General features: G+C 40.7%; 11 protein-coding genes across 13 annotated transcripts; 7 read left to right on the forward strand and 4 right to left on the reverse strand.

The window, feature by feature from the left end:
* Positions 1-31932: 31932 nt before the first annotated feature.
* LOC135474959 (uncharacterized) lies at positions 31933-34372 on the forward strand. Its single transcript, XM_064754664.1, has 2 exons — positions 31933-32524; positions 33327-34372. Exons 1-2 carry the CDS (start codon positions 31933-31935, stop codon positions 34370-34372), a joined length of 1638 nt encoding a protein of 545 aa, XP_064610734.1.
* A 474-nt stretch (positions 34373-34846) lies between these two features.
* On the forward strand, positions 34847-86077 carry LOC135474960 (gamma-glutamylcyclotransferase-like). The gene is given in 6 exon segments (XM_064754665.1): positions 34847-34893; positions 78409-78454; positions 80342-80467; positions 84409-84545; positions 85293-85374; positions 85376-86077. Coding segments are annotated over 6 exon segments (657 nt in total). The 3' UTR covers positions 85595-86077.
* Positions 86078-88515: 2438 nt separating this feature from the next.
* LOC135475908 (ninjurin-2-like) lies at positions 88516-93210 on the forward strand. The gene is made up of 3 exons (XM_064755867.1): positions 88516-88589; positions 90269-90700; positions 91987-93210. The coding sequence occupies exons 2-3, from the start codon at positions 90512-90514 to the stop codon at positions 92434-92436; spliced, it is 639 nt and encodes a 212-aa protein (XP_064611937.1). The 5' UTR covers positions 88516-88589; positions 90269-90511; the 3' UTR covers positions 92437-93210.
* Positions 93211-93246: 36 nt separating this feature from the next.
* LOC135475907 (trehalase-like) lies at positions 93247-120201 on the reverse strand. 3 transcript variants are annotated; one of them, XM_064755866.1, is made up of 13 exons: positions 119033-119331; positions 116963-117063; positions 112787-112919; positions 111952-112039; positions 111532-111632; positions 110368-110460; positions 106949-107188; positions 101899-101939; positions 100885-101079; positions 99214-99446; positions 97343-97567; positions 94858-94911; positions 93251-94091 (listed from the first exon to the last, which is right to left on the reverse strand). In XM_064755866.1, exons 1-13 carry the CDS (start codon positions 119041-119043, stop codon positions 94002-94004), a joined length of 1605 nt encoding a protein of 534 aa, XP_064611936.1. In that variant the 5' UTR covers positions 119044-119331; the 3' UTR covers positions 93251-94001. The 3 variants fall into 3 exon arrangements, with proteins under 3 accessions (XP_064611935.1, XP_064611934.1, XP_064611936.1); XM_064755865.1 differs by lacking the exon at positions 119033-119331 and adding an exon at positions 120073-120201 and having other exon boundaries at positions 93247-94911; XM_064755864.1 differs by having other exon boundaries at positions 93248-94911.
* A 5088-nt stretch (positions 120202-125289) lies between these two features.
* On the forward strand, positions 125290-133522 carry LOC135475918 (uncharacterized). The gene is made up of 7 exons (XM_064755879.1): positions 125290-125425; positions 127204-127279; positions 127693-127815; positions 128924-129034; positions 129647-129790; positions 130747-130869; positions 133246-133522. The coding sequence occupies exons 2-7, from the start codon at positions 127204-127206 to the stop codon at positions 133392-133394; spliced, it is 726 nt and encodes a 241-aa protein (XP_064611949.1). The 5' UTR covers positions 125290-125425; the 3' UTR covers positions 133395-133522.
* Positions 133523-138084: 4562 nt separating this feature from the next.
* On the forward strand, positions 138085-140201 carry LOC135474961 (uncharacterized). Its single transcript, XM_064754666.1, has 3 exons — positions 138085-138229; positions 138309-139247; positions 139393-140201. The coding sequence occupies exons 1-3, from the start codon at positions 138085-138087 to the stop codon at positions 140199-140201; spliced, it is 1893 nt and encodes a 630-aa protein (XP_064610736.1).
* Positions 140202-150021: 9820 nt separating this feature from the next.
* Positions 150022-171701, forward strand: LOC135475916 (uncharacterized). Its single transcript, XM_064755877.1, has 11 exons — positions 150022-150153; positions 152158-152233; positions 152880-152993; positions 154610-154765; positions 154962-155081; positions 159173-159292; positions 159810-159935; positions 161948-162067; positions 165512-165667; positions 169483-169599; positions 171054-171701. The coding sequence occupies exons 2-11, from the start codon at positions 152164-152166 to the stop codon at positions 171194-171196; spliced, it is 1242 nt and encodes a 413-aa protein (XP_064611947.1). The 5' UTR covers positions 150022-150153; positions 152158-152163; the 3' UTR covers positions 171197-171701.
* Positions 171702-173576: 1875 nt separating this feature from the next.
* LOC135474963 (low-density lipoprotein receptor-related protein 5-like) lies at positions 173577-187557 on the reverse strand. The gene is made up of 11 exons (XM_064754669.1): positions 187528-187557; positions 187081-187258; positions 186516-186696; positions 185526-185787; positions 185247-185409; positions 182542-182688; positions 180880-181063; positions 179977-180243; positions 179486-179679; positions 177487-177696; positions 173577-175515 (listed from the first exon to the last, which is right to left on the reverse strand). Exons 1-11 carry the CDS (start codon positions 187555-187557, stop codon positions 175232-175234), a joined length of 2100 nt encoding a protein of 699 aa, XP_064610739.1. The 3' UTR covers positions 173577-175231.
* A 1704-nt stretch (positions 187558-189261) lies between these two features.
* Positions 189262-208329, reverse strand: LOC135474964 (low-density lipoprotein receptor-related protein 4-like). The gene is made up of 6 exons (XM_064754670.1): positions 208257-208329; positions 205416-205486; positions 192958-193093; positions 191824-191995; positions 190917-191042; positions 189262-189565 (listed from the first exon to the last, which is right to left on the reverse strand). Exons 1-6 carry the CDS (start codon positions 208327-208329, stop codon positions 189262-189264), a joined length of 882 nt encoding a protein of 293 aa, XP_064610740.1.
* A 6508-nt stretch (positions 208330-214837) lies between these two features.
* LOC135475396 (BTB/POZ domain-containing protein 17-like) lies at positions 214838-217545 on the reverse strand. Its single transcript, XM_064755272.1, has one exon. The coding sequence runs from the start codon at positions 217475-217477 to the stop codon at positions 216032-216034; it is 1446 nt and encodes a 481-aa protein (XP_064611342.1). The 5' UTR covers positions 217478-217545; the 3' UTR covers positions 214838-216031.
* A 1461-nt stretch (positions 217546-219006) lies between these two features.
* LOC135475403 (transcription factor E2F5-like) lies at positions 219007-231162 on the forward strand. The gene is made up of 9 exons (XM_064755287.1): positions 219007-219128; positions 222972-223081; positions 223443-223604; positions 224673-224781; positions 225539-225733; positions 226563-226665; positions 227177-227251; positions 229287-229328; positions 230426-231162. The coding sequence occupies exons 1-9, from the start codon at positions 219021-219023 to the stop codon at positions 230539-230541; spliced, it is 1020 nt and encodes a 339-aa protein (XP_064611357.1). The 5' UTR covers positions 219007-219020; the 3' UTR covers positions 230542-231162.
* The last annotated feature ends 7526 nt before the right edge of the window (positions 231163-238688 follow it).

A 238688-nucleotide genomic window follows, 5' to 3' on the forward strand; every position in this document is an offset into this window, starting at 1 on the left:
AGCCGGTTATATATGTTCTCATTGCATTCGTTTTGAAGATGGTAAAACTTCTTTGTTTCAATAAGCTGGACTGTTAGGAGACAAAGACAAAGAATTGAAATCAGTTTAATCCGATCATCGTCCGCGTGTGTTTATATGCCTCATTACTCACGTATGATGACCTTTGTCCACGTATAGATACAAATCCACCCAGTTCATATAAGAAACTTATCTAAGTGTGAAGTACTATATATTTCCTCTTGTTTTCACCTAATTTCTTTCGATTCACTGTAGTAAGTAATGCATGTTTTTATGTGTACTGAAGGCATAGGCCTCGATTTCCTACCAACATACATATAATGATGGCCACCGTATTACATAAGTGAAATATTATTGAGTACAACGAAAAACACAAAGCAAAAAAAAACAAAAAAAAACTGAATAAGTGAAGGCACAGGACTATATAATAGCTGAATAAGCCTAGGCGTAGACCATATATAATAATGTATACACTGTTTACGTAGATATTTTGACAAAATAACGTTAGTTAGACTTCCACGCTGAATTGATTTTGCTAGGATATATTAAAATTAAGTTTTCGGACAGTGCTTTTTGTAGTTTTCTATAAGACTGCAAATCACGGCTGTTTAAAATTTGCCCACTGACAGATATCTTTAAGGGTTTTGAAGTTGTTCTTCTCAGCCACTTTGTTTGGCGGATATCATTGGATTTCGAGGAAAACTGTTAAAAATCTTCTCAAAAAGCAACGGACAGATCCTTCTATAAAAATTGGTTTGCATATAGAGTAATACTAGTCACTTAAAGATTGAAAAAGACATTAAGATCCGTTAAGAGCTTGACAGATACTCTCCATTTGAACAATGAACAACATCGAAGCTTGGTATAACTTTGATGTATATTTTGGTGTAGTTCGGGTCAGTGATTCCTAATCCGCTTTTGTTTTTACGTCTAAGTTTGTAGCTTTTGAAACGTAATCGTAAAAATTATTTTATAGTTTTAATGTTACATAATTCCAAAGGCCTGTAAATCGAACATCGGCCTGTAAACTCCGATTAATAATTTTCTCAGCAGCAGTGTTTAAATGGCGTACCCAGAAATAGAAATTTAAGTCCATCCATAATTTAACCTAGATTTAGAGAGTTTTAGTAAACAATTACACATTTTCTAAGTGCCATTAGTGATATTAACCGTCCATTGTTCCCAATGCGGACTGCATGTGTCTCTTAACATATCAGCTTTATGGTGTTGTTCAACGACTGTTACAAACATTGTCATGTTACAAACTGCTGTGAATGTACTGAGGCAGCAACTGAAACCCATTTGTGCACTCTGCTTGGAATCCCTAAAACTGCAGACAGTTCCACATTCTTTAGCCTCCTGAAAAGAGAAGCGAAGGTTTCACTTATTGTGCTTATATAGAGCAGAATACAATATAAAACATACTTGTGAATATACTCTGAAATAAATATTTTCAGGCTTGCGCTGAAAATGAAGATATATAAGATTGGCTCCTTCCATCATGTGCACAACTTCCACTGACGATGCAGAGAGGGACACACCCGTATATGGATTTGATTTCCCACACAGAACCAAGTATACATCTCAAAACCAGTAAAACAAATCCATATAGCTTTGCAAACTAAAGATAGTACATTGTATGCCAGTTACCTACTCAATAACATAAGAGTTGTACATTGTATGCCAGTTACGTACACAATAACGTAAGAGTTGTACATTGTATGCCAGTTACCTACTCAAAAACGTAAGAGTTGTACATTGTTTGCCAGTTACTTACTCAATAACGTAAGAGTTGTACATTGTATGTCAGTTACCTGCTCAATAACACTGCCCGGCTTCCTCCAACCATATAGTGCTGGCCGCCGTTAATAAGTGAAATAATGATGAGTACTGCGTAAAACACCAATCAAATAAATAAATAAATACTCAGTAACATGCATAAGAGTTGCACATTGTATGCCAGTTGCCTGCTCAATAGCATAAGAGTTGTACATTGTATGCCAGTTACCTATTTAATAACACGGAAGTTGCAACAACTGAAACTTGCGCAGAAAAAGTTCATGAATGCCTTACAAATTTTCTTCGAACATTATTCTTTATGCACTAATTTACAAAGAAGTGGTTTGGTGGCCAACTCTTGAAGACAAGATTTTTCTAAAATTTCGTATGCAGATAGAGTGATGAAAAAAGCGTTGAAATTCATTCCCAGCTTAAAACCTTGCCAATGGTCAAATATGTAACTCTACCAAAAGTGTGGAATATTGATATAACCTTGATAATATAACTCTGTAAATAAAAAGTTATCTGAGAATTGTAAACTTTGTGTAAAGTGTGCCATTTAACCCCGCCAATGACATTAAGGTGTGATCAACAGTTTTCCTGCTGGAAGTGTTTGATTTGTTATTTGTTATTCCTCTATTTTGAGAATAATAAACAATTGAAGCCTCGCGTTTTACACAAACTTAAGCAGTAACTCAGATGATGTGCTCTTTTAAAAGTCTGTTCTTTTTCTGCCGTGGATGTCTGTATGATTTTCCAAAGCAGCAGTGCTAATTTTTCATATAAACTGATTCAAAATTTGTTGTTGTTTAAAAGGCACCTTCTCTTGGAGAAAAACCAAAATAGTACATATAAGGTCTTTACCGTGCCTGTTTATAAATCTCCTCACAGTCTACAAAGATGAGGGGCTAATGGTCGACAAAACCTCCTGGCGGCTTTAATGGTAGCTTAATGACCCTGTGAGTTAGAAAGAGAGGCGTGTATAAATATAGGGACATAGGCTGTTAGCTATTCATCATTTTACAAGGACCGCCATGCCTCCGCCACTGGCTCTTTGGCGGTGGAGTTAGGAATAGTACTATGGCCTTGAAAAACAACCGGCCGATCATGAGCCACGAAGACGATGTGCTCAGAAATAAACAGACGACTGTAGAGCTTTTATAGCTCACACTTAGGACGAAGTGACGGGGAGTTTAACAACCTACAAGACCCTCTTCACACCGCAGAGTTTGGTTTTCCTCAACTGCCGAGCTGAAGTGGCACTGGCCGCTATTCACAGGTCCCTCATGCAACAGGGAGAGTGTTCAAGTGGCTCGGAGGGGGATACTAGTGGTGTACACTGTCCCAGATTGTATTCTCCCCACGCCGACAGCCTCGCTGCTCATCCACGAGGTGGCAATTCCGTCAGGCTCTCCCCTCAGGAAGCCACTCATGTCATCCTCGCTCACTCTATCCTCGGACAATGATTGTGCTGTACTCCAACTTTATCCCTGAGAACAATCCGTTTTTTATTCTCTTAGTCTGGCGTGTGACAATCTGGTTATAGATATGCTAGGAGATCACAGAGGGTCAATCATTTTCTCCATTCAAATTGTTTTGAGTTGCTTAACAGGTGAAGGTTTTTAAAAGTTATAATATATATTTTGATACGACTTAAAGGGCAAGAGATCGTGTGGTATGTTTAACAATTAACGTCTATTTAAGTAAAATCTAATGAATTATCATCATCTCATTTTTTTCTGATTCTGCCTTAGCTTTGTTGCTATAGGGGCAAATATAGAGGAAATAGGGCATACTTAAACATAATAACTTAAACATTTACATGAACAGTTAGAATAAAACCCGAACTGATTTAAAGTGATAAGGGCCCGTATTATGGCCAATTGCTAACTATCACATTGTCGTGGATGTGTTGATTGTTTTCTGTATGCTGTTAGTCTTTAATTATTGTATTTTTTATGTCAGATAATTGAAGAAAGAAATGGTTTCGTCTAAACGTGCTTAATTTATGTATTTTATTTATCTGATTGGTGTTTTACGCCGTACTCAAGAATACTTCACTTACACGACGGCGGCCAGCATTATGGTGGGTGGAAACCGGGTAGAGCCCGGGGGAAACCCACGATCATCCGCAGGTTGCTGGCAGACCTTCCCACTTACGGCAGGAGAGGAAGCCAGCATGAGCTGGACTTGAACTCACAGCGACCGCATTGGTGAGAGGCTCCTGGGTCATTACGCTGCGCTAGCGCGCTAACCGACTGAGCCACGGAGGCCCCTCTAAACGTGCTTAAAAGAGCATTGATGTGAAATATATATGTAGATCTTTGCAGTCGATCAGTTTAAGAGAGATTTAAATGAGATCACGGACGCAATCAAATATTGCATGGAGAGCAAATGCAGAGGAGCAATGGCGGTGTTATAATTGGCCACACCGAACCTGTGAAATTCCGCCTGTTTTCATTATACATCAGTTCGTGTTTTATTTTAACTGATGTTTATAAAAAAAAAAATAGGTGTCAAATGCTGGTACAATCCAAAAAATAAACTGTTAATCATAGCAGAAAGATTGTTGCCTGAGTGATGCTAGAATCTATTCTTTTATTATAATACCCTGTTAGTCTAATAGAATGTCTGTGTTGAATTGATAGAATGTGTGTGTTGTATTTAACAGAATTATATACTGCAATAACACAATACATTCTAGGATTCTAGGATCACTAGGAACAGATTTTCTGTTAAAATCAACAGATTAATTTGCTCTTCAAGTGATGCCAGGTTGTCGCACTAAACACATTTCACTCTCATCTGTAGAGTGCACTTCAGATGGTGCCAGGTTGTCGCACTAAACACATTTCACTCTCAGCTGTAGAGTGCACTTCAGATGATGCCAGGTTGTCGCACTAAACACATTTCCCTCTCACCTGTATAGTCCACTTCAGGTGATGCCAGGTTGTCGCACTAAACACATTTCCCTCTCACCTGTATAGTCCACTTCAGGTGATGCTAGGTTGTCGCACTAAACACATTTCACTCTCAGATGTAGAGTGCACTGCAGGTGATGCCAGGTTGTCGCACTAAAAACATTTCACTCTCAGCTGTAGAGTGCACTTCAGGTGATGCCAGGTTGTCGCACTAAACACATTTCACTCCCAGATGTAGAGTGCACTTCAGGTGGTGTTTTTAACAGGTTGTTCATTTCTGCCATGTTCAGAATTCCAGCAAATGACGAGAATAACGGAAAGATGTGGTGGTTACCGACTGCACTCATACCCGTTATATGAGGTGCCATTTATCTCCATGTTCTGTGCGCTTGCCTCAGCTGTTCAGTTCCACATGTAGTTAATCAACACAAAGTCGACAAGACTGTACAATTACGCTGAAGAGGTGTACATTAAGTATACATTATAACAAATGTTTACGGCGATACATGCAAGCACTAAAGTCCGTTTATAGCCGGCCCTACAGCGTTTTCTTCCAAACATTGAAACAATGTTACATACAGCTTATTCCTTACGGACACGGTCTGTCATTGTAAGTGGTGTAATGCAAGTTTCATCTCAGATAAAACTGATATGTTATTTCTTTCAAAATTTCGGACACGTTTCGAAAATGAAAAGAAAACTTTTAATTGAAATGAGGTAAGTTTTATATCGTTCTGTTTTCAAACAATGAGGCAAGTTTCTCTATATAACGAAGCAGACAGTCTCTTTCATAAAGGGAATGTATTTAAATGAATGGTAGATAAGTTTACATAAAATTTATTGAAGTTTCTCTCTTGAAAAGGATCGGCACTGTAATAAAGTTATTCAAAATAACAGGCAAGGTTTATATGATATTTATTTTCAAACATACAGGGAAAGTTCACGACGAGAACATTCCGTCTGAAGATGTCCTAGTGGGAATTTTGTTTTCACTATTCTTCATACCTAATTGTGTCGCATACCTAACTGTATCGTATACCTAACCGTATCGTATATCTAACTGTATCGTTTACCTGATTGTATCATATACCTAACCGTATCGTATATCTAACTGTATCGCATACCTAACTGTATCGCATACCTAACTGTATCGTATACCTAACTGTATCGCATACCTAACTGTATCGTATACCTAACCGTATCGTATATCTAACTGTATCGTTTACCTGATTGTATCATATACCTGACCGTATCGTATATCTAACTGTATCGCATACCTAACTGTATCGTATACCTAACCGTACCGCATACCTAACTGTATCGTATACCTAATTGTATCGCATAACAAGTTGTATCGTTATATTATAACAATTCGTAGACAACATACCGTGTAAATCTTTTTCACGAGCTAGCATGATTCGGATTCCTCAGAAAGACTTCCACGTATATATACGGCTCATCACAAGAACTCCGTTATGGAAGCTCTACATCCAAACAGCTGTAGTGAACAGAAGGCTTTTTGTAAGGTTGTTCAGTTGACAGCTGAAGTACCTTATAACCAATTGCACTTGTACCGTTTACCGGAATCTGAAAACGCCTTTGAGAGCTTTGAAAACAGTTAATTAATTATCTTGAACCCAAAAAAATTCCGGATGCCACCAGAGGCTCACTTCCTGTATCATAAGGATTTTGAAGATGAGTCGACTAATACTAGCGGTGGATTGAAACAGAAGAACATATACGAGTCTGTTGTAATCATCAACGCGGCTTCTCCCGCGCCTGCCTGACCCCCGGGCTAAATAGCTAGTTTATTTTCTTGCGCACTCAAAGTCAAAAAAGAGTACGGAGTAGTTGTTAAGAACTAGTGTGTGAGATGTTGCTGGTTGTATTCATCACTGGCTCAGATTGGAGGAAACAGGTGTATGACAGCCAGAGTCTTCGGCATCAGCTAGCAGTTATAACACTTGACAACGCTAGAGCGCTTCTGCTGTTGACCGTCAGCGATCTGACAGCACCCGCGAACAGGCGGGAGGGTATTGGCGCGCCACAGGAAACCCCCTCTTACACATCATACACATTAGTGAACATGGAAAATTAATGACTTAAAAACAGTCCCCCCTAAATTACAGTGTGCGTGACTCAATATGTGTAAGGCCGCGCTTGTGTTATTAGCCTTGAAATGTGTAATTGGAAATACAACTGGGTGCTTAACGGGTAATTTGAAAGGTTCGCACAAATACCGAGAATACGGAAGGATAGACAGGTGCGCGGCTAAGTCATGCCTTCTGTGCCCTCCTTCACGGTCACAAGACTTTGCCCCCTGATATATTATGAACAAGGTTTTTTTTTTTGGTGTATGAGGTTTAAAAGTGTTGACACTTTTAAATCTTCTGATTCTGGCGACTATGTATAATTTACCGCTAAATATTTGACGGAAGTAACAGACGTTGTGCGCATTTATCTTGTATAGGGCATTGAGAGTTCCAGGCCATGACTCATGCCAGCAGCGTCTCAAACATTGAATTTGTGTGGACAAACAGAGGGACATCTCTTAACTCAACGATGCTTAGGCATCTACATAAAGCTTTGTTATAGCATTCAGGCAACAACCGGCTTTCGATGAGTTAAAATCTTCATTTAATCAAGGTGACGATGCCCGACATCATCTACCTTGATTTACTGAGCCATAGTAACTCTTCAAAGCCCTGAACTTTCCTTCAGAAATATGTGTGACTCATGGTCCAGTCGGATTTCACCTTAGTTGCTGACACCGACAGGAGTTCAGACTCACATGGGAAGTGGCTGACGTGAGAAGTATGCGGTGTATGGAATAAATTTATTTCACACTCGACGTAGAACTGCAAGCGCAAAAAGTAACTCTCTGCACATCCACGTGTCACTGGTAACAGTGGGGACCGTTATTTTGCGGTAAAATCGTCTTGATAGAAATTAGTGGCGAAACAATATCAGCAAAGGCTTCATCGGTCGATGTCATCGGTATTGCCTGATAGCACAGTGACTATTCGCTTCCTGTTCGTTTCGATAAAAGCGCATCAATCACCGTTCATAGCACTGCTTATTGCTGTTGTATAATTTTGTGTCAAGGAAAAATCAGATCCGAGCGTACATGCGCTTGCTTTGAAACAAGGAAATTCACACTGATAAGCGACGATGCCATTGGCTGTTGATAGAGTAGGTTTCTGGAGATTTTTTATCTACAGTACAGCAAGTTGGACGATGAAGCCCATTGCAAGTATCAACATGTTGTTACTGCCTCTAGGTTAACTGTTTAGTATCGTGAAGTGTGGTCATCTTCCCTGCCCACCTCCTCACCACCCCTAAAACACGGTCGTCGGTGTGTTGAGCAGACAAAGTAAACAATTCGTAATGGTTGAATGAAATCACATGTATACGTCTAGCTAAATGAAATGAAAATGAAAGAAGAAGTTAAAAAATGAAACAAAACTACCACCATTTTTGATAAACCAAAGTGTATAATTTGGATGTTATATAGATAAAACATATATATGATTATATGTCAGTTTTGAGCAGCGTGTGATGATTTCATCGTGCGCTCATTCATATACATGTTTTATTTGTCAAAGTTTAGTCTCCATATCAGTATCATTATACACGTATATGGAAAAGGTTTTAGGGTATATTTCGTAGCTCCGATAAGAAGCACTGTAAGTCATTCTATCGGTCTGTCGATCTGTCGGTCTGTCGATCTGTCGGTCTGTCGGTCGGTCGGTCGGTCGGTCGGTCTGTCAGTCAGTCTGTATAGTCTTTGCGTGGTATATCATCTTTCGAGGACGACATAGATTTTGCCGAAGGATGTCGCAGTTTGTGCAAATATGGGCTTGTTTTAAAAATTAATCCGAAAATGAAGGGCTTTGTATTGTAACTAATGCCAAATGAGTAACATAATAAATATAAATTGGTTTATAAAAAGATACATTGGAGTATGTCAACGCTGTGTATCTTTGTTATGTCACCATACATTTCCGTTTCATACAACTCTGACGCGTATAACTCTGACTCATACAACTCTGACTCACACAACCCTGACTCATGCAACTCTCCATACAACCCAGACACATACAAGTCCGACTCATACAACTCTCACTCGTACAACACAGACACACACAATTCTGACCCCTACAACTCTGACTCATAGAGCCCAGACACATACAACTCTGACTCATGTAACTCTGACTCGTACAACCCAGGCACATACAATTCTGACTCGCGAATGTTTTTAAGAATGGAATCTGTGAGCAACCACCACAGAAATCAATAGAAGTCAGTTATACATGTACATAATATGTAAACTTAAGGGAGAAAATTAATGCATATTGAAACAAAAGTCTTTAAGTTTTTACACACAAAGTTGATTGTAACTTATACGCCTCTCGTATGTCTTTTATTTGAGAACTCTGAAAATGAACAAATGTTCAAATTTAGGCCGCACAATTAGACTATAACAAGGCCCAAACTAAGATAATCCTGTACGGGCTTCATTTTTTTTTTTTTTTTTGTGCCAAATAATGCAGTCTAGATGGTTTGAGGACCAACTGTGGTGGGATCACTTCTGGCAGATAAAGCAACGTTCTAACTATAAACGAAGTTTTAGTTTCCCAGTGTTTCGTGACAAATATAGTAGCTGTTGGAGATTAGACATCATTCACCTGGTACGTCTGAACTGCGTCTGTAACAGGGGAAGTTAAGCGCCACGTGCGACAGTTAGGGTTTGTTTATTCCGCTAAGTGAGCTGTCATGATCAGCAGTGAAGCTACCAACGCTGCACTTTCCATCTTTTTGTTTTGAGACGTTTGCAAATGCTAATCCTTTACACTAAAAGATCAGCAGTTGGCAATCAAAAAAGCTAGCCGTACAATGGCTATTATTTGTCGATTGACGGCCGGTGTCTCCGGACAAAACAGTGGAGTGGGCAGTGTAACGCGGAATGCTCTGGGATGCATTTCCTCTCACGGCCTCCTCCACAGAACAATGGATGCTAGCTGTCCGGTCAACCACATTCAAGTACCACCTGTTTCTCAAGCCTAAATTTAGGCAGCGATCCAAACGTCAAAAATCATTGTCACTGCTGTTCTTACCACAGCTGTTTAAGTTGCCAAATTATCATATCATCTCTTACTTGATGAAGCTATGATACTCTAGGGAATACATTTTTGGACCAAACTTTGCTGTTAACCTAAGGACTTTATTTATACGCACGTTACAAATAAACCATATACATCTCTGTCCTCTATAGCTTTCTACATAGTTGTTTTTTAACAATCACTCTGACTGGCTTTAATTTTTTTAAAAATTCTTTTGTGATTGTCTAAGGTACAGCATCGTTGTCAATACTATTTTGGTTATATCTCCTGTATTTATAGCCTACATTATCTCCCCCAATGCCTAGCCTCAAGTATCAAGACAACCAATTCCAAGATGATTTACTTTTACTGTCCTATCCTGAATCGAATACGTTTCTCCCTCTTAAGAGGCGGACGCTTTAAGCACTCGGTCATCGCATTGCACCCCCTACCTCGATGGACTGGAACCCATTTCCTGTAATGACCTGGCTATGTGGAGGTCGGCATACCATTAGCTTCCAGCATACATGCATTATGCTTGTTCGTAGAAAAGACTTTTCAGCCAACTTTGGACATGCTTGACGAGTTGACGCTCACCATGCATGCTCACAAAAAAGTGTGGCCAATTTCTTAGCAATTTTCTTAGAACATAGCAACCTGCATGTAAACTGCTTGAAGCCTGCAGCTTCTCAGTCTGGTCACGATAACGTTGTTCTAACTGCCATGGCAATTGCTGACACACCAGCGGATACCATACCAGCCGTGCAGGAAGTAACACAAGAAGTTTATTTAATCACCGGGCGAAGTGGGAGGAGAAAGAAAAGTTTATTTTCCTTACAGGTCAGAGAGTAAGAAGAATCCTAAACAGTTGTACTTGGGCCTCTTCACGTTGAGAGGGCGGAAATCATGTGTCGGTCAAAAACGTGAATATTATAATATCTTCGGCCAACAGATGGCGTTACCGTTATGTCGTTGGCCATACTATATGTACATTTGCGCGGACGCAGAAGAGACTTCTCCTAAAATGGTGGTATTGTTTATTTTACTTTTTATCTGCGCAAAAAAGTAATGTTTACAATATCTCATTGAGCCACGAGCCTAACGCCAAACAGGCATTTCATCACACGTCTTTGCGGCACACGACCTGTAGGCATGATGTGCTCTTTTAGCCATGATTTTATTAGTTTTTGTCTCAGAAAGAATTATTGGTGAAAAAACAACCGAGCTGCTCTTAAACCAGCTCCGTCACCGTGGCCGGTAAAATCAAGGATGACAGCATGAATATAGGCTATGACGTGAATTTACATCATATATAGTCATTCTAATTTGTGTCCCTACGCAATGTTTCCGGTCGACACTATTCCCTCTATTTCAACACGCATGTATGCGTCTACAAAGCGAAATAAAAATTATAGAAACAATTTTCATCTTAATCTCCTTTGTGCACTAACCCATACAAAGTCGTATGAGTAAAGGTTGTGTTGTGGACTGTTTACCTGGCTGGTGTTCGATGATTAACAAGTGAGCACCACGTGTCACAGAAAGTAGCAGATTTTCTACGAGGTGTTCTAGCTCGGAACAAGCACCGTGAAATTGATATTGGTGATTAAGGTTGCTTCAGATACATACCTGCACAATATGTACCAACCATACATATTCAAGCACTACCCCAAACCAAAGTGACTGAGAGTGAACAACTGGTCCTGCGTAGAAGTGTGACAATAGTCTGTCAGCTGTCGACAGGCCAGAGGTATTCACCCACGTCTATCAACACAACACGATGAAAAAAATCTATAAGATTTACTCACCGCCGATATGGAATTCTTTGGGGGAAAGGTTGCTCAGATTGAGGGTCTTTTCTCTTCCTGTGATTTATTCGGATTTAATTGACTTTCTGCAGGCTTTTGGTCTATTGTTGCACGTTGGTATAGTCATGGGTGCGGGGACTATGACCCGGATTAAAGAAGGACAGCTTATAGTTTGGGACAAGTGCACAGGTAAGCGGTCGATAGGATCTGTACACAGAATGGTAACAGGTGAGACTTCAGCTTCTGAACACACTCGCGCAGATTTACATAAAATCTTGTATGGACGATATACGGTCTATAAACCGATTACATAGACAGAGAGCAGATTGTCTTGTCGTCTCACCATTGTTCATGGTTACGAGTATGTCAGAGCTTTCGGGGCAGACGGGCGACAGGTGAACTAACATAGGAAAACGCCGCACATTCTTTACCTGTTGACACTGGAGAAACAGTTTAAGACTAAAAATGAGAATCAGTAACGGTTCTTAATGACAAGATAAACACGCGGAATATTTGCCTGGCACGAGTGCATGCAATGCATTTAATAGGTAGTATCCTTGATGTTTATATGATATCATTTGTAACTGAAGCAAACATTCGTCAGCCGTCCACAGAAGGACGGGGTAAGACTCCAGTGAAAATAAGTGATAGTTTCGGGGTGCATATGTACATGCCCATAATATGTAGCTGTATAATGTTCCCATAATCAGAAAGGCCAGTGGATCTTGTGACTGATATGTGGAAGAATAACTCTCCATTAATTGGTGTTAACGCCATTCGTATAGTTTATACACATATATTCTACGGGACGCGGTTGTCCAAAACTGGATTAAAGACTTAATACCAGATTGAAGTTTAAGCCAAGTCCTATATTTTGTACTTAGCCCTAAAAACAATTGTGTAACATTATATTAAATATATACCAAACCTGCTACTGTTGTACTTTGACTTTGGGAAACTGTATTGGCTGCTGAGGTTGGATAAAGATTTAAATATAAACTTTAAATCTTGACTCTATACCAGTATTAGCTAATACACCCTCGAACAGCTGGGCGCAGTAGTGAAGTTCATGTCAGTTATAGAAAGCAAAGTTGTTATAAGCACTGAGAGTCATAAATCAGGTGAAGTCTGCAGAACGGCACATGATTTAAAGTGGTGATGATATCCACACGATCAGGATCAACATGTCTGCAACAAGCGTGGCTTGTTATTCCCAAATGGCCAACCATAACCCTGCGGGTAATAAGACAATACCACAGTAAACTTTGTAATCTCAGCCCACTATTTTCAGCGTAGGTACATTTTGGACATTCGCTCGCTCGCCTCTTATAATCGTAAGACATGATTACAGCCATCACAGACAAAACCGTTACTACCAACAGCCGCAATATGGCCAACGTTAATAGAGTACCATATAGCCAGTTCATCCTTAGGAGACAGAGTTGCTTAGGGCAAAGCGAGAGAGGAGAGAACCCATGAATATATCTGTGATCCGAGTTAGAGCTGGATTTACATGTGATCCCGGCGAAAGGCTGGCTTAATTACTGTCTAAGTAAAACTGAGGTTTGTTAGGGTGGGTGGATCAGCTATATCCCGATACCCATTAGCCAAGCCAGCATACAAATTGTCCGTTTACCATAAATTTGGTCAACAGGTATATAGAAATTCATACACGGGTCTGGGATGAAACGGCTTGCTATAAATTGACGACAGGCTTTCTCATTGAAATGCATTAATGGCGCATCATTGAGTGGTAGTGGTGGACCTGTCGCGCAACCAGACTCGGTTTGGTCGGCTGGACGGGGCAGTAAGCTGTAATGGTTTGACGCGTGAGGCGGCTCTTGGTCAATCCCATGCGGGATGGTTTCCCAGAATCATCCTGATCCCTTAGCAGTCTCCCCGGGACGCTGGCTAGCTTGATCGTACTATTTTAGCATCTGTTGCTTACAGCATAACGCTTGACAAAACACAGACCCTGTACACATAATGAGTTCGAATCCCGTCATTGTCAGTTTTTATCAGCAAACGAATGTGTTATATACAACCATGCTGTGTAAGCTTGTACCGATAAGTTTTTGCTGAAAATAAATATGATAATAATACCCCCAAAGAAACACACAGCCCAAATGGTAACGCGATCAAATTCTACTTAGTGGAAATTTCTGAGAGCAACCAGTGAGTATACTGGCAGGTGAAGTGAAACTCTCTCATACTCACAGCGTTTGATCGATATTTGCTTAAAACAGGAAACACTCAACTTGAGCTACCAAGCTGAAGTTTAGAAAAGGGGACAATATGACTGGCTTAAATTATGACGACTTTGGTACTATTTAGTAACTGGGAGGAGTATTCATACGATTACAGCTAACATCTCCGTACATCTTATAACTAAATACTCTTATGTACTCATTCGTGTGGAAATTCAGCCCGCCTGTTCCAGCTTCTAGATGAAAAGGCTTTCGTCTCAGATTACGTGAAGTAGTTGACAGGAAGCACCCTGGGAATAGCCCTACTTAATGCCAGAGGTTAATTAATCGGTTATTCTTCCAGTGGGTATACTCTGGTCAAGTTGTCAGGGCAGTAATCAAATGCTACTATGTGATACACAAACACATGCACATTTATGTCCATTATACGCTAATGGCTCCATACATGTTCAGTAGCTTGTGTATTTGCTCTTTTCTAAAGAATTATTTTATCCGCACTGAGAATTCCAGGCCAGAGACGTTAATAAATTGCTACAAACATAATATTCTTAAACGTAAAGCGGTCCAACTCACTGTACTGCAGTTTAAGTACATACATTATCAGTTATAATATAACCTCTGCCAATCATCCCCGTCCACGAAGATTTCGTAAGATTTTAACTTCTGCCAATTATCTCCGTCCACAAAGATTTCGTAAGATTACCCCCGGCGTAATCCGGCGCCTCAGCAAGCTCGCCATTTCAGGTGGCAGTTCATCATTTCATATTATCCAGTATATAAGACCAGAACATTAGGCCAGAGCTCACAATATAATATAAGACGCGCAACACATCAAACCAGAATAAAACCAGAGCAGCGACGACAGTGTGAAAGACTTACAGCACAGACAATAAAATCAGAGCAGCGATAATTGTGAAATATGGTCTCTTGTCAGTCTACTTTAGTTGCGGGGGAGGGGGGGCAAATACATAAATATTAACAAATTACACCATGCCTTACGCAGAATTTGATTTTAAAAAGAGCAAAAATGTTAATCGAAATTTAACAAACTGGTCTAGAAGTACTCAAAATTGTAGGCTGTCATTTAACATAGAATAACATGAAAATAAAACAAAAGGACCAGGTCTCGAGGATGTTTAGTTCACCAGCAGAATTTTATTTTATACAGGAATGCAATATAATAACAAAAACTAGAGAGTAAAACGAGAGCAGCGACGAAGTTTACCACTTCTGGGATGGAGCACAGTTTATAGAACTATATTCGAATTTCTGATTGATAACATTTATGCCAAACCCTGCAGCCCGATACATCAACAAGAACGGGAACTAACGACGCTCGCCGATTACAGCAGAAATTTGATTATTTACACATGGATATGATTACAAGCCGAATGTATTGACAAACATTTCATCAAACGCTATATAGACAACCTTCTACCTGTACATATTGGCCCCGATAGCACAGTTGGTAGAGGGTCCGCTTCGGGGAGCAGTGGATCCAGGGTTAATCCTGGGTCGAGTCACACCTAAGACTTTAAAAGAGGAAGTTGTAACTTGAAGTGCAACGACTGGTTGACCCATATCAATATAATAGCTCAGGCGGGATAGCTTACTTGCCCTCGGTAAAGCGTCTCCGTGAAGCAGCATTAGATAAAAGAGCTTTGGAAATCCGTCCTGCGACAAGGAGGCACATTACATGCACTCTAAAGATTCCTTCATCGTCATATGACTAAAAAAGTACAACGTTAAATCCCAAGCACTCACTCACTCACTCTAGCTGTACACAATCCTCATATAGACAAAACAGTGGGAGGATTATAGCGTATATCCCAGTTCAATGCTAGGAAGTAGAGGAAAGTAATGATTCCGGTTCTATGCTGGGAAGTAGAGGAAACTAATGATTCCGGTTCTATGCTGGGAAGTAGAGGAAACTAATGATTCCGGTTCTATGCCGGGAAGTACAGGAAACTAATGATTCCGGTTCTATGCCGGGAAGTACAGGAAACTAATGATTCCGGTTCTATGCCGGGTAGTAGAGGAAACTAATGATTCCAGTTCTATGCCGAAAAGTAGGGGAAACTAATGATTCCGGTTCTATGCCGGGAAGAAGAGGAAACTAATGATTCCGGGTCTATGCCGAAAAGTAGAGGAAACTAATGATTCCGGTTCTACGCCGGGAAGTAGAGGAAACTAATGATTCCGGTTCTATGCCGGGAAGAAGAGCAAACTAATGATTCCGGTTCTATGCCGAGAAGTAGAGGAAACTAATCCGGTTCTATGCAGGAGAGAAGAGGAAACTAATGATTCCGGTTCTATGCCGGGAAGTAGAGGAAACTAATGATTCCGGTTCTAAGCCGGAAAGAAGAAGAAACTATTCTGGTTCTATGCCGGGAAGAAGAGGAAACTAATGATTCCAGTTCTATGCCGGGCAGAAGAGGAAACTAATGATTTCGGTTCTATGCCAGGAAGTACAGGAAACTAATGATTCCAATTCTATGCCGGGAAGTAGAGGAAACTAATGATTCCAATTCTATGCCGAAAAGTAGAGGAAACTAATGATTCCAGTTCTATGCTAGGAAGTAGAGGAAACTAATGATTCCGGTTCTATGCCGAGAAGTAGAGGAAACTAATGATTCCGGTTATATGCCGGGAAGTAGAGGAAACTAGTGATTCCGGTTCTATGCCGGGAAGTAGAGGAAACTAATGATTCCAGTTCTATGCTGGGAAGTAGAGGAAACTAATGATTCCAGTTCTATGCTGGGAAGTAGAGGAAACTAATGATTCCAGTTCTATGCCGGGTAGTAGAGGAAACTAATGATTCCGGTTCTATGCCGGGAAGTAGAGGAAACTAATGATTCCGGTTCTATGCCGGGAAGAGGAAACTAATGATTTTGGTTCTATGCCGGGAAGTAGAGGAAACTAATGATTCCGATGATATGCCGGGAAGTAGAGGAAACTAATGATTCCAGTTCTATGCCGAGAAGTAGAGGAAACTAATGATTCCGGTTCTATGCCGAGAAGTAGAGGAAACTAATGATTACCCATGCAGATGATAAATCTTGATTTGTTGATCTGGATTTGTGTTTAGATTGATACAAACGACAGGGACTTTCTCTTGAGAGAGGGCGTCGATATCCATATTGTTAAATATCCATTTTGAATGACAGTATATCCCAGGAAGTCTGTTATATTGTATATGCATATCTCGGAAAGTTCGATTCTATAGGTCGTGTGTTAACATTGACGATTTCCATATACGTAATAAAACGCTGGTGTTGAAAATTCTACAACTCAAGGTTTTATTGTCAAACACATTCATTCAAAGTTTCTTTACTTTTATCATCACAGCGTGAAACATCTAGCCATGGTTTAGGACCATGGTTTGATGGTATGGTAGAGACATGCTTTGTAAGTACGGTGGAGCCATGGTTTGTAAGTATGTTGGAACCATGGTTTGTAAGTATGGTGGAACCATGGTTTGTAAGAATGGTGGAGCCATGATTTGTAAGTATGGTGGAGCCATGGTTTGTTAGTATGGTGGAGCCATGGTTTGTAAATAATGATCCAGTATCGCAATAAATGCGTACGTGCATTAGATGTTTTAATTTTAAGAGGCCGTGATGCTAATTTTATCAGCGAAACATGTTTTGGTACTTCGTGTTACTGCTTGTAGTCAGGCCATTCTAATAACTTCTACTGGTGTCGCCTTTTACTGGTATCGCCTTCTACTGGTGTCGCCTTCTACTGGTGTCGCCTTCTACTGGTATCGCTTCTACTGGTGTCGCCTTTTACTGGTATCGCCTTCTACTCTTGTCGCCTTCTACTGGTATCGCCTTCTACTGGTGTCTTCTTCTACTGGTATCGCCTTCTACTGAAGTGGCCTTCTACTGGTGGCACCTTCTACTTGTATCGCCTTCTACTGGCATAACTTTGTGCACATAACATGTGTTTATATACAAAACCGGAAACTACAGGTATCACTCGGACATGCGTCATTAACCAGTGGTGTCACACTTGTCGGTGTCGTAACCATGAAGCCACACTGTCAAAATTACGGAATTCTCAGAGACTGGACATATACGGGTGACCTCGGAGCACTTTACCATAGATTAGGGGTCAATTAAGCTGTTTGCGGCACCTTTGTTTACCAGTTACTTAGGCTTATCTAACACGCCTAGGTGACACTGATTGAAAGTAAGCCTGCCTTACACACTCTGATGAGTGTGTAGTGACTGCATTCTTCACGATATTGTATACAAGCGAAGACAACGACTGAGACAACGACGTTTGGAGCTTGACACGCTCGTGTGGCATTAGATGCGTGTATCTTACTCCTAGTGATGAGACACCTGCATCCACACAAAAAAAGTTGTGATTCGATAGTTGAGATATTTACATGTCAATTAATTTACAGCATTTGTTCTTACAGCTCTGTTAAGTCGTGCATGGTGCTATACTTGGCTTGAAAATTGCTACTAAGTAAGCACTTTCACGAACAATTGGAAGAAAACATTACGGCAAATTGACAGGAGACCGATTTTCAACTATAATAACACAGTAATTATCATCCCCATCATAATTACACTAAATCGACACGATGCTGGGACAGTCATCTTAATACCATCACGTATAAACATGTTATGAGCCATAAGTATCACCATGCCAATGTGACAATATGTGTGACGTCCATTTTGGCTAGCGAGTGGTATACCAATGTCCGTTTTGACGTTTAGATTTCACGAAGATTAAGCCTTGTCTCTTCTGTAGTCGAATAACAAAATGTTTATCTGCAGTTATGACTTATTACTCTAACCGAAACAGTGGTGTCTACAGTAAGTACTGAAATAAACAGGCACCAAAACAGTGGCGTCTAGAGTAAATACTGAAATAAACAGACACTGAAATAAACAGGCAGTAAAACAGTGGCGTCTAGAGTAAATACTTATACAAGCAAGCAGTAAAACAGTGGTGTCTAGAGTAAGTACTGAAATAAACAGACAGTAAATCAGTGGTGTCTAGAGTAAGTACTGAAATAAACAGACAGTAAAACAGTGGTGTCTAGAGTAAACACTGAAATAAACATTCAGTAAAACAGTGGTGTGTAGTGTAAGTACTGAAATAAACAGACAGTAAAACAGTGCCGCGCAGAGTAAATACTGAAATAAACAGGCAGCAAAAATGTGGTGTCTAGAGTAAATACTGAAATAAACAGGCAGTAAAACCGTGGTGTCTAGAGTAAATACTTATACAAGCAAGCAGTAAAACAGTGGTGTCTAGAGTAAGTACTGAAATAAACAGGCAGTAAAACAGCGGTGCCTAGAGTAAGGACTGAAATAAACAGGCAGTAAATCTGTGGTGTCTAGAGTAAGTACTGAAATAAACAGACAGTAAAACAGTGGTGTCTAGATTAAATACTGAAATAAACAGGCAGCAAAAATGTGATGTCTAAAGTAAATACTGAAATAAACAGGCAGTAAAACAGTGGTGTGTAATGTAAGTACTGAAATAAACAGACAGTAAAACAGTGGTGTCTATATTTAACACTGAAATAAACAGGCAATAAAACAGTTGTGTCTAGAATAAGAACTGAGATAAATAGGCAGTAAAAGGGTGGTACGTAGTGTAAGTACTGAAATAAACAGGCAATGAAACAGTTGTGTCTAGAGTCTAGAGTACATGCAAGTACAAAAATCAACTGGCAGTATAACCGTGGTGTCTAGATTAAGTGTTGAAATAAACATGCAGTAAAACATCTCAGTGTAAATAAAAGTACCAATGACCAGTAATCATGCTTTGGCTCATTCCAGTTTGTGCTCACTGAGCTACAACATACATGGGAATGAATAAAAGAATATTTTAAAAAAATAATTCTTATTAGTGTCATACTTGAATATATTATAATTTGGCCACTTTTTCTTCATAACGCTACTACACTACACTTTGACAAAGTTTTTAGAACAATGTTATATATCGTGTTTTATTTTTAATCTAATCTCGTCTGATGTTTTTAAAGCTGAACCGTGTTGCACTTTATTTTCGCTGCACTGTGGAAAACTGTAGAACGGCCCTCTGTTTGCACAACAATGACTTTTATAATGATTTTATCCGATATTAGTCTGTCATTTCTATATAAAGTTATTGTATAGAAATTTCTTGCCAGCAGAAATATGTTTGGTGTTATCCTTTACGGGCGTTTACCTAACCGACATTAAGCCATACACTAAATGTGGGAATCTTTTTTAGATCCAGTTGCATGTCTCGGGCACCTATTTTCGCACTGTATTTAACTTTCCGCTGGGAAGGATCAGTATACTATCACATACCCGATTATTTACAACTAAAACACAGCTGAGCGTGGAGAAATTCGAGTGATAAAAGCTGGGCTGAAAAAATGAAGGGCTGTATAAATTTAAGCACATGTCTGTTTACAGCATCGTGAGAATTGAGAAGGCATGAGTAATCTGTCCCTTCCACTGCCCAGTGGTCAAACGTCACGAGCACGTGGGGTCAAGTAAAATGTATTTATCTGATCTGGGGCCGTCAGATCTCGGTCTCATCGGCAATGTGTGAAAATTGTTGCCGTGTTTTTACAAAGCTTTCTCTCCGACCTTTATCGGGGACGGTTGGGGCTGGTTGCTGCACCGGACGAGTGACCAGGGCTGTATCCATACCGACCGTCTATACCCTGGCCCAAAGCTCGCTTAGACACCCTGTTGATTCCCTCAGTCCGTTAAGATTAACACGTGTGTGTTATTGTGTAATGCTAACACAGAACATTGGCGGATGGACGAGAGAGAGAGCGCTGTTTTTTGTGTACAATATCATGGAAGTGTGAAAAAATCCCCTTGTTCATATAGAGATATCAGGATAGGCTAACGATGCTGTGTTTACTCATAAGTTTTGAACTCAACCTTAAAGGTGGGTATTTTTAAAAACGACATATGGTGCGGGAAATTTTACAGCGGTCGCTTAAGGCCTTTAACATGTGCTTCTCCTTTAATATCGATGACCCTCGGGTGCTTAGATGAACAGTGGGTATGAAGTAGGTGTTAATAGACTGGTCAACAACTACACTGACCAGTGGAATGATATGGCGATCATAGGCCATCGGTAAATCCCTGTAACTGACCGACTAAACTGAACCCGCGTTAATGTTATCATTTCTATTTTAGTGTAGTTTTCATCCATAAAACTGAAAGCCATAGTAATTGAAATGTCGCACCGAGTATTAAACAAGAATCAAATAAATAAGTAAATAGATGATTTTAATTATTTTGAATGATGGTAGGCCTAGTTCAAAATCATTTTACATAAATATAAAAAAAATCCAGAGTGGCATGTGCAGTAATCTGTGCCCTTCATGCATATAGACCTGCATATAGACATGCATATAGATCTGCATATAGACCTGCATATAGACCTGCATATAGACATGAATATAGACCTGCATATAGACCTGCATATAGACATGAATATAGACATATAGACAGGCAGTGTTCCGGGTAGACACATGTTTATTCTTGAATAACGGAAATTTTATTTTTATATCATACGCATCATGACCTTAAGACGAGAAAAACCATTTTCTGTAATAGAAAAAAAGGCATTTGCTAGAAATGCTTCAAAACATTTCAGCAAAACTGAAAGTTGTTTAACGTCTTATATAGATTATGTAGATTATAACAATGTGTTATAGATATATAAGATGTTTGGCGATGTTGTTTATCTTTTGTGGCATCCGCTAAGGTTTAACACATTTGTGGCTGGTGTATAGGCAACCAGATGTCCTCTAATAATAAAATCGTCATCTTATTATTGTATTATTCTTGTCTGAAATCATGTCAGCTCCTGAACTTTGTTCCTCATAAAGCGTGCAGCTGGGCAAGTCACGTGAACAGGTCATGTATACACCTATTGATGTTTTTTGTCGCCTTTTTCACCTGCCTAAATCTACTTAAGCATTAATTGCAAATCTACCTGTGCCTGTCAACTAATGAACAAGAGGCACTGGTGTACACATTACTAAAGACACAAGCATATTTTTATTGCCATTGCGCTCTAAAAAAGGCACATGACATGACGTCTACGTTCCTTCTGTTACTACTGTACAGCATATGCATGAATAACAGAAGCAGGTCATACTATTTAAGTTTTGGCGGTGTAATTTACCCAGAACAATTGTCATTTGGCTTTTCAGCAGTTACATCTAATATGATGAGGTACTCGAGCCGCTGATCCATTGGGGTTGTGGCGGATATGATACAGGGTTTCCCCAGGGTCTGTTCCAGGTATACAGAAGCAGCTGTTAAGACACGTGGATGCCCCGAGGCCTTCCCGGGCGCGCGCCCGCTTCGGCCAGTAATAATAGGCAACTGAAAGGTCCTTAATAAAACTGTATGAGTCTTGTCCACAAGAAAATGCAAAAAAAAAATAATAACCTCTGAAATTCAATAGAAGTGTAAAAAAATCCGGAGGTGATGCTGATTTTACTGGGAGTGGGAATTGAAACTGTAAGCAAGATCGTAAACTTGTCTCTGCCAAAACTACTGATCACTTGCTAATTGTTTATGCATTCCAATAGCAGCCAGTGAGAACATCACGTCCCGTTACGTCATGTTACACCATGCATGGGTTAGTCTGTTAACAAACACGGCCTCTGTTGTGAAGAGTCATTAGCCGGGTTCATACCGCGCAGCGTCTTTGATCAGGGATTCATCCTCGCGGAACCCAACACTTTCTTAAACGTCTCCTGCATAGCGCCCATTCTATCAGGAACGGCGGGTGCAGACACCAGGGGTCGGACGCTGTGAATCCGTGGGTGCCGCGTACACACTATCCACATGTGCTTGATACGGCAAATTATCATATGACCACATGCAGACGCTTGGGCGGCATGGTTCGTGTCTGGACACAAGCGTCCACGGTACAGCGAAGCGAATGAACACCTGAACGAAAGCCAGACGAATTCGGTAGCTATAATCAGACTCCACAGGTTTTAAGAAACATTCGATTACGTAACTAAATTGCCGACTACAATTAACATTGTTATGGGACAAGTGATCATCAAAGGAACAACTTTGTCTGCTCCCGTTGGTGAACACCCATTCGATTATCATTATCTTAACTGCCCATACATCACTTATGGTCACATCTTCCCTGATGGCTCTCTCTGAATGTATAGACCAGTCTCTGGGAAACCTATTAATTCTCACGTAATTCTCAACTTCAATTAGCAGCATATATTTATATGGTAAATAAATTTTTAAATTGTAATCGATTTTTGTTTTCTGCTGTTCGCATTTCATGTTTTGCATATGTTTTAATTATTCGTGCTTTACCCATCTTAGGGTCAAGTCGGACATTCGTATAACATTCGTTAATGTATAGGGCGTTGCTTCGTGCTTTATCCATCTTAGAGTCAAGTCGGACATTCATATAACATTCGTTCATGAATGGGGCGTTGCTTCGTGCTTTACCCATCTTAGCGTAAAGCCCGATATTCGTATAACATTCGTTCATGAACAGGGCGTTGCAAGTTGACGATCGCAAGACCCATTTGCAAAACAACTTAAAACACCAGTTCCCAAAGGAGTATGTAAGAAGTTGGTCCGTTAGTGCGCTAGCGCAGCGTAATGATCCAGGAGCCTCTAACCAATGCGGTCGCTGTGAGTTCAAGTGCAGCTCATGGTGGCTTTCTCTCCAGCCGTACGTGGGAAGGTCTTGCAGCAACCTGCGGATGGTCGTGGGTTCCCCCGGGCTCTGTCCGGTTTCCACCCACCATAATTTCGGCCGCCGTCGTATAAGTGAAATATTCTTGAGTACAGCGTAAAACTCCAATCAAATAAATAAATAAAAAATAAGTACGTAAGAAAGGTGGTAAAATGTAAGGTAATAAGATAAAGCTGGTAAAATGTAAGATAGATAAGATAAAGCTGGTAAAATGTAAGATAGATAAGATAAAGCTGGTAAAATGTAAGACAGATAAGATAAAGCTGGTAAAATGTAAGATAGATAAGATAAAGCTGGTAAAATGTAAGATAGATAAGATAAAGCTGGTAAAATGTAAGACAGATAAAATAAAGCTGGTAAAATGTAAGATAGATAAGATAAAGCTGGTAAAATGTAAGACAGATAAGATAAAGCTGGTAAAATGTAAGATAGATAAGATAAAGCTGGTAAAATGTAAGACAGATAAGATAAAGCTGGTAAAATGTAAGATAGTTAAGATCAAGCAGGTAAAATGTAAGACAGATAAGATAAAGCTCGTAAAATGTAAGACAGATAAAATAAAGCTGGTAAAATGTAAGACAGATAAGATTAAGCTGGTAAAATGTAAGAGCTCTCATTTGTTTGCTTTTTTCTTCAGTTATATAAAATTAACTGAACACATAGTGAATTCCTGTAAATTTAATAGGAATTATTCAGCAAGGTTATATGTAAGCAGATAAGAAGTAGGAACAACAGCATGGGCCCCTTGCTGCCTGTTCCTCGAAAGGGTTGTTCACGTCTCAGCTGATCGGCTTTGACCAGCGAGGTCCCAGGCTCGAATCTAGCTTTCGCCTGGTTTGTTTGCGAATTTATCAAGGAGTTTGTGATGTGGGGAAGGTCGATGGAATACTGCGAGTTAATTCGGCTAATTTCTTCCATAAAGCTAACTGAAACATATAATTTATATGGCGTACATACTGACTATATCAACGTTATTTGTTTATTAATTTTGTTGACTTTGCGTTCCATCTTTACAAGCGATGTAGCGTATGTAAAGTCGTAAAAGAGCCAGTGTGAGCAGGATTCGAACTCTCGACGTCAATCTTCGATAGACTTTGGTCTTAGTCCCTTATTCAGAGTACACTCGAGGATCATCTGCCCGTTGGTTGGTAGAAAGAATGACAGATTCCATTTTTCGCTAGGTGAAATTTTATTTATTTACTTCATCCACGTCGTACTCAAGATACTTTCATTTGGTGGAAATCATGTTGTCATGTTGAGCAGTTGCGCCGCAACGACCCCGCGAGTGTCGCCGCTTGTTGTCAACAAGGGCCGACGAACAGTGAGTGCGGAGAAATCTATATGTTCTCTGGCTTCAAAGAGCACTTCGTACGACCCAGGGATGGAAAGACAAGTACGTCATGAACGTTGATAAATAGGGGTTATACATGCAAAACAATACCATACCATGAGCCTTTCTATAAGAGATCACGGTATTGTGAACACGGATGTCTCCATGTGTCCCCCACGGGTATGGTAGTTAGGCTCGACCTACTCCTTGTATCGCGCAGTGAAACCCTGAATCGCACTGCGTTTTTGTCTATATGTGTACTATATCACAGAGCCACAGAGCCACTCTCCCCTCTAACGTACGTCTGCCACAACATATCACAACTTATCTGTGCACCAGTGAACGACGACAGCCTAGCATGGCTGTACCTTTGAACCACTGCGCCACCTTGCCATCGTGTCACTCTATCACTGTGTCACTGTGCCACTGTATCACTGTGTTACTGTGCCACAAAATCAATCAAGACTCATCGGCACCAATGCATGACCGCCGAATGAGCGCGAGTGTTTCTGACAAGGAGAGTTCCCTAGTATGTCACATGGGAAAAGTCGGGGTAAAAAGAACATATTCACTCACTTTTAAATCATAATTAATTCTGTTGAAAGCTATATCCAAAGCACAAAAAGGGAAAAAAGGGGGGTAATCCTTGGGAGATCTTAGCCTCACGCTTTGCGATCTTTAGTGTGTTACCAGGGTGATACGCGCGCCTTTTTCACCAGGTCACGCGCCCACACAAAGCGATAAGAGTCGTATATCAGAGTTTATCTGCCGTCACGTGAGCAGACTCTATCCACCTGCCCGGCGTCAGTGAATACACACATTTTCCTCCTGAAGGGCCCCCAGACTCTCCCTGTAGGCCATGCCTCACCTGTAAACACCTGACATCAAAGCCAGCAAATTTCACCTGGAGACATTATTACGACATGGATTATGTGGATAATGACAAAACCTATTCTGCTTCCAAATGTTGAGATCTAACATGTTGCTGACTTGGTTTAGGATTAACGTGTATACTTGTTATGACCCTGAGAAACGTTAGCTGCAGCAAGTTTGAATCTTTAAACAACGACAGAAAAATTACGTTACAGTAATGTTACATACATTTGTTGATATTTACTTACTAACAGCTTCACAAGCAAAGATGGTGACATAAATAACAATACAGTTTTCAAAGCAGGTTGGTGCGTTTTATATATAAATATATGTCAAATTCTTTCAACTTCAACCGCAGAACTTTACTTAATGTAAACAATATGCAAGTTTGAGTTCCATTAACGCATGAAGACAGGACTGTAAAAATGTGGTAAGCTAATGATCTAACAATAACGTAAAGTGGCATTTCCTGTCAATCAAAGAAAAGAATCGGGTGCCAACGTTAGAAGCATATGCAATGAAACATCATCACAACACATAGTTTGTATGTGATAAGCCTTGCCAAACAGGAAGACTCACCGGCGATTACTAATTTATAATTCTTCAGGGTAATAACTATCAAATGCAAATTAATCTTGAAATTAAAAGTAGTTTTTTAAGTGGTAACTCCTCGTAATTAAATTAACGTACCTTAAGATGGGCCAGTCTTAGGTGCAGAGACATTACATATACGTGTGAAATCGTCCCACTCAGTTCTATGACTAACAGTCAGACTTCAAGTTGGAGAAAATGTGACAATGAAGTAACTTCAGATGAAAAAATGTGGAAAGTAATTTGTAAATATGATCGTCAATATTTTTGGGAAAGTCTCTTTAAGGAGAAAAGGACATTGGAAAATAATGTTTGTATTGTGGGTGTTTGAGGTGACCTCTTGGTAAATGTCGTCTTTGCTTAATAAAGTCCTAAAAGCGGATGTGGCTCATGTCCAATAAATATGCATACATTGCTTTCTGACAAATATTTGAAACCAGTATTTTGATCATATTTATAATATATTCCTAAATATTGTCATTATTTAGATTTTACGCGTGTATTTACCTGTTACTAGCAAATTTACATTGAAATAAATTTATTAGACATGCATGACATCATAATATGGAACATCGTTATGCAAGAACCATATACCAACAGGTGATCCCAAATATCCACCGTACAAAATTTTTTCCGAGTGTTCTTTTCTCCGTAAAGAAACATTGAAAAAATATTTAAAACCATATTTACGAATTCCCTTTCACACATTTTCTTCTGAAATTTGCATCATCTTTATGTAATCTTCTCTTTTAAATGAAAGTGAATGTTTCAATAAATAAACATTATGTGAACGCTATATATGGGCCTATACGCTGTTCTTCTAGCCAGGCACAAAAATCTCTCGTGTACGTGTTCAGCACATTTAGGTTTGTTTAACGTTCACTACTATGTGTGTGAGCAGTGGGGTGTACAACGGGCGTGTGAAATAAACGCTTTGTGGAGTGGCATATTGACATGCCAGTTTATGTGCGTTACACCTTCACTAGTTGACAGGTAGATTAATGTTGATTACGGGTATTCTATACAGGTGAGCACAACAGTGACACCTGACGATCTGTAGACAACTGAAATAAACAAGAAGTGTCTAATACGTAGTGCTATACCAGTTAGCGTTTGTACCAGTATACTCTGAGAAACAGGACACCTTTGATACGTGTAGTCCATGCACCGCATATGTACTTATAAATATATAAAAATATGTATATAATATACGTTAGTATATGTATGTGTGTATAAGTATATGTATGATACATTTTGTCACTTATAATATATATCAGCTAAAAAATTTTACTTATTTCTTTTTTCACTTCAAGATACATAGGACTATGATTAACACGATTGTCTGGTAAAACAAACACCTCCCGTAAAACGCAGACAGAAATGAAGGATTTGCTTAGGTCTCTACATTTATAAGGATCTACAACTTGCGACTGATATGTACTCTGCAAGGTTATGGGCAAAACAACGTACTTTCTTGTTAAATACATTTTGTAATGGTTTTCATCATAACACAAGGTGACTGTTTCATTAAATGTGTAATATAAGACATAATTTAAATGTTATATTCTTAGCACTATGTATATCCTCTTTTCAATTACAGCACTTTTATTTCACCTCTTCGATACACAGGCGACCGAAAGGTGTGGCTTGACTGATCAGACGTCGACTTCACTTGTTTGATGATTCCGACGTTCTACGTTAAACTGTTATGTTTCAGTGTGTTCTTATAAATTTTTATCAACCGCGGTTCTTCAAACCGTGGTTCAAGTTGTTCAAACACTCTGCTTTAAAAATTAGTGTAAACGTCCCACATTGGAGAATCAAAAACGGCCAAATGAAATGACTAAATGAACCGAACTAAATCAGTCGTTGTTAAATGTTGAAGACTTTATTCTGAGTCTAAACTCAACAGCTTTGAAAACAGCTCGTTTGTAACTCATATGCTTTCCCTTATGTTACTTAAAGCGGGATATAGGGGTGGGGGTTGGGAGGGGGGCTGCGTGGAGGCCCGATCCGCAGCTGATTTTTACTTTGAGGTAAACGCCGAATTCACTTTGGTTTTGGAAATACAATGAAAGAAGGCAATATTTATAGTGTGGAACGAATTCTTGGTCTTTTTTGTAAGGATAGTAGCGGCTATTAAGAATAAGTGGGAAAAATGGCAAGTGAAACACCGTCTAGCATTCCTTGTACACTCCGAATACATCGGTCCCACTTGAGAAACAGCGGCAGTAAACATTGTCTCATCTACCGAGGCGAGGAGCTAGGTACAAACCTTTGCTACTGCCGCTCTGTTGTACGGACAAACATGTAATTCACTTGGTGTCGCAGAGACATGGATACATGTACACTTCGAATACATAGGTCTCACTTGAGAAACAGCGGCAGTAAACATCTACCGAGGCGAGGTACAAACCTTTGCTACTGCCGCTCTGTTGTACGGATAAACATCTAATTCACTTGGTGTCGCAGAGACATGGATGAACACTAATGCGGGGCCCGCCTTTAACCCAACCCTTTGCTTTAACAACAGCAGCAATACCCGTGAAGCTGGTGCCTCGGTTGGATTCTGAGCACCGCTGGACCTATATTCAGATCATATGTTTGTTTGGTGAGGAGACAATTACACGAGGCTTTACGCAATATGGGCTTAAGTGTAATATAACCACTTATACACAACCCCTCCTGTGGCTGACATGTGCACTCATGTAGAATGAGCGATCGCGTTTCAGCACCTACACCCTGTTCTTAAGCCAATCCCAGCCCCCTGAGCCGGGTTTTCTGCTAGTGAGGGTAAGGTTACAGACTCCTGGGTCTGTCAACAGTGGCTGGTCAATCCCCATATGAAGGATCAACGATCAAACAAACAGGGATAAATAAAACACTCACCGCAGGCCTGCTTAACGATAACTGTTAATTAATGCCGGCATTAAATAATACCAGTAGTCATTAATATGAGCTTAATGTTACCCAGAAAATATAGAACTATCTACACTGGTTACTTGTATTATCACTTCGAATCTCCGTACATTACGGGGAACTAGACCACAAGCATTGTCGTATGAAACAGAAATAATATCAAAATTCTATTCCAGTTTAAATTTGTTAATTTCATTATTGTAAAATTTGGAATGATAACACTACAGTAAAATCACAGAACAAATATTAAAATCTTTACACGATGGCTAGCCTCTGTCTCGCTTGTTAGCATTCTCGTACCTTATACTCTTTTGAATATGAGGTATGAAATGACAACAAATGTTACATTAAAGTGTATATAATGTTTGTGAAATAAAGGTCACAAGGGTGTCAACAACACTTATAGAAATATCCCTAAAATGTTACACGTCTATCCCCTTTGCATATCAAGGGGAAGAAAGCAATTCCAGAATTATGTGCTATAGGTGGAAATTTAAGTGGAACATTTACAATACAGAATAAAGTGATAATTAATGAAGAATTTAGGCATGTGTGGAAAACGTTTTAAAACAAATAATGTAACAATGCTTATCGATGTTGTACAAACAAAGAATGTCCAAAGTTTTCTCGGAAGATCACGGAAAACAAGATCACTGAAATATAAGGTAGGCTTTGTAAACCATATAGCGTTGTTTACTGTTAGCAGTGATATGGCATCAAAATTTGTTCTAACATCAAATACCGGAATGTGGAGAAAGTAAGTTTAGGGCATATAATGACACAATATACATATAATGTATTTATTATTTTATTTATTATTTTCATTATTTTATTTATTTATTTATTTGATTGCTGTTTTACGCCGTACTCAAGAATATTTCACTTGTACGACGGCGGCCAGCATTATGGTGGGTGGAAACCGGGCAGAGCCCGGGGGAAACCCACGATCATCTGCAGGCTGCTGAAAACCTTCCCACGTACGGCCTGAGAGGAAGCCAGCATGAGCTGGACTTGAACTCACAGCGACCGCATTGGTGAGAGACTCCTGGGTCATTGCTAGCGCACTAACCAACTGAGCCGCGGAGGCCCCCCAATATACATAAAAATTCACGCTCACTTAACATAATGTTAACATTTTATGATACAGTCATATTTTTCCATGTTTTTGTGTGTCCATTTAATTCTCACTTTATCTGGGTTTTTTTGTCTAAGGATAATTTCACTTTGTCAGCAGAATGGAGTTGCCCAGTAATTAATAGGTCTACTTGTTAATGTAATATTAGTTATGTGTCGTGAAAACAAGACTTTCTAAAATCGAAACGTTTCAAAAAGTAACTAAAACCGTTTTGTGGTAGGTGCGGTACTATATCCAGACAGAATTGTGATGAAGTGTAACTCGGCTAATATGCTGTTTATTTTGGTCGGATACTTTGGGATTATGGTGATTATAGTTACAGTTAACAATGCGGTTCTACCTGTTACTATAACATAGAACAGGTCCGAATCAGGTAGGTATCCCATTTACCTGGACGGCGATCAACAGGCAATATTGCTGATCATTGTGATTGATCCGTGTGGTGATCGATGATTAGTCTTCATTCAGATCAATAGTGCCACTTATTACCCATTGTATGCCGATCATAAGCACTTGTTGACTGTCAGACGTGTTTCTACAATCTCCCTCCCCACGCCTTTTGTTTGTCACTGCCTCCGTGCATAACCTCCGCCAAAACATGCCCATGGCATATTGTTACCCAGGTTTACCCCGGTTTTTTTTAGCTTGCGTCACTGTCATGGTTGTTACACTTGGCAATCACATGACCACAAACGGCGTTGTTGTGTTGGCATGTTTATGTCTGTTTTACCTAATGACAAAATTTCTCCCCCCTAAAAATTGTACATTGACGGTTAGGCCCTAATTGCTCACGGCAGTAGACTGGAGCCATTAAAGGATCTTCACCGTCTTCCAGGTAGTTTGTTTATTTGAAGGGAGAAACAGGCCGTGTTGTATTAATGCAAGCAACTGCACATGGCTACATGGTTCCATTACACTCGTTAAGGATAAGTAAAATGCAGGCATAGATAAATGACCAGAAATCTTCACGTGGAATTTCTCTGGACAGTGAATAATTTGTTTTCATCAGCGCAGCTTCGACTGACTTTCGCTCCTAAGGGACGCGCAGACGAGACGAAAGCTGACTGACACCTGTTCAAGACGGTCCACGCTCATTGGCTGCCACTAATACGATAGTGGGCGGGGCGAGGGGAAGATTAAGGCGATTCTTTGGAAGTCTTATCCATTCAGCGTTGAGGATTATCACCAAGAGCATTCCGATTCGCTGGGCGTCGCGTGCTCGCCTGTCCGCACCTGACTTATCGTTTCATTTATACCAACAGGAAAATATCAAGTCAGTTACTGTAAAATCTCGACCCATTGCAACAGGAGTCAACTAACATCTTGTAGCAATAGCACACTCGACACTTTCTCTATCTCCTACAGGCATGGAGTTACTCCTCTTAAGTTGTCAGGCATAGCCGTCACTGTGTCTCATAGGACAGAACACGTGTTAACCCTCCGTCAGTTGTATTCAGCTTGCCACCCCTTGCTCGAAGCGGATCGCTGTTGTGTGTAGAGCAGCCTACACAACTGTCATAATGCCCAGAGCGTTCCTCGTAAGGAAGCATGAAGCTCTCAGCCAGGCTAAAACAGAAGCCACAGAGCTCAGTAAGGCCCGTGCCTCACCCCGACCAAGTGGCGTGACTATGGCCCCGTCCAGCCTATCTCACCGACAGTCCCCAGTCATCGTCACAAAGAGATCACCGTCCCCTGTCCACTACGGGAACCCATCGTTCCCAGTGTCCAGACAGTTTTCTTACTGTGTTCACAGATTGTTACCGTCTGTACCCCGGGCTAGGTCCCGGTCTCCTGTCGCCAGAAAATCATCTTCACCAGTTACAAGGCGATCTCAGTCACCTGTCACAAGAAGGTCACCGTCTCCTGTCACAAGAAGGTCACCGTCTCCTGTCACAAGAAAGTCACCGTCTCCTGTCACAAGACGATCACCGTCTCCCATCACAAGACGATGGCCATCTCCACCTTTCAGAACCACCTCTCCCTCAGTGACTAGTTTATCACCCACACCACAGTTCACAAGACAATCTCCTTCCTTTTTCCACAGACGGTCGCTGTCACCAAGTATCAACAGACCAGCCGTCATCAGCCCAGTTCTCCGTGATGTTAAACCAGGTAAGCTGATAGGCAGTCATTATATATGCATGAAAACTTGTCAGCAGCAAATTAAAGTTGCTGACCGGTGGAGGTTGCGGTTATTTTTGTATAAACAAAGATACATATCAGGTGTTTATAAAGCTGTCTCGATAGCTAACTTCAAACGCAAATAATAAGAAATAAAAATCAGCGTTCAAATGTTTCACTTCAACCCTTTATAAACGTGATGCTATTTATTGCGACTAAATAAGACTGGGGACTTAAATAAAAGCAAGGGTTTGCCAGAATGTTTTTAATCAAGCGCTTGTCTTTGCGGACGAACTGTGTTTGTAATAGTAGAATCCTCGAGCCTGATTTGATCTAAATGACAACAGCAGGTGAAAACCCAATGTCGTCTTGCATTAGACACCCTCCACTGACCCATAAAACTGTGTACCCAGCAGACCGTCAAAGGTATAACGTTCTTATAAGATTGGCACTTATTGTTATAATGCAAAACCTGTCTTTTTTCACATGTTGGGATGAGTAGGATCCAATACCCATAACTTAGCCTAAAAGCAGACAAGACTGTTTTTCAATTCATATATTTAAACACTTGCCAGGGTGTACTTCACAATTATTTTGAATTACAATGTATCATACAAACAACACACTTCATCCTATAGATTCTTGTCCGTGAATCAACAGATTTATCGATGCTGCAACATCCCTGGGTGTTTTTATTTATAGGCATCTATACTAGCCTGAGCCAAAACGAGGTATTTATTGTTCCCGCGTATCTAATTGCTGTGCCTTAATCAAGAATTTTTTGTCTTTGCAGTTGTTGTGACACCCCGACCGGCCGAGCCAGTGACTCTCCCACCGGCAGTGGCTCCAGTCGCCAGGGTAGAGAAGTCATCGCCGTTCATCCGAACCGGGGGAGAGGGCGACCCTTTAAAACCCACGAACAGGAGCCCGACCGGCAGTCCATCGGAACCTCCCCGGCTTCCCGACCCCTTCACTTTCTGGCATCACCCTCACAGTTTTACGCATCACGGCTTTCTCCCATCCAACCTGAACCATTTCTACCGCCTGGGAGCTGCCGGCCTCGGGTGCTCTTTACCTTCTCTCCAAGACACGCTGACCAGTTTCCGCCCGTACGCTAGTGCTCACCCCGCCGAGAGGAGGTTTCCCGGCTCTTCGTACCACTTGTCCCCTCCACCTCCGCTCATCCCGTTCCCTTGTTCACCTAGCCCAACTCACCACAGTCCAGTTAAAGTGAACGGCAGTTTAAGGTTGGACCACTCTCCGCTGGACACTTCTGTAGCCGCGCACAAGTCTGCCTTCGCCCTTTCTCTCTCAAGATTCCCATGGTCCATCGAGGATAAGCTCCCGCTGGATCTGGAAGTCAAGTTAAGTGAAAAACGACGCAAGAGGGAAGGTGAAGCTCCCAGGTACCAGTGTGAGTCATGCAGCAAGAGCTACTCAACACTTAGCGGACTCTCAAAACACAAACAGTTCCACTGTGTGACACAAGTGAAAAAACAATTCAACTGCAAGTACTGTGACAAAACCTACGTATCTCTGGGCGCGTTAAAGATGCACATTCGCACCCATACTCTACCGTGCAAGTGTAAACTCTGCGGGAAGGCCTTTTCCAGGCCGTGGTTGTTACAGGGTCACATCCGTACCCACACGGGCGAAAAGCCGTTTAAGTGTAGCCACTGTGGCCGTGCGTTCGCCGACCGCTCGAACCTTAGAGCACATCTACAGACACACTCAGACGTGAAGAAATACAGCTGTAAAACCTGCAGCAAAACTTTTTCTCGAATGTCTTTGTTGCTGAAACACGAGGATGGAGGCTGTGGTGGTATCACGGGACAGTGAGTTTTCGTTAGGTCACTAATCTCGCAGTACAACATAAAATGCCACAGCCGATTGCCACTGGGCATTTGTTAAGTTTCTTTGCTCATGTACATTTTTAAATCAGAATCAGTCTATTCGTTGGTTTTGTTAGCAGCTTCAGGTACCTGATTAAAAAAAAAACCTATATTGTCTTCCCAGACCAATTTCTTCCACAGCGGATTTCATAATGGTTATTATATTGGCATGTTGAATTTTTTAGAACCGGATATAGAACGTTAATGGAATAGCTGAGGTATGGCTGAGCATCGTATGTTATAACAATTAAAGATTTTCTCAAACTGGGAGTAGTTGTGCATTCATGTAGGAGGCTTGTTCCCGGAACGCGGAAGTTAAATGGTCTCTTCCGTATAGTGCCTTGTACAAAACTGTTATGGAGAGTTTCGTTGTAAGTGGCGTGAACAGGAAAGATATTAGTGGGTAAGGGTAGAATGAGGTATGGAGAAATTCGGTGTTGAGAACGACTTGGTGAAGGCGAGAGACAGGTGAGGGCGAGAGACAGCTACTCATGACTATATAGAGGGGTTACGTTTCTGGCACCCGTGGGTATATCGGTTAAGGGTGCTGACACTCAGAGGCCGGTTCAACCCCCCACAGCCCACGCCCTACCCCTCACCAGCATCCCCATGTACTCCCTGTTAAGCGATCTACCACTGACCACACACCGCCGCTGATTTAAATGCAGCTAAAATCTCTATAGAGACGAGAACGTCTTTTTTAGAACGACAAGATTTTGAGCAATACGTTTTCTGTCATGATCTTACAACATATCTTAAGTGTTCGGCAGTTCTCGCCTGTTACATTTTTGTCAAATTATACCGAGTCATTTTTTGCTGGTTTGACACTTAGTGTTATATTTCGTGCATGCCTTGCAACTGTCAAATGAACTGTGGTAATTGCAGTTAAGCGATCTCCAGAGTCATGTGTAATATTTAACGGTTTGAATTCGTTCACCGGTCTCCGACAGTTGTCTACAGAAGCATGAGAAAAACACTTATGGCAATGTCACACCCACTAAAAGCCATCGAGTGTATTAGCCATTCCCGCCACAATATATTCACAATCCAATATAAAACCGTCATCGGCTAAGTTAGTCCGCGTTTGAAGAAAAACTAAAAGAATTAAAAGACTTAAGTGGTCTTTAGTTTCAAATTACCAAACAGTTACTCAACCTTTACATATTTTTAAAGTGGTCATTTTATGACCCTGGGAACTTTCCTAGTCTAGGGAAATCTCAGTGTCTCCATTTGGTTCGTTTCCTCACTCTCCAGACATCATCAAACATTTTCTTCTCTCGAAACTTGAAGAGTTTGCCAGATTGGAAACTTTTTTTGAAAACTAACGTGCTTTTGTTCTGGCTGGCTGGAAACGGTGATAATGAGCAATGCTCAGTGAAAATTTAGCGACATTAAAGGTCACGTGGATAAATATTACCAGCGGTGTTTAGCGCGTGTACGGCAACCTGTAGCTTCTGTTCTCCCAACCTCACTCAATCTCTCATGAATACATTAAACAGTTTCATTATGTCTCATGATATCTTTCTTCACTTCACAATAATCGGGAGAACTTTTTTTCATTTCAGGAGCTATTCATGACATTGTTACAACAGTTTAAAAAATCTTTTCTCGATGTCATTTTTTTAATACATTTTTATTATAGCTCCTCAGGGCAATTTTTATTTTGGTTTTGTTCCAGTTTTGGAACCAAAGAATATTATGAGCGGCATTTTAAGTCGTGTCTTACACAAATTAAGTATTCTTTAGTGTCAGAGTGATTGTGTTAAGGTGACTGAAGTGTAATATGACGGTCGAGCACCTGCCTCGTGCCCATTCAACCCCCAACCACACTGCCTCATTTCCCTCTGGCCGGGGATTTTGGCGCGAGCCATGCTAGCAGGTGAACAGTCCACGGTTCTCCTCGTTCAGTCTTTACCTGGCCGCTTTAACAACGCTTTCTACACTTTTGTGTGTTTTCTCAATTACTGGTGAACAAAAGACTAGTGTGTTCGCCATGCCGTGGCCTGATGGGGACACGCTTGTCTCCTGCCTCCACCCAAACCCCACCCCAATCTCCCTCCCCAAACTCCTGCCTCAGGACTCACTGGGACCAGTCTCATTTAAGAGTGCCAAAGATAACTAAACGCCTAGTAACTTATTTATTTATTTGTGTTTTGTAAATCCATGAAAATTCCCCAGGTTATATGCGTTACGTCTTCCTTCATTGGGTCCCTGTTTATACAACAGTGGTAAGGGTTTGTGTGGTCGACTTGAATGCTAAATGTATGCAGGATATCCTTATTATGGTGTGCTATCAGAAAGTCTCATATATTGATATGATTAAAATACATCTTTTTCTATACCACCTCAAATTGCGGCTTTGACTTTATCTGTTTGTTATTTGATAGTGTTTTATTATCTTCAAGCTTGTACAAGGATTCCGTGTTTGAGTGGATATATAGTTTTCATTTGGAGCACTATATCAACTCACCAGCAGGAACAGTTCGAGTCCAGCAGCTGTCGCCCTTATGTTGGTTTTTGTCGGAATCTTTGTCAGGCACACTGGTATCCCCTTTGTTTTCTGTCATGTTCCTCGCCGAACTCGCACCTCTGACCATGGCGAGACCTCTGACCAAGTACAATCTCTGTGTGTCATTGTACATGACTGGTGCATAAATGTGATCATTTAAATTTGTTAACAAATGTGTTTTCAGTTTACATTTTCCCTGAATAAATAGAGAGAACTAGCTGGAATGAGCTGTAATAATTACGTTAAAAGTTGTCAATATATTGGTCCATAATCAGTTAGTTAATTAACTCCATTTTTGTTGAACGCCATAAGAAAATTTCACTTATACAGCTTTATGGTTGGGACAAACCGAAGTGACCGCTATAGTCAACTTTATGGTTGTGACAAACCGAAGTGACTGCTATAGGCAACTTCATGGTAGGGGCAAACCGAAGTGTCCGCTAATCAACTTTATGATAGGTGCAAACCGAAATGCCGGCTAGTCGGCTTTATGATAGTACCCAATAGTCAGCTTTATGGTAGGGGCAAACTGAAGTGCCGGCTATTATCAGCTTTATGTTAGGGGCAAACTGAAGTGCCCGCTAGTCAGCTTTATGCTACTGGTGAACCGAAGTGCCCACTAGTCAGCTTTATGGTAGGGACAAACCGAAATGCCGGCTAGCCAGCTTCATGGTAGGGACGAGCCAAAGTGCCCGCTATAGCCAGCTTTATGGTAGGGGCAAATCGAAGTGCCTACTATTGTCAGCTTAATGGTAGGGGCAAACCAAAGTGACCGCCAGCCAGCTATGGTAGGGGCTAGCCGATGTGCCTGCTATAGTCAGCTTTATGGTAGGGGCAAACCGAAGTGACCGCCATAGTCAGCTTCATGGTAGGAGCAAACCGATGTGCCCACTATAGTCACCTTTATGGTAGGAGCTAACCGAAGTGCCTGCTATAATCAGCTTTATGGTTGGGGCAAACCGAAGGGACCGCCAGCCAGCTTTATGGTAGGGGCAAACCGAAGTGACCGCTAATCAGCGTTATGGTAAGGGCAAACCGAGGTGTCCGCTAATCAGCGTTATGGTAGGGGCAAACCGAAGTGACCGCTAATCAGCGTTATGGTAGGGGCAAACCGAGGTGACCGCTAATCAGCGTTATGGTAGGGGCAAACGGAGGTGACCGCTAATCAGCCTTATGGTAGGGGCAAACCGAGGTGACCGCTAATCAGCCTTATGGTAGGGGCAAACCGAGGTGACCGCTAATCAGCGTTATGGTAGGGGCAAACCGAAATGACCTCATACCGACCAACTTTGCCAAGTGTGAAATACACAGACATGCATACCATATCAGTGGAAGGCAAGTGGTCTATACGTAAGGTTAGGCTGGACTATCGGTCACATGAGCCGCGCGTCATCCACTACATACACAGTAGTCACCAAGAGCCTCTTAAACTTACAAGAGTGCATTGATTTTCCTGACTATTTATGTAGTAAATCTGTCAACTTGAATCTCAAAATTATATGCCCCCTGACTTTCACGTGGTACCGTGCCATACCACCATATGCAGCTTGCATTTTTTCTCATATCAAGATATCACCCTAGCATGACCACCATTTTTGAGGTGTGGTTGCTGGAGGTGAAGTCAGGTTGAAATACACAAAGTCGGCCAAGATCACAATTACTGTGTTCGAGTAAAATTGGACCTCTTTTCCTTGGCCCTCTTTCACTTGGGCGTCTTTTCCTTGGGCCTCTTGTCCTTAGGCCTCTTTTCTAGGTTACACCAGCACATTGATTTTCCTTATTATTTATTTCGTAAATTTGTTAACTTCAACCTAAAAAATATATGTCTCCTAACTTTCACGTGGTACAATGCAATACCAACTTGCACTTTTCTCTACAACATATCAAAAACTCAACCTAGCAAGATACCCATTTTTAGCTGTGGTTGCTGGAAGTGAAGTCATAGCATTTTGTTACCTTGGTAACCTCGGAGGAGGGGGTATGCAGGACACAGCCGATTACTATAACTATGTTCAACAGTACTGTTAACGTTCAAGATGACAGGTAGCAAGCTATAACGCGCAGCAAACGCCTCGCGCAGGGTGTGGTAGCAAGCTATAACGCGCAGCAACGCCACGCGCAGAGTGTGGTGGCAAGCTGTAACGAGCAGCAAACGCCACGCGCAGAGTGCGGTAGCACGCTATAACGCGCAGCAAACGCCACGCGCAGAGTGTGGTAGCACGCTATAACGCGCAACAAACGCCACGCGCAGAGTGTGGTAGCACGGTATAACGCGCAGCAAACGCCACGCGCAGAGTGTGGTAGCACGGTATAACGCGAAGCGAACGCCACGTGCAGATTGTGGTAGCACGCTATAATGCGCAGCAAAAGCCACGCTATAACGCCCTCGGACGCCACGCATGCTTTGCAAGGTTCGCTGCAGAGAATGGTAGCCGATTTCAAGCCGATATGCAGTCTACAGCCCGGCGTGGGTGCGATGGCCTCTCATAATGCCCACAGTGAATGAAACTTTCTGTTACTTGATTAAGGTAAAGGTAAAAAAAATAATTATTCTCGAATATAAAACCTTGAAGCCCCGCCTTCTCCTTTACATGCCTGTTTGATGGAACTGTACATATATTTAGTCTATACATATCGGCTTAGTTCCATGCCACGGATACAAATTATAATATCGGAAATCGTTTTTACGGCCAGTCGTCTCCATTCATTGTTTCTTAAACTTTGTAGAACGCCACCCGTTTGGTGCAAGCTGCAGTTATAGTGAAAACAATTTTGGCATATCTTTAGAATCTTTATCTCCTGAACCCGAGGCGCCGAAAGCATTACAAGTAATTGATCTGGTTTCATCTGCCTGTCCATATCTGTGGCGTGTGCAATACGTAATGAATACTCCAGCAACGTGTAAGACATGCGAATTAACAAACGATTAAACGCGCACGGAATAGTAAGTATAGTCACTTTGTATTGTTTTAATATGGTTGTATATTAATTGCAATGAAAACACAGCATTTTAGTAACTCTAGACTAGTGACGTCTACCAAACTGCAATTGACATCGCTGCATTTTTGTACCCAATTTGCTTAAGCCGTTGTGCTAGGGAGCGTGTACGTCGCTGCTTTTCAAACATGCAAATTAACAGTTAAAATAAAACCCTGACTGATGTAAATTGAAAAGAGGCCAGATTGCAGCGGTAATGTGCGTGTGCCCATTAGCCAGATATCACGTTGTGGCCAACGCTCTGGTTTTACCCTCAATGTCGTAGTCGTTATAGTGTTATTATTCACTGTAAGACAACACGAATCTCGCAACGTTTAAACGCGAATCGTTACGAATTGAATAATGCATATGGTCGTGGTCTGTTTCATGGATGGCGGGAACTGCATGGCAGTAAACAAACCAGCATATGTCGCACAGATTTTCATTAGAAAGTTCAATATATAAGTACTTCTGGCGGATTCTATGTATCAAAACAAACATTCCTATACCAGACGTCATCTAAGATCGACGCAAGACAAATTCCAACAACGGCCTAAAGGCCACCTAAACCGCAGCACATAACCTTCACGGTTATGTCGAGACAGGAGATATATGTTCCACTTTACGCTGCTTCAAGAAGCTTTGTCTGTCTATCTGTCTGTCTGTCTCTCTGTCTGCCTGCCTGCCTGTCTGTCTGTCTGTCTGTCTGTCTGTCTGCCTGCCTGCCTGCCTGCCTGCCTGTCTGTCTGTCTGTCTGTCTGTCTGTCTGTCTGTCTGTCTGTCTGTCTGTCTGTCTGTCTGTCTGTCGGTCGGTCAGCCTACCGGTCAATTGATGTGTCTGTCTGTCTGTCGGTCTGTCTACTGTCTGTCTGTCTGTCTATCGGTCACTTGGTCTCTATATCGATTTGTCTGTCTATCAGTCAATTTGTTTGCCTGTCTGTCTGTCTGTTTGTCGGTCGGTCGGTCGGTTGGTCTGTCTGTCCGTCTTTCTGTCAATCGATCAATCAGCCTATCTATCTCTCAGTTGGTCTCTCTATCGGTTTGTCTATCGGTAAGATGATCAGTCTGCCTATCGGGTATTTGGTCTGTCTGTTGATCACTTGGTCTCTGTATCGATTTGTATGTTCATCAGTCAGTCTGTTTGCCTGTATGTCTATCGGTTATTTGGTCTGTCTGTCTGTCTGTCTGTCTGTCTGTGGGTGGGTCGGTCGGTCGGTCGTTCGGCCGGTCTGTCTGTCTGTCTGTCGGCCTGTCTGTCTGACTGTCAGTTGGTCAGTCGGTCAGTCGGTCAGTTGGTCTGTCGGTCAGTTGGTCTGTCTGTCGGTCAGTCTAGCTTAGGTCTAGTAGGTCGGTCTGACGGTTAATTGGTCTGTCGGTGGGTAGGGCTTACATTTTAACCCTATATGAAACAATACTGCAAATAGAGTACAACTGGAGCAACAACAGCAGTTTTGGTGAATGGTCACGTGTTATCGGTGAAATACAGCCTATTGTGAATTTGCATCAATCAGGGTTGAAAGTTACTGAAAAATAGCAACTTACACACCCCGCTAGATTAAGCGTGCAGAATTAGCGAAAAATACCGTGATGTAATATGCAATTTATCAGATGTAACTGATCTGGAATTACTCCAAATGCTGTTATGTCATCACATTTAATATACAATTACAATAAAGAAATACATGGCGACCAGGCCTCGGAGATGCTTCGTCCACCAGCAGAATCCTAGTTTATACAATATAAAATATTGCTTGTGGCCACTTGGTAAATGGCCAAAAGCACCCGATCTTGTAATTTCAACATGGATCAGTTACTTAACACGGATCCCGAGAGCCAGTATGTATGTAGTATTAGCTGAATACATATTACGACTTTCTGCTAGTTTTTCCTACTCGTTGAGCGTTGAGCAGATGCCATGCTGTGACGTAAATACTAAATGTGTTGTCCTAACTGTCTACGCTAAATTAAGATCACAGTAGCGAAGGCTTTGATTAGGCATGGTAATTTGATGTTCGCGGCATCAGAAATGTGATCGGGATTCTAGCGTAACGTTCCAGCATCAATTCTCTATTATTTGAATCGATCATCTGGCGATGTACTTGTTATGCATCACAGTGCTGTTTGTGTGTTAATAGTCGCAGCCATCAAAAGTAGAAGTTGCGTATGTTTCTACCAGGAGCGCTACAGACAACGCCATTGGTCCAGGCTCAGTTTTGATGGAGTAACCCTAACGAACCATCTGTTGAACCATGGCGTAATGGTGGCTAATGTGATTGCACATCTTGTTCACTCCCAGAAAACCGTTAACATTTCGCAACACTGCTCATTCAACCGTAGTGTAAGGTTGACAGAAGGTTACTCAACCAACTAGACAGGGCACCCATAAGCCCTCGGGGTAGAGCTGAATTAGAGTGTTTATGATATTAGCCTTTGCGCCCACTAGGTTGTTGCTGATTGGTGCGGTTGCGAGATGTAGTAACTCAGTCATTTCCTCAGAGCCGATATTTTGGTCTCCTGCTGCAGTAGAAATCCGCCATGAGGTTACTCAGCAAGGCATATTATGGTCGTCAGCAACATTGCCAGAAATATTGGCTTATTACATCCGAGACAGCGCTGGGAATAAAATGAGATAATGCAACTTAATGCAATAACTATACTTAGTTGATTGTGAACGCCATTTTCAAATGATCAACCAAAACTCCAGGTTAGCATACATCTAATTTAAGGACAAATGTCTCTCGGTCGACTGAACATAAGTTTAAGTCTTCAGTCGTGGAAATGTTCCAAATTATGCATTTAGATAGAAAATACCATGGACAATTGAATCTTACAAAAATTGGTGATGTACACTTGAATGGAAAAGGAATTATTGAAGAAAACATTTAAAACTATTTCTCGAAACAACATAGGGGTATGATATATTTACTGGCAACGGAGCAAAACAAATAAACATGGACTTGATTCAAAAGTTGGTCTGTCCTGCACTTAATAATGTGCATCATCTCCTTTTGTAAGTATCAGAGCTAAAGGCTAATCAATTAACAGTCATACAAATAAATAAACAAGCACACAAAAACACAAGTTGATGGACTATGGTTTAGATGGGTACAAAGCTTACACAATCTATGGTATTGTCAAATTTTGACGGCATCTTTTATCAAGTCTGAAGTTGCCTATTGTTTATCTTCAAAATCGATCACTTTTTCTGACATAAGAGTTTAGCGCTTAACCTCGGCTACATGGTCCAGGTTCATCTACGATGTGTGGAGAGAGATCTCAGCCAACAACCACCTGCCCCTGTCTTGTTTACCCGGGCTACCCTACACTTGACTTCCCCGGTCTAGCCAGGTATTAGGCCTCCTCATTCCTTCCCCTGCGGCATGTGCAAGCCTGCGCGGAGAGAGCATCCCCCCCCCCCCCCTCCACTTCCCGCCGGAGCCGCACTGATAGCCATACCAAAGCATATAGAAATCGCGGCAGGTAAATTTAATGAGATTATCGGTGTTACAACTGCGGAGACAGTCTCTGTGTGACGTTTACCTGGCTAAATCATATGTCTGATTCTTCAGATCACTGCCTGATTTAACGTTTGCGTCAGTGGAGTCTTATGCCGACTCTCCCAGGTTCGATGCCTTGATAAAGCTCGGTATATCGACTCTGACATTGGCGAAGAATGCCGACAAATACCTTGAATTAAACGTAATCTGACCTTACGTGATCCCGACTGACAGTGAGAATTACTGAGCAGACTTTCGTACATACACATTTCATATTGACACATGCCTATCACAATTCAGACTTCGCACCTTGTATTTCTGTCATTAACAGGGCTGGCCTGGATGAGCCTCTCCGTGGATCCACCCTCCGGATAGTCTAAGCTGTTCTGTTGCTGAAGATTGGAAATCCAGGCGCGAAAACAACAGACATTCTTATACCAGTCGTCAACCAAAATGGACGCCCAGGTCAGTAATCACAAGGCCAACTCCCAAAACAACGTTCAGCACAAACCACAAAGAAGAACTAAGAAAGTACATATAGCATGAAATTCAGACGGATTCATCGAGGGAGAAGCAGTCATGTTGGAAAGACATAAGAAATGATTAGGTGAATGACTGAAATCAGTATCCAAATCGTTCATAGGTTGTCAATAATCAAAATACTCAATTGCGTTTTGATTGCACCTGTTCATATACTCACCGTGGAGATCTAACTCAGCAGGATAAATATAGTGCCTACAGCCCCGGGTTAATCTGAGCAAAACACGGTAGGTTAAAGAAGCTTCTCACAAATGCGGTCGATGTGAGTTCAACTCATGCTGGTTTTCTCTCCAGCCGTAAGTGAGAAGGCCTTGCAACAACCTGCGGATGGTCGTGGGTTCCCCCCCGGGCTGTGCCCGGTTTCCTCCCACCACAATGCTGGCCGCCGTCGTATAAGTGGAATGTTCTTGAGCACGGCCTAAAAATTCAATCAAATAAATAAATAAATCAATAAATAAATAAATAAATCAATAAATAAATCGATAAATCAATAAATAAATCAATAAATAAATGAAGCAGAGCGCCAGAGATTCTGGGCACCCTGTATGTCAATATCTACTTACAAAAGACTCACTAAAAGAAGTAAGAGTTTCACTGAATTCGTAAACACTCGTGTAAATATATACAGATTACAACATAGAGAGTAAAGCAGTGACAACAGTGTGATAGTAAATCGTCAGACGTAACGGATGAAATAAGTTTACAGCACAGAGAGTAAAACCAGAGCAGTGACCACAGTGTGATAGTTGACAAATGGTCACACGTAACGGATGAAATAAGTTTACAGCACAGAGAGTAAAACCAGAGCAGTGACAACAGTGTGATAGTTGACAAATGGTCACACGTAACGGATGAAATAAGTTTACAGCACAGAGAGTAAACCAGAGCAGTGACCACAGTGTGATAGTTGACAAATGGTCACACGTAACGGATGAAATAAGGTTACAGCACAGAGAGTAAAACCAGAGCAGTGACAACAGTGTGATAGTTGACAAATGGTCACACGTAACCGGTGAAATAGGGTTACAGCACAGAGAGTAAAACCAGAGCAGTGACCACAGTGTGATAGTTGACAAATGGTCACACGTAACCGGTGAAATAAAACTACTGCACAGAGAGTAAAAGCAGAGCAGTGACAACAGTGTGATAGTTGACAAATGGTCACACGTAACCGGTGAAATAAGTTTACAGCACAGAGAGTAAAAACCAGAGCAGTGACCACAGTGTGATAGTTGACAAATGGTCACACGTAACCGGTGAAATAAGACTACTGCACAGAGAGTAAAACCAGAGCTGTGACAACAGTGTGATAGTTGACAAATGGTCACACGTAACCGGTGAAATAAGGTTACAGCACAGAGAGTAAAACCAGAGCAGTGACAACAGTGTGATAGTTGACAAATGGTCACACGTAACCGGTGAAATAAGGTTACAGCACAGAGAGTAAAACCAGAGCAGTGACAACAGTGTGATAGTTGACAAATGGTCACACGTAACCGGTGAAATAAGGCTACTGCACAGAGAGTAAAACCAGAACAGTGACAACAGTGTGATAGTTGACAAATGGTCACACGTAGCCGGTGAAATAAGACTACTGCACGGAGAGTAAAACCAGAGCAGTGATAACAGTGTGATAGTTGACAAATGGTCACACGTAACCGGTGAAATAAGGCTACAGCATAGAGAGTAAAACCAGAGCAGTGACAACAGTGTGATAGTTGACAAATGGTCACACATAACCGGTGAAATACGGCTACAGTATGGAGAGTAAAACCAGAGCATTGACGACAGTGTGATAGACGTACAACATAGAGACTAAAACCAGGGCAGCGACGAAAGTTTGATAGACGTACAACATAGAGAGTAAAAAAAGAACAGCGAGTACAGTGTGATAGACGTACAACATAGAGAGTAAAACCAGGGCGGCGAAAACAGTGTGATAGACGTACAGCATAGAGAGTAAAACTAGGGCAGCGATGACATACAGCATTGACAGACAGCATATAGAATAAAACCAGGGCAGTAACGACAGTGTGATAGACGTACAACATACAGAGTAAAACCAGAGTAGTGACGACAGTGAGACATACAGCATGCAGAGTAAAACCAGAGCAGCGAGGACAGTGTGACATACGTACTGCATAGAGAGTAAAACCAGAGCAGCCACGTCAGTGTGCAGCAACGACAGTTTGATAGACATACAGCATAGAGAGTAACACCAGAGCAGCGACGACAGTGTGATAGACGTACAGCATAGAGAGTAAAACCAGGGCAGCCACGACAGTGTGATAGACGTACAGCATGGAGAGTAAAAACAGGGCGGCGACGCCAGTGTGATAGACATACAGCATAGAGAGTAAAACCAGAGCAGCGACGACAGTGTGATAGACGTACATCATAGAGAGTAAACCATAGCAGCGACGACAGTGTGGTGGGCGTACAACATGGGAGTAACTAGGGCAGCGACGACAGGGTGACAGACGTACAGCATAGAGGGTAAAACTGGTGAAGCGACGACAGTCTGATAGACGTACAGCATAGAGAGTAAAACCAGGGCAACCACGACAGTACGATAGACATATAGCATAGAGAGTAAAACCAGGTCAGCCACGACAGTGTGATAGACATACAGCATAGAGAGTAAAACCAGAGCAGCGACGAGAGTGTGCAGCAACGACAGTGTGATAGACGTACAGCACAGAGAGTGAAGTATGATAGTTGGCAAATTGTCACATATATTATATGTATGAAACTCGGCCTCTTGCCGAATTACTTCGGGTTTCATCCCGACTGTTGGGTGTAAGTTGAAACCTACGCGACCCAAGTTGTGCACTATGAGTTAAGCAGGATTGGATTAGGGAAAAAAATGCATTGATGTTAGTGAGCAAATTTATTAAATGCCAATTATATACAAATACTCAAACTGCTGTGATTTCATCACACTTAATACACGTGTATAGACGTGATACCAGATATTTGTATACCAATAATTTGGATAGCTGTTTCCAGTGTGACAGTAACACAGAGTTCAGCAAATTCCGTGTATTTCATTCCGCTCGTTGTGACATCTGAAACTTTCCATGGGTATAATGACAGTTTTAAGTCAAAAATTAGAAAAAGGGATTTTAAGTAATTGAACTGAGGATGAATTCTGGGCTGTCGCCGAAGACTGTAATGTTGTACTATACGCAAAAATGACAATCTACTATTGTTTATCACACTTATGACACGTTGCGTACATCCATACCGAGGCAACATTCTAAAGAGTTATTGGGCTTATTCTCAACGATAACAGAGAGCTACCTTGACAAAATTAACAAAAACTTCCAAAGAAATAAGAGAGTACGTGCATAAAGTAACTCTAGGTTATCACTCAGCTTTCGATGACTTAACAGCAAGATGAATGCTGTTGAGGTAAGTTGAGTGTTCGTCCACACTACAAATCAGATGGGTCAACCTTGTCCAACACTGTTGACGTGAGTTGAACGATGTTGAGCTGTGTTTTCCTTTTTTTTAATAAATTGGAGGGAAATCTCCATATTTTCTCTCCAGTGCATGCGTAACAATGGCGAGCAGCCGGAAGAATCGTTTCATGGGTTTATCTGCTGCGCTTATTGCCATGGCTGTGCGGCGTAGAAGGCGTTTCAGCACGAGACGAGTTTCTCTCTTTTGTCGCCATTTTGACCAGCTCATGTGCTTTACGGGGTCACTTTATTTCTACACGCCCGCTGACTGGCTGCTTTCACTCAACTTCACTCAACTTGACAAAAAATACTCATGCACATTTCCGATTCAACCGTGTTGGATAGTGTTGAGTGTTGTTGAACGAAGTTGAGGGGCCCGTCCAGACTACTCAACGCGTCTCAACTTGTTCACTCAACTTTAAGTTGACTCTTGTTGAGTAAACAAAAGTTGAGTGATGTTGGATAGTCTGGACGGGGCTTTAATCAGACCAGTATTCAAATCGTGCACCATGCTGGTTTAGAAGATGTCCAAATCAAAAATATGCGTCCCTGGTGCGCGTCGGTTCAATCGTTCATATATGTTCAACGTGGCGAATTTAACATGATGTATTGAAAATCGCGGTGTCACCGGTTATAATAACCGAAATTAGACAGAATTATGGAGCGATTGTTTTCAAAGTGGATGTCAATAAGCTCTCGTGTATAACGTTTAAGAATAGCACTGCATGAAAACGGAAGTGGTATTAGAGATGATGTAGAAGAAGTGCACTCATCGTTAATGTATGTTAGGAACTCGTGCGCAAGCTTGAGCGCATGCCCAATTGGGGGTATTCTTTTACAAACTTGTGCTCATGTGCACTTTGGAATAGTTTCCTTTCCCCACAAGAAATTGAATTTTTATTCAGTTTCTACTTATACACCTATACACTTATACACCTATACACTAATACACCTACACACCTATACACCTATACACTCATACACCTATACACCTATACACCTATACACCTGTACACCTATACACTAATACAGTTATACACTTGTACACCCATGTACCTTAACACTTTACGCTTATACACTTGTAAACTTATACATTTTTACACCGATACACTAATACACATATACACTCACACACCTATACATCTATACACTTGTACACCTATATTCTTATTCACCTATACACCTATACACCTATACACTTATTTACTAATACACCTGTACACTTATACAATTATAAACCTATACACTAACACACCTATACACTAACATACCTATATACTTATACATTTATACGATTATACACTTATATACTATAACACATATACACCTATACCCTTATACAGTATAGACTTATACACCTATACACCTATACACTTATACACTCATACACATATACACCTATACACTATAGACTTATACACCTATACACCGATCTACCTATACACTTATGCACCTATACACCTATACACTTATACAGGGGGCCAGCATTATGACCCAGGAGTCTCTCACCAATGCGGTTGCTGTTCAAGTCCAGCTCATGCTGGCTTCCTCACCGGCCGTACATGGGAAGGTCTGTCATCAACCTGCGGATGGTCGTGGGTTTCCCCCGGGCTCTGCCCGGTTTCCATCCACCATAATGGTGACCGCCGTCGTATAAGTGAAATATTCTTGAGTACGGCGTAAAACACCAATCAAATAAATATACACTTATACACCTATACACTTATTCACCTATAAACCTATACACTTGTACACCTATACACTTATACACCTGTGCATTTGTACACCTGTACACTTATACACCTATACACTTGTACACCTACACACCTACACACGTAAACAAATGTTACTGTTGAATGCTTGTCAAGAATGTCCACTATATTAACCCCGCAGGTCAATAGGAGCAAAACCGAATAACATTGTATAGCAATATATATATATATATATATATATATATATATATATATATATATATATATATATATATATATATATATATATATATATATATATATATATATATATATATATATATATATATATATATATATATATATATGCAATAAACAAAAAGCACAACATGCGTGGAGTAAAATGTAGAGCACCACTGATATTGTGATTATTGGTAAGTGATCTCACGTAACCAGTTAAATTCTTCTAAATATCTCAGTAAAAGAGTTATCAGTGAACACTTAATATGTCAGTTTTTGAATATAGCACATATGCTACAAATGTCTTTATTAATATATCACCATGAGAGACGTAAATACCTATGTATAAGACTTCATTGGTCTCGATGTACTCAAAATGTTGTCTTACATTTGTAATGAACAGTTGCTATATGTGATGCCGTAAGGACGCAAAGAATCTTCTTCAGGCGCGCAAGTTTAATTAGTATCACAATACCGTATACACAGTTTACTAAGTATGCTATTTAAAGGCATGTCGTGAATGAAAAATCAGCAAGTACTGAAGTTGTTCTGTGAAGTTGACTCTGCATATTTACTCAATCGAAAGATTCATTCACATTTGTCAATAAAGGCACGAATTAATTTGAAAATAAAAAAACAAAAACAATTTATCGAACCTTAGTCTGAACGAAAACAAAAAGTTTTGAATTATCCGCCCACAAACATGTAGCTGAATTAAAATTTCAATACACGTTCATTCTCTCTTGTTGTATGGGCCTCCTTGGCCGAGGTGTTTAGCGTGCCGGCGCGGTGGCATGGCCCAAAGGGGTATCACCTATGCGGTCGTTGTGAGTCCAAGTCCAGCTCATGCTGGCTTCCTCTCTGGCCGCATACGGACACAGACCCCCATTACAACTTCCGTTTTTCAGTAGGGACGATTGTAGTTCTGTGTATTTTAGGGTGTAAAGTCTTTTTTTGCTGCCAGCCTGCCGTTTTTGGTGTACAGGTGCATGTTTGGTATCAAAATGATGGAAATTGTCTAAGCTTTGGGCAGGTATGAGTTTTAATGGTGAAAGTTTGAAATTCTGGGCGAGAGGACACAAGGAGACAGGTGGTGATGAGGCCGCGAGTGACGTCCCCTTGGCGTTGCTAGGCACCCCTCCCAGCTGCCGGCATGGAAAGGTCCAGATTTTGACGGTCAACCTATGTCAAGATTTTTACAGCTTCTTTCTCACAGGCTGGGCCAGGTATGCACCAAAGCTTATTGGCCTCGGAATGTTTGGGACTGAGCTACAGCGCTAAACGTTAACATTGTCGCTTATGGAAAACTAATGGGGGTCTGTGGCCATACGTGGAAAGGTCACAACCGTTTGGATATTTGTGGATTTTCTTCGGGCTCAGCCTGGTTTCCTCCCATCATAATGCTGATCGCTGTGTTATAAGTGGAATATTCTTGAGTGTGGTGTAAAACTCCAATCAAATAAATAACTAATTAACCTACAGGTTGGTGACATGATAATCCCCAATTCATGCAGTCTGTGGAAAACTGCTCCCATTGTTAACTGCATATAAAGCTGGGAGTGTGTCGGTTCTTGATTACATTACTGAGCATGCAAATAATGAAAGATTTGTAGAAAAGATAAAGCTATACATACATCTGCTTTCTGCACACTAGTATATGATATTAGCCCGAGACCTGGGTCACAGGGTGACTTACACATACTGAAACGCCGAACCGCTGGTCACCCTTAGCCTGAGAGTTATGTGGACCCGATTGCGGTATTATGCTTACAAAGAGCTAACCCTCGTTCAATTCCGATGCATGCGCGTTAGGTTCGTCCTGACCACACATATAGCACGGCAATTCCGGAAACTAAAATATTTACGCACATTTTGTCACAACCGTTACTTGCATTTAATGTTTCTAAAAACATGCAGCGGTTGACCTATCCGTGAAATTTAGAATGGAAGGGGTGCCGAAGATAATCCCCTTTTTACTGCAAACTTAATTTGACACTTCGCACAAATTGCGGGGTCCGTCATTCTGCTCCATAGCCTTCAGACTATTGCAAATTCTGGCCTCCGCAATCACGTGGCTTTCTGTCTGTCAGAACTGACAGCCAGCTGATCAAAACATAGGGACGTGGTGAAAGGTCAACCACGCATGCGCGTCGAGCAACACCTATTAGGTAACGATGCCGGAACGACATGTGAGCGTAAGTCCCAACTGTGAACTATCTTGGAATTACCGACATTAAAGGCGACAGAATGTGGCAAAAATTGGCAAAGGAACATAGAATGTCTTGGTGAACATAATTTATTGGAGTTTGGCCTGGTAAATGCTTGTATTCGTTCATTTTACACAACTATTTATGGCGCGGATTTTCTGCGCGCAAAGCCGATTTTAAATAACACTATTTTAACGTAGATGACTCCTCGGCTTTGAACTACGTCCAACCCCCTTGTTGAAAGATCACTGCCGAGATCCTTGGCTATATGATATATACCGGTACCATGCCTGGAGAATTGACTGATTTGGCTGATTTAGGGTGAAATTGCTTTATCTCGATGACCTAATCAATAACTATAACTCTTGTCGATTTAATGTTGGAGACATTTAATTTGAATATCCTCTGTATAGATAATATCGATTTCGGAACATTATTCGTTAATTTTTATATAGGTTATTTGCATTATGTACTGAATTAAATATTACGTTCAGATGTATTTTCTGTCTATATATTTTTTGGAATGGTTTTGAAGAAGTTCGAAAATTTTTACAAGAAAGGTTTGAATGAATTTCGGTGGAATTCTATTGTCAAAATGTAGACACGCTGTCATTATTGAATAAAAGTGATTAACGATTCACCTGATAAGGTGACAACCTGACCTCGACGATGAAAACAAAATATGCACTGTATAGACAACGGAGGAGAGGCAGCTGAAAAATACCGCGTATGTGCACGTGCGGCAAGTCACATGACTACCAGGTGAAATCAAGTTAAATTTAAAAATCATCAAAAGAGGATTTAAATAATACTGAGATAAGATCTAAATATCGCGGATAAAGGCGTATTCCTACTCATCCATTCTCCTATCTGCAGTCACTTGTCAGTATACCCCTTAATTTACCGGGGCCCCCTGGTGTAGAACCCTCACTACTAACCCAGTGTATGAAGCCTTAAACACAACCGCGTAGGGACGCCTTTCTTTATCAGCCGCAGAAAACTCCCGTTTCCTACTTTTTATGTGCGTGAATGCACGAGGAGGCGCGTGTGCCTAAACTGGTAGCCACAAACCTGGCTATTGTAGACGGTATAGCGATATGATAAAGGTCTTGGGAGAGACCTCGTGCCGAATTAAAATGAAATTGTGTGTGAAACGACCCGTTCAAAAGAGGTTTTCAATATTCATAATGCTTTCTGTCAGCTCTCCTTTGTGGCTTGTGACCCTTGAGGGCTGCAGGTGCCCGTCGCGCGCCCCTCGCGCCGTGTCGACAGGTGCTCGCTTCCAGCCGCCCGGATTCCTCTAGACCGCTCCTCGACTACAATAGCAGACTACGGCAGGAAAGCGAGTTTAGAGAATTTTAACAATTGTCAACTGGTCTTTTTCCATCACGGCTCAATGGTTACAAGCTGAGGGTCAACAATGCTCACAACCGATTTGAAGAGGAAATCAGAACACAGGAAAACATCTTCTCCGAATTTATTTTAATTTCTTCTTTTATCATCACATAATGTTTGCGTTTTTGTTAATATCCAAAAATATACTGAAAGCTACATGTGTACTTATCTGGCCTATTGAAAAGTTTGAAATTGTCCGTAGATCAGCAAAAATTTCTTTTTTTAGTATTTCATCAAGGAAACACCTCAAATGTGATTGCATGCACTTTTATTAGATTACAACTTTTTTGTACGTAAAGCTTACTATCTTTTATGAAAGATGAATACAGGAGCTATATATTTTTCCAAAGGCCTTGAATGTTATTAAAAAGAAACTCCAACTAGAAATGGTTATGTGTGTGTGTATATTTGTTCTTTGTTTATTTTATTATCATTGTGATGCTCATTTAAAGACTGGCTAAAGTTTGCATATATATGTTTGTCAGTGCAAGCGAATAAATCTTCTTTCGTTCTACACAGTACAAATATACATTATTACAGCATGGACCCTTGTTGTGTCTACCGGAAATGGCGATACTGAGTCGAAACTGTAGGCTGAATACATCAAGCCTGATATAGCCATACTGTCTGGTGTTAATGTATACAGATGTCGACAGGGCAATATATAGGAGACGGATCCAGGTATCAGTCATAAAAGAAACACGTCATGCAGGCTGTGTGCTTTAAAGAAAGAAAGGGATTGATTGAACTTTCTTAACGCTGCAAATTTGCGGTAAAGCGCGGGAGACAAAAAAGCGCTTGTGTTTAACTTTGTGTCGGCTCTTCATTTCTCCAGGTATTTCCACAGGTGTTGACGTTTTTCTGGAAGCCCCTGATAGGTGTGAGACACTGACTTTCAGCCTCCGAAATCCAGCAAAAAGTCTCCCTAATGCACGGGCATATATCTGCGGATTGGAGTGGCCATGAAAAACAAGCAAATGTTGGGCAGGTTTTAAACCACCATTGTTACTGCATTCAGAGGCAAGGCTGTGAATTGTCGTCGGATTATCTCTCGGAAGGTTTGGCGTGTTGGACATATCGGGTGTGCAGAATGGCAAGTGAGGAGCAGCTATTTACAGGTAAAGTGGTCGCCATGGTATCAGGCAGACATCAACCACGGGAGGAAAATGACGCAACATGCGTGATTCTCCTGTGAAACCAATGTTAATTGATTAATAGCGCATAACTTAGGAGAGATAACATGTGTTACCTACCGCAAGCGTTACTTAAGCACAGTTAAGATTATTTTCATTTAGATTACATGCAACATAAATAAAAAGCACATAGTTCTGTTTATGTGTACATAATTAAAGACATCAGCATGGCAAGATCAGACATGGCTATCAATATAAAACACTCAAACCGACAATATTTTTTTTTAAATGTCAGGTTTTATTTCGTTGACAAACAAGAAACTATATAGATACAAGAAACTATATAGATATAAACTATAAGAAACAACTGAAGCTATATATTAATATAAAATCCAGATATTGTTTCCGATGGCGTATTAGTGATATAATTGTAAATTAACTGAATTATTAATAATTAAACTGTCTGTTATTTTGTGTTATGAAGTTTTGCTTACAGTATCGGTCTTCGATCGTGCAGTATGTTCTGACTGTGAAGAAAGGTCTTGCGCTGATATGATTTGTACGTAACTTGTGTTGCTGTGTGTCTACGTGCGTATGCGTTGGATTAACATCCCTCTACAAAACGTGGGTAGAAGTAATAATCTAGACATAATCTTCTCTACTCCCGGTGACAACAGGAGCGCTGACTTGTGAACTGATTTGATCTATAATATTTCATCAGACTGACCTGTGGTCATCTGTCTGCTCTTTGTCTCCAGTCAGTCATCCACTTGTCGTGGTGACACCATATTTAACACCGATGACAATTCACAATGACCTGGTTTGTTGGACAGGATTATAACATTATCCACAAACCTTGACGTCCCGTAAGGTGGTAAACCTAACGTCATGTCAGAGTATGAACGTCCCGACAACTTGTCTCTAATCTGACTTAATACAAAACGGCTCGTCTCATTTATTCTTTAAAGCGAGGTTTATGGGCAGTAAATACGCTTCTGTTGATACAAAATCTATTCCATCGCCCCCTGATGAGCGGTGACTGATCCTTTTCAAAGGTGGCAAATAGCCGGACCTGGAGATAGGACTTTGAAGAGCCGGTCGGGCCGGGCAGGTATGACCCCGATGGGAGACATTCTGGTCTGCTATTCACCGTTTTGTCTAGTAAGGCCAGTCTCCTGGCTTCGGACTCTGACGGTTGCCTGGTCGCTTGACTCTTACTTCGTCCGCTGACCTCGCATTTCTCCTCCAAGCACGTTTAATACATAAGATAACAATCAGGTGCATTCAGAACTACCCACACTATAACAATGCATTCCGTCCATGGCCGAGGCACTGTTTACCCGATGCCGTGTCCGCATATCCCCACGTCCCGTATGCAGAAGAGGAGATCTTCACAGTTCCTCGAAACTATACAGTCGGATTGCCCCGACAATTACGCCCTATCAAACTTGGATGACGATCAAACAGGTCTCCTCGTTCCGCGAGATGCCGACTCGTTACTCCCTAAGCTTTATCCTGTATACTGACACGAGACTGACGAGGTCCCTGCCCTTCCTTATCCCACCCCCTCATGCACAGTACGGCCCACAGCCTTTTCAAATCATATACCGAAAGTAAAGAATCAAAAACCATGCACAACAGTTAAAGCTTCACATCGGAAAAAGAAATAGGTTTACTCGCTGTATCCAGTTTGCTTCACACGTCGACCTGACGTACAGTTTGTCTCGAGAAGTTCCGAACAGACACTTGCCTTCGTTTTCTTATAATTGAGTACGATGAGGCATACCGGGATGCCATGTCTGGCCAATAAACTAATAGAGACACTACCCGTGTATATATAACACGTGACACTTGTTTTACAGTAATATCTGTTTACCGATCTACGCCAGTACGATAAAAACACACGTTTAAAAAATTTAACACCAGTCGTACTGTGCTTTACTGTGTCTATCCATTCTTGTGCTAAAAGGGTGAATAAAGAGGTATTGCCAAGAGGTATCTGTACCAATATGCATGATTGGGGTAAATATACAGACACTGCCAAACTAGTGTGAGACTGTGATATTTGTCTGTACCGATATGAGTGATTGGGGTAAATATACAGACACTGCCAAACTAGTGTGAGACTGTGATACCTGTCTATACTGACATGAGTGATTGGGGTAAGTATACAGACACTGCCAAACTAGTGTGAGACTGTGATACCTGTCTGTACCGGTTTGAGTGGTTGGGGTAAATATACAGACACTGCCAAACTAGTGTGAGGCTGTGATATCTGTCTGTACTGATATGAGTGATAGGGCTAAATATACAGACACTGCCAAACTAGTGTGAGGCTGTGAGATCTGTCTGTACCGGTATGAGTGATTGGGGTAAATATACAGACACTGTCAAACTGGTGTGAGACTGTGAGATCTGTCTGTACCGATATGAGTGATTGGGGTAAATACACAGACACTGCCAAACTAGTGTGAGACTGTGAGATCTGTCTGTACCGATATGAGTGATTGGGGTAAGTATACAGACACTGCCAAACTAGTGTGAGACTGTGAGATCTGTCTGTTCCGGTATGAGTGATTGGGGTAAATATACGGACACTGCCAAACTAGTGTGAGGCTGTGAGATCTGTTTCACTATGACTGCCACACATGGTAGAATGAAACATGTTCCATATGATAATATCTGTCTGTACTGATGGTTAAAAATAGAGACACGCTACCAAAAATGAATGGGTCATGTGCTGTATGAGAATTTCTGTCTAGAGCGTTTCAGGCCGTAAATTATGGTGTGTATACAAACAATACAATAGTCGATTGAGGCAGGCGAGGTAGCATCTGCACTCATGGATTTGCATGGCGCACGATTTGGATACTGACTTCATTCTGTCGCCTAGAATATTCTTTGCCTCTTTCAAACATCATTGAAAACTGTTGACGGGTTCGACTTGCATTTTTCGTTCTTTATATAGGAGTACTTTCCTAGTTGGAAAGTGTGCTGAAAGTTGTTTGGAAATATGGCCTTGAAATTATTGCCCTGGATCGTTGATTTTGGTTGACGGTTAGTATACGAATGTCTGTTATGACGCCATGTAGATACATAATCGCAAGGCCAATCTGGAAAATTACAACGTTTAACGCAGGACATGCACGAAAGAATTACAAGAAAGTGAGGGCCTCCTTGGCTGAGGAGTTAGCACCAGCGCGGCGCATTGACTAAAGAGTGTGTCATCAGTGCGGTCGTTGTGGGTTCGAGCCCTGGCCGGTTTCCTCCTAACATAATGCCGCCTGCCATCGTATAACTGAAATATCACTGAGTACAGCATAAAACACCAATGAAAAAAATACATAAACAAATATGAGAAAGTGCATGTACACAGTAAAGAAATCAGATGAGTTTTAATGATTGCTGAAAGACGCGAGGGACCTCTTACGGATTCCCTTGAAGAGGATGCAGATACTGACTTATCTATTTATTTGCTTCGCGGGTTAAGTGGACTTACATCAAGCCCAGCACCTTCATTTTAAAGGCTTCACTGATAGACCTCGCTGTCCAGTTAGATCAAAGCGTTGTTTGATTGCGACCGATCTGAACAACTTTAATCGGTTTAATTAGTAATTATAAAGTCGAATAAAAATACGCGTGCAGAAATATGTGAATATATATGAAAACGTTTATGCAGCACAAAGTTTTAATAGTATATTGAAGTTTTCCTGAATTAATTAAATGGTGTAGTATACAATGTATACAATGGTATACAATCGTTAATTAATCAACCCAAGGCTGATTATCCACTGTTTCCGTGAAGAGATTCGTCGTCCTATCTACATATATACATGGAAATAAAATTCTTCAAGTAAAACTCCTTTTGTGTGTATAGCAAAACTAGTCATGTACGTGATACTGATTTCCAACATTACCTCATCTAGACAAGAACCTGAAAATCCCCGAGATCTCGGAGAAAATGTAGAAACGTAATTAAATGCATTACCGTGCAACTGTTCCCCGAATTTGTTCGAACTATCGACTAATTTGTCTGTCTTTCTTCGTCTGAAAATGTCATATAAATGACAATTAATAACAGTTCCTTTAACGCTGATGGTAAAGAAAACTCTCAAACGATTACCGATACATGAAAAGTTTCTTATGATGATTGCTTTTGTTCACAAATGGAAAGAAAACAATATCTTGCATACGTGAGCTGTGTGTGGCTGTGCGGAAGGTACTGTGCCACGAGGCGTGAGCTTAAGGCCTTTCCCCCCGCAGCACTGTTCGCCGGATCTTGGTGCTTATAAGTTGTCCACGGCTCTCATTACCCATGCGTGTTATTTTTATTGAAGACCATTTATCTTCCACCAGTATGGTGTCTATAACTTAACGTTACGCGTACGCCGGGGTAAACAAACAATTAAACACATATCAGTATATTCCTAAGCCTTTTCAGTTTGAATGGTCCACTGGCCCCTGATCAGATATGGGACAGGCCCGATTCCATATTATATTATGATAAACACCAATCAAACAATTAATTAAATAATTTGATTTCAAGTCTGTATGTCAGGATGTATATGTAAATTACCTTCATTGTTATCACCGTGTCACACATTGTGTTATTGATGCATTGATGCATTGATGTCAAGGACTTAAATGGACGGATTGCTTGATTTGGTTGTACGCCTGAGGCGCGCTAACCTGTGGTTATGTCAGGTAATGTGTCCTCAACCAGTCTCCCCGAGCAGCACACTGACCGGGACAGGACAAGCTTCATAGTTCAGTAACAAGTCTTCCTCACGGCACATCACCCGACTGATTCTGATCGGTGTATGAAGAGCACACCCGGTCATATACGGCTGTCTTTTGTCCGCAGGCGCCGTCAAATAGTGGGTCGTGTTGTATTGTACAGGATAAGTGTTATCCCGGGGGGGAGAACGCGTGCCCTGCCCGTGCGGCCTTCTGTCGAGTTTTGTTTAACTTTTGACCCTTGTCGTTTGCCTGTTTTCTATTTGCGATTCGGAGTTTTCTTTGTGGCCTTTTATCATCTGTAACAATGCGAGCTTTTCACCTGCCAATCACCTGCGGCCTTAGTAGGGTTGTGCGGACAAATCGATCCGCATCTTCTCTGGCTACTGATGGCTAACTTGTCTACCCCAAGCACCCTCTTCTCCTGTACCCACAAAGTAACGACTGTTGCTCTGTCTAATCAAGGTCAACGCCATCGATTGGACTTTGATGATATCTTCATGATTGTTCCTCTTTACCACAATACAGTTACTAGGCAGTCAAAACATTCTTACACCATTGCACGGACGGCGTTTTCTATGATATAGGGTTTATTTTTATATACGGATTATTTCATTTACACACTGGTGTTCCTTGTTCTTGAAATATCACGATTTTGTCGAGTACATTTTAACATATCTATGGGTATCTTATCAGGTTGCAGTAATTTGGTCGCTACTTTCAACACTATCCTCCATTTATCAGGTTGCAGTAATTTGGTCGCTACTTTCACCACTATCCTCTATTTATCAGGCTGCAGTAATTTGGTCTCTACTTTCAACAATATCCTCCATTTATCAGATTGCAGTAATTTGGTCGTTACTTTCACCACTATCCTCTATTTATCAGGCTGCAGTAATTTGGTCGCTACTTTCACCACTATCCTCAATTTATCACGTTGCAGTAAATTGGTCGCTATTTTCGCCACTATCCTCCATTTATCAGATTGTAGTAATTTGGTCGTTACTTTCACCACTATCCTCCATTTCAACAAACGATAAAGTTACTTTAAACATTTCTTCCATTTTGTGAAAATATGTCATGTACGGTAAATTTTAGGTTTAGGGACCAGGTATGCATTCCTGTTTATTATATTAACATGATGCATTTATGAGCAGCTGCAATGAAAGTGCGACTGAGATACTATATGTGTGTATTCTGTAATCTGGGAATTATTGACGACCAGTCATTGAAAGCTAATGACTGCTTCTCTTCTACCTGTTACCAGCTTCGTCCAATGCTGTTTACTGCATTTTATTTCTTCATATTCCTTTCAACGCTAGTATCTGTGGTTGTGGAAATGTCCTGCAATGACTGTCTTGGAACTCCATGATTTACGAGTGGTATATACATTAGAAGTCAGAATAAATATGTGGATGATTTTACGCCCTTCGTATGTCCTTACGACCTTTCCTCATTGGGTAAAGCAAAATTTGAAAGTGGTTTTCTTTTTATCAAGGATTTCTTGTTACATAAGTCTATAAACATTACCACCTTTTATGGAAATGGAAATGGCTCTACGCATTACTGATTGTAAATATTTTATGGTTTAGCAATGGAACGCCAAAGTGGATTATACACTTTACATTTGGGATATAGATATAAGTTCCTCATCACTTTCAGGTATAAGGCTAATTCCAGATACGCTGACACATCCACACAAGTAGGTACTTTGAGGGCGACTTGATTTTGAACGGCAGACCCTTCCATTGTTCCAGATGAATAGAGAAGATGTTGGTTTGACCCTTAGCTGCATGTGCTGCAGAGTCAGGTGTTTATTCCCTTGAGAGAGAAAGAGACCAGGTGTGATTATCAGAAAACAATGGTGGCCAGCACCATTATCAGCTGTGTAGATGCTGAGAGGATGCGGAATCTTTGGGCTCCCATCTGTTCTCATCTGAGATGCGGTCTCCACGGAATTCGGTTGCTCTCAGACAATGGCAAACCCATGCACGCTATTGTTCTCGTCAAGGTAAAGTTTCCAAAAGCTCAGCCGATTAAACCGAAGCTGTCCTGAAGCTGTCTGCATGATAATCACTCCTAAGTTCATCCGAGGGACTGGTCCTTTTTGTTCGGTGGTTTTTGATGCTATGCTTCATTAAGGATGCTCTTATAAGATGGGTCTATGATTAGCATTGTGACCCTTGCCCTCTAAGTATTTGACCCCACCTGTGTTTATAGTTTAGATCCAGCGCCCTATAGGGAGCAGCCTGATCCTTCACTAGATAATTCAGACTTCAACATGCGCACAAATACCAAATAAACCACACAGGTACCACTAATTGAATTATCCTGGAATATATTTGTGTAATTCGAGAATTTGAGTATGAAAATCGAGTAAATTGGAAAGTTTGATCTGAAAGCTTCAAAGCGTTGGCATTTATTTTGTTCTCTATAGGCTTGTATATTAAGCAAGTCAGTCTTGTACAGAATTGGACAACCTTGTTAATCGATGGTTTGCGATAGCAGCCATCCTTGAGGTAAGTTTGTGTATATTGCCCATTGTATGACCTTACCAGCCAAAGGCCTCTGCTCAGCTTATGACACCTTTAACAAAAGACACCCAGAGAGCAATACAAACAAACTTACCTCAAAGATGAATGCCATTGCAAACCATCTATTGTAAAATATTAAATAAATAAATAAATAAGACAAAAGAAGGGAGCCAGCCACCTGGTCAGTACAGTGCTATACTTGATGTCTATACGGTCACAGACATGACCTAACGGCGTTTATTGGCCACACTTAATTTCACCAGAAGTTTCGACCTGATCCTGTCAGTGACCTCAAGGCAGACGATGCAATCAAAATTTGATGGCAGAGAGAAGGCTGAATCATCTACATTGCGGAATGTACTTCGACAAGTGTTAGGCTACAGTCGTTAACCACTCGGCCATTACATAGTCGGATCGCACGGAACCCTTGTAGTTGTGACCAGCTGTGTCGGGTTGACAAATCATGATGTTGATTTGAACATTCAAAATTGCTAAATATTTTCCATTTGAAGACGTTAGAAGTAGGCCTACGTATTCTCACCCTAGACTGGAGTAAGCTTTCATCACAAGAAATCAACAAGGACGTTGACTGAACCATGGTAGATTTACGTTACATAAGCGATATATTATGGTTCCTATACAGAGATGCGGCGTCGGCATATCAGTTTTCGTGATTCCAAGATGCTTTGGCCACCAGCGTCAAATGAACGAAATATACTGTTGAAAATGAAATTGTAGAATTTTTCTTCTGAATGGATCAGTTTCCATGGCATTTCGGTCGGTTAGCCTTGTTATCTAACTGTAAACAGCTCTAGGATACGTCTTAGCCGTCACTATGTCAGCCGTGTTTATGTGGCCTAAACACGTGTGATTCAAATGTGTTTATTGTTGCGCGACAGATCAAGTGGTTGTAGCTAATCCTCACTGAGTTAAGAGATTATGGTGAGTGACCTGGTAAATTAAATGTCACCATTTTTATTGATGCCTTGTTAGTAATTCACCTGCTTGCCTGCAAGTGTTATTGTCTGTCGGCAATTTACCACTTACCTGTTCATTGTATGTCCTCATTAGCTATGTCTGCGCGCTATCACAGTCTATCTTGCACAAAGCTTAATTACTACATTGTAATTTATCGTGCGGAGCGCAGAGGCCAGGCTGGCGCCTGAGGCCTTTAGCGAGCAACTCGTGCGAGTGATTCCCCTTGTTAATTAGTTTTAAGATCGTTTGTGTTGAGAGACGATCCACTCGTTTATCTCCATAGCCATACGATCATTTTGTCGGCAGGTGAAAACCAATCTGCGCCAGCAGGTAAGTCACTAGCCTTGTTTGTGTTTTGTAATAAAAATACCATACGGTGAGAGGAAATACGAATGCAAATACACCATCGTAAAAGCGATTTATTCATTGAATTTTGTGGCTATGGTAGAGCTTTGCTTTTGGGGCAAAACTTTATTTACATAAATTATTGTGTGAAAAGTAATGCTACATATGCCCAATCAGTGATGCCATGTGTTTTCAGTACGACTGGAAACATGTAAACAAAATTGTTTCCAAGTAATGGTATGATATAGATAACTCGATTTATAGACGCCAGGTGAAGCGAAATGAACTTATACACAATTTCTGTATACTTTTAAAGTAAGAAAAGTTTTGTTGGATATCATTTGAAGGCAAAACAATTCACTCTGATCATATGTCGTATAAAAAAGCCAACACTCTGTAATCCATCGACTAATTTAATAGACCCAGTTGTTTTGATAATGAAAAATTATAAAATTGGTATGATCGGAGATATGTTCATTGAAAGTGTGTAAATCCAAAAGGTGTCAATGTCAGCTGTGACAGCAGACATATTAAATCTAGCAATTAGTTGCACAGAAACTAAGGCAAGTTAAAATTCGACCAGAACAAAGTTCAAAGTACCGGCTGCTGTTGTTCGACCATTGGCTGAGGAAGGATCAGTGTGTTTTCTGCAACAGGTAAACTAGGCCGACAGGTGCTTAAGACAGTGGCTTTCTTAAATCACTAACTCCAACCAATTAATAACAGCAAGCTATAATACCTGCACACCTGTTCATGTGAATAAATCTAGTATCTCTTTGATGTATATTGATACAGCTCGCACCGCATTCCTGGTCTGAACACCTGATGGGAGCAGGTTGTACGGGTCAATGTCAGGTAAATCTGTTAGCTAAACGCAGTGGTATATAGATTGTGGTGCCGAAAAAGAAAAAAACGTTACCAAAGAATACTAGCCTGCAAATTACCATGGAAACGTAAAACCACAATCCCTAGTCATCTGGTATGTAGAAATCAAAAAGTTAAACTTTCAGTGTCTTTTTAAAAAGGCTATCGTGTATTATAACTGTCTCAAGAAAGCCAATTTGAATTGAAGTGCAGGTGAGATTTTAATGAATTATAGTGTTGTGTGAAGTGTTATGGACATAAATTTTACCCTCTATGGTATAGATACATTTTTATTATTTTCTTTACAAAACGGGTTAGGTATTTTTCACTCGAAAGTAAATCGAATTGAATAAGGTGTATTTTAGGTCCTGTTGATTGACACACTTCGGCCAGCCTGTTAACAGTGAAAACAACCTATACATAACAACAGTCCCATACATAACATAAAACTACACGTATGTGTAACCCATGGCTACCTTGTTAACAGTGAAAAGAACAACAATCTCATGCATAACATAAAACTACACGTATGTGTAGCCCACGATCAGCCTGTTAACAGTGAAAACAACAACAATCTCATACATAACATAAAACTACACGTGTGTGTAACTATTTACCCACACGTCAACAATGGAATGATCATCTCCTACATGCACCAAGAGTGTACTTGTATCAGTATTGCAATCTCATACATAACATAAAACTACACGTGTGTGTAACTATTTACCCACACGTCAACAATGGGATGATCATCTCCTACATGCACCAACAGTGTAATTGTATCAGTATTGCAATCTCATACATAACATAAAACTACACATGTGTGTAACTATTTACCCACACGTCAACAATGGGATGATCATCTCCTACATGCACCAAGAGTGTACTTGTATCAGTATTATAATCTCATACATAACATAAAACTACACGTGTGTGTAACTATTTACCCACACGTCAACAATGGGATGATCATCTCCTACATGCACCAAGAGTGTACTTGTATCAGTATTGCAATCTCATACATAACATAAAACTACACATGTGTGTAACTAATTACCCACACGTCAACAATGGGATGATCATCTCCTACATGCACCAAGAGTGTACTTGTATCAGTATTATAATCTCATACATAACATAAAACTACACATGTGTGTAACTATTTACCCACACGTCAACAATGGGATGATCATCTCCTACATGCACCAAGAGTGTACTTGTATCAGTATTATAATCTCATACATAACATAAAACTACACATGTGTGTAACTATTTACCCACACGTCAACAATGGGATGATCATCTCCTACATGCACCATTACGTGTGAAGGTCTTCCAGAAAACACCAATGAAGAAAAATAAATAAATAAATATAATATGAAACTGTTTTAGTAATATTTGACAACCCTTTCCGTGCCTATTCCGGGACCACCTCATCTCGTACGTACTTGTTGGCATAAAACTTTGCGTGTAGGTATCACTAAAATCAGTGACCAGTCAGCTTATTGTATACACAGGAGTGTTGTGTTCAATGTCTAGATGCAGGTACCAGAACCACACTCGACCAGTGTGATACACAAGGGACCTTTATCATCTCTATCCTAGCGGGGTGCCCGGCTGGACATCAAACATCAAAGACATGACGCGCGATGACGCAATAACCTCCGAATGAATAGCCCAGTGTTTGAAACAGGTTACATGTCCGTATTAGAGAGAGCGTGAGGGGACGCGTGTCTGGCGAGGGGTTGGGGTGGGGGCGGGGTGGGGTGAGGGTTGGGGGAGGCTGGATGGTGGACATACAAAGGAATCAGGGATCAGCATCTGGGATCATTACTGGAGACTATCTGTCGCCGGATTTTGGCCTGGTACAGACCATTTGAATTTACCTTTAAATGTCTGAAGATCGTTTATGCAGATTTGCCTAATGGCATGGTTAATTTGTACACGACTAGTTCACTAAAATATCGAGCACTGTTACACTACCACAAAATATCCCGATGCAGGTTCTAATTTACCACGGTTTCACTTACGTCATACACTTGTCCGTAATTATATGACACAATGTAATTAATGTTAGTGACGCTACTGGTTGGTCTTAACGCACGTAGGCCTGTCATAGCAGAGCAATCGGATATAATACGTTGATCTTGTTGATGTTAATGCGCTATTTGCGACTTGCGTGTGAATTACATTAGTGTATTTTAAAAATAGAGAAATTATTCACTGAAGGACATCGCTGTACTGTAAACCTTCCTCGGGTAATAAAAACTATAGACTGTGAAGAAACAAGACCAGTGCGCTTATTAGATGTAAGTTCCTACGAGTTTTATGACATCGTTTGTAATTAGCGAATGTGTGCAGGAGTCACCTGCTGTGTACTAAATCCTTAAGGTGACTTATCCTTTTGTCAGTTAGGTGTGAGTCATTTCTTATTATCACATGTATTATGTTTGCAATGGATACAGTAGTGTTCAACAACCATATAAGCAACAGCGGTCGGCGAAATATTCATTTCAGTATAAAAACACCCGAATAGATCAGAGAATAAGGTATCCAACACAAGATAAGAGAATAAGGTGTCCAACACAAGATAAGAGAATAAGGTGTCCAGCACAAGAGAATAAGGTATCCAACACAAGATATGAGAATAAGGTATCCAACACATGCTGGGGGAATTCCGATGCCTCAAACAATGTATATTGGGGACAAGCGAGTCAGTGTCGTAGCGAGTCTGTTGTCCGTGCCCTGTCCGGAACAATATCCAGAGAAAAAACAGAGCGCTGGGAACCTAAATAAATGGTAATCGGTCAATTTCTATTCCAGTGCCTTGGTTATACCGGAGATCAATGATCGATTCCGGACAGCCCATAATAAGCAGGAATAGCTTTGATTCGTGTACGGCTCAGTTCACCTGATGGCTTGGAAATCCACCTTACTGCAGAGCTTTGTCCAAACTTAAAGCGGCGAGGTGCTGTTGTGAAGCCGGCATGCCAGTCCCTCTGCGGTCTGATCACCAGAATATGACCGTCTGTCTGAGCCTATAACCCGACAATATCAGAGCCAAATCAACGCGCCTCTGCCCTATTCACCTTGTTTCCCAAGCCTGCCACCCCCACCATCATCATCGCTACTAGCGAGAAAACAGGACGACTGATCTGGTCCATATCACGTTCGAAATACACAATTATTCCGGCTACAGCAGAATACTCTTGACCAAAGGTTTCACCAATACTTGTTTCATCCATATTTGTTTCATCAATACTGGTTTCATCGATATTTCTTGCATCAATACTTGTTTTACCAATTCTTGTTTCATTAATACTTGCTTCTTCAATATTTTTTTCATCAATACTTCTTTCATCAATACTTGCTTCAAGAATACATTACTTGTTTCATCAGTACCTGTTTCATGAGTACTTGCTGCATGTGTACTACCTGAATTATCTATACTTGTTTCACATAGTTATACTTTGAACCTGACTAATTTATATGTTTGACAGACAAAAGCTATTCGCTGTAAACAGATATCAGATACAGTCATATTCCACGTGATGACGGTGGTGTACATGGACACTCTGAGACATTGTATACTTGTATCCAACAGAAGGGATATAAATCAGACAGGTGACCACAGCATCTATCCCATGAGTTATTACCTGTACTATACTAGTTCCACCCGTGTGTTGTTCCGCCTCTCAAATGGTTCCTCAATCAGTTCTCCAGTTTGTCAGTCATTCATTCGTTCAGCTAGTCATGTAGTTGTTTGATATTGTTAAGCTAGGTAGGGGCTCAGTCGTTCATATAGTTGTTTAACAGGTATGTGTTCAGTCGTTCAGGTAGTCATGTAGTTGCTCACAAGGTGAGCCAAGTATGTGTTCAGTCTTTCAGGTAGTCATGTAGCTGTTCAACAGGTGAGTCAGGCATGTGTTCAGTCGTTCAGGTAGTCATGTAGCTGTTCACCTATGTGAGTCAGGCATGTGTCCAGTCGTTCAGGTAGTCATGTAGCTGTTCAACAGGTGAGTCAGGCATGTGTTCAGTCGTTCAGGTAGTCATGTAGCTGTTCAAGAGGTGAGTCAGGCATGTGTTCAGTCGTTCAGGTAGTCATGTAGCTGTTCAACAGGTGAGTCAGGCATGTGTTCAGTCGTTCAGGTAGTCATGTAGCTGTTCAACAGGTGATTCAGGCATGTGTTCAGTCGTTCAGGTAGTCATGTAGTTGCTCACAAGGTGAGCCATGTATGTGTTCAGTCTTTCAGGTAGTCATGTAGCTGTTCAACAGGTGAGTCAGGCATGTGTTCAGTCGTTCAGGTAGTCATGTAGCTGTTCAACAGGTGAGTCAGGCATGTGTTCAGTCGTTCAGGTAGTCATGTAGTTGTTCAAGAGGTGAGTCAGGCATGTGTTCAGTCGTTCAGGTAGTCATGTAGCTGTTCAAGAGGTGAGTCAGGCATGTGTTCAGTCGTTCAGGTAGTCATGTAGCTGTTCACCTATGTGAGTCAGGCATGTGTTCAGTCTTTCAGGTAGTCATGTAGCTGTTCAACAGGTGAGCCAGGCATGTGTTCAGTCGTTCAGGTAGTCATGTAGTTGTTCAAGAGGTGAGCCATGTATGTGTTCAGTCTTTCAGGTAGTCATGTAGTTGTTCAAGAGGTGAGTCAGGCATGTGTTCAGTCGTTCAGGTAGTCATGTAGCTGTTCAAGAGGTGAGCCAGGCATGTGTTCAGTCGTTCAGGTAGTCATGTAGTTGTTTAACAGGTGAATTCAGGTAATTAGTCAACGCTTAAGCCCGTCATATATAGTTAGGCACGTCGTTCCTTCATTCAGTCAGTTATTTTATTAGTTCTGTTAGGTATATGTATTGATTGATCGGTTGATTGGTATCTTGGTTTTTAACAGTTTCGCAGTCGTTCAGTCATGCTGTCAGCTAGTTATTTGTTGGTCGAGTCAGGTAGATGATGACAACAGTTAATCAGTAACTTGTTTCGATCAGTCAGTCAGTTAAAGCTGTACCAGGGAGTCTGTTATTATAGTCACATAACCAAGCTTTCTCACTTATCAGTTTACTCCGCTTAATCACTCTCTTAGTAGGTCAAGACGTAAAACGTCAATCATACACACATATTTAGTACCGGTACGTCACGACGTAAAACCACCAGCATTCACAGATACTTAGTAAGTAACTAAGTAAAACCCCAAGCATGCATACATACTTAGTACCGGTAAGTCACAACGTAAAGTCCCAAGCCGGTAAGCCAAGACGTAAAGCCCCAAGCATACAGGCGTACTTAGTACCGGTATGTCACGACGTAAAACTCCAAGCATTCATACATACTTAGTACCGATAAGTAACGACGTAAAACCCCAAGCATACATGCATACTTAGTACCGGTAAGTCACAACGTAAAACCCCAAGCATACATGCATACCTAGAACTGATAAGTCACGACGTAAAACCCCAAGCATACATGCATACTTAGTACCGGTAAGTCAAGGCGTACACCCCCAAGCATACATACATACTTAATACCCGTACAATCCCAAGCATACATACATACTTAGTACCGATAAGTCACGTAAAACGTCAATCATACACACATATTTAGTACCGGTACGTCACGACGTAAAACCACCAGCATTCACAGATACTTAGTAAGTCACCAAGTAAAACCCCAAGCATGCATACATACTTAGTACTGGTAAGTCACGACGTAAAGTCCCAAGCCGGTAAGTCACGACGTAAAGCCCCAAGCATACAAGTATACTTAGTACCGGCATGTCACGACGTAAAACTCCATACATTCATACATACTTAGTACCGATAAGTAACGACGTAAAACCCCAAGCATACATGCATACTTAGTACCGGTAAGTCACGACATAAAGCCCCAAGCAAGCAAGGCACAACATAAAGCCACAAGCATAAAGACATACTTAGTACCAATAAGTCGCAACGTAAAACCCCAAGCATACATGCATACTTAGTACCGGTAAGTCACAACGTAAAACTCCAAGCATACATGTATACTTAGTACCGGTAAGTCACGACATAAAGCCCCAAGCATACATACAAACTTAGTACCGGTAATCACAACGTAAAACTCCAAGAACTCATACATACTTAGTACCGATAATTAACGACATAAAACTGCAAGCATACATGCATACTTAGTACCGGTAAGTCACACCGTAAAACCCCAAGCATACATGCATACCTAGAACTGATAAGTCACGACGTAAAACCCCAAGCATACATGCATACTTAGTACCGGTAAGTCAAGGCGTACACCCCCAAGCATACATACGTACTTAATACCCGTAAAATCCCAAGCATACATACATACTTAGTACCGGTAAGTCACGACGTAAAACCACAAGCATACATACATACTTAGTACCGGTAAGTCACGACATAAAGCCTCAATCAGGTAAGGCACAACATAAAGCCCAAAGCATAAAGGCATACTTAGTACCAATAAGTCGCAACGTAAAACCCCAAACATACATGCATAATTAGTACCGGTAAGTCACAACGTAAAACCCCAAGCATACATGCATACTTAGTACCGGTAAGTCACGACGTAAAGCCCCAAACATACATACAAACTTAGTACCGGTAAGTCACAACGTAAAACCCCAAGCGTACACACATACTTAGTACCGGTAAGGCACGACGTAAAGCCCCAAGCATAAAGGCATACTTAGTACCAATAAATCGCAACGTTAAACCCCAAGCATACATGCATACTTAGTACCGGTAAGTCACACAGTAAAACCCCAAGCATACATACACACTTAGTATCGGTAAGTCACGACGTAAAAGCCCAAGCATGCATACATACTTGGTACCGGTAAGTCACGACGTAAAACCCCAAGCATACATACATACTTAGTACCGGTATGTTACGACGTAATCCCCAAGCATACATGTATACTTAATACCTGTATGTCACGACGTAAAACTACAAGCATACATACATACTTACAACCGATAAGTCACAACGTAAAACCCCAAGTATACATGCATGCCTAGTACCGGTAAGTCACGGCGTAAACCCCAGCATACATGCATACTTAGTACCGGTAAGTCAAGACGTAAAGCCCCAAGCATACATGCATACTTAGTACCGGTAAATCACGACGTAAAACCCCAAGCATACATGCTTACTTAGTAACGATAAGTCACGACGTACAACCCCAAGCATACATGCATACTCAGTACCGGTAAGTCACGACGTAAACCACAAAACATACATGCATACTTAGTAACGATGAGTCACGACGTAAAACCCCAAGCATACATGCATACTTAGTACCGGTCAGTCACGACGTTAAACCCCAAGCATACATGCTTACTTAGTAAGTCAGCGCAACTGGGTCATAAACCAGGTATACAACTGGATGCACTGCTGCCGACTGTGTTATTACCGTTGAGTGTATTACCGTTATCTTGTTATATATGTAGTTATTTACATGATTGTCAATAAACGCCGCACTAAAGACTTTATCAATGTTACTATTGCATTCAACTATAGTCTTTAATATTTTGGGGATTTTTTTCTTTCAAGAGAAATGATTTCTTGGAAATATTTTTGTATAGTAGGTTTTTGAGGTCACATCTTGGTACATATCGTTTTTGCATAATGTTCTAAATAATGTTGTAATACATGTATAGAAATTATTTGAATGTAAGTTTTCTAGTACAAATACATTTATTTATTATGTGTTAGACCCTCATTTATAACATTATTACACAAAGGCAATACATAACAATAGGTGTACTTAAATGCCCACCATACCAAAATTATTTTCCTTGTGATTTTCTGTTGAAAGTAAAATCTATGAAAAAAATGAACCACAAATACAATATACAACCAACTTTTCGCTCTCTTTCATCTGAGCTTTATGTAATTTATATATTTTCTCCGCCTTTAAGTTAGCCCATGTGACCAGATGTGAGATGGTATATATCTATTGGCAGAAGACAAGTGGTGGATCGCCTGCGATCGCGTATTGTCACCAGTGTTCTACGAATAAAAAGAAAGGCAGAATCTACAAATTCGCAGCCCCAGTGCAGGATGGAACCCTGTCTCCTGTCACTCGTTGTTGGGAGTGGGAACATCTTTGTTCACCTGCACCGACCCACGGCCCGCCCCTAATTCAGCAAACGTAGATTTACTCGTCCCAGATTTTTTGTCGGGAAATCCGTACCGAGATTAATAACTCATATTACCAGCATTAGCCCGCGTTTAATATGGTATACATATTAGTCTACATTGTAGTATGGCGTAAAACACCAAATAAATAAGTAAATGAATGTATGCTACAGAAATGAATCGGCTGTCCCCGCCCATGCATAGGAAGCGATGTGCATGGGGAAGACCAAGGCAGGTAACACTGCAGAGGGTTTGTCCTCCATTCGTCAAGGAAAGACACAGTGTAAAAAGTGTGTCGATAGAGCTGTGTGATATTTCAAACTCCGTGTCAAAACCCCTTTATCAGCATCACTTCTCTGCTCAACAATCTGTTCCATCCAAGGTTCTTCCTTTCCTTCGGTCTACAGTTTTTCTGACGCTGATTTGGACGCCGCCATAGAAAACCTTCAGTGTCTCCAACACTTTAAAGTTTCGTAGCCAGTATAGACGGAGTAATTGCTTTACCAGAATCAACGAGTTCATGGCTATTCATTTTCTTATTTGTTGATGAGTGGCTCTGCAAACACTAATATACTCCTGATATGTGCTGTATTTTAACATCTGTAAATTACAATACTGCCGAAGTATAACATGCATCAAACACAAGCCTGTATGTGGTCTATGTTAGTTCACCTGAGTAGCATTTGACTGTATTAATGTTTATCACATGTATACGGTTAAATGAGATATAATTTGATAATTAGCTTCATATCGTTTAGTAATGAGTTCAGGTGGAATAGATGAAAACGATACATAAAAGGCAGAAGAAGAAGAAAAACAGGCGAAAAAATAATAATAAACCTTTCTTTAACACCCTAGCCTGCAATCTAAAGTGTGAGGACGGAGAGAAGATGTCTTCTGATTAAACACCGGAGATGGAGCCAAGGTTCACATGTAACACTGGTTTTTTTGTATGGCTGGGTAAATGGATGGGTAAACTCAGCTCTGGTAAACATTCCTCCGGACAAAAGCTGCCACTTATCTAACATTTTATAATTTTTACACGGGACCTATAATCTCGAGAAAGCTGAAATTAAAAGGGCTACATGTTAACTTCAATTCCGCACGCAATGCTGAGCATATTTTGAATGTGGTCATTTTTTTATAATACTTTTAGAACTACACTGTATATACATGTGTACTATTTATTTATTATAAATAATCTATGAGAATTTCAACTTTTTGCCAGAGAGTAAATCTAATTTAGTGTAATGCGTTTGTATATTTCAATAAGTAGGACCCTTTCTGATTTATCGCTTTCATAGGCTACAGTTAGCGTCGCTTTCTCAAGCTGAGTTAGAGGAGAAAATAGAACTAATACAGGCTCGAGGAAATTAAAATTACTATAAAGAGTAAGACATTTAAGGTTAAAATATTTTAGGCTCCTTTCGAGGGTACCATCGCCGACTTTGTTTGGTGCTTTAAACTTGAACTTCTCTGTAGACCTTGAAGTTAGTAAATGTTGGCATTTGGAGTGTACATTTATTATATTTATCTAAACCTTGTCATTGCCGACAATGTCTAATGAAGTACATATACATTATGCAAATTGAACATGGTGTCGGTATTCATCGTTATCAATTAGTCTCGTAGTAATATTTCATTTATAAGGTATATTTTAATATCTGATATCGACTATTTGTACACGCCTGTATTTGTGAGTATAGACAACAACAGTGTACGCGTCTTACGGAGAAAGGGGGATAACTCTAACAGACATTTTGGCATTGGTTGTCAGTCACTTATGCAGTAAGAACGCAGTCCTGACCTTTTATTCCAAAATAGGAGAATTGGTCTATTGGCAAAAACAGTACTGCAATGAAATATATTATAAAAGTATTTAATAAGTACCGGATGTCGAATCAACTTTATGAGAAATACAGGCTGTGGACTAAGACAAATAGTTAACTACAATTTCAACAGAAACCTCACATCTATATGTTATATCAAATTATGCTTAAAAATAGGAACAATTTAGGACGTTTGGTGCCATATTTTGGGTGCAATACTAAAAGTACATAAAAGTGCATACATACTCCTAAGTTTAACTCTTCTAAAAACACGCTGTTTTGATCTACTGATTGGTAAAGCATCTCTTTGTTTATTTTTACTATGATCAACCTTTAGACTATGCCCGTAAAATTCGTTAAAACACTCAAAAAATCTATCTGTTGAAGTTAATAGAAAATCTGTTGTCAGAGTGATGATGGAATATATTCTTTTATCATAACACAATATTGTGTCATATTCAACAAAATATCCCGTTAAACTAATAGAATTTTTGTGTTGAATTAATAGAACATGTGCATGTGTTATATTTTACAGAATAATCTGCCGCAATAACACAATACATTCTAGCATCATTCAGACGACAGACTTGCTGTTGAATGAACAAGATTTCGCCGTGGAATGTATTAAATCAACATCACCATTAGTTGAAGGACTGATTCCAACATCTCTCTGACTGAAACTAATACACGTGGGACCTAACTATCTCATCTTATCTTATGACCTTAATTAGTCATTTCCGGACATCAGCATTATAAGTGACAAATATACGATATCAGTTCCTTTTCATTGACAGGGAGGAAAAAATCACCTTATGCCTTTCAAACTGCTTTGACCGCCTGAAATTCACATCTGTGCCGTGTAACCAGTCCAGTGTCCCCAGCACTCCGTAATTCTGGTTAAACCTATACATAGGAAAATATCAATTTCAATGTCAGAACATGTAGGCCTACATTAATCTTTCACTTCCAAGAAATTCATAGGGCTTCGGGGCATAGGGTTTTGGAGCATAAGATTCCAAACAGATGACTTTAGTCCTCTAAGGCGTCGTTCGATCTGGTCTCATGCACACCCTCGATCTACATGTATATACGGTCGCGAGTTCGAATCCATTATACCTGGTGGCTGCACCTTTTAGTCAGGGAGTTTGACAAGAACCCACAATGGGTGAAGCTTTCAACTGATCCACTGTCCTAAGGTATAAATCTTAAGGCCACCATAAATCTTACAACCACCGTATTACGGAAAACTTCTTGAATATGGCATAAACCCCAATTACAAAACTAAACGTTACTTCCATGGCTTCCAAACAGCCTTCTCACAAGGTTGATAGCCTTTTCTTCAAAGAAATATGTTTCAGAACATTGCGATTTTGGTAACAATATTTTAAGCTAGGCCACACACAACAATAATAGTCAAAGTCCGTGCAAGAACAAATAATGGGTAAAAGGCATCCAGTTGTCAGCTCAGAACGCCGATAAACAAGCATATACAACATACTTTGACTCACTTCAGATGGTGATAATCGTGGAACTCCGGGGATGGGAGCCCAGGGAGATGGTACCCGCTGTGGTGGATCACCGTGAACGCCAGAGCTATAGAGTACCACAGCCACGAAGTGACGGGGTGGGCACCACACAGTAAGGGTCCGGCCGCCAGGGGAAGGATGTTAGATAGGAGGAATTCCACGGGGTGAGCGTACACAGCGACCAGAGCAATTGGTGCTGTCCACTCGTGGTGCTGCTTGTGTATGGCCTTGTAAAATACCGGCAGGTGCAATAACCTGAAATCAGCTGAGGTTACAACTTACAAGTATACTCTTCCTTCTAAAAAGATTAATACAATCTTCTATGTATCTGAGCTGACTATACTGGTTTATGCCGATATTGGTTTGATCTGTCGTAAATGGTATCGTGTGTCTTGGTACTATTTAGTTTAGCGCTCAGCATTCAGGGATAGTCTGAATACTGATCAACTCGGTGTGATCATGTTCGGTGATTACCCCTGACGCGATGTTTGATGGTTTCTGCATGGGTTAATTAGCAAATTCCTTGAGTCATAATTCGAACGTAGTTTAATTGTATGTGTAAAACATTCGATATACGATATAAAAATATTGAGGAAAGTAAATATTGATTATAGTATACCTGTGGGAATAATAAAAACCAATCTCTTCCACGAGGGCAAACAGCACGAGTTGAGTGAGTATTTGTGATGCAGAAGGTATGTCAGCCGATACTCGCATCCCATGCGGACCTGGGCCGGGTATAACAGACACACACACGGCACACCCACAACCAGCTGGTTAAATACCACAGAGCGGAGAACTCTTTTCAGCTGCTCCAAGCTAACCTGGAAACCCGAAAAGACCTCAACTGACAACGACCTATTACACGGAATCCGATTATTTTGTGAGGTAGGAGTTATCCCCCCCTTTAATGCCGCCCATCAAATGCCACTTTGATGGAGATCAAAGTGCTGGTTACCTGCTTACATTTGACGTCGAATTATTTTAGTTAGCCTTTCTTCGTGACCACAGCAAAGGTCCATGCTTTCATATTACCGATGTAGCATGGAAGCCGGATGAGGACATCTAGCCCTCACCCGCCTGTCGCTGCTAGCGGTTCGAGAAAATCACGGGCGATTTGCATCGTCCTCTTGCCGCTGGGCGCGGGCAGCGGGGCGCGGGGCGACATGTCCTCATCTGGATTCCATTATAGAACCCATCTGATGAATTATTAGTAAATGTGCGTTAAAGAAACAATGTAGTTTGGTGAATTTAACAACAAAAAAGTGGTAGACAATTATTTTACTGAACGAAAAGAGTGCCAGCATTTACGGTGACAATAAATCAGTCTTGTAAATGACATTCAGAGCCAAATTGACTTCGCAGAGGCTACTGTCTTGAAAGTTTGGGGTTGTATCAAAGAAACCTCTTACTTGATGTTAAAAGCAGAAAAAATATAAACATTTGGCAACACTTTTCTTTTTTCTACTTTTGACTGGTATTTTCAGTAAGAAAAATCCTACGCTGTTTTCACAGCACAAATGTTTTGTAATTGTAAAATTGTTTTTGCTGTTTGATGAAAAGTAATGCCTTACTGGCGCGTTTCCGTTAGGTTGTACTTTGTAGAGTCGAGTCCATGCAGGGCATCCTGTGAGATCAATCACAAGGAACAGACCAGCGCTCAGCCAAAAAAACACATGTAAATACCATCGTCGTGCCTGTATCGAAGGCAAAATAATCACTGGTCAGCCAGAAAATACAGATAAATACCAACGTCGCACCTGTATAGGAGACCAAATAATCACCGGTCAGCCAGAAAATACAGGTAAATACCAACGTCGCACCTGTATAGGAGACCAAATAATCACCGGTCAGCCAGAAAATACAGGTAAATACCATCGTCGTACCTGTATAGGAGACCAAATAATCACCGGTCAGCCAGAAAATACAGGTAAATATCATCGTCAAACCTATATAGGAGACCAAATAATCACCGGTCAGCCAGAAAATACATGTAAATATCATCGTCAAACCTATATAGGAGACAAAATAATCATCGGTCAGCCAGAAATCAAAGGTAAATACCATCGTCGTACCTGTATACAAAATAAAATAATCACCGGTCAGCCAGAAAACAAAGGTAAATACCATCGTCGTACCTGTATAGAAGACAAAATAATCACCAGTCAGCCAGAAAGCAAAGGTAAATACCATCGTCGTACCTGTATACAAAATAAAATAATCACCGGTCAGCCAGAAAACAAAGGTAAATACCATCGTCGTACCTGTATAGAAGACAAAATAATCACCGGTCAGCCAGAAAATACAGGTAAATACCATTGTCGCACTTGTATAATAGACAAACAGATCAGCGGACACCCAGAAAATACAGGTAAATACCATCTTCGTACCTGTATAGTAGACAAAATAATCAAAGGTCGACCAGATATTACAAGTAAATGCAGTGAATATTTTGGTATAGACAAGGCAAACGGGTTATAATTATTTGAGGGTTTTGCCTGTTTAATGTTTGTTCTAGTTTTCAGTTATACTTCAGGTCGGTCATCACTGTGAGTCGTTACAGAGACAGTGTCGTCCGGGACTTTACATAGTTATATGATCTTCTCTCTCCCTGGAACTCAACATCACTTCGTCACAGCTCTGCAAACGTTTCTTTTTTGAACTGAGACTGGAAAAAAAAACCACCACAAAAAGAAGTGCATATAAAGGATATTTTTTTTACTACAGCTGTCGGTCCTTTGGCCTAATAGCCTAAAACCTATATACATAAAAGAAGAATGTCGTGTTCTTTTTGACTGGCTGCGCAGGCATGGTTCATTCACTACTGTAGAGTATATAGAGTGAGTGAGTGCTTGGGGTTTAACGTCGTACTCAACAATTTTTCAGTCATATGACGACGAAGGAATCATTAGGGTGCATGCACGTGTAATTGTGCCTCCTTGTTGCAGGACGGATTTCCACCGCTCTTTTATTTAGTGCTGCATCACTGAGACGACTTACCGAAGGCAAGTAAGCCTCCCCGCCCGAGCCATTATACTGATACGGGTCAACCAGTCGTTGCACTATCCCCTTCATGCTGAACGCCAAGCGAGGAAGTTACAACTTCCTCTTTTAAAGTCTTAGGTGTGACTCGACCAAGGATTGATCCTGGATCTACCGGTCCCGAAGCGGACGCTCTACCAACTGTGCTATCCGGGCCGGTAGAGTATATAGACCTACAGACTTACTCAGGCTATGTACGACCTTACCCAAAATAAAAAGCACACCTTCGTTATGCTCGAATGTAAGGCGGATATGTTGCCATGTCACTTCGACACCCATTTCAACGGTGTTCTGGACGTGAGATCCGGGTTAATACACGACTATCTCATGTAGATTGAACGGTAAACTGCGGCTTATAGGACGTATATTGAACACACAGGTAAATCTATTCTATGATTATTTTCTGTCTGACTAATAATGTCCAAAGTATTATAGGCCTAACACATTATCAGCTTGACCTGGATATACTGGCGCCGAAATAGGGACAACATCCTATCATTGGACACCACAACATATACTGCCTAAGCTGAAATACCTGGATCTGACCTTAAGCCAGGCACAGAAGTCACTGTGGGTTATAGGGACATATATGTAGCCATACTTCTCACAGCGCTTGTGTCGCACTTTACGCTCGCTGTATACGTCACTACCATAACTAGACAATCTTGACTTTTGGAGCCCGTGTAGATTTGTTTAGACTTAGCCTCACCATTCACAGGGTATGTGTCCTCATAGGACATTATTTAACTAATAAAATTGTTCAGGTGTTAGTTAGGAAAAATGATGTGCATAGGCCTACTTAACATAAATACAATACATTCGAAACAAAGGCTGAGGCAGAATTTTGCCTTTTCTGGCATCGCTTCCTACCGCATCCCAAGTGACAGCGGCGTTGTTATTGACTTCTGTACCAAAATTTCTGGTGGTGACAGTGCATGATGTAAAGCCAATGTAGGGAACGGAACACGCGCTGTAAGGAGTATGACAGGTTGCCTTGACCTATATTAGCTACGTTTTGTTGCTTGGTATGACATACATGTTGACAAATACGCGCCAAAGCTTTTACAGGGAGGTTTGGTTCAGAATATGATCGTTTTGGAACTTAAATCCACGCCTTCTCGACTCTTCAATTTAGAAAAATTATTTCAGTCCCACCTTTAATTCTATAAGTGTAGACCCTGTGTCAAAGTGAAAACGTTTGCCTGCATTGAATCTGTGCCTCCCAACCTGGCGCGGTACAATAGTATGAGTTACTTCCCTTTGGTGTGTTCTCGATCAAACAAAGGTGGAGGTAAGAAAACTTTCAACAGGTATGTCAATGACAGTACACATGGCGAAGACAAGGCGTAAATTACTCATTCAGTCTGTAGAAATCATGAGATGTAAGACGACTCTTGAATCTCTGACCCCGTAGGAATGTTAACCCTCTAATACAACTGTAAGTTCACAGGCCATTGTGTTGTTTCGTGTAGTTTTTGAAGTATAGGCACCTTTGCCGCTGGCCCTCATCGCGGCGCTGGTAATGTGATTGTCAAGCGCACTGCACGTCAGCTCCTATTTTACGTCAAAGTGTAACATGTGATAGTCAGGTAATGTAAGGGTACAGCCATAATCTCTCAGACAACAGGCTACACCCATAACGGATGCTACCTCCATTATTCCACTTATATGTAAGCTTTCAGCTACTGAACCCGTATCTAGTTTAATCTGGCTACCATAACCGGGACTTAATTAATATGCGTGTTAATGGGGGGATTTTTTTCTGTGTCATTTGTGTCTCACTGCATCACTGATACCTGGCATCAAACATGCCTTCCTTGGTGCTTAGCACGAAGAGGTTAGAGCAAGGAAATAGGACCGTGCCGGTACACTGAGCCTTAACTCGCAATCAAATGATATGCAAAAGGTAATACTAGTCACTTATCAGAAGAGTAGATATACTTACTAGCTACTTATCAGAAGAGCAGATATACTTACTAGTTACTTACCAGAAGAACATATATACTTACCCATAGTAGACCATCGCATACATAACCCAAAGGCTAAATGTATATTACGTAATTTAAATGCTGTTTTGCATGGAAAGCCATACACTGTTATCAGTGTAGACTTGCAAATTATGACATAAATGAATGAAAGATCAACTATGCTAATGACAGAGACGGACAGAAGCATATTTATTGATGCTTTCTGTACCTACATGTATGTGGACAACTCTTTTGGAATATAAGTACTTTTTTTTATTTTACTTGCGTTTCATTAACAGGAGGTCAACCTATTGCAAAGAATGGTGTTTCTATATTTTGCATACGGCTCAAACCTTTTGAGACAGCGTCTTCTTTGCAACCAATCTGGCCAGCTCAAACGGTTTAAGGGAGTTGGGAAACTGCAGGTGAGAAAAGTAAAAACAGAAATTCCTGTATGTCTGTGTGGACAATACATGTTGTCAAATGAAGGAAAGAATTGAAGTGAAATAAAGATTCAGCAGAAAGAATTTTACTGTGAATTAAACCTTAGTACATCCTATTACTGTTTGATCTCCGTGCACATTCATTAAAAATCAGTGTGGCTTTGTCTGTCCATCCTTCCATCCTTCCATCTGTCCATCAATCCATCTGTCCATATGTCTGATGATTGGCCAAGTCCAGTTGTCACATGACCACTGGTCAAACAGCTCATGTGGACCTAAAGTCCAGAGAATTGTCTGGCATCTGCTGTGGTTACAAAAATTCTTGACCAACGAACCTGACTGTAATTCAAAAGAAATACACTTACTCTGATTAAAGTCAGAGTAAGCAGAGTTAAACACATGTTTTATTGTGCACAGGACTTTGTACCAATGCTGTACATGTTTTATTGTGTACAGGATTTTGTACCAATGCTGTACATGTTTTATTGTGTGCAGGACTTTGTACCAATGCTGTACATGTTTTATTATGTACAGGACTTTGTACCAATGCTGTACATGTTTTATTGTGTGCAGGACTTTGTACCAATGCTGTACATGTTTTATTGGTTTTATTGTGCGCAGGACTTTGTACCAATGCTGTACATGTTTTATTGTGTGCAGGACTTTGTACCAATGCTGTACATGTTTTATTGTGTACAGGACTTTGTACCAATGCTGTACATGTTTTATTGTGTACAGGACTTTGTACCAATGCTGTACATGTTTTATTGTGTACAGGACTTTGTACCAATGCTGTACATGTTTTATTGTGTACAGGACTTTGTGCCAATGCTGTACATGTTTTATTGTGTACAGGACTTTGTACCAATGTTGTACATGTTTTATTGTGCACAGGACTTTGTACCAATGCTGTACATGTTTTATTGTGTACAGGACTTTGAACCGATGATGATATACATGTGTTATTGCCTACAGGACTTCAAACCCATCCTCTTCATGTTTTATTGTGCACAGGACTTTGATCCATTGCAGCAAGTGTTTTATTGTGTACAGGATTTTGTACCAGTGCTGTACATGATTTAATTGTGTGCAGTTTTTGGAACCAGTGTTTTACACATTATATTGTGTGCAGGACTTTGAACCAATGTGTTACATGTTTTATTGTGTGCAGAGCTTTGAACCAATGTGTTATATGTTTTAATGTACGCAGGAGTTTCAATCAATGTGTTACATGTTTTATTGTGTGCAGGACTTAACAAAGATCTAACATGTTTTATTGTGTCCAGGACTTTGAACCATGGTTCATGTATCAAATGTTTTATTGTGTCCAGGGTTTGAACCAAGATGCATGTATCAAATGTTTTATTGTGCCCAGGATTTGAACCAAGGTGGGAGTATCAAGTGTTTTATTGTGCCCAGGATTTGCACCAATGTGTGTGTATCAAATGTTTTAGTTTCCCCAGGATTTGGACCAAGGTTCATGTATCAAGTGTTTTATTTTGCCCAGGATTTGGACCCAGGTGGGTGTATCAAATGTTTTATTGTGTCCAGGATTTGAACCAAGGTGTGTGTATCAAATGGTTTATTTTGCCCAGGATTTAAACCAAGGTGGGAGTATCAAGTGCTTTTTTGTGCCCAGGATTTGAACCCAGGTGGGTGTATCAAATGTTGTATTGTGTCCAAGATTTAAACCAAGGTGGGTGTATAAAATGTTTTATTTTGCCCAGGATTTGAACCCAGGTGGGTGTATCAAATGTTTTATTGTGCCCAGGATTTGAACCAAGTTAGGTGTATCAAATGATTTATTGTGCTTAGGATTTGGACCAATGTGTGTGTATCAAATGTTTTATTGTGCCCAGGATTTGGACCAAGGTGTATGTATCAAATGTTTTATTGTGCCCAGGATTTGAACCCAGGTGGGTGTATCAAATGTTTTATTTTGCCCAGGATTTGAACCATGGTGGGAGTATCAAATGTTTTATTTTGCCAGGATTTGAACCAAGGTGGGTGTATCAAATGTTTTATTGTGCCCAGGATTTGAACCGAGGTGTGAGTATCAAATGTTTTACTGTGCCCAGGATTTGAACCAAGTTAAGTGTATCAAATGATTTATTGTGCTTAGGATTTGGACCAATGTGTGTGTATCAAATGTTTTATTGTGCCCAGGATTTGGACCAAGGTGTATGTATCAAATGTTTTATTGTGCCCAGGATTTGAACCAATGTGTGTGTATCAAATGCTTTATTGTGTCCAGGATTTGAACCAATGTGTGTGTATCAAATGTTTTATTGTGCCCAGGATTTGGACCAAGGTGTATGTATCAAATGTTTTATTTTACCCAGGATTTGAACCAAGGTTCATGTATGAAATGTTTTATTGTTCCCAGGATTTGAACCCAGGTGGGTGTATTAAATGCTTTATTGTGTCCGGGATTTGAACCCAGGTGTGTGTATCAAATGTTTTATTGTGCCCAGGATTTGAACCAAGGTGCATGTATCAAATGTTTTATTGTGCCCAGGATTTGAACCAAGGTGGGAGTATCAAGTGTTTTATTGTGCCCAGGATTTGAACCAATGTGTGTGTATCAAATGTTTTAGTTTGCCCAGGATTTGGACCAAGGTTCATGTATCAAATGTTTTATTTTGCCCAGGATTTGGACCCAGGTGGGTGTATCAAATGTTTTATTGTGTCAAGGATTTGAAGCAAGGTGTGTGTATCAAATGGTTTATTTTGCCCAGGATTTAAACCAGGGTGGGAGTATCAAGTGCTTTTTTGTGCCCAGGATTTGTACCCAGGTGGGTGTATCAAATGTTGTATTGTGTCCAAGATTTAAACCAAGGTAGGTGTATCAAATGTTTTATTTTGCCCAGGATTTGAACCATGGTGGGAGTGTCAAATGTTTTATTTTGCCAGGATTTGAACCCAGGTGGGTGTATCAAATGTTTTATTGTGCCCAGGATTTGAACCAAGGTGTGAGTATCAAATGTTTTACTGTGCCCAGGATTTGAACTAAGTTAGGTGTATCAAATGTTTTATTGTGCTTAGGATTTGAACCAATGTGTGTGTATCAAATGTTTTATTGTGTCCAGGATTTGAACCAATGTGTGTGTATCAAATGTTTTATTTTGCCAGGATTTGAACCCAGATGGGTGTATCAAATGTTTTATTGTGCCCAGGATTTGAACCAAGGTGTGAGTATCAAATGTTTTACTGTGCCCAGGATTTGAACTAAGTTAGGTGTATCAAATGTTTTATTGTGCTTAGGATTTGAACCAATGTGTGTGTATCAAATGTTTTATTGTGTCCAGGATTTGAACCAACGTGTGTGTATCAAATGTTTTGTTGTGCCCAGGATTTGGACCAAGGTGTATGTATCAAATGTTTTATTTTACCCAGGATTTGAACCAAGGTTCATGTATGAAATGTTTTATTGTTCCCAGGATTTGAACCCAGGTGGGTGTATTAAATGCTTTATTGTGTCCAGGATTTGAACCAAGGTGTGTGCATCAAATGTTTTATTGTGCTTAGGATTTGAACCAAGGTGCATGTATCAAATGTTTTATTGTGCCCAGGATTTGAACCCAGGTGTGTGTATCAAATGTTTTATTGTGCCCAGGATTTGAACCCAGGTGTGTGTATCAGATGTTGTATTTTGCTCAGGATTTGAACCAAGGTGGGTGTATGAAATGTTTTATTGTGTCCAAGATTTGAACCAAGGTGAGTGTATCAAATGTTTTATTTTGCCAAGGATTTGAACCCAGATGGGTGTATAAAATGTTTTATTTTGCCCAGGATTTGAACCCAGGTGAGTGTATCAAATGTTTTATTGTGCCCAGGATTTGAACCGAGGTGTGTGTATTAAATGTTTTATTTTGCCAGGATTTGAACCAAGGTTCATGTATCAAATGTTTTATTTTGCCCAGGACTATGAGCTGAGGTTTAAGGGTTACACTTCAAAGAGCTGGAGTGGTCATCCGGCCACTATTGAGGCATGTCCTGGCTCAGATGTCTGGGGTGTGGTATGGGAGTTAGAGGACCAACTGGCACAGGCTCTGGATGAGTATGTACACACTCCACCATACATCATGCCGACACCCTACCTGCCTTCCCCAACACCCCTAAGCCCTCCCCCTCCACCTCATGCGGACACTAAACCTGCCTCCCCCTAACCCCAACCCACACCTCATGCCCACACATGCGTCTTCATAATTCACTGTAAAAGTGGGCCAAGCCTTTAAGAGCTGGTAATCTTGGTCCTCCCTTCCTTTCCCCTAAGGGCATGAAGATAGACAAAGTATTGGACAGCCCTAGACTGGTCGTGGTGTCAAGATTGGTGTCATTGGCATAGCCTTTGAGTGAGGCAGCACTACACATATGCCAGTATTGAGAGACCTGCCCTGTTACAGGAGACAATAAATGAATAATTTATACGTTATTTCCACAATTTTTATTAAACATTTGATCTGTGCTAATAGTTTAAGTGAATGGCTTGAGTACGGCTTTAAAAAACAATGAAGGTAATGAATAAATACTCCATATAAAGTGTTACACTCTCCATGTACGGGATGTTTCCGGTTTATGCACCATATTGTTTTTGTTGAAATTTTGTTCTGTTCCATCATTTGGAATGAAATTGTCGACACTGAAAAATGAAATAAAAACGAGCTGAATGAAATTAAAAGGCACTGATAAGCTACAAAATGGTATCGAAACACCGGAATGAATGTTTTATGTTCATAAATGTGAATAATTTCAGATGTTTCAAGATAATCGATTGCTCTTGCCTGATATTCGTTTTCGTGTGTAGGCAAGAAAAATCTTATGCCAAATTCTCCGTGTCGGTCACGCTGCAATCTGGCATGACTGTGGACTGTGTGACTTACCAGATGTCAGAAAAGAACCGTCGAAGAGACCGGCGTTCCTTCGCCGCAATACCTGGACGTCATACGGCGTGGTGCCCGGCAGAACGGACTACCGTCAGAATACAGGGACTGGCTGGACCGTCAACCTCACAACAATAACCCGGGACCCGTACCCCTCTACAGAAAGGTCATGGACCTGATACAGAACGACCCTTCTTGTAACCAGGATATAGACAAGTTAACATAGCGGAAACACGCTGTTATCGGAAGTTACTTCCCCTTATGTCACGCTAACCTTGCTTTTGATTTCATAGAGTGTTTTTAAATTATTTTAACTAAGTATGAAAGTTCTCAACAATCGGTATTGTATTGATAGGCACATAGCTTACATCATCTTGTGGGGGATCAACGTATTGCAGGAGCGGTGTAATCGTTGTGACGCTGTTGTGACAATTCAGAGGAGAGGAAAGGGTATTCATTCACTACGACATTCAGGTCTTACTTCAGGTCTTACCTTCTTACTTATCCCACAAAGGGACGCAGTGACCGTGGGAAAGAATCTGACAGATAATCTCTTCTTCTGCACGTACTTGGCGATCAAAAGTTTTAAAGGAGACCCCAGACGACAAATATAGAGTAGCCTGTATGGAAAGTCTCTTAGGTGGTGGTCTTGATTATTGTAGCGCTGTTTTTCCTCACACTGGTACCTAATAAAACTTTAATGTTTTCCCCTGAAAGTGTTGTATTATTTTGCTACATGTTTGAAATGCTCTGTTCCGCTACAGACTGGGGAATTTGATTGCCTGTCATGTGTTTTCTAATGCATCTTTCTTTGTGTTCGCAAGCAACAGCGGTCATTCGATGCAAAGATCTATTAAAATGCTTCTCATTTCTTCTTCCGTTAAAGAACATAGTTCATACATAGCTCGTGCAGGCATCAATAGCGGGGCCTTGTTGTGGGTAAGCATTAACGAAGCATTAAGTCGACTATTTACTTATTGGTTTGCTTGATTCGTGGATGTTTGACTGGTATATGTTTCATTTTTATGAGATGGTCACGGTTAAAGGGCTCCGGAATCCAACACACTGCGACAGCTACACATTATCCCGGTAAATCTGTAAGTTAGACGTGATTAGTCGAGAGTTTTTGAACACGGTGTTGAGCCATTATCCGAACTCGTTTGGTTTCGTCCGGTTCATGCAGCATTGGATTCGCGTAAGTTTTGCTTAAATTTACCCTGAGCGCAGTAGGCGTACAGTGTACACTTTCCATCCTTTCGTGCATGTAACCCGTTTTGGGGTTTGTTCTTAATATTTGTCCGTTCTAAGGAGTTGAAATTGTAACATTCCCAAGCAATGCTGTCCATACAGCATGCGTAAGGGAGCACTGCTGGGATATTTATGTCTCCATCATTTGCTAACAAACAAGCGGAACTACTGTGCAACAGATTGCAGATTGTATTTGGAGCGTATGCATTGCACACATTGGATTAACAAAGAATACATGGCTGTATAATGTCAGTAAATGCATGGCCACAATGCATATATATTTTTATTAGCGAAAGAGTTTATCATTTAACTCACTACTTCAACACACCTGTGTGCTCTAAATAGTTTATTTCTCAACCTCAACCACCTTTTTGTTTTGTTTTTTTTTGTTACGTTTTAAACAAGATTGGCATTCAATTAACTAAGTGGATCTAAAAACAGGCGTTAGATAAATAAAAAAAAATTTGATAAGATATCCCGGTATCGACTGCATCAAGAGGCCTTCACTGTTTTATATTACACGTTGTCAACTTCGAGGAAGGCCGCTTCGGTGGCCTAATGGTTAGAGCGCCCCCCCCCCCCCCCCCCCCACTCGAAGCCTTGAAACCTGGGATTAAACTCTGGGTAGAGTCCACCAGACTTTAAAACTGGTACTTTTTAAAGTGCTCGGCGCTCAGCACTGAGGGGTTAGAGGAAGCAAACTTGACTGGTTGGCCCATGGTAAATATGACGTGACTGGGTGGGGTGTCATGTGTGGTGTCTTTAGTATGATATTTCAATGGCGGCAGCACTTTGGCGGCATGGGCTCGTCCTGCCACAAGACGACACACCTCGTCGTCATATATCTGAAAAAATGTTGAGTATAACCTAAAACCCCAAGCATACTAGAACACATACAACGGGCAACAACGGCGATACGGACTCGCTGTATGATGGTGCAGCACAGAACGTGTGCCAGTCAGTTGACTATGAGGGGCAATATGGTCTCCTACGATTGCTTTAAATCCCACCTTCACCGGACAAAGGTTTTATCTGCATGCAGTGTTAACCTGGACCATCACATTTTTTTAAGATAGATCCATAGTGCATGAAAATGGAATCAGATATGTTCAGATCCATGAGTTGATAAAGCTGATTTTCAGCAATACTCACGATATTTCTTAATCATATTGAATGTAAAAGTTAACATACCACCTTAGAGCCCACAGTTTAGACGTCCACCAGCCACTGCAGTCGTTGAATGCTGAAGACAATGATCTCAGCTTGCAGGCTCTGGGTTAACTTTACAGGGTTCATGTAGTCCGGACTGTAATTTGTAATCTCAGAGAAAGCCAAATGGTGAGGGTGGCGGATTAAAACAGGGAAAAGAAACTAAATTAAAATAAATAAGTACTTACTGATAAGGACGCATGGTTTATGGCAAGAAATACATCCAATTATATATATTCTGTACAGGCAAATAAATGTGTACAGTGCCGATAAACACGTACTCTACTAAACACGTTTAAAATCAAATTTAATTTTTATTTCATTTGATATGTTACAAAGCAGGTTATTATATTGTTAAATTGAAAATATGGAACACCTGTGTACAGGCCAGACCTATACACTATTTCAATGCTGGCGCATGGCTATTTAATGCTTCATATATTATCGCTGTTGAATGGCGTAGGTACATGTAGAGGTTGCATTTGGCTTGCATAACAAAAGAGCCCGTCTGCCTGTGTGGGCACAGCTGGTGCACCATTTTACCATATTTTTGATTATCCAATGGTATAATGCTAGCTAGCTCAGGCACACAGTGTACAGTCACCTGAATACCCTGGGTGCCTATTCGCTTCACCCATCCCTCACACCATACATACGTGTTTTCGTATCATATACCGGTATATGAAGCCAAGGGTACAAGCGGTGCACACCGTTGCTAATTGTATGGAAGTGCGACTTAATGCTTGAAACAAAAGTGAATAAAGGTAAGTTTGTTGGGAAATATACTTAGAAAAGCATATTATTGTCAGGAATTCGGATTATAGGACAATGTAGAACATATGAGCCTCATAATGAGGCAAGTATTCTAGTATTCTGCCTTTTCTTTAGTTTTTTTTTCATTTAAACGGGATGCTACTGTTTGTTGCCTGTTGTCTATAGACTACAGGCTTACACAATATAAAACTTACTCTGTCTACTAGTTTACTTTAAGTTGTGAATAACGTTTTATATACATACTTTTGAGTGACAACGTAGCTAGAGTAACTTCCCAAACTCTTTTGGAATAAGCAAGTAACTGATAGCGCATACATTGTGTATGACTGACTGAATGTATTCTTCTGGTTACTTGTTTTAAAAATGTTAACAGTGGAAAACGCGTTTCTTCCGTAAGTGAACACTACAAGTGAACAGGGAGTTTCTGAGTTATGAAAAATTGTAACACATTTTCCTTCTTAATCTATATAGCCCCAGTAGACCTACTATTCATTTCCATCATAGCTATCGCTAAGCTTGAGTTTGACCAGAGAGTAGCAAAATCCAATAAAAATATTACATGGTTTAAATTTGTATTTTATTTTAGAACATCACTAACCCTTTATATACTATACTATGATTTATCTAACGTCCCAAATTATAAAGATTATAACCTGTTTAAAGAGTATATTACGGGGGGGGGGGGAATTCCTTGAAACGTACTAATGACTTTAAATCCACCGAAAACAATAGATTTACTGCCCTAGCCGATGCCCAGTCGGCCGCCCGTCACGGCGGTGCAACTGAACGGGTGATGTCAAAGATGGCTAACACAAGTACAGCTTGGAATTCATATCAAAGCGATGTCATTTTAGAGATGGATTCTAGCTACACAGAAGTAAATATACTGCCATTTCAATCTGAACTCACAGTGGACGACGTTGAAGTTCCGTTTTATGACACTGACATCTGGCCAGATTTCAGATTCAGAGTTTTTCTAACTTTTATCTTTGTCCAGTCATTTCAACCGCACGATCAATACAAAGCTATAGCTTTATCCTGTATTACTCTGCACATTTCGTGTGTTCATCTCAAGATTTCATATTTATTTTCTATTCGTTCCCTTTGTGTACTTCACAATCAGTATCATTCTATTACCCGAGATATTTTAAATTCATACCTGTTTTGGTGGGTACAAAATCCTTCGACATGCTGTAAATCCACATCTTACCGAGGATCAAAATAAGATCGAGCCTAAAAGCTTTCGTTGTGATGGGGAATCGTAAGATTTTGATGAGCTAGAATCCTCTAACAGCTCAAGAGAATGGAAGATGTTCGGTTTAGATGAGCGCGAATCACTTTTACATAGACTCAATCCCGAATCAGGACAAGCAAATCGACGCGCTGAATGTCTATCCAAACTTTACATCACTCTACAACATACATATTAAACCGCTAGTCCTTCTCTGTATTTTCTGGTTGGTATCAAACTAGATTTACCTGTGTAGGTATAAAAGGTATTTGAGATAGTTACTTTCGCCTAAAGCTTTGCTTTTTTGTAGGGGTTGTTGGAATGAACAATGGTTGTGATGTTTGGCTGATAAAATATCAAACGTCTTTGTAAAATAAAATAAAGACCAAAATTTCCTATTAGTTTCAATCCATATTACATTTTGATTGTATTTTACAGATTACGAAAGGTCTCAGAAATGATGTGATACAACGTAAGTGGATCGGATTTACAAATCATCATATAGCGACCTCGTTTATGGACTATTTTCATCCAGGGGTGAATGGTCTCACGTTGTACAATGAACGTTGAAAGACACGATGACTAGCGCATGACTTGTAATTTGACGAAGGCTATACGGAGTTAAGTTAACATTTACTATCTGACCACAAAACGTAGGGCGGATTGTTCCCTTGTCACATCATGTCCGACAGAGACCTTATCATCCCCAAGTCTAACGGCCGTTCTCCCCCGGAGGAAGACAAAGGGCGGGAAAACGGAAAGGATGGGATAGCAGCAGGCACGTACGGGTCACGTGACTCATCAGTGAACATAGACGTGCCGGGCGACAAGAAGAGCAGCAATAGCAAAGAACCGGAAAGTTCTGAAAAGGTTCGTTATTGCCACTATTATTCCATCATTAAACATGTGTCTAGTGAAAAAGGAACAGGTCATAGTTTAGATTCGGCACATCGAGGCCAGATAGTTAAAGCGCTGGTTCGCTGAGAATGTCCGAACATTAAGTGAAGAATTCCTGACCTCGACACTAATGACCAGAGTCTCTTTCTTTTGACCAGTCGTTTGTATTCAGCTATGTGTAAGATCAGTCATACGTCATAAATATTCAAAACATATTCATTCATAAATATTCCAAACATCCACCTCTAAAACCACACTGTCGGGAGATTATACACTGTAAGAAATAAAATAAAATTCATTTATTAAGGTTATATTATACTAAAGTGTGTGAACAATTTCGAATATGGCAGTGTCAAAAACAGGGTTTATTGGAAAGTCGATAGCAGTTTAGGTAACTGGTATTTTCCTCCGTCAAAACATGTTGAACTCCGGCCAATATCCAGAATGCCGCTGGTTTTCGAATAATTACCGGAGGCAATGTAGTTTACCATTATGAATTGAAAAAAGGTGATCGAACTTCATTTTCCTTGCAAGAATATAGGCTTTCAACATGTTCATGTGTAGAGCTTGTGTTGTTACGTGTCACAAACTAAAGACAATTTCGCCAGGAGTATGTCTGATTTTACAGACAGCTGAATATAGGCAAATTGCAAAAAGAAACATACTAGGGGAAAAGGCATCAGTATAGATACAAATGGATGGATGGGCTTGGGGATAAACACTACAATTCAGCTGAATTGAAAAATTTGTTTTTCTTCATGCAGAGTCGGAATTGTTTTGAAAGTCTTCAGTTCCATGCATGACGTCTTAATTTAAGAGGCTTTATTATAGATACGCCAGAAAACTTTGTTAGGACAAATTTTCTCTTGTGCCCTCTATCGATGAGGCATCACGGAGCAGGAATGTCCTTTCAGAAAATTTAGCCAAATACTTAGACACAAAATGTAAGACCATACACGATAATGCGCGATACAAAAAACACGTGTTTAAATCTAATACAAGAATCTGTGTTGTTTCATTCAACACAAACACCAACACAAACAAACCTGTTAAATAAATCTGAAGTACACAAAATAATAAAACACATACTAAGCCTTGTGTTAATTCAACGCAAGACAGAGTTGTTCTAATATGACATAAGACGTTTGTTGGAAAGTCAACATACAGCTTTTTTGTGTGTATTGATTAGTTAATGTTCTTGGTTCTACCACCAGGTAAAGAACAACTTATTTTTCTCTCAGTTGTTTTTAACATTTCAGCCGGCAGATCCACCCAAGCAAAAGAAATTTAGAAACAATCGCTACGCGACCAAGAAGACGGCAGGTCAAGGTTTGATGGGTGTTTCTCTCATCACCAGTAACACGTCCCAGCTGAAAACCACACTTGACGACGGTCCAGGATCGTCGTACTTCGTGCTCTTGATTACGCTTCTGCTGTTTTCACTACTTCTTCAGGTCATCGTAGGAATATTGCTGATGATAATTGGGGCTAGGGAATCTAAACTGGAAGGGGACACAGCAAACAAAGGGACCAAAAAGACAGAAAAACTGAATGACATTTCCACCCTATTAATGTTTTTGATTACCATGGTAAATGCTGCCCTCGCCGCCTTCACGGTTAATCCTGAGGGTATGGCGATGTCTTCGTCAACTGTATTGACAACGCCCATTTATACGACTAACGCCACCACTTTCCCACCAAATGTGTAATCAGGCATCCGCTGAACAATGCTACACTAAATCTTGGACCTTTTCTGGCCGAGTCGTCTAATGGGTTTCCGTACGGACACCAAACTTTGTTAAGTTATGCCGCGTGGTTAAATTTAGCTCCTGTCGACTCGGATTGCATTGGACAGCATTGGATTGGAAAAGATTTTATGGGATGGACTGGATTGGGGATGAGATGGGGTCGGACGGGAATGATTGATTTGGATCTGAGTGCATTGGATTGTTGTTTGATGTGTTACTCAAGCCAGATTGAGGTCAGAAGGCTTGTCCTGGAGCAGCCCGAAAAGCAGCGTTGCCTTACACTTGCACATCGTGGCATGTGTGAAATACATGTATGTTTGATTGACAATGACGTAAAACATAAATAAAGTAATAATACGACATTTCCACAGTGGTGATGATTATGAAAGATAATACAGTAAGCGTGCAGAAAGTGTTTGCATGCATATGACAGATATTGACAATTTTGTGCATGTATAAATAACTTTTTTCTAAAACCTCCATAAAATATAAGGTAACAATAATTTTTTATGAGCACGGAATATTCAAATCTGATAAACCTAAGACAAACAATAAACCAATAAGATTTCACAACATAGGCAAGAAATATTCAAACTTGTGAATACAAGTTTAAGCAGTTTAGATCCTCTGGTCCTGTTTATTCAAGATTTATGTTAAAATGACGGGCTTAAAACTTGTATATAAACTTAGTTCTGAACATCTTACCTAAATAGACACCAAGTTCCTTGTAATCTGTGTTGTGCTATATTCAGTTATTCCATCAAAGACAAACAAATCGTGGATCGTGCAGAAAGCTTTATTTATCTTGCTGTTTGTAAGAGCATAACGTTTTTTATATGGTTGTCAGAGTCATATAACAGCGTCTGAGTACCGAGAGAGAGAACACCAAATATTTCATATTGTATAGGTCAGGATCCAGTTTCACAGCTTAGTCGAGTTTTGATATCGAATACTTTTGTCGCTAAAGGTAAAAGATTCTTGGCCAATCATTTTGACCTGTCAAAAATGTTGACATTAATTTGTCAGTCAGCAATCTTTCCGTGTTCCAAAGGCACAGATGACACCCATTCCTTTAGGATCTTCTTATATTCACGATATTTTTTGTGAAATTCCCACGTCATAGTATACATGGTACAATAGAACTTGTTTACACCTTTAGCGATGAAAGAGTTCGAACTCAAAATATTTTTCGAACGTTTTCGAGGTTAAACATACCGCTAGATGAGTAACGGGGAAGCAAATGACGGGGAAGAAATGTGGCGATGCTTCACACTGTTATGTCGGCATGACAGTGCTCTTCTTTGGTTGACTAATCATCTATTCATCTGGATATGTAAGGAGTTTTCAGCAGTAAATTTGATATTTTGATTATGCAATGTATTTACTGTACATTTACTGAATGGAAATGTTTTGGAAGTGACATCGCCGTTCGCCCCAATACAGCTCAATCGCGATGTTCTGTTAAATACGACCATGTGAGTTGAACGCCCTTGGCCTGAGGTCTGTTCCTTTCATGGTGCATTCACTTATGCCTCGCCGAGGTCCATACCATCAAGCGCATGTCCAAAATGTCGGATCAAATCTAATACAACTCCATTGGTCCATGCAAAACCAATCTAGTAGACAAGCAAATGTAGACAAGCAAATGTAGACAGGCAAATGTAGACATAAAATACACATTTAGGACAAGTACATGTGCTTTATCAAAGCATAGATTGTTTACATTCTATAACCAACAACACTTCGTCGTTTTTCGTGATATATTTACTAGAAAACTAATACTGGCGCTTTAGTTAATTTTTCTTATCCTTTATTGGTTATCAGTTCTTTATATAGAAATACGACGTGAAAGAGCAAAGTCGGAGAGTTTGTACAGCAGCCAACATGCTAGCTACCTCCGTTTAATGAATTGTACATGAATGGACATTATTCCGTAGCTCTAGCGACCAGTGTCCTGCATTACTCGTGTTCAGGGAGAAACAGTGGGTGCTGTGAATCAGGTTTGGGCTTCAGGAAAACATGTAATTAATTAAGCACTGTTACCCTTGAGCAGGCAACAGATTGCAAATCCAGTCACAGCGTTTCCCAATAGTTTGGCCTCATTAATGACGTTTGGTTACGAGTTTGAATTAACAAGGATAGATATTGTGAAACAGATCTTAAAGATGTGGATCGCGATTTACCACTGACATTACATTTCCCTGACATAAATGTCCTGTTGATTCCCGCCCGAAAGCGCCCTGCTTGTTTTCTGCCATGTCCTGCTGTTGTTGAGCAACACCTGACAGCGTCTACAGGTGTAAAGGTTCTTAGAAGTGAGTAAGATGCTGGGGTACCAAAGAATCCCAGATTGTCACAAACTCTGTGACAACATCGGCTTACCTGTACGTCGTACTCCCCACCACCACCTGGAGCTGACGTCCGCTGTACGTCGTACTGACCAGAAGAAAAATAAACAGAGCTATTGCGCAGGAAAACGTGTGTCAAGAATTATTAAAAAGCTTTATACTTAAAGCGGACATTAGGTACAATTGACTTGATCAATTTATAACTGAGCTTGACAATTTAGAGACGTTATTTGAAAGCCCGAATTGTTTTTGTTTAAAGTCCGTGTCTTTCCATTGTGAAACTTTCTTTTCTGGAGATAACGAACGGGAGGTTTAAAGGTTCGTGTACATGACGAGCAGGAGGTTTGAAGTTTCGTGTACATGACGAGCGGAAGGTTTGAGGGTTCATGTACATGACGAGCCGGAGGTTTGAGGGTTCATGTACATGAAGTGAGGGAGGTTTGAAGGTTCGTGTGAATGAAGAGCGGGAGGTTTAAAGATTCCTGTCCATGACGAGCAGGAGGTTTGAAGGTTCTTGTACATGACAAACAGGAAGTTTGAAAGCTCGTGTTCATGACAAACCAGATATTTGAGGGTCGTGTCCATGACAAATCAGAGATTTGAAGGTTCGTGTCCATGACGAGTGGAAGGTTTGAAGGTTTGTGTACATGATGAACGGGAGGTTTGAAGGTTCGTGTACCTGACCAGCGGGAGGTTTGAAGGTTCGTATACATGACGAGTTGGGGGTTTGAAGGTTCGTGCAAATGACAAGCGGGAGGTTTGAAGGTTTGTGTACATGATGAACGGGAGGTTTGAAGGTTCGTGTACCTGACCAGCGGGAGGTTTGAAGGTTCGTATACAAGACGAGTGGGGGGTTTGAAGGTTCGTGCAAATGACAAGCGGGAAGTTTGAAGGTTTGTGTACATGACAAGCGCGACGTTTGAATGTTCGTGTACCTGACGAGCGGGAGGTTTGAAAATTCGTGTACATGACAAGTGGGAGGTCTGACGAGCTGGAAGTTTAAAGGTTCATGCATATGTCGAGCGGGAGGTTTGAGGGTTCGTTTACACGACGAGCCGAACGTTTGAAGGTTCGCGTACATGACGAATGGGAGGTTTGAAGGTTCACGTACATGACGAATGGGAGGTTTGAAGGTTCGTGAACATCACCAACGGGAGGTTTGAAGGTTGGTGTAAATGACGAACGGGAGGTTTGAAGATTCGTCCACATGACGAACGGGAGGTTTGAAAGCTCGTGCTCGTTACGAGCGGGAGGTTTGAAGGTTTATGTACATGACGAACGGGAGGTTTGAAGGTTGGTGTACATGACAAGCGGAAATTTTGAAGATTCGTCCACATGACAAACGGGCGGTTTGAAAACTCGTGTTCATGTCGAACGGGAGGTTTCACGGTTCGCGGTTCATGACGAACGGAAGGTTTGAAGGTTCGTGTACCTGACCAGCGGGAGGTTTGAAGGTTCGTATACATGACGAGTGAAAGGTTTGAAGGTTCGTGCAAATGAGAAGCGGGAGTTGTGAAGGTCTGTGTACATGACGAGCGCGACGTTTGAATGTTCGTGTACCTGACGAGCGGGAGGTTTGAAGGTTCGTGCGCATGACGAGCGGGAGGTTTAAAGGTTCGTGTACATGACGAGCGCGAGGTTTGAATGATCGTGTATGTGACGAAGAGGGGGGGGGGCGGTGAAGATTCGTGTACATGACAAGTGGGAGGTTTGAAGGTTCTTGTAAATAACGAACGTGAGATTTGAAGGTTCATGCATATGTCGAGTGGGAGGTTTGAAGGCTTGTTTACACGACAAGCGAGAGGTTTGAAGGTTCGTGTGCATGAACAGCCGTACGTTTGAAGGTTCTCGTACATGACGAGTGGGAGGTTTGAAGGTTCGCGTACATGACGAATGAGAGGTCTGAAGGTTCGTGTACATGACCAACGTGAGGTTTGGGGGTTAGTGTACATGACAAGCGGGAGGTTTGCAGGTTCGTCCACATGACGAATGGGAAGTTTGAAGGTCCGTGTACATGACGAAAGGGAGGTTTGAAGGTTCGTGTGCATGACAAACGGGAGGTTTTAAGCTTTGTGTACATAACGAGCTGGAGGTTTGAAGATTCGTCCATATGACGAGCGGAAGATTTGAAGGATGACGAGGAGGGTGGGGGGTGGGGTGGGGGTTGAAGTTTCGTGTACATGACGAACCAGATGTTTGACGGTTCGTGTATATGACGAGTTGGAGGTTTGAAGGCTGGTGTACATGACAAGGTAAAACGGTCTTATTCCAGATTATCCACATGATTTCTAACCGTAAACGTGATCATGTTTGCAAGAAAGAAACAGTTTTTTGTTTGGCTTTGAAGAAACATACACACAAACCCCCCAAATGCATATATTATTTATCTAGCCTAAAAAACTCATTATGAGCACGATATAGAGTTAAGTATGACTTGCTGTTGCTAAAAGTTGGGATTCCTTAACTACAAGTCAAATAGTGACTGTAAAAACATTACTACATAAACCCAAGACCTTCACCTTTTCAAACATGTCACCACTTTTTTTCCAGGTCCTGTAGTTAGACCGCAGCCACTTTTGTGCCAGGTCCAGCGCCGCATTTTGCAGGGCGTGATGGCCGCTCTGAGCAAGGCCCAGGATAATGACGTGCATCAATGGCGGCCAGGCGTTAGGGAAGTCCCATTGTTGATCTGTAGAGTCCAGGCTTGTCGGAATGCCACCCGGAAAACTCAGGGCGCCTGCAGACTGAACCAGTCAGATACCCACTGCTTAACAGACACTTCGTGCCTTTATATTTAGAACCGAATGAGATTTTTATTCTTTACTCTAGGTATAGGAACTGAACAATTAGGTTAGTGCCATCAATAGCTGGTGGGGCCTCCGTGCGCGTTCAAGTCCAGCTCATGCTGGCTTCCTCTCCGGCCGTAAGTGGGAAGGTCCTCCAGCCACCTGCGGATGGTCGTGGGTTTCCCCCGGGCTCCGCCCGGTTTCTACCCACCATAATGCTGGCCGCCGTCGTATAAGTGAAATATACTTGAGTACGGCGTAAAACACCAATCAAATAAATAAATAAATCAATAGCTGGTTAAACACCAAGCACACACTCACTCACTCAATAGCTGGTTAGTGAGGAATATACTGCCCTTGCTGATTCCGCTGTGGATTCAAGGAGATTTGTCAGGAACGTGTTGTTATGTGAACTTATTTTTAGCTTTCTCCTGTGAAGCAGAGAGACCTTTGTGGCATATGGTTAGCGTTTGAGCCCAGCACCATGAACCAGGAGTCTCTCACCCATGTGTTCGCTGTGATTTCAAGCCCAGCTCGTGTACTGACTTTCTCTCGGGTTGCACGTGCAAAGGAGTCTGCCAGCAACCTGCGAATGGTCGTGGGTTCCCACTTGGCTCTGCCTGGTTTCCTACCACCATAATGTAAGTGTAAGAGTATAATGTAAAACACCTATCGAATGAATAAATAAATTTAAAGTAGGGGCAATGTTGTGAACCAGCTGTCTTTAAGTAAGATTACTATTGTACTCATTACTATTGTATATATACTGGAAACAATTTAAACATAAAACTACATGAAAATGAGTGCGCTTGTCCATCTGTAGAAAATTTCATACCGTAAACTTGTCTCTTTTCTGTGGGACTCACCTAAAGATATTTCACACCATTAACTTATGTTTTGTGGCACTCACCTGTGAATATGATCCCGTTAACTTGTGTTCTGCAGGGCTCATCAGTAGATATTTCCCCCTGTCATCTTCTCTGAGTTCTGTGGGGCTCACCTGTAGATATTTCACACCGTCAGCTTGTCTGTATTCTGTGGGACTCACCTGTAGATATTTGACACCGTCAACTTGTGTTCGGTGGGGCTCACCTGTAGATATTTCACCCCGTTAACTTGACTGTGTTCTGTTCTGTGGGACTCGCCTGTAGATATTTCACCCCGTTAACTTGGCTGTGTTCTGTGGGACTCGCCTGTAGATATTTCATCACGTTAACTTGGCTGTGTTCTGTTCTGTGGGACTCGCTTGTAGATATTTCAACTCGTTAACTTGGCTGTGTTCTGTGGGACTCGCCTGTAGGTATTTCACTCCCTTAACTTGTGTTCTGTGGGACTCACCTGTAAAGATTTCACACTGTCAACTTGTCTGTATTCTGTGGAACTCACCTGTAGGTATTTGACAACGTCAACTTCTGTTCTGTGGAACTCACCTATAGATATTTCATCACGTTAACTTGTGTTCTGCGGGTCTCATCTGTAGATATTTCACACGGTTAACATTTTGTATTGTATAGGGCTCACTTGTAGATATTTCATCCGCCTAACTTTTGTGGGACTCACCTGTAGATATTTTGCACCGTTAACTTTTGTTCTGAGAGTCTCACCTGTAGATATTTCAAGAACCGTGCCTCTTTCTGAGCTTTGGAGCTTAGTGTTGTGCCATGACAGCCAGCAAACATTGGAAACCCCGCCGAACCGTAGAAATACTGTCTGGGTATGTTATCCTCAAGGTCATAATCAAACCAGCAACCATAATGGTCGTCCCAAAATATAGCCTCTATAGCTTTTGCGCGGAGCGTAGCTTGTTGATCAAAATACGTCCGGCGGTCTGTATTTCCTGTAGATACCAGAGCAGTATTTTGTCAGAAATGTACATATAAACAGCCAGTCACCCGCCCTAACAATATATGTGCCGAGCATTGACTAATCGACGACACTGCTAAGGCCGTTTGAGCAATCAGAGACGTTATGAAAACCGATTGTCTTCAACGAATATAGAGTTCACATGGGTTCACATGTTGCAATCTCCGTCAGTAACTTGCCACAGGTTGGTGGTTTTCACCAGGTATTCCTGTTTCTTCCACATAAACATTCCACCGTGTGTACAGTATCAACGGAAAACTGGATGCTATCAAGGAACCTCGATGATCTATTATTGATTGCTGCGACACAACCGGTGGTATAGGATGGATGAATGGATGCTTGGGGTTTCACGTCGCACTTCACAATGGCACAATGACATAAATTCTGACTTCTTGTGGCAGGGTAAGTAAATGCGATCAAGGTGCTGTCATCAATAAAGACACCAAATATGACACCCCATCCAGTCAGACTGTACTGACACCGGGCCAACAAGTTCTGTTTCCTTGTTATTACCTATCAGTATTTATCGGGGCGAGTTAGGCTAGCGAGACATTCATGGCAGGTAAAATATTATATACTGTTTTGTAAAGATGTTGTTATACAACAATAACATTCAACAGATCTTACAAAGCGATCCTCCCATACAGCTTGGCCAGGCTGCACTAAGGTACAATGGAGATAACCAAAAAACCTGTAACATGTAACAATCTGACATACCCACTCTCTCATTCAGCTTAGTCTGATCGCACTAAGGTACAATGGAGATAACCACAGAACATGCAACATGTAACAATCTGACATACCCACTCTCCAATACAGCCAGGTCAGGCTGTACTAAGGTACACTGGAGATAACCAAAAAACCTGTGACATGTTACAGATCTGACATACCCACTCTTCCACACAGCTTCGCCAGGCTGTACTAAGGCACAATGGAGATAACCACAAAACCTGTGACATGTGACAACATGTCTGACATACCCACTCTCCCATACATCTTGGTCAGATTGTACTAAGCCACATTTGAGATAACCACATAGCCTGTGACATGTAACAAATGTTACATACCCACTCTCCCATACGGCTTGGACAGATTGTACTCACCACAATGGGGATAACCACACAGCCTTTGACATGTAACAATCTGACATACCCACTCCCACATACAGCTTAGCCAGGCTGTACGAAGGTACATTGGAGACAGCCAAAAAACCTGTGACATGTAACAGATGTAACATACCCACTCTCCCATGCAGCTTGGCCAGGCTGTTCTATGGTACATTGGAGATAACAACAGAATGTGTGACATGTGACAGATCTCACATACCCACTCTTTCATACAGCTAGGCTAGGCTTACTAAGTTACGATGTAGATAACCACAGAACCTGTGACATATGACAGATCTTGCGTACCTACTATTTTGTACAGATTGGCCAAACTGGACTCCATCATGTACATAATGCTATTTAGGTCTACAGGGACGATCTGGGATGTGCGGATACCGGCGAGGGACATTTTGTTGGGGCCTGAACGACGGAGCCACCGGGAGGAGAAGTCCCAGCCCGACTCACAGGCTGCCCTGAGCTCTGAGTAGCGCTTTTCTTCGGCTGGAAAGAGATATCAGGAAATGAAAATGTAAATTTTTTTACCTGTCTCATAGGACAAACTCAACAGAAGTATTTTAAATGTAAAAGCTAGCTTTGTTATCCTGGGTTTTGGCCCACGAATATTTCAGCATTTTCCACGAACAGATTGCTATATAAAGCGCACCTTTCACATACTATAGAAAAGTTTCTTTTCACCTTTCTCCCAGAGAAAGTACCCTACGGATCACCCCCCGAAACAAAGTACAGGTTTGTTTAATATATATCAATGATTTCTACCAGGAAATCGAATTCGAATTCACAGTATGTATTAGATAAATTCACAATCATAATAGAACCAATTCACCTAGCCACCATACAACCCTGAAAGCGCTGTTGGACACTAATGACATACCAGTGGACATTTGTGTATCGCCTGTGTACATACCAGTGGACATTTGTGCATCGCCTGTGTACATACCAGTGGACATTTGTGTATCGCTATAGAAATATTTAGAAATGGGATGTTTACTCTCATCTACGTGACAAAATCAGTGATATTCATTTTTCTGGTTTAGAATTTTCGACACCCTTTGAAAAGCGTTTAAAGCAGGGTAATATACGGTGTTTTCTGACACCAAGTAATCTGATCTCACCTCATTTTATCTTATTTGCCTACACAATTTTCTGTAAAATCATCCCCGCTAAACTACTATATTACAATCATCCTAATAAGGTTTAATCTTAGGGGCTCAAGGCAATGTGAGATACCATCGGAATGTATGGTCTCAAAATGTATGCTCACCCGCCATGTACGCAAAGACATGTGTTGGAAATCCATACCTTTAAGAAATATGCTCTGGTCTTCTTTGAAAGATTCGGGGCTGAAACATGGAAACGTTACGATCATCGACGTCGGTTCAGTGTCAGTGTATTGATTATATAATTGTTATTTATTGAGTGTTTTACGACATACCAAAGACAGTTTTACTTATTCGACGGCGGGCAGGCTCATCATTTGGACAGGTGATAAAAAAAGGATACTTTCAAATTATTGGATTCTTTCCGTTTTCCACAGATTTCTATGAACCTTAAATTCATTCAATTGTTTAAAATGTCTGGAGGGCTTAATAAACCATATAAGGTGTTAAGGGTACTCTGCTCTCAAAAAGACTCTCCCCCCCCCCCCCACCCCCACCAACGTTTATTGTTGGTCTAGTTCATATTACGCAATTGATTACTTAAAGGCTTAGTGTCCAGATTTAAATTTATTTATTTATTTGATTGGTGTTTTACGCCGTACTTAAGAATATTTCACTTATACGACGGCGGCCAGCATTATAGTTGGTGGAAACCGGGCCAGATTTAAATACTGGCACTAATTATAACCTTTTTAAGCAGTACGTTTCTGGGAGGGCTTCTGAGAACCGTAACAATGACTTTAAATCCACCAAAAACAAAAGATCTCCTGTCCTAGCCGATCTCCAGCCGGCCGCCCGCTCCTGCTAAGCGGGTGACGTCATAGATGGCCAACCCAAGCCTAGCTGGCCTATATAGCCTGGGGATTCCTATCAACACGATGTCATTTTCGAGGCGGATTCTAACTACACAGAAGCAAATACACTGCCGTATCAGTCTGAACCCACAGAGGACGATGTTGAAGTTCCGATGTATGAAACTGACATCTGGACAAACCTCAGATTCTGAGTTTTCAGACTTTGAATGATCTTTGTCCAGGCATATCCAACCTTATTAAGGCTTATATGTATTTACCGTTCGTTCCCTCACAAGAAATATCATTCTATTCCCTGCAGGATTCAATATTGATACCTACATGCGATGACAACTACCGGAACATGTTACTGTCGGCATTCCGAATTCAGTGAGTGAGTGCTTGGGGTTTAACGTCGTACTTCCGAATTCAGTCGTGTACAATACAAATGTATGTAGGATATGGAGGCCGACGGTACAGATACATGTAAGATATGGACGCCGACGTTACAAATACATGTAAGATATGGAGGCCGACGTTACAAATACATGTAAGATATGGACGCCGACGTTACAAATACATGTAGGAGTGAGTGAGGTTTAACGTCGTCCTTAACAATTTTTCAGTCATATGACGACGAAGGTATCGCTAGAGTGCATGTGATGTGCCTCCTTGTTGCAAGATGGATTTCCACCGCTTATTTATCCAGTGCTGCTTCACTGAGACTCCTTAGCAAAGGCAAGTAAGCTGTTCCGCTCGAGCCATTATACCAGTACGGGTCAACCGGGTTGGAAGCCGATGGTAAAAATACTTATAGGTTATTGGACTGTATGGTCCTTTATGGATGAGCCTGGGCGCCCAGGAAAGGGACGAGCTTGCGAGTCCCTTTCCGTCGCCCAGGACGAGTGGAAAATGGAATTTTTTATACACCCACTAGTCAAAAACGTAAGTAATTAAACTCGAACGCTAAACAAATTGGGTAAAACCGTACTAATTACTAATTACTAAATACTGCGGATGAATATGGGATACTGAATGGAGAACTTTCATTGGCTGACGGAAAAGTGGGTCAGACGCAAGTGGCCGAAGCGGTATTACAGAAGTGTAAAGAAAAGGAATGTAGATGTTTCAGTGAAAATTAAAAGTGCAGTTATTGAAAACTGCGCCACCAAACAGACTAGTGTAATCTTCACAGGGTGAGGACGAAAGAGAAGTAGAGTTTGCTGACAAAGTTAGCTGATTATCCTTGGGATTCTGTGCGGAAGTTGATGGCATTGGAGTCGGGGAAAACTTCGTTTGTGTGCACTTGAACTGACCGGCCAGGGAGTGTAAGTGATGATGGTTGACTGAAGGCGCGATTGCCCTGAAGTAAACTCGACATTTGCTTCTACTCTACGTGATCTAATTTAGAATCATACTCCTGGATGCTAGCAAGGGATATGTGTCCGGTGACCTGCATAATCGGCAGCCATGCTTGCTGTGTCGTCTGCTTGTTGACAAACAAAAAGTAGTCCATACGTGTGACGTCACAGTTACAACTGTCCAATATATTAAAAAATATTGGGCAGTTGTGTTTACTACGTAATATAGGACCGGTTTTGGTACCGGTCTCCTATTGTGGGAGTTTTTCGCTTTTCTTGCTTTTTGTGACGATCGTTTGCTGGGGGGCTTGCATAAGAAAGAAAGAAAACTTCGACTGTAAAAGTGGAGAAAATAATAACGCACAGTTAAAAAAACAGAAATCCTCCGCGTCCCTTCTACGGATCCATAGTTTTTCAGTTCAGTTAATAGTATTTTACTTGTACTGTGTCATTGTGGAAATTCAGCTGTATTCCTGTCCCCACTTTCGACTGTAAATGGCTAGAGCAGATACGGCTGTTTTCGGTGGGTTAAAAATCCTTCCTTCTGATGTAAATCCACGCCTTCCTTGGGGCCAAATCGTGTGGAAACTTGAAAAAACTAACTTTCAAGAATATTCGATGACCTGTTTTACAAACGTATGCAGAACAGCAAACGATTTCGTGTAGAAATTCGTTATGCTCGTCGACTTTCTTGTAGCTCTTTTAAAACTGAACAAAATGGCGAAGCTCTAACAGCTTGTGAAGGTTGGACTTGTATGACGTAAATCGGCGGAGACTACCAAGCGTTAGCGGAAAAATACTTAAAACCCGCCTCATTATCTAGTGATTTTAAGTGCCATATTACTCAGAATAATGTACCCTTTTCCCACACTCAATTTAACAATATGTAAGGGGTAGCTAATTATGAACAAATAATGAGTCAGGACACTAATTCTTTAAATAATATTTTTAAAGACTTTGCCTGTAGTAAAAAGAAAGAAAGACCGTCACGTGACGTCAGAATACCACTAGCACTGGGGTTCAAACTGCTAAAAGCTACTTTTCAATTGGAACATTTGGCTGCCTTTAAATCAATAATTCTACAAAAAAAGGCAAAACCTACTGACCCAGGAGCCTCTCACCAATGCGGTCGCTGTGAGCTCAAGTCCAGCTCATGCTGGCTTCCTCTCCGGCCGTAAGTGGGAAGTTTTATCAGCAACCTGCGGATGGTCGTGGGTTTCCCCCGGGCTCTGTCCGGTTTCTACCCACCATAATGCTGGCCGCCGTCGTATAAGTGAAATATTCTTGAGTACGGCGTAAAACACCAATCAAATAAATAAATCTTGTTGAAGTAAATGACCAGTATTAATGGCGGGACAATACACGGCCAGAATGAAATGAGCATCAGGAGAAAACTGTCTACTATGGTCAAACGTCACATCATCATTGTTTTCTTTTGCTTTTTTTTTTGTCTTTTTTTTTTACATTCACCTAGAGGCAAATCTCTTTAGGACCTTATTTAACTAATGTTTCAAGTATCCCATGGGTAATAAGGAGAACCATAGAATTCAAGCTCGCTTTATTTATTTATTTATTTATTTATTTATTTATTTATTTATTCCAGCATGAACCGAGAGTCTCCTGGGTTATTGCGCTGCGTTGGCGTGCAAACCACCTCGGTCATGGAGTCCAATAATAAGTCCATTATAGAGTTCAAGCCCACCATAGAACTGAAACATTTGAATGTATTTATCTCTCCTAAAAATACATACCTAACAAGATAAACAAATTACATAAAATTAATTTTACGCACAGCATCTTTATTAAATTTTTAGCTTTCTTTCACTTTAAAGTAAACATGAAGTTTGCCACTCGACAGATACAGAATAAAGGACATAGGACACGGTTATCACAGCAAAATACGTAAAAAATTTTGAAAGCCGAGAAGATGCAATTCACTAACGGGGATATGGCACTGACGGACAATTAACTCCAAGTAACCATGTTGTAGAATCCCTTATGAACTTGGTCGATCACGAGTTCCGAAAGCGTCAAGTGATAATTGGCGATCACGTCAAAAAAAACCCTGTTAGCTCTCGATTGTCAGTGTGGTTTTTTATAGTAGACAGACAGATATCAATGCAATAAATTGGATTTGGCGGTTAGTTTAAGTGTTAAACTGGTGCATTTTGGACCACACAATCATGGGCAGGGAACTGAGAAGGACTGCCCCCGTCACAACGTGTACATGTTGGGCAGGAGACTGCAGTAACTTGTCAGGGTGTGTTAGCAGGAAAACCGCCTCGGGAAAGTCATTGCTTGAAGAAAAATATTGTGACTTTGCATTATTTTTCATTAGCAAAGTCAGATTTATTACGGCAAACCCCATGACCTCGATACAGCCAGCTAGGCCTAATGCTTACACCCATGCAAGACGAGGACGAGAAGGACCGCTAACGCGCGACGCTTGTGTTTACGAACATTGCTCTGACCAAGCCGCAAACTAAAAGAAACATCGTCCCTTTCTGATACTCTTTGTTTAGGTGACAGGCGCTTTTGTTTAATACCGGCAGTACAGGAGAGCTTCTAGGTTGTGAGGCGTCACACGAGATAGCTATAACATGGCAAATCGGTGTCACCAAATGAATGCCCAGGTACTGACAACTGTTTCCTATGTATTTTGTTGATAAGTGGTGTAGAACTTTAAAAATATTTTAGAACATTTCTGTAGTACTACTTTATTAATTAATTCAGATTTAGTTGCTGACTTTATATACACTTTAAAAGGCAGGATACACAAGTTAAAAAAAGAGGGCGTCGAAAGTTAGACCAATGAGCCCACCGATAGGCCGACAGACCGATCTATAGGCTTACAGATTGTCGTAAAAAAAACAATATCTATAGCCGTTCAGTGGAAGCTAAAAGGAAGATATTTAACCTTAACCTGACATGACATAGTACGAGTATGCGAGTATCTGGAGATACGAACTATTTTCGGAATTGAAGTTTACAAATTTATTACTAAATATAAAGGAACCGTCCCGTGTAACCATCAACGTACCGTGGTTTGGAGACAGATCCTTGATATCGCTGAAGTCTAAACGTTTCACCATTCTTTGCAATATTGATTCCACGGTACTCGGTCCAGAACACATATTCCTGTTCAAGTGCTGGTAAAACCTCATCTAAGAACTGATTATCTCCCGTGGCGATGATGTAATCTTCCACCATACTCGCCAGCAGAGGGGGCTGCGATCGCTCGAGTAAGTACACACGGCAACCGTTAGGTACGTAACTAAATCTGAAACAGGGTTTAGCCTTCATATGAAGCTACGCATAAAAATTTCCAATCAATAATATTGCTGTAATATGAGAAATTTTAAAAAAATACAGGATTATTACTTTTCCTAATTACACAAATTCTTTGTGCGCCTTTCATATTTTAAGTTAGTGATGTATTGTCTGGTGTATTGTCTGAGAATACTTTGCTTATACCAGCATGACAGCGGTAAAATCAAGGGATGGAGAAAACCAGTGTGACTTTCCATTACCCTTCCTAAAAGGTTAATGGTCAATTTAATCAAGGAAAGATTGTTCTGATGTTCTTAAAGTGGTCAGAATAGGGCTATTTTGGATTTACACGTTCTAAGTACTTCGCAGTTGGTGGCCAGTTCGGGCTTTAAACCAGCGACCTTACACGCTCACTATTCTCCCCAACCCAGGGCTGTTTGTCCGCTATTCACACTCTCACTTTTCTCCACAACCCAGGGCTGTTTGTCCGCCATTCACAAGCTGACTTTTCTCCACAACCCAGAGGTGTTTGTCTGCCAATTACACTCTCACTATTCTCCACAACCCAGAGCTGTTTGTCCGCCATTCACACGCTCATTATTCTCCAGACCCAGTGCTCTTTGTCCGCCATTCACACGCTCACTATTCTCCACAACCCAGGGCTGTTTGTCTGCCAATTACACTCTCACTATTCTCCACAACCCAGAGCTGTTTGTCCGCCATTCACACGCTCATTATTCTCCAGACCCAGTGCTCTTTGTCCGCCATTCACACGCTCACTATTCTCCACAACCCAGAGCATATTGTATTCCATTCACACGCTCACGATTCTCCACATACACTAGAGCTGTTTGTCCGCCATTCACACGCTCACGATTCTCTACATCCCAGGCCTGTTTGTCCGCCATTCACACGCTCACCATTCTCCACAACCCAGGGCTGTTTGTCCGCCATTCACACGCTCACTACTCTCCACAACCAAGGGCTGTTTGTCCGCCATTCACACGCTCACGATTCTCCACAACCCAGGGCTGTTTGTCCGCCATTCACTCGGCCAATATTCTCCACAGCTCATTGATGTTTATCTGCCATTCACACGCTCACTACTCCCCACAACCCACGGCTGTTTGTCTGCCATTCACACGCTGACTTTTCTCCACAACCCAGAGCTGTTTGTCCGCTATTCACACTCTCACTTTTCTCCACAACCCAGGGCTGTTTGTCCGCCATTCACAAGCTGACTATTCTCCACAACCCAGGGCTGTTTGTCCGCCATTCACACGCCCACTATTCTCCACAACCCAGAGCTGTTTGTCCGCCATTCACACGCTGACTATTCTCCACAACCCAGAGTTGTTTGTCGGCCATTCACACGCTGACTCTTCTCCACAACACAGGGCTCTTTGTACGCCATTCACACGCCCAATATTCTCCACAACCCAGAGCTGTTTGTCCGCTATTTACACTCTCACTTTTCTCCACAGTCCAGGGCTGTTTGTCCGCCATTCACAAACTGACTTTTGTCCACAACCCAGAGCTGTTTGTCCGCTATACACACTCTCACTTTTCTCCACAACACAGAGCTGTTTGTACGCCATTCACAAGCTGACTTCTCCACAACACAGGGCTGTTTGTCCGCCATTCACAAGCTGACTTTTCTCCACAACCCAGAGGTGTTTGTCCGTCGTTCACACGCCCACTATTCTCCACAACCCAGGGCTGTTTGTCCGCCATTTACACGCTCACTACTCTCCACAATCCAGGCCTGTTTATCCGCCATTCACACGCCCACTACTCTCAACCCACAGCTGTTTGTCTGCCATTCACAAGCTGACTTTTCTCCACAACCCAGAGCTGTTTTTCCTCTATTTACAGCCCCACCATTCTCCACAACCCAGAGCTGTTTGTCCGCTATTCACACTCTCACTTTTCTCCACAACCCAGGGCTGTTTGTCTGCCGTTCACACGCCCACTATTCTCGACAACCCAGAGGTGTTTGTCCGCCATTCACACGCCCACTATTCTCCACAACCCAGAGGTGTTTGTCCGCCATTCACACGCTGACTATTCTCCACAACCCAGGGCTGTTTGTCTGCCATTTACACTCTCACTACTCTCCACAATCCAGGCCTGTTTATCCGCCATCCACACGCCCACTACTCTCCACAACACAGGGCTGTTTGTCCGCTATTCACAGCCCCACTATTCTCCACAGCCCAGAGCTGTTTGTCCGCCGTTAACACGCTGACTATTCTCCACAACCCAGGGCTGTTTGTCCGCCATTCACACGCCCACTATTCTCCACAACCTAGAGCTGTTTGTCAGCTATTCACACGCCCACGTTTCTCCACAACCCAGGGCTGTTTGTCCGCCATTTACACGCCCACTACTCTCCCCAACCCAGGGTTGTTTGTCTGCCATTCACACGCTCACTATTCTCCACAACCCAGGGCTGTTTTGTCCGCCATTCACACGCCCACTATTCTCCACAACCCAGAGGTGTTTGTCCGCTATTCACACTCCCACTTTTCTCCACAACACAGGGCTGTTTGTCGGCCATTCACACGCTGACTTTTCTCCACAACCCAGGGCTGTTTGTACGCCATTCACACGCCCAATATTCTCCACAACCCAGAGCTTTTTGTCCGCTATTCACACGCCCACTTTTCTCCACAATCCAGGGCTGTTTGTCCGCCATTCACAAGCTGACTATTCTCCACAACACATGGCTCTTTGTACGCCATTCACACGCTGACTTTTCTCCGCAACCCAGAGCTGTTTGTCCGCTATTCACACTCTCACTTTTCTCCAAAACACAGGACTGTTTGTCCGCCATACACACGCTCACTATTCTGAACAACCCAGAACTGTTTGTCCGCCATTCACAGCCTCATCTGGTTCTTAATAGTTTATCCGTAGTAAATGGTTTAAATGTGACAAAGTCTTATACGAATGAATTAGAATGACTATAAACAAATTGATCCACTCACCTGTTGATTTCTTTCTTTCTTTATTTATTTAATTGGTGTTTTACGCCATACTAAAGACTATTTCACTTATACGACGGCGGCCAGCATTATGGTGGGCGGAAACCGGGCACAGCCCCGGGGAAACCCTCGACCGTCCGCACGTACGGGTGGAGAGGAAGCCATCATGAGCTGGACTTGAACTCACAGCAAGCGCACTCACCTGTTGATGAGAGAGACATAGTTCCTCAGTATGCCCTTTACAGACCAGCTCATTTGACACAGCAGAAGACCTTTGATTCCCCAGTAAGTGTCCCTGAGACAAACACAAATATCTTCCTGAAGTATTTTACTAATTTTTCCAAGGCAAACATGCATACAACCGACCACTGATTTCTGTTCTCATAATAATGTCTGTAACGACGTTTGTTCCTATTTGTGATATGATTGTTGATTACTAGTAATAAATTTCATGACCTAATGAAAATATCATAAATTAAAAATTAACTTACGAACAGATTAGTCTAAGTGATCATTAATTTAACACATAAATTAGGCCTTCATCAGTGGGTCTCATTTTAACGAAAGATAAATCCAAAAGAACTTCCTTTCAGTTTCATAAACCCGAGACTCATGTCTGGCTCACTCTACGGGCACTCACCACACATTGCCACCGAGTCAAAGCGAAGAGAGGACACAACGTGATACCAGTTTTCACATAAACGCTTATCAGATCAAGGTAGAATAGTGATTTTATCACCTTTCACACGCGTGTCCGTTAACGGGTGAATGTAGCTATAGAAAAGCTGTTTCACCAGCTTTCTCACTTGTTAGTTAACAGAATAAGGTCGAAAAGTGGCTAACCAGCTTTCATACTTGTTGGTTAAGAGAAATAGGGTAAAGAAGTGGCTATTGGTTGACGGCTGGTATATGAATGTCTGTCACCGCATTGATTTACCAGGTTTTACACACAGAAATAGGTAAGTCACCGGTTCACCAGCTTCCACACACGCTGGTTAACAGAACAAGGTAAGTCAGTGGTTCACCAGCTTTGACACACGTTGGTTAACAGACCCAGGGTAAGTCAGTGGTTCACCAGCTTTCACACATGTTCGTTAACGGAACGAGGTAAGTCAGTGAGTTCACCAGCTTTGACACACGGTGGTTAAGAGAAATAAGGTAAAGAAGTGGTTTTACTAACGCTCACATATATTACATAACAGATCATGATGGTTAACGTGCTTATATGATTTTATACCAGCTTTTCACACACACACACGTGTTGAAAAGTTTTATCAGATTTCACACATGTTAACTAACAGGATAAGTTAAAAGAATGGCTTTTCCAGCTTTCTCACATGTTAGCTAACAGAACAAATCATTTTACCAGTAAAACATCTCTCGGAATCGTCCGCCAGGAATGAGGAAGCTGTGTGGTAGAGGCAGAAGTGAGTAGCGCTGGGGGTGGATGGCTACATCTGGTATAGTCTGAAAATGTGGAGTGATTTATTACTTGACTGAAGGGTTGATCGACGGATCGATGGATCGAATAATTGATTGATCGAGTGATATTTTATCTGACTGGTTGATTGATTGATTGACTTATAACAATATTTTTAAATTGAGGTCGATCGCATCCGGACATTATAGACGATTCCTCTTACATATACGCATATTAAATACTCCCCTTGGATAGGTGATTTGGTTGTCTTTGATACCACAAAGAAGATTTATTTATTTATTTGAAGTACCAAACAGGTGAAACGGTGGGTCTAGTGCAGGCAGAGGTCTTCTCCCTTGAGCTTACCCTTTTAAACAGGCTTCTCCACACATTATTCAGGTGAGATGCCCACAGACGTATTTCCGGGTTTTTGATATCGTTCAAAAATTTCGGACTGCATAAAGAAACAGATGTGAATAAGTGTATGGCCTGATTTTGAATAACTGATGAACACAGATATTTTATGGAAGAGAGTTCTTTATTTTACTGTGTGTCATTTTGTAATTTGTAAACAATATCCTTTTAAACAATAGTCTTTCAGCGAAAACAAACCTAACCTGATAGTGTATTTTACCATCTTTCCAACCTTAAGATGAGCCAAGACTGCTGATTAAGACAGGATTCCCTTTATAATACAATTAGATGGCTGGGTGCCTTGAAAACTAACTACTGTGACATCACAGTGAGCACAGAGATGTGGTAAGCCTGAAATCTTTCCTTCCTTTAATTGCGGGGAAAAACATATCTCAGATGATAGACCATTAAACACTATCCAAGAATAAAATTAGATTTTTTCCAGCGAAATATAACGCTTTTAAACATCAGAATCTACGGTCATCTAAGAAACTATTGGGTGCCAATGTCACGTCTATATATTTATTTGAAATAATGCAGTCGCGGATTGATATGCAGAAGTTTAATAATTTGTGCGCATTAAGCGAAATCCTGAGATTCAAGATGCAGGTTGGAAAAGAGCATCGTGCAACCAATGGTTCACATCTATTATACTCAGTTGAAAAAAAATCACAAAAAGAATACATTAAACAATTGCCAGCACAATGTTGAATGACTTTTCACCTGACATATAATTCATGCTAGCGTTTTCTTTGCCATTTATACTTTGACGATTGGTAGTGCCCACCTTTCTCGCCAGTCCTCTGGCTTGACGTACTCTGTATCCGATCCCGGAGGGCCAAAGTTCTCCTCCACAAAGAGTCTGACAGTCTCTTGATCCGGGTGATCAGGCAAAGCCTCAAAACGCTTCAGTATCTCATCTGACAAGAATGAAAACATAGAGTGTGTTCACTGTGGAACCAAGGAATATGGCTTTAATTGGCTGTTGTTAGAGATAAGCAAGTCCAGCCTATACCTAGCCTAAGCTATTAGGAATGGTAATGGTAATAGATTTTTTAAGCATTACCAAGGCTGAAAGATTTAACCTAGGAAACCCTTTCTCCATTGTCGGCCAATTAGCGTGGATTCTTTATCCTTTCAACACAGTATTCAAGACATTTTCACCGATACATCCGTGGTCACTGGTAGGTGAAACTGGGATACATCAAGGAAAACTTCTTCAAGGAAAACACTTCTTTCTCAGATAAAAAAGACCTGGCTTCACTCAATAAACAATCTGTTCATTGTAACAGAAATCGGTTGCCTGATTGATGCTAGATTATATTATGTCATAATAAATTACTACTGTGATATTCATAGAATTTAACACAAAATTCTGCCAGTTTAGTGTAACATTTACGTTCAGTGCACAGAATATGTGAGTTATATTTAACAAAATAATCTGCTGCAAAAATAGAGTACAATCCGCAATCACCAATCAACTTTTGTCTTAAATTTAAGAGATTATTTTGGAGAATTCAAGCCGAACCAGACATGGCCACATTCGAGCGTGCTGCTTTGGCCTCAATGTTCCAGCTCTGATTAGCAATGAGGACAACACACTTAAGCCATTTGACTGCACTATTAAAAAAGTAGGGGGTATCAACACAAACTGGAATATCTTCTTTCAAGTAGTATATGTGTTCCCACGCAAGCAAGCAACAGCCTCACATATGCATCGCTATAGTGTCTCCACTATACTCCATACCCATTTAGTCCAGATCTGTGTAGTCCTTGATAAATGGGGTCAATTGTTAGAATCTAGCTCTAGTTGGCTCCACGCTCTTAGCCTTAATGGTGCTGTAAATTTGCGAAGAACGCCACTTTTATCCGTGAATAAAAAAAAGTTGAAAGGGGTATTCACTGAGTTAAAATGGTGTTAACATGATGTGCAGATTTATGTCAATCTGCCATTTTTACCCATTATGCACCCCTATGTAGGAAGGTGTGAAGCAAGCTGTGAAGCAAGCTGTGAAGCAAGGTTATCTGTCATATGGTTATATAATAAGGCTGGTGGAATGTATATTTCTCTCTCATATCGGTGTCATCATAACTAGATCAGTCAGGAGCATGTTTACGTATATGGGATTTTTCCCATGGCCGTAAAATCCATGCACATGTGACATGCATATTGATTTATTGGAATAACACTACATAATATTGTAAAACGTTGGTTTTCTGGCAGAAAATGCCCAGGATAGAGATGACATCATTTCTGCTTTTTTAAACATACCAAATCTCTGTCATAAATATAAATATTGTGGAGAGCAGTGTTAAACTTGCATTATTTTATGTCAAGATTTATTCTGGATAATTGGATGTCAGCTATTTGCACTGAGTATTATTGTAAACTTGTATACTGGATAACTGGATGTCAGCTATTTGCACTGTGTAGTACTGTATACTGCGTACTTGGATGTCAGCTGTTTGCACTCAATATTACTGTGAACTTGTATACTGGGTAATGGGATGTCACCTATTTGCACTGAGTATTATTGTAAACTTGTATACTGGGTAATTGAATGGCAGCTATATGCACTTAGTATTACTGTACGCTGGGAACTTGGATGTCAGCTATTTGCACTGTGCATTACTGTGTACTGGGTAATTAGATGTCAGCTATTTGCACTGTGTTTGAGTGTGAACTGTATACCGGGTAATTGGCTCTCAGCTGTGTGCACTGTGCATTACTGTATACTGAGTAACTGAATGTCAGCTATTTGGGCTGTGTTTGAGTGTGAACTGTATACTGGATGACACTGAATGTCAGCTATTTGGGCTGTGTTTGAGTGTGAACTGTATACTGGATGACACTGGATGTCAGCTATTTGGGCTGTGTTTGAGTGTGAACTGTATACTGGATGACACTGGATGTCAGCTATTTGGGCTGTGTTTGAGTGTGAACTGTATACTGGATGACACTGGATGTCAGCTATTTGGGCTGTGTTTGAGTGTGAGCTGTATACTGGATGACACTGGATGTCAGCTATTTGGGCTGTGTTTGAGTGTGAGCTGTATACTGGATGACACTGGATGTCAGCTATTTGGGCTGTGTTTGAGTGTGAACTGTATACTGGATGACACTGGATGTCAGCTATTTGGGCTGTGTTTGAGTGTGAGCTGTATACTGGATGACACTGGATGTCAGCTATTATGCTACAACATAAGCATACAAGTGATGCACGGAAATAGTATATTTGTTCTGAATACAAGGTACACAACTAGCACTTGATGGTTTGACCCTGTTTTAACCGTACACATCCTACATAAATGAACAACTATGAGTCATTTAATTAAAAACATACCTAGTTACTGTCATAAATATAAATGTTGTAAAGAGCGGTGTTAAACCTTTTTTAACAGATTTTATGACTGAAACGTGTAGAATGCTCGCATATTGGAACACTGACCTATCTTAGCCTTACACATTGTATATACGCCGGGGAAACACAAGACCGATTTTTTCGATGGCAGAGACGGATTTAATCGCCCCCAAAACACACTGACGATATTCACCGCATAGCTGCACTAGACGCGTTTTTTTTTAATTTACAAAATACGTCGTACGAGCGAAAAAATCCGTCTAGTCTGTCCCCCAGCTTAGAAACTGGTCAAGAAGTCTGAAAATACATGTACATGTTAGGGCCATATATAGCAGTATGAGGTACCTCTTGAGGAGTTGTGCAAAGCGAGAAACAAGAGCCAGACATTAATGACCAACATATATAGGGCCAGCCATTAATGACCAACATACATAGGGACAGCCATTAATGACCAACACATGTAGGGACAACCATTCATGACCAACATATATAGGGCCAGCCATTAATGACCAACATACATAGGGACAGCCATTAATGACCAACACATGTAGGGACAACCATTCATGACCAACATATATAGGGATAGCCATATGGGGACAGCCATTAATGACCAACATATATAGGGACAACAATTAATGGCCAACATATGTAAGGACAGCCATTAATGACCAACATATATAGGGACAGCTATTAATGACCAACACATGTAGGGACAACCATTCATGACCAACATATATAGGGATAGCCATATGGGGACAGACATTAATGATAAATACGGATCGTTATATATATATATATATATATATATATATATATATATATATATATATATATATATATATATATATATATATATATATATATATATATATATATATCAGTATGTAGTTGCGTGGACAAGCAAGGTCAAGGTCGGAGGTCATGTCCACACAAGGCAAAATTGGTGCATACTGGGCTACACAGACTGGTATTATTCAGATGTCCACATACGCATCCTGCGGATGGTCGTGGGTTTCCCCCAGGCTCTGAACGGTTTCCACCCACCATAATGCTTCCCGCGGTTGTATAAGTGAAATATTCTTGAGTACTGCCTAAAACACCAATCAAATAAATAAATAAATATTTCCAGTATCTAATCAAATCTCATGATAACTTTTTTAGGCCAACACAACTCTAAAAACTAGGGAATATTAGAAGCTTTGTCAGGGGGAAAAATCAGGTCAGCTATACTGCATATATTTCTTTTGGCTACATTGGCTTCGCAGTTCTTTGCCAGACATTTTTACGTTTACATTAGTTGTCGCGAAGGGCATTTCTAGATATCTGCCTGAACACAGAAACAAAACCATCTCCATATGTATTAAGACAAGTATGTGTGAACAAACCCATTTGTAGACGTTTTATTAAATAAGAAAATTAACCCCGAAGACATTCATTTTCATCTGAGTTACTTACCTTACATTTACTATGCTCAGGGTTAGTTGTTCAGTGCAAGGATCATACTCCCTATTTATATCATTTGCAAAGATTTCTGCTCAATTAATTCTTTAAATCTCTTTTTAGTTTATCTGAGTTGGAGTTAATTTGTGTGCTTAACATACCTGGGTCTTTTTTCATCGGCATGTCGACAAAAGTCTTACTGTCTTTGTAAAGTCCACTCGTCTGAACCGTTTCCTGTAGTCTCCCTTCACAGTACACATGGCTGCAGTTCATTAAAAGAGAGAAAGAATCTGACATTAAGCAATTCATAGCTCAATACTGTGATAATACTGACGAGTACGGTAGTGTATGTACGCTGTATGCATGTATGTGCGCATGCCTGTATGTATGTATTATGTATGTGTGTGCGTGTACACTGTATGCATGTGCGTGTGTATGTATGTAGAATGTATGTGTGCGTGCGTGTATGTGTGTGTATGAGTGTATGTATGCATTGTGTATGTGTGCGTACGTATATATGTGTGTATGCGTGTATGTATGTCTTATTTATGTGTGTATGACGTAAAATTCGATGTATATGTTCATGTCGCCAAAGTGCTACCGTCACCGACGTATCATGCAAAAGACGCCAGGCATTTCACCCCACCCAGTCACATTATATTGACACTTGGTCAACCAGTCATGTCTCCGTGTTCTAAGCTCTTAGTGCATCAATGAAGGCAGCAACAAGTTTCATTGTTAATGGTTTTGGTATGACCCATCACGGGTTTGTTCCCGGAGTCTTCCGACTTCGAGGCGGACGTTCTAAATATTAGACCATCGAACGTGTACCCAAACTGTTTGGACTGGGAAGCCTAATAAAATCGTTTTGATTATTATTAGTCTTTTCTCATGATTTCTCTGTGAGAATGACTCCTTTTCGACCTTTATTTTCCTTCTGTTTATTTCTGTTAAAACTTGGGACAATGTCTATTTTTTATATTTATTTATTTATTTCATAGGAGTTTTACACCGTACTCAAGATTATTTCACTTATACGACGGCGACCAGGATTATGGTGGGAAACTGGGCAAAACCCGAAAGAAACCAGCGACCATCCGCAGGATGCTGACAGATCGCTAAGTTTCATACACCTTTTGTCAAAAGTGCTTAAGTTATATGTCTGCAATATTGGTTTTCCTAAAAAAAATTCAGAAATCCTCTTCTCATTAACCACTGATCCCATTAAGGTTTACCATCTGGTGCACGTCTAGAGCAAAAATATCATGGAATATATTTTTTACACCAATAGCATTAACCAAATAGATATACCGTGTGTGTAAATCAAATAGACATACGGTATGTGTAAAACCAAATAGCCATACCCGTGTGTTTAAAACCAAATAGACATACGGTATGTGTAAAACCAAATAGACATACCGTATGTGTAAAACCAAATAGACGTACCGTGTGTGTAAAACCAAATAGACGTACGTGTGTGTAAAACCAAATAGACGTACCGTGTGTGTAAAACCAAACAGACATACCGTGTGTGTAAAACCAAATAGACGTACCGTGTGTGTAAAACCAAATAGACGTACCGTGTGTGTAAAACCAAATAGACATACCGTGTGTGCAAAATAGTCCTTCTATTATGTGAGAAGCAAAAGTCTTGAAATATTTTCAGCTATATTCCAGCTTTATTCCAGCTTTACTCCACAAATGTGGCATATATTTGATTACACATTCCATTTTTACTAAATTTGCTTAGTAATGGTTCTCTTGGAAGAGGTGAAAAGGAAATATGTGTTTTGACAACTCTGTCAGAGTGGTAATAAAACCGACAAAACTAATATCTCTTTAGAGAAGTCTTACATTGCGAGTGTTCCGTGTAGTTCATGAACAGAAATACGGATTACAAAGTTGCCAAAACTGAAAAAACCTTTCACACTACAAAGTGTATGCTTTACATTAAACGAAACAAAACTTGGACAACAAATTAAAAAAAATAATTTAAATTAAATTAAAAACATAGAGTATCATTTTAACTCAAAATAATTATTTTGGCTGTGCCTTTTTGGTCAGTTATCACCACGCAACCATCTCTGCCATGGTCATGAAACTATTACTCAGGGGATCTATGCCTAGGGCTTACAGAACAGTTCAAAATAGGAAGTGAGATACGGGAATGAGTGTGTTGAGACTTACTTCTGTTGCAGAGTTAATTATCAAATAGTAAAATGGTTTGTTACCTGGCCGACATCTTTTCCCGTTTTTGATGGTGACCGCTATCGACTGACGGCTCACAGCTATCACCAACGCCTTAGTTCAAATTTGCACCGTGTCCGCAAAAAGCGTACATTCCCTGTAGGCCTGTATATGCTTGTGTGTTGGCTCGTGTGAACTATGTGACACGAATCTCCCACAATTCCCTTTTTTGTATTCAACTGTTGTCTAATGTACACTGCTCGGGATCTAGATAAGCGTTTAGAAACCGACCGTGTCTTTCAGACAGAATCTGTCGAACTTAACCTGCGCAAATATAACCCGATTCGCTTTAACTTCAGTGCTAAAATGGGACAAGCTAACCCTGCTCACCAAAGCACATATTCCCTCAGTCAGAGTAGTATAGGCCTATAAAGCCTTGTGCTGAATGTAAGGTAAACTGAAAAAGTGTATGGTAGAATACACATACACAGGCAGGTGCAGTACATAGGTTAGCACAACATCCGCTTCACTATACTCGGCAACGCAATTCACCGTGCACACAAAATCTACGGTGATCCATGAGGACCAGTAATTAGATAGGAAAGACTTCGTTTTCTAAGAATCGGATACACGCGCACACTATTCCTTGGGAAGTTAATTAAGGGAATACCTCGTGGGAATTAAACATCAAGCGGACAGATAGAGATATAAAGGCTCACAATGCAGAATGTTTGTCCTGAAAGCCTGAGTGGAACACAAAGGTACAGTATGCTCGAAACAGGACATACCACAAATTTTTAGGCTGAGAAAATGATACCTATTCCCCTGGCTGAGGCCGGCATTCGTCAGTGTATCAAATGATTATTTATTTCATTGGTGTTTACCCGTACTCAAGAATATTCATTAACGCCGCGGCGGCCAGCATACTGGTGGAAGTAAATTAGACAGAACCCGAGGGAAACCCACGACCATCCGCAGGTTACTGCCGGTAGACCTTCCCACGTACGACTGGGGAGAAACCCACCAGAAGATAGTCTTGAACTCACAGCGACCACATTGGTGAAAGGTGGAGAAACCGTGTTACCTTCTGTACATAGATCCCCGACACCAAAACTTTGACGTGTGTTTTCTTCACCAAAACTGTCCATCTACGTGCCAAGGCGTGTTACCGTCTACACAAAGACCGTCCATTTACGCATCAAAGGGTGCTGTCTCCTGCACCAAGACTGTCCATCTACAGTGCAAAACGTGTTGTCTTATACACTAAGGCTGTCCACCTAAGCCTCACAGCATGCTGTCCTCTGCACTAAGGCTGTCCATCTACAGGACAAAAACTTTCAGTCTAAGTGTACGCCTGAAAGCGTGTTACTCTCTGCACTAAGACTGCCCACCTACGCGTCAAAGCGTACTGTGTTGTACAAAACAACTGCCCATTTACGCGCCAAAGCGTGTTGCCTTCTACACAAAGACTGTCCATTTACGCGTCAAAGCGTGTCACCCTCTACACTAAAACCCAGCGCACACGGACAGCAATTGGTGTCGAAAAAGAGATTTCTTGATCCACACAACAACAAAATTCTCGAAATGTACCGGTGTGCGGGTGACCACAACAGGGATTACTGAGTCTGGGACACCTGATCCAAAGTTGGAAGTTGAACTAAAGTCCAGGAGTTGGAACTAGAACTATTAATTCTATTTTGAAAAATGGCGCCATGCGTTTGCAAGGCGGGAGACCTTCTCAAACTCCCAATTCCTAAATTCCAATTCTCAAATCCCAATTCCCATATTCCCACCTTCCCAATTCCCAATTTTCCAAATTCCCCATTCCTAATTTCTAATTTTTTAGTTTCCCAATTCCCATATTCCCACCTTCCCAGTTCCCATTTTCCCACCTTCCCAATTCCCATATTCCCGCCTTCCCAATTCCCAATTCCTTAAGTTTCAAATCCGTGCGGAATCTGTTTCACAAATGCAAAAATGTTTTATTTATAGATAACAACAGTGTGTCATCTTGCTTTCTTACCATACATCTAAATCTCATTTGATCCAATCTTTGAACGATGTTAAGCTTACAATTATATTCACCAATTATCAGCTTGACTCGCTACGGAAAAGCCACGCCTGCAGTATGGATATACCGTATAGCAGTACATAAGAAAATAACCTCTACATCATCAAGGCAAGACCTTTTTACTTCAACATAAACTGACGGCAAACAATATGCACAGCAGTATAGCTTTGTCGCTGCCCTGCACCTGTTGCACAGTGTCAGAATTCGCATTAATATTGGCCTACATACAATCCATAGCTAAGCCTTTTATTAAATATATTATTTATTTGATTGCTGTTTTACGTACAGAGCCGTAAAAACAAGTGACATGGTGAAAAAAACATTGGAAGAAAAAAATGACATGGTGAAAAGAAATCTCTTCTCGAAGTAAAATGCTTTTTGATACGGGACCCCGAATTTAAAAGTCGATACCCCGAGTTTAAAAGTCGACGCACCAAGTTTAAAAGTCTGCGCCTTGACATAAATGATCAATTTTAAGGATTATGCTACAATCTCATCTATATATATATATATATATATGTGCCTGAGCGTCAGTGCCATTATACTATTGCAAATTAACTTTTGTCGCTTGCAAATGATACTTTCTCAGTCCCAAAATGCTCTTATAGACGATGAGGAATGCAAACACTATTTATAGTATAGCTTCCAACAATCTTGGATTATTATTAATAAAGTAAACATTCAACCAAATACAACGATAAGATTAAAGCTTATCACAGACGTCATCAAACATGTATATAACATAAAGTTGAGACCTTTGGTCTTATCATATATATAATATAGCTTGCCTTAGTTCCACCTGGCTGGATCAAGTATATGTATTTGAAATCTGTTTATTAATGAGCTGCTTCGTTGATACAGGGAAATGCATTGCCCGCCTAAAACAAGTCGGTCTAAAGCCGTGTACTCTTTTATTATTTCAGTCCGCCTTTGTTTCTGCGTAGACCTAGCCTCCAAAAATTTTATTTTTACCATGTCGGTTTTACGGCTCCGTATATTAACGCCATGCTTAAGAATATTCCATGTACTATAAAACAAAACAAGTGCATAACATGAAATAATACTGTTTCTGCTATCAACTAGTTGACTTTGGGGGATTTCAAAATTTCACACCCAGGGTTTAAATCTTATTTTCAACACGCGGGGAATGGTTGTGTCCCTACAACATTATCAAATGGAAATAGTCTCCCGTATATGTAAAGCTGAGCTAAGAAAATCATGCTAGCCATGTCGACAGCTGACAGCTCTGGTATAGTGACGTGACGTCACAATGACGCGCAATGGAATGCAGCGTCACAATGAACAACACAGGGTGCAAAGGTAGCGTCTGTGCAGTAATTCAGCTGCACATGGTTTAAATTCCACTTACGTTATGTGGACATGGCCTGCAGCTCTGGCAGGTGTTCGTCAACATTTTAACCCGCCTGATCAGCCAATAGTAATTTAGAACCATATTATTACTTTTCTGTTATAATGTATATTAAACTTACATGATTTATATGTACCGGTACTAAAGAACAGTAATTACTAAAGTACAGTATAGTTTTGTACTTTATTTAAACCGGATCAAATCTGAACTGGTTTAAATCGAAGCCAGTTGTAAAAATGCGTGCGTTCACACGACCATATGGCCACGCCGGTTTTAAGCTAGTTCAGGGATTTGCCCGTTGACACGGTCAAATTTAAACCGGTTTAGTAATTACAACGTCATCCTGACCTCAACGTACCCGGGGCATTTAAACCAGTTATCGTTCACACGGCATAGATAAACCCGCTCAAACCCTGAAACTGGCTTAATGCCACGTCGCTAGCTGGGGCAAATAAACCGGATTAAATGCCCCCACTTTAGGTTCAAACTGGTTCAAAGCCATTCTAGCAAGTTAAACCAGCTTATCTTTGACTGTATGAACGGGGTATATGAATGAAGTTTTTGACAGCTGCATTATACGTTCCATACCACCCCATTAATTTTTCAATTCATTAATTTTTTTAATTAACAACACACGAATTGGTGTCGTTAATTCCATTTATGTTATTTTTTATTAAGTTAAGTTATACATTGAAAATGCATATATAACTGATTAACAACCAGTTGAATTGAAAGGCGTTTATTATTTAAAAAAAAAAGACAGCTCTATCATTCCGTCGACAAACCACAAAAGGTTATTGTCCTAACCACAGTACGAAGTTTACCATCCACAATTGTTATGTTTGTCTCAGTATTTTGTGGCCTGAATTATAGAAATATTTCACCAACGTCTATGTTATGTGTTTTCAATGTGTGTCGGTGTGAGTGTATTATGTTCTCATCAACTACAATACTATTAGTTACGTGGTTACTCAGTGACAGGATACGCAAATATATATGGTGTCAATAATTCCCATATTGGCGTCAGCCAGGCCCAATATGAGAATTATTGACACCATATATCTGCGTATCCTATCACTGAGTCATTGTGTAACGAATTTATCCTACAAAGGCCCATCAGTGCAGTGCACAAGACCTATATATGTTCATCGATGTGACCATCGTTTCATCCCAACAAAAGGAGATAACCTATTCAACAGCCACATCTGACGTTGTCTGCAGGATTCAAGAATATATCTGTACCCCACGTGACCGTTGTTGTCCAATGAAAAACGGAGTATTTTGCCTGTTGCAGGATAACACACATTACTTGAAGCAATGCAATAAAATACTAAAGATGACTTGTATTCCGCATATTCAGATTAATACAATTCAAAAAAATGGATCCTTAAATCAGAATAAAGACCAACATATTTACACCTGTGGAATGCCGTGTCTGTATGATACCATTTATAACGTCCCACCAAGCTGAAGTACGACTTCACATCTGCAGGATGGCGGCCATATCGTGGCTAGGTAATCAGAATTATACATTTATTTGATTGATGTTTTACTCCGGGCTCGAGAATAATTCATTTCTACAATGGCGGTCAGCATTACAGTGAGAGGAAACAAGACAGGGCCACCTGAATGTTGCTGGCACGCCTTCCTTTGCCATTTTCTCATTTTTAATTTCCCTCATCTTTCTCATACACTAAACTGTATAACTGATGATCTGCTACCTTTAAACAATCTATATATAGCAAAGACTGTGAAAGATATTTACTCATCGTCGCTGGATTTAAAGAAAACCACTGGCTCTCCAAATGGTACATCTTATCTGGACATATATTTGTAGAAAAACCAAAACGGGTTCCTGTGTCGCAGACTTTACAACATGAGGGATGGTTTCAATTTTGATATTGTAAATTATCCTTCCTTGAACAGAAATATACTCAAGGATCCTCCACATGGGGTGTACAGATCTCGCCTTGTAGCATTTGTTAGATCCTGCGTGTTGTGTGACGATTTCCATCAACGTCACAAGTTATTATTGCAAAAACTAGTTTGTCAAGGTTATTGCATCAAACGCCTTCACTGTAAGTTTTATTAAGTTTTACAATGACTATAATTCTCTTGCAAGTAAATATGGACACAGCGCCAACAATCTCTAGCGCTCTGCTTCATGATTGTTTCTAATTCCGCTTACCACGAGGCTAGTGGCTTTACATTCATCGTGCTCAGTTAGATCGCCATGATGGATATATAATCAGGTGCAATCAAAGCGCAACTGAGATAAATATTTTATAAATATTTATCTCATAAATATTTTTATAACGACATATTAAAGCACTCCTTGCGTCTTTTTCAACATCATTGAAAACTGTTGACTGCTTCTCTTTGCACGATTCCATCCTATTTTCATACTTTATATACTTTCTTAGTTTTTTGGTGGTCCATGTTACACGTCGTTTTGGGAATTAGCCTATTGACCCAGAACGTCGTTATTGGTTAACGGCATATATATGAATGTCTGTTTCGACACATAGAGGAAGACAGTATGAGCTTAACTTGAACTCACAGCCACCGCATTAGTGAGAGACCGTTTCGTCATTGTTCTATGGTAGCGCCATTACCACACGGCCAGGGAGGCCCGGACGTTATGAGAAACTCTAGTCTTATGTTTACCTTGTGTTAACAACTGCTGTTTGGAAGACGCCCACCACTGCCAATGTGTCCCCAATCTTGCCCTCTTTAAATGACACCTGTTGCGCATTACCTTGGAGAGATAATAGGTAACACCCTTAATGTATACGAAGCTGTTGTAAGCTACCGTCAAGATAGCATTGTAATTTAGTGACTGCTGACAGCCAGTACAGCGATCAATTCCGATCAGTAGTAAAGGTTGTGACACATTATAGGCAGTTTTATGGTGTCCCCTTTCAACATTCTGTATAATATACGTGAAAATAGCATCCACGGCTCACAATTTACGAGCAAGGGTCAGGAGCTTGCAAGGTAAGGGAGCATTTTTTATTGCTCATGTAAACCAATATTTTTAGTTATTGGGGAGTATCTTTGTCCATTTTCCAGTACTGCTAAGATATGTCTCAAAACTAATACAAACATGTGTCTTTAAACTCATACAAATCTGTGTCTCGAAACCTATACAAACATGTACACTATACCTGATGTTATAACTGCCTACACAAACATTGTCTGTGGACATGTAAGTGAGTCGAATGATAACCACAGGCTGTCACCTGAAGGCCCTCCGCATGGCTATTCCTTTGCTGTGTTATAAGATGTAGATAATACCCACGTTGTGTATTTCAAATCAAATGCCTCAGAAGAGTTGTTCCTTACTGGATGTATCATCATAATCCCCAACAAAAGCGAGTTCTTATCATGGAGAACAATAGGTATACTTAAGTGGTCAACAAAAGACCGTATGTGTCAAATATAACCAGATGTCAGAGAGGTGTGCCTGATTAATAATATGTATGTCCTAGAGACAAAAAATCAAAGCATGTGAACCTGTGAACTGTACATTGAGTGGTCTTTATTTAAAACCATGAACATTAAATAGTGCATGTTGATACTTTACGGACGGACATTTCTGTGTGTCTTGGCATGAACGGTTATTTTGAGCATACTAATGTACGTTCACATGGTTGTTTTGGGGACATCCATGTATGTTCACATGGTTCTTTTGAGGATATTCATGCATGTTCACACGGTTGTTTTGAGGATTCTCATATAAGTCTACACTGTTGTTTTGAGGATGTTCATATCTACGTTAACACGGCTTTGTTGAGGATACACATATATGTTCACACTTTTTTTCTTTGAGGATCTTAATGCATGCTCACATGATTGTTTTGAGCGTATTCATGTATGTTCGCATGGTTATTTTGAGAATACTCATGCATGTTTATGTGTTTTTTTTGGGGGGGGGGATATTCATGTATGTTCACATGGTTATTTTGAGGATGTTCATATATGTTCACATGGTTATTTTGAGGATGTTCATGTATGTTCACATGGTTCTTTTGAGGATATTCATGCATGTTCACACGGCTGTTTTGAGGATTCTCATATAGGTGTACACGGCTGTTTTGAGGATGTCCATGGTACGTTCACGGGGCTGTGTTGAGGGTAAACATGTATGTTCACACGACTTTTCACTGAGGATCTGTTTGTTTACACCATTGTTTTGAGGGTATTCGTGTGTGTTCACATGGTTATTTTGAGGATATTCATGTATTTTCACATGGTTATTTTGAGGGTATTTATGTGTGTTCACATGGTTATTTTGAGGATATTCAAGTATGTGCACGTGGTTATTTTGAGGATATTCATGCATGTTCACATGGTTATTTTGAGGGTATTTATGTGTGTTCACATGGTTATTTTGAGGATATTCATGTATGTGCACGTGGTTATTTTGAGGATATTCATGCATGTTCACATGGTTATTTTGAGGGTATTCATGTATGTGCCAGGCATGTCTGGAATCCATTTAATTGAAAATAATAAAAACACGAATGTTAACATAAAGATATTAAATATGAGTATTTAGTCATAGGGCTGTCTTTAAACCAGTTGGCTTGTGAGGAAGATTATTTGTTGAAACTGGTCCCACTAGATTCGGTTATGCCCTGTCATTTTGCATTTAATGCTGCGTTCACGGAGCAGTTTTTAATTGATATAAAATCGAAATAAACCGTTGTTAATAGTGACGCTGATATATATTAATATCATGGATTTGAAGTCCTCTTCCAATTTATTTCCAGATGCTGCTTGTGGCAGTGTTGGGGTTAACGTCCTTCCAGCTGGTGACTGCGTATGTTCATCATGTGGAACGGAGAGGTAAGTTATGGCCATGCGTATAGACCATTCAAACCCCGACGCACACTAGGCCTTGAGTCATATTCCACAAAGCGATCGTAAGGATAAGTTGGTTGTAACTACCATTTCCGCGTATGTTAGACATATCACAGTAGTTATAATGAACATACAGTCTAGAATCGGTTTTGTGGATCGGGATGGCCATGCGTATAATTGTGAAGGCCTACCAGTAGTTGTACGTCTCGTCTAGTGCTCCTTTTCGCTTCATCGGATTCTTTTAATTTACAGCAGTGACCTCTTAACAGTATCTATATTTATCATTAAATAAACTCCTTTGACATTCAATTACACATTTACATCTGGGAAACACAATCATTTTAACTCAGCAAATCGTTTCCAGTGGTTTACATGAGATGTCTGCTGTACGTTGACAGGAACCGTTTGCGAGCTGCCTGACGGGAGCACTCGGACCGTCGGCGAAAAATTCACAATCGGGGAGAGCAAATGTATAAAGTACGAGTGCTTACAGGATGGTTCGGCGCCATATTACTACGCGGGTGAGTCGCCTTCTTCCGCTGTCCGTTCCCTATTCCTTTCAGATTGGAGATATTTTGTGTTTTACATCTTATGCAAGAAGGTTTCACTCATGATTGAGCCGACGATGAGATTTATCGGTAGAGAAAAAATCCCTGTGGCTAGGTAGGTGACAAACTCGATGTAAAGCCTCGCCGCATACCAGTTTCCTCCACTCTCAGTTATAATAAAAAAGCATCTGGCTTTTGATTAATCAATAATCAAATAAATAAATAAATAAAAATAAAGCCTTACCCGACCTTACAGGAAGTGGATCCGAACCCTCTTTCCACTGGTCAAGGGCTAGCCCTTTCCTCTCATTGAGGAAACACAATATTCGCTTCAACCACCAAATCGGTTTATATGCTCTGGTTTTGGAAGTAACCGTGTTAAAACTTCTGTGCAAGATTTGTTGGTGGTGTAAAATACTGCTGATTCTTTAATATCGTATTTCTAAGTTCTGAGTTAAGAACAGCTGTGGACGCAGCTAGTATAAGCTCTGCTCATAGCGGTTAGCGTCTTGGGGCCCCTTGTACAAAACCTGCGCAAATTTGCGCAAGCATAACTTTCATGATAACACGTATTGAAGAGATTCCTTTCCATGACACTTGAGCCTGCGCGAAGATGTGCATCGTTTTGTGGAACGGGTCGGTATGGAGTAGACCGACGCCTGTATCGCAGAATCCACATATGCCATACAACACCCAGAACCATTCTTGCTATTCTTGGACACTACATCAATACACAAGACAAAAGTGGTAGGCGTTAAATCCCGGTTTTGAATAGGAATTTGTAGATTCATCTTATTTATTTATTGTATTTATTTGATTTTAAGTCCTCCACTCAAAGTGGGAGGAAACCTTGCAGAGCCAGGAGGACCCTCCGTAGGTTTCCCTATACAGGAGCCTACTAACCTCTAAGCCCCTAGACTCAAAGAATGTTATCTGTGCTCCGCTACATAAAACTGCTCTTAGTTGTCACACAATGCCACGATACGTCAAGTGAAAAATGGCTTTATAAGGAATTGTGCATCATTTCAGTTCTGCGTTCAGTTTTCACCTGTATAGTTTGTTTATGTTCTGTTCCACCCAGGCTGTCAGAAGCCGGACGGCGTCTGTGTGGATGTAAACCAGACATATAATGATGGATGCAGCGTGAAAACCTGTATGTTTACCAACGGTACACTGGCCTTCGTCGGGGATGGTAAGTCGAGACATTCATTTTGTATACTTGTTGTCTGTTGTCAGTACAGTGTGATTGTATGGGAGGTCGAGAGCGGGGGGGTGGGGGGGGGGGGGGGGAGGGGGTTGTCGATATAATGTGAGTGGGTGGAGCGTTTTGTTTGGTGTCAGTATAATGTGACTTGGTGGAGAGACGTGTCTGGTGTCAGTACAATGTGACTGTGTGGGGCGTCATGTCTGGTGTCAGTGTAAAGTTATAGGGTGAGGCGTCATGCCTGGTGTCGGTATAATGTGATTGGGTGGGGCGCGGTATCTGGCGGCAATATAATATGACTGGGAAAATCGTCATGTCTGGTGTCGGTGTAAGGTGAGTTATGGGGGTGGGTTGTTATGTCTGGTGTCACTATCGTGGCTGGGTGTGTGTGAGGCGTCATGCGTGGGGTTCTCGGTATGGCTTCCCAGTGAGGCAGCACTCTAGATAGGTCAGCACTTGGTCTGGTTTGCTACAGAAACACCATCGTGATAGAACCAAAATAATGCTATAAGGGTTTTTAGGCTTCAAACAGGCAACCAAAGCACTATACACGTTATCCACAGTACACTCATTAAAGCAAACTTAATGGTTTTTATGCAGGCTGTTCTGACACTGAGCTGGGAGTTTGCAAATCAGAGGCAGAAGTTTGGCAGGTCAAACGTCGTCTAAACGAAAAACAGGACTACGGTCAGTGTATCACCAAACAATGTCTACCCGGAGGGGCAAACAATATCACAAAGACACGTGAGTTCTACAGCTTTTGGTTCTAGCTTAATTTTACGAATTTCTGTCATCTGACCCAAACTTTTGTTTCATATGCGCTCAGGCTAGAGATTTGGTCATGTGATGGTTTATTTCAAAACTGGAACAAAATAAAGTCGCGAAAGAAGAATAATCTTTATACTTCACGACTTTCTTGAAAAAGTATAATGGAAGACTATGAAAAGTGAAAGTCCTTTTTTGTCAAACATTATTTATTCTTCATTCAGTTTACACAAAAGAATTCATTTCATTTTTATTTTGTTTATTTATTTCTTTGATTGGTGTTTTACGCCGTGTTTTAAGGTGGGAGGAAACCAGGCAGAGCCCGGTGGAAGCCCACGACCATCCGCAGGTTGCCATTTCACTTTTGAATGGTTCATATATGGAGCAGTTTATATAAATGTTTACTTCTAACAAACAGGGATGCTTGTTTGGTTTTACACTGTTTGGTAGAATTCGTAGGTCAGCATCAAGTGTGTACCGCCTAATGAGAGGAAATGGGAAATCACGTGCTTTTCTCACCCCAAAATAGCACAAAATCAAACTGATGCGTGATTTAAATGCAAGAAATTCGAGTGAAACAATATCACAATCACAATCACATAAATATTGTAATTTAACTTTACTTCCATTTTTGTCGCATTGATACAGATCTGTCTATAAAAGAAAATTTAAACGTGTGGATGATCGTGGGTTTCTCCTGGGGTCTGCCCAGTTTCCCTCCACCACAATGTTAGCCGCCCTGCTATAAATAGAATATTCTTAAGAATGTCGGTGAACACTAATCAAATAAATATATTGACAAATAAATAAGTAAAGTGAATTTTATGTTCATTGCTGTCTACTTATATCACCTCAATCTGTTTTGTTTGGCCATTATTTAAACACACAGACGATGTGGTGCTGTGTTTTAAGATTATCTCCTTTCCATTTAACAGAATGTCTATTCAAAAATACCTGCTTTGACATCGGACAGTTTGCTTTAAATGAGGAGAAATGTGAGAAGATTGAATGTGTCTACGACGCTGGGGAACACAACTTTATCATGATGCCTATAACTAGTACGTATACACCAGCAAAGAGCTTCATTTTTCTCCTATCGCCAGTTTGCTGAAATGGAGCAAGATGTAGCTAAGTGAGTAAGGTTCGCGTTCACACTGCTTACAACGCATTTACAACTCCCTACGCTCGCTCCACATCACTGCCACACGAGATACATGTTTGACCTCTGCGTCCCCCGAGCGACATTAGGCTTACCGTCACCACTGTTGTTCTTGCGGATCTCTAATCAGCATTTCTTAATAAAATTGCCTTAGGAGTCCGTTGGAATAATGTTAAATACTTTAGATGAAGAAAATGTATATGTATCAAGTGGTGAGTTTTATTTTTTCAGGCATCACCTCCTGCCTCATCAACCGTGATCTCGACGTTCTGTCAAGATTTCTTACAAAATTAACATGATAGTGGTGCATGGCAGAGATGTTAGAACGACCTGAGAGAGCGGCGCTTGCGTTGTCGGGAGTAATTCGTTGATTCACCTGCTCTCACAGTTTAGGGGAGCCTTGGGGACTATAAGCAGTTGGCACCGCTCAACCGCTTGTGCACTTATCACTGTGCAATATGGCGTCAGAGCCTGTATTTCACAAGTGCGTAAGCCTGTCAGTTACTTGCAAAGATCCGTAGTTGTACGTAGGTTCTTGGGTTTCCTCCACCCATAAAACTGAATAATCAATCAAACTAAGGGAGATTTTACACCGTACTTGACGTCAAATAATGAGTGACGTCATGGATGACGTCATGAACTCTGACATTTACTCAAGAAAGAGTTGCACGAAGTTTCATGAAAAAGCCCATAGACATGTAGGCCTACTAATGGGCATACGAAATTTTATGTCAGTGTATTTGAAAGCATATATCACATAGTAAATAGCCCAAAGTAAATGCTGAAATAGCTTTGGAACATATCTATGCCAGTAATCAGTTATACTGGGATATAACTGCGATTTATTGTATCTGCGTTTAGGCCAAGTGGGAAAATACTTCACTTTTATTGCGATACTGTGTAGTTATAGTGACTAGTATTATAAACCCAGATCGCATTAACAGCTAGTCCAGGTGGGATCCATATCTTTATAAAAGAAGGAAAAAAAGCATCAATAATGAAAACCATATATCAATTTCCGCGAAAACCACAGCACTTTTCTAAAAAAAAATTACCTGTACTTTTCTAAAAAGCCTGTGTAAACTTAAGGGAAGCGACTAAAGTTCAGGTAACGAACTCATTCATTTTCTAGAGAGTGACACAGGCTGACACCCCTTTTAAAGGAAGACAACAAAAATTCAACCTCGGTTATCTCGGATGAGAGGCCCAAACAGACTTAAACAGCCGAATCCATTATTTTCTGGTATTGGATAGGCCATGTTAGAGAAGCACTAAACGAAAGGCTGCGTTGTTTATACCCTACACTCCTTCAGTCTATATGGCAAAAGAGCAAAACATGGATCGCGTGACGTCACAGCAGACACACATAACATAGCTGCGTTCTGATAGTTCGGACTCTTTTGTCGTTTAAGGTGAAAACCGTCCTGCTGTATCATGTGTCTATCTTACACTGTTCTACAGGGACAAATACCACCTCTTCCCCTAAGGACCTTCTCAAGTTCACAAACGTTCACCTCAGTTTTCTGTCGTTCGTCTATTTAAAATCACTGAATGTGACACCTATTTCATTTCTTTTTCAGATGCCCATAGTATAGTAAATGTGATCAAAAATAGTTGCCTAACATTTTTGACAGGTCACATGATATGTTATGCCTTTCTGCGCTTACCGATGAAAGAGTTCCAACTCGTGATTCCCCTATTGGTTAAAATTGATAACATGGCGGCGCTTTCATTTTTTCTTCCTGTACGATTTTACAAGAAATTGAACGGCGATACCTTAATTATGCAACACCGCCACCAAAATAAATATGTACGCTTTTAAATCAGATAGGATAACCTATCAATACTATTAGAGGGACTACATTCCGTCTAGTGATCTTCCCTTCATGAACCTTAAAGTTTTGCCCCACAGTTTTCGTTGTCTTTCGTCAAATAACTAAATGACGAACAATATATAATAAATGTGAAAGGAAGTCCACCGTATAATAACACCTCCAAGAGGCCTGTCGTTAAACTGCTGGCAGGTCGTCAAATGCATTACATATCAGCTCTGTACAACTGTCTAACTATAACATCACTAGGCACAAATTTCAACTAACCCTCTTCAAAGAGGGGAAAACAATTTTCTTCCTTTTTATTCATTTACAAGGTTTTACTTCTCAGCATCCATGTTAGAGATTTGTGAGCGGACAAAACTTTTGTTAGTGCACATTTTCAAAGTGTTCCGGAGAATACCATGATTACAGCATTTCTGCATGAACTTTTGTATTTTCAGTGTGCACCGCGCAGAATAGCACCCATTCTTGGTGTGTCGACATCGGGTCTGAGGGGTTTCCACGGATCATCAACGGGGTTCACTACCACGACTGCATGTGTTCAAAAAATGGAAACGGACTAAGCTATCAGTGTTACCTACTGGAATGAGAGCTCTGGGTGTTCAAGGGAAGGAACCTGTCTCGCCTCTGCCTTTTCTATGTAAAAGAAGACCAGGTGAAAATAAATGTCACAAATACCGTTTGTCAATGTAAATAAAAACGTTTAAAAGTTCCCCATACATGCTGTTAGCATTTCCCCTTTTATCACTAAGGTTAACCATCTGGATCTGGTAAGCGTAAATAATAGCAACTAGGGTTAACCATCAGGATCTGGTAAGCGTAAACAATAACCACAAGGTTAACCATCAGGATCTGGTAAGGGTAAACATTAACTACTAGGGTTAACCATCAGGATCTGGTAAGCGTAAACAATAACCACAAGGGTTAACCACAGGATCTGGTAAGGGTAAACAATAACTACTAGGGTTAACCATCAGAGTCTAGTAAGCGTAATCAATAACCAAAAGGGTTAACCATCAGAGCCTGGTAAGCGTAATCAATAATCACAAGGGTTAACCATCAGAATATGGTAAGCGTAATCAATAACCACAAGGGTTAACCATCAGAGTCTAGTAAGCGTAATCAATAACCAAAAGGGTTAACCATCAGGATATTGTAAGCGTAAACAATAACCACAAGGGTTAACCATTAGGATCTAGTAAGCGTAAACAATAACCACAAGGGTTAACCATTAGGATCTAGTAAGCGTAAACAATAACCACAAGGGTTAACCATCACGATATGGTAATCGTAAACAATAACCACAAGGGTTAACCATCACGATATGATAAGCGTAATCAATAACCACAAGGGTTAACCATTAGGATCTGGTAAGGGTAAACAATAACTACTAGGGTTAACCATCAGAGCCTGGTAAGCGTAATCAATAATCACAAGGGTTAACCATCAGAATATGGTAAGCGTTATCAATAACCACAAGGGTTAACCATCACGATATGGTAAAGGTAAACAATAACCACAAAGGTTAACCATCAGGGTATGGTAAGCGTAATCAATAACCACAAGGGTTAACCATCAGGATATGGTAAGTGTAATCAATAACCACAAGGGTTAGCCATCAGGATCTGGTAAGCGTAATCAATAGCCACAAGGGTTAACCATCACGATATGGTAAAGGTAAACAATAACCACAAGGGTTAACCATCACGATATGGTAAGCGGAAACAATAACCACAAGAGTTAACCATCAGGATCTGGAAAGCGTAAACAATAACCACAAGGGTTAACCATCAGGATCTGGTAAGCGTAAACAATACCTATTAAAGTTAGCCATCAGGAACTTGTAAGCCTAAACAATAACCACAAAGGTTAACCATCAGAAACTAGTAAGCGTAAGCAATAACCACAAGGGTTAACCATCAGGATCTGGTAAGGGTAAACAATAACCACAAGGGTTAAACATCAGAGTCTGGTAAGCGTAATCAATAACCACAAGGGTTAAGCATCACGATATGGTAAGCGTAAACAATAACCACAAGGGTTAACCATCAGGATCTAGTAAGCGCAGACAATAACAACAAGGGTTAACCATCAGGATATGGTAAGCGTAATCAATAACCACAAGGGTTAACCAACAGGATATGGTAAGGGTAAACAATAACCACTAGGTTTATCCATCACGATATGGTAACGGTAAACAATAACCACAAAGGTTAACCATCAGGGTATGGTAAGCGTAATCAATAACCACAAGGGTTAACCATCAGGATATGGTAAGTGTAATCAATAACCACAAGGGTTAACCATCAGGATATGGTAAGCGTAATCAATAACCACAGGGGTTAACCAACAGGATATGGTAAGGGTAAACAATAACCACTAGGTTTATCCATCACGATATGGTAACGGTAAACAATAACCACAAGGGTTAACCATCAGGATATGGTTAGCGGAAACAATAACCACAAGGGTTAACCGTCAGGATCTGGAAAGAGTAAACAATAACCACAAGGGTTAACCATCAGGATCTGGTAAGCGTAAACAATACCTAATAAAGTTAGCCATCAGGAACTTGTAAGCCTAAACAATAACCAAAAAGGTTAACCATCAGAAACTAGTAAGCGTAAGCAATAACCACAAGGGTTAACCATCAGGATCTGGTAAGGGTAAACAATAACCACAAGGGTTAACCATCAGTCTGGTAAGCGTAATCAATAACCACAAGGGTTAAGCATCACGATATGGTAAGCGTAAACAATAACCACAAAGGTTAACCATCAGGATCTGGTAAGCGTAAACCATAACAACAAGAGTTACCTATCACGATATGGTAAGCGTAATCAATAACCACAAGGGTTAACCATCAGGATATGGTAAGGGTAAACAATAACCACTAGGGTTATCCATCACGATATGGTAAGCTTAAAAAATAACCACAAGGGTTAACCATCAGGATCTGGTAAGCGTAAACAATACCTATTAAAGTTAGCCATCAGGAACTTGTAAGCCTAAACAATAACCACAAAGGTTAACCATCAGAAACTAGTAAGCGTAAGCAATAACCACAAGGGTTAACCATCAGGATCTGGTAAGGGTAAACAATAACCACAAGGGTTAAACATCAGAGTCTGGTAAGCGTAATCAATAACCACAAGGGTTAAGCATCACGATATGGTAAGCGTAAACAATAACCACAAGGGTTAACCATCAGGATCTAGTAAGCGCAGACAATAACAACAAGGGTTAACCATCAGGATATGGTAAGCGTAATCAATAACCACAAGGGTTAACCAACAGGATATGGTAAGGGTAAACAATAACCACTAGGTTTATCCATCACGATATGGTAACGGTAAACAATAACCACAAAGGTTAACCATCAGGGTATGGTAAGCGTAATCAATAACCACCAGGGTTAACCATCAGGATATGGTAAGTGTAATCAATAACCACAAGGGTTAACCATCAGGATATGGTAAGCGTAATCAATAACCACAAGGGTTAACCAACAGGATATGGTAAGGGTAAACAATAACCACTAGGTTTATCCATCACGATATGGTAACGGTAAACAATAACCACAAGGGTTAACCATCAGGATATGGTTAGCGGAAACAATAACCACAAGGGTTAACCGTCAGGATCTGGAAAGAGTAAACAATAACCACAAGGGTTAACCATCAGGATCTGGTAAGCGTAAACAATACCTAATAAAGTTAGCCATCAGGAACTTGTAAGCCTAAACAATAACCAAAAAGGTTAACCATCAGAAACTAGTAAGCGTAAGCAATAACCACAAGGGTTAACCATCAGGATCTGGTAAGGGTAAACAATAACCACAAGGGTTAACCATCAGTCTGGTAAGCGTAATCAATAACCACAAGGGTTAAGCATCACGATATGGTAAGCGTAAACAATAACCACAAAGGTTAACCATCAGGATCTGGTAAGCGTAAACCATAACAACAAGAGTTACCTATCACGATATGGTAAGCGTAATCAATAACCACAAGGGTTAACCATCAGGATATGGTAAGGGTAAACAATAACCACTAGGGTTATCCATCACGATATGGTAAGCTTAAAAAATAACCACAATGGTTAACCATCACGATATGGTAAAGGTAAACAATAACCACAAGAGTTAACCATCAGGATCTGGTAAGCGTAAACAATAACCACAAGCTTGCTTAAGTGGCATTTAGAAGTCGGTGAGGGGATACACTGGACAAGGCATTCTTATGGATGTACAACTTCTTGGTTTATTTAACACAACGTTTCGATGCAGATACTAGCATCGTTATCAAGTGAATGACATCAAAATTACCACTGCGCTTATATATGGCAAGGAGAAGCAAATGTCAACAGATAAAACAAAAAGAGGGTAACAGTCCTCAGGGGATTAAGGTGTCCCTGGGGTGAGTGTTGGGGTACTGACTAGGCTCGGTGGGGTTCCTGAGCGGTTTGGAGGATTAGCAGATCATAAGCTGAGGGGAGGTAGATGGCCGTGATCTCTGTTCAGGCTGGCTTTAATCTCTTAATCTGGATGGCTTCCTGTAGTTTTCGTTTCTTCCAATGGGGCTGATTCATGTTAAGTGTCCTGACTGTATTCCAGTTGATGTTGTGGGATGGTTTTCATGTATGTGGTCAGATATGGCAGATTGGAGTCAAGTTTCTGTACTGATGATTGGTGTTCTTTAATTCTGGTTTGAAGCGGTCTGCCTGTTTCACCTATGTAGGAGTTGTTGCAGCTGCATTTTAATTGGTAGACAACTCCTTTGGAAGGCTGGGGTTTGGTTGGTGTCTTCTTTCCTGTGGCATGTAGGTGGGTCTTTAGTGTGGTCAGGCTTCTGAAGACTGTTTCTAATCCAGTTGTCTGTTTTATTAGGCGGGCTATTTTGTGGCTGGTTGGACCTATGTAGGGGAGGTTGATTCGTATACCGGGGCCTTCCACGTGGACTCTAGACTGTTGATTGTGTTCAGGTTGCGAGGACTTCTGGATGGTTTTATTTACTTGGTCTGCTGGGTATCCATTCAGGTGGGTGAAAACTGTGCGCAGGTGTTGGATCTCTTCATCTAAGTTGCTATTACAGATGAGTTTAGCTCTCTTTGTGAGGGTGGAGATGATGCCGGTCTTGGTTTTGGGCGGGTGGTTGGACTTGTAGTGGATGTACTGGTCGGAGTGGGTCGGTTTGCGGTACACTGTGGTTTGGAGAGCGTCCGCTGTTCTCTTCACGTGGACATCTAGGAATGGTATTTGTTGGTCTTTTTCAGTTTCCATGGTGAATTTATGCCCAGCTCCGCCAAGCACAGACCGAGGCAAACAGACAGCTCAACTCGAAAATCAAATCCAGCCAACAACAAAAGTTCAACAACCTTACGCAAAGTACACGAGAGCCAGCCCACCCACACCAGTCCGAGCTCGTGAGAACCCAGTACATCAACAAGACTGTGGTGAACCTAAGCACTAAAGCACTCACTCCCCACCAACTTAATCTACTAGCAAAGGGATTGAATTTTGTCCCAACCACCAAAACCATACCCAAGGATGACTTCATCGTAGACATCGAAGAAGGCCTACAACAATTAGCACCCGGGGGCCACATCGACTACCTCCGCCACCAGATAGCATCCCTACTGGACAAAGCACAACCCCAACGAACCAACCTAACTAAAGAAGAAAGCAGAGCCCTGGCCGAACTGAAGAAAGACAAGTCCATAACCATAGCACCAGCTGATAAAGGAAAAGCCGCAGCCATTCTTGACAAAACAGATTTTAACAAACTGGTAGACAACTTACTAACAGACCAGTCCACATACCGAACCCTGAAAACTGACCCCACCAACAAGTTTGACCGGCAACACAGATCCCTCCTGAACCAACTCAAAACCAGTGGTGAGATCACACCTGAAATCCAACGTAAGTTAACAGTGCAACACCCCCGTGCACCGTATGCCCGTGCAACCATCAAAATCCACAAGGACCCTGTAAAAGCCAGGTTACTGATATGCTCCAGAGGAACTGTCTTCTATAACACTGCCCAGTACCTCACGAGACTACTATCACTATGGTCTAAGGCTGCCGACTCCTTTATCAAAGACTCAGCTGACTTCTGTAACAAAATACGTCAGATCAATGAACCCTGCAAACTTGTGAGCTACGATGTTATTGACCTATTCACCAATGTCCCAACCAGCCAAGCCCTAGATGTCATAAGAGACAAGATAACAACCACTCCACCGACGACATCCCTATCCCCAGATAATATCATCCGCCTACTGGACTGTTGCCTGTCATCCACTTACTTCACTTGGGGTGACACAATTTATGAGCAGATCCATGGCCTCCCCATGGGATCCCCACTATCCCCGATTGTCTCCGAGATCTACCTAACTGAACTAGAGAACAAAGCCTTAGCCACGTCACCCATCCAGCCCATCTGTTGGATGCGAAAAGTGGACGATACCTTCGTCGCACTTCAACACCACCAAGATCCATCTGCCTTACTTGACCACCTAAATTCACAACACCAACGCATCAAATTCACCATGGAAACTGAAAAAAGACCAACAAATACCATTCCTAGATGTCCACGTGAAGAGAACAGCGGACGCTCTCCAAACCACAGTGTACCGCAAACCGACCCACTCCGACCAGTACATCCACTACAAGTCCAACCACCCGCCCAAAACCAAGACCGGCATCATCTCCACCCTCACAAAGAGAGCTAAACTCATCTGTAATAGCAACTTAGATGAAGAGATCCAACACCTGCGCACAGTTTCCGCCCACCTGAATGGATACCCAGCAGACCAAGTAAATAAAACCATCCAGAAGTCCTCGCAACCTGAACACAATCAACAGTCTAGAGTCCACGTGGAAGGCCCCGGTATACGAATCAACCTCCCCTACATAGGTCCAACCAGCCACAAAATAGCCCGCCTAATAAAACAGACAACTGGAATAGAAACAGTCTTCAGAAGCCTGACCACACTAAAGACCCACCTACATGCCACAGGAAAGAAGACACCAACCAAACCCCAGCCTCCCAAAGGAGTTGTCTACCAATTAAAATGCAGCTGCAACAACTCCTACATAGGTGAAACAGGCAGACCGCTTCAAACCAGAATTAAAGAACACCAATCATCAGTACAGAAACTTGACTCCAAATCTGCCATATCTGACCACATACATGAAAACCCATCCCACAACATCAACTGGAATACAGTCAGGACACTTAACATGAATCAGCCCCATTGGAAGAAACGAAAACTACAGGAAGCCATCCAGATTAAGAGATTAAAGCCCAGCCTGAACAGAGATCACGGCATCTACCTCCCCTCAGCTTATGATCTGCTAATCCTCCAAACCGCTCAGGAACCCCACCGAGCCTAGTCAGTACCCCAACACTCACCCCAGGACACCTTAATCCCCTGAGGACTGTTTACCCTCTTTTTGTTTTATCTGTTGACATTTGCTTCTCTTGCCATATATAAGCGCAGTGGTAATTTTGATGTCATTCACTTGATAACGATGCTAGTATCTGCATCGAAACGTTGTGTTAAATAAACCAAGAAGTTGTACATCCATAAGAATGCCTTGTCCAGTGTAATAACCACAAGGGTTAACCATCAGGATCTGGTCAGCGTAAACAATGCCTATTAAAGTTAGCCATCAGGAACTTGTAAGCGTAAACAATAACCACTAAGGTTAACCATCGGAAACTAGTAAGCGTAAGCAATAACCACAAGGGTTAACCATCAGGATCTGATAAGTGTAATCAATAACCACTAGGGTTAACCATCAGGATCTGGTAAGGGTAAACAATAACTACTAGAGTTAACCATCAGGAACTGGCAAGCTTAAACAATACCTATTAAAGTTAGCCATTAGGAACTTGTAAGCGTAAACAATTACCACTAAAGTTAACCATCAAAAACTGGTAAGCGTAAGCAATAACCACAAGGGTTAACCATCAGGATGTGGTAAGCATAATCAATACCTATTAAAGTTAGCCATCAAGAAGTTGTAAGCGTAATTAATAACCACTAAAGTTAACCATCAGAAACTGGTAAGCGAAAGCAATAACCACTAGGGTTAACCATCAGGATTTGCTAAGGGTAGACAATAACCACAAGGGTTAACCCTCAGGGTCTGGTAAGCGTAATCAATAACCACAAGGGTTAGCCATCACGATATGGTAAAGGTAAACAATAACCACAAGGGTTAACCATCAGGATATGGTAAGCGGAAACAAAAAACACAAGAGTTAACCATCAGGATCTGGAAAGCGCAAACAATACCTATTAAAGTTAGCCATCAGGAACTTGTAAGCGTAAACAATAACCACTAAGGTAAACAATCAGAAACTGGTAAGTGTAAGCAATAACCACTAGGGTTAACCATCAGGATCTGGTAAGTGTAATCAATACCTATTAAAATTAGCCATCAGGAACTAGTAAGCGTAAACAATAACCACTAAAGTTAACCATCAGAAACTGGTAAGCGAAAGCAATAACCACAAGGGTTAACCATCATGATCTGCTAAGGGTAGACAATAACCACAAGGGTTAACCCTCAGGGTCTGGTAAGCGTAATCAATAACCACAAGGGTTAACCATCAGGATTTGGTAAGGGTAAACAATAACTACTAGGGTTAACCATCAGAATCTGGTAAGGGTAAACAATAACTACAAGGGTTAACCATCAGGATGTGGCAAGCGTAAACAATACCTAATAAAATTAGCCATCAGGAACTTGTAAGCATAAACAATAACCACTAAAGTAAACAATCAGAAACTGGTAAGTGTAAGCAATAACCACTAGGGTTAACCATCAGGATCTGGTAAGTGTAATCAATACCTATTAAAATTAGCCATCAGGAACTAGTAAGCGTAAACAATAACCACTAAAGTTAACCATCAGAAACTGGTAAGCGAAAGCAATAACCACAAGGGTTAACCATCATGATCTGCTAAGGGTAGACAATAACCACAAGGGTTAACCCTCAGGGTCTGGTAAGCGTAATCAATAACCACAAGGGTTAACCATCAGGATTTGGTAAGGGTAAACAATAACTACTAGGGTTAACCATCAGAATCTGGTAAGGGTAAACAATAACTACAAGGGTTAACCATCAGGATGTGGCAAGCGTAAACAATACCTAATAAAATTAGCCATCAGGAACTTGTAAGCATAAACAATAACCACTAAGGCTAACCATCAGAAACTGGTAAGCGTAAGCAATAACCACTAGGGTTAACCATCAGGAACTTGCTAGCTTATAAACCACAAGGGTTAACCATTAGAAACTGATAAGCCTATAACAACTCCTACTGTCATCGCATTTCATGTTTAATTTTGCAGTTCTTAGTAATATATTTCTTGTAAACATTATTTAATAATCGTTTTTTCTTTAATGCGTTGGAGTCTTACGCCGTAGTCAAGAATATTTCGCTTATGTTACCCCGACCAGCATTATGGAAGAGACCATACAGACCTCGGGGGACACACACGACCATCCGTAGGTAACCATGAATAATAAAAGAAGCAATAAGTAAACAAATAAGCAAGCAAATGAGTACAAATAATTTAATAATAACGTATGAAAATTGATTCCATAAATCACGGACATTGTTATGTGCTGTAAATTGATTTACGTTTGTCGATTGCTCAGTGTCCGTGCTAATCAATTAACCCCGGTTCTCCGTCGGGTCCGGTAGACGGCACCAGCTGTGTTTCGATCCTGCTACTGCGTCAGCTTGATGATAATAGACTAATTTTATCTGATTATAATCCGATACACACCGGCCATTGTTGCTAACACGCCCCACGCGTCCCGTGACCAATATTTCCAATCATAACTCTGAACATTCGTTGCCCACAAGTGGTTTGAAATCTACATGAGGAGACAGCTTGAAAAGATTTCATTAAAAGTCAACAATGGTTTTCTATTCTTAATAGATTTTCAACATTTGATTGCGACTGTGTGTGTGTGTGTGTGTGTATGTGTCATTGTCATAAATAATAATCAGAGAAACAATAAGTTCTTATGTGGTCATCTGGACGTAGAGTGAAATACTCTTGGGAAGAGCAAAAAATAAACAAGTTCTTACGATTTCCTGAATGCAATGTCATGTCATCATAAATCTCAGATTACATCCTGAATGCAATGCCATACCATAAATCTCAGATTACATCCTCAATGCAATACCATACCATAAATTACAGATTATATCCAGAATACAACGTCATACCATAAATCTCAGATTACATCCTCAATGCAATGCCATACCATATATCCCAGATTACACCCTGAATACAATACCATATCATAAATCCCAGATAACATCCTGAATACAAAGCCAGACCATAAATCACAGATTACATCATGATCCAATGTAGTACCATAAATCAGTGATTATATCCTGAATGCAATGCCATACCATAAATCTGTGATTACATCCTGAATACGGAGTCAGGACATCCTGAATACAATGCAAAACTATAAATCTAGGATTACATCCTGAAAGCAATGTCATACCATAATCTCAGATAACATCCTGATGGAATGTCATAGTATAAATCTGTGATTAAATCTTAATATAATTCCATACAATAAATCTGTGATTACATCCTAACTACAATGCCATAGTGTAAATCTGTGATTATAATATTTTAAATACAATGCCGTACCATAAATATGTGATTACATCCTGAAGACAATGTCATATATAAATCTGTGATCACATCCTAACTATAATGACATACCATAAATCTGTGATTGTGATATTTTAAATACAATGCCATACCATAAATCTGTTGGTACGACAATCTGAATACAATGCCATACCATAAATCTGTGATTACATTCTGAATACAATGCCATACCATAAATCTGTGAGCACTACATCCTGAATACAATGTCATACCATATATGTGATCACATCCTGAAAACAATACCATACCATAAATATGTGATCACATCCTAATTATAATGCCATACCATAAATCTGTGATTATGATATTTTAAATACAATACCATACCATAAATCTGTTGGTACGACATTCTGAATACAATGTCATACAATAAATCTGTGATTACATCGTGAATATGAATATAAGCGTCAAGTCCGACATTCCTATACCATTCGTAGTCCGTAAAGGGCGTTCCAAGTCGATAATCGCAAGATCCATTTCCACAACTACGTTTAACACTAACTCCCGAAGACAAAGGTATGTAAGAAATTATACAAATAAGAAATAAAGCCGGTAACACACAAGAGAGAAGCGGTCATCAGTTTTCAATGATGCCGGGCAGACAATGAATATTCCAGACATGAATTCCATATCAAAGTTCAAATTCGTAGTCCGTGAATGAGTTCCATGTCAAATGACAATTAAACAAGTATCTCAGTCGCGCTTTCATTGCAACTGTTCATAAATGCATCATGCTGATGTAATCAGCATTGGCTACCTTTACGGCCCCTAGCCCCAGGTTAAGCGGTATTAGATACAGTTTGAAAATGACGAGCGTTACACACCCTAACCGATCAGATTATGATTCAAAAGTAACGGACGATTACGTCTTTCCCGTTAATATGTAAAGATCTCATGCTGCAAGAGGCGTCATCTATGATGTTACACATGACATACAAGATAGAAGGTTACACTGGGCAACCAGCGCCATCTATGTTGTTAAATACTATGTACGTGATAGATATGTACATAGGGATAACAGCGCCGTCTATGTGGTTGATCACAATGCAGATCGCCAGAGATTCTGAACGCCCTGTCCATACCTGCCAACGAGAGTGTTATACTCATTGTAAAATTTGAGAAACTTAGAATGAAGGCGTTTGCTGGAGTATCTAGTTTTTGAACTAGCAACTTGTGACGCAGGTTAAAGTCATCACAATTAACGCAAGATCTGACAAATGCTACAAGGCGAGATATGTATACGCCATATGCAGGACCCTTTGGTATATTGCTATCTAAATAAGGATAATTTACAATATCAAAATTGAAATTATCCCTTTTGTCGTAAAGGCGGCGTAAAAGGAGACCTTGTCCGTCTTTGTACAGATATAGATCCAAATAAGATGTACCATCAGGACTATCTGTTGTCTCCTTTAAATCCATTGAAGGCGGATAGATTTCCTTCACCGCTTCAGCCATATGGGGATTATTTAACGACAGTAGATCATCAATGAAGCCATACGATAAATGGTCACATCCTGACTATAATGCCATACCATAAATCTGTGATTACATCCTGAATACGAAGCCATCAGATAAATGGTCACATCCTGAATACAATGCCAAACCATAAATCTCAGATTACATCTGAAAGCAATGTCATACCATAATCTCAGATAACATCCTGATGGAATGTCACACTATAAATCTGTGATTACATCTGAATACGATTCCATACCATAAATCTGTGATCACATCCTGAATACAATGCCATACCAAAAATCTGTGATCACATCCTGAAAACAATGCCATACCATAAATGTGATTACATCCTGAATACAATGTCATATCATAAATCTGTGAGTACGACATTCTTAATACAATGCCCTACCATAAATCTGTGACTTCCTGCGAGCAATATAAGATAAAGAATCTAAGAGCATTCTAAGAACAATACAACAGAAGGAATCGATGATTACAACATCTTAAGTACATTATATGACAAGGAATCTTTATTACGACATCTTAACAGCAATACAAGATAGGGATTCGGGGATTATGACATCCTAAGAGCAATACAAGACAGAGAATCGGGATTACGACATCCTAGAGCATTACAAGATAAGGAATCGGTGATTACGACATCTTAAGATCAAATACAAGACGCGGGATTTGTGATTACGACATTCCCTAAGTGCAATACAAGACGAGGAATCGGGAATTATGACATCCTAAGTGCAATACAAGACAAGGAAATCGGTGATAACGACATCCTAAGTTCAATACAAGACGAGGAATTGTTGATTACGACATCCTAAGTGCAATACAAGACATGGAATCGGTAACCAAGACATCCTAAGAGCAAGACAAGACAAGGAATCGTTGATTACGACATCCTAAGTTCAACACAAGAAGAGGAATCGTGATTACGGCATCCTAAGTGCAATACAAGACAAGGAATCGAGGATAATTGACATCCTACACGTAAGTGCAATACAAACAAGGAATCGGGGATTACGACATCCAAAATGCAATACAAGACGAAGAATCGGTCATCACTACATCTTAAGTGCAATACAAGACAAGAAATCGGGGATTATGACATCTTAAGATCAATACAAGACAAGGAATCAGTGATTACGACATCCTAAGGGCATTACAAGTCAAGGACTCGGTGGTTAGGACACCCTTAGTGCAATACAAGACAAGAAATCGGTGATTACGACATCCTAAGTGCAATACAAGACGAGTAATCGGGGATTACGACATCCTAAGTACAATACAAGACGAGGAATCGGTGATCACGCCTAAGTGCAATACAAGACAAGGAATCGGAGATTATGACATCTTAAGATCAATACAAGACAAGGAATCAGTGATTACGACATCCTAAGGGCATTACAAGTCAAGGACTCGGTGGTTAGGACATTCTAAGTGCAATACAAGAAGAGGAATCGGGTTTTTACGACATCCTAAGTGCAATACAAGACGAGTAATCGGGGATTACGACATCCTAACTGCAATACAAGTCAAGGACTCGGTGGTTAGGACATCCTAAGCGCAATATAAGACTAGTAAACGGTGATATCGACATCCTAAGCGCAATACAAGACAACGACTCTGTGGTTGGGACATCCTAGGTACAATACTAGACCCAAAATAAAACATAGGAAAGATGTCATTTAATAGTATACTTAGCGCCATTAAAAACATACGGGTTAAGGATGAACTGACGCTAAACCAAATTTTATTTTTTTCTTGGCAGCGTGTTACATTCACTCTCAGATAAGTCAATTATGCATTAGCAATGACAAGTGTCATTGAAAGGTACTAAGTTTTAATGTAGGCCCCGAGAGGAAATAGATCCAAAGACAGTCAGTACGAACATGACCAAACTTGTTTGCATTGCATGCCACACAACGCCTTCACGTGGACACCATCAGTCTCTTGATAACAGCTTGTGGTATCCTACTCGACTCACGCTGTAGCCCAGGACAAGTGCGAGATCTCTGACCTTGGCGAGTTAGGGTCAACGTCCAATAAGTGTTCGATGGGAGATAAGGCAGGGCATAGGATAACAGGTACATTATTCTGTGCCAGGAAGTCCACAGAAGCACGTGCTGTATGTGCTCTGTTGTTGTTTTGTTGGAAAGTATACAGCTTTTGGTACAGGGTACAACGCGCCGTCTTAAGATGGCGTCCCGTAATAAACTTGATTAACACAACAAATGCATGCCTGGAGCTGTGTTCTGTGATGGAAAAAGAATACCGCCCCAAACCATCACACTTCCATCGCCCCGTCGATCTGTCTGCAGAACACAGTCGGCAAGATAACTTTCCCCACCGCTGTTCCTGAGGTGAAATTCGTCAGAGACGAGGACGCCGTGCCTACGTCGAAGCAACTATCGTCTGTTCAGTCTTGTGGTGGTACTGTGGTGACATCTAAACCTTGCTGCTATGACCCTTGTAGTCAGGCCAACTTAAATCAAGGCACTGGCGCGTTCCTGTTTCTAGGTGTCAATTGCGGCGCTGCGTCTTCAGTTCTGTTCCGCTGCCACAGCGATTGTGAGGATAACCTTTGAATGCCTTCCCTTTACATCCCATTTCTGCACCCAAAAGTAATGACTTTGAATTGTTCGTGCTTTTCAGGTGTAAAAACATTGTTTCCAGCACTGTACCCTGTTGCGTTTTGGTAACGACACACACAAAGGCTATAAAACCTGACAATATCTTGGAACTTGCTTAACTTCTGTGCGTGGATATTTCCGATGTTATTCTCCAGCTATCATGATATTTTCATGGATTCCTGTTGGTGCGTTTTTAAGGCCGGTCAGTATATGGATCTCAGTTGATCTTAAGTTGCAACTGTTCACTAATTTATATCCAACCTGGCGGCCTAATTCGGCAGGACGAGTATACAGCCCCTAGCCCCGGACAAAGTGAAATTACAGACACCTATGAAACAGACTTGCAGAGATGCTGGACACTCCGTTCAAATCTGCTTACTCGAGAACTGTACTCATTGTAAAATATAAGCCTAGAGTGAAAAACTTTTTATGGTACATCCTGAACTCACTAGTGTTTTGATTGAAATCGCCACATAACACTTAGGATCTAAGAAATTCTACAAGTCCAGATATAAATTCTCCATAAGCCGGACACTTCTGTATGTTACTGTTGTAACACCATATAGGTCGACTAAAAGGGGGGCACAATTTGTACCCTCCAGTAACCTATAATAGCTTATAGGTCGACCAGAAAGGGGAGACAATTTGTACCCACTAGTAACCTATAGTAACTTATACGTTGACCAAAACGGGGCACAATTTCTTTCCAGCTATAATAGCTTATACGTCGACAAAAGAGGGGGAGGGGGGAGATAATTTGTACCCACCAGTATCCTATAATAACGTATAGGTCGATCAAAAAGGGAGCACAGTTTGTACCATCCAGTAACCTATACTAACTTATAGGTCAACCAAAAGGGGGACACAATTTGTACTCTCCAGTAACCTATACTAACTTATAGGTCGACCAAAAGGGGGAGACAATTTGTACCCACTAGTAACCTATACTAACTTATAGGTCGACCAAAAGGGGGACACAATTTGTACCCAGCAGTTACCTAAAATAGCATATAGGTAGACCAGAAAGGGGTATTATATCAGCATAAACCAGTTACGTGCACTTTTGTTATGTCATCTGTACGTTGTACATATGGTCTTACGCTTTGATCAACATTTATTTCAATATGAACACAGACATTTGGCGGTCCCTACATGAAATTTAATTTCAGGTTAAATATTTCATGAATATTTCGATCAACACTGAGATGATATCCCTGCCTCAGCTTGTAGTCTCGCCTCTGAACCCCACCACGGACAGAGTTGAGCTCGAGCCACTGAAGGTCGTCGGATTATACAGGATACGCATTTTCAGGATTCACTGTTATACAAAAATTTACATAAAATAAAACTGAAGTAAAACTCTCAATTTACTACTATAATATTACATAACAATAACAAGTCTGTCTTTTGAATGATAATCTGTTAAATCTAAGCTTCAAATCGACATTCGTTTTCAACTTCTGAACCATGAAGAGGTGTTCCAAGTCGAGAGATCGATAAAAGGCGTTTGCGGACATAATGGTCTCCTTGTTACCATCTACCCTCCACCTCCCCTGCCCCACCTCCCCTGCCCCTCCGCTTCCTCCCTCGCCCTTTCCGTATTCATACATGCATACACACGCACTCATGTGTAACCACGTGCCACCACAGACCCACGCACACACATGCACACACGTATCCACGCGCACTCTGTATCTGATTACAACAATCTGTAATTTGTTAATTCGTCATTTCGAGTTGATGTAATCCTCATCTCCCTGCTTCCGTTGCATTTGTACTCTGCTCTTCAGTGTTTCGAGCAGTACAGTTTAAACCCGTTATATTGCCACAAATATACCACAGAGAATTTGATATGGACATAATCGTAAACTTTTATGCATCATACACAGCATAAATTAATAAAATCTGGCAATTTTGATTACCATAAATGCAAGGTAGCATACAAAAAGCACATTCCACGTGGACAATCTTGGGATTAACCTCTGAATCAAACCGTGAACACCAACATCCAAAGTGTTTGAAACGCGTACGCTGATTGGGTGCTGTCGGGATGAAGGAGCGCCAAATGTGACCGTGGATGACGATAGATGGGATCTCAGCTATAATAAATCATTCTGAACTGACAGCTAGCACAAAGGACACGGGCGTGTAGAATTACAAAATTGGCGTGACCACTCATATGTTCCCACAAACACTAGCTGGAATCCATACGTGATATTGTAAAGGGATATATATCAACGTGTGTCTCTAATAAAACTTCCACAGTCAAACAATGCTAATCTCTGCCAGATTGCACGAGCACCAACCCACATAAAGTTAAACTGGCAACAGACGGCGTGGTAATCCTATTAAAGCTTTAGATAACGTAAATAGAACACTGGTCAGGATCTCAGAGATTTTGTGTCTTTAAAATCGTACGCATAAAAGGAGAATTTACGATTGAATTATTTCTTTAAATCGGAAGCGGCCAGCCGTAAACGCTCTACTCACACAGGTGTACAGACACGGTCAGTTGGTTACAGGTGAGTTTCAATTAGTTTGTTTTACTGGAGTGTAACGAGCTAAAAGAAACAAAAAAAACTCATTCGGGAGCAAAAGAACAAATATGAAAGAAATTTACACATCTTCAGTGCATCATTCCAGTGGAATAATGAAAGCATTTTTCTGGTCGGCCATCATTAGGCCAGGCTTTTAGACTTTGGATTCATGTGTAAATACAATTGAAAACTAGAACTGCAAAGCAGTTTCGGCCGGAGTCCACGTTGTTTGCTGTTGTAGTTATCATTATACGCCATCGAATACAAGAAACCATAGCTATATGTCATCGCAAAATCGTTTCGGTAAATCATAGAAAGTGGAGCAGAAAGTGAAATACCATAAACCTAGTCCAGTTCCCATCTAACTCGGGGCCTCCGTGGCTCAGTTGGTTTGCGCGCTAGCGCAGCTTTATGACTCAGGAGCTTCTCACCAATGCGGTCGCCGTGTGTTCAAGTCCAGCTCATGCTGGCTTCCTCTCTGGCCGTACGTGGGAAGGTCTGGCAACAACCTGCGAATGGTCGTGGGTTTCCGCTGGGCTGTGCCCGGTTTGCACCCACTATAATGTTGGGCGCCGTCGTATAAGTGAAATTTCTTGAGTACGGCGTAAAACACCAATCAAATAAATAAATAAATCCCATCTAACTCCATGTTATAAGCAATAGGATTAACATGTATTTCTTTAAAAAAAAACGGTGTTGTCATTTAAACGCTTCTAAAGAGAAAACTATTAATCGTAGCACATACCCGTTCGCATATTACAGAAAGAGCATGTCTTTGACTACAGTTTAGTACAAGTTTTACATTTCTAGCTCCCATATTTCTTGAGTGACAGGTCATTGAAATTACATAATAAATTTTAGTTTTTTGACTATATCTCAAAAAGATAGAAAGATGTGCAAAAAATAAAAGCTGATTCGGAATCACCGACTCAAAATACATTAGAATATGTAAAAAAAATTGAAATTTCAAAACCAGTGACGTCACAACTTCGACCAATGGCGAGCTTCCAAAATTTTTAACTGAAGTCAACAATTTTCTTAAACGTATTGTAACTATCAACGGTCTACCTGTATATCAAATTTCAAAATAATCGGTTCAGTGGTTCTTCAGAGGACGATGTTTAAACTATTTCATATAAATTGCAATATGGCCGCCAAACCACGTGACATACAAAAATCGGGGTGCGTTGTGCACAGTTTCAGACACTGGGGAATAACACAGAGAAATTTAAAGTCAATCGGTCTAGGCTGTAGGTAGCACACAAAATTGAGTAAATAATAATAATAATCTGAACAATTTCAATAGGTGTCCCGCAGGACTAACTGTGTGGACCCTAATAAAAATGTGCACGAACGAAGAAACTGTAATACTGTCGTCAACAGCTTTCACCTTTCACGTGAAAAAAGCTGCCCTGAATAGAAATAATTCATCTTTATTACCTTTTCTGGTGGTGAATTTTCATATGTTATTATTGTCATCTTTACACCAAATTAATCTTCAAATTACGTTTTAGTTTTATACAGGTAGTTCATGAAATACAAATTTGAACAGCAATTATGGATGTAAAACTGCTCTGCTTGGGTCGACCAGCTTCAGTTCTTTACACAGTTTGCACTGAAGTAGAAAAAGCCATAGTTTTTCTCTCTGCCAGAGCTGTCTGTTTTCCAGAAAGGCGACTTTCAGGTCTTTAGTCCTTAAACCTAACTGTTGATGGTAACCCATTGGAAATATTCCAATATATGTGTTGCGCATTAAGGAAAAGAGGACTAAATAAAGATCTTGTGTAAAGAACACACAGTTATGGTCACGAATTTAAAGCTCTGTGTAAGAATGTCTGCCATCTTAATTCTGACGCTCTTCACATTAAAATGACTATAATGAAGCAAAAAGCTTGATAACAAAAAATGTTTCATCACGCAGAATTTAACGAACATTACAGAATTCTTTATAAACGTTTCACCCAAAGTGTAAAACCTTTTTTATTGAAGAAAAAGATGAAGTTAGCTCTCCTCATTGCGGCCCTAGGCGTCCTCCAGCTGGTCAGTGGAACCCCAGTGAAAAGAGGTAAGGCACTCGAGAAAACAACATCATAAATAGCAATAGATGTACATGAAGAGTTACCTCCCCCATTCTTCTTGTACCCGGTCACGTTTCATTGTAAGTCTATTCTATTATGTAACACCACCTTCTCTAATTCAGAAGATTCCTCCTGACGATGGCTTACAAAGTAGAAGAATTGAGGACGTGAGAGTTCTTTTGTACATTTTACTGGGTTGCGTTTCCTACTGTGCCCCCAATTATGTTGCTCTTTCTAAATTATACATAACGTAAAGGTTCCAATATCTTGGCTAAGTTCCATGTTTTCCCCGGGGCACTCCGGTTTCTTTCATCCATTATAAACATGGTAAAAAATCGTGAGTAAAGTGTACAGCCAAAATAAAAGAATTGAATACTGATACATTTACTTGATTGTTGCTTATATAAACATTGTAAATATGTCTTTCTCTGGCTCATTTGTATATGGCGTTGACCCATGAGGTCACCACTCGCTGGCTCTCGGCCGTAGTTTACTGTGGGTATTCCACTGAAAACCTAATCTACGTCGAGTAAGTTAAAAATAAATCAAATAAACAGACAAATTATAAAACTTTAGTCGGAATATGCAGTATAAATGCTTTGCAGCTTTTAATTCGATGCGTGGTGCTTTCAGACTGCAGCGGATGTGACGACAACGGGTCTCATTACGAGGTCGGGAAATATTACGTAAAGAATTGTAATACATACGAGTGTGTGGCGGACAATGTCTCTAACTTGACAATCCGAGGTGGGTTTATCTCCTACAACACATCTCCCTTTGTAATACTTACGAGCGTGTGCGGACAATTTTTCTGACTTGACAATCGGAGGTGCGTTTAGCTCCTACAACACATTTTCCTTGGAATACATACCAGTGTTTGGCGGACAATGTTTCTGACTTGACAATCCGAGGCGGGTTTAGCTCCTACAACACATCTCCCTTTGTAGTATATACGAGTGTGTGGCGAACAATGTTTCTGACTTGACAATCCGAGGCGGGTTTAGCTCCTACAACACATCTCCCTTTGCAATACATACGAGTGTTTGGCGGACAATGCTTCTAACTTGACAATCCGAGGTGGGTTTAGTTCCTACAACACATCTCCCTTTGTAATATTTACGCGTGTGTGGCAGACGGTTTCTAACCTGACAATCTGAGGCGGGTTTAACGCCAAGAACACCTCTCCGTTTGTAGTACTTACGAGCGTGTAGCCGACAATGTTTCTAACTTGACAATCCGAGGTGGGCTTAGCTTACGTCTTGGTTCTATGAACATAAGTATGAATGTTACTTCCTCGTTCTAGAAACATAAGTATGAATATTACTTCCTGGTTCTATAAACATAAGTATGAATGTTACTTCCTGATTCTATAAACATAAGTATGAATGTTACTTCCTGATTCTAGAAACATAAGTATGAATGTTACTTCCTGGTTCTAGAAACATAAGTTTGAATATTACTTCCTGGTTCTAGAAACATAAGTATGAATGTTACTTCCTGGTTCTAGAAACATAAGTATGAATGTTACTTCCTGGTTCTAGAAACATAAGTATGAATGTTACTTCCTGGTTCTATAAACATAAGTATGAATGTTACTTCCTGGTTCTAGAAACATAAGTATGAATGTTACTTCCTGGTACTAGGAACATAAGTATGAATGTTACTTCCTGGTTCTAGAAACATAAGTTTGAATGTTACTTCCTGGTTCTAGAAACATAAGTTTGAATGTTACTTCCTGGTTCTATAAACATAAGTATGAATGTTACTTCCTGGTTCTATAAACATAAGTATGAATGTTACTTCCTGGTTCTAGAAACATAAGTATGAATGTTACTTCCTGATTCTAGAAACATAAGTATGAATGTTACTTCCTCGTTCTAGAAACATAAGTATGAATGTTACTTCCTCGTTCTATAAACATAAGTATGAATGTTACTTCCTGGTACTAGGAACATAAGTATGAATGTTACTTCCTGGTTCTATAAACATAAGTTTGAATGTTACTTCCTGGTTCTATAAACATAAGTTTGAATGTTACATCCTGGTTCTAGAAACATAAGTATGATTGTTACTTCCTGGCTCTAGAAATATAAGTATGAATGTTACTTCCTTGTTCTATAAACATAAGTATGAATGTTACTTCCTTGTTCTAGAAATATAAGTTTGAATGTTACTTCCTGGTTCTATAAACATAAGTTTGAATGTTACTTCCTGGTTCTATAAACATAAGTTTGAATGTTACTTCCTGGTTCTATAAACATAAGAATGAGTGTGGAACAATACGAAGCTCAAAATGCCAGCTGAATAGTGAAGACATCAGTATTACCTCTCACTGATTATCGCATATTTCTCTTCCCTCTTAGCCTGTGAGGATCCAGGGGATAGCTCTGTTTGTCACGATGTGGGTGCCACATGGCTAAGTGAAACTGCCCAAGGAGACTTCGGATACTGCGTAAAGCATACGTGCTATCAGCCTACCAACCTCAACATTCTCCCTTACGTTCAATTTTCAGACTTAGGTAAGTACATTTATAAAGTTTCAATACCATAAATGCAGTTCTTAATTTCCAGTAAAGGAAAAAGATTCATAAAGAAAGTTGAACGATAGGTGATATTTGTTTGTAGTCTGAAATATATTCTGACGCGTATGCGTGCAGGCAACTTTTCTATTCTATCTTTTCTTCCAGTATGGAGATAGGCTCTTTATTTCCACAGAGTGCCGATATAAGGGAGTGTGCATGACAGACGGTGATTCGGTGGATATTTCTGGCTGCAAGACGTTGACTTGCAATGTGTTTGGGAATGTCGTCAACTACACCACCACTGACACACCAGGTTAGTACCAGAGGCCAATTCCACAAAGCCATTTCTAACTTATATGAAAATTTTAAACATGGTTTCGGGGCTGATTTTGCGCCCTAGAAATACAAATTGTGGCCATCTCATATAAATGTATTAGGGTTTCAGCCTCCCATGCCATAAACTACTATGACTCTGGTCAAAACATGATAACAGAGATGCGTCAGCTAATGCTTACAGACAGTATTTTGTGTGGTATTGGAATGTGACTAGGCACTCTCCACATGAAAATAAGCATATTCCCATGCGTCCCTTCTGTTTCATATGAACGAATGCAGAACGAATGTAGAGTTAACACAAGAGAATAAAATTGGTGAGCGTTGGAAAGCATGTCACGACGTTAGGCTATACAAGTCAGAAACTTGCATATGAAAAGCTTATGTTTGCTTCATACCGAGTCTTTAGAATATACCGGGTGCAATAAGTATCGCTAAAGGCTAAGTTATAGTAACCCTGGACAAAGAAGCCATGGATCAGTGACAATCGACAGGAGAGTCAATGTCCGGCGAAATATCGTCACGAAAATTTTTTGCATTTCATCGTAGAGCCGGTGACGTCATTGCAGGTAAAAGCACAAGTTGTCCTCTAATCACAATAGCACGAGAAGACCGCGGCCTTTACGCCTACATTTTGGCGTGGCAAAACCGAAGAATGGCCTCAGGTTGATTTCGAGAACTATGGGCTCAAATGGCGATGATGTTAGCGTTAGAACGACAACACGCAAACTGACACAGATGGGTTATAGTACTAGACAACTTGTCAGGAAACCAGCCTTCTCTGCACGTCACCGTCAACAGCGGTTATCATGGTCCAACTTTGGGGACACCTTACCGTGAATCACGGGCGCCATGTCATCTTTGCACAAGAATTCACATTCTTGGCAGAAGTTATGGCAGAAGGACCAGCTGTCTAATTTTAGGCAGAATGACCATCTGTCTAATTATAAGCACAATGGCCAACTGTCTAATTATAGGCAGAATGATCAGTTGTCTAATCATAGGCAGAATGACCAGCTGTTTAATTATAGGCAGACTGACCAGCTGTTTAATTATAAGCAGACTGACCAGCTGTCTAATTATAGGCAGAAGGACCAGCTGTCTAATTATTGGCAGAAACAACAGGTGTCTAATTTTAGGCAGAATGACCAACTGTCTAATTATAGGCAGAATGACCAACTGTCTAATTATAAGCACAATGACCAACTGTCTAATTATAGGCAGAATGACCAGCTGTTTAAGTATAGGCAGACTGACTAACTGTCCAATTATAGGAAGAAGAACCAACTGTCTAAATTATAAGCACAATGACCAACTGTCTAATTATAGGCAGAAGGACCAGCTGTTTAAGTATAGGCAGACTGACTAACTGTCCAATTATAGGAAGAAGAACCAACTGTTTAATTATAGACACAATGACCAACTGTCTAATTTTAGGCAGAATGACCAACTGTCTAATTATAGGCACAATGACCAATTATCTAATTATAGGCACAATGACCAACTGTCTAATTTTAGGCAGAAGGACCAGCTGCCTAATTATAGGCACAATGACCAGCTGTTTAAGTACAGGCAGACAAACCAACTATCTAATTATAGATAAAAGGACCAACTGTTTAATTATAGGCAGAAGGACCAGCTGTCAAATTTTAGACAGAATGGCCAACTGTCTAATTATAGGCAGAATGGCCAACTGTCTGATTTTAGGCAGAACGATCAGTTGTATAAATTATAAGCACAAGGACCAACTCTCTAATTATAGGCAGAAGGAAGAATTGTCTAATTATACGCCGAATGACTAACTGTCTAATTATAGACAGAAGATCCAACTGTTTAATTATAGGCAGAAGTACCAGGTCTCTTATTATTGGCACAATGACCAACTTTCTAATTATAGGAAGAAGAACCAAGTGTCTAATTATAGGTAGTAGGACCGGCTGTAATTATAGGCAGAAGGACCAGCTGTCTAGTTATAGGCAGGATGACCAACTGTCTAATTATTGGCAGAATGACCTCCTGCCTAATTACAGATCGAATGGCCAACTGTATATTTACAGGCAGAAGAACCAACTGTCCTATTATAGGCAGAATGAGCAGCTGTCTAATTATAGGCAAAAGAATAAACTGTCTAATTATTGACAGAATAACCAAGTGAAGTTATAGGTAGAAGGACCAACTATCTAATTTTAGTCAAAAGGACCAACTGTCTAATTTTAGGCAGAATGACCAACTGTCTAATTATAAGCACAATGACAACTCTCTAATTATAGGCAGAAGGACCAACTGTCTAATTATACGCCGAATGACCAACTGCCCAACTGTTTAATTATGGGCAGAAGTACCAGCTCTCTAATTATAGGCAGAATGACCAACAAATTATAGGCAGAAGAACCAACTGTCTAATTATAGACAGAAGAACCACCTGTAATTATAGGCAGAAGGACCAACTGTCTAATTATTGGCAGAATGGCCGCTTGTCTAATTACAGATCGAATGACCAACTGTATATTTAAAGACAGAAGGACAAACTGTCTTATTATAGGCAGAATGAGCAGACATCTAATTATAGGTAGAAGAATAAACTGTCTAATTATAGAAAAAATAACCAAGTGAAGATATAGGTAGAAGGACCAACTGTCTAATTATAGTCAAAAGGACCAACTGTCTAATTATAAACACAATGACCAGCTGTCTAATTATGGGCAGAATGACAAGCTGTTTAGGTATGGACAGACTGACCAACTGTCTAATTATAGGCAGAATGACCAACTGTTTAATTATAGGCAGAATGACCAGCTGTATAATTTTAGGCAAAATGACCAACTGTCTAATTATAAGCAAAATGACCAACTGTCTAATTATTTGCAGAATGAACGCCTGTCTAATTACAGATCGAATGGCAAACTGTATATTTATAGGCATAAGGACCAACTGTCTTATTATAAGCGGAATGACCAGCTGTATAGTTATAAGTAGAAGGACCAACTGTCTCATTATAGGTAGAAGGATAAACTGTCTAATTATGGACAGAATGACCAAGTGTAGTTATAGGTAGAAGGACCAATTGTCTAATTTTAGACAGAATGACCAACTGTCTATTTATAAGCACAATGACCAACTGTGTATTTATAGGCAAAATGACCAGCTGTCTAATTATAGGCAGAATGACCAACTGTTTAAGTATGGGCAGATTCACCAACTGTCTAATTATAGACACAATGACCAACTGTCTAATTATAGACACAATGACCAACTGTCTAATTAAAGGCATAATGACCAGCTGTCTAATTATATGCAGAATGACCAACTATTTCATTATAGGTAGAAGGATAAACTGTCTAATTATAGACAGAATGACCAAGTGTAGTTACAGGTAGAAGGACCAACTGTCTAATTATAGGCAGAATGACCAACTGTCTAATTATAGGCACAAGGACAAACTGTAATTATAGGCAGAATGACCAGCTGTCTAATTATAGTCAAAAGGACCAACTGTCTAATTATAGGCACAAGGACAAACTGTAATTATAGGCAGAATGATCAACTGTCTAATTATAGGTAGAAGGACCAGCTATCTAATTATAGGCACAAGGACCAGCTGTCTAATTATAGGCACAAGGACCAACTGTAATTATAGGCAGAATGACCAGCTGTCTAAGTATAAGTAGAAGGACCAGGTGTCTAGTTATAGGTAGAAGGATAAACTGTGTGATTATAGACAGAATGACCAAGTGTAGTTATAGGTAGAAGAACCAACTAATTATAGACAGAAGGACCAACTGTCTAATTACAGGTAGAAGGACCTGCTGTCTAATTATAGGCAGAAGGACCAACTGTCTAATTATTTGCAGAATGACCAACTGTCTAATTATAGGTAGAGTGACCAGTTGTCACTGTCCTCAAGCTCCGTCAACATTTTAAACCGGTGACTGGGGCTCCATCTGCATGGTTAACCAGTGAGTCGGTTTCCGTTCACAGTACTAACAAATGATACTTGCTAAATTAAAGCTGGAAGCTTTATTTCTGATATGAAATGTGCTGATATATTGCTGTCGTTGTTGTTTTTCCCAGATTGTGTTGGACAATGTGTGTTCAGTGCAACCAATACAACCTATAACGCTGGTGACAGTTGGGTGTACAACTGTTACCGGTACACATGCACCGGAGCTGGAACTTTCACCAGTCAACGGGGTAAGGCTACAAAGAACACTCTTTTCTCTCTTTTTTTCATTTAAAGCTTTTCACTGTATTAGAATATTTTCACTTACATATGCTAACGTGTACCATCTTTCCTCTACATATACAAACAAATCAGATTTCTAGCGTAGCTTGATGTCTTAATGGGACTAACCTCCGAGAGAAATTCTGAATTTATGAGTCGTTTCAGCTAAATACAAAAATGAGCTGCATTTAACTCCTACCTAAACCTCCGAAAAATCTCAAAACAATTAGAAGGGCACTCCATCCTTGGTCTAAACTGTTCGATGCTCCACTCAGCGTCAGATACATGTCAGTAGACATCTGGAAGTCTTAACTTTACACAGAAAATAAAACACCAGCGCATTTTTGTCGCCGTCGGCCACATGTCTGTTTAATGTATGAAGAATTAGGAGTGAAAAACTACGGTCTCAATTTACACCATCTGTCTTGCTTAGAACATGTAGTTAGAGAACCTTTTGTAGAGCCTATCCGACGTGTTATATTGTAGAATGCTGCAGTGTGAGCTCCAATGGTCAGGTTGTCGACTATCCAATTGGCACATTCCAGATTGAAGGTCTTGACTGCAATGAGTATATCTGTGATGCTGAAAATGGATTTTCTGCAGGCGCCGTCAGTAAGTTGAAAAATCTCCATGAGAGCATCTAGAGCCCCCAAGGGCTGGCAGTGATTTTCTAAGGATCATAATTAATAAATATGCCGGAGAATGCGACGGAATATACATTGCACGTGTGAATCAGAGACCCTGTAATAACAGCTAAAGTTTGGAGTAATTCATGGCCAATTTAGGCCGACATAACTTCACAACTCCGAGCGAGTTTACACTGTTCGGAACCAATTTCACACACACATCGGTATGTATACCACAGAACATATGTGGGTGTGGAAAAAATCGATTAATCGTTAGAACTGACGGAGATCCGTACACAAAACACATTCCTGATATCTCCTATCTGTGATATCGCCCGTCTCTGATATCTCTCATCCCTGATGTCCACCGTCCCTCATATCGCCCATTTCTGATATCTCCCATCCCTGATATCGCTCATGTCTGATAACTCCCATCTTTGATATCTCCCATATCTGATATCTCCTATCACTGATATTTTCCATTCCTGATATCTCCCATCTTAGATGCCTCCCATTCCTGATTTCTCCCACCCCTTATATCTTCTATTCCTGATATCCCTCATCTTTGATATCCCCCATCCCTGATATCTGCCATCCTTGATATCTCCCATTCTGGATTTCTCCTATCCCTGATATCCCCATCCCTGATGTTTCCCATCCCTGATATCTCCTATCCCAGATACCTCCCCTCCCTGACTTAGTTTTCAAAGGACAATAATTCTAGAGCTCCAAAGCATAGCCGCATGTGCATTGCATGTAGTGCTCTGTAGTGCTCTGTGGAGCTTAATGAAAACTTTTATTTCATTTTATTACATACCCATGGATAACAAATTACATCTTCTAAACAGAACAACGTTACGAGAACAATCGACTGACTGCTCTACAAAAGCAAGTAAAACTTTGGTCTCAGATAGTTCATTATTTCATCCTATGCATGATACATGTACAGTATGTACCCGCAAAACACCTTGCTTCTACCCTGGTTACACATGCTCTCAGGAAATTTCAATAACTATGCTGAATATACCTGTGATGTTGCTGTTAAAACATGTATGTGTGTATAAAAGTTGTGTATATTTGTTGTGCATATATATTGTTTATGTTTACCTCGTATATATTTGTTGTGTGTATATGTTGTGTATATTTGTTGTGTTGTGTATATATGTTGTGTTGTGTGTATATGTTGTGCGTATATGTTGTGTATATTTGTTGTGTTGTGTGTGTATGTTGTGTTATATATGTTGTGTATATATGTTGTGTTGTGTGTATATGTTGTGTTGTGTATATATCTTGTGTATATATGTTGTGTATATATGGTGTGTTGTGTATGTTTATTAATTAATTTATTAAATAAATAATTTATTAATGTATGTATGTATGTATGTATGTATTTATTTGTTTATTTATTTATTTATTTATTTATTTATTTATTTATTTATTTATTTATTTATTTATTTATTTATTTATTTATTTATTTATTTATTTACTTATTTATTTATTTGATTGGTGTTTTACGCCATACTCAAGAATATTTCACTTATACGACGGCAGCCAGCATTATGGTGGGAGGAAACCTTGGTGTTGTGTACATATGTTGTGTTGTCTATCTATGTAGTGTTGTATATATATGTTGTGTTGTACATATATGTTGTGTATATGTGTTGTGTTGTTATATATGGTGTGTTGTGTATATATGCTGTGCAAATACGTTATGTATACACTTTGTGTATATATTTTACAGTTAAATGGTCCCATTGCATAAGCATGAATGATGTGTGTACATATATTGTGTTGTGTACATATGTTGTCTTGTGTGTATATGTTGTCTGGTGTTTATATGTTGTCTTGTGTGTATACATGTTGTCTTGTGTGTATATGTTGTCTTGTGTGTATATGTTGTGCATGTATGTTGTGTTTTGTGTATATCTTGTGTATATAGGTTGTGTATATATTTTACAGTTAAATGGCCTCATTACATAAGCATTCCATTGCCTACAGGTTGTTTGAACAGTGACACGGGCAGATGTGATCCTGTCGGAACGGTCAAGATGGATGGCTGTTTCAAATACGAATGTAAAAACTTTACCAGCTACGCCAGCTATACTTTTGTTTCTGGTGGTGAGTTCGCACATTCGGATATTTACTGTGCAATATCCTTTATTTTTCTCACGGTGGTATCTTAATTCTAGAAGACATATCACGTGTTTAAAATGCTACTTCGGCATAACGCTGGATTTCCCGGTGTGACCATTTACCAGGTATCCCACAGTGTTTGCTTCTCCATACTGTAGTCCTTCTTTCATTATGCCTGCACACACCAGGTACGAATCCCATCCTAGTTACACTACACTGAAACTAGGGCTTAGAACTCGACTATCTCCAGATGATATCGTCGTTGGCATAATCCAACAAACAGCTCGATCACCTGTATTTGGTGACTTACTGTTAATACTGCTGATTGGAGTGCCGAATTTGAGTTTCATGAATGACGTGGAGAACAGAAGGTGAATCTTACGATGTCTTGCGTCACGAAATTCTAATTCTAATGAACTTCTTTCATGTCCACTAAAGTTGCCAGCTCCCCTCCTCCAGAAAAAAAAACAACAGATCCCGCCATTATGAAAATCAGTGACGGCAATTCCATTTAAGTTTCAAATGCATATGCTTAGGTTTTTACGTCCTATTTAATAATATTTCAGTTATATGACAACCACGAATCATTGGGTGTGTGTACATATGCCGCCAGGTTGCTGCAGCCACTGAAGTATCATGGCACCCAGTCACATTTTACTCACACAGGGCCAATTAGTCCTGTTGGACGCTAAGTGAGGAAGAAAGAAGTAACGGGCGAACGCTCTGACCATTAGGCCACCGAAGTGGTGGATTTAGTATAGATTCCGCCAGAATTTTCCCATCTGAGCGTTTGATACCGACAACCAGAGACAATGAGGATATACCGACAACCACAGACAATGACGATATACCGACAACCACAAACAATGACGATATACCGATAACCAAAGACAATGACGATATACCGACAACCAAAGACAATGACAATATACCGATAACCACAGACAATGAAGATATGCCGACAACCAGAGACAATGACGATATACCGACAACCACAGACAATGACGATATACCGACAACCACAGACAATGACGATATACCGACAACCACAGGCAATAAAGATATGCCGACAACCAGAGACAATGACGATATACCGACAACCACAGACAATGACGATATACCGTCAACCAGAGACAATGACGATATACCGTCAACCACAGACAATGACGATATACCGACAACCACAGACAATGAAGATATGCCGACAACCATAGACAATGAAGATATACCGACAACCACAGACAATGACGATATACCGACAACCACAGACAATGACGATATACCGACAACCACAGACAATGACGATATACCGACAACCACAGACAATGACGAAATACCCACAACCAGAGACAATGACGATACACCGACAACCAGAGACAATGACGATATACCGACAACCAGAGAGAATGAAGATATAACGACAACCACAGACAATGAAGATATACCGACAACCACAAACAATGACGATATACCGACAACCAGAGACAATGACGATATACCGACAACCAAAGACAATGAAGATATACCGACAACCACAGACAATGAAGATATCCCGACAATCAGAGACAATGAAGATATACCGACAACCAGAGACGATGACGATATACTAACAACCAGAGACAATGACGATACACTAACAACCAAAGACAATGACGATATACCGACAACCAGAGACAATGAAAATATACCAATAGCCAGAGACAATGACGATATACCGACAACCACAGACAATGACGATATACCGACAACCACAGACAATGACCATATACCGACAACCACAAACAATGACGATATACCGATAACAACAAACAATGACGATATACTAACAACCACAGACAATGACGATATACCGACAACCACACACAATGACAACCACAGACAATGACGATATACCGACAACCACAGACAATGACGATATACCCACAACAAGAGACAATGACGATATACCCACAACCACAGACAATGACGATATACCGACAACCACAGACAATGACGATATACCGACAACCAGAGACAATGAAGCTATGCCGACAACCAGAGACAATGACAATATACCGACAACCACAGACAATGATGAAACCGACAACCACAGACAATGACGATATACCAACAACCACAGACAATGAAGATATACCCACAACCAGAGACAATGAAGATATGCCCACAACCAGAGACAATGACGATATACCCACAACCACAGACAATGACGATATACCGACAAAAAGGACAATAACAATATGCCGTCAACCAGAGACAATGACGATATACTAACAACCACAGACAATGAAGATATGCCGACAACCAGAGACAATGACGATATACCGACAACCACAGACAATGAAAATATGCCGACAACCAGAGACAATGATGATATACCAACAACCACAGACAATGAAGATATGCCCACAACCAGAGACAATGACGATATACCCACAACCACAGACAATGAAAATATGCCGACAACCACAGACAATGAAGATATGCCCACAACCAGAGACAATGACGATATACCCACAACCACAGACAATGACGATATACCGACAACAAAAGACAATAACAATATGCCGTCAACCACAGACAATGATGATATACTAACAACCACAGACAATGAAGATATGCCCACAACCAGAGACAATGACGATATACCCACAACCAGAGACAATGACGATATACCGACAACAAAGGACAATAACGATATACCGTCAACCACAGACAATGATGAAACCGACAACCACAGACAATGACGATATACTAACAACCACAGACAATGAAGATATGCCGACAACCAGAGACAATGACGATATACCGACAACCACAGACAATGAAAATATGCCCACAACCACAGACAATGAAGATATGCCCACAACCAGAGACAATGACGATATACCGACAACCATAGACAACGAAGATATGCCGACAACCACAAACAATGACGATATACTGACAACCACAGACAATGATGAAAGCGACAACCACAGACAATGACGATATACTGACAACCACAGACAATGAAGATATGCCGACAACCAGAGACAAGGACGATATACCGACAACCACAGACAATGAAGATATGCCGACAACCACAGACAATGACGATACACCGACAACCACAGACAATGAAGATATGCCGACAACCACAGACAATGACGATATACCGACAACCACAGACAACGACGATATACTGACAACCACAGACAATGAAGATACCGACAATCACAGACAATGATAATATACCGACAACCTGTGTGTTCTCTCTTACAATACATGTAGTAACGTAAATAATCCCTGTCACCACAGAAATTTTAGGTACAAAAAGCAAGGATGTCATTTACAGTTTCAGTTACAATATTGAAATACTCTGTTAACAAATTTAACTCCCAAGACTAACAGCATCTGTTCTGAAGTCACCAAATCTGGTGTTCCTCACAGGTTGTTATGACTCGGCTGCAAGTAAATGCAGAGACGTTGGGGAAACATGGATCGCAAAGACGAGCAATACCGCTCCGTATGAAGACACCGGATACTGCTATAACAAGACGTGCAGTTTGAGTGACAATACCTACACTGTCACCATTGTCAATGTTCGTAAGTATATACTGACCTCTTTGGTGCGAGCGAACAAAAACTTTGTCACATCATCAGCATTGGTAAAAACAATATCCATTGTCAAATTTCCAATGATCAGTTTCATCAATAAAAAAGCATAATAATCTCTTAAAAATAGGTAACTAGTATATAATTCGAACAGAAGATGGTTTCCGCGCCAGTAGAAGCAGTTAACAGTTTTCAGTTATGTCGGAGAGACATAACTGAGTAATATTCCATGCGTCCAATCCAGTAGTCCACAACAGTTTTCAGTGATGTCGGAGAGATAGAAGTAATATTTTATGCGTCCAATCCAGTTGTCCACAACAGTTTTCAGTTATGTCGGAGAGATACAAGTGAGTAATATTCCATGCGTCCAATCCAGTAGTCCACAACAGTTTTCAGTTATGTCGGAGAGATACAATTGAGTAATATTTTATGCGTCCAATCCAGTAGTCCACAACAGTTTTCAATTATGTCGGAGAGATACAATTGAGTAATATTCCATGCGTCCAATCCAGTAGTCCACAACAGTTTTCAATTATGTCGGAGAGATACAATTGAGTAATATTCCATGCGTCCAATCCAGTAGGCCACAACCGTTTTCATTTATGTCGGAGAGATACAATTGAGTAATATTCCATGCGTCCAATCCAGTAGTCCACAACAGTTTTCAATTATGTCGGAGAGATACAATTGAGTAATATTTCATGCGTCCAATCCAGTAGTCCACAACCGTTTTCATTTATGTCGGAGAGATACAATTGAGTAATATTTTATGCGTCCAATCCAGTAGGCCACAACCGTTTTCAGTTACGTCCGAGAGATACAATTGAGTAATATTTCATGCGTCCAATCCAGTAGTCCACAGAAGTTTATATTTAAACACTGAACGCTTCGTATTTGTGCTATGCACCATATTCTGTTAGCCAGCAAAAAACCCATTTCCCATTTGTAACATCCGGGTTAATGTCTCAGCTGTTACAGAGTCTCAGTCGGCTCATAGGTTTAAGCAAATCAGAATCGCAGCCCGATCAGAATGTCAGCCGGACAAGGGTCTCAGTCCAATCACGATCTCAGTTAGGTTAGAGCATTAACCTCTTCAGACTATCAGCCCGATCAGAATCTCAGTCAAACCTGTCAGTCCGACCAGAATCTTAGCCAGGCCAGAGTATCAGTCGGATCAGAATCTCAGTCGGACCTGTCAGCCCGATCAGAACCTTAGCCAGGTCAGAGCCTTAGCCAGGTCAGAGTATTAGTCCGATCAGAATCTCAGTCGGACCAGTCAGCCCGATCAGAATCTTGGCCAGGTCAGAGCCTTAGCCAGGTCAGAGCCTTAGTCGGATCAGAATCTCAGTCGGATCAGAATCTCAGTCGGACCAGTCAGCCCGATCAGAACCTTAGCCAGGTCAGAGCCTTAGCCAGGTCAGAGTATCAGTCGGATCAGAATCTCAGTCGGACCAGTCAGCCCGATCAGAATCTTAGCCAGGTCAGAGCCTTAGCCAGGTCAGAGCCTTAGTCGGATCAGAATCTCAGTCGGATCAGAATCTCAGTCGGACCTGTCAGCCCGATCAGAATCTTAGCCAGGTCAGAGCCTTAGCCAGGTCAGAGTATCAGTCGGATCAGAATCTCAGTCGGACCAGTCAGCCCGATCAGAATCTTAGCCAGGTCAGAGCCTTAGCCAGGTCAGAGTATCAGTCGGATCAGAATCTCAGTCGGACCAGTCAGCCCGATCAGAATCTTAGCCAGGTCAGAGCCTTAGCCAGGTCAGAGTATCAGTCGGATCAGAATCTCAGTCGGACCAGTCAGCCCGATCAGAATCTTAGCCAGGTCAGAGCCTTAGCCAGGTCAGAGTATCAGTCGGATCAGAATCTCAGTCGGACCTGTCAGCCCGATCAGAATCTTAGCCAGGTCAGAGCCTTAGCCAGGTCAGTGTATCAGTCGGATCAGAATCTTACCCGGGCCAGAGTCTCAGCGCGAACACAATCTCAGCCAGGTCAGAGCCTTAGACGGATCAGAGTATCAACTGGATCAGAATCTCAGCCGGACCATTCTCAGTCCGATCACAATGTCAGCCAGGTCAGAGTCTCAGTCCAAGCAGAATCTCTACTGGACCAGAGTCTCAGCTCGATGAGAATCTCAGCCAGGTCAGAGTTTTAGCCGGGTCAGAGCTTCAGCCAGGTTAGTCTCAGCTGGTTCAGAGTATCAGCCGGGTCAGAGCCTCAGGTCAAATCCTCATTCTGATCGCTGAGTCTCATCGGGGAGAGGTTCTCACCTGGTTAAGAGTCTCAGCTGGTTCAGAGTATCAGCCGGGTCAGAACCTCAGCCAGGTCAGTCTCAGCCGGTTCAGAGCCTCAGCCAGGTCAGTCTCAACCGATTCAGAACCTCAGCCAGGTCAATCTCAGCTGGTTTAGAGCCTCAGCTAGTTCAATCTCGGCCGGTTCAGAGCCTCAGCCAGGTCAGTCTCAGTCGGGTCAGGGTCTCAGCCAGGTCAGTCTCAGTCGGTTCAGAACTTCAGCCAAGTCAGTCTCAGCCGGTTCAGAACCTCAGCCAGGTCAGTCTCAGCTGGTTCAGAGCCTCAGCCGGGTTAGTATTAGCCAGGTCAGAGCCTCAGCCAGGTCAGTCTCAGCCGGTTCAGAAGCTCAGCCAGGTCAGTCTCAGCCGGATCAGAGCCTCAGCAAGGTCAGTCTCAGCCGGTTCAGAGCCTCAGCAAGGTCAGTCTCAGCAGGGTTGGAGCCTCAACCAGGTCATTCTCAGCCGATTCAGAACCTCAGCCAGGTCAGTCTCAGCCGGTTCAGAACCTCAGCCAGGTCAGTCTTAGCCGAGTCAGAGCCTCGGCCAGGTCAGTCTCAGCCGGGTCAGAGCCTCAGTCAGGTCAGATCCTCAGTCTAATCAGAGTCTCAGCTGGGACAGGTTCCCATCTGGTTCATAGTTTCAGCTGGTTCAGAGTTTTAGACAGCCCAGGGCCTCAGACGGCCCAGAGCCTCAGATGGCCCACAATCTCACACTGCCCAGGGTGTCAGACGGCCCAGGGTCTCAGACGACTCAGAGTGTCAGACGCCTCAGAGGGTCACAGTCTTGGCCGATTCATTGTCTCAGCTGATTAAGTCTTACCTGGTTTAGAGTCCCAGACGGATCAGTCTCAGCTGGGTCAGAGTCTCAGACGTGCCAGCGTGTCACCTGGTTTAGAGTCCCAGACGGATCAGAATCTCATTTTGTTTGTTGCGACAGTTTTAGGTTTTTGCTATGGAGAACTTGAATATGTTGGGGAAAAGGGTTAATTTTGGCTAAATGCCAATAGAAGCAAATGTGTGACACATGTATAATATAATCAAGACAGAAGAGAATCGATGTTCAGTTGAGCTACAGTCCATACTGCGAGATGATAGAGGGGCCGAGTACGATGGAACAATAACGCACGGATGCAGGCAGTAACCCAAAGGATGCAGGTAGTACCCCAGAAGGACACTGTAACACAAAATGCAACTGAACTCCACCCAATAAAACAGCTACACTGCTTCCTCAGCGAATAGACTACATTGTTTATTATAACAGATGTTTTTTTATGAACCTTTGGAATGATTCTTCGCTGGCGACTCAAACTATAATCACATTATACCAGGCCTAGTGTATGCTAAACATGTCTACATTCGTTCGAAATAACTATTTATCTAGTTTTGTCCGAACGGATCTGGTGTGGTCGGGAAGAACCTCGGAACATCATCCTAGAACCGAGCTGATTATATTGCGACCGTAGTTTTTGACGTCGTTGAAATCAGTGAACCTGAGGGGAACGTTTTGTTTTCTCTTTTCAGAATGTTCTCTCAATGGAAACTGCTACGACCTCGGCAAAACTCAAGAGTACAAACCGGAAGAGTGTTCTTCGGTGACGTGTAAGGACGAAGGTGGTCTCATCACATCTTTTTCCGCTCGTAAGTACGCTAGAGAGGGCAGTCTCATCACATCTTTCTGAGCTCGAAGGTGAGCTAAACAAATCGGTCTCATCATATCTTTCTCCAGTAGTATGTGCGCTACACAAGTTGATCTCATCACATCTATCTCCGCTTGTAAGTACGTCACACAATTCAGTATCATGACATCTTCAGTATCATGACATGATCGAAAGTAAATTACATGTACGCTACATATGTCGATCTTGTCATTTTTCTCCGCTCGTAAGTACGCTACACAAGTTGGCCTTCTCTGGGATACAATATGAAATAAATATACATGTAATATAAAAAGTCTGCAGGATAGGGAGTCTGTAGGATAGAAAGTCTGCAGGATAGAGTCAGTCTGCAGGATAAGGAGTCTAACGATAGCAATGAAGACAGCGTGGTACTTGCATTTGTCAAATTGTCACACATAACCGGTGAAATCCGACATCATGTCAGTTTTGTTTCAAATGTACTAACTTATACAATGTCTTGAGCTAAATTAAGTAAAAAAAAACTGTATTTATGATGACAACAATTTATCAGACATCACTGGCCTAGAATTATTCAAAACTCTGTGTTGTCACAACATTTACTAAACCATTTTAGGAGCAATGCAAGAAATGTAGTGTATTCCATGATTTCCATTGTCAAGTTATAAAGGGTCATACCACAAAGTCAGTTTTGCACTGCTGTATGAACTGTGACCAAAAGTGTCTTTGTACATCTCTTCTTGTACATTTTTGAAGCCCTCTTCAGGAGAGATGAAAGGTTCAAAAACACGTAAGCACCTTAAACTGCAACGTCTTGGCTTGAGTGTTGATCGTAACAGCAAGCGTATTTCTTCCCAATAGATAGCCAAGGAAACGTGTCTCTAAGTTGTTTTTGTTCGGATCCAACTTGGCTGCAACTAGTTATCAGTTTGTTGCAACAGGGAAGCATAACGACGTAACCAAGATGGTTAAATAGGGGCGTCCTTAAGCTTAAGAGCACGGAATGTCGTATCACATACTCGCAACACACGCGTCTTACGGAATCACTTATCACATACACGCAACACACGCGTCTTACGGAATCACTTATCACATACACGCAACACACGCGTCTTACGGAATCACTTATCACATACACGCAACACACGCGTCTTACGGAATCACTTATCACATACTCGGAACACACGCATCTTGGCGAACTATATTATTCGATATCAAGATGAGACCTTTCCTTCTGGGTCAAAAAATGAGATGTGATTCAAACGTTTTGTTTGTAGTTTATTTTTAAGTTTGATTTAAGTTCAAAACAGCTAGGTGGCGTCAGTCTCAGGTATGCTCAGCTCTACTTATTCCATGGGTCACGTTATACCAAGTATTAAAGATGGACTACAGGCGTTATTGACAGAGATATTATTGTTGAAATGTCCTTAATATTCCATGGTTTTGTACTTTTTACAGTGTGCCAAGACAGTGACGGTAACTGCCACCCTTATGGCTCCTATGGATGGCCGTACGTGGTAAACGGTACACTATGTACCAACTGTACGTGCAACCTGATCGGGAACACCGTCATGTATTCCTGTGAGTACCCAGCAAGCTAAAGATGCCACGACCGCCTTACTGCGATATGAAGCTGCCGATGACAACGCCCCAACATTCAGCCACAGGCCGAACAAAGACACAGGCGTTTTCAGATATCATATTCCCTGTCCGTATGAGGTGTAATAAAACTATAAAGCAACACAAATGTGCAGCCTTCATCTTTTGTATCTTACAGGTTCTTGTACACTGAGAGACGCTCTCGGGCTTCGACGTGAAATAATATGCTTCACAGTGCAGTTTTACATACATGAAGATTTGTCAATTGTACGTTATCAGTGTCACCTTTCACGAAAGCAACATATATGGAAATCAAGCTTTGTTTTAAAATATTCTGTTTACAATTTTTTGTAAAACAAATCTGGTTACCTTACCTATATGCATATAAATTGCTTTCAAGATATAGATCTACAACTTTGAACATGCAGAAAAACCATTTATGCCAATCCTGTAAAAGTCCCCTGACTGAAATGTACATAAAAAGACTCCTTGTGTTTTCACATGTAGCATACAGAAATGGGACTTTCGGTTAATAGCTATGTTCACCGATTCACTCTATTTATTTAGCAATTCCCAGTTAGAATTATGTAAAAATCGTTCCACGTGTATCATCGAATATTGTATATGCAATGAAACAACAAACCGTGGCGGTTAAGTGCATGTAAACCAAAACATATTCCTAGAATGGGTTCGGTTACCTCAAGGTATATCTGAACAGAGATGGGCAAATTTATAATAGGAACAGTTTTTGTTTATTCAAGAAAACCATTTTTGCAAAGGAAGAAACCTTTGAACATATATGCAGAACAAGTAGTGGGATAATTGACAGTAAGACAAGATGTAAAACATATCCGTTTCAGATCGTTCAGACCAGTTGAATTCCAAATGCTCTGAGAGATATGATTGATACATTTATCTGTTTGATTTGAGTGTTTTGCCGAACTCAAGAATATTTCATTTATACGACGGCGGTCAGTATTGTGATGGAAGGAAGTCGGTCAAAGCTCGATAGGCCTACCGACGTACGGATGGAGAAGAAGTCTGTATGAGCTCGACTTGAACTCACGGCAGTCGCATTGGTGAGAAGCTCCTGGCTCATTGTGCTGTGACAGCGCACTAACAAGTAGGTCGTGAATCCCCCGCAGCCCCTCTGCCCCCTGCTCGCTGAGAGCTACCAGGGCCTCATGACTGCAACTTTGCAAAAATAGAAAAGAAAATTACAATTCGACGAAAAAGAAATCACTAATATATCTTGTAAGTGGCTGAATACGAAGAATTGCAAATCCCTTCTGTCAGAGGGACTGACGAACGCACCGTGCTAACTGGCTGTACACTGATTAATGCCGATAGACAATTATAAATCTGTAACTGCTAACTGGCTGTACATTGATTTATGCTGACAGACAACTGGGAATCTATAACTGCTACCTGGCTGTACACTGATTTATGTGGATAGACAATTGGAAATCTAAAACTGCTAACTGGCTGTGCACTGATTCATGCTGATGGACAGCTGGAAATCTATTAACTGCTAACTGGCTGTACACTGATTTGTGATGATAGACAATTGGAAATCTGTAACTGCTACCTGGCTGTGCACTGATTTATGCTGATAGACAATTGGAAATCGATAACTGCTAACAGGTTGTACACTGACTTGTGCTGATAGACCATTGGAAATCGATAACTACTAACTGGCTGTATCCTGATTTATGGAGATAGACCATTGGAAATCGATAACTACTAACTGGATGTACACTGATTTGTGATGATAGACAACTGGAAATCTATAACTGCTAACTGGCTGTACACTGATTTGTGATGATAGACCATTGGAAATCTCTAACTGATATCTGACGGTGCACTGATTTATGCTGATAGACAATTGGAAATCGATAACTACTAACTGGCTGTACACTGATTTGTGATGACAACTAAAAATCTAGAACTGCTAACTGGCTGTACACTGATTTGTGATGACAGACCATTGGAAATCGATTACTGCTAACTGGATGTACACTGATTTAAGCTGATAGACAACCGAAAATCTATAAATTCTAACTAGCTGTACACTGATTTATGCTGATAGACCATTGGAGATCTCTAACTGATATCTGACTGTGCACTGATTCATGCTAATGGACAGCTGGAAATCTATAACTGTTAACTGGCTGTACACTGATTTGTGATGATAGACCATTGCAAATCTATAACTGCTACCTGGCTGTGCACTGATTTATGCTGATAGACAACTGGAAATCTAGAACTACTAACTGGATGTACACTGATTTGTGATGATAGACAACTAGAAATCTAGAACTGCTAAACGGCTGTACACTGATTTGTGATGATAGACAACTAGAAATCTAGAACTAGATTGGAAATAGATAAATGGTATCTGGCTGTGCACTGATCTATGGTGACAGACAATTGGAAATCGATAACTACTAACTGGCTGTACTGACATGTGCTGACAGACAATTGGAAATCTAAAACTGCTAACTGGATGTACACTGATTTATGACGATAGAGAAATGGGAATCAATAACTGCTAACTGGCTGTGTCCTGATTCGTACTGATAGACAACTGGAAATCGATAACTACTAACTGGCTGTACAATGACATGTGCTGATAGACAATTGGAAATCTAGAACTGCTTACTGGATGTACACTGATTTATGACGATAGAGAAATGGGAATCTATAACTGCTAACTGGCTGTACACTAATTAGTGATGATAGACAATTGGAAATCTAGAACTGCTAACTGTCTGTACACTGATTTATGCTGATAGACAATTGGAAATCTAAAACCGCTAATTGGCTGTACACTGATTTATGGTGATAGACAAGTGGGAATCTATAACTGCTGACTTTCTGTACACTGATTTGTGCTGTTAGACAATTGGAATTCAATAACTGCTAACTGGCTGTACCCTGCTTCATGCTCATAGACAATTGGAAATCTATAACTGTTAACTGGCTGTACACTGATTTATGCTGATAGACAATTGGAAATCTATAACTGTTAACTGGCTGTACACTGATTTGTGCTGATAGACAATTGGAAATCTATAACTGTTAACTGGCTGTACACTGATTTGTGCTCATAGACAATTGGAAATCTATAACTGTTAACTGGCTGTACACTGATTTGTGCTCATAGACAATTGGAAATCTATAACTGTTAACTGGCTGTACACTGATTTGTGATGACAGACCAGTGGAAATCAATAATCGCTAACTGGCTGAGATTTGTAACTGGTAACCACGGACTACACAGTCAGTACAATGTCTGTTCCCATACACTTGTCGCTACATAATTTCTAAATACAGGATAAACACGTGGCATAATATTCAAACTCGTTTCCTTGATTTTGAAAATAAAATGCCTCCATTCATCCTAGTCCGTGGGGAATTATTTTTATACAAAATCCCAGCTATATCAAAGTACGTCTTATCTGTTTCAAATCAACATGTGTAACAATACTGAATTCAACAAATGAGACAATTATCTGAATGTATTATTTAACAAACTCCCAATAAAGATTAGACTTTAAAAAATGGAATATAAGATCTCGCTCACGATTTATTGCTGAGGAATTTCTTCCTTGACAACATGTCTCCTTGAATACCTCACCATAGGTGGCCATACGACCGTTATTTATAATTCCCAAAATCCAGTAAAATGCGGTTGGCAAAAAAACGGAGAAACACATGACAGTAGTATACTACATGCATCCCGAACATATTCATAGATTTATCTTGTATTTTCTCCGATGGACAATTCATATAGCAGTGTAGTACACACAGCCTTTTCTGCACTAATCTAGCTCGTGTTTTGCACCCAGGCCTACTTAAGAATATTTCGTTCATTTGGTTGCCAGACCAATCAGTTGGGAACTCCGGACAGCAACCACACAGTAAGTACATATGAGTGCAAAACATTGGGAGGGGAGGGTGAGGGGGTGGGGTAAGGGAGTGGTTCCTAACGAAAGTCCTCCAAGATTCCCACATGCATGTGCGTGCGTTGTACTTCATAGCTGATGTTCGACAAAATGTGCTGCAAGTTTATCTGTTGGAGAACACGGCTCTGGGCTGTGTTGGTGGGTGACCAGAATAGTGTGGTCAGTCTGTCTGCGGCCATCGTCAACATCCCGATGGATCAAGCAATCTTTCTTCCTCCACAGTACCACGGCTACCACCACAAAGATGATCGTTAGAAACGCACCAAGGAGGCCAAACAGTAAATATTTGTCCATGGACGAATCTCTTCCACCCAGCTTCTCGGAAAAACCGCAATCTGACCGATTGTTCTCACCTGTGATAATGAATAAATAATAGTGAATAAATATCAGAAGTACTAGAACATTAAAATAGAAAAGAAAAGCACCTTGTAATGGGGCTATTTTCATCTGAATGACATCCAGGTAGAACTGGAAGAAAAAAAGCATTGCATTTTTCTAGGTACCTGACAAATCCAAAGTCTAACCCGCGAGAGCTGTATTCGAACAAGCGACCTCATTGGTCAAAGGGCCAGTTTATGTAATTACGCAATTGTTGATTCCATTAAAAACAGCTTTACATGAGCGATAGAAGAATCCTAATTGGTAGACATTACATCAGTTCACTGGCGCAGAATTTAAAGGATGAAAAGGTTCTGTAAAACGAAGGAACATGATTGTAAAGAAAATAAAGGCAAATGTGCCAAAGCAATGTGCGAAAACAATGTCCAAAAGAATGTGCGAAAACAATGTCCCAAAACAATGTGCGAAAACAATGTCCCAAACAATGCGCGAAAACAATGTCCCAAAACAACGTGCAGAAACAATGTGCCAAAAAAATGTCCCAAAACAATGACGAAAAAAATTTTGAGTCCCCACTAATTATGCATGCACACTTTCCGTGAATGCTCGGGAATGGTGCCATCGATGAACATGCCTGAAACGCCTGACCAGCTTAGCGCCCCAATTCGGGCTCTTTCCCTACAAATTTGTTTGGCAGCTATCACCGTTGACGTCAAAATAGCAGGCCATGGTAGCGGTATTTAATTTCCGGATAGACTGGCTAGGCTTTATAAAAACAGTAATTTAAAGCCATTTTGAAAGCCAGAAGAAAGCTGAGAAGCTTTCTATACTTTTATATGTTCGGCCACAATGTAAACTTCAAATTAAGACATAAAAACCAAGCGTTCCACATATTCTTCAAAGCTTAATTATCTGCGACTATTAAGCTCCTGTCCAACACCAATCAATCAAACCATGGCATTAAACCAATCAAACCACGGCATTAAACACTAACCGATCAAACCACAGGGGGCCTCCGCGGCTCAGTTGGTTAGCGCTAGCGCAGCGTAATGACCCAGGAGTCTCTCACCAATGCAGTCGCTATGAGTTCAAGTCCAGCTCATGCTGGCTTCCTCTCCGGCCGTAAGTGGGAAGGTCTTGCAGCAACCTGAGGATGGTCATGGGTTTATCCCAGGCTCTGCTCGGTTTCCACCCACCGTAATGCTGACTGTCGTAAAGTGAAATATTCTTGAGTACGGCTTAAAACATCGATCAAATAAATAAATAAAATAAATGAATCAAACCACGGCATTAAACACCAACCGACCCAACCATGGCATTAAACACCAGCCAATCAATGTATTTTTTTATTTATTTGATTGCCGTTTTACGCCGTATTCAAGAATATTTCACTTATATGACGGCGGCCAGCAATATGGTGGGAGGAAACTGGACAGAGCCCGGGGGAAATCCACGACCATCCGCAGGTTGCTGGAACAAACCGATCAAACCACCACATTAAACACCAGCCGATCAAACCACGGCGTTGAACCCCAAGCGATCCAATTACGGCGTTGAACCCCAACCGAATTATAGGTCTTCGAAGAAAATAGTCCGATGACACTGAGGCAGGTGCATCGGCGTATGAATACGTATTCATGCAAGTTTCTCGTTGAGCATAAATCTGTGGATTCATAGTCCTAACAACACTCGCGCTGCTCTCTACAGCTCGCTTCAAATCACTTCCACTACTAGCAAATTTTGCACAGAAATTTTGAACAACGTTGATTCAATGGGGCCAGGGTGACGAGCAGAAAATGGTGATGAAAAAACAAAAGCTCTGTCTCAGTCTTTTTACTGATAAATGCTAATTATAGGTTCGTAGGAAGACATTAGTGTTGAGATGAAGCCATAACAATTTCACGTGCGTGCAAAGGTCAAACTTTGATGCTGACATGAATACAATAATCAAATACAAGCTTAGAGCGCTAAGCTAACTGACTTACATCCACGAGATCTCTTCTTCGTAGGAATAGCTAGCATCTGTGTGGGCCGAGTCAAACCCTGAACAACCACGTCTCTCACCCCAGTAACCAGGTTTAACCTGTCAACGGATGGTGGTTGCCAGCTGGTCAGATACAGGTACTCATCCAGTAGTAATATGCTGAAGATGTGCATTATCCCTCCAGAGTTATTCAGCATTCCACAACTCCATTCTTAGATTCAACCGGAAAATGGAAACAATCAAAACATCAAATTAGTATATTAATGTGAGATGGATATGAAGTAGAGATATGGTCTGTTTATACCTCAAGCCAACAATTAAAAACAGTTGCAACTGAATTCATTTCATTTTTATTTTATTTATTTGATTGGTGTTTTACGCCGTACTCAAAAATATTTACTTATACGGAGGCGGCCAGCATTTACGGTGGGAGGAAACCGGACATGGCCGGGGAAAAACCAACGACTATCCGCAAATTGCTGACAGATCTTCCAACATACGACCGGAGAGAAAGCATGGGTTGGACTTCAACTCACAGCGATCACATCAGTGAGTTCCAGAGTCACTCTACTGCACCAGCAGGCTAACCACTAGGCCACAGAGGCTCCAACGACAGAGTTCAGAAATTTAATGAACCCCGTAACACTTGAGCCGTATCATCCCAGAAAGACGTTTCGCTGAAAATCGGGTGGTAAGTATTTTAAGCCGTTCTCAAGATTATTTCACTTACTTGTGTAAGGGTACCACTATCGGAGAGTAAAGATGAGAAACAACTGGCTTATTTAACTCTCAGATCAGAGATAGACCTTACACAAGATCAAACAAAGAAACACGAAGACGGTTGAATAAGTTCAATGCATATATTATAACAAAATAGACAAATAATTCAACTGACAATAATATACATAGCGTCTAAATTCGGGTGGAATACTTCTCAATCTACGGATGATAGTCCGATGAATGGTTTATTCCCAAACTGCCTGTGAATGTGTAACTTCTCAGGGCGAACGGATTGACAGTAGCGTCCGTGATGCCAAGCTGTCGATATGTGTTTCCTCCGAAATATACCCAAAGTCACTTTCAGCGTAAACTGGCATGAAATGTACGCAATAGCACAATGAGACAATGAGCGATACAACCTCTAAAATGACGTCTCCAAAACACAGCAAGTGACAAAACACAAGCTCACAAAGTGCTGCGTACAGAAAATGGAATACAAATGACGAATATCGAAAGGCGTGAAAGCCGCTATCTCCAAATCGAGCAAGCCTTCACAGTGAATGAAAGTCAATGTGACTGCTCTCAAATGGACTTGAGTAAATAACTGCTCACAAGCAGACCTGAATAAATGACTGCGAGCTTCACAACTTCATCGTTCACATTTATAGACTAACGTAAAAGAAAATTCTGGATGGTTTCTGGATGGTTTCATCGTAAACATGTTTACCAAGCCAACACATATTTCCAGAATGTACGCTCTGTTTACTCTGTTGACACTAAACTCATAAACGCATAAGCCTCGGGAACGCTCGACTGAATTACAGTACAGGCTATTACATACACAGAGGAGGAAATGTGAGTCAGGCACTGACAAATAAAAAAAATAAAAATAATACAACGTAACACATGACAGCCGCCTGAGTCATAGTGGGGGGGGGGGGGACGGGGGGGACCTGTTCATATAAAGACCACGATGTATAATTTAACAAGACATACACACTCGACTAGGCAATGCACAGGATAAACAAATTCCTATAAAGTCCACATGCCTAAAGGACAACCTGTTTTGGTTATTACAGGGGATCAGAATACTTTAATGCTGCCATCAGTGCCGTGTAAAACACTATTCAAAATTTGCTAACAGGATTTAATATTTCCAATCCAATACCATTAGCAACAGTAAGGGTTCGTTCAGGACCTCGTTTAAAACAGTTCATTTAAAAACACAGCTAATTTTAGAATTCTAATCTGAATGAAGAACAGGATCGAAGTATGCTTACCTGTTTCATTGCTGTCACATATATAAATTCTTCCGTCCGCTCCGTCGGCGATATACATTTGGTGTGTCTCTGGATTCAGGAGAATGGAATTCGGCCACGTAAGGCCATCCTCAAAAACAGTCACGACATTCTCTCCGGCCAGGGTGGCTCCTCGAATCTTTCCATCGGCACCACATTCTGACCAGTATAACATCCTAAGGATTCAAACCATAAAATGTTAAAACTGCATCAGTAAATGCAGCTGAGTAAATGATGTTTGCACGGAAATTTAGATGCTTGCATTCAATGAAACAATGTTTGATTTGGACCAAGGATCTAATCTAACTGTGAGCTACACACTTTATTTTATATGTATTTATTTATTTATTTGTTTAGTTAATTGGTGTTTTACGCCATACCCTACATGTACTCCGTTATAGCCGACAAGTAACATTTGATATAAATTGATTTTAGGCAGAATGGTACATTGTCTTTTTCCACTATTGACTTACTTAGCATATTCATCAACAATTAAGGCCCTTGGCTGCTGGAGTCCCTTGATAAGCTGACGGTAGGTGGCGTTGCTCCCGGAAGTGTCCATCGCACAAATGAGCCCTTCCGCGTAGCTTGTCCACAGGAGTCGTTTTGGATTGGTCACCTTGTCCAAGGATAAGCTGTCTATAACCTGGGGGTGACGACGGGACATCGGCGGAAGGTCTCTGCTGTCAAAAAACCGCCACCGCTTATTTGTCCCGGTATTCTTTACGTATATAGAGCCCCTAGTAAAGCAAACATACACAGCACACTTTTGGTGATACGATTAAGACACATGATAAAACAGTCGATGAACTGGGATTCAACCTGCAGGCAATTTGCCTAAATGGCGAGAGCAAAATAATAGAACAGAGTGAGTGCTTGGGGTTTAACGTCGTATAATAGAACAGAAAATACAGTCGTACTTTAACTCAAGAAAATACGGCTGTACATTATGTTATTGAGAAATATAATAAATATATATTGGTCATATGGTGATGAAATAAGAAAAGCAGTCAGTTGTACATTGGTAAAATTTTGAATTTTGGGAATTTACTTAAAGATAGAATAGAAAATAAAACAATAGAATATAGGCAAAGTAGGCCTATATGGAAAAGACACTGTTTAACGTCCGCCTTTAAACATGAACTCTAGTTCACAAAGGAGCTGTTGTCATCGGCAATTATAAACACACGTTCATAAAATCATAGGAACTTACAAATAGGAAACATTTTTTCTCCTGTTATTTCATGTTTGTCCATTTTCTGATAAACGGCTAGAACATAAATATAAGCGGTTGTTGGAATGACATGTGTGTTATTATTTCTTGCATAGTTTGACCGGTTTCATTCCCTGCATAATAATCATTTCGACAGAGGTACCTGTTTCCATCGGAAAAGTACAAAAGATCTGTATCGGTATCGTACGCCAGACCCACTATGTTACTGTCTCGGAAGGCCCGCTGATAGATGGTATGCACGGTAGGTGGAACAGCGAAAGAGGATTGCCAGTATGGGAAAAGCTTGATACTATCCACATCCGCAAACATCACAGACATGGGAGGTTCTGAGCCACAGGGAATGAATGAATGAAGCAATATGAATTAGGCACTATTTTGATCACAGTTACACATAGAGGGCGAAGGCTACAATAATTAAGACATTGGCGTTATTGTGAGCAGAGTTCCACATGAAGGATGAAGGCTACAATAATTATGACTTCGGCACTATTTTGATCACAGTTACACATAGAGGGCGAAGGCTACAATAATTAAGACATTGGCGTTATTGTGAGCAGAGTTCCATATAAAGGATGAAGGCTACAATAATTATGACTTCGGCACTATTTTGATCACAGTCACACATAGAGGGCGAAGGCTACAATAATTAAGACATTGGCGTTATTGTGAGCAGAGTTCCATATAAAGGATGAAGGCTACAATAATTATGACTTCGGCACTATTTTGATCACAGTCACACATAGAGGGCGAAGGCTAAAATAATTAAGACATTGGCGTTATTGTGAGCAGAGTTCCATATAAAGGATGAAGGCTACAATAATTATGACTTCGGCACTATTTTGATCACAGTCACACATAGAGGGCGAAGGCTACAATAATTCAGACATTGGCGTTATTGTGAGCAGAGTTCCATATAAAGGATGAAGGCTACAATAATTATGACTTTGGCACTTTTTTGATCACAGTTTCTCATAGAGGGCGAAGGCTACAAAAATTATGACTTTGGCACTACTTTGATAGAGGATGAAGGATACAATGAATATGACTTTCACAGTATTTTGACCTTCGTTCCACTTGGAGGATAAAGGCTACAAGAAATAAGACATAGGCTGTATCTTGACTACAGTTCCACGTGGAGGATAAAGGCCACAATAAATACGACTTTGACGGTATTTTGAACACAGTTCCACATGGAGGATGAAAGTTACAATGAAAATGACTTTGGCAGTGTATTGACCACAGTTCACCACAGAGGATGAAGGATACATTGACAGTATTTTGACCTTCGTGCCACATGGAGGATAAAGGCTACAAGACGGTATTTTAAGCACAGTTCCACATGGAGAATGAAGGCAGAGTGCAGTGACTATCCACATAAAAGGAACGGTGTTCCGACATGAGAAACAATAACAAAGTTAACGCCTCATTCTATTTATTCATCCTACTCAGCTGAGCCTAGATAACAACCTTTAGATCATATTGACCGTGTTTAACATCTCTAGCTAGGCCAGGCAAAAACCGCAGTGGCATATTCACGAATATACCTTTGTGCAGTTTAAACAAGGTTATTGACTTTAACATGTAGATGTGCATCATGTACATACAGGTAATACATACAGGTAACACATACAGGTAACACATACAGGTATGAATCCACGAGCTTTTCAGGCAAGGATTCCGCTCATGAATAGTGTGGATTCAGTCCGCCACTGATAAACCTGACAACTATCACATAGGTAAATAATGCTGGAGTATGGCATTAAACAACTGTCAAATAAATAAATCTAGTTATTTTGAAATTTACCGTCACATGACAGCGTTTCTGAATTGAACACGTGCCTTCCCCCCACAGGACAGAGACAGGTGTTTGTGGGTGAACTAGGGGCGCCCTCTGCCGTGCGGACACAATCCCCGAAACAATTAGTCCCGTCTGTACTGCACACTTCAATCTCTGAAATGAATGGGAAATGTGGATAAATACTGGGAATAATTGACGAAGACACTAAACCGGTCTGACTTTACTCGGGAAATAGTAGCGACATTGTCACATGGAAAATAGAAACATAAAATAATAAAAAATAATTTTTAACATAAAATCATCTTACCTGGACAGATTCCTTTTGTCGTGTATAATATCATCTTAACTGTCCATGAAACATTTTCTTGCGTACAAAATAGTCTTACCTGTCCATGATATCTCTTGTCGTGTATAAAATCCCCTTACCTGTCCATATTACCTTTTGTTTGCGTATAAAATCATCTTACCTGTCCATAATACATTTTCTTATGTACAAATTTATCCAACCTCTCTATAATACCTTTTGTTTGCGCATAAAAGCATCTTACCTGTCCATAATACATTTTCCTGTGTACAAAAATCGTCTTACCTGTCCATGATACCTTTTGTCATGTATAAAATCGTCTTACCTGTCCATGATACCTTTTGTCGTGTATAAAATCATCTTACCTGTCCATGATACCTTTTGTCGTGTATAAAATCGTCTTACCTGTCCATGGTACCTTTTGTCGTGTATAAAATCGTCTTACCTGTCCATGGTACCTTTTGTCGTGTATAAAATCGTCCTACCTGTCCATGATACCTTTTGTCATGTATAAAATCGTCTTACCTGTTCATGATACCTTTTGTCATGTATAAAATCGTCTTACCTGCCCACGATATCTTTTGTCGTGTATAAAATCAACTTACCTGTCAATGATACCTTTTGTCGTGTACAATATCATCTTAACTCTTCGTGATACCTTTTGTTCTATATGGAATCATCTTAGTTGCCCATAACGTCTTTTAAAAAAAAAAAAGCAACGTACCTGTCTATTATGCCTTTTGTCGTGTACAAAATCACCTGTCTTTTGTCGCGTTTAAAATCATCTTATCTGTTCGTGATAAATTTTCTCGCATATAAAATCATCTTCGTTTAGTCGTGTTTAGAACCATCTTAACTCTTCATGGCACCTTTTGTTGTGTATCGAATCATTTTACTTGCCCAGGATGTGTTTTCTCACATATAAAATCAACTTACCTGTACATGATACCTTTTGTCATGTATGAAATCATCTTACCTGTCAATGATACCTTCTGTCATATATAAAATCATCTTAACTGTCAATGATACCTTTTGTCATGTATAAAATCATCTTTCCTGTCCATGATAGCTTTTGTCATGTATAAAATCATCTTACCTGTCAATGATACCTTTTGTTGTGTATAAAATCATCTTACCTGTCAATGATACCTTTTGTTGTGTATGAAATCATCTTACCTGTCAATGATACCTTTTGTTGTGTATAAAATCATCTTTCCTGTCCATGATAGCTTTTGTCATGTATGAAATCATCTTACCTGTCCATGATACCTTCTGTCATGTATAAAATCATCTTACCTGTCAATGATACCTTTTGTTGTGTATAAAATCATCTTTCCTGTCCATGATAGCTTTTGTCATGTATAAAATCATCTTACCTGTCAATGATACCTTTTGTTGTGTATAAAATCATTTTACCCGCCCATCATGTCCTTTGTTGCGTTTAAAAATATCCTACTGGATAATTTTGTTGTGTATTGAATCATCTTTCTTGCATATGATGTCTTTTATCGCGTATAAAATCATCTTACCTGTTAATGATACTTTTTGTCGTATATAAAATCATCTTAACTTGACATAATACCTTCTGTATAAAATCATTTTAGCCGCCCATGGTACCTTTTGTTGTGTATGGAATCATCTAAGTTGCCCATGGTGTCTTATGTCACGTTTAAAATCATCTTACCTGTTCATAACACCTTTTGTCGTGTATAAAATCATCTTACCTGTCAATGATACCTTTTGTCGTGTATAAAATCATCTTACCTGTCAGTGATACTTTTTGTTTTGTATGAAATCATCTTTCTTGCCCATGAAGTTTTTTGTAGTGTATAAAATCATCTTACCTGTCAATGATACCTTCTGTCGTGTATAAAATCATCTTATCTGTCAATGATACTTTTTGTTGTGTATGAAATCATCTTAACTGTCAATGATACCTTTTGTTGTGTATAAAATCATCTTACCTGCCAATGATACTTTTTGTTGTGTATGAAATCATCTTTCTTGCCCATGAAGTTTTTTTTGTAGTGTATAAAATCATCTTACCTGTCAATGATACCTTCTGTCGTGTATAAAATCATCTTACCTGTCAATGATACTTTTTGTTTTTTATGAAATCATCTTACCTGTCAATGATACCTTTTGTTGTGTATAAAATCATCTTACCTGCCAATGATACCTTTTGTCGTGTATAAAAACATCTTAACCCTTCATGATACCTTTTGTTGTGTATAAAAATCATCTTACCTGTCAATGATACCTTTTGTTATGTATAAAATCATCTTACCTGTCCATGATACCTTTTGTTCTGTATAGAATCATCTTAGTCGCCCATCATGTCTTTTGTCCTGTATACAATCAGCTTACCTGTCAATAATATCTTTTGTCGTGTACAAAATCATTTTACCTGTCCATGATACCTCTTGTCGTGTATACTTGATTTTGTCGGCGCTCAAGTGGTTTTGTAGCACGCTGATAGTACCAGATTTTCTCTCATATGACATAACGGAATTTTCCACCTGGTCCGTCCAAAATAAAGAAAATCCCATTGAAGTAACATCGGCAGCACCCTGTAAACAAGTTGAAGCCGAAAGATATTCAGAGTGGTAAGCAATTAGTACGCAGAACAATATTGAATGTTTTCAAATTGAAGATTATTCATTGACAGACCTCGCACAGAACATACCGTCAGTGAGATTTCAAGTCGTCGAGTCTTGAGATTACTGCCCAGATTAACAAGGGAAATCTCATACACGCACCATGATTGGTCTGAGGATGTCAGATCAGATGCGACAAAATATAAAGCGGAATTAGACGAGCTGATGGAGATGGAGTTTATTTGGATGTCGCCGTTGATGTCCAAAATTATTTTCTTCTGTTGAAAACCTGCCATGTTCATTTGCCAGAGAAAATCAGATCCGTTGTCTCTGTCAGCGAAGTACACCAGTCTGAAATTAAACGGAATAAGGGAATAATAGGCAATTAATAACACGATACAGTCAAACTGTTAATAATGTATTGTGTAAGTTAATGCTGTGTCTGTGGGTACTTGGGAAACCAACTCCGTCCACGTGGAGTAACTTTTCGTCTTAAATATCTTAAATCAACTGCCTGAGAGCAAAAATCAGTGAATTTGGTTTTCAAGCAGCAGATACGTTTTAGAGTTTCAGGGAATGATGGACAGACGGCTTAGTAAGGAGACTATTTCCTTGCATAGAACATCCAGAGACACGGTAAAACTAATGGTTCAACACCCTGAAATGCGAGGGGCTTAGGCGGGTTATAATCAATATGGCATTCTGATACTGGTAATTTGGTAGTCTGTTAGGCCTGTGTTTTACCGGCTTTATTTACCGTTTATATGTTATTTTTTACTTATTCCTTTGGAAACTGTTTTTGGTTGTGTTAGAAATGGGTCTTGGGATTATCGACTTGAGTGGTTCACGAAAGCTGGACTTGATGTTTGGGTTTTCAAAGCATATTGTTGTTATTAAGTTTGCAGAACAATACATAAGAGTTGTACTGTATACATTGTTGGCTTTCTTTTCCTTTAAACCAAGTGTAAACGGTCCACAATGATGAAACCGTCCGTGCAATGTTGAAGCGAACTACACATGAACAAACATCACAACAGACACGTGTTTCGCTTCCTCCACAGATGGGCTTAGACCCGTACCCATGTAGCAGGTCCAGTGACAGGGCATGGGGTTTCGTCGCCATGTTGGTAAGGATGTAGCGGCTTCGATCTCTCAGATTCACCATTTCCACTTTGTGCCACGAGTAGACCGAACCGTTACACATTACAATGCCGTAGTTCGTGAAGTACAGGTGTCTCTGCGCGTAATCCACAGCCAGATCTGACATGGAAAACACATATAGCAATTTTAACATGAAGATACATTGGATTGTTCTAATGTACAGAGATATTTACTTTCACCAAAGCCTAGACTACAATGCATTGCTTTATTTTGCCTACAGTAATGTTCGCCGCTGCGATTCGTTTTCGTGCCTCTTTAAATCGATTACATTCATCATCATTTAACCTGAGTGACATTCCTAATTACTGTGTTTTGAATACACTGGAGCTGCTATTTTATATTTTCAAGCACCAAGAAAACCTCATTATATGATCAACAGATTTTCACACTTTGCCTTGATCAAAACACAATGTTCTAAAGTAAAAACACGACACCAAGCCAGTCCAGATATATCCTCTTACCCATCAGGCCTACATCTCTTACCATCAACCAAACCGACACCATCATCGGCAGACAGAAAAATTTGAGCTCCGGAACCATTAAACAGCACCCGATAAATCCTACTCTCTTTGATATCACTGTAGAAAACGGCCTGGAAGTGGAAAATGGAGGCTTTATTTTCCTCTTGTGTTTGGATTGTTTCTTCCTTCGATGTGTCAGTCTAAGGCAACAGCGTGGCAGAGCAAAACTGTTCCTCATGAATTTATGTCACTATTTTTCACATCAAATTAGACTTATCCATCCGTCCATCTAATTACCTAAGGACGGACACTCGAACATCTAAGTATATGTATTAGCAGACATTTGACAATCCTAAACTTAAATTGTAATGTAGTGTTAGGTCTTGGCAAAACTAAGTGAAGTTAACAAAATATTTCTTTTACACATACATACATACTTAAAATAATTTATTCAGAGACCAAATATTACCTCCTTCATCAAGTCAATTTTTATAACCATAAAGACCTGCCTGTTCAATCGGATCGTACGCTAATCCCATTGGCTGTCTTGCTCTTCCAATCAACGTGCGCTGCATTTCGGTTGGCTTATTCAAATCGATGAAGCCAACCTCTCCATTCTTTGCCGACGTGTAAAGAAGAATTTCCGAAGGAACTATCAGAAAAGGACACAAACATTTTAATCAAACAAAATGACTTCATTCGATGCAATGAGAAACAAGTGCTGCAAGACCAAAATGAAATATAGGGTAAATATAACCAGAAAGATTCGAAGACATAATAGCAAAATCGAACAGTCTGCATTTCATAAAACTTTACACCTTCGTTTTATTTTGACACGTTCGCTAAACACGTATCTGGAATTTTGAGCATCTATGCTTGTATGGAATTGGTGGCACCGAATAAGTGCTTTCATTTATAATAAGCTTTGACAACACAAGTAAGCTTAACACCACAAGTAAGCTTTGACAAAATAAGTAAGCTTTGACAACACAAGTAAAGCTCTGACAACACAAGTAAACTTTGAAAACACAAGTAAGCTTTGACAACACGAGTAAGCTTAACACCACACGTAAGCTTTGCCAACACAAGTAAAGCCCTGACAACACAATTAAGCTTAACACCACAAGTAAGCTTTGACAACACAAGTAAGCTTTTGACAAAATAAGTAAGCTTTGACAACACAATCAAACCTCTCAAGTTAAGACAACAAAGGCCGCATACAATTTCACATTATCACAATGCCCAGATTTCATTCTGCAATTTCACAAAAGCGCAGCGCCCTGATTTAATTTTACAATTTCACAATACCACGGCGTCCAGACTTACTTTTGCAAAGCCTATCATCAGCCAATGAGTAGCCTCCATAGGTAGGACATGTGCACTGATATCCGTACTGATCACTCGGCAAACACATATGAGAGCACGGGATGGCCTTCCTTGTACCACATGGGACAGACACTGCATGAAAAAATGAGACCCCCCCCCCCAAAGAAAATTAATAAAAAATTTTTCCTCCTCTCATAATCAAACTTATAAGTTGTTGAAAAATCATGAGCTTGCCTATGTTAACCTTATGTAATTTAGTTTACTTATTTGTAACCTGAAATTACAACCGATTTCTAAGAGATGTTAGCAAATCAGCAAAGAATCTGACAAATATCCCATTGTCCAATCAGCTGTCTTGAGCGTTCAATGTTATTAAATAATTCAAAGCAATGGATGGATCTCTTATTCTACTTTGTGACCATGTATAACAATGGAAACAACTCATTACTGGAGTCCACACCCGACAAACTCTAATTTGTCCCTCAACCGAGAGGAATTACACTGTCCCCTGTCAATGCAATTCAAAAGTAGTTATTGCTGCGAGTGAGTGAGTGAGTGAAATTATAAATTTGGCGTTTTCCAAGCCCTGAAAAGGGATGGGGTGCACGCCACACTTAACAGCAAGAGTAAATCTATACTACGTTACAAGAGATAACACTCAAATAAACGGGATGAAGTTATTGCTGTAGAAAAGTCTTCACGTGAAGACAAGTCGAACTGAGCAAGGAAACTACTAGCCATGTATTGACTGACAGGTCCCTGGCCAATTAGCCGCGTCTAAATCGGATAGACTTCGTTAAATAAAATCTGCGGTATGGCACGCCATATAATGCCGATGATTTTTCATAGTAACCTATATCCTATACTCAGTTTGTGGTTATATCAGTAAGTGATAAGCACCGTTGACATCTTCTTCGGTGCGCCTTGCAACAATCGCGAACAAGTCTGTACAATTCTGCAGATCCCCGACCTCCATCACACGGGATAATTCCCCATTGGTCGACAGGAGGAAGATCCGCCCATCACGAAGCGTGGCCATGTACTGCCCACTGTCAACGGTCAGGCCAAACAAGGATGACTCATTAGTCAGGATTGACAGGTCAGAGAAAATAGCTTGCGTATCCCCGTCACCAGTGCTTGCCATCATCTTGTTTGTCCATCCGTCCACCCAAAGCAAAGAACTGGAGAGAAAAAAGGAAACAACGCCAGGTCGTGACAAATCTCTGAACTCATGCAGTGAATAGTCCCAGATTTTATGGCAAAAATATCCTTATTAGCTAATCAAATCAGCTTTTCTCTATGTACCAAGAATGGGCCAATTTATTGCCTCTCAGAAAATATTAGACCCATAACTGTACTATTTATAGTCTTAACATGATTGTAAAGTTTGAAAAAGTTATAAATCAAACCACGCTATAAATGTTATGAACCTTATTTTGGATTTTGAACAGAAACACCTGTACTTTTATATTGCCAAAAGTCTCCGACACAGCCTAGTTTGATTTATTTTGTCTTATTGTATCTGCTAACGACTAGTTAAAGTATTCTAAGTGAAGGAGAATGGCTTAACGTCATATTGGCGTACTACAGTCATATCGTGGCGGTATGAGACAACTGTTCAGGATGCTTTGTACAGTATGGGCAACACAAGCCAATGCATCTTTTCTCTTTTGTAAAACACTGACTGACTTCTCTGTCTTAAATAGGGTTGAAAATCCTGAATATTAAACTGTTTTGCAAAACCTACTTCTAAGTGAAATGTTATAGTTATACCATAGGCACTCCGATTAGGTTTTAAGCTCGTCATACACGTGAGCTGGTCAATAAGTTAGCGCGCTAGCCCAGCGTAATGACCCAGAAGCCTCTCACCAATGCAGTCACTGTGAGTTAAGTCCAGCCCATGCTGGCCTCCTCTCAGGCCGTACGTGGGAAGGTCTGTCAGGGATGGTCGTGGGTTTCCCCCAGGCTCTGCCCACTTTCCTCCCACCATAATGCTCGTATAATTGAAATATTCTTGAGTACGGCGAAAAATACCAATCAGATAAATAAAAAAATAAATACACGTGAGCTTAACACACAACTCAAATCAACCCGATACAACGACGCGAATCAACAGAAGTTGCACTCCAGTCGGTATAGACGTATATATGCTATTCAATCTGGAAGTCTTATTCGGCCATCACCGACTTGGACCAACTCCATTCCACCGGTAGTGTTGAGTGGCGTGTTAAGCTCTCGTGTATGCATGCGAAGCTTCATAAACCAAAGCTCGCATCTATCCAGCAACTTAAGACATAAATTGCAAGTGCTTTTAAAGCCAAACTCAGAACAGGAACTCAAACTGTGGTTGGTACATTGTTGTGCAATAAAGAATTTGGGTAAAAATTCCTAGAGCAAAACATTTTGATTGTAGCTGTGCTTGAATTTTGGGTTATGAATTTTGAAGCTTTGCCATAGCTGCTTTACCTGAACCCACTTTTCTAGAAAGGTTTCCTCGTTATCGCATGTGGTTTCCTGTTTCGATTCGTTTACCTTCTGTAGGAATCCCAAACGACAGCGTTAGGCCAGATGGTATCATTCAATAATATCGCTCGCTCACTGCCGTCAAGACGAGATCTGTGTATGTGACCCGTTCCTTGGTCGCCCCAGAACAGATACCTGGGAAGGAATCGTAAACATCACGTGCGTGGCAAAGTTCTAATTGTATGTACGTCATTATGAATATTCACAAACAATGCCAGTAAGAGCTTAGGCTATAAATGTGGTAGTCTTTTCTAAGCAATGAAAGTTCACCTTCAGTCGTAAACACATGGTAAATTACATATCATTGATTTGCGCCGTGAAACAGTCCTTCTGCAGTAGGCCCTACCACATAAACCACCTGACTTAAAGCCGAAGAGGAAAGAGTGTGATTTTGCAGCAGAACCTGATATACTGCTAGGCCAGCCAGGGGCGTTCCCGTACCTGATCGGCATACACAAATTAAGAGTGACATGTCTGTTTTATTAACTGTTCCGAATATCGGTACCCATAGTGCACATGTTTGTGATTACGGGGGAAGCCGCACTGTAGTACCTGGGTTCTTGGTAGATTCAATGAATCAGTCATATTGACTGCCATATATCGTCGTTGTATTATTCCATTATTCCTCTTACTCATTGAAATGCATACTTCTTTGGTGCCTTATGCAAGATTGAGGAACTAAAATAATTCCGGCCTAAGCTACATGTGTAGTCTATATTGTTCAGTCGTACTCAGACTGTGTGTGAGCAAACTGGTGACGTAGTCTACTCGTGTATTGCTAGAGACCTACGATCAGCCCGGCTTGTACCCGAGTCGCCACTGTGCCAGAAAATGTGTCGCGTTGATTTTGTATATGACTGGACGAACTAAATTTTCTTTTGCTTGATCCTTTGGAAAAGTCCACTCCTTCCCTTACCCATCTGTCGCCTGTACAGCCACTCCGCGGGGTAAGCCGAACTGGTCCACCAGCAAAACCACTCTGTCCGTACCGTCATATCGAGCCACTTCTAACGTCCCTCTTGATTCGTCTGTCCAGTAAACATGACCGCGGCCAGGGTCGAGCCCAATGCCATTCACGACATCCACATCTGAAGGAAAAAAATGAAACATACAAAAATTAGTTTAAGAACTTATTCTTCATTGGATAACCGGCACTATAATTTGAAACACTGAATGTTGTCTAATAGTTATCAGTTTCATTCCTTTCTGTCACAGAGATTACAGACATACAAGTAACTTTCAGTCATTGTAACAAAAATATCCTCTCGAAAGAGTCATAAGAACATCGGCTTCATCCTTCCAAATTTTCACTTTAGAGTTTTAGATCGTCAGCAATATGTCCACCATATCAATTTATTTACCCATCTCAAAAAAATTTCACTTACACGACGGCGGGTTACATTACGGCCGGTGGGGACGCGTGCAAAGCCCGCCATCTTCAAGTCACTGGTAAACCTTGTCACGGCCAGAGAGGGAGCCAGCATGAGCTGGACTTGATCCCACAGCGACCGTATAGGTGAGAGGCTGTTGAGTACTGTGCTAGCAAGTCACCACTTGGCCACAGTTCCAATATTTCCTTCACATGACGACAGAGCAGCAATGCTAACGTCTGTACTGTTTACGTCTTTAAGCTCTGTTATATACACGATGGTGACCATGCAGTTTTATGGATTGGGGAAAACCGGAATGTCAGGAATAAACCATCGACCTTTGGCTAGTTACAGATAAAGTCTTCCTCGTGTGACACATGCCATATAGGGGGGGGGGGGGGGGGTAGTGGGGCTTGGGATAGGGGTGTAGGGGCATGTGGTCTCACTCAATGCAATACCACACAAGACAGCACCATCAATCCTTCAATGCTTAAGGTGCCGAGGACAATGAAAGTTTTAGAATGTTGACAACCCACTTACCAGGAATAGGTTTGAACTATGCCCCGTGTCACGCAGCCACGGCCTGTTCAGTGGATTTCATATATGTTAAAAATGTGTCTGACCTTCCACTTCAGTATCCCTCTGTCCAGGTTTCGTGTAAAACGCACGTATTTTCTTACCTGATATGATACGTTCGACCTTAGTGAAATCCCCTATCTTAGTTCTGTATATACCACGTTTTGCCGCCGATACATCTGACCAGAACAGAATCCCCAGGTCTGAGTCCACAGCAAGGGAAACTACCCTACCCAACCCCTGCAGAATAAAAATCACGGAGGTTAAATCACGAATATGACCTAATTAGGACCATATTTTCTCCAGATCGTCCAGTATTTTTTGTCCCACAGTAACTAACAGCGACAGGCGGAGAACGGAGCTGCCAAGGTGATCTAAGTTCAACTGCAACTGGACAGCGAAAGGCACAACAATATCTACAAAACGAACTAGAAGGCTTTCCAAATTATTTATATATTTAATTATGTGATGGAGATCGGCATTGTGGTGTGAGGAAACGGGGCAGAGCCAATTGGAAACACACGACTTTGCATGCGAAGGTTGCTTGCAGATCTTCCCATGCTTTCCACGAACGCAAACCTAAAGGTGCAAATCGCTCGATACATACAAAAGGAAAGGATTACTTTTGACCTACTATCTGACTTTTTGTCTGTCTGCCTATCTGTCTGCCTGCCTATCTGCCTATCTGTCTGCCTGCCTATCTGTCTGTCTGCCTATCTGTCTGCATCTATATGCGTCGAAACAGACATTCGTGTACCAGTCGTCATACAAGATGGGTGTCTGTTAGCAAATGTTTGCCAATTTGGTGCACATCTTAACATCTTGGTCATAAGTTCATTACATTTTGGTAGCGACCCGGATGCAGGAAATGTTAATAAACGATTCTTCACCATTGTCACTTGTCTGTCAACAATTTGACGGGGAAAGTTAGGCACGGATTTAGATGTAACTTTGTGCACCACTAAGCCTTTGTACAAGTACCATTTCATGCCATCCGTATGTCTGGACCCGGATGCATTAATCGTTTAAACGATTGATTCACCATTGTCAGATGTTGATAAAAAGTAACGAACGGATTTTGATCAAAATTTGCGCACTGCTTGTGCTTGACATAATTTCCACAAATCTATTATATTTTGCTTGTCAACCAATTCTGGATCCAAACCGAAGAATCTTTAAACAATTCTTCACAATTCCAAGATACGACACAAATGCTAGGTGAATTGTCTTTTTATCTGAATGGTGGGGACTTGTACATTTTAGCTAGCTGGTGGGCCGGGGAGACATTAGCGTTCACAGAGTGGTCTCTAGATCATTTTCTACTGATGTTTGCCCGCCGAGCTCAAGAATATTTCAGTTAACCAGAAGAAACCAGAATTCACCGGGGAAAACCATGCGCCGTTTTTTGAAAAGTTGCTAACGAACTTTTTCATGTTTCATCCACGTAGCCTACGTATTTTTATGCATTTGCCATACTGATGGAAGGCAAACGCCGCGAGTGATCGCCAAGGAACCTGTAAGACCACCTTACAAGATTTCCCTCTATGAAATTGAAATTTTCAATCGACTTGATATAGTATAGACGTCAGTTGTGGATAAATACAAAAGGAGCAGGAAAAACTCTTTTTTTACTTATTTGGTTGTTGTTATACGCCAAACTCAATAATTGTTCACTTATACGATGATGACCAGCGTTATGAGTAAAAACCGCTGTGCCTGGGGTAAACTGCCAACCTTTGGCAAGTTACTGAAGAACTTTCTAGCGTGTAACATACAGACATGCACAACATATTGGTGAATGACAAGTGTATGCCCTTCAATAAACGTTTAAGATTGCGCAAAAAGAACAGCGTTTTCGAAAGCGTGTCAATCCCAAGGCAAGGTGATCTACGAACAGTGATCTACAACATTTACTAGGCTAAAAAGTCTAAAAACTTCTCAAAATTATTAAATAAACACACTGTCTAGCAATGCTTGACGTCCGGATTACAAATTTGTACGAGTTAGTTTTGTACTTAGTATAGCTTTCAGGTTATGACCCAAAAACACCAAAATTATGGCTGCTAAAGCAGCGGTGCCGGGGTTCAAGCTGGCATTGCCGGCCTATTTGGTGTCGTTTCGGGTTAACTTAATCGTGTCCATGTATAGATACACAACCAACTTAATCAAAAAGCCTACATTCTTCGTAGTCATTAGTGCATTGTAAGTACACTGTATATCACATGTAGGGAGATGTGCCAGACGGAGTAAATCGACTTTTGGGTAATATTTGAAGGCGTGCATGTCCGCTTTTGCTCAAAGATTTTCAGCATACATAGAGTACATGTATAGTGCTTTGCTCTTAGTGATTTTCAGCCTTACAGCTGTAACAGTTTTCCGTGGCGTGGCCACTAAATATGGTGGAAATTGCGCTTTTTCTCAATTTGATAGCAATTTGCAGCAACACTACATGTCGCAGGAAGGAAATAAGACCAGATTCCTCATCAGGACGTCAAACTACGTCGGGTAGCATACGTACAACACAGCTGTGTTCGTACATTGATCATAGACATAAATGTATTTAAAATGCATTATAAAACAAGGGGACGTCAAAAGTGCCAAATATAGCAAATCGGCCTTTGGATAATTTTTCAAACACTGCAACTCACGCATTTATTTAGACACTTCAACGATTTTCCAGACACATGTAGTACACATATAGTCCTTTGCACTCGCCCATTTTCAGCTTTACAGCTATAGCCGTTTTGTGTCAGGTGACCTCCAAATATGGGGGGAAATTGCACTTTTTCGTTCCATTTTAATGGCAATTCTCGACAAAACTGTGCATCAGAGAAAAGTAAAAAGACCAGATTAGTGATGAGAACATCAAACTATGCCAAGCACAGCATTTAAAATATTTAAAATTTTCATCAAGTGACAAATTCGGTAAGCTGCGATGGAACTCTGACATGACTGACTGGCGTGAACGATATTTATTTATTTATCTGATGGGTGTTTTACCCAGTACTCAAGAATATTTCACATTTACGACGGCGGCCAACATTATGGTGGGTGGAAACCGGGTAGAGCCCGGGAGAAACCCACGGCCATTCGCAGGTTGCTGCAAGACCTTCCCACGTAGGACTGGAAAGGAAGCCATCATGAGCTGGACTTGAACTCAAAGAGGCCGCATTGGTGAGAGGCTTCTGGGGTCATAACTCTGCGTTGGCGCGCTAACCAACTGAACCACGGAGGCCCCCGCGTGAGCGATACGAGCCCAGCCATTCTAAAATAGACGTACTTAATGCCTATGTTGAGATTACATCTCTAACAGACTTAGGCACCACAGTTTTTACAGCAGCGACGTCGAAAGCGAGGCTCGTGCATTACGTCACCTGATCTGAGATGACTTCTTTTGCCTTACGTTAACAACTACACGTGAAGGCGAACGCACCTGTTTCGTCGCTTTGGGTGCTGCGGGAGTTGAATAATTGAACAGACTTCTGATAGTTCGAACAAGTCAACTGTTTTACTGAAGATAACATCGGAACCCTACAGCAGGGTCCTGCAACGTCGGACCAGGAGAGTATGTAAAACTATACTTATTGGAAACGGATTTACGTTAGGCCAATTACGTGACATCCCCCTTTTCAACATGAAATAAGTAAAAGAACAACTGTGAAAGAAATTACAGTTCTTTGAAACACGACGACTTAAACCAATGTTCTGGATGTTCAACAGTCTCTGAATTGAAGATGTGGAAGAACCTCTGAAAAGAAACATTTAACAACATGATATAGTGAGTGAAAATTGAAATTAACTCTTCACGGCACTGTCCAGGGCATACACAACCGGTAGCAAAGTCACTGATACGATAAAGTCAAAAATACAACTTCTCACTGAGATATATAGTCCTGAAAACGTGCTGGCTTTCGCACCACTCGTCCATACGAAGTACGCGTAACCACGGTGCTTGGAGTTTCTGGGTTTACTTCCTGACGCGGTGGACTTGTTGTCCTGGTATCCACGAGGCGATCTTCCTTTTCTGGTACTTGGGCTGGAGTATATACCTCGGGCATTCTTACCTCTGGGCAGTCTTCCTTTGTCGTTCTTAGATCACGGCGGTTTCTTCTGAACCGTCTACCATCTTCAGTGTGAATGCTGTAGGAGCGTATGTCTACTTGTTTGTCAACAACTGCTTTCTGCCACTATTTGTCTCTGTTGTGGGGCTTAAGTCTTACCACATCTCCAGGTTGCAGATCAGCGAGATCACGAGCGGAACGATTGTAGTATCGAGCTTGTTTCAGCTTTCTACTTGCCAGTTTATCGGTGACTCTGTCAACAGTTTTCGACTTGAGAAGTTCGTTGGTTGCTGGTAGAAGAGTCCTTGTTCTTCGTCCAAACAATCTCTGTACTGATGAGCTACCAATTCCTTCTGCTGGTATGTTTCTCCATTCTAGCAAAGCAAGGAAGGGATCTGTTTTGGCATGTAGAGATTTGGCCATGAGCTGCTTCACGGTTTTAACTGCGCTTTCCACTTTGCCATTTGATTGCGGATAACGTGGCGAAGAAGTAATATGTTCAAACTCATACTTGTCGGCAAACTTCTTAAACTCGGTCGAATTATAGGGAGGGCCATTGTCTGACATGAGCTGGACAGGAATTCCATGACGGGAAAACTGTGATTTCATCGTTTTTATCACTGTAGTAGCCGTTTTGTCATGTAGTCGATCAATCTCGAAGTAGTCAGAGTAATAGTCTGCCAGTATCATATAATCCTTGCCATCAAACTCAAATAGGTCACAACCCACTTTCTCCCATGGGCGACTGGGAATCTCATGGCTGATGAGAGTCTCTTTCGGCTGGTTGTTCTGTAAGGCGTTGCACGTGTTACACTTACTTAACAAATCGGTAATGTCCTTTATCATGTTCGGCCAGTATACTAGCTCTCTGGCTCCTCGAATGCATGACTGAAGACCAATGTGCGATGAGTGGAGCCGGTGCAAGATTTCTGGTCTGACACTAACAGGAACGATAACTCTCTCACCTTTAAACACTATTCCATTCTGAACGGAGAGTTCATCTCTGAATGGGAAGTATTGCTGTACTGTAAAGGGATCATCTTCCTTTCTGTCTGGCTATCCATCCTGTATCACTCTCTTCAGTGTTGACATGGTTGGATCCGATGACGTGGCTGTTTGGATTCCGTCTCGATAGCTGTTGGACACCTGTCGTCAATTAGCATATCTCCATGTTCATTTGTAGCTGTCTTGGAATATGGTAAGTATGCGCGACTGAGTGCGTCGGCAAGATACATCTCTGTTCCTTTCTTGTAGGTCACTTCATAATCAAACTTCTGCAGCCTCAATAGCATGCGTTGTAGTCTCTTCGGGGCGCTGTGTAGGCTTTTGCGGACGATTGATTCCAGTGGTTTATGGTCGGATTCAATCCTGACTTTCCTTCCATAGACGTATTGTTCGAACCGTTCCATTCCAAAGACAATGGCGAGCATTTCTCGCTCAATCTGTGCATAATTCTTCTCTGCAGAAGACAAGGAACGCGATGCATAGGCCACCGGCTGGCCATTTTGTATGAGACATGCTCCCAGTCCATCTTGGGAAGCATCGCATTGAAGTACTGTTTCAGCTTTGTCGTCAAAATATCTCAAAACAGGAGGACTTGACAAGATATCCTTCACTTCCTGAAGACATTTTCCATGGACTTCTTCATCCCAGAGAAAGTGATTCTCATTTTTGAGAAGTTCTCTTAAAGGGGCAGTTGTCGATGATAGTTTTGGGGCAAATTTCTGGAGGAAGTTGACCATGCCTAACAGACGTTGTACACTTTTCTTATCCGTCGGGGCTGGCATATCCTTGATTGCCATCACTTTAGAAGGATCAACTTTCAATCCAGAAGAAGACAAGATGTGTCCAAGGTATGGAACCTCCCGGCACTTTGAAGTTGAAACTTACTCTGATTCAGTTTAATGTTCTTCTCACGACATCTGTCCATGAAGGCAATCACCTTTCTATCGTGATCCTCGTCAGCTTCTTGGTCAGTGTCTCCAACACCAAAAACTAGAACATCATCGTGTACTACTTTCACACCATCTAGACCTTCCAGTGCTTCGTTGAGTCTACGCTGGAATTCTTCCGGTGCGGTAGAAATACCAAATGGCATACGGAGCCAGCGGTACCGTCCCCAAGGAGTTTCAAAAGTGGTCAGGTGGCTGCTCTCTTCATCGAGCTCAACGTGCCAGAATCCATTCTTCGCGTCAGCGTGGCTAAAGCATTTAGCATTGGCAAGATCAGGAAGGAGATCATCGATCGTGGGGGTTAGGTAATGGTTTCGTTTCAGAGCAGAGTTCAGAGGTTTTGGATCGATACACAGACGAAGTCGTCCATCGGGTTTAGAAACCACAACCATTGCTGAAATCCAGTCAGTAGGCACGGTGACTGGCTTAATTATACCTTTCTTGGTCAGATTCTCTAACTCTTCTTTCAGTTTAGGCTGAAGAGCAACAGGAACTTTGCGACATGGCAACTCAACAGGTTGCACTTTGTCGTCGACTTCAAGATGTAGCAGTCCTTCCAGTTTTCCTTCTCCTTGAAAAACATCTCTATAGGAAGACTTGATTTCATTCATGGTAACACCAGGCTGTTTCCTTGACTTCACATCATCACTGTGCTGATGCGACAGCAGCATAATATTCTCAGTCTCTACGGTTATAAGATTCATCTGTTGAACCGCTCTGGCTCCCAACAGAGGTCTGTAGTCACCCTTCACGATGACAAATTCAACGCTGTATTTCCTCCCATTCTTAGGATTTTTCATTGAAATGCGGCGTTTCCCGACAGGTATAGTTTCTGTTCCATTGAACATAACCAGGGTTGTTGTGGATTTTTCCACTTTCTTCAGTTGTCTGTCATTGTAGATTTCAGCGTAGAGATTCTCAGGGAGAATATCGGGCAAAGATACGTTTTGGAAATCCTTTGCCATTGGTGTCAGTCTGTTTTCCTTTTGAACTTACGGATAGCACATATTCCTCTTCCCCATCTGATGATTCCTCATCAGTGTCCACTTGATGAACTTTATGCTGTCTCTGTTTGCCTTTATTTGGACATTTGGACGAAAAGTGATTGGGTTTATCACAGTGGGAGCAAACTTTACCCCAGGCAGGGCATTTTTCCTTAACAAAAGGATGACGTTTGCCACAGAATTTACATTCCAGCTCTGAATGGTTCTTCTGTTTCCCTTTATGTTGCTTCTGCGTTTTCTGTCTGTGTTGGGTTTTGTTCTTATGTTTGTCCCTTACCTGCTGAACTTCGTCAACAGAAGCCATAGATTTCATTTGCTGAGAAGCCGATTCATGTGCTCTGCACACATCAATGCAAGATTTTAAAGTCAGTCTCGCATCCTGCAACAACCTCTTTCGAGTATTGTTGTCACGAATTCCAACCACAATTCTGTCTCTTATTAAGCTATCTTCCAGCTGTCCATAATTGCACGTCTTTGCAAGTGTACGAAGCACTGCAACATACGAGTCAACAGTCTCTGATGTCTCCTGGTCTCGGCGATTAAAGCAGTATCTCTCGTAAGTTTCATTGGTCTCTCCGACACAAAATGTTTCAAACTTCTGCAGTACAATGTCTATATCCTGTTTATCCTCTTCCTGTGTGAAGGTTAAACCATCAAGAATATCCAATGCATCCACGCCTATACAAGTCAGTAGGGTAGCAGTCCTGTATTTACTTTCCGAATCACAAAGTCTAGTTGCGGTTTCATAATTGTCCCACATCCGTCTGATTTTTTTCCAATTCGTCGCCAAGTTTCCTTTCAGATCCAGTTTGGTTGGCAGTGGAATGTTTGTAGGGACATGTACAACATTAGGAGCGTGTATATTGTTAGCTTGTTCTTCCGCCATTTTCCAGGAATTACAATAACACAAGTCAGTGTGTCACATACTGGGCTTCCGTAGAAAATGCAGCACATCTATATAGAGCACAAGTGTCATGGAGCTTCACCAGAGTAAACTCGATTGTCCTATACGCGACATCGTAGAAATCCAGCTTACAGTGCAAAGGCCAAATGTCCGTAACGGGCTTCCATACTTTTTTGCTCCAGCGTTGGGGAGAACAGTCAATCACACTAAAAATCAAGCTAATGTTCACAGAGTCCACTGTTATTTCCGTTCGCAATGTTCAGAATCGATTATTTTCACAGTGTCCATTCACAAAAATCACAAGTTTTGGCAAATAATGCGAATCTCAGTTCAGAGAAATACAACATTGTGTTCTCGACGCTGGATGACCCCAGGCATAAGCTGACATACAAGCCTTTCACCATACCCAGTCGATTGGACCGCAATGACATCTCTTTTCTCACATGCCGCATGAAGAGCGGTGACCTGCTTTGCCTTTAACTCTACAGAGACGCCACCGCTGGCCTTGGCATATGCGATTACCTCTACGAAACTCTCTTTTCGTGCCGTCTTTCGAGGGCGCCGCCATGTTAAATAAGTTAATATTCATTACCTAATTCGTGAGTAAATATTTCATTTCTATTTTCGATGTTTTTGGTTAATTCAGCTGCAGGTGGTTGCTTGATTTTATACCACTGATACAGATTTAGCCTCAAGGAATCTCAAAACAATTATTAAATATCTGATACTCCTCTATCACCAATTATAGCCAACTTTGAGGGGATATCACTGCGCTGATGGCGCCCATCTATACACGAGCCTTGCCTCAGTACCGCAGGATCACGTAGAAAGGCGCGTGATCTCGCATGAAGCCCGGCGTAATCTGCCTGATATCAAATTCCCGAATGTCAGTCATCTTCGCCGTTCAACTGCCCGAAACACATCGGCGTCATACCACACAACCGGGAGACGGTTAGCGTTTAAATCCTTCTGTAATTATGTCAAGTCGGGGAAAATTTGCCAGCATCTCACTTACTATCCATGCTGTGATATATATGTTTAAGACCACAAGGAAGTGGCATTTTTCGCTTCAAATTTCCATACACATTTTCTGTACACTTATATCTTTTATATGAGAGCATAAGTTGTTGGTCGAAAATAACTACATAACCAGATATACGGCTTTGAATATTTCAATGCGACCTTACACCGTTTATCACTACGACAGGTGGCCGGCCATTCGCGTTCCCGCTTGATAATCATGCCCAGTGAAAAACAGCGATTCCTTCTCGGACGCAAAAAACGTGGCCCGTGTAACCGCAAGTTCATACTTCCACGTATGAATCCACGAACTGCCATGCACTGACTGACTGCTTTACTAATAGTTCCGCCGTTGTCAGAAAGCCAACACCGAGACCAGGCATATGTAGATATCTGTCAATCACCGGGGCCAAGTTAGCGTGTTGTAAAGAAGACAAGGTTTGCGCAAAACAAAACTGACTTTCAGAAATATATGCACAACGTTGCAATGGAACTGGGTGACCCATTCGCAACTTCAGTGTAAACCAGATAATTAAGAGAACATATATATGATACATCTTCATCGTAGCCATCCATACGTTGTATTACACTATATGGCATCTATATGTAAATGTGCCAGATGTGGTAAATCTGCCTGTGGGCATCATTCAAAGGCGTGCATGTCCTATGTTTTTTGACATACGTCAACAATTTTCACCACACATATATAGCCTTTTATATACAACGATATTCAGGTTTAGAGATGTACAGCTTTCTTTCACGTGACTTGCAAAAATGGGAACACTGCGATTTTTCGCGGTCTGATCGCAATTTGCGACTGGATTCGTGATCAGGACGTCGAACTACATCGGTTGGCATACTTACGATATTTTTAGATACATCCTAGTCACGAATAGAGTGTATATGCATTATATAAGATACAGTGGTAAATGTGCCAGCATACAATGAATCGACCTTTTGTCAAATTTTGAAGTCCTGCATATCCTGTATTTATTAAAACAGCTCATTAAATACCTATGTGTACAGACCGCTTGAAAGCCGTACAACTGCATGCAATTCTAGTTTTTCTTCTTCACTAACAACTGTTTTTTTGTTTTGTTTTGCGAGAAAACAGCGTGTCACGGCGACATTACCAAATCGCTTGGGCCACCTGTTGGAGTATAAAACTTTACCCACCTGTGACCCACTTTTCGACGATATTGGAGAAGTATGGAAATCTAAAAAAACATTCTTCTCCAGAACCGCTTATCCGATAACAGTGAAAATTTTTATGCATGTACAACACTGCTGGGGGTGTCAGGATTGAAAATTTTATGCAAATCGGTCCAGAAAAGTGGAAGGTCGGTATTGGTCGTTGTAGTCACGTGATGACCTGTGGCTGAAGTTTGAAAAAGAAATATAGCAATTAAATGCAGTTTGATCCAAAACCGTGGTTTTAGTTTTTTCTACGATGTATAGTTTTTCTTTAAATTGCAATTAAAGTTCATTTTCGTGTCATTTTTCAAATGTCACCTGGCCAGATATCAAGCTGAAAATTGATCCGTAGACAGATCAACTACAGATCTTCATTTCTGACTGCGGAACCGCAGAGTTACGGCTGACAGTTTTGTCATTAAAATTCGTTTAAAAACTTGTTTTTTTATTCATAGTCGGGTCCTAAAATTGCAATATCTCCAAAACCGCTAAAGGTAGAAAAAACAAAGTTGGCATTTTTAATAGCCAACATATGAAGCAGCTTTTGACATTTTGTGCTGTTTGGCCAGTCACGTGATTTAGCAGCCATTTAGAATTTTATTGATAATCTTAAACCATCTTTTTCCGTAAATCGGCTAATAGTCTTTGCAAATTTTAGGTGGATCGCCGTACTTATATTGTAAAAAAATAAACGTTCTGTTTGGTATGCAAGTTATGCTGAGACAGACCAATGAAATTAGCTAAAAAGTAGATAAAAGCTAAAAAAATACTTGAATAAACTCACTGTCTAATGTTCCTTGACGTCAGGATTACACTGTTTTTTTTACTGAGTATAGTTTTCAGGTTATCAAAACCATCAAAAATACGTATGACGCCCCCCATCCCCCCCACCCCCCCCCCCCCCCCACACACACACACCAAGCATACATACATACCAAAATTGAAGAAACCTCCCATTCAAATATCGCCCCAAACAGTCACCGGTCTTTTTCATCAATGACCATGAAATTATCAGGCACCAGACTATCGGTCCTATCAGCCTGGAGTTCAAGTCCAGTCTACTCCTAGCGATTCTTAGCAAATTCATTTCAGACTAAAGTATGGACACTATGGTTCATTTATGGGAGATCGTGATGACGGGTTTTGCTGAAATAGTTTGTTTTCGTTAAAAGTACGAAATCTGGTAAATGCAATTTACTTGTTGTCTAATATGAATTACGGACATGTTTTTAGCTCGTATTAGACAAACCTGAGGTCCTTTCAGAAGAACATAGAACTGATAGATTTGGACGGTCTGTGGCGGAGAAAGTGGAAAGTTTTAGAAAGTCGACACTGAATGCTGTGTGTACAGACCGCTTGGAAGCCGTATAAGTGCAGACAGTTCTAGTTTGAAAGTAAACTCAATCCACTTTGTTCACCTAAATGCGCTTACGCGTGGTGCTAGTGGCATGTAATTTGCTACTATTTAAGCATTTCCACGAACAATTAAAATAAAACCATGAAACACTCTATGTTGTATTGTCTTATATGGTCTAGAGCTGGTGTGCACACCCACCTCGTGTGCCCAAGCAATTTATAGCCATTAGGCCACGACCCGCTCTCAGGAAGAGGAAATAGAAATAAAATAAGACATACTACGAGAATGGGGTTCGAGGGAATAACCGAATGGATGAACCATAATACTTTAACCAAGCACTCGGACAACTCGGTATGTATGTAGAGGATGACTAAGGGGACGAACGGAAACCAGTGTGCACTGTTTCTGATGTTTCTTCTCGAGCCTATATCCCGAATAAGCTGTACACAGAACAAGCTACTCTAACGCTTGTCCGAAGCTCGTGATGCCGAGTGGAACATGAGTACATCGGAAATGTTAAATGGGAGTAATGGGAGTGGTTTGTGTGGAAAGGCCACGGCAAAAAGTTTCTGATCTGTTCTGCAACACAGTTAAGCAGTATTTTTCTACACTTAAAAAGTATGTACAAAGAACACAGTGCCCTAAATTATTCATTCAGAGAAGAGTGGTTGTTACCTGCGATCTACTCCACGCTATTAATCTGGAAGAAAAATATTGTTGAGAATGGTGTGAACACCGACCTAATAACTAAATATAAACCCAATTTTCACCTGACAAGAAAAAATGATATGTGTTATTTATGGCAGTTAACTTTCATACAGCCTTACACGAAGTTTTTTCGCTGTAAATATACACCGTCTGTTTTGTGGGCCCTGGGTAGTGACATCATTCAAGGAGGACATCTCAGTTTTTTTAAAGCAGCATCGGTAAGGTATATGAAGGGCAAATGGCAGATTTACACAGACACTCTTTCAGTTTCAGGACCCTGAATACATCCAGACGTAATACATACCTAACAAAGATTTAGCTTGATTTTACAAGGTTCTGTATGGCAGCTATAACCAGGTTACCTGCTTTATGGGTTGAGTGAAGTGGCCATCTTGATAACGTAAAATAGTCGTGGCACAGCTTACGTACACTTCTGAAATAGAAACAGATATTGCATGCCAGTACTTAAATGTATAAAATATAGTCTAAAAGACAGGTTGTCATGTCTGTTTGTGGCAAACAGGATCATTTAAAATTGTATATAGGTTGTGTATCAACCATTCATCTCCATGCGTTGACATAAATAATTCAATAATTACATCGGAATTTTTTTTTTCATTCACGTGTTTAGGCTAAATATTTTTTGAAGGTTGGTAGACTACTTTCTACTTCCGCTTTTGCTTCGGACTGTCGATTTATTTTATCTTCGCTGTATATAGCTTGGCCTTCACATCGTGTTATTGCCCAATCGGTCTCCCGACTTCGAGGGAGTGAGTGAGTGCCTGAGGCTTAACAATAGTTCAGTCATATGACGACGACGGAGTGTATGTAAGGTACCTCTTTGTTGCAGGACGGATTTCCACCGCTCTTTTATCTAGTGCTGCTTCACTGCGACGACTTACCGAAGGCAAGTAAGTTGATACGGGCCAATCAGTCATTGCACTATCCCCTTAATGTTGCACGCCAAGCGGGGAAGTTACAAATTCCTCTTTTTTAAGGTCATAGGTGTGACCCGACCCAGGGCTGACCCTGAATCTACCGTCCCCGAAACAGACGCTCTACAAACTCTGCTATCGGGGCCGGCCTCCCGACTTCGAGGCGGACGCTCCAGCATTAGACCACCGAAGCGGTATCAGTTACATTTAAAGCGTACGATTTAGTACAGAGCCTATAACTATATAAAAAGAAACCTACTCGTCTACCGGAAGTTGATCGCTTGAAGGATATAACAATTGTGAAAGCCGGAACACTTTCAAGCTGCCTCCTTGAAGAGAGTCACATATCCCAGTGGTAAAGTTTTTTTAACCAACTCGATGACTATTTTCCGTACACAACACTAACAATCGGTCACTCACTCACTCACGACAAGTTCATGAGATAAGTGCACTTAGCATCAGTCAATCCCCACAACCAGTTCATGAGATAAGTGCACTTAGCATCAGTCACGACCTCACGACTAGTTCACGAGAAAAGTGCACTTAGCATCAGTCAGTCACTCACGATCAGTTCATAAGTACACTTAGTGTCAGTCAGTCACTCGCGACTAGTCCACGAGATAAGTGCACTTAGCATCAGTCACCCACTCACAAGCACTTTATGAGACAAGTGCACTTAGCGTCCGTCACGACCTCACCACCAGTACATGAGATAAGTGAACATCAGTCACGATCCCACGAACAGTTCATGAGATAAGTGCACTTAACATCAGTCACGACCTCACGACCTGTACACGAGACAAGTGCACTTAGCATCAGAAACTCGCTCACAACCAGTTCATGAGATAAGTGCACTTGGTATCAGTCACGCACTCACGACGTGTCCATGCACTCAGCATCAACACACTCAACATCAGTCACTCAGTCAGTTCATGAGAGTGCACTCAGCGTCAGTAACACAATCACGACTAGATCACGAGATAAGTGTACTTAGTATCAGTCATTCACTCACAACCAGTTCATGAGATAAGTGCACTTCGCGTCAATCACTCTCTCACGACCAGTTCATGAGAGAAGTGCACTTAGCGCCAGTCACTCACTCACAACTAGTTCACTAGATAGGTGATTGGTGTTTTACTCAATAATATTTCACTTATACGACGGCGGTCAACACAATTGTGACAGGACACCTGGCAGAGCAGGTGAAACCCACGACTAACCGCACGTTGCTGTCAGACATCACTGTTGAATTAATATAAGATGTAGCCCAAATGTATGATACAAAACTGTTATATATTTACAAGAATAATAAGTGCGCCCATCATAATATAAGCCAGTTCATCATACTGACTTATTCAAGTTTAAATTTGAGATTGAATCAATGCTGTTGCAAGGTCGAATTCCGGATTCACTGCATGCCACAGCCCTTTCATAAATAAACCTGACAATTGCCATCGTTTTCAACAAATATCCTTGAGTTTAACATGGTGTAAATATAAATTAAAAAAAATATAGTCTAAATATATTGACCTACTCAAACGCTGCTTCTAATGCTTTTAATGGTGTTTTTGTCTTAAACAGGGCAGAAATGATTCTACCATGCATAGCGGATTATCGTCTTGTTAATAACAGTGAAGACCACTAAACAGATATCACATTTCAGCAATTTCACAGAGGGTGTTGAGGGTGTGCTTATAGAGGCTGTACTGGTCTTTAGTAACCTTACCAGCTAACAAACTGCGTGTACATTGTATGTGACCAGTGCTCTGGGATGGGTCACTTTATCGTAAACCTTTGTCTTTCTAACCAAAGAAGTTATAGGGTGGGAGAGTGAGATTTCTGTTCAAAATGGGCTGATTGTATGTTTAGTGTGCATTTAGTATGACAGGCAACAGAGGTACAGGTAAATCATTTTTTCTCATTATAATATCTCCGACATCTTGATCAGGTAAATCTGATGTGAATGAAAACACAAATTTATAAATTTATATGCTTCTCGATTACTTACTTGCTCCCGGCCCCACTGCCTTTATGTAACAAACCGACTAAATTTCACTTTGTTCAAGGCCACTGAAGATTTCCACATTATTGTGCTGATGTGTACAGGAAACTGACAATGCTGCGATATGCCTTGACAGCATGACGAATAATAAAGACTGTTTATACCTCACTGTTTACGATTTATACCAACACTTAGTAACATATGTGCATAATTCTTTGCTACTGTTGAACGTATAAATAATTTTAAGATATAAGCTTATACCTTACCCGAGCCAAAGGTACTTGACAATAAGGGCAGAGTAAATGTCAGGTAACGCAATATCTGGTTATGTCCGTCCATTGTGGAAGTAGGTAGATAAATGAACTCGCTCTTGTTTTCACCTGACTGTAGGTTCCTTTGCGCAATCTCACATGATGAGTTCCTGTTGATATTTTGATCAGTGACACACCAGATACTCGAAGCGCGTGGCATGTATACAATGCACAGATTGAAGTGTTTTGTAAAAAAAACTTTGTGAAGTGAAAACAATTGTTAATACGATACCATGTGACAGGCATCTACTTGACCTTTGTGTGCTTGTGCGCATGTATGCCAGAAATCCAATATTTATGAGAACAGCGAAATCGGCACAGAGTGGTTCGTCGGAATTTCAGAACTTAATGAGATCTCTGTGAGGCCTGGTATATGGTCAAGGGCGATACACAGCAGGAAACCGGACCCTCAGTGACTGGAGTCAGGACAGCACTTGACCAATATAACAACCGCGATACATTTATATAAACTATATATATATATATATATATATATATATATATATATATATATATATATATATATCTTTGTGCAGTATTTAAAGTCGAATTTTGGAACGTTGCATGACTGTATGCAACCTTAATTGTTTTTTGGGGGGGGGGCGGGGGTGGAGGAGAGGCAAGCTGAAGGAAATGAGGTGAGAGTAGGGGTATATAATTGTTGCATTTTGTCTTTTTTTTTCTCTATGGACCCGCGGAAACTGTATGCACACCTCTCATTACTGACCATTTCAGGAGTGGTAGATCCAGGGTGAATCCTGAGTGGAGTCACACGTAAGACCTTAAAAGAGGAAGTTGTAACTTCCTCGCTTGGCGTTCAGCATGAAGTGGATAGTGCAACGACTGATTCATCCGTATCAGTATAATGGCTCGGGCGGGGCAACTTACTTGCCTTCGGTAAGTCGCCTCAGTGAAGCAGCACTAGATAAATTGGTCACACGTTACAGAGCTACGACGGCAGTGTAATAGCTGGCAATTGGTCACACGTTACAGAGAAGCATCGGTAGTGTTTTACCAGGCAAGCGGTCACACGTAACAGAGAACCGTCGGTTGTGTTATACCAGGCAAGCGGTCACACGTAACAGAGCAACGACGGAAGTGTTATAGCTGGTAACTGGTCACACGTAACAGAGTAGTGACGGCCGTGTTATACCAGGCAATTGCCCACACGTAACCAAGCGGCGACAAGTGTTATACCAGGCAATTGGTCACACGTAACCAAGCGGCGACAAGTGTTATAACAGGCAATTGCCCACACGTAACCAAGCGGCGACAAGTGTTATACCAGGCAATTGGTCACACGTAACCAAGCGACGACAAGTGTTATACCTGGGTAATGGTCACACGTAACCAAGCGGCGAAAAGTGTTATACCTGGGTAATGGTCACACGTAACCAAGCGGCGACAAGTGTTATACCTGGGTAATGGTCACACGTAACCAAGCGGCGACAAGTGTTATACCTGGGTAATGGTCACACGTAACCAAGCGGCGACAAGTGTTATACCTGGGTAATGGTCACACGTAACCAAGCGGCGACAAGTGTTATACCTGGGTAATGGTCACACGTAACCAAGCGGCGACAAGTGTTATACCTGGGTAATGGCCACACGTAACCAAGCGACGACAAGTGTTATACCAGGGTAATGGTCATGTATGTAACCGTTGAAATCCCAAACTTGTCAATTTACATCAGTTAAGGTTTTATTCTAACTGTTGATGCAAAATGCTTTTATCATTGCGTAACTTTACGTAGGCTAAGTTAAGTCCACAAGACTTTGTTCAATGAGGTCGCTGGTTCGAATCCAGTTTTCGGTTATTCGATCAAGGCTTTAAGTCAGTAGGTTTGTTACAGCGGGATCGGCGATTCACCCAGCCCATGAACTAAACCTCTATCCCCTTCCTTCCAAACCTCCATTAAAACTTTATCACTTTATGCAAGGCCCTTGTAATTAAGTTTGAAGCCAAAATTGGGATCATTCACCAATGTGAATCAACAGATATGATTTTCAAAATGGATGTTTCAGAAACAGTATTTTGTTACAAAAGATTACACATTCATGATATATTCTAATGCTTAAAGGTGGTCGAGAAAGTGTAATCAGTTCAAATGAAATGAGATCAAAATGAGGTCTGTCAATCTGACATGATCAGCTGAGTGAACTACTGGGCTAATGTATGTTCGAGGGAAAGTCTACCGCTCAGGTTTTTGCTACTGATTGGCATTTCACATGCAGTTCCGGCGATATGTTGCCCGACTCGAGGGTCGATGGTTCGAAACTCTAGGTTGGTATTAGCCAATTTTCAGCACTAGAATCTAGGGTAGTCCAGAAAGTATTAACTGATAACGAATTTACTGTACTTCAATCAATAACCTGACTGCAAATTAAGGCAGGTAGTTAACCTAGACATACAGTATGTTAAGGTTTCTTCCACATGCAAGAACCTAACATGGTATTTATACATAAAAAACTCTAGTGAGTGGCGCTAAACAGCAATCAGTCAACCAAACCTAGGAATGATCGGTTCATTACATTAGCTCCGGAGCCATATTTGATTTGACAATAACGTTTCCACCGCCGAGAAAACTATTTACACCAAGGGGACACCTTGCACAGGGAGGAAACATTAACTGTAAGGAAAACCTTTCCACCGCGGAGAAGTTTCACAACACGAAGGACACTATTCTACGCTGGAAAAACGTTTACACCCCAGAGAAAGCTATTAACACTAGGAGCAAACGTTTACACGGCGGCGAAACCTATTTATTTATTTATTTGATTGCTGTTTTACGGCGTACTGAAGAATATTTCACTTATACGACGGCGGCCAGAGGAAACCGGGCATAGCCCGGTGGGAACCCATGACCATCCGCAGGTTGCTGGCAGACATTCCCACGTACGGCCAGAGAGGAAGCCAGCATGAGCTGGACCTTGAAATCACACCGACCGCATTGGTGATAGGCTGAGAAACCTATTTACACGGAAGACTAAACATTTACACCGCAAAGAACCAATTTACATGGATGAGAAAACGTTAACACCGCGGAGAAAAGTTATTTACAGTGAGGATAAAACATTTACACCGCGGAGAAATAGATTTACACGGCGGAGAAAAAGTTTACCCCGCGGAAAAACCTGTTTTACATGGAGAAAAACGTTTACACAGCGAAAAAACCTATTTACATGGCGAAAACATTTACACCGCGGAGAAACCTATTTACGCAGAGGAGAAAACGTCTACACCGCGGGGAAACTATCTACACGGAGGAAAAAACGTTTACACCGCAGAGAAACTTTCTTACATGGACAAAAGGTTTTAACCGAGGAGAAAACTACTTATACCGCCTTTTAACCGAATTTACGAATTTTATCTAAATTGTTTCAGTGTCTGGTACTACAGGTTTGAAGCTAAATGCTTTAACCCCAAAAAAACGGATTCCACTTTTTAAGCAAAATCTGTTTGCCCGTCGGTCCGTGCATGGCTCGGTAGGCCTACTCTGGCATTGTAGTATGCTGTATATAAGCTTTTCCTAGGGTTATTTCGACAACTACTTTGCCGAATATAACATCGTCCGTAGGTTCCTTCCAGAATTACTTTGCTAAATATAACATTGTCCGCGGATTATTTCGATAAAACTACTGTGCCGAATACAACATTGTCTGCGGGTTATTTCGAGAACTCCTTTGCCGAATATAACATTGTTCGTGGGTTATTTCGAGAACTCCTTTCACCGAATATAGCATTGTCCGCGGGTTATTTCGAGAACTCCTTTGCCGAATATAACAATGTCCGCAGATTATTTCGATAAAACTACTGTGCCGAATACAACATTGTCCGCGGGTTATTTCGAAAACTCCTTTGCCGAATATAACATTGTTCGTGGGTTATTTCGAGAACTCCTTTCACCGAATATAGCATTGTCCACAGGTTACTTCGAGAAATCCTTTGATGAATATAACATTGTCCGTGGGTTATTTCGAGAGAACTACTTTGGCGAATATAACATTGTCCGTGGGTTATTTGGAGAACTACGTTGCCGAATATAACATTGTCCGCGGGTTATTTCGAGAACTACTTAGCCGAATACATCATTAACCATGGGCTATTGAGGAATATAACATTGTCCACAGGTTATTTCGAGAACTACTTTGTCGAGCGTAGCATTGTCTGCAGGTTATTTCAAGAGGTACTTCGCAGAATATAACATTTTCCATGTGTTATTCAAGTATTATTATTATACTTTGTCGAACATAGCTTTGTGCGCAGATTATTTTGAGAACTACGTTGCCGAATATAACATTGTCCGCGGGTTTTTTCGAGAGCTACTTTGCCGAACATAACATTGTCCGGGTGTTATTTTGAGAACTCTTTTGCCGAATATAACATTGTCCGTGGGTTATTTTGAAAACTACTTGAATATAACCAATCGTAGCTTGACGGCTTGTTACAAAAACCTGATAAACTCTTGGTATATTCCTGTCTGTCACATGGTACATATGTATGTTGAAACCGCAGCAGAGTTTGTAACGTTACCTGTATAACTGGGGCCCGAGTCTGTAACCTTGTCAATATAACTGTAGCCGAGTCGGTAACCTTGCCCATATAAAACTGTAGCCGAGTATGTAACGTTGCCCGTATAACTGTAGCCGAGTCTCTAACCTTGCCCGTGTAAAACTGTAGCCGAGTCTGTAACGTTGCCCGTATAACTGTAGCCGAGTCTCTTAACCTTGCCCGTATAAAACTGTAGCCGAGTCTGTAACGTTGCCCGTATAACTGTAGCCAAGTCTCTAACGTTGCCCGTATAATTATTACACTTAAACCAAAGAGAAAACAGCACAGCAAACATTTATCGGTTGTTAAATTTACCAACTTCATTTAATTTGTTTCTGTTTTTGTCTAATTTGCTTTTTTATATACCGGTATTTGAAATTCGTCTTTATCGATAAATTTTTATAGTAAATCCAAAACGTTGTGTATTTACAGGTATTTACTTATTTGATTGGGGTCCTACTCAAGAATACCTGACGACGGCGCACAGCATTGTGGTGGGGGGAAAATGGGTAGAGAGCTCCCGAAAACCTACAACCATCCGCAAGTCGTTGACACAAAGACGCACTAGTCTCTTAATTAAATCAAGGACAAATCACTAAAAACATACCGAAAAAGCTGATTCAGATATTTGCCAAAAATACCTCTTGCAATAAAATAAGAACATTCCAATAACTTTATTTGCACAAAAAATGACAGTGATTAATGTGAGAAAGGAGACAGAACAAAACTGGCATTACACAAATACTTGTAAACACAACAAACATTTTTAAAAAAGTTACAGATATGCAGAGTGAAGCACACACTACACCCATTTATTCAAATGAAGAGAAAACAGTACAAAGAGAGATATTTAAACATGAAGCAAGATTAAAAACTGCAATGATACTGAGGCATCAACTGTAATAAACCAAATTTGGTTTGCTTCACTTGATAACTGTGGGTTAAAATGTTCACGACTTAAGTCTATTGCTGCACACAATAGTCCAAATGCAAGTCTGAAGCTGTAAGTCTGAAGTTGCACACAATAGTCCCAATGCTGGTCTAAAGCTGCACACAACAGTCTCAATGTAAGTCTATAGCTGCACACAATAGTCTCAATGCAAGTCCGAAGCTGCACACAACAGTCTCAATGCAAGTCTGAAGCTGCACACAACAGTCTCAATGTAAGTCTGAAGTTGCACACAACAGTCTCAATGTAAGTCTGAAGTTGCACACAATAGTCCCAATGCAAGTCTGAAGCTGCACACAACAGTCTCAATGCAAGTCTGAGGCTGCACACAACAGTCTCAATGTAAGTCTGAAGTTGCACACAACAGTCTCAATGTAAGTCTGAAGTTGCACACAATAGTCCCAATGCAAGTCCGAAGCTGCACACAACAGTCTCAATGTAAGTCTGTACCTGTACAGAATGAATAATGTGGAACCAATAGATAAAATAACTAGTCATATTATCTTAATAATTTTGTCACACTGTAACAAATAATGATAGAATATACTTGATAATTTACTTAAAAAGTTTAGATGGTTTTTCAGGATGCTGATGTTGGCCCTGGTGGGAAAACCTCTGCACTGTTTTCTCACGTGTTTGTGTTTTTATGGTAGGCCATACCCAAACTTGGTGATACACAAACGTAATAAACTGTGCACAGTCAGTCATGTAAACTAGCACTGTCTATAGCTTTTAGGTATTCCCAAACTGCCAGGATGAGCTTTTGGTATCAGCCGGAAGTGGACATGATGATCGCAGTAACCGGACTGTGTGTCAAGGCCTGCAGGTGTACACTGTCAAACATAGGCCTTGGCCACACACAGTATGCACAGGAGCAATCAGTGCACACCTTTTCCATGCACAGGAACAGTCCAGCGTTACACGTCTCCATACCAACATTTACACACAGCCACAATGATATTGGTGACACACAATATTTTTGGTATACAAATTAATGACAGATCAACAAAAACAGTGATCACAAATCCAGTAATAGAAGTCTGTGTTTCTATTTCAACTGTGAGGGGAAGGTTCAGAGTTATCGAACTCTATCAGTTCTTTTGAGGCAGCTTAAACTGCAATATAATGTGATCTTCTTCACCTGCACTCTGGTAATTCACCCCTGAATATACAGACGATGAGGTCTTAAATGTGAATATGAAGGAATTTATGAAATATAGGTGGGTAGTAAGATTCACTTGGCCAAGTTTTTTGGCCTTCATTCATATAAATATTAATTCCAGGAAGTAACAGATGCAAGACATTTACGCAAGAGACTGATCCATGTAGCCGCAAAACTGACACTGAGAATTCTGCATCAAGTGGAGATACCACATTCCCGTGTGCTATGCATGCCAATACACCATGTATATATTTCAGCTTTCAAATAAGGCATATTTTGTACATTATGCAGTAAATGGTTGTTAACATAACAATATAAGCTTCACATGGTAACAAAATAAACAAACAGCATTTTACATACATAATCATTTGGACGGAAAAAAGAAATACTGTCTTAAAATAGAAATACTGTACTGTCTTAAAATGGAAAGACTATATAGGTAGAGGGCTAATTAACTGAGTGACTTCTTACCATCCTGTGTCGCAGAAATGATACAGTAATAACAAGACTAACCCTTTCATGCATTATTTCTGACTGATTATCGTATCAGTTGTAAAATGTGGCTATTCTCCCAGCTTTAATTACTGGCAGTTTCATGTGAATCTTCATTAATGTTTAATGATGAAAATATGAAGCCAAAATTAATATAACTGATTTTCATGTAAATAACACGAAGCCTAGGAATGCTAAAGACAAGATGCTTTGATGACAATCAAACAATATCTTTAGTCATAAACATCTTACTGAAATAACTTACATGTGCATGAGAAAAATCACATCCTGCTTTTTACTGCCAACCACATCGCCTCACAATGAGCAAATTCCCAAATCCAGATGAGATCATGGCAGTAGTGGAACAGTAGGTACATTTACAGTTGTGATGCAGATTGCTACATAAAGACACAGTTAAATAATCTGCTGTGGACAAATCTTTAAAGAATACAAACAAATTTCCAAAACAGAAAGCTTCCTTTATGATAGCTACCTCCAGTGATAGCTACATGAATGTGATAGTATAACACACACACAAACTGACAGGGCTTGTAGAGGGAAGGACTGAGCCATTATCATCTAACTACTAAAGGCTTAATGATGATCATCACCTTGAAGGCATTCTTGTCCTCACCTGTCATGAACATAGAGGTGTCTGGGTCAGAATTGAGTTCCGTGTAAGGTATAAGATGGTCAAAATTGCAAACTGCTGAGTCTTGGTCAAAGACAAAACGCCGTTTCACTACGTGTCGCACATATTCCATGCCACCTTCACAGGCGGCTACCAACACAGACATTTCCACGTGCTTCCTCTCTGGGGTCTCTGCCTTTATGGAGAGGCGAACCATATTGTACACGGCCTCTGGTGCCATGTGGTTCTCCTGCAGTCCAATCATCATGAACTGTCCAAAATGCACCCCTTTTGGGTACAGTTCCATCTGCCACTCCCACTGGATGTTGTCATCAGCGATGGAGCCGCTCACTGGGCTGGAGAAATACATCAGCCTCATCACATGCTGGTACAGGCAGCTGTAGTTCTCCATCACCAGAACTGTATTCCACATCTCGCTTGTGTAACTGCGGGGAAAATAGTGCTCTGTCTTACGACTGCTGCTTTCAAACACAACTCTCGCATCTGCTGGTTGAGAATGGTATTTTATACCAAGAGTTATCTTCTCCTCAAAGAACTGCTTTGCCACCTGGGCCAGTTCATCCAGATGCAACACCTTGAGCTGTGGGAGAGACAGGAAAGGAAACCTTATGTAACACAAAGTTTCTAAAATGAGCTTCTGAAAACACGGCATGGACATGTTACAGGTAACTTTCTGAGAAAGCAGCCATTTTTTCACGGCACAGTACAATACATACTCGTCATGTATCACAATATCTGAAGATTTCAGGAAGTCCATCAGAGTTTCCTTGTGCATAGTTACAAAGTCAGATGCCACTGTCACCAGTTTAAAATTCCACAATATCATATCCTGGCAGATCTTCTCTAGGTCCTGATGAGCGCAGAGGTGGGCGTAGCGCAGCCATGACACGATGTGTCCTTTGCGAATAGCTGGTATACACTTGGCACACATGTACTCTATACACAGCTGGCTCATTTCTGTCACTCCATACTTATCAGCCAGCATGAGAAGTGGCAATGCAGACTCCGGGGAAAGCTCCACCAGTCCCGAATACAAGTACTTAAGGAATTTATCAAATACTGCCACACATTCTGGCTCTTCCTTTAATAAAATACGATCTTTGTAAAACTCAGGCCACTTAGGGTTGGTCAACATGACCCGGAGAACTTCACTAGACATACAGAGTATCAGTTTGTGGACATGGAACACCTTGTGGCCAACAAGCAGCTCCAAATCGCTGAGCTCTGACGTACACAGAAGCCCAGTGAGTTTCTTCAGGGTGACATCAGAGTTGTCTATTTCCCCAACTTCACTATCGTCAACATCACCTCGGGGTTTACAAAGACTCTTGGGTGAAAGGTCAAACCTGTCAACTCTTCCAATTGCCATTGTTGTGTGTCAATGTCTCGTCTTACAGACTCATTCCTATTGATTGACAGATCTCAGATCTGGATCTACAAACTGAAAGAACACATTGAGAGGCTTTATCATATTCTTTGTTCTTTCTTTACATGTAATGTTATCTGAATGTCCAAAGGCTAGAAATAGAAAAAGTGACAATTCTGAGTTCTTCTAATTTTCTAATACTCGTATTTTCAGTGATCTGAAAAGGTGATTGTCAAACGTCCATTATAAATCTGTGTGCTGTAAGCGGTAAGAACCGGATTTGTTAATTTTACTCTTCAGCCAAGAGAAACATGGAACTACAAGCATTGTGGTCAGAGACCTGCAACTAAACTCCTTCACAATGCAGCTGTTAGTTAAACTGCCTCTTGATGTATAATTTTCTGGAAGAACAATATATATCAGTTGGTAAGGGCCATCAAAGTAAATTGCCAAAAGGAAATGATATAGGTTACATGACAAATACATGTATGTGTACAGTAGATGTATGAGGCCATTTATGTGGAAACATAGCCCTGTACTCAGGACTTAGCCTATAGTCATAAACAGGTGGGTTATTTGACATTAGCAACATTGTTTGGAAACTCTTAATCATTTCAAATGAAGCACCTTCTGACTAGAACTGCGCCATGCCATCAGGCTTCTCACAATATCTTAATATTCAAGTAAGTCTCCATGTGGGGTAACGCGGGAAAAGAAGTTTTGAGAATTGCCGAGTGATTGTACGGAAATGTTAACAAGGAGTGTGAGCCATGGAAGCCTTCATGGCCATAATAAATCTAGTCTAAAGTGAGTAGGGTCATATCGTGGCGGTGGGGAGGGTGCAGAAAGCGGATCTTCAGGTTGGTGTGTTTAATTTACGAGAGACTTGTTCGATAACAAAGAGAATCAGCCTAGATCTTCGTTGAGTACGAAATTAATACTGTTAGCATAAAGACTCCAAGGACGCTAAGCCATTATAAGAAAAGAAATCAGAGTTTTTCGGGGCTAGGCTGTGATGGTATAGGTAATCACAGTCCTACAGAGCTAAAACATGACACACATCAGACATAGAATTGTACAGGTGTTACGGACAACCACATCATACCGTCAGTGTGTTGGGGACAGCACGTTGAGAACCGAGGAGTAATGGGTAACTTTGTCAGTGCTTGCATATAGGGCTGTGTTTCGACATAAACATAGCCTGATAAAGCTACGTATACAGATATCATATGATATGTGAAGATACTGAGTGAATCATAACGACCCACTACCTGCCGGACTGTGCCAGATAGCATGCCTGTCATGCACTGCACAAATACTCAGCATTAGTTACCATGCCTTATGATGGCAATGTGAATAGCAAAATACCTTCTGGTATGGAAATTCAAAGTTCAAATACTAAAACGGTCGCTTCGTCAGCTCACAACTCATCATGACAGGTCGTCGCCATTACAAGAAGCCCGGATGTTGACCCCAATGACCGCTGAAATATTTCCCATGATTCCGTGTACAACGGCTTCCTGTCGCTAAACTCAAAGCGAGCACGATGGCCTACAACACACCAAGTCGGCACGAAAAGAGCTTAGGATTACTTACCACCAAGTTCGTTAACCTTTTGCAAGAGGCCAAGGATGGTGTCCTCGACTTAAAAGTCGTAAGTGTTCGTTGTCGCCATCTGCTATTGGCAATCTCCGCGCAGTTAATGTGATTGTCCGCTCGCACTGCGTGTGCTCTCAGCCTGTCAGCCAGGTTTGTTTATTGTTCGAGCGACCCGCATGGCCTTGGCTTTTTGACGAGACGATGGGGTGTGATCAGCTTTACTGGATCATTTGTTAATGGGTGACAACCTGCTTGGTCTAAATAATTGATGAATTTTGCAAACAGCATTACTGTTTGTCATTTTGTTTATATTCCACCTGCATCGCCCAAACACTCTCAAGCACGAAAGCTTTTATCACATTAGTTTTACCTAGGCCTACATTGTAAATTTAGTACCGGTAATCTGTTAACTTAAGCATTAGTTAGAATCCCGACCGTGGAAGGTGGCAATTTGTACTTTACTATTTACATCCAGAACTCAAGGAAGGCGTGAGTGACTAGAATTTACAGTATAAGACTTCGTGTTTTACAGTTCTGACTTGACACAGAAACATGTAACATACCTCACAATAACAACTGCAGATGCCCAGGATATCGCCAAAACTGGCATAAATTAGCTACAGACAAGGCTAAGCGACACTAGCATATCGGTCTACTAGTTACTAGGTCACACACTACATCAAAGCATGTGAATAAGGCATACCCTGCCATTTTCCAGGAGCAGCAATTTATGTCCATATTCAGTTTTCATTTTTTATATTAAAAATTTATCTGGTGACAAAAGGTAAGGAAAATGCTCTTGAGATATTATTATGAAAGATTATAGCTTCATGACAGTTAATCTTGATACAGCATATCTAAGAGTTAAGCCATCATGCTAGTCCACTTACCTGTTGTGCTCATTCATTCTGATTCTATTGACCATGCGAGACCATTGATCACATAGAACTTTGAAGCACATGTGCATCCCAGATAGATTCATCTTTTGTTGCATGACATACTTTTGAAGCTCCAAAGAGCTGGACTGATTGACAGTTATATTTCATAATGATACACTAATCCAGTATTCCAATGCCAGTTATTGCATTGACTGTATACCCTGGATCCCTTACCCACTGTGCACAATAGTACAGGTTTTGGACCAACAGAACCAGTATTCAGACAAACTTTTGGTGTATCTAGTTATCCTATTGCCGTAAGAGCAAATCCTACATTTCTCTGACAAGGCTCCATGTTCTGTGTCACCATTTGATGTCATATAATCACTCTGGAAAGATACCTGTACCAATCTTTTGTCACTGTACAATGTCTATCATAATCATCATACTTACCCTTCTTACACCATACATTGTATTTTGTCACCCATTCAATGTCATTGCCTTCTTTTATGTCACAATTAAATGTCCTTTATAATCAGAGGGGAGGGGGGGCCTAAGCTGACGTTGCTAACCAATGCATTGTCTGAGAATGTCAGTTTGCCTACACTGTATATATATATGTATGTATGGCTAGCAGCCATTGGACAACAGATCATGTGCACTGTATGTAAGGGTACAGAGACCAACCTAAATTTACACAACATGCAAGACATGTCTTTCAGTATACAATGGTATCAGATTGAATCAAAAATCTACTACCTTTTAATGAGGAGTTTGATAGTGACAGCTCAGACCATCCACTCATTTGGGGAAAAGTTTGATGGTTTCATTTTCCTTGTTCATCATGTAAAAGTCTGAAGAAGCTAATGCCATGAAATCTGCCCACTCATCTTGGAACGGCTACAATGACGCAACAAACTGTCTCTAAACATAGGGAAACATCTCAGAATGATGCGGGTCTTTGCAGGGCTCAAATTAGAAAATCTCAAGTGGCCTGCAAGTGTTTTCCAGTCATACATTTTTAGCAGGCCAAATAGCAGATGACCTGCAATTTTTTAAACATGGCCTGCCAATTCAGTAGTTCAGTTAAATTAAATCTTGAGGTTTATTTGCAAAAATATCTGATATTTGCTGACTCAACTTTTAATCATTGAATCCCAAAAAAGCACTTTGCAGAACAAAGTAGGTCTTTAAATTCACTCTAAAGCAAAAGAGAATAGGATGTTTGTTATCACTCTTGCAAGTATAAATCCCTTTCTGTGTTGAAATGTTGTTGCAATCCACAGAAATATACCCTTCTCGTCTCGTCAAAATAATTTTTTGCAGTCATGGCAAATTTGATCAACTAAATTTCGGAACCATGAGCCTATAGATAAGGAATCAACCTAACAGGACTATGCAGCCCTAACTGGCAAGTTTAGCCATGGTTTCAACGGTCATCAGGGATAAAAAAAAAAATAAATAACAATTTGCCAATTCAGTCAAACAAGAAAAATCAACTGCAAAGGTTTCAATCAAGGCTTGTGGCTATCATTTATCATCTACGCAGCTGTCTTACAGTCTCGTTATCCATGTTTTCTGTTTATAGCCTTAGATACAATCTGGATTTTGAAGAGAGAAAATTCAACGCTTTATCAGACCTTCTGCATATAACTAGTTCGAAATGAATATAAGTGTACGAGTTATTGAAAATATTCTTTATTCCACCCAAAAAGTCGACATTAGTTTGCTTCTAGCTGACACAAAAAAAGAGAGTGCGCAGCAATATGAGCGCATACATGAGATAATTTGTAAAGTAGCCTGCCACTCAGAGATATATCTTGTAACGTTTCGCTGTGGTTTGCAACGAATAATAGATTCGTTGTATCTTTATCATGCCGCCAAACATTAGAAAGCAGAACTTATCGTTGTCCAGACATTGACATCTCATGCTTGGCCTGTGATTTTATTTGTCGCATTTTCTTTTTGGTAGGCTGGTTTTAAGTTGGTCTGTTATGCCAAATTTTCGCCATTCGATCACTGATAAGTTAAATACGCTCGGGTTTCTCACTATAGCGACCATGGTTCACCATGCACAGGCATTTTGAGGGATGTTCACCGTGCTCCGAGCAAGATCAACGATGACGTAATTTCGGTAAAAAATCTGACCATTGATGGAAAATAGGCATACCCTATTTGTTCTAAAATAAAGTTGAGACATTTGGTCTGCTCATTTTAGTCAATAAACATGTAATTCGAACAGAAATATTAAGTCTCTTTCTCACTTCTCAAATTGTGAGACAATTTAATGAACAGCATACTCATACCTTTACTTTTTCAGAAGGCTGGTAAAGAAATGTAATATTCTTACTTTTAACACTACAAACCTCTGTCTCAAATTTTAGAAGAATTAGGGTAATATGGAGGGGTAATTAACCGGCGTAAAAAAAAAACAAAAAATGAAAATTTCTTGGACATAATATTTTTCCGTTGGCTTAGAAAACACAATCTTTAGAGTTTCTTTTCATGTATCCTTTAAATGATAGGTTTAGTACTGTACAGTTTGCTTATTTACTTATTTGATCGGTATTTAATGCCGCCCTTAAGGAAGAGTTTACCGTATGACATTTGGCAGAAGAGGAAGCTAGCATAATCTGGCAGCTTGATTAGTTTGGGTGCCTAACAGTTTGGTGGCCAAAATGTTTGCTAGACCTAAAATGGCTTTATCGTCATACCTAAGGCTGTATATGTTTTTATGTCACCATCCAGTGTCAGTTATAATCAGCATACTTCTACCTTCTTTTTTATCCCTATGTCAGTTATATCGGGGGTGCGAAAAAAAAAATCTCAAAATGCCTCAGATTGTTTCAATTCCATTATGTCTTAAACAATGATTTCTGGTTACATGCACATGTATATACCTGTTTGGTAGTCTCATGTTTTGATGTACTTGAATCCAAACATTGATGGCATGGGTATTTTTACTTTACTTTCCCAGCATTTGAGACCTTAACATGCTTTACCACATATATTATTGACAGGCAGCTGACACACTGGCCGTAAGGCAGAAGAGAAGAATCTATGATATTACAAATGTGCTAGAGGGTATTGGGCTGATCGAGAAGAAGTCAAAAAACAGTATACAATGGAAGTATGTTCTTTGAGGGTGTTTTTTTTATTTATTAATTTTACTCTTACACTTCTTTAAGCTTGATGCTACTTCATTTTATAATATTGATGACGTAATAAATGTCAGTTTTTGAAGAAGAAAAATACAGTAATAAAGATAATATAAAAAGGCATTAACAGTCCTTCAAATAGAAAAAAAAGGTTAATTATTATGTTTTATTCATGGGTCGTCGCTTGGGCTTTTAAGAAGGAGATTGCGGAGCGGTAAACCAATGAAAACTCGATTACCAAAGGGTGAACTGTCATTTGATTCCTTATGATTTTTGTCTATTGGAAGTCTTCTTGACAGACACAAGAAGATTGTTTATTCATTCTCTGTGTAGGGGAGCTGGCCCAGGATGCAATACAAGAGAAATATCTGATAAACTGGGTGTTCTCAAAGAGGAAATAGAAGACCTGGAGCTGCAGGAACAGAAGTTGGACCAGCATAAGATGAGAGTACAACAGAGCATCAAAAACATAACAGATGAAGTCACAAATCATCAGTATCCTTGTTCATGGTTTTCCTGATCCTGATAGTTCTCCTGATCCTGATAGTTCCGCTGTTCTTGTTAGTTCTCCTGATCCTGATAGTTCCTCTGACCCTGATAGTTCACCATTTGTATAGTTCCCCTGATCCTGATAGTTCTCCTGATCCTGATAGTTCCCCTGATCCTAATAGTTCCCCTGATCCTAATAGTTCTCCTGATCCTGATAGTTCCCCTGATCATGATAGTTCCCCTGATCCTGATGGTTCTGCTGATCCTGATGGTTCTCTTGATCCTGATGGTTCTCTTGATCCTGATGGTTCTCCTGATCCTGATAGTTCTTTTGATCCTGATAGTTCACCATCTGTATAGTTCCCCTGATCTTGATAGTTCCCTTGATCCTGAAAGTTCTCCTGATGCTGATAGTTCTCCTGATCCTGATAGTTGACATCTGTATAGTTCCCCTGACCCTAATAGTTCTCCTGATCCTGACAGTTGACCATCTATATAGTTCCCCTGATCCTGATAGTTCCCCTGATCCTGATAGTTCCCCTGATGCTGATAGTTGACCATCTGTATAGTTCCACTGAACCTGATAGTTCCCCTGATCCTGATAGTTCTTCTTATCCTGATAGTTCAGCATCTGTATAGTTACCCTGACTCTGATAGTTCCGCTGATCCTGATAGTTCCGCTGATCCTGATAGTTCTCCTGATCCTGATAGTTCCCCTGATCCTGGTAGTTCACCATCCTGATAGTTCTCCTGATCCTGATAGTTCCCCTGACCCTGATAGTGCTCCTGATCCTGGTAGTTCCGCTGGTCCTGACAGTTCAGCTAAACCTGATAGTTACCCTGATCCTGCAAGTTCCGCTGATCCTGAAAGTTCATCTGATCCTGATGGTTCCCCTGATCCTTTGATAGTTCACCTGATCTTGATAGTAACAGACAGACTGATCAATATTTTAAGAAAACACACCAACAGCAGCAAAGATACATGTATTTGTGGATGTCCTGAATCTTTTTTAACATAAGACGTACTTGCAGTTTTCCATTGATGTCCATAACAATTTTCTTAACAGTTTGCAGACTAGCATATGTAACCCATGAAGATATCTGTCACTGTTTTAAGGGAGACACATTGCTGGCTATTCAGGCCCCGTCAGGAACACAGCTGGAGGTGCCCATACCAGAGGTGGTGAGTACATAGCAAATGTGCATAATGACATCATTGCGTCAACCACTAATAAGGACCTCAGTTTGCCTTTCTAGCTTGTTCAGTGTTCAAACTTTGCTACCTCAGCCCGGAGACATATTTTCTGGATCAAATCCAGAATGGAGAGCTTAGAACAGTGTTAATATTGAACTTTTTAAACAGTGCTCTGCGTTGCTTCATTTAATTTATGTTGGTTGCAATGATACCCAGTGTACATCACTCTGCTGTACTGCAATAAAGGGAGGTAACTTCAATGCCAATTTGCTTATGTTGGTCATTTTTACGGTGACTTTTGTCAAAGTCCTAGTTATCAGCAACTGCTGCTTTCAAGAACATTTGCGTTAGACATCCTGATCAGGATCCGTCATGACAAAAACTTCAGTAGCCTTGGATTATGGACATGGTGTATTCTGATTTTTTTTTGAATTGTCTGGGATGGCAAGTGGTTTCTCTTTTTCTCTTGCTGCTTGGAAAATTTACCTACAAGGTAGGCAGGCGATATTTCAACACCTGAACGCATATACATATGTTGTATTTAACCTAAAATATTTTTGTCCATGACCAAATAACTCCTTGATTCTAAAAGTTCTGTTGATCTTAGGTGTTTTGAAGTTTTTATTTGGAAGGTAAAATGATATTCTATAGGAAATATGGTGTGTTTGCCCCAGGATAAGGAGTTTTCTGGGAGAATTTGGATTTCAAATAAAGTCTTAATATCTGTTATTGGTGTTGCACTCAGGGACCTGGTTTAAAGAAGAGCTACCAGATTCACCTTAAGAGCCAGTCCGGGCCTATTTATGTGTTGCTTGTGAATAAAGACACGGAGGAGACGAGTCCTGTGGTGGTCCAGGTACCACCCCCCAAGGATGAAATGGCCGAGATTGAGAAACACAGTCAGGACGCTGGCGGCAGAGGCAGCAAAGGGGTGGGCAAGGTCAGATTAGACCCGTTGTACTCTGTATACGTAACTGAACCAAAATCGCAGGCCAAATACTTCGCAGTTGATGGACAGTTGTTCAAAAGCATAGTAGATTTAAACCAGGTATTGACTGTAGTTCAGACTTTAGTTCTGACTGCAGGTGATATTGACTTGTATTTCTAGTAAACAGATAACAGTCCTGCTTAATTAAAATGATTTGATTGGTGTTTTACCCCGTACTCAAGAATATTTCACATATACGACGGCAGCTAGCAGTATGGTGGGAGCAAACAGGGCAGAGCCCGGGGAAAACCCACAGCCATCTGCAGGTTGCTGGCAGACCTTTCCACGTACGAAATTAAAAAGAAGTGTACTCACACTAAAGATTTTAAAAATGGTACTTGTCACTGCATCGCTAGGCACTCAGCACTGAGAGGTTAGAACTAGGAAGCAAGACTGGTTGGCACGGTGTCAGTATAATGTGACTGGGTAGGGTGTCCTATCTGGTGTCTCCGGCATGATACTTTAATGGGGGCAGCACTTGGTGGCATTTGCTTGCCCTGCCACAAGAACACACACCTCGTTTTCATATGACTCAAAAATCGTTAAGTACGATATTAAACCCCAAGAATACATGCATATATTACTGCATGTGACTAAATACTATTAAAATGGCAACCTTGTTATTTAGTTGTAAGCTGTAAACTTAGGTAAATTTAATATTCAGATTTGCAGAAAGAGATCTCTATGATTTTGGGAAAAATGGCATATAAATTTGCTGGAGAGGTACACCTGTTCTTGTGCTGTGCATGCTTTATGTTCCTGATTGATTTTGTGTTGCCAGAAATCACCTATGAAAAGGCCTGACAGTGAAAATGTGTCCCCAGTCACGAGGATGGCCACTCGTTCATCTCCCAGAAAAACAGCCCAGTCAGCTGTAGATCAAGGTAGCTTTCTCATCTCTCTACAATTTCTCGTGACATTTGGGTGGAAATTCTTTGTGGTTATTTACTGTTTATGTATAGTGGTTATTGGTTGCCAGCATGGAATGGAATGGGTGTTAACATAATTTCAATGTTATTACTTTTTATGGTTTATGGTTACTTTTCCAAGTTAGGCACTCAGCTCTATTAAATGTCTGAATTTTGGTGAAATCTGTGTCTTGTAAACCATCCGCTTAACATGTGAATGGTTGCTTGTTTGGCCAATGTAGGTGTAACTGCCAGTAAAAACTGTTAGCAGCCCTTTGTTAGATTAACTATTCCCACAATTTTGTTTGGATAGACATACTTCCGGAATATTTTGTTGTTTTCATAATTAACTGTTGTATGATGTTGCACTGTCTTCTCCCCAAACCCAGGCGGCCAGCTAACTTGCTCTGTAATTTGACCCCCTCAGCACATGTTGACCCCTTCACCTCTAACCTGTGCCTCGTTCTGTACATTTGTGTAATTTCAGTCCTACCCGCTCAGCAGTCTACCTCAGTGGAACTGCCCACAGATATTCTGTTTGACCCCACGCGAACAGACTTGGGTAAGCGTAACACCTACAAATATATGTGCGTTGCATAACACCTACACAGTGTGATGTGTAACACCTACAAACATGTGTTACCCAACACCTGCAAACATGTGTATAACACCTACAAACATACATGAATTGCATAACACCTACAAACATACATGCATTGCATAAAAACCTACAAACACACATGCATTGCATAACACCTGCAAACACATGTACATTGCATAACACCTACAAACACATGTGCGTTGTATAACATCTACACATGTGTGTTGTGTAACACATACAAACATGTGTTGCGTAACACCTACAAACACATGTGCGTTAGATAACACCTGCATACATATGTTTTCTAACACCTACAAACATACATGCATTGCATAACACCTACACACATGTGTTGTTTAACACCTACAAACATGTGCATTACATACAACGTACACACACACGTGCGTTGCATAACATTGCAAACACTTGTTCACTGCATTACACTTACAAACACACGTGCGTCAACTGATTAAACCTTACACAGAGTGTGATCATTTTCAGATTTGGGGGTTTTGTTAGCTCATTCAGCATGGGAGGACCACTTTTACTTCAAGAATCAGTTTTCTGTAACCTCTCTTGTAATTCACATTGCTTTATGCTGCCATAACCAGGACATCATTTACGAAGAAAATTATGGGAAATTTTTAGCCAGTGAGGTTGCAGACATAAGTTCAGTTCTTGTGCGTTTGACAGCAGTTTACGAGGCATGTCAGATACCTGCCACTTTAATCTGCTCCACCCGTTGTGACGAAAAAAGTTGCCAGTACTATATTAAATGCTTATTACCAATAAATAAGTAAATGCTTTCTGAGATTAAAATTTATCCGACTGGTGTACTTACACTTGTTAAATTCTGAGAAACCAGTCATTTGTTTCAGATGTATAAAGTGTGATTTTAATATTTAGTGGTATGAAGCCTTGCTCTGGTCCGATATAGCTAAGAAGTGACAAAGCCATATATGATATTTAGTGGTATGAAGCCTTGCTCTGGTCCGATACAGCTAAGAACTGACAAGGCCATATATGATATTAAGAAGAAAAAGAAATTGAGGGTTCTGTCATGAAACTTGCAACCATGTGTAAAGAAATCGAAATGATGCTTTTAAAGAACTCTCATGTCTAGAAAATATTTGCATGGAAACCAAACTTTTTATGATAAACCATCTTATTTTCATTTAAATAACTTATTAGTTTTAGCAAGTTTTTATACTTTGATAAAAGAAATTATTCATTTGTGTCTTATCAGGAACTGGCAGTTATGAAAAGTGGTGTACAAAATTCTTAGATCAAAATGTGAATTAATGTTTGACCCAAAGCCAGCCTATATAAACTTCATCCAATACACAAACCATCATCCAATACACAAAACCTCATGCAATGCACAAAACCTCATCCAATACACAAACCATCATGCAATACACAAAACCTGATCCAATACACAAAACTTCATCCAATACACAAACCATCATGCAATACACAAAACTTCATCCAATACACAAACCTTTATCCAATACACAAAACCTCATCCAATACACAAAACCTCCTGCAATACACATAATATCCTCCACATGAAGAAAACTACAAGTGTCGACGTGAAAATCCTTAAACTGTTTATCCTCTGAAATATGGAATGATTTAAGAATGGCTTAAGAAATGTAGTGTATATTTCAGTTTTGTTGAAGACATGAATTTACTTGCCCATTTCCTGCAGAATGGAATATGGTACAGGTACCCAATCCCACAACATTTTTGCATATGATGCAGCAATTTGAAGAGTAATTAAAGAGTAATTTTTTTTGAATTTGATTTTGGAGACCAAAGTACATTGGTTGGATTGGACAGTTCCAGGGCTTCATAAATAGTATGATGTGAACAGTCTATAAAGAAGAATGCCTGCAGAATATGCTTCAATAAACATTTTGCAGATATGCCAAAAAAGTTGAAGATTTTCTGTAAATGTGAGGTGTGAGTTTAACAATGTGTTTTATTTATGCAGGTGTGGATGGTGAACTGATTGATGAGCTGATGTCTTCAGAAGGTAAGAACACATCAGATCTTTGTCAGCTGCAGTTTTATGTATGGCATTTTGTCAGGTGCTGGTGAAAGGGGCTGCTTGACACTGGCCTCTTTTGACATCCTCCACCCATGAACATGACTGCTGTTGTTTGAGTGAAATATTTGGGAGTACTAGCATAAAACAGAAAGTTTTCTTTGTAATACATGTATATGATAGACCAGCCCTGATAGCTCAATTGGTAGAGCGTCAACTTCAGGGGTGATAGATCCAGGGTCAATCAGAGGTCACACCTAAGTCCTTGAAAGAGGAAGTTGCAACTTCCTCGCTTTGTGTTCAGCATGAAGGGAATAGTGCAAGGACTGGTTGACCACTATCAGTATAATGGCTCGGGCGGGGCGACTTACTTGCCTTCAGTAAGTTGCCTCAGTGAAGCAGGACTAAATAAAAGAGCGTTGGAAATTCGCCCTGCAGCAAGGAGGCACATTACGTGCACTCTTAAGGATTTCTTTGTCGTCATGTGACTGAAAAATTGTTAGACAGGATGTTAAACCCCAAGCACTCACTCACTGTGTATGTTATTCCAGTGTTTACTGTTATCTTCACCTTGAGTACGTTATTCCGGTGTTTACTGTTATCTTCACATTGAGTATGTTATTCCGGTGTTTACTGTTATCTTCACATTGAGTATGTTGTTCCTGTGTTTACTGTTATCTTCACATTGAGTATGTTATTCCTGTGTTTACTGTTATCTTCACATTGAGTATGTTATTCCAGTGTTTACTGTTATCTTCACATTGAGTATGTTATTCCAGTGTTTACTGTTATCTTCACATTGAGTATGTTATTCCTGTGTTTACTGTTATCTTCACATTGAGTATGTTATTCCAGTGTTTACTGTTATCTTCACATTGAGTATGTTATTCCTGTGTTTACTGTTATCTTCACATTGAGTATGTTGTTCCTGTGTTTACTGTTATCTTCACATTGAGTATGTTATTCCTGTGTTTACTGTTATCTTCACATTGAGTATGTTATTCCAGTGTTTACTGTTATCTTCACATTACACATGTGTGTTAAAGGGTAGAATATTAGTATAAAAATAAAACTTGTTTTTCTAGCATTCGCCCCTCTTCTGCGATTGAGCCCGCCCCCTAGTGACAGAGATTACTATTTCAACCTGGATGACAGCGAGGGTGTGTGCGACCTGTTTGACGTGCCACTGTTGTCAATCTGAGTGCTCTCCGTTGATGGCTTATTGAGCTGGCCTCCATCTTGACTGCTGAGGTGTGATCATGTGACAGTCAGCTAACCACAGCGTAAACCCTGTTGTAGAATGGTGCTATAAAGTTGTGTATATATCACCTGTTATGTTCTTTGCCTCGTACCTTCACTCCTATTACATGCTCACTTCGGGTTTTACCTCCTTGTTGTATCATTCACAGCTCCAGTTTTTGTAATAGCTGATTCTAAGCCTAGTTAGGAGGTAGGAAGAGATGGGAGCCCATGTAGTTATGAAGACAGGTTTACACATTTTACCTCTTGGAGACGACTTTCACCAAGCTTTGTACACAGATTTTCTTCTGTGAGTGATGCCACAACGTGGATTCCATGAGGTGGTTACATCAGTAAATGTTTGTATGGAGTTTTGAGAGGACGGCAATGTTAGTGATGTACAGAACAGTTTTACAGCCGCTAATACTATTTACATGTGTGACGGGTGCTTCCTTTTGAATTAGCTACTGGATCATGCCATGGACTTTGGATCCTCAGATAATCTGACCAACTGTAGGATTTTCAAATTTCATGCTCAGATGGCAGACTTTTTCTTCTGCATTGCCTAGCAACTGTGATTAATATGGGGTGAGTAAGGGTTGGGTTGAGGAGGGGTTGGGTTGAGGAGGGGTTGGGGAGGGAGGGTTGGGTTGAGGAAGGGTTGGGGATGGAAGGGTTGGGTTGGGGAGGGAGGGGTTGGGTTGAGGAGAGGTTGGGTTGAGGAGAGGTTGGGTTGTGGAGGGGTTGGGCTGAGGAGGGGTTGGGGAGGGAGGGGTTGGGTTGAGGAGGGGTTGGGGAGGGAGGGTTGGAGTGAGCAGGGGTTGGGGAGGGAGGGTTGGAGTGAGCAGAGGTTGGGTAAAGGAAGGTTGGAGAGGGAGGGGTTGGGGAGGAGTTGGGGAGCAAAAGTTTGAAGTGAGCAGGGGTTGGGCAGGAGAGGGGTTGTGGAGGGGAGGGGGGAGATGAGGGGAGGTTTTTGTTCAAGGGTATATTTCTTTTGTTGAATTGCTAAACCTCTGTGTAAATGCTATTTCCTTTTGATGCAGAAATTTTTTGTGTGAAGATTAAATATTGCTTCAGCTTTTTTTCTCATTTGACACTGTCATGGTGATAGTAAATCGTGCAGGAGTTCTGGCAGAACCTTCTTAGGATTTACAAAGTTCATCTTCGTGTAACTTTGTGAGGAGATTAAAGGACTTCTGGGTGGAAAGTCAACATTATTTCTGACAAAAGTTGAGTTTTGTGAAGATAGACCCAATTATATTATCCAAGTCCTTCAAAATGTTAATAAATTGTCTTGAGAAAAGTCAGCAATAATTTAGGTCTTCATCAGTGAATGCTGTAGTGCCTGGCTCATACATCATGCAGATTTAGGAAAGCTTCACATCATTGTAATATGGTTGGTCAGATGTTTGCTACAGGAAACATTGTGGGTTGTGTAACTTTGAGGACAAACCTTTATCATGAGGACTTTTCAGTAAGTTAGGGTGGTGTGAGCTGATGTGGATTTAAGTGGGACACTGTACATGTATATAATTTGGTAAAGAAATCCTTTGTATTTAATAGACTTGCTGATATATATATATATATATATATATATATATATATATATATATATATATATATATATAATTATATATTTTCTGTTTGTTAGTATCATAACAGTTTTACCCATTGCATCCTGTCTGTCATACAATTCCGCAGTACACAAGAGTTTGAAGCTCCATACCTGCGTATAATTGGAGATTAAAGAAGTTATCTAAAAGTTGGGAGGAAATATCCTGGAAAAATTTTCTCACTGTGTATGCCTAAGTTACCCTGTTTAACCCCAGGTGGAAATTTTGTGGGGGGAAGAAAATGAAGTAGTGGAGGCATCTGCAATGGTACTGCAAACTGTCTTCTATACACTGTACGCAACCAAGTACACTCCATAACTGAGTCTCATTAAACATGTGAATAGATCCTGTCTAAAGTAAACCAGTAGATTAACAAGAATGTAGTCCTGTTGCAGTACGTGAGGTGTCCAGCAGATGGTGCTCTAAGCGGTCAGAAATGCATTGGCACTTCCATGATGGCAGTATGACCAAGCTATTCTATTCACTGGACCAAGATTCAGTTGAAGTGGGGTAAATTCTGTAAGATTTCTCCCATGACTAAGTTTCACATTTAAGATGATTCTGGGAGTTCTCGTGGTCTTAGGAATGTGTTTTGAGGTTTGTTTGGAAGGTAAAATGACATCCTATCGAAAAAGTTCAGCAGTAAAACTAATATTTTATGACATTTATTGGCCTGAAGAAATCATGCGTGAGATTTGTCCTCTTTTTGGAGGAATTCCTCTTTATTTATACAAAAGTGCATCAGAAAAATGTTCAGAATTTCATTCAGAAATGCTAAAAATGTCAAAATTATGAGTATGATTATGAGCTACTTATCCCGCTGGAAAGTGGAAGTATAATTCAGGTTATTGTTAACAAGTAGATTACACATGATCTGATTGTGAATTGCTTAATGACCACAAAGTAAATGAGTGTTGTTGGTACATGATACTGGCTTTACATATACATTAAAACACACCCACCAGGTTATCTCCTGATGTATGATATCTTGGATACAAAGTTAACAACTGTATTTCACCTCATCAGTGCACTGGAACGTTGTAAAACTGGTGTGACGTACCAGTGAATCAGGCCATGAATGACAGCAATGTCTACAATGTAATCGTAGTTATGCCATATATCACGATATGGAAATTCACCAGGATTTCTACAAGCTAGATCGTGTTTTGGATAGCAAACAGTCTTGTAAATATTATGAATAAAATTTATTGTATGTTATACATACAACTTTTGTTTGTGTTTGTTTTGCAACAAATCAGATGAACAGTGATGGAACTTGTCCATGTCAGCCGTGGGTTATAAAAGTGGCTTTTGTACCTTTTCCAGAGCAAAGGCTTGTGTCCCAGCTAAAGTGTGGGACTATTCCAGTTTGTTACCAGTTTACAAAATTATCCTCTCAAGTGCAGGATTGGCCATGCAGCAGACTACAGAATCAAGGCACGAATCACTTCATGTGGGAAAGGTTTTCCATTTGTTGGAATTTCTCACCAAATCACCCTGCTGCATGAACTGTTGTACAGAAGGGTGATAATGTGAAAAAACATCTGAAGTTACATGTGAAATACTATTAATTACCTACTGATTTCCCTCTCATTAAGAGTCAAGCAAGCAACAAGCATCCAGGAACAGCTGAGTATGGGGCAAGCTGTGCATACTGCTGTGGCTAGGGCCTACCCATCGTGGTTGGTACGGGAAACAGTTGTGGTCAAGTGGTATTAACATGTTTGCCTTTCCATTAAGTCAAATGAAAAGTGGGTTGACTACTATTCTTGGACAGGGAATTTTCAAGATTCCCCTGCATCCATTCTCTCCAAAGCTTGGTCTAAATGCTGGCAACATATGTTTTGATGGCAAATTCACCCGTATGCACTCTCATGTAATGTTACATGATGGTTGCTGGAGATTGCTTTCTCTCAAAGGTAACGTTTGGATGATTCTGCCAACTATGATTTTGCTCTACCAGTATCACATGCCACATTTGTCATGCCAGTATCTAGGCCTGGGCCACACTGAACAGGAGTTGATGGTTATGTGACTTGTCACATCCGTCATGCCAGTATCTAGGCCTGGGCCAAACTGAACAGGAGTTGATGGTTATGTGACATGACACATCTGTCATGCTGGTATAGAGGCCGACCCCTAAATCACCAGAAGTTGATGGTTATGTGACACGTCACAGCTGTCATGCTGGTATAGAGGCCGACCCCTAAATCACCAGAAGTTGATGGTTATGTGACATGTCACATCTGTCATGCTGGTATAGAGGCCTACCCCTAAATCACCAGATGTTGATGGTTATGTGACACGTCACATCTGTCATGCTGGTATAGAGGCCTACCCCTAAATCACCAGATGTTGATGGTTATGTGACACGTCACATCTGTCATGCTGGTATAGAGGCCTACCCCTAAATCACCAGAAGTTGATGGTTATGTGACACGTCACATCTGTCATGCTGGTATATAGGCCCAGCCCTAAATCAACAGAAGTTGATGGTTATGTGACACGTCACATCTGTCATGCTGGTATAGAGGCCTACCCCTAAATCACCAGAAGTTGATGGTTAGTGACACGTCACATCTGTCATGCTGGTATAGAGGCCTACCCCTAAATCACCAGAAGTTGATGGTTATGTGACACGTCACATCTGTCATGCCGGTATATAGGCCCAGCCCTAAATCACCAGAAGTTGATGGTTATGTGACACGTCACATCTGTCATGCTGGTATAGAGGCCTACCCCTAAATCACCAGAAGTTGATGGTTATGTGACACGTCGCATCTGTCATGCTGGTATAGAGGCCTACCCCTAAATCACCAGAAGTTGATGGTTATGTGACACGTCACATCTGTCATGCTGGTATAGAGGCCGACCCCTAAATCACCAGAAGATGGTTATGTGACACGTCACATCTGTCATGCTGGTATAGAGGCCTACCCCTAAATCACCAGAAGATGGTTATGTGACACGTCACATCTGTCATGCTGGTATAGAGGCCTACCCCTAAATCACCAGAAGATGGTTATGTGACACGTCACATCTGTCATGCTGGTATAGAGGCCTACCCCTAAATCACCAGAAGTTGATGGTTATGTGACACGTCACATCTGTCATGCTGGTATAGAGGCCTACCCCTAAATCACCAGAAGATGGTTATGTGACACGTTACATCTGTCATGCTGGTATAAAGGCCGACCCCTAAATCACCAGAAGATGGTATGATTACTGTGGATACTGTGTTCGCCACACATAATACATGTACGTGTACATATTCTGAGTGCCATCATACATTATTCTTGAGTACAGTGTGCCATAATACAAGAAATAAATTATTGGTAGCCATAATTTTCAGTAGTTTATCGATATTGCAGATATTAAAAAAAAATAGAACTGCAGGCTGTTATACGGCTTCCAAGCGGCCTGTACACACAGCTTTCAGCGTCCATTCTTTAAAACTTTCCACTTTCTCCACCACAGACCATTCAAATCTGTTAGATCTGTGCTCTTCTGAAAAGATCCCAGATTTGTCTAATACGAGTAAAACAATAAGCGTCATCCATACTAGACAGTAAACTTTTCAAACGAGTGAATTGCACGTAACTTGACGTTCTGATCTCCAATCTGATCTTATTTTTTCCCTGCATGATGTACTTATGTCGCAAGTCAAAAATGGAAAATTTGCAAATCTCCCCCAGATCTGTAGGTCACCTGACAGAAAACTACAGCTGTAAATTTCAAAATTGCTGAATGGAAGGGACTATGTACTGTATGTGTGCTGAAAATCTGTGAGCTGTCTTAATAAATACAGGATAAACAGGGCTTCAAATTGGACAAAAGGCCGATTTATTGTATTCTGGCACATTTACAAGTGTATGTTGTATAATACATATACACTCTAGTCGTGACTTGGAAGAATGGTGAAATATTCTAAGTATGCCACCCGACATAGTTTGACGTCCTAATCACGAATGCGGTCTTATTTTTGTTCCTATAATTGATATTTTTGTCGAAAATTGTGGTGAAAAAGCGCATTGTCCCCATATTTACAGGTCACTTGACAGATAACTGTTGCAGCTGTAAAGCTAAAAATCGCTGTATCTAAATGACTGTACATGTATGTATGGTGTTTGCACAGAAGTTGCGATTGGGTCACCCGGTGCCAATGCACCCCAATGTTGAGCATGTATTTCGAAAAGTAAGCTTTGTTTGGCGCAAACCTTGTCTTCTTTACTACACGCTATCCAGGCCCCGGTGATTGACAGCCACACGTGCCCTGGCCCAGGTGTGCACTTTCTGACAACGGCCGAGCTCTTAGTAAAGCCATCAGTTAGTTGATGACAGGTCGTGAATTCATACGTGGAAGTATAAACTTACTGTTACACGGCTCATGTTGTTTTTGTGTGTGTGTGTGTGTGTGTGTGTGTGTGTGTTACTTCTTTCAAAAGGGCATGCTAAGTCTGAGGAGGGATCGCTGTTTCTCATTGGGCACAGCACGACATCATCAACCTCGCCGATCTATTCGCGGGAATGCGAATGACCGGGCCACTGCCTCAGTGATAAACGGTGTAAGGCCGCATTGAAATACTCCAAGGCGTCTATCTGGTTACGTATTTACTTTCGACCAATAACTTATGCTCTCGTGTGAAAGATATAAGTGTCATGAAAATGTTGATGGAAATTTGAAATGAAAAGTCATGTTAGAGTTCGATCCCATCTTTCCGAAATTGTCACGTGACTAAAATTTTCGAAATTTAAATAGTTTAAGTACGCTGCTTGGTGTAGTTTGATGTTCTGATCACTAATCTTATCTTTTTACTTTTCTCTGATGCACAGTTTTGTCGAGAATTGCCTTTAAAATGGAATGAAAAAGTGCAGTTTTGCCCCATATATTTGCTGGTCACGTGACACAAAAATCGCCACAACTGAAAATGGCTGAGTGCAAAGGGCTATATGTGTACTATATGTGTGCGGAAATTCAATGAAGTTTCTTAATAAATACGGAAGTTACAGTTCTTGAAAAATTATCCAAGGGCCGATTTACTGTATTTGGCACTTGGACGTCCCCATGCATGTTACATAATGCATTTATGTCTACGATGAATGTAGGCCTACGAATGTTGTAAGTATGCTACTTTACGTAGTTTGACGTCCTGATCAAGAACTTGGTCTTATTTCTTTCCTGTGAAGTACAGTTTTGCTGCAAATTGCGATCAAATTGAGAAAAGGCGCAATTTCCACCATGTTTAGCGGTTAGGTTACAGATAAAGAGCTGTAAAGCTGAAAATCACTGAGTGCAAAGCTGTGCATAGAAAATCGCTGAGCAGTGTAAAAACAAAGGGGACATGCACGCCTTCAAATATTGGCCAAAGGTCGATTTACTTCGTTTGGCACATCTCCATACATATGATATACAGTGTATTTACAATGCACTAATGACGAAGAATGTAGGCTTTCTTATTAAGTTAGTTATGTATCTATACATGGGCACCATTACGGTAAACCGAAGAGACACCGCATAGGCCGGCAGTACCGTCCTGAACCCCGGCATCGTTGCTAAACAGCTATAATTTTTATGTTTTTTGGTCATTACCTGAAAACTATACCAAGTACAAAAATAATTCTTACAGATTTGTAATCTGAACATCAAGCAGTACTAGACAGCGTGTTTATTTAATCATTTTGAACAGTTTTTAGACTTAACTTATTTTGAAGGTAATTTCATTGGTCCGTTACATCAGCACAACTTGCATACAATACAAATCGTTTTTGTACAATATAGGTGCGGCGATCAACCTAAAATTTGAAAGTGAAATTTCATCGAAAGAGCCGATTTACGTAAAAAGATGGTTTAAGGTTATCAATAAAATTCTAAATGGCTGCTAAATTACGTGACTGGCAAAACAGTACAAAACGTCAAAAGCTGCTTCATATGTTGGCTATTTAAAATGCCAACTTTCTTTTCTCTACCTGTAGCGGTTTTGGAGATATTGCAATTTTACGACCTGACTATGAATAAAAATAACAAGTTTTTAAACGCATTTTAATGACAAAACTGTCAGCCGTAACTCTGCGGTTCTGCAGTCAGAAATGAAGATCTGTAGTTGATCTGTCTACGGATCGATATTCAGCTTGATATCTGGCCAGGTGACATTTGAAAAATGACACGAAAATGAACTTTAATTGCAATTTAAACAAAAACCATACATCGTAGTAAAAACTAAAATCACGCTTGTCATCAACAGATCAAACTGCATCTCATTTCTATCTTTCTTTTTTCAAAATTCAGCCACAGGTCATCACGTGACTAAATTAAACGGCCAGTAGCGGGCTTCCACATTTCTGGACCGATTTGCATAAAATTTTCAATCCTTACACAACCCAGTAGTTTTGTGCTTGCATATCAACTTTCAGTGCTATCTGATAAGCGGTTCTGGAGAAGAATTTTTTTAGATTTCCATACTTCTCCAATATGGCCGAAAAGTCAGGTGGGTAAAGT

The sequence above is a fragment of the Liolophura sinensis genome, chromosome 9 (assembly GCF_032854445.1).
Source record: "Liolophura sinensis isolate JHLJ2023 chromosome 9, CUHK_Ljap_v2, whole genome shotgun sequence".
In the NCBI taxonomy this organism is placed as follows: domain Eukaryota; kingdom Metazoa; phylum Mollusca; class Polyplacophora; order Chitonida; family Chitonidae; genus Liolophura; species Liolophura sinensis.

Excerpts from the sequence above, each read along its gene's own strand:
- LOC135474959 (XM_064754664.1), top strand. The coding sequence starts at position 31,933 with ATGCCCAGAGCGTTCCTCGTAAGGAAGCATGAAGCTCTCAGCCAGGCT. Across the intron at positions 32,525-33,326 it reads TCTCCGTGATGTTAAACCAG|TTGTTGTGACACCCCGACCG; the intron begins GTAAGCTGATAG and ends TTGTCTTTGCAG.
- LOC135475908 (XM_064755867.1), top strand. The coding sequence starts at position 90,512 with ATGTCCGACAGAGACCTTATCATCCCCAAGTCTAACGGCCGTTCTCCC. Across the intron at positions 90,701-91,986 it reads AACCGGAAAGTTCTGAAAAG|CCGGCAGATCCACCCAAGCA; the intron begins GTTCGTTATTGC and ends TTAACATTTCAG.
- LOC135475907 (XM_064755865.1), bottom strand. Across the intron at positions 99,447-100,884 it reads CAATCTGTACAAAATAGTAG|GAAATACAGACCGCCGGACG; the intron begins GTACGCAAGATC and ends TGGTATCTACAG. Across the intron at positions 94,912-97,342 it reads GTGGTGACATGTTTGAAAAG|TACGACGTACAGCGGACGTC; the intron begins GTGAAGGTCTTG and ends TCTTCTGGTCAG.
- LOC135475918 (XM_064755879.1), top strand. The coding sequence starts at position 127,204 with ATGCTGCTTGTGGCAGTGTTGGGGTTAACGTCCTTCCAGCTGGTGACT. Across the intron at positions 127,280-127,692 it reads TCATCATGTGGAACGGAGAG|GAACCGTTTGCGAGCTGCCT; the intron begins GTAAGTTATGGC and ends GTACGTTGACAG. Across the intron at positions 127,816-128,923 it reads GGCGCCATATTACTACGCGG|GCTGTCAGAAGCCGGACGGC; the intron begins GTGAGTCGCCTT and ends TGTTCCACCCAG.
- LOC135474961 (XM_064754666.1), top strand. The coding sequence starts at position 138,085 with ATGGTGAATTTATGCCCAGCTCCGCCAAGCACAGACCGAGGCAAACAG. Across the intron at positions 138,230-138,308 it reads ACCCACACCAGTCCGAGCTC|CAAAGGGATTGAATTTTGTC; the intron begins GTGAGAACCCAG and ends TTAATCTACTAG. Across the intron at positions 139,248-139,392 it reads GTCACCCATCCAGCCCATCT|ATGTCCACGTGAAGAGAACA; the intron begins GTTGGATGCGAA and ends TACCATTCCTAG.
- LOC135475916 (XM_064755877.1), top strand. The coding sequence starts at position 152,164 with ATGAAGTTAGCTCTCCTCATTGCGGCCCTAGGCGTCCTCCAGCTGGTC. Across the intron at positions 155,082-159,172 it reads CACCACCACTGACACACCAG|ATTGTGTTGGACAATGTGTG; the intron begins GTTAGTACCAGA and ends TGTTTTTCCCAG. Across the intron at positions 162,068-165,511 it reads CTATACTTTTGTTTCTGGTG|GTTGTTATGACTCGGCTGCA; the intron begins GTGAGTTCGCAC and ends TGTTCCTCACAG.
- LOC135474963 (XM_064754669.1), bottom strand. The coding sequence starts at position 187,557 with ATGGTTATAAAAATTGACTTGATGAAGGAG. Across the intron at positions 186,697-187,080 it reads TGGTGTCGGTTTGGTTGATG|ATCTGGCTGTGGATTACGCG; the intron begins GTAAGAGATGTA and ends TTTCCATGTCAG. Across the intron at positions 182,689-185,246 it reads ACAAGAGGTATCATGGACAG|AGATTGAAGTGTGCAGTACA; the intron begins GTAAAATGATTT and ends CATTCATTTCAG.
- LOC135474964 (XM_064754670.1), bottom strand. The coding sequence starts at position 208,329 with ATGGACGGACATAACCAGATATTGCGTTACCTGACATTTACTCTGCCC. Across the intron at positions 193,094-205,415 it reads TCACTCAACCCATAAAGCAG|GGGTTGGGTAGGGTAGTTTC; the intron begins GTAACCTGGTTA and ends TTTATTCTGCAG. Across the intron at positions 191,996-192,957 it reads GGTCGAACGTATCATATCAG|ATGTGGATGTCGTGAATGGC; the intron begins GTAAGAAAATAC and ends TTTTTCCTTCAG.
- LOC135475396 (XM_064755272.1), bottom strand. The coding sequence starts at position 217,477 with ATGGCAATTGGAAGAGTTGACAGGTTTGACCTTTCACCCAAGAGTCTT.
- LOC135475403 (XM_064755287.1), top strand. The coding sequence starts at position 219,021 with ATGGCCTACAACACACCAAGTCGGCACGAAAAGAGCTTAGGATTACTT. Across the intron at positions 219,129-222,971 it reads GTGTCCTCGACTTAAAAGTC|GCAGCTGACACACTGGCCGT; the intron begins GTAAGTGTTCGT and ends TATTATTGACAG. Across the intron at positions 227,252-229,286 it reads CCCCACGCGAACAGACTTGG|GTGTGGATGGTGAACTGATT; the intron begins GTAAGCGTAACA and ends TTATTTATGCAG.